This window comes from Eptesicus fuscus, chromosome 14, assembly GCF_027574615.1.
Source record: "Eptesicus fuscus isolate TK198812 chromosome 14, DD_ASM_mEF_20220401, whole genome shotgun sequence".
Classification (NCBI taxonomy): Eukaryota; Metazoa; Chordata; class Mammalia; order Chiroptera; family Vespertilionidae; genus Eptesicus; species Eptesicus fuscus.
In genome coordinates this window covers 57,170,513-57,414,305 of record NC_072486.1, presented here as the reverse complement: position 1 = coordinate 57,414,305, position 243,793 = coordinate 57,170,513, and the positions used below count along the sequence as shown (strand labels likewise).

Below are 243,793 nucleotides of genomic sequence, written 5' to 3'. Positions count from 1 at the left end.
TCAACTCAGTCAGCATGCTTATTTTCAGATTCTTCCTAAAAATCTCAACTCTTCCATGACATGAGAAGGTGCAAAATACACATCACTGAAGAATAACCGTAGGCCAAATTGAAGCAGAGAAATGACACACAGGACAGCTTCATGTTGATCTGCGATCTTTCTTACAACTGTCGATCTGTAATTTATTAATTTTTGCATTTGTTTGCACGTGGGAACATTTCCTATTGTCCTTTGTTGCTGAGTTTACATCATGTCCTGAACAGTGCCGTAGTTTATTTCAATTAATGCTTTCTTGTTCCTGGTACATAGTTTCACTTTGAGTATTCTTCTGATGGGATGAATGCTCTGCTTTTTATCACACTCAGACAGAATTCGCTTCCCTCATAATTCCCCACTCTACTTCACTCCCAGCCCCAAGACCGGAGCCAAGCATTCATGCTGACTCCCAGGGTACAATCAAGACTCTTTTTGATTGGATAAACTGACTTTGCCAGCGATACTTTTTACAGTACTCTTCTCCAACCCACTTCTCTGTTTTATTTCATGCACCATTGTGGCACGAGCCGAGGCTAGAGTTTCCACCTGCATCTAAGGGAAAACGTCTCAAGGTGGTTCAGCCAACTGATTCCTTAGCTGGAACGCTGGTGTTTTTCATAAAAGGAAGTAAGGGGTACCCTCTCTTCTTTAGGTGGGTATTGGTAAGGAGGACCTCCTCTTCTTATTCTAGAGTTTTCAGGCACTGGCAAGAGAGGTGGTACTTGATGAAACTGTCGCCAAGGAGCCCACAATGGAGTCTGGCAATGGGTTAGGAGGCAGTAGCTCCACCTTTCCCTGGCCGTATTCATTCAACGTTTATTGGCCACCTGTTGGGTACCTCTGCTCTTCTACGTGGCGTTTTCAAACCAGAGGGGCAGACAGAATTGTGGAAACTTATGAAACATTATGGGAGAGCATAGCATTTAATCCAGCCTGATGTGGGGAAATTAGGGTGGGGAAAGGTGATGCTTGTGAAGAGTTACCAGATGAAGGGGCTCAAGATATTCTAGAATGAGGCCGAAATCGGTTTGGCTCAGTGGATAGAGCGTCGGCCTACGGACTCCAGGGTCCCGGGTTCGATTCCGGTCAAGGCATGTACCTTGGTTGCGGGCACATCCCCAGCAGGGGGTGTGCAAGAGGCAGCTGATCGATGTTCCTCTCTCATCGATGTTTCTGGCTCTCTATCCCTCTCTCTTCCTCTCTGTAAAAAATCAATAAAATATATTAAAAAAAGAAAAAAGATATTCTAGAATGAGAATACAGTGCCAACAAAGATTCAGAGGGAAGGACAATGTGATGGCAGTAGCCAAAGGGCTACACTAGTGATGGGACCGGGGAGCTGCGGGGCTGAATGGGTACCTAAGTACCATAGTCCCCACTTACCTGCGGTTTTGCTTTCTACAGTTTCAGGTACCCAGGGCCCGACAACCTCAGTCTGAAAGTATTAAATGGAAAATGTCTGAAATAAATTATTTACAAGTTTTAAACTGCTGCTCTGCCTGGCCAGTGTGCCTCAGTGGTTGAGCATCGACCTATGAAACAGGAGGTCACGGTTCGATTCCCGGTCAGGGCACATGCCCCGGTTGCAGGCTTGGTCCCTGGTGTGGGGTGTGCAGGAGGCAGCCGATCAGTGATTCTCTCTCATCATTGATGTTTCTCTCTCTCTCTCTCTCTCTCTCTCTCTCTCTCTCTCTCTCTCCTTCCTCTCTGAAATTACAAAAAATATATTTTAAAAAAATAGCTGTTCTGAGTAGCATGATGAAATCTCCTTCCATCCCACCCAGGTCTTGAATCGTAATCTTTGTTAGCATATCCACCCCGATTAGTCACTTAGTAATCAACTTGATTATCAAGATCAGTTATCAGAGAGAAAGGAAACAGTCACATAACTTTTATTACAGTATATTGTTATAATTGTTCTGTTGTGTTATTAGTTACAAATTAGTTAACCCTTACCGTGCCTAATTTGTAACTTACACTTCATCATAGGTATGCAGCATAGGAAAAAACAGTATGTATAGGGTTTGATACTATCTGCAGTTTCAGGCATCCACTGGGGGTCTTGGAACATATTCCCCGTGGATGGCAGTGGACCACTGTATCTCCATTTAGCACTTACTTTGCCTTAGAAATAGTTTAGTTTTAGTTAGCGAATACACATATATAGCGCTATGTATCTTGTTTCCTTACATGGTTTCTCGACAAGCAAAAGTGGAAACAGCACGGCGTCTTAGATCCTAGTCTCAGAACTTCCCAATGTCACTTCCACTGCTTTTTTTTTTTTTTTTTTTTTTGTCCAAGCAAGTCATAAGGCTCAGATTCAATGTGGCAGATGATTACAATGTGGCTTGCATTCAGGGACATGGGATTCATTGGGGACTTGATGAAAACAATGGCCTAAGGAGCAAAGGAGAGAAAAAGGGATCGAGAAAAATTTATGAGGTAGAATGGGTAGGACCTTTCTACCCATTAGTCACTTTGAGGCAAAGTCACCCTTCTTTGTTGTTTTTATGGGCAATGGCATTTGGCAATTGAAGGAATAATATAAGAAGACTCCCAGGTGCCTGACTTTGGCAACCAAGTAGATAGAGTGGCAGGTTTTTAAGAGAAAAGTGCTCCTTTGAGTTATGGATTAACTGGCTGATTTTGAGATGCCAGGGTGACAATCAATAGAGATGTGTTAGAGATACAAATCTGAAGCCTAGGAGAGAGGCCTGGACCAGAATTACAAATACAGAATCCATCAGCTAATAGGTGGTAGTAAGAAGCCAGAGATTTCCCAGAAGCATGTAGAATGAAAAGAATAGAGGCTGGGATGACAGAAAAGGAAGAGCTCTGTTTTAATGGTGAGAAGAGGAAGAGAAGTCCCTGTAGGAAACTTAGAAAGAACTAGAAAGATAGAAGGAAAACGAGGAACAGTGGTATCCCACAAGTCAAGGGACAGAATGCTTGTGTGATGATGGGTGAGGGTGAGTTGCAGGAAGTTAAAGAGTTCCTTCGTAGAAAGTGGAAGTGACCTACTCAGTGGAAAGTGTGTGGGCTTAAAGAGTTTGTGGAGAGGAAGGCTTGTAATATTAGTGCTGAGAAAGTAAATCTTTGAATGCTGCTTCCTGCCAAGTTTCTGCTCAATTTTTCTCACTTTCACACTAAACTTTGCTTTTGCATTCTCTCTTCCTCTTCAATCCTTAAATTGTAGTCTGACAATTTTCTTTATATAACATTAACTTTAAAAAAATCACCAATCACTTTTGTGTTTCACCTAATATACATTGTGTAACTTACTGTTATTTGTTCAGGAGAATGAATATGCCTGATACTCTTAACAACAATTCTGTAATTTAAATTATTTAATTCTGATTTCCCACAGTGAAATTCTCCCAGCCTCAGTGGAATGTTGGAGGAGTTGATAAAGTGAGGTTGTGAGGCACAGGGACATCTGAGATAAGGAGCTATAATTATATCATCTGCCTAAAAGGATTGTTTCAGGGATTAAGTGAGATAATGAAATAATAATATATATCCTATATAATAAAAGGCTAATATGCAAATAGACTGAACGGCGGAACAACCGAACCACTGGTCGCTATGACATGCACTGACCATCAGAGGGCGTGCATGGAACATGGTGGGCATCAGCTGTGGCAGGATGGTGGAGCAGGTGAGCTGGGGCACCAGACCAAGGCGGGGCGCTGGTCGCTATCATTGGGGCGAGCCTCTGGTGGTTACTGAAAATTCTTTGCTCCAGCACTCCGTGGTCCACCTTTCACTCACACCTGCTGCTGGAGCCGCCACAGGCACCCGCTATCAGCGCCCGCGGCGTCCCTGATTGCTCGGCGCTGTTAGCGGGTGCGAGCAGTGGCTGCCAGCCCAGATCGCCCCAATGGGTGCGAGTGGTGGCTTCTGGCTTCTCCACCTCCCCCTGCTCCTGAGGGGCCATCGGGGCAGCAGTAGCAGCTCGCACCCTCTGTTGGCGCTGGCTCTAATCACTCTGCACTGTCAGCAGGTGCGAGCTGGGCCAGCATTGTCAGTGCATGGGAGCAGCAGGAGCGGGGCTGCTGGCAGACAGGCTCTGGGTGGGGGTGCGGAGGATGGGCCGGGACCCCCCTCTGTGCCCACCACAGCCTCAGGGCCCACAGTTCCTTTCAAGGTGCATGAATTTGTGCACTGGGCCCCTAGTAATATATAAAACAATACATAAATATATGTAATAATACTATTTGTTATTATTACTATTATTATAGGATAATTTGAAATTCTCGGTAAATATCTGTCATGTGATATCAAATGGTAATGACTGTATTTTAGTTTGAAAATTAGCAAACTAAAATTTAGCAAGTGAAAAAAGAACATCCAGTTATTTGAGAGTGCTTAGGCAGGAAAATATTTGGTGTTTATGAAATGTCTGGAAATTGCTTCAAAATAATCTCCCGTGATGATGGGGGTGGGGTACAGGAATTGGCCATGGTATTGAAGCTGGGTGTTCATTATTCTAATTTTTGTATACACTTGTAAATTTCATAATAAAATGTTATAACTTGTTTCACTCTATGCAACTATGTTGACCCAATACACTTGATATATTGAAATGTAATGAAAACTTAGTTCGTAACTGCTTAAATGACTTTTTGGGGTTTAGGCATCTTACACAGTCACTCCATTCCCTAAAGTAAGGCAATAATGCAAGGAATATTTAATTTGAAATAAAGATGATGATTTGAATTTACAGCTCTTACATATATCATAAATGGGAGTAATTTTAATAACTAGTCTCAGAATATCTCTTTCCGTTCCACCTAAACTTTAGTCATCGTTAAAAAGAAACTACAAGTCCCAGGATGCACTGCACGACCAACGTGGAATTAAGGACCTCGCGTCTTGGAATTGGTTTCCCTCGCCTTATTTGAATGGGAATAACCCGGCGAAAATTGACTTCTGTGACCCAGAGCAGATTTTTTGAGTCTTTGTACTCCTGGGTCGGCTGAGTGTGCAGTTCGGGGGCGACCAGCGTGGTTCCTTTCCGTTCAGGTGTCGCCCTGGGCAGCCTCCCCCATTTCTGGGGCTTCCGTGCGCACGGGGCGCCGTTAGCGCGCCTCCAAGATGGCGACGCTGTTGGCGGTAAATTCGGGTAAGTGCGGTGGGGCAGACGGGAAACTGGGGCTGGGCGGTGGTCGGTATTCCGGGGACACACCGGGCCGTGAGGTGCCTTGGGGTCCAGGCCCCCACTTGTGCGTGGTGCCGGCGTCTCCCCAGGCCCCGGGCCCAGAGTCCCGCCCCTCCCCAGTTTGAATGGCGCGCCGGGCCCTGCGGCTCTAGCCTGGGAGCTGGGGTGTGAGGGTGGAGGCGAGGAACGTGGTCCACCGCAGCCCAGCGGGCCGTCTTTCGCAGCCCAGGGCTGAGCCTGGTCCTTCCCTCTCCCCACCCCATTATGGGTCTGCGGCCTCAGTTTTGCTGGGATCCGGAAGTCTCGGGCAATGAGGCCAGAGGACCTGAGATATCGTGGAGCCACGAGCGCCGGCCGAAAACTCGCACCCTGCAGTAGCACTGGGACCCCTCATGGAGGTTAGGGGGTCCTGCAGGGAGCGGGGACCCCCGATTATGAAGCCTGCAACCCGAAAGGTGGCTGAGAAGGTGCGCCCCGAGCTCAGCAGATGCCTCCCAGGGCTGCGGGGTGGCGGGTCCTGGGTGCTCCCGTACCTTCGGAGCCATCCATAGATCTTGGGGGCGCGGTAGAATCTAGAAGGCGGTGAAGGAACCCTGAAGGATTTGGGATGGGTTCTCTTTCGGCGGTTCTCACCCGGGGGCGGTCCACCCCTCGCCCTCCGGGGCGGTCGAGAGAGTGGGTGGCTTTTGATTGACACAGTTCCTGGGATGCACTGTTGGCGCCTCGTGGGCGGGGCAAGGAAGCCTGAAAATGAATTTACAGCTTAGGATGTCAGGGCCTGGAGTGAAACGTGCTTAGCTTCCTGGGCACAACTGAGAGTATACCTGTGTGGTAAATGCCTGCAGAGAATGTCTCTCAGGAGGACTATTTTCTTGGGCGTCTTATGCAGTCATTATTTACTTTCTGTTTGTTTTTGGTTCTGGTTTGGTACTCTTTCCACTGGACTGACATTGTTGAAAAGTTGTCTATATCTGAGTTTTTCAAATCAAACCATTTCAGAAACACCGTGATACATGATCTAAAATAATGAAGTGCCGGTTTCTGAGTGGTTAGGGCTGGATTCCTGTCAAAGGCACGGACCTCGGTTGCAGGCTCCATACCCTGCCCCGGTTGGGGGCTGGGGGAGGCAACCGATCTGTGTGTCTCTCTCACATGGATGTTTCTCTCTCTGTCTCTCCCCCTCCCTTCCACTCTCTCTGAAAATCAATGGGGGAAAAATAATCCTCAGGTGAGGATTAACAAAAAAGAATGAAGGATTATGTTTATTGAGCACCTCTTGTTTCTCAGATGCTGGACTGAGTTGTGCTTTCATCTCATTTAGTTCCCTTTATACACCTGTGGGTAGCTGCTATTACACACCCCATTTTACAGAGTTGGAGGCCTAGAGTGGTTATACAGCTAATGATTCTAAGCCTGTCTTTGATACTTAAATGATTATATGCTACTACTTAAATACAACCTAATTGATTTTATTACATCAAATTTCCTTATATCTGAATGTTAGTAATGAAGTTACTTCCTTAGTATTGCTGTCCTGTCATCCCACCCTGATGTAAACTTATAAGCAAGGCTTGTAGGTTATATACATTTCTTTGGTACATACTCATGCTGTTAGAGGTAAATCATTGAAGGAAAAAGGATAGTAAATTCTGTCAACTGCCAAAGGGTATATACATTGTTTAATCAGGTCTTGTGGCAGGAGTTTTTAATTGGCAAAATAGAAAGGAAACATTTTGAAAAGCCAGGAGTCAGGAGAATATATATATTTTTAAAATTAAATCTTAGGGAAGCAACGTAAGTGTCCATAGGTGGATAAATGGATAAACACTGTGGTATATACAATACAGTAGAATATTATTAACCTTGAAAAGGAAGGTCTGTCACATGCTACAATATGGAAGAACCTTCAGGACATTGAAGTGAAGTAAGCTAGTCACAAAAAGAAATCCTGTGATCCCACTTAGATGAGGTATCTAAAGTAGTCAAAACTCCTGGAAACAAAGAATATTGGTTGCCAGTGGCTGGGGGAAGGTGGAAACGAGGAGCTGTTGAATGGGTACAAAGTTTCAGTTTTGCAAGATGAAAAAGTTATGGAGATCTGATGTGCAACAGTGAATGCATTTCACACTACTGAACTGTATACCTAAAAGTGTTTAAGGTAGTAAATTCTGTTAGATGTATGTGTTTTTTTAAAACCACAATTCAAAAAAATCAAGGAGTTGTAGAGGGAGAAAAACAGAAGTTATAAGGCCTACAGCTGTATGATTTACTGTATTGTAACTTGTATCAATACTGGCTGTTGTTAGTGCAACCTTTGACACTGGTTGGCAGTCCTTCCTCTTTAACTTCCAACCCACCCCTCAGTCTTCTAGTCACAGAACAAACAGAAGCCAATAGGCATGAACTTTCTCTCTTTTTTCATCCTCAAACCTACAAACTTATATATATTTGCACTCTTTGAATCAGTGTACTTGTGTCTTTCTAAGGTAAATCCCATCCTTTATGCCTTTTTCCCTATTACCCCATCTCTCTCTTGCTTATTCACCCCTCTTCTTGCTCCTTTCCTTTCCACTAGCCTCCCCTCTTTATCTTGACCTCATACTTCACTGCAGTTACTGTCCTCTTGCCCCTCTTCACAGTCAGACCTTTGAACAGGCTCCTCAGTCTTCACTGACTCCATTTCCATGCCTCCTCTTCCTCCACCCCAATCTAGTCTCTTCCTGTCTTCCTAAACAGCTCAGTAAAAATCCAGCAGACGTTTTTAGTCTTTATCTTGCTTGATCTTTTAGGATAAAGACCAAAATCCTTAACACTGGCTGGTAAGCCCTGAAGGGTGTGGCAGTTGCCTCCCTTGCCAAGCCCTTAATTTCTGTACTCCAGCTCCTGGGCTTCTCACTTCTTTGGAAGTGGAGTGTTCCCTATTGCTTTGGGAACCCATATACTGTCCTGTCTTCCTGGGATGCACGTCCTCACCTCTGACCTCTAAGTTAACTCCCGCTTTTATCCTTCAAATTTTAGCCCCACAATCACTTCCTTAATGAATCCTTCCTTTCCCTAACCTCCCTGACTAGGTCATATTCCTCTGATCTTTGCCCTGGGTACCTTCCTTCATTGTACTCACCAAATTGGATATTACACTTATGTATGATGTTTGATGAATGTGTTTACTCACTACACTGTAAGCTCACCCGTACTTAGTACATGATGAATGAGTGAATAAATGTGACTTGCGGGAGGTATTAAACTTGAAGAACAAATGTATACTATTTCTCAAATGAACAAGTCACTTAGGTTAAAATTACATATTTAGTAACTTGGAAAAATGTATAGCTTCCTTTTACTTGTAACCTAAATATCTAACAAGAAGACATTTACTAAAATTAGTCAAATCAAAATCAAACTGAAGATACATTTTTCTTACAGTTACTTCTATGATGTGTTGATGTTAATGATGGACTAAGGAGGCCAGTGTCCGTGGGTTTTTTGGTGTAGATTTTTGACCTGTTACTGGATATCTTCCCATTAAAGGGGGGAAATTGAATATTTCTCTAGAACTCACTGAGCATTAGTTCTTCACAGGTTCTATTATATTTTAAGTATTATTTTTTACAGACAGAGAATTTATTTTCTTTTGTCAACTCTTGGTCAGATTTCTTAAATACCTGGTGAGGCAAGTTTCAGATTTGCTTAGGAGTCATTTTTGATACCTTTTCTTTATACCCTGCAGCAAACAGTTACCAGTTCTAACCACTAACAGGCCTCGTCTATTACTCCCCTAGTTTAGGTCTCCTCACCTACTTGTGGCTTACCTACTTGTCATCCTTGGTTGGTGACACTTCCTATTCTAGTTAGTCCATCAATCACACCATTGACCTACAGTGTCAATTTCATTTTGTCTGTACTAGTACTTGCAACTTTCCCATTTACTAATAGGAAAAAAGCTGTCTTGTTCTAGAATTGAAGTCTCAAAATTACTGTGTTCTTTGCAGTTAGAGGCAGCCAAGAAAATGATTTCTAGGGAAGTCAGCTCCTCACCATCCAACTAGCATCTCACAGGAGGTCACCAAGATCCAGGGTTAGGCCCTCATTTTGGCAGCTCCAGAACTATTTGTCAGAGTATCCAGAGTTGAATAATCACAGTAATTGCATTTTCTCTATTCAAACACAGTAAAAGACATGCCATACCAGTATGCCAAATTATTGATCTTTAATGGGAAGAATATCTGCATGGGTACTCATGCTGGTTTGCCAGCTCATTCTTTACCCTAAAAAGTTATATAACAAACTGTATTTTTTATCAGAGAATTGGCAAGTATGAGAGCAAAGCAGGGAGTTGGATGATTGCTCTCTATGTGTGGTCTAGACATTCTGATTCCCATTCCCCCTCATCCCCATGCCAAAGACCTGATAAACCACTTCCTACTCTGCCCTTCAGATTAGGGTAGGTGTTCCCTTTTATATTTTCTCAGCACTCTGTACTTCATCACATCTTTTATATACTGGTAATTGTTTTTTGAAGGCTATAGTTTAACGCCTGTCCCACTTGACAATCTGGTAGTTCCATGAGGGATCCTATCTTGCTCAGTCTATAGTCCCAGGCCCTCTGTAAATAATTGTTGAGTGAATGAATGACCCAGCTTGACTGATTTAGTCTGTCCTCTTCCTGCATATTCCCCCCTTTTAAAAAATTCCCTAACATGCCAAAACCGGTTTGGCTCAGTGGATAGAGCATCGGCCTATGGACTGAAAGGTCCCAGGTTCGATTTCGGTCAAGGGCATGTACTTTGGTGCGGGCACATCCCCAGTAGGGGGTGTGCAGGAGGAAGCTGATCGATGTTTCTCTCTGATCGATGTTTCTAACTCTCTATCCCTCTCTCTTCCTCTCTGTAAAAAGTCAATAAAATATATTTTTTTAAAAATTCCCTAACACATTGACATTGTTCACCTGACAACATTGTTCATAGAATTGTAATATATTTAATTAGGTTACAGTTAATTTTCATGTCATTCATATTGTTCTGGTAACTTTATTTGGTTTTGTGTTTTCTCAGATAGCAGTTGAACATGTTTATAGACCATCATTTACAGTTTAGGCTAGTTATACAGTTAGTATAGCTATTTCTAAGTCTCATCTGTTGAGTGAGTGATTGGGTCTGACTAGTTTCCGTTTCAGAGTCTTTATAAACTACTTTTTTTTCCAGCTGCTAATTTTTACAAAATCTGATTTCAACTCCCCTCCCACTCCTGCTTTTCATTTGAATGGAAAGTCACGTTTATTGCATGCCTGTGGTATGCCAGGCACTGTATCATGTGTTTTATCTAGTGTATCTCATTTATATGAAGTGGATGATGTTCCTATTTATATAATAGTATATAAAAGCCTAAGTGACTGACCATTTGACCATCTGACTGTAGCTATGATGCACACTGACCACCAGGGGGCAGACGCTCAACGCAGGAGCTGCCGAGTTGCGGTGACTTGGCAGCTGTGGTTCTCGGGTGACGCACCTGGAACCAGAGAGGAGGGAGCCCGATTCTGGGGTTTGTTACCTGAGAACCGCCCTCTCACAATCCAGGACCCCTGGGGGGATGTTGGAGAGCTGGTTTCAGCCCAATCCCCGCAGGCCAGGCCGAGAGACCCCACTGGTGCATGAATCCGTGCACCGGGCCTCTAGCCCATTGGCTCCCCACTTTGGGTTTGGCTCCCGACTGGGCCTCTAACCCATCGCAGAGGTCATGGGTCTGACCCTTACAGAAACTTTTTGATTCAACTAGCTAAATGATGAGACGTGCAGGACCTACTGGCTGCGGCCCCGACATCTGGCGCCTGTTCTGGCCCATCCACTTAATATTGATTTCCAGTGGAGGCAGCGAATTTGCCCACTACCACTCTTGGTTGGGAAACCGGCTGCAGCTTCCCTCCTTCTGGGTGGACAGTAGCGCCCCAGGGCAACCTCTGGGGAGGGAAGGAGTCAAAGGAGCAGCTCAGACGGGAAGAAGGTGATTCCCGCTGTCACAGGCCTCCACCTGGGCGGAAGTGCCTGGTTGGAAGCCTGACACAAAGCAGGGTCCTGCCCCAGGCCAACTAGATTCCAGGCTAAGTAAATCCTATTTGCTAAATAAATGCATTTTGCAGCTAAATGCCCACAAGTTGTCAGTTACCACCAAACTTAAGGTAAAGTGAGATGAAAGAAGCAAGACAGATACAGAGAGAAAGTGACATAATATTGGGAGAAGAGAGAAGGGAGCTCGATTCCGGGGTTTGTCACCTGAGAACTGTCCTCTTGCAATCCGGGACCCTTCAGGGGATGTCGGAGAGCCAGTTTGGGCCCTATCCCCGCAGGCCAGGCAAAGGGACCCCCTCTGGTGCACAAATCCGTGCACTGGGCCTCTAGTCCTACCTAATAAAAGAGTAATATGCAAATTAACCACCAATCCGCTACAACCACAAGCCACGCCATAGTTTATAGTTCAGAGTTCAGAGCCAATCAGAACGAGTATGCAAATAAACCCAACCAAGATGGCTTCAGCCACAGAGAGCAGGAGGGAGGCTTGGGTTTCCCAGGCAATGGAGAAAGCCAAGCTTTCCGCCTGCCCTTGTTGGCCTAAGCCTCCACTCAAGGTTACAAAGTTTCAATTATAGAAGGTAAACAAATCCAAACAGAAATGGCAGCAGCCACGGAGCTGGAAAGAGCGGGAGGCTAGGGTTGCCCCTGGCAATGGAGGAAGCAAAGCTTTCCACACACCCTGGCCAGCCCAGGCCTCCACTCCAGGCTACAAAGTTTCAATTATAGAAGATACATATCCCAACAGAAATGGCTGCCAGCCACGGAGCGAGTAGGAGGTTTGGCTCCGCTCTAGGCTACAAAGTTTCAATTGTAGAAGGTAAATAAATTCCAGATACCAGTGCCCCCGCCTGGGTCGTCAGGGGCCGTGGCCGGCCTGCAAACCACCACAGGCCCCTCGCTCAGGCCGCCCCACGCTCCGAGGGAACCCCCCGCCCCCGATCCGGGACACTCTTCAGGGCAAACCAGCTGGCCCCCACCCGTGCACCAGGCCTCTATCCTATCTAATAAAAGTAATATGCAGGTTGACCATCACTCCAACACACAATATGGCTGCCCCCATGTGGTCAAAGATCCTGCCCCTATGTGGACACAAGATGGCCAGCAGGGGAGGGCAGTTGGGAGGCACCAGGCCTGCAAGGGAGGGCAGTTGAGAGGGACCAGGCCTGCAAGGGAGGGCAGTTGGAGGCGATCAGCCCTGCAGGGGAGGGCAGTTAGGGGTGACCAGGCCAGCAGAGGAGGAAAGTTGGGGCCAAACAGGCTGGCAGGGGAGCAGTTAGACATCAATCAGGCTGGCATGCAGAGTGGTTAGGGGGTGATCAGGCTGGCAGGCAGAAGCGGTTAGGGGCAATCAGGAAGGCAGGCAGGCAAGCAGTTGGGAGCCAGCAGTCCTGGATTGTGAGAGGGATGTCCGACTGCCCGGTGGGATCGGTCCTAAACGGGCAGTCGGACATCCCTCGAGGGGTCCCAGATTGGAGAGGGTGCAGGCTGGGCTGAGAGACAACCCCCGCCCCCGAGGACGAATTTTGTGCACCGGGCTTCTAGTTTTATATATAAGGAAACTGAAGTGTAAAGAGGTTGTTTCCATGCTCCATGTCACACAGCTACTAAAGTGGCAAAACCAGGTCTGGCAGATATTCCAATTTAAAGTCAGGATTTACTCTACAAAATGATAAATTTTTGCTTGAGAATTTTAATATGTATGCTTTTATGTTAGTGTTTGGTTTGTGTGTATAGCTCAGCATATTTAAAAGTAGCTGTGAGCATGATTAAAATGTATAGATAACACCTTACATTATTTTCCAAATATATGTTTTATTTAATGCTGGTTTTATCTATTTTTTTCTTTAAGCTGCTAGTCTATGGGGTCCTTATAAAGACATTTGGCAAACGGTGGGAAATGTCCTTTGGAGAAGACAACCTGAAGCTGTCCACCTTCTTGACATGATTTTGAAGAAACATAAACCTGACTTCATCTCATTGTTCAGAAACCCAGTAGGAAATTTTCTTTTTTTCTTCTTGGATTTGCTTTTTATTATTTTTTTTAAGATCGAAGGAGCATGTAAACTCTTAATGCATATTAATGAATATGTTACTTGTTCTGGTCCATTGATTCAAGTTTTCTCTAAAAATGTAATATTTTATAGAAGCAGTTGTCTTCTTTTTGTTTTCCATAGAAGTTAATATTGATGTATCTCTAGCTAGCAGATATCTTAATACTATTTGAGTACAACTTAGAAAGTTCAGTATATTCTAGAAAAATCAGCCTCCTTGGAATTTCTGACTTAAAGTTAATACATCTAAGTTCAGTAAGATTGATTATTTTTTTTATTTCCAGGTACACTTCAAAATTTTAACTCTTCATAATGTTCCATGAGTTGTATTAGCTGAACTAATCAGTGCTTGCATATCATTAGTTACTGCATTTTGAAATCCTTTCATCCAGGAATAGAGTACTTAAGTGGAGGGGATTGGTGTTTGGAAACTCCTTTTCTTGCTGTTTAGCAATTTTCGTCTATAGATTAACAAGATCATATAAGAACTGCTTATGAATTTGTCTTATCAGGAATGGCCTTTTGCTTTCTAGCTTTTTTTTTAGCTATTCTTATTAGAAAGAGTCCTAGTCTTGGCTCTGTCACTAGAGGTTTATGCCCAAAGGGTAAGTCATCTTGACTTCTCTGGGCATCAGTTTTCCCATCTGTTAATAGAGAAGTCAGATTAAATGGCCTTTTTTGTAAAGTGTAAATTTCTAAGATTGTATGATCCATCAAGTAATTCGTTATGTCATTCATTAAGTATTTGAATTAAGTTGTAAGACTTTTTTGGGGATAAGACTACGTTTTTAATACTATGTTAATAAACCATTATTAGCCCACTAACTAATTCAACAGTTTATATGTCCATTTATTATTTCCCACTTGATGAACTTATTTTTTTTATTTATTAAGTATATAATTAGAAAAGTTCCTTAGACACTTGAAAAATAGCCTGCTGTTTTGTGTGCTTTCTTAAAATTTTATAGTTCAGAGTTCAGCAGGAGCCATTATTGAGAAGGTAGTAATAGTATAAAAAGGTGAAAGTGATATGAAATTTTACCTCATAAAAGTCTAATTGTAGATTATCTGTTAAGAAGTACATTTGTTATGTTACCGGGCTGCCTTATGAATAAATTTCTTTAGGTAACAGTTTAAGACCTTTGTCTTCAATGTACTCTTCTTATTACATGACCTTATCTATTTTTACCGTTGTAGCCAAAAAATGTTCAACAACATGAGAAGGTTCAGAAAGCCAGCACAGAGGGAGTCGCCATCCAGGGTCAACAGGGAACCCGACTTCTTCCTGAGCAGCTCATTAAAGAGGCCTTTATCCTCAGTGACCTTTTTGACATTGGAGAACTGGCAGCTGTTGAGCTTCTCCTAGCTGGTAGGTTGACGTTTAACTGAACCTATGGTAAGGTGGTAAGAATATTATAAAATTATTCACTCGAACTTTAAAGTAGAATATAATTCAGTTTCCAGAATAGCTTTTAAGGATGCTGTTTACATGAAAAACTATATTCAAAATAATTTCCTTTTGCTTCTCTTTGGCTAATGGAAAGCTTTAGTTTAGTCACTGGAAGTGTTAAAAGTAATTTAACTTTTAAGATAAGCTTTTACATGGTAGTTCACTGGCAAAGAATCATTGGCTACATCTCAGAAATTTTATAGCACAAAGCATTTATTATCATATAATAAGAAGATAAGGTCACTGCTTTTTTGGAGTTTCTTTTTGAGGGGGTGATTCTGCTAATAGGACAATATAAGATAATTTCAATAACACTGAGTTCTCGGAAGAAAATAAAACAAAGCAGTAGGAGGTAGAAAGATGGGGCAACTCTAAATAGGGTACTTAGAGAAGGCCTCTTTGAGATTGGGACATTTGACCTGACCTGCATGATGACAAATGCCAGAGTTGTGGGGGAAGGTGTTCTAGTGCTTGAGGTGAGAACAAAGGCTTTCGAAAGGACAAAAAGACCTCTGTGGTGGGAACATTAAGTGACAGGGAGAGTGAAGGAAGACCAGAATAGAGCAGAAATGTAATCTTCCAAGCCATGAAAATTAATTTGGATTTTATTGTAATTGCAATGGGAAGTTGTAGGCAGGAACTTTAAGCAGAAGATTGATATAATCTGGAATAGCCTTGAAATTATTTCTCTGGCTGCTATAGAGAGAAAAGATGGAAATCTCCATAAAATAAGCAGTTCATTCAAATTATAACAGAGGAGCCATGTGAAGAAGCCATGTAGGCATTTTAATTGAAAGAAAGTCTAATATGTCTAAAGATATCATATGGCTACCAAAATCCCTTTTTGACCTTTAGAACTAAGGCTGCATTAAAAGAAATATGATACTGAGAATAGGTAAGGTAGTTTCCCCATTCTGTGATGGAGATGTTAACTGGACATGCTTGAGTATTACTCAGAACTTTTATTTAACAAACATTCATTTATACATGCCATATGCCAGGCAGTATGTTAAGATTCTAGGGATATAAAGATGAATAAAACCTCAACTAGTGTAAAAGAGCCTATAGTCTAGTAATTGAGAAAGACATGGATACAAATATGGATACAAATATTTATGACACCATTAAGTGCATTAATGCAGGTTTGTGCATGATTTAGTGATGGTCTGGAGGGCAGAGGATTAAATTGACCTTGGGTTTAACAGAGAAGTATTCACAAATATCATGAGACTGAAGGTAGGTGATGAAACGAGAAGACATATATCAAATGGAATAAATGTGCACTTAGGAGGACCAAGGGCATCCAGACAGAAGCAGTTGCCTGTACAGGGGTATGAAGCAGTGAGATGAATTTGGGGAACAGAAGGGAATGGAGTGGAGGAGTGATTGGACTAAGGGGGGAAAAAAGCCATAGGAAATGAAACAAATTATAGGCCAGGGTGCTTTAAAAAATGCGAAGTAGAATTTACTCAAAGATGAGCAGTTAAAAGGGTGAGTAAAGAAGATGAAACACAAGAAAAGGCTGTTTAAGTTTCAGAAAAGGCTCTAGGGGAAGAAACTTCCAAATACTTGAAAGATTTCAGGTGAAAGAGAATAAAACAGTGGATAGACGTTTGAAGTAGAGGGCCCTTAAGGCCCCTTAAGCCCTGAGAGTCTGTGATTTCTTTGAACAGTGGTGTAGTGATTTTTGTCTCATCCTGAACACAGGTGCTTATTTACTAAATTATTTCTTAACTTTCTTTTCTAGGAGAGCACCAGCAGCCACATTTTCCTGGCCTCACCAGAGGATTAGTAGCTGTTCTTCTATATTGGGATGGAAAGCGATGCATTGCGAACTCTCTGAGAACCTTGATACAGTCTAGACGAGGAAAGACATGGACTCTCGAACTCAGGTCTGTTTGCTTCTAAGGATTTCAGGGATTAATCAGAAATTACTTGAAGGATTATAATTATAGAAACAATAAAAATTTCTCCTTCATATATGTAATTTAAGTAATGTGTGTAACATAAGTTATAAATACCTTATTCTGCCACGAGTGACACAACAGGTTAAATGTACTTGATGTTTTTTACAAATAAAAAATAATTCAGTTATTTATGGTTAGAAGCTTATTGAAACCCAGTGATCTAAAAAGGATGAAGAGATCTAGGATATAATTCATCCTGGTTGTTTCCAGTAATGCAGCAATTATTGTCAAAAAAGTGTTTGCTGTATCCATCTGATGAGGAAGTATAACCATTACTATTCATTATAACTTTGTTTATTGATTTCTTTTCATTACAGTCCAGAACTGGTTTCCATGACAACACGCTTTACAGATGAACTAATGGAGCAAGGGTTGACTTACAAAGTCCTTACTCTGCTGTCACAGATTGATGTGAACAATGAGTTTGAGAAACTACAGCGTGCGAGAGGTTTGGGCAGTGAAAAGCATCGAAAAGAGGCAAGTTTTCAACAAGATCAGATCATGGGTTGTCAAATCTCAGAGACAGAAAAGTCATGACAATTAGAACATTCTTTTAGTGCAGGCATAGGAAAATTAGTAATATGTATTTAAGTGAGTAGGCAGCTGTGTCTGCAAAAATAGACTTGTGGTTGTTTTAGGTTCCTTCTAGTCCCTTTTGTGCCATTCTAGTTCTCTTTTTGGAATGAACTTTTCAAGAAATTGGTTATCCCACACTAGAGCTTGGAACTTAAGAATGAGGAATTAACAATATGGTTTGTTCAGAATTCCAGACATGAGATTGTAGGGGTCAGATACATTTATTTAGTTATCCTTTATAAAAAAAGATAGTTGAGATTTTGGAATAAGACCAGGCTTCATTGTGATTAATTTATATACTTTTATTTGATACATGTTTACTATATACATATTTAATCATACATTCTTATTTCTAGGTTTCTGACCTCATCAAGGAGTGCAGGCAGTCTCTGGCAGAAAGCATTTTCTCCTGGGCTTGCCAGTCACCATTAGGCAAAGATGACACTCTGCTCCTTATTGGCCATTTGGAAAGAGTGACAGTTGAGGCTAATGGCTCGTTGGATGCGGTGAATCTGGCTCTTCTCATGGCACTTCTGTACTGCTTTGATATCAGCTTCATAGAACAAAGCACAGAGGAGCGCGATGGTATTGGGTTTTATACCTATTAATACACTATTTTATACTTATTAATAAAATTGTGGAGATAACAAGAAGGGTGATAATTTAGCTACTAAAGTTAAAAATTGTACTTTTTATTCCTTTGTGTGCAATTCAGCCATACTTGTTTAGATATAAAATTATATTTAAAACAATTATAATCCTACTAGATGTTTCTGTTGTCCTTTTGGATTTTGGAATGGGAATGTGGTAAAGGTTATGTAACAGATGCTCACGAGTTACACATACCTAATTTACTTAATTGCTTGTTTCTTTACTATTTATTCACATTTCAAACCTTTTATGAAAACATTCTAAGGGAGGATAACTCATTTTTAGTAATATATCATTTTGACTTACATTTTCTCTGAAGTAGACAAAATTTACTTGCTAATCACATAACCAATTACTGCTTAGAACTGAGGACCTCAAAAATGATTCCCAAAAAGGAAGATTATTGCCATTTAATGTCATAGATATTTATAATTATTCCAACAATTATCCCTGTTCACTTTTGGTTGTATCATCCACCTCTCCTCTCATTAGGTCTATGAGGTGAATGGACATTTCCCACTCATCTTTGGTGGCTGTCCTTAGCCACTAGGAAAGGCTTATTTAAAACACAGTTGCCCCTTTTCTCCAATCAAGTTGTCACACAGACTGTGTGTCATAGAATAAGCAGCACCTGTGCTCCTATAGGAATGCTGCCAACTAGTGCATTGGTCAGATTTCCTGTAGTGAGTGCAATGAAGCACAGAATTAAGTAGGGGAAGGCTGTATTAATGGAAGTTTGTAAGTTGGGAGTTTCCAAAGCTTAATGAAATGCCTGGGAAGTTTCAGAGGCTAATAATCAAAGGTTTTGGCATTAGGTTGTAATTGTATCAATTTCAGGTGTTTAGGTTGATTAACTCATTTATAATTTCTGTTCTGTATATCTTTGATTAATAAATGGGAGAAGTGAAATATTAGCGCATGTACAATAGTAGACAGAAACTTTGAAAGTATAGGAAATTAAAGAATGTGTTTTTAATGGTTGGGAATCACTGAACTAATTATTTACAAGATGACATCAAAAGAACTTATAAGAGGTCTGGCTGATTTGGCTCAGTTGGTTGGAGTGTCATCCGATACACTAAAAGGTGGTGGGTTTGATTCCCAGCCAGGGCACATACCCAGGTTGTGGGTTCAAACCCTGGTCAGGGTGCGTGCGAAAGGCAACCAATCAATGTTTCTCTCTCACGTTGATGTTTCTCTCTCACCCCCCTTCCTCTTGATAAAATGAAAATAAATTTAAAAAAATGAATATAAGAAAATAATGAATAAAATAAATGAATTCTTGGGTAGTCGGTGGTGTTTCCCATTATTTATTTATTATTAATTTTATTCAGAATTCTGTGCTTTGAGGTACCATAGTACAACTGAACTTAAATTGAAAATTCTTTAATTATCTTTTGGCTATTTCATTTATGTTACAGTCAGAGTAGGTATTTGTTTGCAATTTGCATTCTTTGTTTTGGTCAGTTTTTATTTAGTATTTTAAATTCAGGCTTATTTATCTAGTAAGATTCTGTTTTGATTTATATTTTAGAATTTATGTACAGAAAACATGAGTAGCACTTTATTTTTCTAATTTATTTATAGTACACTTATAAACCACTGGAAATAATAGAATTAAAATTTAGGATTATTGTTGATTTCTTCTTTTGTTTTTAGTTTGTGTACAGTTTTTGGTTTGTCAAACCTTAGTGTTAATCATAATTTGAGAATTCTGTGATTTTTAGACATTTCTGTATATCAAAGTGAAAATTTTTCTACTTTTTCACATAGTGGTCTATTTTTGTGTTTTCAGATATGATTCATCAACTTCCACTCTTGACTGAGAGACAGTACATTGCATCAGTTCACTCTCGCCTTCAAGACTCACAGCCTTGGAAATTGCCTGGGCTGCAAGCCACTGTTCGACTTGCCTGGGCACTGGCATTGAGGGGAATATCTCAGTTACCTGACGTGACAGGTAAATTGGTTGTAGGTAATTTTGTTATGAGAAAGAACCTATCAGTTTTAATGGTATTTTGGAAAGGGTGTTATTTTTGTCATATATAAGCTGGAGCATAGGAAGATTATCTAGAGTTGTATTAAATGAAACTTCAGTAAGGTGGTAAAATACCTTTTTCCCCCTTTATCTCCCAAAAGAAATGATATGAAATACTATTTCCCTTATATATACTGGTAGTATATTAGTAAAGAGATCTTTGGATCAGTCAAGAATGGATGTGGGTTCTGGCTGGTATGGCTCAGTTGGTTGTGCTTCCTCCCGTGTGCCAAAGGTTGCGGGTTTATTTCTGATTCCTAGTCAAGGTACATGATCAGGTTTCGGGTTCTGTCCTGAATGGGAGGCAACTGATCACTGTTTTTCTCTGTCTTCCTAAAATCAATAAAAACATTAAAAAAAAAAGAATGGATGTGGGATTCTGACTTAACAGTTTGTTACTCACTGTAGCATATCCTGTTGTGCTGTTTACATTCATGTAATTACCATACTCAAGTAGTGGTGTATTCTAACTGGATGAGAACTATGCTTTTGTTGTAATTTGAAGTTCAAGAGTTGTCACTTGTTTTTATAGTAAATCTGGAAAGATTTTTATTAAAATTTGTAATTCACGTCAATGTTTTCTAGTCTTGGAGTGTCAACAGATTCCAGTATCTTTTTTAAAAAAATTTAATAAGTCTTTATTGTTCAGATTATTACAATTGTTTCTCCTTTTTCCCCCCATAGCTCCCCTCCACCTGGTTCCCACCCCACCCCCTGCCCTTAACTCCCCCCGACTGTCCTCATCCATAGGTGTACGATTTTTGTCCAGTCTCTTCCCATACCCCCCACACCCCTTACCTCCTGAGAATTATCAATCCACTCCCATTCTATGCCCCTGATTCTATTATATTCACCAGTTTATTCTGTTCCTCAGATTTTTAATTCACTTGATTTTTAGATTCACTTGTTGATAGATAAGTATTTGTTGGTCATAATTTTTATCTTTACTTTTTTCTTCTTCTTCCTCTTCTTAAAGAATACCTTTCAGCATTTCATATAATACTGGTTTGGTGGTGATGAACTCCTTTAGCTTTTTCTTATCTGTGAAGCTCTTTATCTGCCCTTCAATTCTGAATGATAGCTTTGCTGGGTAGAGTAATCTTGGTTGTAGGTTCTTGCTATTCATCACTTTGAATATTTCTTGCCATTCCCGACTGGCCTGCATAGTTTCTGTTGAGAAATCAGCTGACAGTCGTATGGCTGCTCCCTTGTAGGTAACTAACTGTTTTTCTCTTGCTGCTTGTAAGATTCTCTCTTTGTCTTTTGCCCTTGGCATTTTAATTATGATGTGTCTTGGTGTGGTCCTCTTTGGATTCCTTTTGTTTGGGGTTCTGTGTGCTTCCTGGACTTGTAAGTCTATTTCTTTCACCAGGTGGGGGAAGTTTTCGGTGATTATTTCTTCAAATAGGTTTTCAGTATCTCGCTCTCTCTCTTCTTCTGGCACCCCCATAATTCGAATGTTGGTATGCTTGAAGTTGTCCCGGAGGCTTCTTACACTATCTTCATATTTTTGGATTCTTTTTTCTTTTTTCTTTTCTGGTTGGGTGTTTTTTGCTTCTTTGTATTTCAAATCTTTGACTTGATTCTTGCATTCCTCTAGTCTGCTGTTGGATCTCTGTATAATATTTTTATTTCAGTCAGTGTATTTTTAATTTCTAGTTGGTCCTTTTTCATATCCTCGAGGGTCTCGTTGAATTTATCGGCCTTTTCCATGAAATTCTTAAAAAACCTTATCACCGTGGTTTTGAACTCTATATCCAGTCGTTTGTTTTCCTCCATTTTTTTCATTTGTGATCTGTTTCTTTGTCTCCGCATTTTTGCTGCTTCCCTGAGTTGGTAGGGTGGCTTTGTGAGCTAGGTGTCCTATATGGGCCAGTAGGTTGGCCTCCCAGTTACCTGAGGTGGACACTCTTGGTGCACCCCTTTGTGGACTGTGTGTACAGCCTTGTTGTAGTTAAGTCTTGATTGTTGTTGGTGTCACTGGGAAGAATTGACCTCCAGGCCAATTGGCTGTGAGGACCCGCTGTGTCTATAATGGAAGAACTGCTGCGCTGGAGACACGCTTATGGGGCAGTACTTGCTTCAGTGGGGCTTTGGTGCTCACTGAGTCGGCCTCTTGAATGTGTCCCTTATGAGAGTAGTTGAAATCTGGTGTCGTCTCACACTGACCACTACATACACTAGCTTCTGGATCTCCAATGGGGTGCAGGTCAGCTACTGTCTGAGGCCACCCTACAGGAGCTACAGCGAGAACTACAGTTTTCTCCTCTTTGCTTGGGGTTTGGAGGTTTTGGAGCTGTCTGACTAGAGCTGCAATTTGTTAGGTTAAGCTGCAATAGGGCAGGCCATTTATATGCAAAAGCTGCTGCATGGAGCTTGGGTGGGTTTGTAGATTGTGTGGGTGGGGTCTCAGGGAGTCACTAGGCTAGGGCGTGGCAAACAGCGATGGCTGCCAGTCAGCCGTCTCCGCGTTTCCAAGTCCCCGCGCCTCGGTGCAGTAAATAATGATTGCTGGGCGCACCTCTGCAAGAAAGCTGCCCTCACTTTCCGACCCATTGGCAGACAGTCCAGCTTCTCCCCGTCCCCAGCGTCTCCCCAGAAACTGGAGTTCAGAGTAATCGGGAGCTTGTCTCCCTTCGGGTTGAAAGAAGCAGCGCACCCAGACACCCGCCACCAGCCCAATTCGCACGCCTCTGTACCTCAGCTTTTCAGTGCTTGTGCACGTCTCAATGCTCTTTTCTTTTTCCTTCTAGTTGTAGAACTTCCACTCAGCCAGCTTTCCCGTGGTTCTGGGTGATAGACGTTTTGTCTTTTAGTTGTAGTTTTGAAATTCTTGTGCGAGGCAGCAGTTTAGGTGTTTACCTATGTCGCCATCTTGGTTTCTCTGAGATTCCAGTGTCTTATCATTTGTATGATTTCAGAACTTTTTTTTATATTTAGTATTTTTATTGAGATTATGTTGAAAGGTATTCATACATCCAAGGCACTATTAGTAATATAGTGATTCCAGACCATTTTGTTTCACAGTTGACATGCTATTCCCAAGGGGGCTGCACAAAGCATTTTTTGTATTAAGAATCTTTGGCCAAGTGGTATTTTTTCTTTTTAAAATATATTGTTATTGATTTCAGAGAGGAAGAGAGAGGGAGAGAGAGATAGAAACATCAATGATGAGAGAATCATCGATCAGCTGCCTCATGCACGCCCCTTTCTGGGGATTGAGCCTGCAGTAACCCAGGCATGTTCCCTTGACCGGAATCGAACCTGGACCCTTCAGTCTTCAGGCCGATGCTCTATTCACTGAGTCAAACCAGTTAGGGACAAATATTTTTTATATTAAAGCTGATAGGTGGCTAATTTGTCATTTGTATGTATGTACAAATTCTGTTTCTGGAGTATATCCCTTTATTGATTTACAAGTCTTATTTCAATACTTTTCGGGCATAAAATTACCCTTTAATCTTTTAAGTGGCTATGTGATGGTTAATCAGATTTTTTTGCTATAATTTACTGTACTATTCCCTGATCTGGAGAGACACCATACAATATGCTATAGTTGGCTATAGAATAGTAAATAATAATAGGATGGGAATCCAGACCCCGTTTCAAGTCCTAGATCTTTGGCTACTTAACCTCTTTAGCTTTACATGCGCATACCCTTTCATAAACTTTGATAATTAGGGATATTATATTAACATTTTTAAACTATTCAAATATTTTGTAAATTTGAATTTTAAAAATTGCTAGAAAAGACTAATTGTTTATCTTATACTAGAGGCCCAGTGCACGAAATTGTGCACGGGGGTGTGTGTCCCTCAGCCCAGCCTGCACCCTCTCCAAACTGGGACCCCTCGAGGGATGTCCGACTGCCTGTTTAGGCCTGATCTTAAATGGGCAGTCGGGCAACTCTCTCACAATCCAGGACTGCTGGTTCCCAACTGCTCGCCTGCCTACCTTCCTGATTGCCCCTAACTGCTTCTGCCTGCCAGCCTGATCACCCCCTAACCACTCCCCTGCCAGCCTGATTGATGCCTTACTGCTCCCCTGCCAGCCTGATTGCCCCTGCCATTCCCTGCAGGCCTGGTCACCCCTAACTGCCCTCCCCTGCAGGCCTGGTTCCCTCCAACTGCCCTTCCCTTCAGGCCCGGTCGCCCCAACTTCCCTCCTCTGCCAAAATGGTCACACCTAACTACCCTCCCCTGAAGGCTTGATCACCCCCAACTGCCCTCCCTTGCAGGCCTGGTCCCTCCCAACTGCCCTCCCCTGCTGGCCTGGTCCCTCCCAACTGCCCTCCCCTGCTGGCCTGATCGCCCACAACTGCCCTCCCCTGATGGTCATCTTGTGGCGGCCATCTTGTGTCCACATGGGGCATCCATCTTTGACCACATGGGGGCAGCCATCTTGTGTGTTGGAGTGACAGTCAATTTGCATATTACTCTTTTATTAGATTGGATAGAGGCCTGGTGCATGGGTGGGGGCCAGGTGGTTTGCCCTGAAGGGTGTCCCGGATCAGGTTGGGGGTTCCCTTGGGGTGTGGGGTGGCCTGGGCGAGGGGCCTGTGGTGGTTTGCAGGCCAGTCACGCCTCCTGATGACCCAAGCGGAGGCCCTGCTATCTGGAATTTATTTACCTTCTATAATTGAAACTTTGTAGCCTTGAGCAGAGGCCAGGGCTGGCCAGGAAGTTTGGCTTCCTCCATTGCCAGGGAAACCCAAGCCTCCTGCTCGCTCCGTGGCCGTAGCCATTTTTGTTGGGATTTATTTATCTTCTATAATTGAAACTTTGTAGCCTTGAGCGGAGGCCTGGGCCAGCCAGAGTGTGCAGGAAGCTTGGCTTCCTCCATTGCCGGGGAAACCCAAGCCTCCTGCCTGCTCCGTGGCCGCAGCAATCTTGGTTGGGTTAATTTGCATACTCACCCCTGATTGGCTGGTGGGCATGGCTTGTGGGTGTAGCTGAGGTACTGTCAATTTGCATATTCCTCTTCTATTAGATAGGATTGCAGAAATGGTTATTTCTTGAAATAATACAGACAAGTTTTAACAAAAATCTCGATTTTGAAAAATTAGTTTCTACTCTCTTCATAGACTTCTGAAAAATCTTATTAAACATTTATTATATTATTTTATAAAGGTATGTTTCGAATTTTACCAAACTATACAAAATTTGTATATACTGATTTTAACGTTAAAACTTAGTTTACATTAAGCTATTAATGCCACTTATTACCTAGTCTCCCATAAATAGTTCTTGAATTGATCATCATGCAGTTTTAATTCCAACATTTATGAGTTCAAGTGAAGGTTTGAAATTATTGTTATTATTATTAATATCTACTTAATAATTTCAGTAATCATTATTAATCCTAAGAATTAGGAAACTATTTTGTTCCCAAGGAGTTTGCATGGAATATGTAGATATGTAGGCTTTATTTCAAAATGCAAAACAAAAACCCTCGGTTTGAGATTGTCCTGCTTTATATCTATTCCTGACCCTTTTCAAGGAAGTGGAAATACTTTCAGTAGCACACTATGTATTTGGTCTCTAAGACAGCCAAGCAGAATAAGCTATGTAGCTGTTCTTTTCTAAAGCCAGATTACAGCAAAGTTAACTAGCAGGTTTATGTATAAAATTTAAAAGAAGTAATCAGCAATGTATTTTTTGATGGAAGTACACAACTTCACCTATGACATACTATTACCAAAAAAATTGAATGTCAGTCAGATCAAGTCTCTCTAGATAAAACTGCTAATTTTTAGTATAATCAGAGGACAGAAAATGTTAACTGCACCTTTGGGATGGGATGCATGCCATACCACATGCCACATGGAAAACTCTACAGGATCAAAGTTCCACTTTTTCAGCAAAGAGAGGACAAGGGAAAAATTTAAGCGATGTAGGAGGAGCCTACAGATGTATCAGTTGATTGCATTGTATAGTTTTTATTTGGATCCAGTTTCAAGCAAACAAACTGCACAAATTATAAAAGCAAAAAGGAAAACAATCTTTCATAACATTTATGAGACAATTGTAAATTTGACTACTGTCAGGATATTTGATATTGAGGAATTATTTTTTAAGATATGATAATGGTATGTGTATGTGGTTTATTTTCTTTTTGAAATATATATGAGTGAAATGTTAAATTGTCTGAAATTTGCTTGTATCTAATTTTGGTAGAGAGATCTAGATGAAATGAGATTGACCATAATGGATAATATTGAAGCTAGGTGCTGGGTATGTGGAGTTTTGTCTTTTTTTTTTTTTTTTAGATAATCTGTTTGAAATTTCTAAATAGAAAGCTAACAGAAAGTCTTTAGGTTAAGATTTGTTTTTCAATTTTTGCTACTTGATTACCAATTAGTAGGACTACTTAAGTAGTCATTCAGGTTTTGGTCTGACTTGTGGGCTGTGAAGACTTTTTCTGAATGATCTAGATAATTTTATTGAGATTAAAACCTTAGCATCATTTTTAGATGTTGATGCTTTAATAATAGCTCCCTGACTACATCAGTGTTACATCGTATATTTCTGATGTAATTTTTTATCACTCATAATGTTACTACGAAAGCATGTGGTTTTCTATGTATTTTTCCAGTACTTCTTGGGGTTTGTGAATTAGAGTTACAGAGTCTTTATTTTGTGCATAGCGCATGCTAGGAGGTTGAGCAATTTTGAAACATCAACAGAATATTATGAGATATTATAATTTAGTTTAAATAACTTTTATTTTGTGTGCTGTTTGTGTAAATACATTTTTAGCTGTGGCTGAATTCACAGAAGCAGATGAAGCAATGGCAGAGCTCGCAATTGCTGACAATGTTTTCCTGTTCCTCACTGAATCCGTAGTGGTGTCAGAAAACTTCTATCAGGACGAATTTTATATTCGTAGAATCCACAATCTCATCACAGATTTCCTTGCACTTATGCCAATGAAGGTAGGTGGAGTTAATTTAGGATGAGTAAAAACTAGTAGAAGAATTTTATAAAATAATTTAAAACTTAGTAATGAACTAATCTTATTTTTGAGAAACTAATAAAATCTTTTAATATAGATTAAAATTTGTAGTAGTTGTGTTACAGCTTGTGAATTAGTTTATGATTCATGGCAGTGAAATAATAAAACCTGTTAATTGAGAATAAGCTAAAAAATATTTCACATTGAGAATGGTTTATAATGAGAAAGAAATAGTTAAATGAAAATGCTTGTATGGATAGAAAATTATTAACACCTTGCTACCCTAGGGATTGATGCTAAGTTGCCTTATGTATATTTTTATACATGATTTGGAAGGCATAGAGGAAAATCTCATTTCATAGATAATTATTTAGACTCTTTAAAAAATATTTTTTTATTAGTTTTAGAGAGGAAGGGAGAGAGAGGGAGGGAGAGATTGAAATATCAATGATGAGAGAATCATTGATTGGCTGCCTCCTGCACGCCACCTACTGGGGATTGAGCCCCAAACCCTGGCATGTGCCCTTAACTAGAATTGAACCCCGGGACCCTTCAGTCCGTAGGTCAGCGCTCCATCCGCTGAGCCAAACCAGCTAGGGCTAGATTCTTAATTATAGTATATAAATGGGTTTCTGCATGGATACAGGTAACTTAATGGATTAAAGAAATCAATACAAAGGCTACTTTTGAATAAAGGGCTTGATCCAGAAAAGATCCTTAGAGCAATCTCAGACAGGTCCTTCATAGCATATGCTCTGTGTGCCCTTTTGTTCCAAGAAAGCCATCAAAGTGGTGGCAGGAAATAAAAGAGGGAGTAAAGCTCTATAAAATAACTTTTTGTGTTTGTCTATTTTAAAAAAGCCCTCTTAAGGAATCTACACTTGTAATGACATGTGTGTTCTGATACCATACCTTTTGAAAAACAAGGCAAATTGAAAAAGTATCCATAAGGCAATAATCAAGGAAAGCAGTGCTTAATTATTTAATGAATCATGTTTATTGAGTTTCTTATGTTGCCAGGTACTATGCTATGAGTTGTGAACAAGTCAAATATGTAGGACATGCATTTGCCTGCCAGCAAAGAATTTATAACCTAGTTGGAGAGATAAGATATATATACACATAAAAACACAAATAGTAATAGTAAGTAAATGAGAAGTATAGGCACTAAATTACTATGGATTTATTTAAGCTAAGTATAGCTCATTTCGGACTAGAATAATCAAGGAATACTTAAAAGGTAGCTTGACCCTTCATCAATCTTGAAGGACTTGATAAAATCACAGAATTTGGAATAGAAAGAATCCTGTTAATCCTTTCATTTTACATTTGCAGAAATGAAACCTTAGAAAGGTTAAGGCTTAAAGTTTTCCCTAATTAGTAGTACAGCTGGGACTTTGGTTATGGAATAATAATGGTATCTGGAAATGAAGGATGAGAGTAATATGATTAAACAGAATCATAAATGGCTTGTGAAGAATAAATAATGAATTTATTCATAATTCTGGGATACTATAATTTTTAAAAATAGACATAGGACTATTTAGGTTGTCTATTTCTTCTTAAATGAGCTTTGGTGGTTTGTGTCTGTCAGTGAATTTGTCCATTCAAATTGATTGGTATGAAGTTTTCCCTAATATTCTTATATTACATTTTTCATGTGTATAGGATCTATAGTGATATTTTCTCTTTCAACCTTAATATTGCTAATTTGTGTCTTCTCCTTCTGTTTCTTATTTAACCTAGCTAGAGGTTTATCCATTTTATTGATTTGGCTTCATTGATTTTTTAATACTTTATTTCACTGCTTTTAATTTTGCTCTTTATTATATTATTCATTTTGCTTTGGGTTTAATATAACCTCATTTTTCTTAAGGTAGAGGCTAAGATTATTGATTTGAAACCTTTCTTTTTTTCTAATATAAGCATTTAATATTATATATTTATCAAGTTACTGCTTTAGCTGTGTCACAAACTTTGATACGTTGTATTTTCTTTTTTGTTCTATTTAATATATTTTCTATTTTTCCTTGAGATGTCTTTGATCAGTGGGTTGATAGTGTTGTTCAAGTCTTTCATATTCATGCTGATTTTCTGTGTACTTGTTCTATTGGAATCTCCAATTATAATTTTGGATTTATCTAGCTATATATTTTTTTTTAAGGAAGAAAGAGTTTCTTATTTCAGTTGGCATTTAGTACACACAAATGTTGTAAGGCAATAGTTCTGAACCAGGGCTGTGTCCTTCAGAGTGTGTTTGGGAAATGCGTGGGACCAGTTTTGTTTGTTACATTAACTATTGCAGTGTTTTTGGTAGTTAGTAGATAGTCCAGGGATCTAAACCATCCTTCATTGTTCAGGATGAGTGAAGAAATGTCCCGTCCAAAATGTCAGTAATGTCTTCATTGAGAAAGCTTTTAGAACAGGAAATCCCAAAGTCTTGTAGTTAGACTCAACTTTTCTATAGTGGAAAATACATTGAAATTTTAAGATACTACAAATTATGGATTTATTTACAATAAAATGTCTTACATATTTTCTTCATGTCATTAAAGTGGGATTGATATTTAAACCGTTTTTTTTTATGTAATCACTTTCAAATGCCTGATTTCTTGCTTTCAGTATTGTTCACCTGTATAATAAATTTACATCTTAAACCATATGTAATACATTTATTAGGTGAAGCAGTTGAGGAATCGGGCAGATGAAGATGCTCGAATGATTCATATGAGTATGCAGATGGGTAATGAACCCCCCATTTCACTTAGAAGGGATCTGGAACATTTAATGCTCTTGGTAAGCCATTTTATTGGGTGGATTGTCATCTCCCTTCTTCCATTATTTTTTCTTTAACTTTGGAAAATTTAATTCTAATTTCTTAAGTGAATTCATTAAAAATGTAAATTTTTATTTAAAAGTAATTTTTGAGTTATAGGCATTTTCCCATAGTCATCTTTACTCTTTGCAGATTGGTGAGCTATATAGAAAGAACCCTTTTAATTTGGAGCTTGCTTTGGAATATTGGTGTCCCTCAGAGCCTCTGCAGACTACCACCATCCTAGGTTCTTACCTTGGAGTGGCTCATCAGCGACCCCCTCAACGCCAGGTGAGCTCTTCCTTTTTCTACTCTGGGATGATAATTGGGAGTCTTGAAAACATGAAAAATGTTTTTTCCTGATGTTATTGCTGTTAACACAAATGGCTACCAATGTAATCTTTAGAAATTTACACCTTTTCCTTTCAAAGGAAATTTGAAACTCTTAAATTTAAGTTCTCATTATTTTGGAGTTTTATGTAGTCAGGTTTTTAGAACATACTAGGTATGTGTCAAATCATTAGAGATGGGAAACGTACCTAGTCTCTTTATGAGTAACTTACTTGAATTTTATTAGTATTAGTCTGTCCTCCATAGGCATGACACTAATCAATACACCTCATTCTTAACAAGTTGGGGAAGATAGAAGAGGTACAAGTACTAAAGGAAGAAGCTTAGAAGTTATAATTGATGACAAAGGGGATATGAGTAAGTAGATAGTGTAGGAAAAGCTAATTTTTTATCCTACATTAACTAAAGTATGATATGCTGTAGCAAATAAGACAGATTGCTACATCTGTCTTTGGGATTTCCTGTTCTAAAAGCTTTCATGTGTTTAATTTCCATTTATGCTAGAGTCTAACATCAGATACCACTTCTTTTTACTGATTTCTTACATTTATTGTTTCATTTTTCTCCCCTTTAGAAATGTTTTAGAGAAGGATTTATTAAAATTCTTAGAGATTAAAAAAAAACTTTATTATGAAAATTCTCAAACATGGAAGAGAGATTAATTATAGATAACACCCAGCATCTTAATTTAATAGCTACTAACATTTTGCCATGTTTGGTTTACTTATTAGTGTTATTTTTACTACTTTTATTGCGCTGGATTATTTTAAAGTAAATTATAGGCATGACATTTCACTTCTCATTGGTTAATAGCTCTTAAAAATAAGCCTGTTTTTCTACATAATTACAAAACCATTGTTACACCTAACAGATTTAACAATAATTTCCAGAGATCTCTACATTTTCAGTTCTGAGTTCCAACTAATGATTCTGAATAATATTTTTAGCTATTGAAAGTAGATTTAAAGAATAAGTAAGAAAAAGCTAGTAAGTAAACTTGCAGGAGTGTAGGTATTGGCTGGAACACAAAACAAAATGTGCTTATGCTACCATAAAAAATTCTATCAGGTTACATTTCTTTATACTAAATTTGATTGGAATTTAGTAACTGATTTCTAGGTATATCTTTGAATTTGCTGGTTAATTTTAGATGGGTAAGTTTCTTCAGTTGCTTTGCATATTTTAAATGTGAATAGTCTGATGTTCTGAGACATTGAGATATTTAAATTGTTAATGACAAGCTTAAAAAAACAAATTTTCACAAGTAGAATACCAGATTATTTTGGCTTTGGGGGGTTAAATCAGAGCACTTAATTAGTTTTAGTTAATATGTAGTCTTTATTAGCTAGTCCCTGTTGCCTTAAATTTAAGATATGCTTTATGTAAACTAATGGTTTCTACCTATTTCAGGTTGTCTTGTCAAAGTTTGTTAGGCAAATGGGTGACCTGTTGCCTCCAACTATTTATATTCCTTATCTGAAAATGCTCCAGGGATTGGCCAATGGGCCCCAGTGTGCCCACTACTGTTTTAGCCTGCTCAAAGTCAATGGTAGTAGTCATGGTAAGAACAATCTAGATGTTTAAATTTGTTGTAACATTCTTGAGTTCAGTATTCCCCTTTCTATTAAAGAATATTGTTTATTTGTGATAGGTTCTACCAGGTGTATGTTATTTTTATAATAACGGAAAGTAACACACAGTGGCTTTATGCATAGTGATGCCTTGATTATGTTCTCACAGGTTGGGGAATTTTACCATTTGCTTTATAAAATACAGTTCAGTTTAAGAAATAAAAATTAATATATAACCATTTTAAAGAACACATCTGGTGCTCAAAGCAAACTATATCTCCCTGCCACTTAATTTTGATGTCTTGAATGAGTGCATGCCTTCTAAATTTCCGTGCTTAATGGTTTTTCTTTCGACCCTCTCCCAATTTCCTCATTTAATTTTCAGACTTGAGTCTGGTTAAGCCAAAAACATGGCAAAAGGGGAGAGAAAGAAATATTTATTAAACATCTGCTTTATTAGGTAGATATTACTTTCATTTTATATGTGAAATTGAGGTTTAGAGAAGTAATTTACCCAAAGTCACAAGTGCTAGTACTTGGGGAGCCATGTTTGGAAGTGTGATCTGCCTGGCTCGCTTGTCTTATATGCTATTGCTTTTGCTCCCAGTGCTTGGTATGTAATGAGCAGTGTCATTACAAATCTAGACTGTTATCTCTCTCTCTGAGAATTTAAACTCAACATTTGGGAATTTTTGGTGGAAGAAGTAGCCCTGTATAGTTACATGACAACACAGAGGAGCTGTCCTGGATATGAAGTAGATAACTAACATCCAGAGTAATTAATCTTTGCATTTACATGGGCACCACCCATTCCTAGACCTGAGGACAGATTAATCCAGAGTTCTAGCTCACAGGTGGATTTTACCCATTTAAAAAAATATTTTTTTTTATTGATTTCAGAGAGGAAGGAAGAGGGAAAGAGAGATAGAAACATCAATGATGAGAATCATTGGCTGCTTCTTGCACGCCCCCTACTGGTTACTGAGCCCGCAACCTGGGCATGTGCCCTGAACGGGAATTGAACCTGTGACCTGGTTCATAGGTTGACGCTCAAGCAATGAGCCACGCCAGTGGGGCCTAACCCATTTTCAACACACTACTTATCTAGGACAAAGGCCACGTTTGTTAAATTTGTTTTCTTCCTCCATTTCCAAGCAAATGCTTAGACATTTTTGAAAGAAAATTCTGTGTTGTCTTCCTTTACAGTTGAAAATATTCAGGGAACAGGGGGCAGTCCTGTTTCCTGGGAACATTTCTTTCACTCCTTAATGCTTTACCATGAACACCTCCGGAAGGATCTTCCTAGTGCAGACAGTGTCCACTACCGCCACCTTCCTTTACGTGGCATCACCCAGAAGGAGCAGGATGGACTGATTGCTTTTTTACAGCTCACGTCTACCATCATTACTTGGGTAAGTAAACCCATCCACAGCATGAGAGTATAATTTTATTCCTTTTAGTACTGTGGCATTTTAAGGAGCCCCCATATTTTTGTGTATTAAGCTTGTATGTCACTAAATTTATTAGTGATAAATTTAGCACATATATAGAATTAGGTTTTGTTTTATTTAGTTTTGTTTCTTATTTCATTTTATAACCCAGTCTTTTTTTTTTTAAAATATATTTTATTGATTTTTTCAGAGAGGAAAGGAGAGGGATAGAGAGTCAGAAACATCGACCAGCTGCCTCCTGCACAGCCCCCACTGGGGATGTGCTCACAACCAATGTACATGCCCTTGACCAGAATCGAACCTGGGACCCTTCAGTCCGCAGACCGACGCTCTATCCACTGAGCCAAACCGGTTTCGGCTATAACCCAGTCTTGACTTGCCTTCTTTATATCCATAGTTATAAGAGTTCTCTTCAGCTGGTCTTCAGGTGGTTCTCAAGGATGGTTGTTCTGTAATTTAGTTGTAATTTTGATATGGTTGTTGGAGGAGGTGAGCACCGCGTTGACCTACTCTGCCATCTTTATGGGAAGCCTCCTATAGAATTTTGTTCTTAAGTTCTTTAGAAGGTATAGTTATGGTAGCCCTGCTTATTGCCATAAGCTTGTAAGAAAATAACAGCCTAAACCTGAAAGAAAAGATTCATAAGGACAAATAAAAATCAGTTGTTGGGTGCTCATCCTTCTAGAGAATTTCCCTGCATAGGTGTGGATGTGTGTATACATAAAGAATGTTTTTAAAATTATGGAGTGTTGTCCCATAATTAATTTATTGTTGACACTATTACAGATGTCCCCATCCCCCTCTTTGCCCCATAAAGAATATTTTTAGCCCAGCCGGTGTTGCTCAGTGGTTGAGTGTCAACCAATGAACCAGTAGGTCACAGTTCGATTCCCAGTCACTGGTCATGGCGCATGCCTGGGTTGCAGGTTTGATCCCCAGTAGGGGGCATGCAGGAGGCAGCCATCAGTGATTCTCTGTCATCATTGATGTTTCTATCCCTCTCTCCTTCTCCCATCTTCTCTGAAATAAAAATATATTTTAAAAATGTTAAAAAAAGAATATTTTAATTAAAAAGAAAAGTTATTTACTGAATTACTTTTCTTACACCAAGCCATCTTACCCACCACTACCAAATTAGTCTTTGTAAAAATACATTGTTTTCATTATATAATATCTCTGCTCAGAAGTCTCTTCTAGTTGTTTCTGTGATTCACTAGAGTAAAGAGAAGTTGCTCAGTTCGACATTCTGACTGAAGAATAGGAATAGTTTTTCTTTTTTCCCCCCCAATAATGCATAACATTATCAAACATCAAACATAACGTTATCCCTGGCCAGGGGCTCTGTTGATTGGAGTATTGTCCCATACACCAAAAAGGTTGGGAGTTCGGTTCCTGGTCAGGGCATATACCTAGGTTTTGGGTTCCATCCCCGGCCCAGGTTGGGGTGTGTGTGGGAGGCAACCTATTGATGTTCTTTTCTCATATCAGTGTTTTCTCCCCCACCCCCTTTCTCTGTCTCTCTCTCCCTTCCCTCGACTTTCGTCTTTCTGAAATCAATAAAAACATATCCCTGGGTGAGGATTTAAAAAAAAAGTATTTCTCATTGAGTTAAAATGGAGTGATATTTGATACCATATATGTTAGTAAATGTCAAGATTGTATCCACTTTTATGTTGTATTACAAGTGGAATATATTACATTGTTTCAGAAAGGATTTTGAGCGCCTCAGTAAAATTTACGTGACCCGGCAGACCATTTATCTCTGCATGTATTATCTTCCATGCTTAGGGCTGTCAAAGTAATTCTACAGAGGCTGTTTCTCTTCCATTCTTTACACTGACTGAGCTAGTGACTTGATCCATTGGTAGACTTCAAGCTTAAACCACTGGCTTACCTTTATTTTAGGACGTCTTAAGCCCATGATGCAGATGCTAGACATTTGCATGATTGCTGGTCATTTTTCTTAGCTTTTGAAAATGTGAAGTCTCTTGTTCTTTTTTGTGTCCAATGCTCAGAGCGAAAATGCGCGTCTGGCACTCTGTGAACATCCTCAGTGGACCCCCGTGGTGGTGATTCTGGGACTCCTGCAATGCAGTATTCCCCCTGTTCTGAAAGCTGAACTACTGAGGACACTGGCTGCTTTTGGCAAATCGCCTGAGATTGCTTCTTTCCTCTGGCAGTCGTTGGAATGCACTCAGGTAGTGTTATGAGCTCTGTATTTATTTACATTAGTATAGTTTGGGAAGTGAGGCTTGATAATATTATAGAAGCAAGAGCATCCAATTTGAAACTTATACCATGAACTTCTCAAGTAGAAAGTTACCATTTCTGTCCTGAGCATTAGAAACTAATAGGCTTGGTTTTCCTCTTGGATCTCTGACAACTTTACTAGGTTACTGGAGACTGGTTCTTCTCTTAAGACTTAGTTTTTCAGTGTAAGAGATTAATGAATGGACAGAATTCCTCAACCCTGTCTTTGAGACCAGGATGATATAAGCCTTCAGAAGTCATCTAAACTCATTAAATGTGGGGAGTGCCTATTTTTCTTTTCTTTAGATGTAAGCCATATTGGAATTTTTCTGTCAAGGTATAGTTATTCTATATATGGTAAAAGAAAAGGATGGACTATACAGAGGTATTTCTAGGAAAATGGTTGGATGGACTTTGTGTTTGTCTTAAAAGTAATACAACATAAGGGGGCCTGTGAATCTAACACATTATTCGTAGAAGCAACTGTTTGGAAGCAAAAAAATATTCTAATTAAGTTCTAACATGTGTCCTCAATATGTTAATGAGACAGTTCTGTTCTTAGAGAAAGACTTTTTTAAAAGGCCTCCACCTAATAGTGTATTCTCAACTTGCAAGAGAGTTAAGTAGCTTGACATGAAATATAATTACTTATACTATACACTATGTTTGCCTCTAGCAAGGTCAGGACAGAACATCTTAACTCAAAACTCTGCCCACATGAAAAACCTATTCTGAACAAGTGTACTTAGTTTTCTAGAACACTGGTGAGATTTCATCCCATAAATCCTTTTAAAATTCATTCCTAGAATGTCTGAGAGGAAATTTGCAGAAAACACATCTTGTGTGCACTTAGAAATTACCAGTTTTCTGAAGCCCAGATAATTGGAAGTTCTGTCCGACCACGACACAATTGCTAATGGAAATCCATGGAGACTTCTCAGTTGTCAGTTCTGATTGACATTGTCAGATATGTGGATGTGGTGGGTGGGGATATGACTATTAATCGCAACGCCACTACTTTTCATTGGTGAATGAGGAATGCTCCTAACTTCTCATTTTTATTATTTTAAGATACTGCAGACCGTAAGGGTTCCAAGCCAGAGGCAAGCTGTTGGTATAGAGGTAAAGTTTTCCTTTTAGTTTGATTGCTATGTTTATACATTCACATGATAGAAAGACTAAGAATTATTCTTACACTATTACATTTCTATAATTTTCCAATTTAATGTATTTTCATTTGAAGGGTTTGCTGGTCAGTGTTGAAACTTTTAATAAAAAGAACTAAAGTACTTTAGGTTTCAGCATTGGAAAAGGATGTTACATGGCAGCCATCCAGACTGAAAGTTTGATTTGAACTCAATTTAATTAGGTTACTTGAGTCAACCTGAAGTGGGTCTTTGTTTCTTTTCTTCTCTCTCTATGCTCCCTCTCTCTTTCTTAAAGAAACACTTAAGATTTTTACTTTTACTTCAAAGTTGGAAACAATATGTGTGAATTTAAAATCCTTCCATCTGATTGATCTAGATTCATATAATACTTTGTATCGCTTCCTGGGCTTTTGGCTAAGATTAAATATATAATACTTTTGTGTTTCTTTAAATGAATAATGGTAATAATCTGTTTTGTGTCTTTTGGTGTGATATTTCAACGATATTAATGAGTTAATGTCTGCAAAGTGCTTGGCACCTTATAGCTGATATTTTTATGTTACCAATTTTTCTTTATTTTTCTTTGGAAGGTTGAACTAAATGAAATAGAATCCCGGTGTGAAGAATACCCGTTGACGCGGGCCTTTTGCCAGCTTATTAGTACTCTGGTGGAGAGCTCATTTCCTTCTAATTTGGGTGCCGGACTGCGGCCCCCTGGCTTTGATCCTTATTTGCAGTTCCTTAGAGATTCTGTGTTTCTCCGATTCCGCACAAGAGCTTACCGGAGAGCAGCTGAAAAGGTTATGTTCAGAGAACTTTTTTTCCTTATTCATTTATTGCTGCTTTTTCTATTAAAGGTATAAGATACTACAAATTCATTTTAGCTTTTGCAAGTTAGTAAGCTTCACAGTCTTAATACTGAAATGTCTATGGTGTGACTAGTGTATATGCATTAAAAATAATTTTGGGCATTAAAACCAAAGCACTGACTTTTAGTGATCAGTAATGTAATTGATATGAATTCACAGTCATTAATATCCTTAATTGAACAAACTTTGACCAAAATGAAACCAAAAATGTTACACCTTTGTCAGTTGAAAACACTTTTTTATAGGAATGATTGAGGTTAGGGATTGAAATAAGTTTAAACTTGCACCGATTTATTTTGACTAGTAGCACTTTTGGCTTAGTGGAAAAGTGTACTATGATCCATTTAAGTGTCTGCCATGAATAGAAGCTGAGGGAGCATTGATATTTATGCACTTTAGCTCTGGTTGCAGCACAATCACAACTGAGTTTATCGTTTTTATCATCTTATGTAACTCCAATTTTAGTGTGAGGCAGGTACTACTAATATTCCCATTTTACAGATGGAGGCTTAGCAAGGTTAAGGAACTTGCCTAAGGTCCAGGACCAGGACTTGAACCTAGGACTCTGCTTCCAGATCCAGGCATAACCCGCTAAGCTATGTAAGAGACCTTTCCAGGTTCTGACATAATTCACTTTAGTTTATCGCTTCTTGGCCTTTTGGCTAAGCTCAAGCATAGTAATTCACCTTAGTTTATAATACTGTTAATTGCCTCACAGAATACCCTTAGATGTATCTTGTAGGTACATTTCTACCTTATTTTTATAGTTTGCTGTTTTTGAACCTATTGGTTTTTTTTTTTTTTTTTGTATTAATTATTATAAGATTTAATTTGGGATAGTTTGGAAAAATATAAGACATTATATCATTTGTAATCCTGTTGCCAAAGGAAAGATAACTACTTCGTCTTTATCCTATGCAGATGTACTTAAGTTGAGATAATTAGTTACATTAGTTTTATTGTTTTTGGCCACTAAACCATAATAAGAGGACTTTTTCATGTGTTAATAATAATTGAAAACAGTCTTTTTAATGACTGCATAATTATTGCTTGTATCTAGCATAGTTTTGTCATTGCCTTATCACTAAATATAGTTTCTAATTAAGTCCCAGGTAACTGAAGTTTTTTTTTGTTGTCAATTGCTTTATAATTTTTTGCTTCTCATGTAGCAAAAATAAACATCAAGAGGGGTATATATTTTATTTAGGCTCTAGAATTACCTTGGTAACATATATTCCCTTAATGGGTAAAACAATAATAGTAATCATGATTCATTAATAAAAGTTATTTTGATGGATAATGGATGCTGATAATTATAATCTCTATAACAAAATGTTCTGATATTTCTTGGGCATTTGTTTTGAATATCTTACTTTTCTTAAAAAGGTCATTATGACCTAAGTGTTCAGAGCTTCAGTCATCCACGCTCTTACCGGGTGTTACTACTCTTCGCCCATGCATGTCTACATTTCAAGTGCTGCTGCTTTCCCTAGCCGTCATTAATTTCAGTTCCTCCCCAACATATTTATCCAAGAAATTTTCCTTCAGTTTTGTGAATCGATTTCACTTGAATGTCTTCTTCAGGTTTAACTTCAGCACTATATTTTAGAACACTGGCTTTTCACAAAAACAGCACTATGGATTGAGATAGCTTGATAAATGTGTAGAGTGTAAGAGGCAATGTGTATATTATCAGTCCTGAAATCCATTATTATGTGGTGATAAACCTTTTTTATTTAAGTAAATGATCTTAAAATTTTTGGGAATATAGAAAAGTGAATAACTTTAAAATAGTAGTTAAAAGAAATCATGATATAGTCCCAATTCCCAAACTCAGCCTTGATAAAAGTATGTGCAGTGAAAATAATGATTTAAAAATAATAATTTATAAAACAAATCTGTGTATAATTACCAAATTCAGCATTTAAAAAATTCTATGCAGTTAATTTTTAAAATAAAGTTTTTTAAAAAATATATTTTATTGATTTTTAACAGAGAGGAAGGGAGAAGGGATAGAGAGCTAGAAACATCGATGAGAGAGAAACATCGACCAGCTGCCTCCTGCACACCCCCCCCCCCGGGGATGTGCCCGCAACCAATGTTCATGCCCTTGACCGGAATCGAACCTGGGACCCTTCAGTCCGCAGACCGACGCTCTATCCACTGAGCCAAACCGGTTTCGGCTAAAATAAAGTTTTAATTTTACTGTCTGTACCATTGTATTTTTCCTGTTACATAGTTTTAAAAATTATTTTTAACAAAGAAGTGATGATGGGTTCTTATGGGGCAAGCCTAGCAGTGATTATGTCTTGTTAACATCTTTGGCGAGAGCCACAGGATAGAACACTGGTCTGGGATTAGAAGTTCAGGGCTTGACCTCCCACATGTTTGCTGCCAAGCTTTCTTGTGGAAACCATTCACTCACTTCACCCGGGAAATAAGGGTGATTAGAGGAGATGATTTCTCAGATCTTTTCCCGATGAGATTCTTAGAGAATATGTGTCCAAATTGGATGTTAATTATAAATGGACTGTGACTAGATATTAAGTGCTTTAGATCTTCTAATGAAGCCCAAATATCTGGTGTAGAAACATTTTTTTAAGAGTAATGCTTCTACAAATGTTTTACCTTGAAAAATTAGCCAGTTCATTATCATTTAGCAAAATAAAGCAAAATGAATTGGGATTCCTATATTGCTTTGTATAAATTAATAAAGTAGCCATGGACTTTACTCATTTCAAACATTTGTATCTTTCTATAGTGGGAAGTTGCTGAAGTTGTTTTGGAGGTGTTTTACAAATTGCTCAGAGATTATGAGCCGCAACTTGAAGATTTTGTAGACCAATTTGTGGAAATACAAGGTAATTAATTCCATCACTTTCAAACAAGATGTCAGCTATTTATAAAACTATTTATAATTTATACATTTTATGTCATACACTAGCGTTCCCGTTGCAGGAAAAAATCCTGCAATAGGGTTTCCTGCTGCACTCTACTCCGCCCCGCCTGCTCTCCTCCCTTGTCCCCCGGCCCGCATTCTCTGCCAGCCCACCCCCTCTCCTTCCTTCGCCCCCGGCCCTGCCTCCGCTCCTCCCTTCTCCTCCCCCCGGCTTGCTTGCTTCTCCGCAGCTTTGCTCCCTTCTGCAGCTCTTGGCTTCTTTCTACGCTGTCTTGATATGCAAATTAGCCGCCATCTTTGTTGGGGTAATTTGCATACTCACCCTGATTGGTTGGTGGGCGTGACTTGGCTGGTGGGCATGGCTTGGGCGTAGCGAAGGTGCGGTCAATTTGCATATTTGTCTATTATTAGGTAGGATATTGTTTCCATTAAAGTAAAATTTTACGGAATGGAAGACGAAGAGCATTGCCTTACAGATTCTTTAGTGAGTTAATGTAATAGGTGACTAGTTGCTATGTGCAGATCAGCATTTTGGGGATTTACTACTACATACTGTTTGTATCATTGTCTCTAAATTGAAACTTGGCCTTGATCTGTTTAAATGCCATTTAATTTATGTCGCATACATTTCTCACATTCAGGAGTGTGAGAAAAATACTAATTTACCATCTCTTGGACTGTGTTCTATTTAGGAGAAGAAATCATAGCCTATAAGCCCCCAGGATTTAGCCTGATGTATCATCTTCTAAATGAGTCACCCATGTTGGAGCTTGCGCTTAGTTTACTGGAAGAAGGCGTTAAGCAGCTGGACACCTATGCCCCTTTCCCTGGTATGTGCCTGCGTGTCTTATGTCTCAAAAACCGTTTTGGTATTTTTATCTTTTGTAAACTGAGGGTTTGAAATAATCAAATGATCTCTGAAGTTCCTTTTCACAGTAAGATTATCTACAGTAGTGTTTTCAGGGAGTCATACAATGAAAATATATTAAAAGTGAAAGCATAGTAAAGGACAAGAGACTCACTATAACTGTCTCACTGCAGATTCTTTATAGGTAATTATAGTGACCTTCACTTTAACATGTTTAACATACTTAACATTTAAATCTAAAGTACTTTTTGTTTATTTTTCCTATAATATTTGTAAAAGCACTTGCTAATAGTGCCTGGTACATAATGTTAAATAAATAATTGTTAATTATTTATTGATTGCTTACTCTGCATTTTGTGCTTTTAAAAGCACATTTTATGTGTTAATGGATTTAATCTGTACTCAAGCTCTGTGTGGTAGATACTATTATTTCCATATAATAAATAAGGAAACTGATGCACAAAGAGGTTTCACATCCTCCCCAGCAAGTGCCAGGACTGTGATTTGAACTTCAGAGCCCGTGTATTTTAAATTTGAATGATGGGATTATAAGTGATCCTTGATTATGTTTTTAGCTTCTTTATTTCCCAGATTTTCCACAATGAGTATGTATCCCTAAGTTAGTTTTTCGGCCTTGGCATCATTGACATTTTGGGCTGAATAATTCTTTGTTGTAGGGGCTGTCCTGTGGATTGTAGGCCTCTACCCTCTAGATGCCTGAGAACCATTGCTCTAAATCATCGATTTTCAACTTTTTTCATCTTATCGCACACATAAACTAATGACTAAAATTCATCGTCACACCAAATAATATATTTTTTGCCTATCTGACAAAAAAAGTTGTAATTTTTTTTTAAATTTCATTTTTTAAAAATATATTTTTGTTGATTTCAGAGAGGAAGGGAGAGGGTTAGAGAGATAGAAACATCAATGATGAGAGAGAATCATTGATTGGCTGCCTCCTGCACGCCCCCTACTGGGGGGATGGAGCCCGCAACCCCAGCATGTGCCCTTGGCCGGAATCGAACCTGGGACTCTTTAGTCCACAGGCCAACGCTCTATCCACTGAGCCAAACCAGCTAGGGCAAAAAAAATTGTAATTTTGATTCCTTCACACTGGATGGCTATTGTTGCATTGGCTGTTGTCATTTTTTTATTTTATTTGACAATCTAAGGGAAAAGAGGTCGATGCCCCTGACTAAATAGTCAGATATTGCATGGTTTAAGATTTTTTTGTGGCACACTAGTTGAAAATCACTGCTCTAAATAGTTAGGGAAAATGTACAGGAAAAGTGACCTAGCCTTAGCCAGTTTGGCTCAGTGGATAGAGTGTCATCCCAAAGACTAAAGGATCCTGGATTCCATTCAGGTCAAGGGCACATACCTCGGTTGCAGGCTCGATCCCGGCCCTGGTCGGGGCACATGTGGAAGGCAACCAATCGATGTGTCTTTCTCACATCAATGTTTCTCTCTTTCTGTCTCTCCCTCTCCCTTCTACTTTCTCCAAAAATCAATGGAAAATATCCTCAAGTGAGGATCAGCAACAAATACAAAACAAAACAAAATGACCTAGAAGCCATTGCATAAAAGGAATCTGAGTCACAAAAATTACCGTAATTTGCATGGCTTAGCAGTTTTGTGAAGTTGCTGCTGAAAGTTTGAGAACTTGAAAACTTTTTGGATCTAGAACTTGTCTTTTGTGTGTGTGTGTGTGTGTGTGTGTGTGTGTGTGTGTGTGTGTGTGTATGTGTGTATGTTTGTGTTTTAATCCTCACCCAAGGATATATTTTTATTGACTTTAGAGAGAGGAAAGGAAAGAGAGAGAAACATCTGTGTGAGAGAGAAACATCGCTCAATTGCCTCTCCTATATGCCCCGATCGGAAATTGAATCCACAACCTGGGTATGTGCCCTGACCGTGAATTAAACCAGTGACCCTTTGGTGTACAGACGGTGCTCCAACTGAGACACCGGCCAGGCCTTATCTGTTTTCCTAAGACTTGACTATGAGTTTCTACTATTCATGTGGAACTTTCTAACGTCCATTTTTGGTTTATAGGGAAGAAACACTTAGAGAAATCGGTACAGCATTGCCTTGCACTTCTCAATCTTACTTTGCAAAAGGAAAATCTCTTTATGGATCTTCTAAGAGAAAGTCAACTGGCTCTGATAGTCTCTCCTTTAGAACAGCTTTTGCAAGGAATCAATCCCAGAACTAAGAAGGCTGATAATGTGGTGAATATTGCCAGGTAAGCTATAGTTGTAGGTAGAAAAATGATGAAATGAATCAGATGGGATTCTAGCTTTGATTTCCAAATCTGGCCAGATCCCTAATGTACCTTTTTTTTTTTTTTTTTGCCTATTTTGTTCTTGCCTTCTCTGTCTCCTGTGATTTTAATTACTTTACAATTTCTTTTTCTTCTTTCTAATTATTCTATGTTCTATTCTAGTATAAAATGATATAATCTTAATGTTGTATGTCTCCTGTAAGGGAAGTGGATGTTTGGAGGATAGGACTGGGGAGCAAACTTTTCACTGTCTATATTCTAGCTTCTGGTTGTTTGCTGGCATTACTTGGTGTTCCTGGACTTGTAGAAGCATCACCTGATCTCAGCCTTCAGCTCTCCATTGCGTCTTTCCTATGTGTGTCAATGTTCAAATGTCTCCTTTCTGTGAGGACACCAGTCATTAGGGCCCTTCCTGATGACTTCATCTTAACTTGATTGACTACCTCTCCAAGGTCACTGTGGGTTTAGATATCAACATAGGACTTTTGGAGGAACACGATTCAACCCATAAGAAGCTGAACTTGGTTAGAAGGGGAAACCATTGTCTAATTTACCCAAAAGTGCTACATGGGGGGGAGAAGCCCTGCTTCTAAATGTTCTTTATTGAGACAAGTGAGAAGCCAAATCTCATTACATTATTCCTCAAATGTTTTCTTGCTTTAAAGATACCTGTATCATGGCAATACTAATCCGGAATTGGCTTTTGAAAGTGCCAAGATCCTCTGCTGTATCTCTTGCAACACCAATATTCAGATAAAATTGGTTGGAGATTTCACACAAGACCAGGTAACTGATTTTGTTGTTGTTAATTTTTGGTGCATCTGAGTTCATATGGAAGTCATAGTGTCTATGGAGGAATTGTATTGTTTGTGGGAAAATTCTCCAAGAGTAAGTGTACTTATGTATGCTGAGTGAAAACCTACTTGTATAAAGAGCTGTGCTTTATATTTGAAGAAATTAACAAATACTACAGTGATATTACGTAGACTATAGAATTGATTATACTATCTATACATAGTATGTGATTGTAATGTCTAATGAGACTGTTGCTACTCTGAGCTCCTTAAAGTAATTAGGTTGTAAGTGCAACTTCTGTTTGTTTTTTGCATCTATTGTTTCACCCTCTGTCAGTCAGCTCTGTTCTGAGTGAGCCTCTGCACTGCTGAGTGTGTCTCACCGTTGGGAGTTGTCTACTTCTATGGATTTCTGATGATCCGCATTTGTGTCACTTTATCTGATACTACTTTTGTTTTTTTTAAATATATTTTTATTGATTTCAGAGAGGAAGGGAGAGGGAGAGAGAGATAGAAACATCCATGATGAGAGAGAATCATGGATCGGCTGCCTCCTGCAAGTCCCCCACCGGGGATCGAGCCCACAACCTGGGCATGTGCCCTTGACCGGAATTGAACCTGGGACCCTTCAGTTCGCAGGCCGACGCTCCGTCCACTGAGCCAAACCAGCCAGGGCTGATATTACTTTTAATATCCTGCTAAATTTCTTATGCAGATTGAGTAGTATCTAATCTCTCAGACCAGAAATATAAAACTAGTGATAAGTAGTAGATTTCTAAAGATGAGAATTTTAGATGTAAGATGAGAATTTTATTTTATATTTTAGTTAAATTCCATAGAATTTAGTATGTAATGAAGAGGTCATAAAACAACAATTTAATGATATATTTTTTAAAAACTAATTTGATTCTTTGAGAAAGAAAATTAGGGATGACAGGGGAGAGTCGCTGGGTGGGAAGAGATCAACCAATGAACTTGTATGCATATATGCATAACCCATGGACACAGACAATAGAGTGGTGAAGTTCTGGGGTGGGGTGAGGGTGGGCTAGAAGAGGTCAATGGGGGATAAGGGGAGCCTATGTAATACTTTCAACAATAAAGTTAAAAATTTTGTTTCTTTAATTATTTTTATAGAGAGCTAACTCATGGCAATTTAAGAAACTGAGTTTTCTATTAATTAAAAATGTAACTAAAACCTAAATACTTGGTGAAGATTTGCCTTGTTTTCTTTATATACAAATGTTTATAAATATATATCATGCTTATTATAGTTTCTCTAATATTTAGAAACTTTATTATTTCTTTTTTCTTCATATGACTTCAGAGTATAAGTCAGAAGCTGATGGCTGGATTTGTGGAGTGTTTGGATAGTGAGGATACAGACGAATTTGTGCGTCAAGAAGAGGGTAAGTCCTAGATTAACATGTATATTTTTTATTTTATGTAAACACTTCCTATAAAGAAAACTTAGTTATCTGTCTAGTGATGATATAAGAGAACTTAGAGAATTTGCTAGCATAAATGTATAAGGCTTTCGGGAAACCTCTTAACAAATCTGAACTCAGTGTGATGGCTAACCAGGTAAACTGCAACCAAAGAAAACATGGAGGCTTGGAATAAAAGTTTTAAATTTGACTAATGTCCACTTTTTATTGTTTTGTAATTTTGTTTTATGATTTTTACATTAAGGATCAGAATTTGAAAAGAAATTAGCTGGAATCCGTCATGAAACAAGAATCCATATCTTAAATCTTCTCATCACCTCGCTGGAGCGCAATCCACCCAGTCTTGCCCTCTACCTATTGGGCTTTGAATTGAAGAAACCTGTCAGTACCACAAACCTACAAGACCCAGGTAGAGCTATAAGATACATAGGCATTTATTGCTTTTCATATTGATGTACCCAAGTCATTTTTATTTTTATGTTTTTGTTAATCCTCACCCGGGTAAATTTTCCCATTGATTTTTAGAGAGAGTGGAAGGGAGGGGGAGAAACAGAGAAAGAGGGAAACATTGATATGAAAGAGACACATCGATTGATTGCCTCTCACATACAAAGCAAATGGGGCTGAGGATTGAGCCTGCAACTGAGGTATGACCATTACTGAACCTTAACCTTTCAGTCCATGGGCCAGCAGTCTAACTGCTGAGCCAGACTAGCTAGGGCAGCTATTCATTTATTGAATGCCGGGCTCATGGGATAATTCACTGAAAGAAATAATAATGTAGAGAGATGGGTCAATCTTTAGGACTTAAAGTCTGGACAAACTAATAACGCTTAGAAAATTTGTATTTGTAAATTTTTGTATCAGTGTTTGTAAGGCTGTTTATAGTAGAGGAGATGTTTATGGAATCTAACTTTTGTAGAGGTATTTTCAGGTCTTTAATGCAGACATTTTAAGCCAAGTTGAATTTTCTCTTGGTTTCATGTAGGAGTGTTAGGCTGCCCTCGGACGTGCCTTCATGCCATCTTAAACATCTTGGAGAAAGGAACTGAAGGGAGGACAGGCCCGGTGGCAGTGAGAGAATCTCCTCAACTTGCTGAGCTGTGCTACCAGGTATGCAGCAGGCTGCACTTGGTAGCACTTAATAGAAGAAACTGAACTAGATGCTTGAATATATCACAGAAATGAAAGTATAACAGTAAGACTGAGTTGAAATGAATTCGTTTGGTAGTTTGACCAGCTTTTCATTTATGGATAAAATTGCTAACACACAAATTCCAAGATCCTATAGATCTAAAAATCACTTGAAAAATGGGGGAAATTGGGTTTTTGAGATGGATTTTGACCAGGTGGTGTAGAAACTTGCCAATGATGCCGCGTTTCCATTTGCTTCTTTCTGGTTCCCGTCTCTGCCCCTAATAGCTAAGCCACTGTGGGCATGCCATGAAACTTCTCTGTAAGATTTTTGATCTTTGGAATGGGCTTAAATGAGAATGTAAGTGAAAGCACTTTTTAAGAACCATGTGACTTATGCAGCCCTATAGTTTTATATAAGGTGGTAGAAAGTCAAACTAGTGTTAAGTTTAAACTATAGTGAAAACTTCTGTTTTACTCGTGTTTTAGACTTGTGTTTATTTTTTGATTTATTTCACAAGCATTTTTAGAGCTAGTCTTTATAAGATGCAACTAGTTTCTCAATTTAAGTGGCATCCCAATTCACATTTTCATGCTAAGAAAAGCATCATTAACTTCTAATGACATAGATATTTTTTTTATTTTTATTTTTCATTTTGAAATTCTTTACTATTTTCTTCTATCCTCTGGCTGTCCTAACGGCCTTTCACTGTAAGTACTACAGCTAGGTCTTCCTTTGACTCAAAATTAATTCTTCCTTAGTAGGGGCATAAACTTTATGTGCATTTTGTTTAGCACAGTGTTGTAGAATTTGGCATACGCATGTAGAGGCAATGGGTAAGCTTAGTCATCTAAGTAAGCTGAGGGAGTTAGGCAGGCGAAGTAAGAGACTGAATCCAGATCAGACATAAAGGTGGGGAGGGGGGGGGGGGGAGGCTGATAGGCTGGAGAGCACTTGCCCTGCTCTCAGCCCCCTGGTCTTTTTCATGTTGGAATGCAGGCCCTGGTTTTGCCGGATCCTCAGATTTTAAAACACTGTACTGGCCAAACAAAACATGTCTAGACCCTCAGCCCACCAGTTTATTACATATGCTCTGTGACTTTGCACTCAAAACGTGGTCCAGCTTCAACAGCATCACTACCTGGGAGCTTGTTCATGCAGAAGCTCAGGCCCCGCTCCAGACCTGCTGAGTCAGAATTTGCATGTTAGGTAGAAGAATTGGTCCATTTTTAATGAAAGGTGCTTCCTTTACCTGTAGGTTTATGCTTAAAAGTCAAACATCTAAAGAGAGCTTGTTTGTTTAAATAAATCTGTAGCAAAGTGAAATATTTGGGCCTTATCGATACCTTCATCATCCAACAACACAAGGCTTTCTGGGTGAAAAAGTTGAGACTGAGCCTTGTGCCTATGCTCTCTTTTTTTATTTTTTTACTTTGTAATACTTTTATTAAGAGCAAACCCATATTAGTATTTTTAAACTGTAAGCAACGGGGAACTGAAGTATCAAAGGCAATCCATTAGGGATCATATATACTAGACAACTCCCCTTAAATTTTCTTATTGCTTTTATACAATCAATATGTAATATTTAAGCAAAACTGAATTTCTTATTAAGCAAACATTTTTGCATACGCTCCCTTCTTTCTGTGCTTTTATCTTTTGTTGGACTTGCAGCAATTCTGCCCGCATAGCTTTATCTTCCGGTGCTATATCCTGAGTTTTCTTAAGAGCAGCCAATGCTTGATTGTATTCTTTTAATCCTTGCGTCTATAGTACAGAGCTTTGTTATTTGATTGGTCTATTTCAAGAGCCTCCAAACAACTGTCAATTGCTCCCTGTCAATTTGATATCTTCAGTTTACAAGCACCAGTGTTTGGCATGCAGCTTAAAGCTACAGGTTGCAGCTTCGATCTCTCTGCTTTCTCAGTAACAGTCTTTGAACCTTCCACATATCTTAAAACTTTTGTTTATTTTTTAATGGCTATCTCCCAGTTCTGGAGTGAAACAAATATTTCTAATTTTTTCCCCTTTCTTTATTGAATTTATTGGGGTGACATTGGTTAATATAATTACATAGATTTCAGGTGTACAGTTTTATAATACATCACCTGTATATTGTCCCAATGTTTTTTTTAAGTCTTTTGTTATTAATGATACTTTATCTGTATCTTTTAAATCTATACCTGCATCCTCGGGGAAATCTGGATGACTGTCACCAGAGCCATCTTTTGGGAATATTCCCCAGTCATCCCCTTCCTTCATTTCTCTGCATTCTGCAATAATGCACAATTTGGCAGGTTTTTCACTTTTCATTTCTACATTTTCCAGAATTCTTACCACACCCATTCCTTTAATTACTTGGCTAAATACCATACTTCCCATCCAATGAGGTTGGAACTGTTGTGATAAAGAGCTGAGAACCATTTGTACTGAAGCCTGCATTTGCCATGCTTATAATACAAATGGGTTATACTTATAATAAAATTTTTATCTACAGATTTTTCACCCTATATTTTTTCTCCACCTGTCCCATTTTGATTTGAGAGGTTTCCACTCTAAATCATAAATTTCTTAATAATTCAATGAAATGGGCATCCCTTGAAACGGAGAGTTTTCCTAGTGGTGAGTCCAGTGGCTTTTTCTTCTGTACACAATGCAGGAAAATTTTCTGCAGTTTTGGGTACAATATCTGCAAACAATTCTAAGATAATTTGACCAACTCACTTGCCTCCCGAAGAATACTTAGTGGTTACTGGGGTTGGAGGCTCAGCTTGGGGGGCGGGTACGACATTTGGACTTGCTGGTACATTTGGAAGCGGGTTCAGAGCACCTTGGGGAGGCGGGCAGCTGAAACCCAGGAGCAGCTGTTGGCGAAGACCAGGCGGCTGCTCTGTTCTTTTTAAGGATGGAGAGTTTTCCTACCTGGCCTTGCTGTGAGGACTCACTTTTTGTGTCCTCCCTGTAACAGCATTACCTCTCCCACATCTTTAGGGATCTGTTCCTATATCTTCTTAACTGGCCATTTAATACAAATAACTGGTTTTTGTTTTGTTGTGAGAAGTTCAAATTAGCTTATCAAATTTTCATTTGCTTATAGAGCATTAAAACAATGTCAAGGCTGTTTGAAAAACAAGAATACATGTTAAACAGAACTATTTTTTAACTTGTGTTCCTTATCTTTTTCCTTGTGTATACATACTGTTTATTTGGTTATTCTCTCGGTGTATAAACTTACTATGCAGCTACAATGTAAATTACATTTTGGTTGTTTACAGTTTTCTCCCCCTCTGTTTTGTATTATTAAGAATATATTTCTAGATATGGATTTACAGTCAACTATCAATTTGTTTTATGTGTTTACAGTGAACACTGATTTGGCTAATATTGAACCATTGCTCCTAGGGAAAACTGGGTCAGAATCTTGCAAGCCCCTGGTCTCAACATTTTTGTCAACTGATGAATAACTTTGTTTCTTTTTACATATACAATTTCATATGCACTTACTGTTAACTCATTAACATTGAACTCATGGCCAGCAGGCACTACAACTTGTGCCTGAAGGAAGCTTATGCAACACCTGTAACTTCTCTGTAAGGCACAGCACAGCCTTTTTCCCCTAGAAACACCACACAGCACTCCAGCACTGTGCTTAGGGGCCATTTTAACCAGGAAAAGCACTAACTAAAAGCACAAAACAGACTAGGGGAAGGACACTTGTTTAAGGCTGTTATGGATTCTATAATACAATTTGCATTGCTCTGTTCAGTCTCAGCTGAGAGCATGCAAACTAGGCGACTCAAGTTTTTTGCTGCTTGGTGCCTTTCCATGAATGATCAAAAGCATGAGAGTATTGGTTTTGGAGTTACAAATAAATTTTTGCATGTAGATGAATTTGCAAGTGCAGACTGTGTAAATAATGAGGATAGACTCTGTTGGGTCAAAGGACATGAATAGTTTTACGACTTCAGATTTTAATTCTGAAGTAATCATAACAATTAGAGTTCTTAAATGGTGCCTGGTACACGGAAAGAATTTAATAATTAGTTATAAAATGAATTACTCGTGAATGAAAGTTTTCACTACCATTTTGCTAAATACTGGGATTTACTTTTTGCATTTAAAAATGTTGCTGATTTTCAGTAGAGGCCTATCTTATTATTGCCTTAATGTTCTCAAATTACTGAACATTTTTCTTTGATTACTGGCTATTTTTATTTTTTTCTCATGCAAAATGTTTTTGCCATTTTTATCTATTTGGATCTCTTGATGATATTAATATATTTAATGGAGATCTTTATATATATTATAGCTATTCACTTTTTATTATATTTGATATAAAAGCATTTATTCCTTATTCAATTATTTTCTGTTAAATATTTATTTAGAGTTTATATTTGTTATTTAGTTGAATCTGTAGCTCTTTGCAATTCTTCCATTGCTTCAATCCTGGTAAATTTATTATCTTCCTGGGAAGTTGGGATAAAATAACTATGGTTTTCAGAACTTACTTCCAAGTAATTTGCTACTATTAATAGTTAAAATACTAAAAATTGTTAATTACCTATATGTATATGTATTAATAAATATATTTAGGGTGATTTCAAGATTAGTCCTATAGCAATGTCTTCATCACTCAATTGTATCTTAATGTATTGTTTTTAGTTAAGGTGCTAAAGATTGCTTATAACTCTGAGCTTCTAAGTTTTATGCTTGTGTTTATCCATTTTGTTTGAGTTGTTGATGGATCTTAGTTTCCACTTAGTAGATCTAAGCTTACATTTTATCTTAAGATGTATAACAAAAACAAAACACTGACTTGGGGATGCTCTTATTTTCATTTTTAAGGTGATATATCAGTTATGTGCATGCTCTGATACATCTGGTCCTACTATGAGATATTTGAGAACGAGCCAGGATTTCTTATTTTCTCAGTTGCAACATTTACCTTTTTCTAACAAAGGTAGGACATTATTTTTCCTTAAATTTGCAAAGTCCATGTTGAATGGTTTTACTTATATAACACTTTGGGGTTGTAGTTACAATTGTGGGATTCTGTGTTTTTTTTGCTATTTGCTTGTTACTTTGGGTTGCTTTTGTAATTTGTGCTAAGATAAGATCAATGTTTTAGCTGTCAGCACAAAATTATTTTAAAAAATAGTCCGTCAACCCAGCTGGAGTGGTTTAGTGGTTAAGCATCGACCTATGAACCCGGAGGTCATAGTTCGATTCCTTGTCAGGGCACATTCCCGGGTTTCAGGCTCAGTTACCAGTAGGGGGCATTGCAGGAGGCCACCGATCTATGATGTTCCTCTCTCATCAGTGTTTCTATTTCTCTGTGCCTCTCCCTTTCTCTCTCTCTAAAATAATCAATAAAAGCATTTTTAAAAATTTAATACTGGAAAAAAATAGTCTGTCAGCTCATTTTCCTAATAAATAAAAATTTAAAATTGTATTGAAAGCTAAAAAAAATTTATATAAGAACATTCTGGAAATTTAGATTTTTAAAAAAATATATATTTTTATTGATTTCAGAGAGGAAGGGAGAGGGAGAGAGAGATAGAAACATCAGTGATGAGAGAGAATCACTGATTGGCTGCCTCCTGCATGCCCCCCAATGGGGATTGAGCCCACAACCTGGGCATATGCCCTGACCAGAATCAAACCAGTGATCTGGTTCCTGGGTTGACGCTCAACCGCTGAGCCACACCCAGCTGGGCTAAATTATTTTTATTTATTTATTTATTATTATTTTTTAAAATAAATCTTTATTGTTCAGATTATTACAATTGTTCCTCTTTTTTCCCCCCATAGTTCCCCTCCACCCATTTCCCACCCCACCCTCTGCCCTTCCCCCCTTCCCACAGACCTCATCCATAGGTGTACGATTTTTGTCCAGTCTCTTCCCACACCCTCCACACCCCTTTCCCCCTGAGAATTTTCAGTCCACTCCCTTTCTATGCTCCTGATTCTATTATATTCACCAGTTTATTCTTTTCATCAGAGTTTTTATTCACTTGATTTTTAGATTCACTTGTTGATAGATATGTATTTGTTGTTCATAATTTTTATCTTTACCTTTTTCTTCCTCTTCCTCTTCTTAAAGAATACCTTTCAGCATTTCATGTAATACTGGTTTGGTGGTGATGAACTCCTTTAGCTTTTTCTTATCTGTGAAGCTCTTTATCTGCCCTTCAATTCTGAATGATAGCTTTGCTGGGTAGAGTAATCTTGGTTGTAGGTTCTTGCTATTCATCACTTTGCATATTTCTTGCCACTCCCGTCTGCCCTGCATAGTTCCTGTTGAGAAATCAGCTAACAATCGTATGGGTGCTCCCTTGTAGGTAACTAACTGTTTTTCTCTTGCTGCTTTTAATATTATCTCTTTGTCTTTTGCTCTTAGCATTTTAATTATGATGTGTCTTGGTGTGGTCCTCTTTGGATTCCTCTTGCTTGGGGTTCTGTGCACTTCCTGAACTTTTAAGTCTATTTCTTTCACCAGGTGGGGGAAGTTTTCAGTCATTATTTCTTCAAATAGGTTTTCAGTATCTTGCTCTCTCTCTCCTTCTGGCATCCCCATAATTCAGATGTTGGTACACTTGAAGTTGTCCCAGAGGCTCCTTACACTATCTTCATATTTTTGGATTCTTTTTTCTTTTTGCTTTTCTGGTTGGGTGTTTTTTGCTTCTTTGTATTTTAAATCCTTGACTTGATTCTTGCGATCCTCTAGTCTGCTGTTGGATCTCTGTATATTATTTTTTCAGTCAGTGTATGTTTAATTTCTAGTTGGTCCTTTTTCATATCCTCGAGGGTCTCGCTAAATTTATCGGCCTTTTCTAGAAAATTCTTGAAAAACCTTATAACCGTGGTTTTGAACTCTATATCCAGTCGTTTGCTTTCCTCCATTTCTTTCGTTTGTGACCTGTTTCTTTGTCTCCGCATTTTGGCTGCTTCCCTGAGTGATAGAGTGGCTTTGTGTGCTAGGTGTCCTATAGGGCCCAGTGGCTCAGCCTCCCCAGTTACCTGAGTGGACACTCTTGTTGCACCCTTTTGTGGGCTGTGTGCACAGTCTTGTTTTAGTTAAGCCTTGATCGTTGTTGGTATCACTGGGAGGAATTGGCCTCCAGGCCAATTGGCTGTGAGGATCAGCTGTGTCTACGCTGGGAGAACTTCTGTGCTGGAGACACCCTTATGAGACAAGATTTGTAAAAGCTTCTGTGCTCAGCTTGGATGGGGCGGAGTCTCAGGGTGGAGCAAGCAGCAATGGCTTCCCTTCAGCCCTGCCCTAAGAGGCCCCTAGGTCTCTGTGTCCCTTGGTAGTCACTGCAAGCATCTCTGAGAGGAAGCTGCCCTCGAGTTCGCCCGCTGTCAGACAGTCCAGTTTCTCTCCAAATGAGTCTGGGTCCCCAGAGTCTTGCCCGGAACTGGAGTTCAGAGCCGTCAGGAGCTTTGTCTCCCTCCCGGTTGAGAAAGCCAGCCGTGTACTCACTTGCCAGCCCTCTCTGCGCTCGTGCCTCTGTACCTCTGCCTTCTGCAGCTCCTCTGAGTCTCAGTGTGCTTTTCTGTTTCCTTCTAATTGTAGAAGTTCCACTCAGCCAGCCTTCCTGTGGTTCTGGATGATGTTCGTTTTGTCTTTTAGTTGTAGTTTTGAAATTGTTGTGCGAGGCAGCAGTTTAAGTGTTTACCTATGCCGCCATCTTGGTTTCTCCTCTAGATTATTTTTAGTAAAAATTGTTTTATAAAAATCTCTGTTTTACCTTTGTTTTATGTGTATATGTTGAAACTAATTAGATCTTGAAATGAAAAATAGAAAACAAATTATGATAGAAACTATTTATAACTTAGTTTATTGATCTGACCAACACAATTACCCAGACTAACCCATGCTGTATAGAATTCTATATTACATAATTTTCTTTTTGATTGATTTTTAACAATTTTTTTTCAATTTATATTATAGCCACACAGCGATGATATCTTTAGTTTTAAAGTTTATGAGATATCATGTTTGTGTTTTAGGAAATCCACAGTCACTGATTTTATAATAAATTTTCATTATTAGTAATTATGAGCTTCTAATTTCCTTTTTTAAAATATATTTTTATTGATTTCAGAGAGGAAGGGAAAGGGAGAGAGAGACAGAAACATCAATGATGTGAGAGAATCATCGATCAGCTGCCTCCTGCATGCCCCCTACTGGGGATCGAGCCCGCAATGTAGGCATGTGCCCTTGACCGGAATTGAACCTGGGACCCTCTGTCCACAGCCCTATGCTCTGTCCACTGAGCCAAACTGGCTAGGGCTAAGAAGCTTTTTAGAAACTTTCTTTTATGCTTAATTAGAAAGAAAAGTTAATCTTAAAAGTTAATCAGCCTATTATGATAACTGCTTTTAAAAAATTGATCTAGTGTTGCCCATTATTTTATTATTATTATTAATAGTAGGAGTAGTAGTAGCAGCAGCAGCAGCAATAGTGTTTGGTGTGTTTTATATGTTTATATTGTCACAATTTAGGATTTCAAAACCAGGCATATGAAAATAATATGGAATCAAAAACTTATGTAAGTGATTCTCAACCCTACTTATATGGGTTTTTTTGTAAAAGTTTTACTATGCACAGAATAGGGAGGATGCTCAGTCCTTCTTGGCATCTGCTTTTTGGATGTGTGCCCCCACACTTTTCTTCATGAACTTGAGGACCCACTTGTTCTTGGAGACCTTGAGCTGCTCTATGGCACTCTGCTCGTAAGGAGTGAAACCCACACCTCTCGGATCATAACCCACACCTCTAGACCATGTCCCGCACAAACTTGGTGGCCTGGTGAGGTGTACTCAGTGGTGGCTGTGCCTCGGCTGGCTCACGTTCTTGGTCCCCTGGTGGCCCTGGTTGAGGCCACGCCATGGGACAGTGCAGAGCCGTGGCTGCTGCAGTGGGAAGCACAAGTCTAATTTTTTGTTAAACCAGATGTTCTGGGTTATCTTAAGAGATCTCATAAGTTATACAATTTAATTTTAAGTTTTAAAATGTATTTTTGTGAAATAAAAATCAAACTATGATAGTTTTTTAAATATATTTCATTTTAAAAATATTTGTATATGTTTGAGAATTTTTCTAAAGTATTATGTTCTGTATTAATATCAAAATGTGACAGACTCAGAATTCTGTAGATTTGTATGAAGTTATCCTGATAATCGAAACTTGATTCTCTTATTCTTCGTTTGCTTTTGCTCATCTTTTATAAACATGTACCACCTTATTTTTTTCTCCCGTGGCATCTGTTTTTTCTTTTTTAATTATACAGTGATAAATTATTCCGTTGCCAACTTTCATAAATTATTAACTATGTTACATGGGAATATATCTGAGAAGTTATGGAATTTAGGTCTGTTCTGATCTTGTATTATTATTCTGGGAAACTATACTTATGTATTTAATTTCCAGAATATGAAATATATATGTTGAACCAGATGTCATGGCTGATGAAGACTGCCTGCATAGAACTAAGGGTAACGTCTCTGAATCGTCAGCGGTCACATACCCAGAGGCTCCTACACCTCTTGCTGGATGACATGCCAGTGAAACCATACTCAGGTGAACATGTGAATGTTGGCATTGTTTTATTGTACTGCTGACTGGTCTGGGTGAATGCAGGCACAAATCTGAATCTTGTGCTTAGTATGTGATTGTAGGCCAAGCAAGTTCTTTCCACCTTGCTTAAAACACGGAATTTTTTTTCTTAAAACACAAAATTCATCTCGTAATTGTCATTTTATTATTGTTTGAAGCTTCCAAATTTTGCTCTAATCATATACACAAATATTCAGTGGAGTTTGTCCACAGAGCAAGCATGACCCAAGATATTTTTTAAATATATATTTTTACTAGATGCCTGGTGCACGGATTCGTGCACCGGTGGGGTCCCTCGGCTGGCCTGCGGCCTGTCACAATCTGGGATCCCTTAGGGCAGTGATGGGCAACCTTTTGAGCTTGGTGTGTCAAACTTCGCCAAAAAACTGAGCATAACTCGGGTAGTGTGTCACTTTGAGGAAAAAACATTATTTCGCAAATGTTTCATCCTCAGGAACAGCAAATGTTTCATCCTCGGCATGCGGCCGCCTCAGCAGCCGCGTGTCATCAGAAATGGCTATGTGTGTCAGTGCTGACACGCGTGTCATAGGTTCGCCATCACTGCCTTAGGGGATGTCGGATAGCCAGTTTCAGCCCAATCCCCGCAGGCCCGATCCAGACAGGAAGGAGCCCAGTTTTGCAGGCCTGATTCAGTCAGGAGGGAGCCCGATCCTGTGCGTTGAGCGTCTGTTCCCTGGTGGTCAGTGTGTGTCATAGCGACTGGTTGACCGATCGTTTGGTTGTCTGGTTGCTTAGGCTTTTATGTATATAGATTGATTTCAAAGAAGAAAGGAAAGGGAGAGAGAGATGAGAGAGAATCACTAACCAGCTGCTTCCCGCATGCTCCCCGCTGGGGTTCGATCCCCCAACCTGGGCATGTGACCTCCTGGTTCATAGGTTAGTGCTCAACCACTGAGCCACGCTGGCTGGGAGACCCAGCATATCTTGATAAGTATTATATTTGCAAATTAAGCATAAGCTTTTCTGATCATCTCTTGGGCATGATTGGGTCCTGCCTCTTGTGGAATTCAGATTGTCCTCTTTACAATTGTGAAGTGGATCCCAGAGGGACAGAAAGAATTTGTCCTCATCATCTTTGCATTTTAATTATCTGTTTGCAAAGGGCTCTTTGACCTAGAAACAATGACCTAGAAATAAAATACTTTATGCTTGTTATTTTCAAATAAATTTTACAAGTATGTTGTTCTTTTTCTGGCCTGTTGTTATCGATGCTCCAACAGATGGTGAAGGAGGAGTAGAAGATGAAAATAGGTCTGTCTCTGGGTTCCTTCACTTTGACACGACTACAAAAGGTACGGCCTTTGGAATTCATGATAATTTATAGATATTAAATTGCTTAAAAGTTCTAGAAATGATTATTATGCCCATGTCTTCAAATTCTTAACTGGTATAGAAAAGCTGTATAAAGGATTGTCATCCAAAATATGTTATAAATAGGATGACAGGATGGGAAAAAATATTTTTGCAAATGGATGTATTAAAAATAAAATTAGGTTTATTTAATTTTCTGGACTGATGCCCTTTTTGAACTTAGCACTCACTAGCTTTGATTTGAGTATGGTAGTTTCCTCTTCTCCTCTGTCCCAAGTAAACTTGAACTACTTTTTATTATCTCCAGTACGTCGAAAAATTTTAAGTATTCTTGACTCGATTGACTTCAGTCAGGAGATTCCTGAGCCTTTGCAGTTGGATTTCTTTGATCGGGTCCAGATTGAACAAGTCATAGCAAACTGTGAACACAAGAATTTACGGGGACAGACAGTCTGCAATGTCAAGGTAAGGATGACTTTCAAGTGTGTACAGACTATGAATTATCAGACAAAAATACAATTATTGTTTTCTGATAGATACTGGTTTATTGGACTGTGGGTTTTAGTTTTCAAATAGCTGAGAAGTCAGACTGAATAGACCACACTACCTTTACCTGTTTAACCTTTTGCACTCAGATGTCGAGTGTGACTCGACACGGTTAGCATCGGTAGCAGCTCTTTTTATACTCTTTGAATGTATCAATAATTTGAAATATAAAAAAAATCCAAATAAATAAGTTTGTATGAAAAGAAACTTCAGTTTTTTATTCTACTGCCGCACTTTGTAAAATCTGGGGTATTTAAAAAATTAAATCCCGAGTAGAATAAAGGCATCGAGAAAAAAGCAAGCGAGTGCAAAGGGTTAAAAAGTTCCTCATCACCTTTCTCTTAATAGTCGTGCCGTCAAGTTATAGCTATGGAGTGTGTGGTTTTTTTAATATATAATTTTAAAACTATTTAAAACATTATCGGATTTACAGCATATTTATTTATATTGTTCATCTGTCACAAAATTGCATTTTGTGGATATAGGTCTAAAGTGGAGGAATATATCTATAATGTAGCTAAAGGATTAAACAAATAAATGAATTTATCAGTTAAATTCTTATTTATAACTAGAGATCTGGTGCACAAATCTGGTGCACAAATTTGTGCACCAGTGGGGTCCCTCGGCCTGGCCTGTGGGATAGGGCCAAAACGGGGCCGAAACCAGCTCTCTGACATCTCCCGAGGGGTCCTGGATTGTGAGAGGGCACAGGCTAGGCCAAGGGATCCCACTGGTGCATGATCAGGGCAGGGGAGGGATGCAGGAGGTTGGCCAGCAGGGGAGGGAACGCGGGAAAGCTCCAGGGCATGTCCAGTTCATCTCGCTCAGTTCTGATTGGTTGGACCCCAGCAGCAAGCTAACTTACCAGTCAGAGTGTCTGCCCCCTGATGGTCAGTGCATATCATAGGGAGCGGTTGAGCGGCCTTAGCATATCATTAGCATATTATGCTTTGGTTGAACTGACGAATGGACACTTAGCATATTAGGCTTTTATTATATAGGATAGTTAGGCAGCATGCATTTTTATTATTTTATAAACTTTATCATCTTTATCTTTCTCATCCCTGCCCTCTTCTATGGAGTGGCTTTAACTATTTAACTTTCTGCCAGGTAAATGGTAATGACCTTACTAGTAGGAGGATAACCATGGCAGGCTCTTCGGTACCCCTCTCAAATGTGAGGGATATCTGATGTTTCCGACTGGAGACCGGACAGTGCCACAGTTGGATTATATACAGGTGTCTGTGAGTTTCCCCTCTAGGGAAGCATATAGGAATTGCTAGGGGTTACTGTTCTACCAGTGTCTGACACAGTCTTATTTTTCTCTTTTTTCCTCCTTACATAGCTTCTTCATAGAGTTCTCGTAGCTGAAGTAAATGCCCTTCAGGGTATGGCAGCCATAGGACAGAGACCTCTGCTAATGGAGGTAAGCCTATTGAGTCTGTTCGTTTTAAACTTTTAACTTCTTAAATTGCCAGTTAGAAGACAACCTAATAAATGGACTTGTAGTTCATTAATTAGTAAATTACTTAAAATTTTAACTTTAATGGAATCTTTCATTTTTTTTACTTTATAAGTTTTATGAACTGAACTGAAGCTAATGTCTGGATGCCAGAGTAAGTAACATTTTTTCTGGTAGGCCAGTTAAGGATTTGCAGCTCGTTCATGTTGTATATTAGACTGCACTTGCTCCCTATCAGTGAGGGAGGAGTCATTTGTGGTCACAAGTGGTGATTTGTGGGTAAGAGGTCAGATGGAAAAAACCACATACATGGAAACAGCTGGCTAGGCAAAAACAAGAAATAAGAAATAAAAGACATGACAAGGAAACATCCCATTGAACTTGGGTTTTAGGTAACTCTAGTGCTCCAGATTTAGTTTAAGTAGATAATTGAAAGGAGAAAGAAGATGGGTTATAAAAAAGCTGATTTCCACCCCTACCACCTTTGCTCCCTGCCTTACACACAGCCACATGCACACACACAGCCATATATATTATTTTTCATAGCACTGGCCACCAATATAACATGGAAAGTTGTCTGCTGACTGACATACATGTAGAAAGTTTCCAAAATATTCTGTAAATGTTTTCAGATTACCCGACTGTGAGAAAATAGGAACATGTTGGTAAAAGATTGTATTTGCCATGTGTTAACCTTGTAATTCAATTTCTCCGGCTTTAGGAAATCAGCACCATACTTCAGTACGTGGTAGGAAGAAACAAGTTGTTGCAATGTCTTCATGCAAAACGGCATGTGTTGGAGTCATGGAGGCAGCTGGTCGAAATTATACTGACCGCTTGTCCCCAGGACCTCATTCAGACAGAGGACCGACAACTGATCATTCGTGATATTTTACAAGATGTGCATGATAAGGTGAAATACTTCCTAAATTACTTTAGACTGCTGAACAAATGTTTATATACATACTAGAGGTCCGATGCACAAAATTCGGGCAAGAGTAGGCCTTCCTTCCCTGGGCTGCCGTCACTGGCTTCCCCTCTGGCACCCAGGACCCGGGCTTCCCTCGCAGCCCTGGCTTCGTCCAGAAGGTCGTCCAGAAGGATGTCCAGTCTAATTAGCATATTACGATTTTATTATTATAGATAGCTTGCCAAACTCCTTTTTTTAAGTTTTAGATTAGGATTAGATAGAATTGCACAATACTAATGTTAAGACTTTCCTTGAAAAAGGTATTAATTCTGTATAGTCGTTGCTCTGAACCAGAGTGTGTATCAGAATTATCTAGGGAGTTTTTAAAAAATCCACATGGACAAATTTTACACCAGACCTACTGAATAGGACACTAGTGGTGAGGCCATTTATATAATTTGCCATTAAAAACCTCCTAGGGAATTCTGAAGGGAATCCTTTCTGGTTAAAAACATGTGTTTCTCTCTGTTTATTAGCTTTTATTTTCTTGGAACAGTGTAATGCTATTCTTATATTCTTATGGTAGTTAAAAAGGTAAGCATATCTATACTAATAAAAGCCTAGGTTGTCCTTGCACCCTTACACAACGCCCTCACGTCATCACAAGATGGCCATCACAAGATGGCCGGCAGGGGAGGGCAGTTGTGGGTGATCAGGCTGGCAGGGGAAGGCAGTTGGGGGCAAACAGGCCATCAGGTGAGGGTAGTTGGGGGCCATCGGGCTGGCAGGGGAGTGGTTGGGTGATCAGACTGGAAGGCAGAAGTGGTTAGGGGCAATCAGGCAGGCAGGTGAGTAGTTAGGAGCCAGCAGTCCCGGATTTTGAGAGGGATGTCTGACTGCCGGTTTAGGTCCGATCCCTAAACCGGCAGTCAGATATCCCCCGAGGGGTCCCAGATTGGAGAGGGTGCAGGCTGGGCTGAGAGATATCCCTCCAGTGCATGAATTTCATGCACCAGGCCTCTAGTATAAAATATATTAATGACTGTAGCTGAAAGCAGGGTCCTCACTCTGATTTGTCTTTCTACTTTAAGATACTGGATGATGAGGCAGCACAGGAGTTAATGCCAGTGGTAGCAGGTGCTGTGTTCACCCTGACCGCCCACCTAAGCCAAGCCGTGCGCACAGAGCAGAAGCAGCCATTAGCCTCGGGACTCGGAGAGGCCCATTATGCTTTTATGCTTGATAGCTCTTTCGCCTCCTCTCCAGCACAGAACCCAGTGGTGGATTTCACTTCTATTGGAGATTCTTCACTTCACATCATTTTGAAGAAACTGTTAGACTTCATTTTGAAGACAGGTTTTTTCCATTGAAATTTTCTATAAATTATAGCTTTTGTATTTGTTTTAACTTGAGTTTGAAAAAAGGCTTTTACTTTACTATGTCTCCCTAGGTGGTGGGTTCCAGCGAGTGAGGACACACCTGTATGGCTCTCTGCTTTATTACCTACAGATTGCGCAGAGACCCGATGAACCGGACACCTTAGAAGCAGGTAGAACTAGATAGGTCTCTAATATGTTCTGTTTTAGGATTTGTTAAATTTTTAAAAATCACTTTTCCATCTCTTGTCTAAGCAAAGCTGTAATAAACAAGTCTGTATGGGATCATTTAAAGGCGTACTCTAAAATAGAGAAGAATGGTTAGTTTTCTGAAATTATGAAGGTAGTCTGTGAAAACAAACCCTCGAACACGACCCTAGCTTATGTTTTAACTCGCTGTCCTGCCCCCGGTTCACTGAACAATGTGCTGTGGTGTATGCACCCTCATTCCTCTTTGGTAATGCAGCCCAGTACACATATAGGTGAGCCTTGTAAAATGGCTCTGTTTTTCCAAAGCATGGAAGTAACATTATTTTACTTTGCTTTATTCATAGGTGTTGAATTATTTTTAATTTTACTATAAAAAAATGTTGCCTTAAGTAGTCTTTTATATGCTTATGTATTTTTCAAGAAGAATAATTCATGGAGGAATTTCATGACAAGAGTGTGCACATTTTTCTTTTAATAGATTCTCTTGAATAGCCCTTTACCGTTTACATGCTCATCTATAGCATATATGTCTTTTTGTATTAATGTGAGGTTTTTCTTGGACAAATTGCAAGAAGTAGAATTTCTTGTTTAGAAGATATGCATATTTAAAATATTGATAAATGTTGCTTTCTAAAATGTAGTGTTTTTGATTAATAGTTATAAGCTTACTAGAGGCCTGGTGCACGAAATTCGTGCACGGAGGGGGGTTGTCCCTCAGCCCAGCCTGTACCCTTTCTAATCTGGGACCCCTCTCACCATCCAGGACTGCTGGCTCCCAACTGCTTGCCTGCCTGCCTTCCTGATTGTCCCTAACCGCTTCTGCCTGCCAGCCTGATCACCCCCTAACCACTCTGCTGCCAGCCTGTTTGCCCCCAACTTCCCTCCTCTGCCGGCCTGGTTACCCCTAACTGCCCCCTCCTGCAGGGTTGATCACCTCCAACTTCCCTCCCTTGCAGGCCGGGTTCCTCCCAACTGCCCTCTCCTGCTGGCCATCTTGTGGTGGCCATCTTGTGTCCACATGGGGGCAGGATCTTTGACCACATGGGGGCAGCTATATTGTGTGTTGCAGTGATGGTCAATCTGCATATTACCCTTTTATTAGATAGGATAGAGGTCTGGTACAGGGGTGGGGGCCAGCTGGTTTGCCCTGAAGGGTGTCCCTGATCAGGGTGGGGTTCCCTTGGGGCATGGGGCGGCCTGAGCGAGGGGCCTGTGGTGGTTTGCAGGCGGGCCACGCCCCCTGGCAACCCAAGTGGAGGCCCTGGTATCTGGAATTTATTTTCCTTCTACAATTGAAACTTTGTAGCCTGGAGTAGAGCCAAGCCTGGGGCTCCCTCTGAGGCCCCACAGCCATTTGTGTTGGGGTTATAATTGAAACTTTGTTGCCTTAAGCGGGTGGGCCCGGCCAGGGTGTGCAGAAAGCTTTGCTTCCCCTGTTGCCAGCGGCAACCCTGGCCTGCTCTCTCAAGCTCCATTCTGCCGCCATTTGTTTGAATTTGTTTACCTTCTATAATTGAAACTTTGTAGCTTGAGTGGAGGCTTAGGCCTGGCCAGGGCAGGCGGAAAGCTTGGCTTCCTCTGTTACCTAGGAAACCATGCTCTCTGTGGCTGTAGCCATCTTGGTTTGGGTTAATTTGCATAGTTGCTCTGATTGGATGGTGGGCGTGGCTTGTGGGTGTGTCGGAGGTATGGTCAATTTGCATATTTGTCTCTTATTAGATAGGATTCTTTGGTCTCTAGATATGAAAAATGTTTTTGACAGTTCAACAGACCAGTCAGTATATAGTACTTACTCTATGCCAGAGTTATTCTGCTATTTAGGAACTTATTACAAGCACTTTTGGATAATGGACTCCTTGTGCCCTTCTAAGAATCCTTAGGAGTGTTTGTCATTTTGTACATACATTCTTTTTAAAAATATATATATTTTTATTGATTTTTTTAGAGAGAGAGAAAGAGAAAGAGAAGAGAGAAAGAGAAAGATTTATGTGAGAAACATCAGTCTGATCTGTTGCCTCCTGAAGGGATCCAACCCTGACTAGGAATCTAACCCACAACCTGGGTATGTGCCCTGACCGGAAATACAACCAGTGACCTTTCGGTGAATGGGACAACGTTCAACCAACTGAGGCACACCGGCCAGGGATCTGTACATAGATTCTTAAAAACCACTCTGTGGCTCTTTGCTGCATCTACTGCGAGGATGAAGACCATTCTCAGCAATCAGACTGTGGACATCCCAGAAAATGTGGACATCACTCAGAGGCACCCTGCGGAGGGACTTCAACCACATCAATGTAGAGCTCAGTCTCCTCGGAAAGAAAAAGAAGAGGCTCCGGGTTGACAAATGGTGGGGAAATAGAAAGGAACTGGCCACAGTTCGCACTATCTGCAGTCATGTACAGAACATGATCAAGGGTGTTACACTGGGCTTCCATTACAAGATGAGGTCTGTGTATGCTCACTTCCCCATCAACGTCGTTATTCAGGAGAATGGTTCTCTTGTTGAAATTAGAAATTTCTTGGGCGAAAAATACATCCGCAGAGTTCGGATGAGGTCAGGCGTTGCTTGTTCAGTATCTCAAGCCCAGAAAGATGAGTTGATTCTTGAAGGAAATGACATTAAACTTGTGTCAAATTCAGCTGCTTTGATTCAGCAAGCCACAACAGTTAAAAACAAGGATATCAGAAAATTTTTGGATGGTATCTATGTTTCTGAAAAAGGAACAGTTCAGCAGGCTGATAATAAGATCTAAGTTGTCCAGCTATAGAAACACCGAGATGCCGAATGATTTGTCACACTTGTTTGTGAAATTATAAAGATGTACAATAAAAGCCTTGTATTGATAAAAAAAAAAAACAACCAACACACACAAAAAAAAACCACTCTGTGGCCCTAGCTGGTTGGGCTCAGTGGATAGAGCGTGGGCCTGCAGACTGAAGGATCCTGGGTTCGATTCTGGTCAAGGGCACATGCCTAGGTTGTAGGCTCGATCCCTAATAGGGGGCATGCAGGAGGCAGCCAATGGATGATTCTCATCATTGATGTTTCTATCTCCCTCTCTCCCTCTCTCTTCCTCTTTGAAATCAATAAAAATAAATAAGTAAGTAAATAAATAAATAAATAAATCCCCACTCTGTGTATAAGACCCAGATTATCTCATATTATTCTTTATTGGCAATATATTTTTATGTAATCTCTTTCTTAGAAGGTAATAATAGCTAAATGGTGTATTTATAGAACTGTCCTACCCACTTAAATAATGCACAAAAATATTTTTAAGGTCATTAATAATAAAAGAACAGTTCAGAGAAGCTTTTTAAACAGAGGAACTTTTTTTTAAAAGTGAGAGATAGGAATGGGGATCCCACTCCCCCATGCCCCAACATAACTCCTGCATTTTCCTCTTTTAACATTGTATTTAGTTGAATTGGCAAAATCACCACTTAACCACTAGGTGGAGCTCTACATCATGATTTTGATAAATTACCAAGTTGTAGTATAGCAGTGTGACCTGAAAATTTTTTGTTTGTAATTTTCAAATGATCAATGTTTAGAATAATTTCATCACTTAAATAGTTTTTTCTTAGCCATATTTACTGGTTATTTTGACTTATTTTAAGTAGCAAAGTACCTTTTCCCTCTAGGTAATAGTGTTTTTAAGTTTTAAATTAGAAATATTAAATTTAATAAGTTTTTATTGAGCACATACTTTTATGCCAGACACTGTACCTACTTTCTGTTTTGTTTTAAAACAACTGAATTTTAATGTTTATATACTTATTTTCCATACCACTTTTACTGTGTTTTTAATGTAACCATATATTGGGCAGCCATTTACCTTGTTTTGTGTAAAAGGAATCTGACTTACCAAGACGAAATAACTTGCTTGTCTGGCAGATATGAGAAAGAGAATTCAGTTTTAAGTTTTCTCCATTTGTTTAGTTCTTGAATGTTGTTTCTCTTGACCTTAACACCTCACATCATCATATTTTTGTCTTTGTAATTTTTCCTTATTGTAGTTTGACAGATAATACCTACCAGCATGTTGTGCATGAAGTGTAATGATTCAGTGATCAAATTGGAGTGTTTTAACTTTTTCTATTCTAACTCTTTTAGCCAAAATAAACATGTGGGAAAGGTTGACAGCCCCTGAAGACGTGTTTAGTAAATTACAGAGAGAAAACCTAGCCATCATTGAGAGCTACGGTGCTGCCCTCATGGAAGTGGTCTGTCGTGATGCCTGTGATGGTCATGAGATTGGAAGGGTATAGTAGCTCCTGTTTAGTATTATAATTGAACAAATACTTTTACTTATTAATGTATAAACTGATTCAACTTTTTAAATGTATGTTATATATTGAGAATTATTTTCTACAGTGTATTTTAGTGAATTTTCTTATTTGCTATAATTTGAAATTTCTATTTTGTTTAGTCATATGTTTTGTTTAATTCTGTTTAGAATCTCAATTAGTTCAGAATTTTCCCTCAGAATAATTTTTTTTTTTGCTGATTTTGAGGTTGGCCAGACACTAGTAGAAACAACAGAGATGGTGTAGACAACTTTCTGCTGGTGGAAAATTATCTACCATATGAATCATGTTGAAAACCATGGGAGATAGGATTTTAAGAAATGCATACAATATAAACTGTAGTAAATTCTCAGTTATATTTTAAAAAATGCTTGTGTTCTTATGCATAGGAAAAAGACTAGGAGGAGATAGACCAAAATGGATTAATTGTATTTATCAAACTATGTATTTTCTGTATACTTTTCTATAATGAGTGTGTAGAATTTTACCGTTAGGGGAAAAAATCTATTTTAAAAAATCCTTGCTCTAATAAGTAATGTTTAGATCAGTGATGGGCAACCTTTTGAGCTTGGTGTGTCAAACTTCACCAAAAAACTGAGCATAACTCGGGTAGTGTGTCACTTTGAGGAAAAAAACGTTATTTCGCAAATGTTTCATCCTCAGGAGCAGCAAATGTTTATCCTCGGCATGCGGCCGCGTGTCATCAGAAATGGCTACGCGTGTCAGTGCTGACACGCATGTCATAGGTTCACCATCACTGGTTTAGATTATGCTGAAATGTATTAAACACCATTATTTTAATGTATTAGGTTTTGTTTCAGGAAAAAACTTTACCCTGAAAATTTTCCTTTTATTAATCAACCGAGATTTTCGATATATAGCTTTCAATTTCTCAAAAAAACAAAATAAGAAAGTTTTATTGCAAACAATGATTCTCCTAGTAAGAAAAGTTCTGAGTATTTCCAGAAGGCCATTTCTGTCTTCAAGTTTGGTAGCCTCCTCCATGTCTTACACTTGGATTTACCTTCAGATGCTGGCGCTGGCTCTGCTCGATCGGATCGTCTCCGTGGACAAGCAGCAGCAGTGGCTTCTGTACCTGTCCAACAGTGGCTATTTGAAGGTGCTTGTGGACAGCTTGGTGGAAGATGACCATACTTTGCAGAGCTTACTCACACCACAACCTCCACTTTTAAAAGCTCTTTATACTTATGAATCCAAAATGGTAAGGCTTTATATTCATTTGAAGTTAGATCGCCATTGGTTTCCTCTTGGGGTGATAGATGTAGTAAAGAATGTTAATGTAGACTAGTATATTTGGAATATTTCTATCATGTAATCCAGACTCATTCTCAGAAATTTTAAATTTGGGGACACGTGCTAGAAATGTATCTTCTAAGCATACCAAGGTTGAGTTGAAATGTTCCTGAGCGGGTTAGTTGGATAATGGGACTGCTGCCTGCTCACGTTGCTGGTGGTGGCGAAAGATGTGACACTCAGTGCTCTGTGAGGCGGGCAGGCAGCCAAGTTGTCCTTCCACAACAAGGTTCTGGCACAGCAATTGCCTCCTGAACATTCATTCCAATGTAGATGTGCTAGTTCTACTTTAGACGCAGGATTCTCTGTGCGGTTTAGAATTCATCATTTCTTTTACTCCAAATCAGTTTTCTCTGTTTCTGAATGCTTAAAAATATTACAGTGTCACAGTAATAGAAGCACTAAAGTCTAGATTGTTTATTAATTTCTTTCACTCCTCTACTCATTCATGTATTTATTAAATATACATATTATATGCCAGGCGTGGCACTAGGTACAGCTGTGTGCAGAATAAACAATCTTCTCTCCCTAAGGCACATGATGATAACAGAAAGTACTGTTTAGTTGGATACTTAATTCATGTAAAACACGGCATGCGGCACTTTAGCTATGCTATGCCATTCAATCCTCAGAAAATCCTATGACAAAGATGATGTAATGTGTCCTTCCATAGCCCAGAATTCCTCTTCAGTGATGATTCAAGATCAGAAATGTGCCATAAGAGTCTTCTTTTTATCTGAAGTACTTGATATTATTTCTGCAGTGACGATTTTCCTTTGGTGACTTCTTAGGCATTTCTCACAAGAGTGGCTAAGATACAGCAGGGTGCTTTAGAGCTGCTGAGGTCAGGAGTGATTGTGAGGCTGGCACAATGCCAAGTCTATGACATGCGCCCAGAAATGGACTCGCAGGGGTAAGTGTCCATATAGATTGTTAAGTTCTCCGTGAAGGATTATTAAGGAAAAAAAGAGATTCCAACATAATTTTGCCACTGGTTTATAATTCCATCTGAGCAGTACTCTTTTATCTTAATGATTTTTTTGGGGGGGGGGTTGGGTGGGGTATACATACCTGCCATCTACACTAATAAAAGAGAAAGATGCAAATTGACCATACCTTTGTGATGCCCACCAGCCAATCAGGAGTGACTATGCAAATTAATCCAACAAAGATGGCGCCCAGTGGCGACAACGCAGGCATTCTGCACTGCCCCAGCTGTTCCGCACCACCCCAGCCACTCTGGGCCTCTGGGCAGCGTGGGAAGGCGGAAAGGTGGCTCCGTCCGGAGCTAAGGCAGTGCCGGCAGCCAGGGGAAGGAAGGCCCATCCTTGCATGAATCTTCGTGCATCAGGCCTCTAGTATACTAATAAATGGAAATTGCTAATAAGGGTTAGAGCAGTAATATAATGGGGAAGTGGGAGAGTATTTTGTTAGTAAATTTTTTCTTCCCAACTTTGTTTTGTGTAGTTGAAATAACATGTTTTCAGTGATAGTGGTCCTTGAAAGTATCATCATGAAATTACAGTTCATTGTGGATTTCCTATTCCTGAGACTGGAATAGCAGTTTATATTTTTCTCATTTTAACATTTTACCAACTGCTTGCTAATTTGAAAGCAAAAGGTCATGTTATTTTAAGTTTCAGATTTCTTAGCAAGTTTCCCAGTTCAGTTTGAATATGGATTTTTTCCTTTTTTTGTCTACATGGCTACAACATTGTTAGGCAAATAGCCTGCCCTCCTAGTGGCAAATAACACTTAGTTCAGTTTTAATAATTTTCCTCAAAAGATCCATTGGCAAGTTGAATATTTGAATTTTTCAGGACTAACGATAGAACTATTTTACCTCCAAAAAAATTGGTTAATGTTGCTTTTTAAAATTTTAAACATGAGAGTTACTATTTTCACCTTACACAAAAAGGATTGAGTTAATTACATTTCTCAGATCATGGCACTTGTCTGTGCAAAGCCTTTCTCGTTTTATTTTCTTTATTTTCATATTCTCTGTCTATTCTCTTCAGCAGGCAACCATTTTCTTTAGTCTAAAACTTTAAAAGTAAACATTTATAATAGGTAATAATTTTATAATTACAATGATCTGAGACTTAATCTTTAAAAGTCAAACGACTTTTACAACCTCATTTTAACTTAAAAATTTTTTAAAAATATAATAGACTACAAATGCAGATTCATTTTTGGCTTTGGGAACAGAAGAGGTAAATTTGGGGAAAGACTTGTTTTTATTGTTTCTTACTCATAGTCTCTATGGCCCAAGGGAACATTTCGAGTAGAATAAATATATTTAGGAAATTTCAAGCATTGCCTTTTCAAACTATGCAGATTTTCTTACTAAGGATTTTAAAATAACTTCTGTGGTGGTTTGCCATGGAGATAGATGGTCAGGGACGTGTGCGTGTACCTTAACCCTTACCCTGTTGCTCTCTCCTTGTTCGGTGGGAATGAATGAAGCATGTTTGGCATGAGGGACCCTCCCGTGTTCATCCCGACTCCAGTGGACCGGTACCGTCAGATTCTCCTTCCAGCTCTCCGCTTGTGCCAGGTCATCCTCACGTCTAGCATGGCCCAGCACTTGCAGGCAGCAGGGCAGGTAACGGGAACTTAATGTAGAAATTGTCTCATGCCAAATCCTCATGTTACAAATGCAGAAACCCTAGGATAGAAAGCATGAGTGAATTGACTTGTAATCATCCTGTTTGTGGCCCACCTGGGTATCGAAAACAGGGCCCTGTACTTTACTCTGAACTTCATTGGCCTGTTTTTAACTTTGTTTGAATGAAACACCACAGCTAATTAATAGAATAGTGAGATGGAAAGCAAGAGATCTAAATTTGTTCTTCAGTAAAGGAAACTGTTATTGTGATAGGAATAAGCTGGTTTCTAAAATGTAATTTAACCAGGTATTTATTGAGTTGAGGCTGTACACCATGTTAGGCCTTGCAGTAAATACAAAAGATAGATGATACACCACATTTAGTTGTGATATTTAGACAATGAAGTGGGTAGAGTGTCGGCTTTTGAACTAAAGGGTCCCGGGTTCGATTCCTGTCAAGGGCACATCTCATCATTGATGTTTCTAGCTCTCTCTCCCTGAAATCAATAAAAAAATATATTTTAAAAAAGTGAATTTTCAAACTCAATAATTTTTTGAGCACACCAGAAATTAGTTTTATTTTCATTGCTTTTCAGTGAAATATATATATATATGTGTATATATATATATCACACACACACACACACACACATACACATATATATATATAGTTTCTTTAAACTAATAATAATACAATATATAATTTAGCCTTTCACTGATTAATTAGGCTTGTCATTATGAATCTACAGTCTTATTGTATTTCTCTATTACTGTGATACCCTCAGGAACTATGTCCTAATAACTTATGGTAATTTGTCTGCTTTTCCTGCCATCAGTTCAGGCTTATCTCATCAAGATAGAATGCCGCTGTTTCTAAGATGCCACCTTATTTTGTACTGAATTAGTCTAAGTCAGGGGTCCTCAAACTTTTTAAACAGGGGGCCAGTTCACTGTCCCTCAGACCATTGGAGGACCGGACTATAGTTTAAAAAAAACTATGAACAAATTCCTATGCACACTGCACATATCTTATTTTGAAGTAAAAAAACAAAACGGCAAAAACACCCGCATGTGGCCCGTGGGCCGTAGTTTGAGGACGCCTGGTCTAAGTGATATTCTACCCTTTCATGCTGGCCTTTGAGTCAATTCTTTAATACTTAAACACTTTCTTTGTCTTCTACAGTATTATGATTAAGACTTTTTAGTAGAAGTTGGCCATAGTGGTATAAGACGTCGGTTCTCTGATACCAGTCTTACTCCTAAGACTTACTCCTAAGGAGCATCTTTAAAAAATACAGATTACTGAGCTCCCAGTCCAGTGATTATGGGCTAAGATCAGGAATCTGAATTGAAAAATTGAAAGGGGACACTGTTCCTGAGTGACTTCACGTGTTCGGCTTGTTTGGGCATCATCTCTGTGACAGCATTTATGATCAAGTTGAGGACACCTTGTATGTGAAAATAGAGTTCTCCATGATGGTGCACTGTAAATCCCAGGTGGAAAGGCAGAGTTTGGAGGTAAGGGTTTTGAGCTCAGTCATTTTACCCTGTCCAAAGGAGAAGAGAACTAAACAAAAGCTTTTATGTGATTCTCTCCATGTCACATTAGCAGACTTTCATAGAGCCACTTCAGTAGTTCATTTTCATACCCACTGATTTTAAACTCATGTTCTGGTTCCATCTGGACAAAAATAAAAGAAATAAAATAGGGTTCAAACAATAGTTTTCATACACTACTTCTAAGTTATAATCTTCTACAGTAACCTCTAAATATATTAATTTTTTAAATTTATTGATTGATTTTTAGAGAGAGAGACATTGATTTGTCGTTTCACTTATTTATTCACTCATTGGTTGACTCCTTGTATGTGCCCTGACAGGGGGGGATTGAACCCACAACGTTGGCATATTGGGAAGATGCTCTAACCAACTGAGCTACCCAGCCAGGGCTAAATATATTAATTTTTAAACTTGGAAGTAATCCCTTAGCTTTCTTAAGAATTTTAGGTAAGTGTTTGCTTCTTCAAGAAATAAACTGTGTAAGTGCAAAAGATAGTTGCTTGTTTAATATTCTTCATTACATTGAATTACTTGTTTCAGTTACAAAAACGATGAGTTATACATCTATAATTTTCTATCCTTTCACTTCTTTTTTTATTTTATTTTTAAAAATATATTTTTATTGATTTTAGAGAGTAAAGGAGAGGGAGAGAAAGAAACATCAATGAGAGAGAATCATTGATTGGCTGCCTCCTGCACGCCCCCTACTGGGGATCTGAGCCCGCAATCTGGTCATGTGCCCTTGACTGGAATCGAACTTGGGACCCATCAGTCCACAGGCCACCGCTCTGTCCACTGAAGCAAACCAGCTAGGGCTGTTCTTTCACTTCTGTGTCTTTGTTTCTCCTCCTTTTTCTCGGCTTAGGTGTTGCAGTTTCTCATTTCGCATTCTGATACCATACAAGCAATCCTGCGTTGCCAGGACGTTAGTGCCGGGTCTTTGCAGGAACTGGCTCTGCTCACAGGAATTATAAGTAAAGCAGCACTTCCAGGTGAGTTGAGTGTGTTGAACGGACTTTTAGTAATTCTTTTCAAACTTACACGTGCACTTAATAGAATGAGGTTTTTATTACTTGGAAGTACAGGCAGCCCTCGGGTTACGTCAGACGACGTACGTCGTTTCATGGTTAACATCACCATCTCATTTATTTATTAAAAAAAAGTTCTGTCATTTTGACGTATGTACATATGTGCTTTATGTTTTTTATTTATTTACCACAAATTAAGGTCAGGAATTGTTATCTTTCTTTTATTTTTTTTTTTTTTACTGTTTCACTTCATTACTGCTGTGCTCCATGTGAGTGATGTAGGTGCTTATGTAGGTGGGTTCCGACTTACGGCGAAAATTGCGTTATGTCACGCCATAGGAACGGATCTCTGACATAACCCGAGGACCTACTGTACTAGGTTTATATTTGTAAAAATGATATGTACTCTTATAAAAATATTCAGAGTCCAAGAAAATAATCAACACTTAAAATCCCACTACCCAGAAATTACCACAAGTTAACATTTGGTAAGTAGCTTTCAAACATTGTTCTATGTTTGAACAATGCACATAAGAGACAGAAATAGAGATGTACAGAGGTAATTTATAAGAATGGGATTACCTTTTACATGCAGTTTTTAGAAAATAACTAATCTATAATAATAAAAGCATAATATGCTAATTAGACTGGACAGCCAAACGACCTTCCGGACATCCTTCTGGACACCCTTCCAAACGAAGCTGAGCTGTGAGGGCTGAGGCAGCTGCTGCGGCTGCACGAGCTAAGACCCTTGCACGAATTTTGTGCATCGAGCCTCTAGTTTTACATAAATTTAACAGATAAAAAACTAATTGAAGAGAAACTGAATACATTGCTGAACTCCAGACAAATGTTTCTTTACCACAAGAGTCCAAGAGATACTAGTTCTTAAAAATGATTATGAAAAATTAAGATATTTTGGTTATTTTAAAAATTTTAATCTTTTTTTTATATAGGAGAGGTTTAGATTTATTGCAGAACAAGTACAGACTCCCATATGGGGAGGGGGCAAGAGTTCCCTTAATCTCTTAATTGCATGTAAATTTTAGACCGTCTGTTAACTCCTGATGTGAAAGATAAAATGATGAGTGTTTTTTAAATTCTCACAACCATTTTATGAAGTATAATTATCATTGTCCACATTTTACAATGAGGAAACTGAGGCACAGAGGGGTTAACTTTTCCAAAGTGATAGAAAATACTGGTAATAAAGAGTTTCCTAGACAGTATGGCTTCTGAGTCTGTGCTCTTACCTACCCCCTTTTTTGTGTTGGAGAAGTCTGAGACCAGCCCCGATTCCACGCCACCACCCTCAATATTTTTTCCTCTCTGGGGCTATCTCTGTGCCTGAGCGGGGAGTGTTTAGCAGGGCAGAGTATGGCACCTATAGAGGCACTTGGAGCCTGAGCTCATTCTGTTTTATTTTATTGTTGTTGTTAATCATCACCCGAGGATATACTTCCATTGATTTTTCGAGAGTGGAAAGGAGAGAGCTAGAAAGAGAGAAACATCGATATGAGAGATGCATCGATTGGTTGCCTCCGGTACACACCCCAACCAGGGATGGGGAACCTGTAACCAAGTTACATGCCCTTGACCGGAATCGAACCTGGGACCCTTCAGTTCGTGGGCCAACACTCTATCCCCTGAGCAAAACCAGCTAGGGCCTGAGCTCATTGTGAAGAGCTGTCCTTCTTCACTCTACCCAGCTGTGATGTGTCCAGTGGGCTTATTCTCACTTTCCCAACTCATTCCACTGAACCAAGTCAGGCCACCCTTGCCTCTCCTGAGGTGCTGTAGTGTTGTAAAGTGGGTCTCCTCCTAATGGTTTTCCTCTCGATTTCTGCAGGTCTTACCTAATTACTCCAATATGCTTCTGTGCAGACTGCAGGGTCTCCATGAGAAATTGCAAGAGTCTGCTGGTTTATCTTCTTTCCTCCATACTGCTTGTGAGGAGGAGATAAAGGACATAAGCAGAATCATGCTGCTTACTCCACCAGATTTTCTCTCTTTTTTTCTTTCTTAGCTACCACTATTCTTCACTATTTATGGCATAAGTTGGCTCCTTTCCTTTTTTGGTGAATTTTGTTCAATTTTTAGGTTGATGACAGGAGGGGCATTTCTATGATGCTACTTTAATTTACCTTCTTTACCCAGAAGTCCTAGGTTAGGTATAGAGACTTACCTTTTAGCAAATCTTCTGGTAAAATGGTTCTATTGATGAAGTTTCCTTTCATTTTTTATAAACAATATATTTTATTGATTTTTTACAGAGAGGAAGGGAGAGAGAGTTAGAAACATCGATGAGAGAGAAACATCGATCAGCTGCCTCCTGCACACCCCTCACTAGGGGTATGCCCGCAACCAAGGTACATGCCCTTGACCTGGAATCGAACCTAGGACCCTTCAGTCTGCAGGCCAACACTTTATCCACTGAGCCAAACCGGCTAGGGCTCCTTTCATTACTTTTTTTTTTTTTTTTTTAACAATTTAATCTTTTTATTAGAAAATATATGAACCAGTGTAGAGGGAGAGTAATTTGTATTCATTGGGAACTTTGACCAGCAATTTTATGTTTTTTAATTATTAACAGCTAGTGTAAAATGATTCATTACTTAATAAGCATTTTGTCTGGTTTACAAAATATTTCATAATATAAGGTCCAATAGTTGGAACAAAAAGAATCACTAATCTAATTCCAACCCCCAAGTTTATTTTTCTTTTCATTTTTTTTATTGATTAAGGTATTACATGTTTCCATATCTCCCCATTGCATTACTTTTTTAAATACCTAAAAATTGTCTGTTTAGCTAATAGCATCATTTGACTATGTCAGTATTAAGATTCTGTTCAGCACTAACCAGTTTGGCTCAGTGGATAGTGTTGGCCTGTGGACTGAAGGGTCCCAGGTTTGATTCCAGTCAAGGGCATGTACCTTGGTTGCGGGCACATCCCCCACGGGGGGTGTGTAGGAGGCAGCTGATCGATGTTTCTCTCTCATCGATGTTTCTAACTCTCTATCTCTCTCCATTCCTCTCTGTAAAAAATCAATAAAATATATTTTTAAAAAAGCTATTCAGAAAAGCATTTATTTTAACATGCTCTTGATAAATTTAAACAAAATAAAAGGACAGAGTAAAGCAATTTCTGCTGTCTAAAAGGAACCAGATGTCAATTTAATTTATTTTTCTAGAAATTATTCTCCAGGTATGTGTAAAAATTTTCCCTCCTTACACAAGTGAAATTATACCATACATATTGTTCTGTAACATTTTTTCCATCGTGTCTTTATCTTTTTTCATCAGCACAAATAGCTCCTACCTCATTCTTTTAAATTAACTGCGTAGTTTTCCAGTTGTGACATACTTAACCAGACCTCTGTTGTTTAACCAGACCCCTATGATATGTTGACTGTTTCCAGTCTTAAAAATTCAACTATGCCAAAACTGGTTTGGCTCAGTGGATAGAGCGTCGGCCTGTGGACTGACAGGTCCCAGGTTCGATCCGGTCAAGGGCATGTACCTTGGTTGCGGGCACATCCCCAGTAGCGGGTGTGCAGGAGGCAGCTGATCAATGTTTCTCTCTCATCGATGTTTCTAACTCTCTATCCCTCTCCCTTCCTCTCTGTAAAAAATCAATATATATAAATATATATATATATAAACTCAACTGTGTGGTATTTAATAACCGTGTGTTTGTGTGTGTGTGCGCGTGTGTGTGTGTGTGCGCGCGCGTGCATTTTTGCTAATTTGAGCTGGTAGGCTTGATACATTTCTGGCATTGCTTGGTCAGAAATATATATATATTTAAAAAAATCAATAAAATATATTAAAAAAAAAAAAGATAATGCCAGATACCCTTCCAATTTTTAAAACAATTTTCATTCCTATCAACCCTACTCTGTACAGTTTGGTCCTTGATTACATACTGTTTTGTATTATTCTATAATATTAATTAGTCTTAAATGTTCCCATTAAATTATAAGTCCATTTATAACTTTGTATACACCATATTGCCTAGCCCAGTACTGGATATGTCACACCTCCTCAAATACTTATTGGCAGGTTAATTTTTCTATGACCCACAGATATTCTGAAAAGGATTTTGAAGTTGAAAGTGATATTTATGGTACACAGAGTAGTCAGGTGGCATTTAACAAAAGGGTTCTATAGAAACTGAGAATTGGTGGTCTTTTTAAATAGAAGCAGCAGTTGATGTGCAGGGGTAAAAAACAAAACAAAACCAAAAAAAGGGAAATAATGGGGAATAGCAACATATGTTACAAAGTACAGAATGTTCGAGGACAAAGGAAAAAGCCGCAGTTCCATGATAGTGTTGGGTACAAAATCCAGTTTTCAGGGCGGTTAATTGGGAAAGAAAGGCATAAGAATTACAAGCAGCAAATACAGAGAAAATATTTCAAGAATTTGACATGAACCAGGTTTTTGCCTTATTTTGGAATATAAGAGAGACCTGACACATTTCAAATACTGTAGTGAGGAAAAACCCTTTGTGGCAGGGAAGTTTTAGTATGCTGGAAAAGAAAGTGAATCTGGGAGCAGACTCCCAGAGGAGGAGGTGGGCAGGGCCGGCATCTAGTGGAGTAATGAAGCTCAAGTGAGGCATTACAAGCCAGCATGTGCCAGTATATCCTGTAGGTTTGTGTTGAGGTCATGGGCCAAAAAATCTACAAAGAGGACTGTCATAAGGAGCAAAGGCTATGATTCTGGATTATAGGCTATGGAGCATATGCTTGGAAATAAATGAATTAAAGAGGTTGTGAAAATGCATAGAAAGTTAGGGTGGCTAAGACAAGTTCAGGTAGGTTCTCCTCAGCATGTCCATGGTCATGGAAGAAAGAAAGAAACTAATGGGAGAATGACCTTTGGGTTTTCTTGGAGGGCAAGATAGACATAAAGAGAGTCCATGGTATTGTAAGAAATTGATCAGCTTGATTTAGGAATTTTGAAATGGGTCCAAACTGAGAAGTTGAATGGAAACCTTTGCATATGTGCAAAACTAGTTTGACTAAAGGAAAAGAAAAATCAAATGATACGATACCTAGAAAACGTAAAAGAAATGCATTTTATTCTTAGTGTTTTATATTCTAAACTCTTTCATGAAAAAATAATTTACTGCTGACTTTAGAAATTTTTAACTTTTACAGGTATAGATAAAAAGTAAGTTTTTCTCAAAAACTTTAAAAAGTGCCTTTTAAAATCACTAATTGATCTAGATTTAGATTGCATATCTAAATTTCTCCAAAATCCTCTTGGTAGAGTCTGTATCTATTTATGCAAATAAAGATTATAAAATACTAGAACTGCTCCTTTTAGCTTTTTAATGTTTTTATTTTATTGATTATAAAACTATTTAAAGGCCTTCCAAATTTTCTAGGTATATTAAGTGAACTGGATGTTGATATAAATGAAGGATCCCTAATGGAGCTACAGGGACATATTGGAAGATTCCAGGTAACTGATTCTTATTTCTTTAAAGAGGAGTTGTAAGACTTTTAGCAAAATACAACAGTCCCTTCACTCATCCTCCCCAATCTGCTGTCTGGATTTGGGCAAACCCTTTCAACTATTTTAATTGATTCTTGTTATCTCTAAATAACATGCTTATATTGCTACTACTTGATTATCCAATTTTAGGAATCATCATTGACTTTCCATTAGTAAAGAATCTAGATCTCTTTACTCCTTTTCTTTCATCATAATATATGTGCATTTCTTATTACCCCTCCCCCCCCAATTCAGCATAACTATACCATAATTTTGATTAGATCAATGTTTGGCGTTATATTATTATTACTGTGTAATATCCATGGACAATATATTACTTTTCTGTGTAACATTATTTTCCCTAGAATAAGTACTTTTCTTTTTTTATTTGCTTGACTTTTATGTACCTATTTCTAATTTATTCACAAACTCTTCTCCAATTGTGTAATTTCCTATCAGTATATTCAGACATATTAGATAGCTTATCAATTGGATATCACAATCTTTCTGCGAGCCTCCTGGCCTGCTTTCATCTTCTTCACTTTTTATTGGCTATAGAATAATTATATTTATGTACTAGAATTTATATTCCATTGTTTTTGATACAGTAACTTTCTTAACCAATCCTCTTTTCATAAACTGTTTTTCAAGTTTCCTGAAGTAAATGCTGCCTTCAGCATTTTTGTATACAAAATTTTAAACCATAGATTAAATAACATAACCAGTATCACTAGGTCCAAGGATATACACATAGTGCATTTTGAGTTATTGTCAAAAAGGGTTGCACTCTCACCAACAAAACCCAAATACTCCTTTTTTCCCCTCAGCCTTTTCATATTTTTCATTGGTAGGGAGAAAAAAATATCTTTGACGAATTATTCATAAGTTGACCTCTTGGACATGTTTTAGTGCATCTGTTTTATCTGTAAGAATAGCAAACAGCCAGTTATAAATGTTAAAAATAGACATAACTGTTTTGATAAAATGAGTTTATATAATAGTCTCCTTAATATGTTTTGCCTTATCCAAACTTATTATTTAAATATCAGTTTAAATAAGGTATTATGGAAGGTAGAAATTGCTACTATCACTCTAGAAATGTGGCCCCTTTATGAAGTCTCCAGAAATTATCATGGGAGTAACAGCCTTTAAATTTGAGCTTTTGTGGACAGTTATCATGGCCATGCTTGTTTTTGTTTTGTTTTATAGATATTTTTATTGATTTCACAGAGAAAGGGAGAGAGAGATAGAAACATCAATGATGGGAGAGAATCATTGATCGGCTGCCTCCTGCACACCCCCCCACTGGGGATCAAGCCCACAACCCAGGCATGTGCCCTTGACTGGAATTGAACCTGGGACCTTTCAGCCCGAAGGCCGACACTCTACTCACCTAGCCAAACCAGTTAGGGCATGGCTGTGCTTGTTACAGATTGTTTTCTCTTTGCCATTTCACTTTGCTTCTCATTGTTTATTGTGTTTTTTTAATGAGTATGTACCAAGGAATTATTTGGTGTGATACAGAGAATTCTTTGGCAAACACTTATATTCTAGTTGGGATTCACTCACTGCTAAAAACAAATTGGTATTCTTGTAATGAGTTGACTGCCAAGCACAGACATTTGCGAAAAGGTGAATTTAATAGTGCTAACTTTAGTTGCCTCCATTAGAATAAGAAATCAGACGTGTTAAAGAGTGATTCCACTCTCCTGAGTTTTTCTTTTTTATAGCCCTCAAGAAAGAGAGGCTGCTAATTTTAAACATTTAACTAGATTTTAACAAAATATCTTTCCTTTTTTAGCGCCAGTGCTTGGGATTACTAAGTCGCTTTGGTGGCTCTGACAGACTCCGTCAGTTTAAATTTCAAGATGATAATGTGGAAGGAGACAGAGTGAACAAGAAAGATGAGATCGAACTCGCTATGCAACAGGTAAGGGGAGTGAGAACTGTGTACCTACTCTTTAAGATTTTTATGTTTTAGAAATATTTGATAAAAGTAACATTTGAGTAATTTTATATATTGATTTATAACTTTTTTGTCATTTTACAATTTGATCATAACTTTGTTCTTCATATCTGGATTTCAATGATATTAAGACATTTGGGAGCTAATAATTTTTTTACTGCTCTTTGTTGTAGATTTGTGCCAATGTCATGGAATATTGCCAGTCACTCATGATGCAGAGTTCCCCTACCTTTCAGCATGCTGTGTGCCTCTTCACCCCGAGCCTGTCAGAAACCATAAATAGAGATGGATCCCGGCAAGGTGAGCCTTGTTCTTTTTCTGTGTCTATGAGGAATTAAGTTGTTATGATTATGACAGGCTCTAGTTGGCTCTAGTAAGATGTGATTGTTTTTCTTTGTGTAACAATGGGAAAATTTTAAACCAACTTCTTGAGGAGTGGTGAGGAGGTACTATTGTCAGACTTGTGGATAGACTGGGGAGCTCGAGAGAATAGAGACATTCTAGATTTTCTGAGGATAAATCTAGAAGAGTCTTGTGGCCAAAGTATAGTTTTCAATAGTACTTGAGACCCCAATGGAAGGACCTAGGTTTGGAGAATAAGCTAGCTGGGTGAAAATATGAAAATGTAACAGCCCCATTCTCTCCAAACATATAGTAGACTGTTTTGATAGCATGTAATTGGTCCCTGAGACTGTTCATTTAAAATTTTTTTTTCTTTTTGTCATTTCCTTAAATATTTTCAGTTGCTCTATCTTCAAGTTCATTTATTCTTTCCTGAGTCAGCTCCATTTGGCTGTTAAGTATATCCAGTGAATTTTTTATTTCAGAAATGGTATTTTTCAGTTCTAGAATTTCCATTTGGCTTTGTTATATCATTTATATTTTTTCTACTGAGATATCCTGTGGTTTTTATTGACTGTGAGCATATTTTGTTTTCTCTTGGTTAGGATAGTAAGAATAGATACTCTGAAACCCTCATTCACTAATTTCCAACATCTGGTTCATCTGAGATTAGACTTGGTTGGTGTTCTTGTCTTTTGAGAGGTCTTCCACTTTCTTAGTTGTTCCCATGGGGTAATTTTAAATGTATATTACCTCCCTACCAGTGTGCCTGCTTCTGTTCACTCTAGTACTGTCAGGTAGTTGTTTTTGTATTGTGTCTAGGTTTTTTACCTGTTGTCTGGTATGATTTTAGTTTATCATACTTGGAAGCAGAAGTTCTTAATATCTGACAAGTTACCTTTACTTAAAAGATACTTTTCATTCAGTGATTCATTTGGAGAGTAGTCTTACTTAAGTAAGAGTATGTCTTAATGAAATTGAAGAAGTAGCTATAAATGGGTATTAAACCATTTAGGTTGGAGACATAAAACAATGGCTTTGACATAATTAAGCAAATTAATTCTACATAGTTCTAGCTTTGTCCTATATTCAAAAAGTTTGCTCCCAGGAAGATCACTAGAATAAAAAGGAGTCCCACTTTAGGGAGATACTCGCTGGGTGGTTCAGCAGAGGTGAAAGATCATCTTCACCTTGGAATGATTGGCAGTCCTACCCTAAACCCCTCATTCAGAACAGTGATTTGCATATCACCCAGCAGTGACATTTAACCTCATCCTTCCCCTCTCTATCTGGCAATTTGTGATTGTAGGTCTTGATGAAAACCTGACTGCATCAAGAGGGCAATCCTTCTCTTCCCCCCTTAAATCTTAAGTTTTTAAAAAACACAAGGTTATCAAACCAAATCATAATTTTGTCATTTATTCTTCAAAAAACAATCATATGATAATAATGTATCAGTAGTAATTATTAAAACTTCATTTTAATCTTTCACTAATAATTATCATTCTTTAATCTTTAACTTAAAGATGAACTTTATGAAGCCTTATAATTGATCTTTATTTTCCCTCAGGTTTTTAAAAGAGTTAACAAGCATATTTTCCTCTGCCAGTTCTAGACATGGGAGTGGGCAGGTATGTTGTAGGCTTGAGAACACTGAGTTATAGGGAGGCACTTGAACCTACTCGGTAAGAGCACAGACAAGTGACGAACTGCCTAGATTTGTGTCCCAGTTCTATAAGTGACTATTGGTATGACTTCAGAAAATTCACTTACCCTCTTCATGCCTCAGTTTCTTTATTTGTAAAATAGCAATAATAAGCTCTGCTCCAATGAATGACTGTAAGGATTAAATGTGTTACTACTAATATATGTAAAGTGTTTGAGAACAGTGCCTGGCCCTTAGCAATACCTAAATGTTGGCTATTATTATTTTCATTATTGTTGTTGTTGTTATCACTTAGTATATTTACTATTACTTGTGATCCAGGGACCCTTTCCTATAGCTCCTCTATTGCCAGACCTCATGATCTTGCCTGTGGAATCTGTTTCTGTAGTCAGATTTCTTAGGAGCCATCTTCATCTTCACCTGATGTCTATGTCTGATAGCCTGTGAACACTGGTCTTTTCTAGACTTGAGCATGTCAGTGTGAGAGCTCCTAAAATGCTATAGAGTAATCTTAGCATTAGACTATCCTCTTTAGATATCTTTCTACCAGGGGAGATATCACACAAATGTTAACTGGGGACCAGGTTACATAAGTTCACCAGGAGGAGGCTCTGTGTAGATGTGATGACTTGTATCATCTTCACTGGAGACTGGAATGGAAACCTGAAATCAGATGTGTCTGGGATATCCTGGTTGGTGTTAGCACCCACTGCTAAGGGGCTGTTTTCTCTCTTCCCCTCCACATGAAGACCCATGAGATCTGACTCTGGAGCAAAGTTAAGGGAGGCAGTAGTGAAGGAAGCAAATGCCAATCTCTCCTTCACTATTCATGGCAGTTAGGGCCATTCAACAAAGATGTCTCCAAATTGAACCTGAAGTTGCTAAGGTGTTTCTGAAGAAATCCCTCAGTCATAGAGAACAGTACTCTGTTTGCCCACACAGGCTGTCTGTAGAGTAGCAGTGGTATTTTCTCTAGCTGTTCCCTCTGCAGGCAACTTTTATGACATCTTGCCATTCCTTGTACCTTTATCAGAAGGTGGTCAAGTCAAAGACAGGTCATTTTATTTTGCTACCCAAATGGAATTACTGTGGTAACAGACTCATTAAAGTTCAAATCCATTGCTATCCTATATAATAAAACCCTAATAAGCAAATTGACCGAACAATGGAACAACTGGTTGCTATGACGTGCACTGACCACCAGGGAGCAGACACTCAACACAGGAGCTGGCCCCTGGTGGTCAGTGTGCTCCCACTGGGGGAGCACCGCTCAGCCAGAAGCTGGGCTCATGGCTGGCGAGCACAGCAGCCGTGGCAGGAGTCTATCCCGCCTCTGAGGCAGCACTAAGGACCCCTCAGGGGACATCCGAGGCCCACTCCCCGCCGGCAGGCAGACATCTCCTGAGGGGTCCTGGACTGTGAGAGGGTGCAGGCCGAGCTGAGGGACCCTTTGCAACCTCCAGTGCACGAATGTCGTGCACCGGGCCTCTAGTTTTTGAAAGTTTTAGTTGGTGTTTTCCTTCTTTCTTTGGAAGAATGACTTTGAGCTGGGAATTCAGCAACCAGAAAGATGCAGACTGGAAATGAACCCATGTAACTAGAGCAGTAGGGTGAGGCAGGAGTTACTCACCTGGGGTCAGGAAACTCCAAACTTGTGTATATTGTCTGGGGGTTGGGGGTTGGGTTGGGGAAATGGGTATAAAGGTTTATAACTAACATAGAGTTCTGAAAGACATCTTTAGTCAGTAAAGGGTAAGCTCTATCTGTGTCCATTAGTCTCATTTCCTTATTCTCTTAAGGTCTTCAGCCTTATGTTCACCCCTGATTATGGACTCAGAGTAGCTCCTAACCACTCCTTTGAACTGTCAATGGTATTTAAAAGTAGTCTTGGGTTGGTTTTAATAATAGTTTACATGCCCTTAAATTCCTGGGCATCCCTTGTTTTAAAACAGGTCATTTGAAATTCATATAAAATACTTACATGGAACATTGTTTTTTATCCTCAACTCTGTTAGATACCCAAGCTCCAGTAGTTCCATATTGGCGCCTGCCTGGTTTGGGCATTATTGTCTACCTACTGAAACAGAGCGCTAATGATTTCTTCAGCTACTATGACAGTCATCGGCGGAGTGTCAACAAGCTACAAAATGTAGAGCAACTTCCACCAGATGAGATAAAAGAGGTATGAATCTTATAATGGGCTGTGAAGCCACTGACTTCACTAATAAGGACCAGGGTACTGATGTCAGACTTGTGAGTAAAGATGACGTATGCAGTGAGACAAGAGGAATTGAAATTCTTCCTCTGTGTGACTTGAAGAAGAGTCCCTCCTCACCTTAGCCACCTGTTCAAGAAAACCACCTGCCACCAGCAGAATGGCAGCTGGCCTTTGTATGAGATAATTTATACTCTAAAGTCTGCTGAGAAACGGAGGCTTCTACTACAGGTGCTTACTCAGTAGATGTGATTTCCTTAGGTAAGATGTCTCTACCTTCAGTGTCTTCAGTACCTGCTTAGTAAAATTTTCAGGCAAGGAGATGGAGTAACAAGTGACTGCCTGCTCTCAATTACCCAGAATCATTCCCTGGCGTTTATCGCAGCTAAAGATGCTGAGTTGCCAGGCTTGCTCCCTAAGTAGCCTGCCATCTTTCCCATTTGGCACAGGCATCTCTTGGCATTGCTGCAGCTTCCTCTGTCCTATGGCAGCCTGGACCATTTTATCACTCCTGGTTTGCACCAGCTTTCCTAAAAAACTCCATGTCACTCTTCAGGGTAGTCAATGCCTACTCCCTCCTGCCACTCTTCTGATAATCACAGGGAACGTTTATTGAGTGTTTATAATGTGCCAGGCCCTGAGCTACAAGTTCTATGAATATATGAGGCAGATGTTGTTGTTCTTCTCATTTCTCTGATGAGGAAACTGAGGCACTGGAAGTTTGAATACCCAAAGCCATAGCTAGCAAGTCCACTGAGTCAGGAGTTATTGACTGGGTTCAGGTAGTCCCTGAGGTTGTGTGGCTTACATCATGCAGCCCTTCCCCCTCATGCCAGCTCCTGGGCGATGCTAGTACTCACAGAGGAACTGGAGCATTCACTGTCCCCACTTCACCACACCCTCTGCCAGAGGCAGTGTCTGAATTTTAACTGAACCATGTGCTTAGAGGTCTCAAACAGAGTGGTGACTGCAGAGGTTCCAGTTGGTGATCATGTTTCTTATGCTCTAGAAGTCTGCTTTACATTTTCTTCAGAAGATATGTGACAGCTGTTACAGAAATGCTGCAGGGCATTGTTACACCTGCTGCTGGAAAAGCCTGCTGTTCTCTTCTGTCTTAATTTGACAGGAAATTCAGGGTTGATTAGAAATGTCTGTTTCAGGGACAGGACTTTTTCAAAAAGCAACAGATGAATATTCATTTGTAATTGACTGCTTCCTTTTTTTGTTAATAGCTTCCTGACTAGAAAGGGCCTCTTGCCTGCCAGGATGTTTAGATTTATTTGAATGTTTTTCACAGTGCTTATCACAAGTAACCCTCATACAGTACATTTTCATTAATTTTTGTGACAGTTTGTGTCATTCTAAATACTGCATTTGTTTCTTTTTCTTAGTTGTGTCAGTCTGTGATGCCTGCTGGTGTTGATAAAATCTCCACTGCCCAGAAATATGTTCTAGCAAGACGGCGTTTAGTGAAGCTGATCAACAATCGAGCTAAACTGCTTTCCCTTTGTTCTTGTATCCTTAAAATCACAGTGGGACTTGACCTTTAAGAGAACCTGCAAATGTAGGAACTGTTTATATATTCTCATGTTATTTGGGCATGAAAGCAATATGGAAAGGGTCATAATTACTGTTTGTTTTTTACCCAGTAAATGCCTGTTATATTTCAAAATAGAATTATTTTTCCTTTAGAGTAGCTAGTAACCCTGATAATGTACAGAACCTTTCTGTCTGGACAGGAGACAAGGACACTGGAGACTGCTGGCCCAGTGCCCCACGGTCCCCACCTCCTTCTCAGCACATCTTGCTGCTTCTGGGGAGACATCTTCCATGGAGTCTCACCCCTGGCTCTTTACTAGGCTGTGGGTACATCACTAGGTGGTGCAGTCTCTCCTTTTTTCTCCTCCTCAGAAACTGGTTTGGAAAAAGCACTTGCTGGGATTGTTTTCCTTTACCTGAGCTCTCCTTTGTAGTTATCATAGAGACCTGCCTATTTATTCTTTGGCGCCACCTGGAGTACTACTTGTTACATTGCACACCCACGGATTCTCAAGATTCTTTGTTTGCCTCTAGGACATTGTTAAAAAGCAGAAGGCTACAAGGTAAACATTATTCTGCAAATTAATGAATCATAAATGCCTTTGGATTTCAGTGCCTTGAAAAACGAGTCACATTTTAAAAAATATATATTTTATTGATTTTTTACAGAGAGGAAGGGAGAGGAATAGAGAGTCAGAAACATCGATGAGAGAGAAACATCGATCAGCTGCCTCCTGCACACCCCCTACTGGGGATGTGCCTGCAACCAAGGCACATGCCCTTGACCGGAATCGAACCTGGGACCCCTCAGTCCGCAGGCCAACGCTCTATCCACTGAGCCAAACTGGTTTCGGCACGAGTCACATTTTAATTTATTTTTTGTGTCTAGGTTACTAAGAGTTGATTGGATAATCGAGAGCTACTTAGGTTTTAGGCATAGGTTTACTTTGTATTTTACTTCTAGCCGTGGGAGATTGTACAGAGCATAAAAGCATCTTAGCGGCTGTTCCTCAACTTCTTTCAATTAAGAGGTGAGCCAGCTCCAGCGTCCCCTGCTCACAAGTAACTGTCCAAAAGAATGGAAGTGGGTCAGCCGAGGCCAGGGTTCTTATTGCTGGAGTGAGCCTCTGTCATTGATGAGAATGTATTGGGTCCCTTGGGGGAAAACAGAAGACAAGCTTTCGAGCTCTGGCCTAGACCAGTGAAATGCTTCCCGGGGGCTTCCATGTACTAAAAATTGAAATAAGGTTCTCAGTGTTGACCCATGTTTTCCATGGCACCGTGGTTCATTGTTTCCAGGTTCTTCCACAGTGTTGTAGACATAAATGGCAGAGATGGTTTGAGTATGTCTTTTGTCTCTAGATTCCTTTGCTTCAGAAGCCAATATGGATTTTAGAAGTGGACGGACAGTAGTGAGCCAACATGACATAGACCAGGTAAGGTTCAATTCTGTGCTCTTTTTTAATTTCTGAAAGGAAAAAGGAGAAGTCTAGTATGTTGGTAAGATTGTAATTTTCAGGATGTATACAAAGGCCAGGTTTGAATTCTGGCGTGGCCACCTAACAGCTGTTGACTTAGAACAACTTATTTAACTTCTGAGCCTCCATTTTCTCATAGAAAAATGGGAAAGATAGTGTAACTTCAGAAAACTTTTTCAGAATTAACTGAAGTTTCATATGTGAGATTCCTAGGATAGTGCCTGGAACGTAGTAAGAGTTTAGTAATTAGTAGGCATTAAGATCTGGAAATTCCCAATTTTTTTAGTAACTTTGTAGAATTTATAGGCACAAATTGACAACACTTAATTTTTTAGAAAATTTAATGGAGAGATTGTGAGTAACCATTAAAAATATAACTCCAGTAGACTATGATATTACACAGTCATGTGTCGTTTAACGGCAGGGATACATTTTCAGAAATGTGTCGATAAGCAGTTTTGTGGTTGTGCGAACATCATAGCATGCACTCCCACAAACCTAGATGGTATAGCCTACTGTATACCGAGGCTATATGGCAGAGCCTGTTACTACTGGGCTACAAACCTGTACAGACAGCATGTTACTGCACAGAATACTGAAGGCAATTTTAACCCATATCAAATATAGTAAAGCAACAGTAAAAATATGCTATAAAAGATAAAAAATGGTACAGCTGTATAGAGCACTTACCATGAATGGAGCCTGCAGGATGGGAAGTTGGTCTGGGTGAGTTAGTGAGGGAGAGGTGAGAGAATGTGAAGGCCTTGGGCATTACTGTACATTCCTGCAGACTGTAAACACTGCACACTTAGACTACACTAAACTAAGTTTCTTCTTTCTTCAGTAAGTTAACCATACCTTATTGTGACATTTTTACTTTTAAATTTTTAAAAAACTTTTTTTTCCTTGGTAGTAACACTCAGCTCAAAACACAAACCCATTGTATAGCTGTATAAAAATATTTTTTAATGTCCTTATTCTATAAGCTTTAAGCGTTTTTCTGTTTATTTACTTTTAAACTTTTTTGTTAAAGACACAAGCACACACATTAGCCTGGGCCCACACAGGGTCAGGATCACCACTATCACTGTCTCCCACCTCCGCGTCTAGTCCCACTGGGGGGTATTCCAGGGCAGGAACATGCATGGAGCTGTCGTCTCCTGTGATAACAGTGTCTCCTGCAATCCCTCCTGAGGGACCTGCTTGAGGATGTGTCATTCTCATCAGAAATTCATCCCTGGTGGGTTTTGGTTTGTTTCTTTTTTTCATCATAGATTTGATTGTAAGCAGATAATGTACTATGAACATTCCTTTTTCTATTAATGATGGCAATGAAGATTATAGGTGGTAGAAATTTTTCAGCTTCATTACAATCTTACAGGACCACTGTCAGACGTGCAGTCCGACGTTGCCTGAAAGGCATTATGTGGCACAAGACTGTATAGGGCAGGCGTCCTCAAACTACGGCCCGCGGGCCACATGCGGGTGTTTTTGCCGTTTTGTTTTTTTACTTCAAAATAAGATATGTGCAGTGTGCATAGGAATTTGTTCATAGTTTTTTTTAAAACTATAGTCCGGCCCTCCAACGGTCTGAGGGACAGTGAACTGGCCCCCTGTTTAAAAAGTTTGAGGACCCCTGGTATAGGGTATTATGTACTTAGTAACCCCTTGATCAGTAGTGTTGAAATGGAATGAAGAGCATTTCTAAAACAATTAAAATGAAAACCTCATATGAAACAAATATAAAGACTTAGGAACAAAGCAGTTATCAGGATGTGTAATATTAAGGAAAATGAATTACAACTAGATCTGCTCCTAGGCAGCTAAAATTCGTGTCCTTGGCCGTGATTTGATAAAACCTGTGCTCTTCTCTAAACCCTTTTGGTCACTCCCTTCTTAAGCTGAAGGCTGGGCCTTATCCAGGAAAAGGGGCAGAGGCACAGCATTTTTCAGACCCACGCTTAGCCAGACGTTATAGATACCACGCTGTCACCTAGCCCTGACTGCATTGCCTCTGAGTGACTTTATAACAAATTTATTTCCTAGTGTGGTTTGTGTAGGGAAGCTAATGTTAGTGAGGCCATGTGCAGAATTAGCTAAAGAATAGATCTTCCAGAAGATGTCTAATTATATGTTGACTTCATGACTGTTTCATTTAGACTGGTCTGTTACAAAGTTAGAAGACATTCAGGATTAATAAATAATTCACTCTGTGCTTTAATTTTAATGTAAAACAGAAGGCAGGTAGATTCACCTGATTTTGTATTTGATTTTAGCTTTTCAGAGTAATACCAAAAAGATCCGTCTGGAACTACACAGGCATTCTAAAATACATCTGAGCTCTAAAGTGTATGCCAGATTCCCTTCCCCCACTTACAAAGTAAAAACATGAACATTTTTGTCTTATTAAATTGTGTAATGAAGGAAAAATAAAAGTTCTTTCCAATTATCCTTTGTTTTTTTCTCCCAAGGCATCCACTCAGTAACTTCTTGTTTGGCCCTTCAGGAAATGTTTTTGCGCATATGTCTACATGTCAACAGCAGCATCAACAGTTGTTATTAAAGGAGATTTTAAATTTTACACATTTTTATAAGAAAAGAAAGAGGGGGAGGAAATAGTATGAATAAATTCTAGGGTCTAAAAATTTGGTACATGAGAAAGGACAACATAAAAGATCCAAAGGTATTTTAAATTGGAAGAGTAAAAGAAATATTGGAGAATGCAGCTTTAATAATGAAATGTCCTCTGTGTTACCTCTAGCTTCAGGCTGACGCCATCAATGCTTTTGGAGAATCACTACAAAAGAAACTTCTGGACATTGAAGGATTATATTCAAAAGTTCGATCTCGCTATAGTTTCATACAAGCTCTTGTCAGACGTGTCCGAGGCCTATTGAGGATATCACGGAACTGAGAGCCTGTTCTTATTACACTCTTCTAGGGAAGAGATGAACTGGGGAAAACTCTCCTTTTTATAGATTAATTTGTCTCTAAATTATGACCAAAAATATTTTGCTATTTCTTTATATATGCACATTTTTTTCTGTAAACCTCTTTGCCTGGTTTCATCCTTACTAGTAAAAAATAAACACTTTTAAAAAAAAACAACGAACAACAAATGTATGGTTAATCTTTTGCAGTTTTATTTAAGAAATGATCAACATTATTGGGAAAGTATAAACTTTGCACAGTGGTGGTTTTTCCCTAGGGATAGAATTCTGAATGCTAAATTAAAGATATAGTCTGAAAATTCTCATATTTTTCTCTCTTTGTACCTATATTACACTTCCATGATATTTAGGATTGCTCCATGGGACAGAGTGGATAATAAACTATAGCCACGCTCCTTAGTAGAATAGTGTATTTAGGAATGTCTCAAAAAGTCAAGCCATGTCTTTCCTAAAATTAACTTTTCTTTTCTGCATTTAAATGACAATATAATTTTAATTTATTCCTTAGAAATGATTGAGAAATTTCTCTAATTAATCATCTACCTATATTGCTCATAATATATGATAGTTATAATTATAGTAAAATAATTTGATTAATCACCTCTATTTCTTGCTCTATTGTATTTATATTCAAGTGACTACATCATCTGAAAGTCCATTTTTCCCTTTCTGGTCTCCAATTATTTCAGCTTTGTATATTGGAGAGACTGCTGAGAGGGGAATGAGTCTTGACTCTCTTGTACTAGCAGAAAATGAATTCTTAATTCTGAAGTGTTGCTTTTACTTTTAATCTCATAATGACATTTCTATAGTTTTAAACATAAATATATATTTATTGATTTTAGCGAGGAAGGGAGAGGGAGAGATAGAAACATCAATGATGAGAGAGAATCATTAACCGGCTGATTCCTGCATACCCGCCACTGGGTACAAGCCCGAAACCCCATCATGTGCCCTGACAAAAAACGAACCATGACCTTCTGGTTCGTAGGTCGATGCTCAACCACTAAGCCACACTGGCTGGGCTCCGTGGCTTTTAAGCATCTTTTAAAAAAGGCTTTGTCATTGTTATATTTTGAAATTAATTTACTGTCCACCACTTATAGCACTAATTTTTAGCTGTTTAGTCTAAGAGGGGAGTGAATGAATAAAAGTGGATCCAAAATGTAGTAATAATGACTGTTGCTCCACTGGTCAGGAATATGGCCATCTTGATCATCTGGAACACAGGCAGGAACCTACATAATCAGAAGAGAACCTGGGGCACAGAATCAAAGCATTTTATAAACCTCGGATGGACAGAGATATTAGCTAAATCTGGAATTAAGATTTTTAATTTACTGACTTCATAACTTGTTTTCCCATTTCTCCCATTTCTTCCAAAATTGCAGCTGACTGTGGATAAGAAGTTGGGGCTATGAAGACGTGTGTGTGTGTGTGTGTGTGTGTGTGTGTGTGTGTGTGTCCCCATGCACTCGTGTGTGTGGCGGGGAGGAATACAGGGGCGGGGGGGGGGGGGGGGAGAGGACAGGAAAATTGTCGCGTGTGCTGCTCAGAAAGGCTGACCAGAAACACCGTTTGTATAATCAGTCCAGCGGGGACATGTGACTGACCGCATTCTGTTCCCGTGTGGAGAGAGACTCCTGGGGCAGCGTGTGCTCTTAGGGGATAAGTTCATCTATTCCTTCAAATAAGCAAAAGATCTTAAATGTATTGTTTTTATTGAGTTGATCAGTTTCGTGGGGTTAGAAAATTAAAAAGAGGTGGTACCTTCCTTGTCATTCTTAGAGTTTTTATAAAAAGGTGATACATAACTATATGGCTGAACTTTATCTAAGCTCTACATGCTGTTTGTACACAACCTAGCCTTTTCTAAATATTTGTCTATTGGTTTCCCAACTTATTTTGAAAAATTTTTAATCTTCGCCAATGTTGAGAGTAAACGACAGGGCACCCATACACCTTTCACCTGGCTTCACCAATTAATGTTTTAAAAAGTATATATATTTTATTGATGGGGGGGGGGGAGAGAGAGAGAGAGAAAGAAACATCAATGATGAGAGAGAATCATTGATCAGCTGCCTCCTGATGCCCCTACTAAGGATTGAGCTTGCAATCTGGGTATATGCCCTGATTGGGAATCAAATCCTGAGTTACTGATTCATAGGTCTGAGCCACGCCAGCAGTCTCACCACTTAACATATTGCACATTGCTTTCGCTTTTTTTATGTGTACTAGAGGCCTGGTGCATGAATTCATGCATGGGTGGGTTCCCTCAGCCTGGCCAGCGATCAGGGCCAGATGGGGGCAGGCCGTCCGGGGGGAGAGACTGTGGGAGGTTGGCCCATCCTCCATGCCCCCACCTGGCCCCTCCTACCACAGCCCCTCAGGAGCAGGGGGAGGTGGAGAAGCCCTCATAGGTGATCAGGGCTGGCAGCTGCAGCTCACACCCACTGACGGCATCTAGTGATCGGGGCTGGCACTGGGTGCTGGCAGCGGGCGCAAGCAGTGGTTCTAGTGGCGGCAGTGGGTGCAAGTGGGGTCTGCGCTGGCAGCAGGTGCGAGCGTCCGGCAGGACTGAGGCGCGTGGAAGCAAAGAATTTTCAGTAACCACCAGAGGCTCATCCCGATGACAGCAACCGGTGCCCTGCCTTGGTCTGGCGTCCCCGCTCACTTGCTCCACCATCCCGCCACAGCCAACGCCTACCATGTTCTGCGCTCTGCTGCCTGCTGCCAACGCCTGCCATGTCCCACGCATGCCCCCTGGTGGTCAGTGCACGTCATAGAGACTGGTTGTTTGGTTGTTCTGCCGTTTGGTCTATTTGCATATTAGCCTTTTATTATATAGGATTTCTCCCTTTCTTCCTAGAAATTTTAATATTTCTTTTGTTTTGCTTTGTTTTGTTTAAATTGTTACTGATCTGTAACTTATTTATGTGTAAAGTGAAGTGTGAGATCAGAACTCAAATTATTAATTTTTCCAGGTGGAAAAAAATACCAATGAACCTAGTTAGAGCAACATCATTTGCTAAATGATGCATCTTTTCTCTGTTTGATGTTCCCAATCACTGGTATGGTACTAAAAAAAGTCAGATTGGTTAAGAATTAGAATTTTTAAAAAAATATATTTTATTGATTTTTTACAGAGAGGAAAGGAGAGGGATAGAGAGCCAGAAACATCGATCAGCTGCCTCCTGCAACCCCCCACAGGGGACGTGCCCACAACCAAGGTACATGCCCTTGACCAGAATCGAACCTGGGACCTTTCAGTCCACAGGCCGACGCTCTATCCACTGAGCCAAACTGGTTTCGGCAAGAATTACAATTTTTAAAAGGCAAATATCATAGAAGAAAATGGATAAGAGAATTGGGGCTAATGCACCTTGATTGAAGTTCCAGTCTCTTGGGGTTTAGATCAGACAGAAAAGGAGGGGAGCTGGAAGGGAGCTCATAGTTTATGAGCAGGCGTCCTCAAACTACGGCCCGCGGGCCACATGCGGCCCGCCGAGGACATTTATCCGGCCCGCCGGGTGTTTTTGCCGCCGCTGCCTGCCCTGCTTAGCAGCCGACTCGTCCCGGCCCGCAGTGCGCATGTGTGGAATGTGCGCCACACTCTCCCACTCCCTCCAACGGTCTGAGGGACAGTGAACTGGCCCCCTGTTTAAAAAGTTTGAGGACCCCTGGTTTATGAGAATATGAAACAAATGAGGGACTGGATACCTGGCTGAGGTCAAAGAGTTGATAGCATAGGTACAATTTGGGAATTAACACTTCACAGGTGGAACAGGTCCAAGAGATGAAAAGTGTGCGTCATGAACATGGTAGTGGATTGCCGATGTGGTGTAAAGATGAAGGTCACCACTAGGAGTAAAGATTCTGGAAAATACAAATATGGCCTTTGAAGTGACCCATGATTATAATAGCAGGTTGGTCTACCTGGTGTCAGATGCTCCCAGGTCAATTATAATTAGAAAGGGCTGTGTCTCTGAACTGAAGTGGCTGAAAGGAAGGCTGTGAGATGTCAGAATCCTTGGGGTTCTGGTAATAGCCCCAGCGATTCCGGGATTGGGGTCTTGGATTCTGAATGTTCAAAACTGTCCAGCCCCACTTGGGACTTGGGACTTGCTTCTGGCTGGCTTTCTCGCCTGTCGGCCAATTCAGACGGCAATTCCCAGGAGCTCCACCAGGGGGCGCCCGGGCACCGCGAGCGGCTTCCGGGTGAGGCAAGGCGAGGAGGGCGGGGCGGGGGGGTGACCCGGAAGCCGACGGCGGGTTCCGCCCCTCGCACCGGGGAGGCTGGAGAGGAACGGCCCACGGAGCTACCACCGCCCTTCGCGCCGTCTTCGCTGACATCATGCTCCAGTTCCTGGTGAGTGGAGCTGCGAGAAGCGGGCCGGGGGCTCGGCTCAGGGCCTGGGGGGCTCGGACCCCTGGCCGGCCTGGGCCCGGCGGCCTGGGCGTGGGCCCCGCGGTGCCTCCCGTCGCCGCGGGGTGGGCTGCGGGGCAGCGTCTGCCTCGCTCCAGCTCTCGGCCAGTGTCTTCCTGCGCCTTTCAAGCCCGAAGACGCATTTTGAGAGCTACGTGCTGTGTGCCGCGCCCTGCGCGCCGAGGGTCATCTGCTGCCGCTTTTGGGTCCTCAGGGCTTTTCGGGACCGCCCCCCCTTCTGCTCTCCCGCCCCGACAAGGACACGAACCCCAGCCCGACTTGAGGCCTGCTGTGGGCGTTTCTCAGGGTGTCGGGGGGCCGGCAATAAACCGAATTCCTCGCGAGGCGCGGACGCACGGCCCGCGCTGGGCGCAGGCAGCCCGCGGGTGTGCAGCGCCTGACTCAGCGTGGCAGCCCCGGTCTAAGGCGATTCCTCCAAACGCTCCTGTTAGGGGAGCACGAGTGTTCCCGAGTCAACGCAGGCTTCTTTATCTCAGTTAAAAACGGGTTTCCTGGCACAGCTCGGGGTGTTCAGGTTGCCTGGGGAAGGTTTTGCCAGTCAAATTTCCAAGCGAGAGTCTTTCTTCCAAATCTTGGTGCTTTTAAAACGTAATGCTCTCAACCTCTAGTGAGAGGCAGGCGTTGTCATGGATTCCAGGTGGTCCATGGAAATCTGGTTCTCTGGGGGTGAGATGCTTCCTCTCATGTTATATTCTTTATCAAAGAGTTGATTTTTTTAATTCTCTAGGCCAGAAGGAGGGCGTATCCTTGACATAAGTTGTCCAACTAAGACAGGGCTGCTCCTCTGGCTCTGGAAGTGCGTCTGTGGAAAGACGTGGATAGAATTACTTTTCACCTTGATTCTGCTTCCGCCCAGTGAGTCCCCAAGCCTGAACTTGGGCAAGTCTTTCTGCTTTTAGCCGTTTCATTTATAAAACAGTGGGGCTGAGGTCAGCGATCCCTGAGATCTCCTCTGGCTTTTAACCTGTGAGCAGCCATCATGCCCCAGCGTTGGTGAGGTCAGACCCCCGGGCTTGAACCCTGGCTGCATCCTTTTTAAGCTGTGGGGACGTGGGCGGCTTATTTAAGTTGTCCATGCTGCAGTTTCCACATCTGAAAATGGAAACCTGTCTCGTGGCTTTTTTGTGAGGATTGAACCTGAGTTCATACATTAAAGTACTTAAAGCAGTGACACTTAAGAAGGACTCGGACAGGTCCCATTTCTCTTTGACAAGGCACCTAGTTCTGATTTCATTCCTTCTCAGAAATGGAGATTAGAAGGGTAGGTGAAGGGAAAAGTTTTGGCAGTGACGGGACAGTCACAAGCTAATGTGGGCACTGCCGTCACACATTTTGGAACTCTCCAAGATGGTTCCTGCATTCGTCATTTTCTGGGACACTGTTGGAACACGGGATTGTGTTGCTTATAAACCGTTTATTCCTCCTGGGGTGAAAATCCTGGCCCATCATCCCAATCTGAGACCTTGCTCCGCAGGACTCTCCTCCTCCCTGTTACTCTGTAGCTTCCTTGGTTGCAGTATAATTTAGCTGCAGTTGTAAGGAAACCGGAAGCTTTGAAGAGAAGCCTGACATGATGGGCGCTGCTGGGGGCTTTGTGTACACTGCCTCTTGTACTGTTGCTTTTCTTACCTCTTGAAGTGGTAACACTTGGTACCTTAGCCATCCCCACTTTAATCCCTTCTTGTTTGCCCTTGGGATCCTGCGTCTCAGTACTTTCCGACGTCCTTTCACATGATAACACACATGGGTTTATTTGTAGGGACGAATCTGCACAGAGCGAAGGTGCCCGGCTCTGGTGCTGGACCGTCCAGGGCCTGAGGGGATCAGTGCTTGGGATACCAGTGGGGGAAGGCCCTTGTCTGAGCTCGTCTGTTTGTCCTGGCTGCTGTTCCCTTCTGGTTACTGGGTGTTTCTCAAGGCTCAATCCCTGACTCTGCTCTTCTCTCAGACCCACCCTTAGGGGGTGTGTTCCTTGTCACCTGCACCTCTGTACTGACAGCTTGCAAAGCTACCTTGAGTCCTTTACTCTTGAGTTCCAGTTCCCTGTCGTCAGCTGCCTAGCGAACATCTCTTGTCATAGCTTCTATCAGACTCAGCACGTCTGGACCCATCACCTGTTCCCCACCCTGCAAACCACACCCAACTTTCTTCTTTGTTCCCTGGTCCCGGCTTTCTAAAATTTGAAATATTGACATAATCTTTTATTTATTTCCCTCCTTCATTCTCCATATCATTTCGCTTAGGGGTGGGGAATGTCTGGCCCGCAGGCTGTATAAGGCCCTCGAAATCATTTGGTCTGGCCCTGCCAAAGCATTAAGAGTGAGTTAGTTAAATGTTTGACCAAATATGGCAGGCTAATTTTTAACTTGATAATTTTGTATGGCCCATGAATGATGTTATAAATATCCAGTGGCTCTTGGCAGAGAAAAGGTTCCCCACCCCAGACTCTGGCTGCTATGCCTGTCACATATTTACCTGCTATATAATCTTGGGCAAGTTACTTAAGTGACCCATGCCTCAGTTTCCCCAATATAAACTGGACAATAATTGTATCTGCTTTGTAAAGTTGTGAAGAGCATGAGTTAATTCATGAAAGAGTTAGAATGCTACCTTGCACTTAGTAAGCACACAGTAGATGTAGCTATTATTTTAAGCCATTGACTCGTCATTACTCACCTTAAGAAAAAAAGTTCTGTCTTCATGTTCCCACTGCCAAGTCCGTAGCGCAGGTCTTTTTTACTCTACCTCTGGATCGCTACACTAGCCTAGCTGGTGTAGAAACGTAGGCTTTGAGTTGGGAGAGTTAGTTTAGGTTCTCCAGTCCAGCTACCATGCTGATGCTTCGTCTTCACTACAAAGACGGCATTCAGCTGACAGTTGGTCACCTCCAGTTACAGCAGGGTCACTGCTTCCACAGGTAATTGCCTTCATTTTTGGTCAACATCTCCTTACTTAGTTTTACTCCTGGACGTTAAAGAGCAATTCTAATCTACATGACAACCCTTTGCATATTTGAAGAGCATTACCTTGGTATTTCTCACTCTCTATCCCTCACTCACACCATCAGTCTTTTCCTTAGGCTAAACATCTCTGTTTCTTTCACCCATTCGTTATGATGTCAGGTTCATACTGATCAAGTTATGCTTCTCTGAATATTCTAGTTTTGAAATCTTTCTAAAACATGCCACAGAAAATGCTCTCATCAGCCACAGAAAAAAGCAAGGCTGTCGCCTCTGATGCTGTGTGTTTCCCTTGATGCCCTTGGTTCTGTCCTCTCTTGCAGCTGCCAGAGATCATCCAAAATTTATGGCTTTATTCACATGCTCAGAAACTGTCAGTAATACCTGTGTCCTTCCATATCAGATCGCAAGCACTTTTACTAGATTTTTAAGATTCGCTTATCTGGCCCCATTTTCCTTTCCCACTGCCTGTCAATGTACATCCTCTGTTTTAGATTGGCTAGGCTAAACAACCTATGGGCCATTGGGCCTTCATACCTTCCCATGTGTTTTGTTTTCTTTGTGTTTTTTTTTTTTTTACCTTTATCCTCTTTTTTGCCTTCCCAAATACTCTTAATGGCCCAACCCCTTTTTCACAAGCCTTCTTGATGACTTTAAGTTTTTGAAATCTATACACTGTTCTGATCCATCTCTCAATTTGCTTAGATCATACATGTCTTTTATCACTTAAAAAAAAATCTTCTAATGAATAATCTTGCCCCTGGTTTGTTATATTTATTTCTAGGTACTTTTGAGTGTTTTTTTTTTTTTTATTGTGAGTGGCATTCATTTTAAAATTACATTTTCACATTGTTGCTTATGTATGGAAATGCTGTGATTTTGTTCTATTGATTTTTGTGTCTAGCAGTCTTGACTTTTAGCTCCAGTAGTTTGTCTGTAGATTCACTTGGAAGTGAATCAGGGAAGGCAATACTGTGAAGGCAGTCGTATTTCCAGTGAAGGCAAAGATGACAGTTTTGTGTTCTTTTCTTATTTTTATTTCCCTCCCCTTCTCAAGCTAGGACTTCCAGTAGAAGTAATGAGAGTGGATATCCTACTTGTTTCTCCTTGTAGTGGAACTGTTTGTCCAGTTTTGATGTGATGTTTGTGTTTCTGATATTTTCTAACAGATTCTTCTTCTAATTCTAGTTTAAGTTTTTCTTGTGATTGGCTGCTGACTTTTACCATGCTCTTTCCTCACCTGGTGATCATATGGTTTTTCTTCTTGAATACGTTAATATGACTTACAAAGCACTTAACCATGTGGCACATTCAGACCATCATGTGGTGACATGCTGTTTTGTTCACTGCACCTTCATGTAGTTTAGTCTTGTCTTCCTAGAATAGATCATACATTCCATGGGAAGAAGCCACATACATAGCTTGCACTTTGATTTCCCAAGCACATGGCACTTAGTACTTTGTGATTGATTTCATTTATTTAATTAAATATTCCTTTCACCTGATGACCACTCTCAGATATTCGTAAGATATTTGAATATTTAAGTCAGCTTCTTTGTGAACAGGCAAACCAGTTCTACCTGATGCACCTCTTTCTAGAGTGTTATTGTCCAACTTTTAATGTATGTCACTATTTAATGTACTAGCTCAGTAACTAATTAACAGCTTTTTTCCCCCCTCTCCATTCTCTAAGGAAAATTATTGAATATAAACCCTAGCTTACATATTAAAAATGTGCTTCTCTGGTGGTAGTATAAGGAATACAGGTTATATCCTTAGCAACTTTTTATTTAATGTACAAAAATGTAGGTTTTATTATTACTTGAAGCAGTTGTTAAACACATCTGATACTATTCCCCATACTAAAATCTTCAGTGGTTAAAGACTAAGGCACAAAAAAGGGTGAAATTTCCCCTGCCTCCTTGGAATGAAGAGGTCTTCTGATAGCAGTGGCTGAAACTAAATTGAGAAAATGATCAGTTTATCTTTGTTGTTAGATAATGTGTATTTTTGGTTTTCTTGTCATTGTGTAGCTTTTCTCACCTGCTACTATAAAACTTTTAAGGTATCCTTTTAAATGCTAGTTGTAGCTACATTTGCTAAAGAAAAAGACTATTTTTAGATTTCTTAAGCTGTTGTTAGTAAATATAAGATGGTTCATAATTCTGTCATAACTTGGTTTGGGTGTGTACTTTTTGAAAATATAATTTGATGAGTCATATTTCAGATCTGTCAGGTAGTATTCATTCTGGGTTATTGCCAGGAGCTGTCCCAAGATAAAAATTGTAACTTCATTTGCTGATTTAGACACTTAACAACTTAAAAAAAAAAAATATATATATATATATATATAAATTATATATATATATATGTGTGTGTGTGTGTGTGTGTGTGCGTATATATATATATATATATATATATATATATATATATATAATTGATTTCAGAGAGGAAGGGAGAGGGAGAGAGAAATAGAAACATCAATGATGAGAGAGAATCATCAATTGGCTGCCTCCTGCATGTCCCACACTGGGGATCGAGCCTGTAACCCGGGCATATACCCTGACCGGGAATCGAACCATGATCTCCTGGTTCATAGATGGCCGCTCAACCACTGAGCCACGCTGGCTCGGCAACTTTCTTTTTCTAATGTGTTTTTATTGAAAAAAAAAATTTTTTTTGAGAGAGAGGAAGGGAGAGGGATAGAGAGGTGGAAACATCGATGAGAGAGAAACATTGATCGGCTGCCTGCTGCACACCTCCTACTGGGTATCTAGCCTGCAACCTGGGCATATGCCCTGACTGGAATCTATCCAGTGACCTGTTTGTTCATGGGGTTGATGCTCAACCACTGAGCCACACAGGCCAGGCTAGTTTATTTCTTTATGGAATTCTTTTCGGCCCTATGTTTTTGTTTGGTATCAGAGTTAACATTCTCAGTTAATTCTCCCCCTTAAGCAAAGTTAATATTCTTTCTGGATTTGGAAAACCTCTGTCTACCTGGTTGCAACCCATAGTTGTGAAAAAAATCTTTTTGCTTCTGAGTGCCCCCTTGATGTGTCTGATTAATCAAAAAATAGTCTATGATTAGAGACTATAGCCTTTTTTATGCTTAATTAACTAGCAAACTAATTTAAATTATGCTTTTGGTGTTTAAAGTTAGGTAAGTTAAAGTTTAATAAGAATCCTGCTGTATTCTGTTCCCATATGCATATCCAACTTGAATTCAAGGTTAGACCACTGCGTGTATCACTGAGGACCTTAAGTGTCACACTTTGTTTTTCTCAGTTCACCTCTGCTGTGTGTTGAATAGGAACAGCACTGATTAAAGGAAACGATGGGGAAAAAATCAGATGCCAGTTCAGATTTATGAAATTAGAAATTAGGTGTCCAGTTGGAGATGATTAATTATTGGCAGGGAGGCGGGGAATTAAAGATCATCATTAAAACTTGAAGCTTAATGAGTGTTGGCTCTTTTGGTGTGAAGGGAATGCTTTAAATTTTCATGAAGCACTTTTGTTCAGGAGAGTAGTCACCCAACAGGATAAACATTTATAGTTCTCTCAGACGTGTGCCTTCCTGTCTTTTCACTGAGTAAGAGCTGGTGAGGGGACCTGTGTTCCCTGCAGGTCTTAAGTGGCCTGACCATTTGACGCCACCCGCGGCAGAGTGTCAAGCCCTATGCTCTCTTGGTGGTATGTCCCATTCTTTTCTGTCATCATGTATTTCAGTTTTTGAGTGTGTATTTGTATTTAATTTAGGTTGCCCTGTGTTCTTTGTTGTGAATGATTCTGACAAGTCACTTTACTATCCTGGGCCTCATGTTTGTTTGTTTTTTATTTGTTTTTAAAAAGTTTAAAAAAATATTTTTATTGATTTCAGAGAGGAAAGGAGAGAGATAGAAACATCAATGATGAGAGAGAATTATTGATTGGCTGCCTCCTGCATGCCCCACACTGGGGATTGAGCCCACCACACAGGCATATGCCTTGACCAGGAATTGAACCATGATCTCTTGGTTCATAGGTATATGCTCAACCACTGAGTCACGCCAGCTCAGCTGGGCCTCATGTTTTTGAAATATGAAGAGATTGAACTGTGAAAGTTCCTTCATTTTCTAAAATCTTATGATTTAACTGAACACTTTTTAAAAATTGAATACTTTTTATTTGATGTCATGAGTGTTAGGGTGAATGACTCTTAATCTCTCCTGCTTGGATATATTTTCTGAAATATATCTATAATAATAAAGGTATAATATGCTAATTAGACCAGACAGCCAGATGTCCTTCCAGACAAGGGCAGGTAGTTGCGGCAGCCAGCAGTGGCAGCAGAGGCGGGGTGATGGGGGCGGTACCTCCCCCTGATCGGCCCAGTCGCCTCCTGCAGAGGGAGGCTAGACTGCGGCTTAGGCCCACTTCCAGTCAGTAGGACATCTCCTGAGGGCTCCTGGACTGTGAGAGGGGGCAGGCCGGGCTGAGGGGACCCCCCACCCCCAGTGCACGAATTTTCGTGCACCTGGCCGCTAGTATTGTTATAAGCCTTTTCCCATAGCTTGAGGCAGATAGCCAGAGCCTGCAGAAGCAAGATAAGAACAACTCCCCTCTGCCTGACTGACCTGTGTACTCTCCTCCCTTGCCTCCCTTGACCAGCTCCTGCCCTCCCGTCTGCTTGACCGACTCTTGCACTCACATCCTGACCCTATATTGCATATTTTTACCCCATATAAGACAACCTAACCACCCCCTCGGGGCTGACACTGACACACTGGTCTCAGCCCGCTATGAGAGAATGCAATAAAATTTCTTAAACTCTTGGCCTGGCTCCTTTTGGCTGGGACCTATCAGTGCGAAATAACAATACTCATAACAAAAAAAGAAAAACAATTGCAGCTTTTAACAACAAGAAGCAGAACTTTGCCTGGCTGGTGTGGCTCAGTGGTTGAGTATCCACTTATGAACCAGGAGGTCGTGGTTCGATTCCTGCTCAGGGCACATTCCCAGGTTGCGGGCTTGATCACACCAGTAGGGAGCGTGTAGGAGGCAGCCGGTCAATGATTCTCTCTCATATTTGATGTTTCTATTTCTCCCTCTCCCTTCTTCTCTCTGAAATCAATAAAAACATGTTTTTTTTTAAAGCAGAACTTTAATTTGGGTTTCTAGCACTTACAATCAAGTGTTTATGGAGGTGCTAGGGGATAAGGAGAATTTAGGGTAGATTTGTTAGTGCTCCCATTCTTTTGGTGTATTCTCTCTCTAACCTTTTGGGAGGCTATTTCTATGTTTATTTTATAGAAGCAAGATGTGAATTTCACACTTTGTACTGTCCAGCCCTAGACTGGACCCTGGGGTTTCTAACTATCCTAAGCTCCTTAGGAGAATATTGCCTCTATAATTTGGCTTGGTATCAGCTGGTACTGAGCTCAATATCCAGTGTAACTCTTCCTGTTCTGTTCTTTCAGGTTGGATTTACTTTTGGCAACCTGGTTGGAATGTATCTGGCTCAAAATTATGACGTAAGTGACCATTCACTTTCTCCGTGATTCCATGTAGCTGACTTGTAGTGACTTGTCTTTGTTGAAGTAAGGTGAGCCTCCCAGCATAGATGGGGTCCATAGATCTGAGGGAAAAGTCTTGAATTTTGGAGAAAGATTTTCCAGTCACAGAAGCCTATCTGTCCTCTATCTCACCACAAGAGGGCAAAATCCCATCACTTTAGATGGTCTCATGGTGATGCTGAGCTGTGTTTGTTAGCTCAGACTAATAGTAGGTTAGATTCTTAACAGTTCTACAGCATCTGATGTGATCAGTGAAAATTTAAAAAGTAATAGGATAACCTTTTCAGTCCCCATACCCAGGAGTAGAGATGACAGAATTTTGGAGGTGGGTCTATATCATGTAGCACATTCAAGGAGGACAGTTTTGTGACATGGAGCGTTGTATTAGCCTCACTTTATAGATGGGGAAGTGGAAAAACAGGTGGCAAAACTGCCTATGAATGGGGATTCTGGAAAGGTAATGATTGTTTTAAAGAGACAAGGAATGAAACATGATACTAACTTTTGTTTTCTAGTGAAGCTTTTAGTGTGACAAAGGGAATTCCCTCTGTCAACCTTCATTTGAGTCATATGGTACTGTATCCAACTGTATCACATTTATTGTTTGTATGTACAACTTTTACTTGGCACTGGATTGAGGGGCTAAGTGGGTCTATAAAAGTCAAAATCAGGGTCTGGCTTCCAGGGAGGGATCATACTTTAACTGACAACTTCTGAAATCCTTCTGTTGCAGTCAGGAGGTTAAAGACACCACTATTTAACAGGTCACTTTCAGAGGAAAATAAAAATTTGTACAACAACCATTTGTCTTTGAGGAAGAGAAGCCAAAGCATATTGATTAGTTAGATGCAAAATTGTAATAATGTCTTTTCTCTTTAAAGATGCCAAACCTGGCTAAAAAACTTGAAGAAATTAAAAAGGACATGGATGCCAAGAAGAAACCCCCTAGTTCATGAGGCCAACTCCAGCACTGGCTCCAGGAAATCCTGACTCTGCTCTTCTCCAGGGCCTCCTTTACATCTGAACCAAAGCTTCTGTCTTCTGTCCAGTCTCAGCCTTTGCTTCGAGCACAAATGGGGCCACGAGTTAAGAACTGTGCTTACTTTCCCAACATCCTCACCTCTTCCCTTCCTCCTAGCAGCTCGGGAGGTCCTAAGACTGGAACTATGGTGCTAGATTAGTAAACATGACCTTTAATTAGTAGTCTCTCCCTTATTCTTTGGGATTTTTTACTGCCTTTTTCAAAAGAAAAATTAATGAGTTTTGTATAGCTGATCAGATATAAATAATGCTGACTTCACAAGTTAGCAATTATAATGGGTGTTTAAACATTTGGTACTAAATTATGTTATTTCAAGGTCACTAAAATTAAAATCTAGAAGCCAGTTTCTGATGAATTATCCATTTATTTTATACTATTCTCAATATAACTGACATATATAACTCCATAGTTGCTAATTTAACCAGTAAATCAATTTGCTACTCATCAGTTGAGAAACTATGTTCTGAGAACTCCATCAGGAATTGGGGAATTAAAAATAATGGCCTTTGTTCTCAGTAGACTTCATAGTTCAGTATGCATGTTTTTTCTTAATGATGCATTTGATCTGGCTCTTTTTCCTCAAAAGAATCATACTTATTTTAAGGGATTATAGGTGCATTTGACATTACATGATGGATAAATGACAAGTTGTCTATAAAGGAAATTTTATGCCTTTTCACATTAAAAGAAATGTATCAACCTTATAACTTTATAGTGATTCTCACAAGAAAACTTTTTTTGCTGCAATCAGAAATTATCATTGTAATTTGTCAAATGTATAATTAGTTCATTTGAAAAAATTAAACAAAAATGTTTGATTACATCACTTTTCCCGTGACTCAAGATACAAAAGTGATTTAGAATGAAGGGCCTCTCCCACCTCTAGCTCCTAGATCCTCTTCCTGGAGCCAGGCACTGCCAGCAGTTCACTGTATGCTATTGAACAAGATTCTGTGCCTAACCATGTGTGCATGGGCTTTTTACACAAATGATAAACTATACATAGACTTTGCTCTGGCCTTTCCCTCCCCATTGAATATCAGTATGTAAGGAATAAGGAATCTGTTTCCTTTTTTGGCTGCATAAGATTCTATTGGATGAATATACCATAATTTATTTAATCTATCATTGATGAATAGTTGTTTCCTGTCTTTTGCTGTTACAGTGATAACTTTGAACCTGATGTTATCATACGTATCTATGCAGGGTATAGCCATAAGCTAACGTCCTAAAACTGTAATTTGCACTAAATATAGGTCAAGTCCCACTTCATTGTGTGTTTTGCTTGTTGGGCAGCTTCACTGATAATGCCACGTCTGAGGACATTTTAGCAGAATCAGTAAACTGCAAGATTACTTAGAGACACCTTTTTTCAGACAGCGATGGCACTGATACTACATGTGATTATAAAATGAAGCGATTCTGCTTCTCTTTGAGACTATGCGTCTCTCATACATGGAGATAAGTTTTATCCATCAGTTCATCCTGGTGTATGAGACAGATTAGGATCATATTATGGTTTGGCTTCTCTCCCTAGCAGTGTGATCATGGGCAAACAGCTTATTTGTCGGAAACTGTTGTATTCTCTGTAAGATCTGGACATAATACCTACCTCATAGGGCTTCCAAGAGAAACAATTGCAATAATGTATGTGATGCACCGTGCTTTGCAAATTTGCCCAATAAATAGCAGACCTTAGTCCAAACATACTGCTTTTGCTCCGAATACTTTTGTTTCTTTGCAGTCACTTTTGGAACCAGTTTATGAACCATGCAAAATTTGTCATTATTCTATGGTCGCGCTCTTGGTTGTTGATGAAAATCTACAGTATCCACCTTGATCATACCACCTGGCTTCCAAGATTTTATCTTAAATGACTGAATTGTTGGCAGAATGAATTAAAGCCTTAAGAATAAAGGTTTACTACTCCTGAGGGTATTCATAGTGCTACAAGCTTAGGGGTCCCTTGTTATCAGTCATGGTAGCATTGTTATTTGTGTGTGTATCCCAGAGTGGTTTCTTTGGGGAGGGAGGTCACTTATATGTTAGGAGAAGGTCTCTCTGTACTATACCTTGTTACAAAACTCATCTGGAATTAGGGCTAACCCCCTAATTGGATCATTTCTACTGGTGAGAGCCATCCAGCTGCTGCACAGTGAACACAGGCCAACTTAGCAGACACTGATCACATACCCTCTCCTTGTTTTAATTTCTTGCCACAGTGGAAAGGGGCTCAGAGTTCTCAGGCAAGATCATCTTCCCTGAGACATAGGAGGAGTCCAAACCAGCACAGACTTTAGGGTGCATTTGTGGATGGGGTGGCAGTGGTTGTGATCATGGCACAGGAAGGGATGGGAAGAATCAGTACACCACATGCCCTTTTTTTCCTTTAAAAATGTTCGAAAACTTCTGTTGATGTGATTTAAGAAAATTTATTGCCACCCTGGGCCATAAAAGGAAGGTTACTCACATGTGAAAAATAATACTTCAGGATTGATGTTGGGAACCTAATAAATAGATTGAACTTGAAAAGTTTATCCTTAAACGGTAACCCTCCCAAATAAGCAAAGGGAGAGAAAAACCAAAACCACTTTATTTAAAATCATCAAAAGAGGCTATAGTTTATGTTATTTTATGGATTTAAGTTACTTGATGTCTTAATAGACTTTTCTTCTGATTTGGTATTTTACGCAATTAAGCAGGTACCTGCTTCTGATTTAAAGAAAGAATTTTGTTTCTTTTTTCTAACTCATTTTTGTGACTATGAAGTGTTTTTTTTTTCGGTTGTCTGTATCTACGGGTTCATAGAGCATATGTACACATGCATGGTGTTTTCATTTCCACTAAGCAGCTCACTCCATAGACACTGCCAGGGTTTGTTTTTCTGCTGAGGTCTCCCACATTTTAATGCAGTTTCTGTTAATCCTCCCGAAGGAACACTGTATACTGTACTGGAGCAATTGAAGCTTTTCTTAAACTTCCCGTCTTGGACTTTGCACATAGCATTTCCATTCCTTACGCAGATGAATGAGTTCTTTTTTCCCTACTAACTATTAGGGCGTTGTGGAAAGGAACAGGGCGGTGAAGGGAAAATATTTTGAGACGTTGCCTGGTCTTAATAGGGGAGTTAGTGACAGTTAGATGTTTAAATGCTCAGTGTATACCTCTCCTAAATCTGGGTGCAACATATTTAGTCATATATTGAAGACCTCATGGATGGCATGTTTTGCAAGGCACATGGAAACAAAAGAACAAACAGGTTCTGTGGAAAGTGCATTGGGGTGGGGCACTGCCAACCCCGAGTCCTGGGCCTGCTTGATTCATTGCCTCTGGTGAGGCCTGAGGAAAGGTGCCATGTGGGTGTCATTCTGACATGTACAGTTGCACGGTAGTGAGACAAGAGAGGTGCCATGTAAATAGTGCAGACACTTGTGCTCAGCATTCGTTTGGTGAGGGCAGCCCCAGAGTGAGCTGCCTGTGAACGTGGGTGGTCTTCATCCCCTTTGTGTATTAGTGGTTTGGACATCTTGCCGTACATGGATTCTAGTGTTTAAATACACTTTTTCAAACATGGGCCCCAAATATGAAGCCAACTACTTTGGTATGCAGCTGAAGAAACAGGGATCTAGTCTGATATTGGAGGGAAAACTAGCTGTATTTTATTTATCAAAAGATGGCACATGAGCCCTGGCTGGGATAGCCCAGTTGGTTGGCGTGTTGTCCTGTGCACCAAAAGGTGGCGGGTTCGATCCCCATTTGACGCATGTGTAGGAGGCAACAGATCAATGATTTCTTTCTCAAATCAGTTAAAAAAAAATGGGCACATGAGTGTTTGTGCCATGTAGATGTAATGTAAAAGATTGTATTCATGGGCAACTTAAAAGGAATTTCAAAGGCAACTTTGACTAAACAGATTTGATATGTAATTGACTTGAGAATAAGATGCAACCATACTCAGTGCTTTTGTTTCTCGGTTTTGCCATGTCTCAAGCTGGTAGAAGATGATCATTTACAACTTTCCATTGATATATTGTTGTGATAGGAGATAATCAAATGAAATACATTTGCAAGAGACACAAGACTAAGGAGATCTACTAGTTAATGTCCAATGTGGAGTGGTTTTAGATGACAAGGAATTGTTAGTCAGATTCAACATTTCCTGTCACTGTGATGAGCTATCTTGTTTGGCCTGAACCTTTGGTTTGGGGAGAGAACAGTGCTGTTCTGGAGAATAGTCAGTAGACCACACTGAAATAAACGCTCTGTCTAAACTGGCTAGTTGAGTGCCTGAGCTCCTCGGAGCAATTGGCAGCAACTGCAGTGGGGAGTTTCACAGCTTTCCCTGTAGGAGTGAGTCAGGTTCTTGAATAGTTGAACAGTGGCCAGTAAATCTAAGTCAACTTTTCTTTCTCTTTGTAGTTATTTATACTCCCAGAGTCTTCTCGATTGTCTGCACTTTGTCTTACTGTCTCAGTTCTGTAATGGGTCAGCCATTTGGTGATACTCCTGACAGTAGGAGTAACACCGACTCTTCCGAACATTTAAAACAAAATAACTGTAGAGATGCTGGCTCTATCCAACCAGCTGTAGTTACCTTATACTGGTGTTTTATTTGGGCTCATTAGGTCAGTCACTTTTTTAAGTAGCCAAATAATTTGGTGTAACCTCATTGACAGGGCAGAGCAGTAATACTCCTGGTAAACCTGGTCAATCATATGCTGTGGTCAGAATGTGACTGTTGAATGGGATGAAAGGAATTTGACAATTCACAGATACTTGATAAACCAAGGTAGTGCCTTCATTGATAAACTATTGTTGCGGAAAAATGGCACATGCTGATAATAGGAACTTAAAATCAATCAAAACAGTATCTGTGGGGGAGCCTTTCCCATAAGATGCATTTAGCAAGTAACTGGTGGTGGAAATTAGAAATACATAATGCCAGGAAACGGAGAGTTTGGGAGCTATATCCTATCAGACAGCAAGGACATCTGTCCTGGAGAAAATGGCTTGGTTTTCAGGAGGAAGAAGGAGGCTTTGACTTCAAAGTGATTTTTCTCAAGGGAAACATTTATTAAGCAGTGTCAGTTTTCTAGGTAGTATAAGTAGCTGGGATTTTCAGAGACATATGACATCTCTCCCCTCAAAGGGCTCATCTAGTTGTAGAAAGTGACTAATGGGTTTGGGCCTTTCTGGACCTGTCTTCTCAGGAACGAACTACTCATTACATCCAGAAGAAAGTAATAGTGCTGTAGACATAATTATAGTTTTGTAATTACACTTAATAAGATAGGTATGAGAATTTTCCTCCTTCCCAACACTTAACCAGCACAGTGGTACTGATGGCTCGTGATGAGTGAAGAGAGATGCTAATCGCAGTGTGTCTTCTTTCTCTGCTTCCTTTTCCGTTGACAGAGAGAACAGCACCAGCCTTTATGGAAAGGGGAACACTGTTACTTTATAGGAATTTGGTGCCAAAGTAAAGAGGAGCCGTTGAAGAGAGATGCTTAAAATGGAATCAGAGCAGTGATAAGAGTTCTGACTGCCACAAAGAGGGCTTACTAAGAATTGCCTTTTTGTGGAGAACTTAGGACAGAAACTCTTAAGAGAAAGAAGCTGATGTAAGGTCTCAAGTTCTAGGCGAGATTTTCCTACGAAAGAGATGCCACTGGTTTTGCTGTGCATAGGCAGGAGATTTGGATTTCTCCTTCAACTCCTAAAAAGGGATTAAGAACAACATCAAACTTGTGAGGCTCGTCAGTGTGTGGGGCTTAGCCTCTGAGGGGCAGCTGGGGCGGGCTTTCGCCTCTTCCTGTCTTCCACAAAGATGGATTGCAGAGACTAGACACAAACACGTGAGGAAGTGGTAGGTTTTCTCAGGCTCTGGTTGTGCGAGGCGTCCTGAACCGCACTTGAGGTGGAAGATGGCGGACTCTTCTGGGGGGTGCTGTGCTCCTGGCATTTTGCGTGGCCTGTTTGTTGGTCAGATTCTGCTAAGTGCTGCAGCGCCTCTGGCTGGGCTGTGAGCCCACTGTGTTAGGTCCGATCAGTGATGTTACTGGCCGTAGCCCAGGCTGGAAAAGTGTCCAGGTCGAAGAGGCTAATTCCCCATGTGTTGATAGCCACCGTCACTATCACCAGGCCAATGACATTGACCCCCAGGCCAGCTTTCACCTATAGACACAAACCAGCACACCCTGGTCACTCTGAGTAGGCAGTGGCACAGAACCCTGAGTGCTCCCCATCTGTGCCCCCGCCTAAGCCTTGCCCTGCCACGATCGATCACAGCCCACTCGCTTGACCCTGATTTGTTCCCGGCACCTCCTGGGTGCTCTGGTGTTGCCTTTTAAGTGCCTGTAGGTGGCACAGGACTGTAAAAGGACAGGAAAGCGGGGCGGGGGGCGGGGGGAGGGGGCTTGGTAAGAATAGGCGTGGGGGGCCACTGGGAGAATCTGAGGCCGGTTAGAAGCTGCTCCACTTGTAGCACTCTCACTGTCAAAGAGGAGGCCTGAAAGTGTGTACTCAACACCAGAGATTTGAACATTAAGAGTTACAGTACAAAGAGGTCCTGCCGCCACGTGGTAGGGAAATGTGTTAAACAGAAGTACCCAGGTCTCTGCAAGGCAGGAACTTCTCAGAGCCTTCCAAGTGCCAACCGGTATGGGGGACTTGTAGGAGGGGCTGTGTTCCATGGAGCCTTTGCCACTGTCCCCCTTTTTTATTTTTCTCAAGGGACAGCTCATGGAAGTTGTATACCTTGGGTTTACCCTGGGGAACGGGTCAGCTGCCTCTGCTCAGTGCTTCCATGGGAAGGTGACACAGACGTGCTAGCTTTGCTTCTTTCCTCTGAGGGAATGTCACTCCCATGACTCTGACCCCTTCCATTTCTGCCACGGCCTTGCCACTCCCAGGTGAGGGGGATGGGAGGCATGATGGATGGCACAGCCAGGGCCAGATGGAAAAGTGTACAGTAAGGCTAGCTGGCACTCAGCCAGGGTGTAACCAAGCACACAGGGTGTAGCCACAACAAGCCCACTGAGTTGGGAAAGTTGCAAGGGAAAAATGAATGCTAGGAAATTGTTCCAAGCAGATGAGTGGATGTGCCCCCTCTCTGCTTTCTGGGGCAAGCCCTGGACGAATTAGTCATTCCGGCCCCCTAGGCCTTTTGGGGTGGAGAACTGCCCATGCTTCCTAGCAGGTGAGTGGGGGGCGGGTTCTAAAGGAGCTAAATTAAGATCCTTTAGAGCAGGCATCCTCAAACTACAGCCTGCAGGCCACATGCGGGTGTTTTTGCCGTTTTGTTTTTTTACTTCAAAATAAGATATGTGCAGTGTGCATAGGAATTGTTCATAGTTTTTTTTTAAACTATAGTCCGGCCCTCCAACGGTCTGAGGGACAGTGAGCTGGCCCCCTGTTTAAAAAGTTTGAGGACCCCTGCTTTAGAGCTGAAGGGGGCCACATAGAGCATCTAGTCTGAACCTCCTCACTTAGCAAGTAAGGAAATTGAAGTTTCACATCAATGCCCCAGCTGGGAATAGAACCCAAGGCTGGCTCACTTGTCTTCTGGTATTTTTGAAAAGTACTGCCTCTGATCATTTGATTCCAGGGTAGCAGGCTGTGGTGTCCGGTGAGGGCACACAGCAGACGGTGCAGGGGTACAGAGTTGGGGCAGAGCTCAGGATGAGAGTGAGGGTTGTGCAATAAGATGGGGAGAGGGGTGGCCATGGCCTCCCTTCCCTGAAGTATCACAGATGAGCTAGGTGAGCAGTTTGAACATATATCCGTCACCAGCTTGAAGCTCACTCTTTCTTTCCTCCATGTGATACTTAAAAGGCTGCCGAGAATGAGTTTGGACTCTAATTTTTGAGACTCTCAACAAGGGTGACTGGACCCTATTTCAGACAATCAGGCCCCAGTTATCTATATTAGTTTTTGTCATCCTGTCCCAGCCCCCATCAGCCCTGAATACTGAGCAGCACAGCAGTGAGTCCAGATTGAGGAGTGGAAGGTGGATATGCCCAACACTAAAATCAGCAGCAGGATGTCCCCTCACAGCTGTCTTTTGTAAGCCCAGCTGAAAACTAAGAAAGGAGCTGTGGATGCTTCATTTGGTGATGTTGCTTCAGAAGTTTCCTGCTTGCGGGAGTGTTCAACAAAAGGAACCGGTTCTCAAAATACCTTTTACCTTCAGTTCATACAGTTACCCAGACTTCACTCCTAGGAATAAACCAGCTGTTTGAATGACTATCCCACTGGTCCAATGAAGAAACTGAAGCAAAGACTGCAAGCTCACGCCTTCTAGAACTGGGACATGTCCTGTGTCTGTCCCAGCTCTCTCTGTCCACATCCCCACTTTCTCCCAGATAAGGGCTAGGGAGAGCACATTAGAGCTCTTCTTGGTGCTTATGGGTCAACCCCAAACCTTTTTACCAGTACCATACTTTCTGTCACACTAGATTAAGTGTTAACAGTCCAAGGACAACTGCTGCAAAATAATAAACTTTAGGAGAAGGCTGTGGAGCAGTCATTCCCGTCCTGGCAGCTGGGCCTGGCAGGAAGAGGCACCCGTGACTCACCATGTCTTTGATCTGGCAGTGCCCGTAGCTGAAGACAATGGCGTTGGGGGGATTGCCCACAGGCAGCATCACTGCGAAGGAGATGCACATGGTGACTGGGATCAGGGTGTAGAGTGGATTAATGTGCAGCGTTTCAGACTAGAGGAAGAGAGAATTCACAGAAGCGTTAGCAGTGACATTTGACTTGCATTTCCTGTGCTGTAAACGATGGCTTGGTACTGGCCAACCTTGGCTGGACACCTTGTACTAGGGTTGGTTAAATCACTGCTCTCAATGGCATGCAGTGCTGACCAAGCCAAGCGTGCTCATGGTGCACACTCACCATGGAAACATGGGCTCTGAATTACTCCCAGGAGGGATGTTTTATATCTTGGTGCTGGCCCAAGAAAGTGGTTTTTAAATTTTATTCTTTAGCTGAGAAATTATTTCTTCAAGCACACATCTCATGAATAAGCTGCTTTGATTGAAGTAGAGAGTCCTCACCCTTAGGGTACAGAACCAAGGGGCCTTTTTTCTGGTTAAGCTTGCTCGGTATGGATTTTAACCTGTAGGCTAGCCTTCAGTGTTGCCAAGTTTTAACTAAACATGTGTCCATGCTCACTCTAATGGGATGCTGGAAGACAGGGTTGAAGGGAGGCATCTGAACAGTGAGCAAAGAGTTTGGGGTTAGGAAGAGCAGGAGGACTTTGTTTTGTTGGGGGCAGGGAGGAGCTTTCATTTCAGATTGTGTCTGCTGCATTACCGTTGGGGTTGCTTAGCCAGGCTAAGACCTGGCAGCTGCTCCTCCCTGTTCTATTAATAACAAAGTGTTCTGAGGTCGTGGAATGAGGCTGGCCTGGCTCCTGATTCTCAGAACCTTTCGGACACTGAAATTGGGTGGAGGTGATGGTAGAGCTGTGGTCTGGGTCCTTGCGACTGAGTACTTCTGGGAGCATTTTGTCTCCATTTTCTGTAGTTACTCCTCTGCACCTGCAGTTAGGTCTTATCTCAGGAGAGAAAGGTTGATGATCATTGTGGGAAATTGGAATCCTAGGGTCGTAAGGCTCTTTTGTTCATCCTCATTTCCATTCAGGGCTGCCCCTAAACAAGTCCTAGTCTTTTGGAAAAGGGTTTCTAGAACCTTCGCTACATATCTATTTACTTAACAGTTGTTGTTTGAAACAATTTTCAAACCGTGGTCTGAACACCAGTGACGAAGGCTGTGAAAAGGCCCAGAGGCAAGAGGATAGCGTGGAAGCTGCTCCCTGGTCCAGGCCTGCCACTTCAGACATGTGGGAGCCCTGCTCACTCACCAGGCTGCACAGGATGGGCAGGAAGATGGTGATGGTGGCTGGGTTGCTCACAAACTCTGTGACAATGGACACCAGGATGCAAGCCAGCAGGGTGACAGCCCACGGTGGGAGGCTGCTCAGGGACAACATCTGGTGCCCAATCCATGTGGAGAGGCCAGAGCTCTGCAGGCCAAGGGATGCAGTTAGAAGGAGGAAAAGCACATTTCCAGTGGAACTCCTGGACTCCAGAAGGTCAGGGATGGTGGGGGCTGGAGGAACCACAGGAGTCACCTAACTTCCTATTTTCAGGCAGACTGGACCTGGCGGCATTCCTGCTTTTTACGATTAGAACACTTTTGTAGCTCAGAAAATCCTTTTTTTATGATTGTACAACATTTGGTCTTAGGGTTTCCTGGTAGTTGCTGTCACAGGAATGGAGAGCCACCCACCCTAATTGCCATAATCCTTAGGACTTTGCCAGATGGCTTGGCAGGGGTTGAATATCTTTGGGGCAATCAGCTCCTCAACTTCAAGCTTATTACTCTCTCCTGCCTCTGACACTCTCACTCAAGTGTAATCCTTCTACTTTTGAAAGATTTCTCTTATCACCTGAGGAAGGGAAAAAACTAGGCATATCTTTAGATAGTTACCTTCCCTGTATTTTGAGAGGGAGTGAGTGGGCAGAGCTGAGCATTAGATGTTTTACATGAGTTATGAAGGAGAGGGGATTACACGTCTCTCCATTTAATGGGGAAGGCACCTCCTCACTGGCCTGAAAGCATAGGCATTCAGCGCAACATGTGGGTTCAAATCCCATCAAGGCTGACATCAGGATCTACGATCTGCCAGTGCTTTTTGATGGCACAGACATGAAAGCATATTGCCACTCTTGAACCTTTTCCATTAGCAACATTTATACATATCCACTCCAGGAAATGCATTTTCCCATTTGGAATAATTCTTTGGGATGGAAGCTGTTCGTTTGGCAATGGTGAGGCCTCTCCCCCTTCTCTCCCAAAATGAAGAGCACTGTCTAGTTTTTGTACTAAAAACCGCAGGTTGCCATGTGCAATCTCCCGCCCTCCCTCCCTCTTCTCCCTTCTGTGGTTGCTATGCTCTGATTTTTCCTATTTACCCTGGAGACTGCAAATGCAATAAAGCAATGAGGAGTAGGGCAGAAAGCAAGGTGAGACATTCTATGATTCCCCAAGCTGTGAGTCCTATTCACATTTTACAGTTAAAGACAGCCTTGCTATATTGTCAGCAGGCTGCTTTTCCTCCTCCTCTCCAGGTTCAGCGAAAGCTCATTTGATCTCCACAGCACCCTGGCCACCTCATGGTGAGCTCATAGACACCTGATGACTAGAGCCTTCAGAATTCTCTCTGTTGTAGCCATTTTTTAATTTTTTTTTTTTTTTTTTTTTTTTTTACCTTGGAGCACTTTCCTTTATTTTTTCCCTCAACCGACTGAGTATTGCAAATCCAACATGTGGGGACTAATCATTTCATGTTGGTACAGAGCCTTGAGGCCACAGGAGCTCTGTAATTGTTATCTCTTGTAACACATTAAGCCCTGATCGCTGGGCAAAGATAGGAGGGAGAGCAGTTAGCTGAGTGGAAATCATACCTTTTTATAAAGAAATAGTTTTACTTTTCACGTTATCCAAATAGCACTTGTAAGTAAAGGGAAATAATGGCAGTTATTTTCCCCCAGAACTTTACACTATAATTTGAGATAAATTGACAATTTAGACTGCAAAGTTAGAAAAACACACAACAAAGGAAGTCTTATTTAAATTCTTGGTATGAAAATATTTTATACTGTATTTTCCTCACTAATAGCAAGACTGAAATTATTTCATACTCAGTAGGAATCACATATATTGTGCCTGAATGATATTATTAAACTAGTAGAGTCAGGGTTTTACAGAAATATCTACTATCTGTCATACACACATAGTTTTGGTTAAAAAGAAAAAGATTTTGCCAGGCTAGGCTCAGCAGCCAAAACTAAAAACTGAAATTCTGTAAAGGTAAGTATGACATCTGAACTTGGAATTAGAAATATTGACAGCATATATACAGCATTGATTGGAGGACTTAAGGCTTAATAGGAGCTAATAATTAAAAGAATGAAGAGTTTTAGTTTACTGCAATCCTATCTAATAAAAGGGTAATATGCAAATTAACTGTCACTCTGTCACAAATATGGCAGAGCCCATAGCCACAAAATGGCGGCACCCAATCCTTTCAGCCCCGCTGGAGTCCCCCAGTTCCGAGGCTGGGAGGTGGCCGCTGAGAGCGGGCAGCGTGAGCAGCCTGGCGGAATGCTTGCCTTGTTGCCACAGCGACAAGGCAAGCATTTCACCCCGGCCGTGGAGGGCCTCTGGGCAGTGGGCACAGAGCAGCCGGGTTGTGGGGGGCGGGGGGAGAAACGCTTGCGTCGTTGCCCCAGAAACGAGGCAAATGTTCCATGCCCAGCTGCGGATGGGTCTCTGGGACGTGGAGAGCCTTTGGGCAGTGGGCGCGGAGTGGCCAGGCCCTGGCTACTAGTTCCAATATAAATGTTGACATGAGAGCCAATGAAGCCTTGTAAAAGCTTCCATACAAATACAGGATGGTGGTTGGATCAGACGTGAGAGATAGGGCTTGGGTAATATAATTGAGTTATTCTCACCACCTCTGGAACATGTTTGAATAAGGCCAAGTGCAAACTAATGAGTCCCAAAAAGAGAACCAGCATGGTAAGGGGTCAGTACTTCTGTGGGAATAGTTAAAGGGACTAAGGAGTTTTAGTTGGAAAACAAATGATCTAGGGGGATTAGCAGATGATATTAAATTAATAATTATTACCTAGGAGAGGTTTCCAGAGAGCAGAGGCAGAACCATCAGCAGAAGACATACAGAAAACCTGAGCTGAAAGTGGAGAATAACTATTCTTTGTTCCCTGCTCAAGGACTTGCCCTGCCACCGGAGGTGTTCAAGCCAGGGGTGTCATGGAAGGAAACCTCACATTGGGTGGGAGATGGGGCTCAGTGTCCTCCAAGGTTCCTTCCGATTGTAGGACTGTGACATATTGACGATGCAGAAAGCAGTGGCCCACAGTGAATGGGCCGTCATGAGTGAGCCAAGTTTATGATGGGTTAACGTGTACAGAGAGGCTGGAAGGAGAAAAGATGTGACCCTTAGCCTGATTCATTCTTAGGGTTGTTTTCTATTTTAGGAAGGGCCAACACTTTAGGAAATTCATTTCTTTCTCACCAGCCCCCTTTAAAAGATCTCATCCCAAGTCCTCTTGATCAGGAAGTTGGGGTATTTACATCAGCTTTAGCATCAATTCTCCCAAGGGGCTCAGTATATGCATATGGACTGACTGAGGGACAATCTGAGGGGTGTCACTGGGGGCATCTCTGGGCCCTTACAGACCTCTCCTGTCATCCCTGTCATCTGCAGAAGGGGATGGCTACAGAATCCAGTACACCTTTTGCTTGTGACAGCGCGGGCCCATCAATGAGGTGTGAATGCCGCGTGCCATGACTCCATGGCCCAGTTGATCCGTAACACTGGTTCCAGGGGCGCTAGCTTAGAAGCTCAGCGAGGACAGGATATTAGTTCCTGACTGTACTGCGTCCCTTCCCAGTGACTTGGGTGAACATTCACCTCTCCCTCAGCTCCTTAGAATCTTCCCGCCCAGAACCATATTGATTCAGTTGGCAAAGTAGCTGGAAAAATATCCGTCTCAAGAAGAACAGAATTGAAGAGCTACCTTGCTGCCAGAAGCCAGAGCATAGCCTCCTCCCACCAGGATGACAATCTCCCAGGGCATGGTCTTCTGGAAGTCCTTCCACGTGATGATGGGCTCCATCCTCAGCGAGGGCTCCCGGTCCTCCCCTGGATCACAGGGAGACAGGGAGGTAGAGCCTGATGAACCGTGGTGGGTGTGATTTGTGGAGAAAGGGGCTGCACTGAGGAATCGGATGGTTTGGGAGGCTGCTCTGCTATATCTGGGCAGAATCGGAGGGCTTGGGTCAGGCTCCTGAAAATTCTGACTTGGATATTATTTGATTAGAGTCAGCCCAACGTCTCCCCTGGAAATCTCACCATCCTTCTTTTTCCCAAAGCAAGGCTTCTTCGCTGGAATCAGGAAGAGGAGGAAGCCGAGGAAGATGGAGACCGTGGCATCAGTGCGGTAGCCTTTCCTGGCAAAGAGACAAGCAAGCTGAGGGGAGGGTCAGGAGCCCCCCGGGCAGCACCAGGTCTCAGCACAGCCTCTCTGAACCCAAAGCCTCTTTGTAGGACAGTCTACAGGGACAGTACCCTTCCTTCTTTAATGGCGATGGTTAGTGTCTGGAGGCGCAGGGCCTGGCGAGGGTAGATGACTTAGTGAGAATTTATGTGCCCACTGTTGGGGCGAGCCCCAAGAATGATAAGCAGTTGCTTGGATAAAGGAGAATAGATGAGGATGGGTCCTCTTTCCTGCAAGGGTCACCTTTCCCTGTGTGTCTTTCCTCGAGTAAGATCCTGTGTTGGGGGAGTTTGAGGCCTGTGGCCCTGGCCCTCAGGGGAAGATGCAGGGCTGGGACAGGAGCCTATGTCCGCCTTTCCCTCCACAGGCCTCGGCCACTCCCTGGCCATTGTCTCTAAAGTATTTTACTGTATGGACATTTTCCCCTTTAACTCTCATAAAAACCTATGAGACTGCTGAGGTTCTAAGAGCTTGCGTAACAAGGCCAAGTTCGCACAGCAGGATAAGTGACTCAGATCACATCCCTTCTTCCTTCTCACTGCCCGCTGCAGCTGCCCTGGAAGGGACTTTCACTGGGACTAAGCGCCTTCCTGGCTTCACGTCTGTGTCTGTCCCTGAGAGTTGGGGGAGAGGGGCAGTGGAAACTGCCTGAAGAGCTTATGTGAGGGGTCATTCTTAAGGAGGGGACCGTATCACGTACTTTTCAAAGAAAGAATCCCAGCCAGGAACAAAGCCAGGCTCCCGGGTGAACCACAGCACGGTCATCAGGATGAAGAAAAATCCAGTCACCATTTCAGGGTAGCTGTGAAATGAAACAGTGACGTGGGTGACGTTCCTGCGAGCCCTGCCACCTGCTCTGCGATGCTCCTGTGTTCAGAGCTCCACACAGGAAGCACGAAGCACGGTTACTGCTCAACCACTGCACACTGGGGCGGAGCGGGAAGGGGCCGAGATGAGCCCAGGAAATGTTAACCGTGTTTACCAGCGATATTTAGGTGGGGAGGCAAAGATAACACATCACACATTTCTAAGGTAACTAAGCCTGCAGACTCTGTTGGTCAGAGCAGGAATTGCCACGACTTTTTTGAGCCAAAATGACCATATATCTCAGGAACTTTAAATTCGGTCATTCCTTTTAGCTAAGAAAATAACCAGAAATGCACATTGAAGGATTACCTATTTGAAAACATTAAAAAAACAACCAGTGATATTCCACGACCTTGAATACATTGAAACATAACCGTTAAAATGAGGTGCATCTAATAAAGAAGTTTCCACAGCAGAATGAGTGACCGGGCGACATAATGACCATCTAATGCTAAATATAAAACTTCAGTACTGAATTTTACCAAAAATACATAGAATTTTGCACAAAGAAAGCAAGGAAGTAACAGTCTATCACGTTAACAGTGGTTAACAGTTAACATTGGGATGCTGGGAATACAAGTCAGTGTTAACTTTCTCTTTATATTTCCCTGTATTTTCTAAGTGTTCTACAATGAAACATGTATTCCTTTATTATTTTTTTAATGGAATATTTAAAAAAAATTTTTATCATTGATTTTTTAGAGAGAGGAAAGGAGAGGGAGAGAAAATAGAAACATCGAGCATAGAGAAACATGGATCAGCTGTCTCCTACATGCCCCCTACTGGGGATTGAGTCCGCAACTCAGGCATGTGCCCTAAACAGGAATCAAACCGACAATTCTTGGTGCATGAGATGATGCTCAATCCATTGAGCCACACTGGCCAGGGGACATGTATTCCTTTTAGAAATGAAGTTTTTTAAAATACAGCTTTGCCCTGGCTGGTGGCTCAGTGGTTAGAGTGTTGGCCCACAGACCAAAGGGTCACGGGTTCGATTTCCAGTCAAGGGCACATACCTGGGTTGCAGGTTTGATCCCAAGCCCCGGGGTGAGGATTAACAACAACAACCAAAATACAGCTTAAACCTGAATCCTTTTACCCAAAGTTGTAAATGCCAATTGCCATAAAAGGTCACTGTAGGAAAGGTGATAGAAATGGCTCTAAACAGCTAAAATGTAAAATAAAGGAAAGAAATGGCTGAGGGTTGGTGAGTGAATTTTCGGACTCTGTCTTGGAGTCTGTATTTGATGCTGCCCGATGCTCTGTAAGTACAGGACAAAGTCCCAGCTCCCCAGGAGTCCCACTGAACCTGTGGTCTGGGCAATGCAGGGAGTCCTGACTTGAGAGAATTCAGCCAAGAGGGTGGCTGTGCTGTCTTGCCTTGTTCTTTGTCCTCTGGGTGCCCCACCTATGACACTCCACCCCCTCACCATGGCTATACATCAGACTCAGGATGTAGTGAAGGGGAAGGGCGGCCACCTGGAATCTGAGCCAGCTAGACTCTGGCAGTAGGTAGCATCTCTAAATGCCTGGATTTATGGTTGAGGGAACCTCCCCCACTTCAAAGGAATGTCGGGAGCAAGGCTGCTTCCGTGCTGGCCTCCCCAGCCATGCTTTCTCTCCTGGAGGAGAGAAGGTGAATGGCCGATTCTTACCTAATGGCTCCCAGCTTTTCATATTCCTCTCGGATCCTCTTCTCTGACAGCTCTTCCCTTTTGGTCTTACTCTTCTTGCTCAGAGAGCAGGTCTCTTTAAAACTGAGAAGGGAGAATGAGCAAAAGAATAAAGGAACACACTTCTGCCCACCGGAGATCAAGTATTCAGCAAATACTAAACAACTGGCTTGCTCTGCTCACTCTTCTCTCCACTCACATGCTCTGCCCCTCCAACCCACTTGTCATACGACTTTCATTTGCCAAGTTACACAGCCTCCCTAGCCTTCTTCCTTAGCCTTTAGGGCATGCATCTAGTATTTAATCAACTTGAAGTTATGTCTTACAGGCTTATGCCGGTTGCTTCTACATACTGGTCTTTTACATAATTAAGAATGTGATGGGGCATTTGTGTGTAGATGTTTATATACCTGTGTTACACACAGATATGTGTGTGTGTGTTTATCTGTCAGACAAGACTTGTCTGGGTGAAAGTGAGTGTTGGTTTTTTATTTGCAATGCTGGAGGTATAGGAGTATACAGTTATCATTGATTTGACAGCAGTCTCTGAGTAATAAAATGAATAAGTCAGCTCAGAGAGCATTCCCTGACCAATGGGAGCATTGGATTCTATATGCTAATAGCAGAACTCCATATATCTTCCCTTTATGTGCGTGAAGCGGGTCACATTTGGAGTAGACTTCTGGTTGTGAAGAAAAGGCTCGCTGACTGGATTAATGTTAGCAATAACATTGCAAGCGGAATGCCCAACTTGATATTTTGAGGGAAACGAGCATATTCCATACAACTACTAAATATAAATCACTTGTGTCTACAAAATTAAGCCTAAGGCAACTTCTACTTGTTATCCTTTTTCTTTAGAAGTTAGTTGAAATTACTCTATATGCTTTGAGAGCCAAGAAATGACATGAAACACTCTTCAATCCAGACTTTCTTTAAAATGACAGTTCCCCTAACCAGTTAGTCGTAATTAAGAACATTTTGTTGTAGAGCTCATAGTGAAGTGCAGGGCTCAGGTATGTTGGAGCATCTAGGACAGATGCTCCACACAGGAAGCACGTGTTTTCCTAGGGCAGTGGTCGGCATACTCATTAGTCAACAGAGCCAAATATCAACAGTACAACGATTGAAATTTCTTTTGAGAGCCAATTTTTTTAAACTTAAACTTCTTCTAATGCCACTTCTTCAAAATAGACTCGCCCAGGCTGTGGTATTTTGTGGAAGAGCCACACTCAAGGGGCCAAAGAGCCGCATGTGGCTCGCGAGTCAGAGTTTGCCGACCACAGTTCTTAGGGCATTTTCTGTGGTTCCTCAGCAGCTCCCTCTTGATCGTGCCCTCCAGGGCTGTGCTGCGACCTTGGGTGAACAGGAGGGCCTCTGCCTCGCTGGTAGGGGCCCTGGGACTCACTTGCAGCCCAGGAAGAGCCAGTGCATCCAGAACCAGCTGACCACCAGCATGATGAGGGAGATGGGGAAGCTGAAGAGGAACCAGGTGCCAAAGTTGACCACCTCTGCGGCTGGATACTGGCTGGAGGGGAAAGAACCAGGTCAGCGATTAGAAACCATGGATTTCCTTGTGGCATTTTGGGGGGTAATGAGCTAAGTGCTCCTTAAGAAGATAGACAGCAGAACTACTGTAGAGATAATAACAATATGGTAAAACATGACCTCACTTATTGGGCACTTGCAAATGTTTAGAGGCCAGCCAGGAATTATGAAGTAAGCTGAAATTATGAAGTAAGCAGCTAAAATGATATCACTGAAGTGTATATACTTTGCACTCGGGAGAATCACTCAGGAGTTGTTTGCTCTTAATTTACATAAAGATTCCGATAAATTTCCTCATCTGATTTCCAAGACAGCAGAGAATGGAGAGGGCAGTCTGGTATGCTTTTGGAGTTTTGATTGGGGGATACAGAGCATCAGTTCTGGAGAACTTTGGACTCTGGAGCCTCATGGAGGTTCCAGGTGTTAACTGTGCCCAATGGAGAACCAAGACTTGGACTCTCCAAATCCTTCATCAATCCTTTATCGGCTTCTGTCTTAGGATGCTAGGGAGGTGGCTTAGGACTCCTCATTCATCATGTGGCAGGGCTGTGGCCCCCAGCCCAGATGGTGTTTCCTGGGAAGCCAGATGGACCACATGTGAGCCATGACTTTAGCCTAGCGATGCCTGTGTTCCTTTACCCTTGTGCCTTCTTGCTAGGGCTGGGCAGAGAGCTCCTCTAAGGAGGGAGCAGACTGTGCCCCTGTTTTCATGCTGGGCACTGCATGGAAAAAGAGAAGGCCCAAGAGCAGGCTCCCCACAGAGAATGCAATAGAAGCACAGGATGTAAGCATGCTTAATCTCCTCTGTCATCACAGGGACATCTACTCTTTCGCACTGTGGCTTGGTCATGGACCTACCTTACTAATATTTTTGTGACTCTTGATGAAGTTATGACAGCTTGTGCCCTCCCTAAAAGGCCAGAGTGGGTCACTGATAGTGGGCATTGGGAAGAGGGCTTTTGGATCTAGAAGGATACCCGAGGACATAAATCATCCAGTGACTCTCTGCCCTGAGCTAATGGCACAAGTCTGTTGCATCATCTCTTCTCTGTATACAGAAGTCGAGGCCCTGCCCCTGGGCCCAGAAAAAGGAATGGACTTTTTTTTTTTTTAATTATCATTAAAGGATATGTTTGATTTTAGAGAGAGAGGAAGGGGTGGGGGGAGAGAGAGAGAGAAACATAGATTGGTTGCCTCCCATATATGCCCTGACTGGGGATTGAACCTGCATCTTAGGTGTGTTCCCTGACCAGCAATTGAACCCGCAACCTTTTTGGTCTACAGGACGACACTCCAACCAACAGAACCACCCGGCTAGGGCAGGAAAGGACTTTTATAGCAGATTAAATAGACTTTTGTGGAGAAATAAAAGAGCCTATACTATTTATAGCATTTTAAAACTGAGAATACACATACTGAGTGTAACAACTAATTTGTAGGTTTTTTTTTTTTTAATTTATTTTATTGATTTTTACAGGGAGGAAGGGAGAGGAATAGAGAGCTAGAAACGTCGATGAGAGAGAAACATCGATCAGCTGCCTCCTGCACACCCCCCAATGGGGATGTGCCCGCAACCAAGGTACATGCCCTTGACCGGAATCGAACCCGGGACCTTCCAGTCCGCAGGCCGACGCTCTATCCACTGAGCCAAACCGGTTTCGGCTAATTTGTAGGTTTTTGAAACAGCCAAAATGAACTCTGGTGGTGGTCTGTTCACCAATGCAAAGAGAACGCAGTGGCACTTTCAGACCAGTGGGACCCAGGGAATCTACATTCCTTTCACGGAATCCCTATTGCCCAGGTAAGACACAGTTATGACTAAATGTACCATTTGCCACCCAAAAAGCAGACTAAGGGAATATGAATTGGCCCAACCACAAAGTGAGCCAGAAATTAAAGAGCAAAAACTCAGAGCCTTTACAGAGTAATATGGTGTGAAGGGTTCATGAAGCTCAGATCCAGGGGTTTAGGTCTTAACTTTTGCACTCGGATGTCGAGTGTGACTCAACACGGTTAGCATCGGTAGCAGCTCAATGAAAAAAGCAAGCGAGTGCAAAGGGTTAAACTTTCATTGGTCCTTTCTTCTCCCTATTCCCTCCATCCCTTCCTTATTCCTTCCTCATTTTCTTCCTGTTTCTGCTAAAATGAAAGATGTATTTTGCCCTAGCTGGTTTGGCTCAGTGGATAGAGTGTTGGCCTGTGGACTGAAGGGTCCCAGGTTCGATTCTGGTCAAGGGCACATGCCTGGGTTGCGGGCTCAGTCCAACGTGCAGGAGGCAGCAAATCAATGATTCCCTCTCATCAATGATGTTTCTATCTCTTCCTCCCCCTTCCTCTCTGAATCTATAAAAATATATTTAAATAAAAAAGATGTGTTTCTTCTCTTGTCTGCTCTGGATCCCATCCCTTCTAGTTTTGCCAGTGACATCACTCTGTTTAGCCCCGTCTCTCCCAACCCTTTAGTTTTCCTCTCATCTGGATCCTCTTGTCGGCACTTAGAAGTATCCCATCTTAAAAACCCCTTCTTGGCCCTACTTTACTCTATTTATTTATTTATTTATTTATTTATTTATTTATTTTTTAAAACATATTTTATTGATTTTTTTACAGAGAGGAAGGGAGAGGGATAGAGAGTTAGAAACATCGATGAGAGAGGAACATCGATTAGCTGCCTCCTGCACACTCCCCACTGGGTATGTGCCCGCAACCAAGGTACATGCCCCTGACCGGAATCAAACCCGGGACCCTTGAATCCGAAGGCCGACGCTCTAGCCACTGAGCCAAACCGATCATGGCCACTCTTCCTTTATTATGCCATTGCTCTCCTCTCTTCACAGCTGACTCCCCATCTCCTCACCTCCTCTTACTCTTCAACTCACTGAAACTGGGCTTCTTTTCCAGTCTCTTGACCAAATTGCTCCTGCGTTGGTTGCCAGTAACCTCCATGCCCCCAAATCAGATGGGTACAGTTCTGTCCTTATTTTGCTTGATCATTCCTTCCTCCTTGAAACACCTTCCTTCGGGTAGAATGACACCAGATTTTTCTCTTTCCTGTGTGATACTGTTTTATTCTCCCTTTTGTAGTGTCCTTTGAATGCTTGAGCTTAATATTTGTGCCCCCGCTCCACTTACTCTCTGTGTTCTTCCTGAGAAATCCCCTTCACCCATGACTTCAGTTTCCACGTGTGCACCACCAGGACTGACTACTATCTAATTTGTGGGGCTCGGTGCAAAATGCAAATGTGGGGCCCCTCATTCAAACTATTAAGGATTTCCAGATGGTGCCAACAGAGCATGAAGCCCAGCATGGGGTCTTCTGAGAAGGGCGGCCCTGGGACGGCACAGGTTGCACACCATGGAGACACTTGCACAGGCCACAGCAAGTCTGTGCCAAAATCGAACCAAATCTATGCCGTTAGCCTTAAAATTTCTCCCGAGATTCAGAGCTGTGTCTCCTAGCCGACATCTCCATTTCTATATCCACATTTCCTCACCTCTCCCCTCATTTAGGTCGAGGGCAACTCTGTTCCCTCAGCTGCTGAAGCCACGAGCCTGACAATTAGACCTGGCATTTCCCTCTCGGGATCTTTCTAATCCTACCAAGGCCTGTCAGGTCTACCTCTGAACCTCCCCACCGCACTGCCAACCAGGCCACCCTCAGCTCTCTCCTGGGCATCTGCAGCCGCGTTCCGCATTGTCTTCCTGCTGCCTTTCTCATTTCCAATCCACTCTCCTTTTTAAAACAAAAAATCCAAAATGAGCTTTCCAACTATAAATCTCACACCTCACTCCAAGCCTACAATTCTTCAAGGTTCTCATGACCCTTCAAATGAAGTCCAAGCTCCTTAGAGGGCCTCGCGGGATCCTTTGTGGTCCGCCTGTCCACCTTCCTGGCCTCCTTTGCCCTCTTTCATTTTCTTTTACGTGCTCTGCTCTCTTGCTCTGAGCCCTCCTACACACTGTTTGCTTTGGCTGGAAAATCTCCATCTAGTTCACTCCAACTCATGCTTCAGGTCTCTGCTTTTTGTCATCACCTCTTAGGGGAGGCACTGGGACTGGGTGACCTCCCCCAGAGGGGCTCTCCCAGCAGAACCCTGCCCTTCTCCAGTCACAGTCAGCTGTAATGACTTGGTCATCTCTTTCCCTCTGCTACAGAAACTGTTCTAGTCCCATTTTCTGCTGTATCCTTAGCACCTCGTCACATTCCTGACACATGGGCGGTTGGTAGAAATTCGTTGACTAAGTGAACTACTTACTTGTTGAAGTGTTCCAAGAAAATGAGGCTGGTGGAGGTGCCAATGATGGTGGTCAGGCCCCCGATGGTCGCGGCGTAAGATATGCTCAGAGACAGGCACTTGCAGATCATTTGGTCGTGGTGGGACTTGTACTTTCTGTTCAGTTCCTGGTTCCTGGGGCTGGACGTCGGGACTAGTGGCTTTTCCTACCAAAGGAAAATCAGTGACTCTCCAACCCAGCTCGGGCTGTCTGGCACATGAAGCATGAAAAACAGGGCACCGTGGTGCAGTGGATAGGGTTTGAACTTGGGAGTCAGAGCGACAAATCCCAATGTCAGTTCTACCATTTCCAACCCAGCGGCCCTTCCAAATTGCACTTTCTTCTATAAAATGGGGATAATCCTATTTTCTCTGCTAGATCGTTGTGAAGAATAGATGAAGTAATATATACAAAGCACTTAGAACACTCCCTGGCACTTAATGGATGATAAGCTATTATTATTTTTGTTGTTGTTAATGTTATTATTAATATGTCCTATCTGTTACTTAAACTCCAATTCAACTGGTTGCTCTCCACTTAGTGTCTGAATAGCAAATAGAAGAAGGTTGATCTGTGTAGAGTTAGAATGACAACCCTGGTTGGGAGATGACTGAAAAATAAGCCTTGAGCCCTGACCGGTTTGGCTCAGTGGCTAGAGCGTCGGCCTGCGGACTGAAGGGTCCCAGGTTGTATTCTGGTCAAGGGCATGTACCGTGGTTGCGGGCACATCCCCAGTAGGGAGTGTGCAGGAGGCAGCTGATCGATGTTTCTCTCACATCGATGTTTCTAGCTCTCTATTCCTCTCCCTTCCTCTCTGTAAAATTCAATAAAATATATTAAAAAAAAATAAGCCTTGGATTACAGAAGGAATCCAGCTTTCTTTGGGCAGAGGGTCAAAGTGTGTGACTCTCTCCTCCTTTCCTTCCTCACTCATTTCTCTTTTGTGCCTACTGGTGTTTGCTCCCCACTGTCCCCCTCCTCCTTGCATATAAGCCTCAGTCTTGCATGGTCCTCTCAGGCCCTGCTTGGTCCAGATGAGGGCTGTTCAGGGTCACAGGTTGCTGACCTCTGGCCTCAATTGTGAACTATAGAAGCAAGTGACCCCATCACCCTCTAAGCCTGGCCGTCCCTCATGAGTCTTTATGAGATTAGGAACAGCCTGGTGCAAATGTCAGGCCAGCTCAAAGGACAAGGCCACGTTGCCACATTTCTCAAAGCCCTTAACTACTTCCCTATCTTCCTAAGAGGGCCCAGGTACTTCTGGATTTTTCCAGACCTTCCTGAAAGATTCATTGATTGTCAGAGCTGGAAGAGACCTCAGAGATTCTCCAGTCCAGTGGTTTGCCACGATCCTTCCTTCTAATGAAATTTTAGATGGACCTCCAATATATAAAATGTAAATGTGGCATTTAATTGGCATACATCTATTGTATACACATGTGGTCAGGGAGACTTGGACTTGGGTACATGATTTCATCTCTCTGCTTCATTTGAAACGGGGAGGTTCAAAATTCCTACCTTATTGAGCCAAGACAGCAGAGAAAATACTTAGCATAAGAAGTGTTTAATAAATGGTTATTAAAACGGCGGCAGTTATTGATGATGATGGATGGATGATAATTGCGATCATGTTGATAAACACACACATTTGAATCAAAGGTTAGAAGTGGCAGTTGTGATTTTATAAAGCTTCAACATCTATTTTACTTCTGTATTTTGTTTAGTGGTATAGTATCAGAAAAATCCTATTCTCACAGAAAAACAGTTGCCTTAAAATCTCCAGATGTTCAAATATTTGCAAAGTCCCTGAAGCACCTTTGAGGAATAGTTTGGACACCTTCTGATCTGGATCAGGCCTCAGCTTTTATACTTAGAGAAGCGGGGGCTCAGACAGTACAGTGCCTTGCCCAGACAGCAGAGAGTTAGAGGTTTTATCTCCATGGCACACACAGGCCGGACAGGGATGTGGAGAAAGATGGTCTGGGGGTAGCTCACTAGCTTGACGCCCTCGCAACTTCAAGACCAGTGCCCCTTGGGGAGCTCAAGGCATTTCATAAGGCAAACAGGGTCAGGAGATGCAATTTAATTACCTGGGATGGGTGCTGCTTGTCTTGGTGGTTTGGTGTTTTCACGGGGGTGGTGATTGTGGGCGCACCATTCAGGTTCTGTCGGGACAGAGACCATGACACTGTCAGGAGGAGCATGAGGTGGGCCTCAAGAAGGGCCATTTAGCATCCCAGGGGCACCCCCGCTTTGGTACTATAGAGACCGGAGCCCAGAGGCCAAGGAGAGCACACAGTGAAAGCCACCCAGCTGTGCCTGCCTCCCTCCCAGGTTCTGTCCAGCCTGGTGTCAAGCACCCCATTGGAAGAGGCTTTTGAAATTTGGTAGACTATGGCTCTGTTCTTATAGGAGGGCTTGGCTTTCTGGAACTTCATAAGCTAATGAAGAATCCTTCATGTTTCTTTAACTCAAAATGAAAAACATTGTACCATGACAAAGCCCACAGTTTGCACAGATCAAGGTCCATCTGTTGGAACTGATGTGAGAAGAGATGTAAAACCGGCTTTGGGGGAGGGAAGGAGGCCGAGCAGCAGCGTGCGGGTAGCTTTGCTTTCCTCTATAAATGTCCCATTTTTGTAATAAGATTTTTATAAATGGAATCCCCCCTGAAAGAAATCCAAAAGATGAATCTTTGGCTCTTGAAAACCTGGGTGGCTGACTATTGGGTTTCCATGAAACAAGGCTAACCTGTGCTTTATGTGGCCACGCCCAGCACTCAGGGCTGGGGCTCGGAGCCAAGCTCGGGGAGCACCTCTCTGTTCTCACATTCTGGGAGGCCGTGGGGCTCTAGGACAAGCTGCCAGGCATCTCTGACCCTGAGTTATCTCGGGGGACTTTCAAGTATTGCAAAGCACAGAAAAAACCCAAGGCCATACCTTGTTCTGCATCAGAGAAGTGAAGTCTGTAGTCGAGGTGCTGGAACAAAGCACAGGCAGTGGGGAGATCAGCATGGACCAGCCTTCATGCGATGGGAACTCTTCCCACACACAGATCTCCCTTCATCCAGTTTACTCCCACTCATGCTCAGGTCTCCGACTCTTACCGTCACCTCTTCGGGGAGGTCTAATCTCACCTTAGTCTTCCTCACCTTCCAGAGGTGCTGTCCCCATTCTTAGACGTGAGACTGACATTCCTAATAGCTAACATGGTGCCTGTTGGTGCTGAGGACTCAAGTACGGACTTTGTTAGTCCTCGTATTGCTACCTGCATTTACAGCGTAGGAAACGAGGCAGAGAGAGGTCTCTAACTTCCTGAGGGCAGCAGGTGCTAAGAGGCGTGCAGGGTAGGAGCCTGTCTCTGCCTGACTGGAGGTCACTATCAAGAAAGAGAAACCTGTCAGTGCTTATCTGAGGTGTGGGGAACAGGGAGGGCCCGCACCGCACATGGTGAAAGGCCCGTGAGAGCAAGGAGATGGGGGAGTTTCTGATGGCACCTGCTCCCCAGCGGTGGTTGGTCAACTGCACATGCCGAGTCTCACACACCTGTTGGTCCCCAACCTTTGCCTTGAGTTGAGAGGAAGGTGAGAATCAAACTGTCAGCATTCCTGACATACACGAGCACTAAATGGATGTTTCTGGTTTGTCTCAGTTCTGAGAACAGCGGGTGCTGTGACCTCCCCCACTGTGAAGACAATGAGAGGTGCTGGGTCATCACTCATCCCCAGACTATTTGGGGGGAGGATAAGGAGCTGATAGAGTTGGGTTCAGAGGGAAGTGTTCTTTGGAGAGAGGCGTGAGCCTGCCAGGAGTGTGGTGAGGTTTCCTCTCCTTCCTTCCCAGATTGGGTGAGGGCAGGCAAGGGACCCTCAGACTAGAGTTCTGAGAGAAGCATCCTCACACCAGAGTTGTAGGGACAACTTGAGCTTCTGCTTTGGAGTTTGGGGACATATTTTTGTCTAGAAAAGAACAAAGGTAAGAGGTCAGTGGGCGCTGCCTGAGAGCCAGAGTGAGAGAAGGACCCCAGCCTGTGCTTTCAGTGCTCACCAGTCTTGTCAGGGGTGGGCACACACGGAAGGTAGCTGGGCTGGAACCATCCCGAATAGGCAGAGGCCACCCCAGAACAAAGGGCTGTGGGGAGTGAGCCACCAGAACTCAGAACCAAGGGAGCATGAGGGGTTGTCTGGGAGCACCTCACCGCTGTCAGGCCCAGGGCTATGCAGAGGTAGCCCCAGGGAACACTCCTACGACACCTCCAGCCCAGACCTGCTTGCCCCTTTTCTTTCCTGCTCCCTGGAGAAGCCTGAGAGCAGAGTGAATTGGGGGAGGAGAGAGAGTTAACTCCCTTCCCCACTTGCTTTTACCCCTGGTTCTGCAGATCTGGCTGAAGGGGTGGGTGTGAGCTTGAGGAGATGGGGAGAGGCGCTGGATGATGGGGAGAAGTTTTCAGATGAGTCTGGACTAGACTGCTGAACATTTGAAAACCAGGTCATTCTCGTATCTGATGGGAACCAGAGGAGCTCTGGGCTTTGCCTGAGCTATCCAAGGCTCGGGGTGGGGAGAACCCAATGTGCGATGTTGGGGAGTCTACCCCATTCCATACGCTGGTTTCACTCAATGTGAGTTCTCCATTTTTTATGAAAAGAGCAAATCGCAAGTCTGAGCTCTAGTATCAATCCAGCTTTTAAAGTGTGATAGTCATCACGGAATACCTTGAGGGCCACAGTTTGACATCAAATCGCCAGAAGAAATCGGTTGTTGATAGATCAAACTCACATGAGTGTTTGAGACTATTTCTGCTTTTTCTAGTTCCTTCTTTTCTTCATCCCATGGCTCTCACCACTGTCCTCTAGTCCCCTACCTTCCACCTAGTTTTTCTCTGCCGTATCTAACAAGACCCAATCCAGGGAGACCATATCTATACATTGTTGTGATTCTCTAAGAATGTCCGGTGACACCTACTGTGTGAATATTTTCCCATTGATAGATTAAACATATTATTCTCCTAAGAGGGACGTCAATGTAGAGAAATTCAACTTGGTAGACATATAGACCATCAACATACCCCCTCGGATTTAGTGTTGTCTTTTTATCTCTCCCCGATCACTGCAATACCCTGTGTTAAGGAAGTTGCCTTCAAGCTCTTGGCAAGGTGCTCCCAGGTGTGGAGAGGAAATCAGGGCAAGGGGAGGTGGTGGCCTGGCAAGATGTGAGTGTGGCCTATACGTCTGAAAGAGCTGTGTACGGGCTCGGGTCCCCGCTTTCCTGACCTCAGAATGGACCTGGAGAGGCTTTGCCTGGGAGGCGGGCAGTCATACTCACTCTTCATTGACAAAGATGAGTTCCAGAGAAGGCTGGCTGTTGTTTACACCAAGACCTACAGTAGCAAAGGGAAGCAGGGAATGAGATGAGGAGGCTGGACCTGCCTCCACGGGAAGGGCTCAGGGGCTCAGGGCTGAGTGGGGAAATAGGGCATAACGGCTTCTGCTGGAGCCTGGTGCATTAAGCCCTCCAGCCCCCTGAAGGTGTGGTGGGGCTTGTGGCTTGTCCTGACCCTTGAGTGTTGGGAGAAAGGAACAGTGGTGGCTGCTGTCAGTGGGGGAAGAATAAAGATTTGGCAGTTGGGGGAGGGTGTCAGGGAAGCTTCAAGCTGCGAGGACTGGTATGGGATGGAGGAAGGGAGGGAGGGGGAAGCAGCAGATGAGGGCACTGGGCTGGTATCACAGGAGGAGGGCAGACGGGCAAAGGGCAGAGGGACTCCAGCAAACTGTACTGGTGGGCTCGGCCTCCTCGGTGTTGGAGTTGCTGGCCATGAGCTGGTCCTCCTCGGCATTGACCAGCTCCTGCAGGACGGCCTCCACGATGGGCATCACCATGGCGGTGGTGGACGTGTTGGAGAGCCACATGGAGAGCAGCGTGGTGCAGCTCATGAAGCAGAGCAGCAGCCTGGGAGGCAGGGAGGGCAGGCGGAGCGTCAGCAGCACGGCAACCCCCAACTACCCGTCCCCCAGGGCTCCTGGGGGCCTCCGACAGACCCGATGGTGATGGCCTAGAGAACCATGGCCGGAATTTATCCAAAAAATTGGGTTTTTATGTCTTCCATTGGCTTTGTACTCCCAGGGCTTGGCACAGAGTAAACAGTAAATAAACGCTTGTTGAATGATGAATGAATCACACTTCATGGGCTGGCAGCTTTAGCCGGAATAAAGCCCTTACTTAAGCAAAGAATAGCTGTGGTCGTGGGGTCAGAGGGCATGGCCTTACCGATTGCTCCCTCTCTCTGTGGATATTAGCTTGGGGATGATGTATGTTCTTTGTGTGGAAAGGAATTCTATTTTTGCCCTTGCAGCCAGCAGTTCTATGAGCACCATGACATGCCTTGCTTTGCAGCCAAGTCACCACAGTTAGTGACCACAACATAAAGCTTACAGTCCCGCCATCCTGTCCCACTGTCAACCTGCTGGAGTCACAGACGAGTCCATATCACTGGAAGCACCTTCCAGCTCGTGTCTGACAGGGTCAGCACTTGGAGGAAAACACAGATTGCTCTCCAGTTATTTCTCGTTGGCTTTGAAAACATGCAGTTGTGCTTGTGCAGACACGGTTCTCATTCCCATAAGACAAGCCCACATAAAGATGACCGTGTTTGTTACTCTAGATCAGTGGTCGGCAAACTCATTAGTCCACAGAGCCAAATATCAACAGTACAACGATTGAAATTTCTTTTGAGAGCCGAAAACCGACTTCTGCGCATGGGCCACGAAATTTCAATCGCACTGTACGTGCGCGCCCGCACGTGGTATTTTGTGGAAGAGCCACACTCAAGGGGGCCAAAGAGCCGCATGTGGCTCGCGAGCCGCAGTTTGCTGACCACTGCTCTAGATGGAACCATTGACTGTACACCTGGGACCGCACCTGTATCACGGGACTCGTGTCTGAGTGGGCCAAGGTCCTGATGGTGTTTTGTTCGCCTGCCCTGGATATGCCAGCGCAGAGCTCCACAGGGGGTGGGAACTTGCTGGGATTGAGGTAAATAGAGACAAGTGGGAACTCGATGGGATACAAATTCATGAAGACAGTACACCAAGGTCTTAAAGGGCCTCAGAGTCCCTGGATGACGGAGGAGGTGAGTTATGCTGAATGAAGCTGCAGTTAAGTGGGAGACAGGAACATCCTTTTAGGCAAAATCTAATGACTAATATTGAAAACGAATCCCAAATTATTTGTTTAGACCCTAAAGGGGTCGTTTGACTCCCAAAGGAGTCAGGGCAGTTTACATAAAACGTAGCAAGAAAGCCGTGCAGCGGAGAGGGCTGAGGTTATCCTGACAGTCACCCCGACTTCCCTGCACGTTTCCCAGGGATGCGAACCTCTCCCCGCCTCTCGAAGCACGGAGAAAAGACCAGGCTGCGAGGGCAGGCCTTGCGTGGCAGTCGTGGTCAAATGCAACAGGACAACATGTGTGGCCTGGTCAGTGAAACCGTCACATCTCCTTAATGACAAAGGAGAAGCCACCACTTCCTGTCCAGCCTGTTTCCTGATGAACCCGGAAAAGGTTGGGAACCAGTTTAGGTTAGTCCGTCCTGTTTCACCCAATGAGCCCTTCCCATTTTGTAACCCACCGCCCTCGCAGAATGGGCTGCTCAGATACATTGTTTAGACTGTGACAGAAAGTGACCCCAGAGTCACACACTCAAATCCCCATTCCATGGTTACAGGCCCTGCCGTTGGAGGGGGAGGTGGGAGCCCCTGGCCTTGCTGATCGCCCCTCCCCACCAGTAGAAGTGGACATGCCCCGGTGGCCCACTACAGCTGGACACCCCCAGTGCCACTTACATGCCCGGCTTGGCTCCGGCCATCATGACCATGCGCAGAGCAATGCGCTTGTGCAGGTTCCACTTCTCCACGGCCGCCGCCACGCAGATGACGCCCACCAGCAGCAGCGTGGTGTTCTTGAAGTACTCGGCCGCCACCTGCAGGGGCCAGCAGGTCACTCCCGCCCCGCCCAGGGCCCACTCCCCCTCCCTGCACCCCCCATGGCCTCCCCTCCCCCACCCCTCCCCAGCATGGCCATGCCAGACAAGTCTTATCCTCAACCAGGCAAACAAGAATCAGGGAGTTGAGGGTTATTACAGTAGCTAACTGTTATATATATTTAAAAACTTTTTGTTTTTAATTTATACATACATACATGTACACATACTACCTTGGGCAGGCTCTATGTTAAGAACTTCACAAAGATTATTTAATTAAACCTGCCAATAACCCCATAAGGTCAATATTCTTCACCTTTTTAAAGATATAAAAACATTATAAATATGATTTCAAAGAATAACCATACTTATAATTTTATCTTAATCTTTAAAAATTATTTAAATAACCCTGGGTTTGTTCCTAAGTGCCATTTTTTCTTTAGCTTTTTTTTTTTTTTTGTTAGAAAATCAATACATGTCCATTATGGAAAACTTCAAAATATAGAAATCTAGCCCTGGCTGGTTTGGTTCAGTGGTTAGAGTGTGGGCCTGTGGACCGAAGGGTCCCAGGTTCAGTTCCTTGGTTGCAAGTTCTCCAGTCCCGGTAGGGGTGTGTGTGGGAGGCAACTAATTGATGTGTCTTTCGCATGTCTACGTTTCTCTCTCTCTCTCCCCCTCTCCCATTCTCTAGAAATCAATGGAAAAACTACCCTCAGGTGAGAATTGAAAAGCAAACAAACAAATAAAAATATAGAAATTTAAAGATAAAATTACCCTGAAGCCTACTACTGTTAATACTTTGGTATGTTCTTCAATTTTGTAATGTCTATATTGATACATAATTGGATTTATACAATATGTACAGTTTTATATCCTGCTCTTTTTTCTATTACATCATACCCTGCTCATTTTCTTATGAGATTTAAATTTATTGGAAAAAACTTATGTTAACGGCAGCATAATGTACCATAACATTTATTTGGCCATTTTCTTTATGTTGAATATTTAATTTAGTTTTTTGTTGTTGTTTTTCCCTACTACAAATGCTTAAATTGTTAACCTTATATAAATGTGATTATTTCCTTAGGATAGAGTTCTTAAGGTGCTGTTATAACTAACCTTAAACCTTTAAATTTTATGCAATTTAAATAACTCTAAAATAATCCAAAATTCCAAAGAGTTCCAAAAATGATAATAGTAAAAAGAATACCCACATACTATCTTTCTCTCTACATAGTTTCTTTTGTTCTGAACAATTTGAGGGTAAGTTACATACATTTTGGCCCTTTAACTCCAAATACTTCCGTGTATATTTCCTAAGAATAGGGGTTTTTGTCTTACACAACCACAGTACCAGTTACCAACTCCTTCCCACTTTTTAGTGATGAGGAAACTGAGACTGAGGCCTGCTGAAAAGATGTTTCACATGTTTGGGGCCCACGGACCAACTATTATTCATTGATTCCCTCCCTCACTTGGCACATTCTCTTCTCATCTCTGCTTGTACACACTGCTCAGACTTCAACTCCCAGGTCAGGCCCAGGCCCTACGAAAACCTTCCTCAGCACTCAGGACTCTAGCTTCTGACTCCAGGCTGTTCCCTCCGGGCACCATTAATTCCACGTGTCGCAGAACACTGAGGGCAATGCTCGGATTGTTGCTTCGTGCTGTACTGTTTATTTATTTATTTTCTTTATTGATGAAGGTATTACATATGTGTCCTTATCCCCCCATTGCTCCCCACCCCTACCCCCACTCATGCCCTCAACCCCCTGGTGTCTGTGTCCATTGGTTAGGCTTATATGCATGCATACAAGTCCTTTGATTGATCTCTCCCCTTTACCCCCACCCTCCCCAACCTTCCCTCTGAGGTTTGACAGTCTGATCAATGCTTCTTTGTCTCTGTTCATCAATTTATGTTGCTCATTATATTCCACAAATGAGTGAGATCATGTGATATTTCTCTTTCTTTGACTGGCTTATTTCGCTTAGCATAATGCTCTCCAGTGGATTAAAAAACTGTGGTACATCTACACAATGGAACACTACGCTGCGGTAAAAAAGGAATTCTTACCATTTGCAACAGCATGGATGGAACTTTATTTATTTTTTTTTATGTGAACCTCTCTTGTCTCCTGATCAAATTTTAGTCTTTCCAATTTTAGTCTTTCTGTATCTCTCAACGCCTGGTAGAATAACATGAGAATTGCTCCCAGCAATGCAACCAAGACAGAGCCTCAGAGGAAAGATATGCAGGAAAGTTTAACTTCTAACTTAGGAACCCTCTTACAGTGAGGACACAAGAAAATTTTTTAACTGTAGGAAGAGGAAACATTGAGTAGAAAAGGAAACGTGACATTATATAGTGTTTGAAGTAAACAATATTTACATAATCACACTGTTAACCATTGATTAGGGAAATAACAAAAATTGTGATATACTCATGTCAGGAGAATGAAGGGAGGGGGATCCAGGGATGTAGGAGACTTACTCATATCATAGGGCTAACATGCCCTAGCTGGTTTGGCTCAGTGGATAGAGCGTCGGCCTGTGGACTGAAGGGTCCCAGGTTCGATTCTGGTCAAGGGCACATGCCTGGGTTGCAGGCTCAATCCCCAGTAGGGGGCATGCAGGAGGCAGCCGATCAATGATACTCTCTCATCATTGATGTTTCTATCTCTCTCTCACTCTCCCTTTCTCTCTGAAATCAATAAAAATATATTTTTAAAAATATCATAGGGCTAACTGAAGAATTAAAATCAGAATACATAGAGGAATGTGGAGCTTCATACCAGGAGAAGCAGTTAGCAAATTTAAAAGTTACTAACCCAAGGGGACACCTATAATACTTTCAATAATAAAGATACATTAAAAAATAAAAATAAAAGTTATTGACCCAGGGTAGGGGAATTGGAGCTTGGGGAGGGTGCAGTAGGGAGGGGTGGAGGAAGGAAACTGCTGGTTTTTCATTGTGAGTGTTTCAGTATTGTTTGAGCTTTAAACTCAGCACGGGACACTTTGATAACATAAAAGTCAAAATAAAGGCAGTCGGCTCCCATTCCCCCTTCTCCCTCTTGTCCCCGTGATTTCCTTGGGTCTGGTTGATGGGTTTTGTGTGGGAGACTGGGCATCTGCCCTCCCTGTGACCATTTCCTGGAGGAAGAGCCCTCTGCTTCTGGTTAAACTAGTTCTTGTCCTCAACCCCAGGCTTCACTAATGCTGTCACTGTGCTCCCAGAGGGCAGAGAAGGCTGGCTGCAAAGGACGGGGAAGCCACTGGGCTGGGCCCAGGGATGGAGATGCTGCCCCCTAGTGGGAGGTGGAAGCAGGCAGGATGCCTGCGGGCAACTGCTGAGCTGGGGGCCCAGGACCTTTCTCACTGCACCCTTCCCTTCCCTTCCCTTCCCTTCCCTTCCCTTCCCTTCCCTTCCCTTCCCTTCCCTTCCCTTCCCAGGACACCTAGGAAGTAACTTTGTGGTGGAACCAGTGTTTAATTTCCTCTGTGTACCAAGGAGGGAAGTCCTGGCACTGGCCCTAAATACCTGGGCCCAGATCAGCTTAAGCAAGATGCTGGCTCTTTGCTGCTTTCTGATTTTGCTTGGTGGGCTCAGGTCTACCCAGTGCCCTCCCTGCTTCCTAGTAAGTGATGCGAAGCGCTTGGGCGATGAGCCTGGGTGTAGTTTGTGATTAGGGAGTAATGCAGTCAAGTCGTAAAGAGTGGGGCCTCTGCAGTCAGCCAGGACTGGGCTGTGAGGCCCTGGGTAAGATATCAACCTCTCTGGGCTTTATTTTCCTTTTTTTTTCTTCTTTTTTCATCTAGAAATAAACGAGGATTATGTGAGCTCCTACCTTTTGTAAAGCTGTTGTGAAGATTAAATGGCACATGGCCACCGGCATTGACAACCGGGATTCCTGGCGGTGCTTCCTGTTACTAAGTGGGCCACACAAAGGCTGACCGGGTCTGAGGCCATTGCACGTTGAGTGGGCCCAGGCACAGGACTGCCTTTTGCTTTTATAAATTAAAATCCCGTCCAATGGTGGTGTTTGTTAGCTGTCTGGCCCACTGAATTTCTTTTACGATAAACACTGGAGTTCTAGGATTCTTAATGATTATGTTAATCATTTCCTAAAATGTGTTGTGTGCTCACATTTGCACTAAGCATTCTTCCCCCACCACCTGCCCCCCGCTACCTAATTTCCAAGGTTAACATTCTGTGACTTGGGAAACTCTATGATGAAGCTTGTTAGAATTAGTTGCACAGAGAAGAAAGCTTTTAAAATGAGTGCTCCTCCCACGAGTAGAATGCATGGTTTTGTGACATTCTCAGTGGTGGTTTATTGCCCTTTTCTGCTCTGTGGTTTTTCTCAGTGTCCAAGTCACTGGATTTGGAGAGCGGAGGTGTTTCTGGACTGGGTTTTAGAAGGGATTGGCTCAAGGAAGCTGCTTGGAAAAGACCGAGCAGAGCATAACAGTTCAGAGCTTGGGTTCTGGACTCCAGGCTGCTTGGTTTTAGGGGTTGCTTGATTGTCTGGACGAGTTACATGCTCTTGGATAAACGGCCGAACCCTTGTAGCTCGTCACTCCAAACTTCTCAGTGTGATTAATAATACGTGGCTCATTTACTCCGTCATGACATAGGCCTTCAGTAAGATCACGCAGGCGGGCTCTTAGGCCAGTGCCTGGCATGTAGGAAGTGCTCGTAAATGTTCATTATGATCATTAAAGAAGTAAGAAAAAGCTCCAAGATGAGATTGAGGGTTAGGAAGCAGGGGTGCCAACATGATCAACTGAAGGAACGAGAGAAATAAGTGAAATTAAGAGCAAGGTGGACCTAAAAGACGAAAATTCCTCCAGATTTTCTTAAGTGAAGGGCAAGTGCATCGCCAGAGCTTTCTGGCCCAGCCGGGATCCAGAGGCACAAGGACAGAAATGCTGCTCAATGCAGTCCGTTAACTAACCAGTTCATCGTTAGTGAACTTCAGGTGACATCTGTTAGCGACAAGCTTTTAAAAACATCACTTAAGACACAATTATGTACTGCTCTCTAGATAGGTTTTCAAAAAAAATTTTAAAGTTTTTTAAAAAGGGGAGGGGGGAGTATAGAGTTTCCTCAAAAAATTAAATATGGAACTCCCATTTGACCTAGTGATCCCGCTTCTAGGAATCTATCCTAAGAAACCCCAAACACCAATCAGAATGAATGTATGCACCCCTACACTCATAGCAGTGCAATTTGCAATAGCTAAGATCCAGAAACAGCCCAAGTGCCCATCAGTAGATGAGTGGATAAAAAAGCTGTGGTACATTTACACCATGGAATACTATGCAGCTGTAAAAAAGAAGGAACTCTTATCATTTGCAACAGCATGGAGGGACCTGGAGAATATTATATTAAGTGAAATAAGCCAGTCAGAGAATGACAAGTATCACATGATCTCACTCATATGTGGAATCTAATGAACAAAATAAACTGATGAACAAAATAGATCCAAAGACCTAGAAGCATGGAACAGACTAATAAATCTCAGAGGGAAGGTGGGGGAGGGGGAGTGGGGAGAGATTAACCGGGGAACTTATAAGCATATATGCATAACCCATGGACACAGAAGGCCTGGGAGGAGAGGTACGGGGCTGCGGGGGGGAGGGGGTCAATGAGGGAAAAAAGGGGCACATCTGTAATACTTTCGACAATAAAGATAAATTTAAAAAATAAAAAGGGGAGGGGAGCTACAGATCTATTGGTAGAAGTTTGAGGAGAGTGGAATCTGGCTGTTAACCTCAGACTCACACTCAGAATAGTGTGCAATCCTCATGCCTCCCCAGGAGGTAGGCCTTTCTGTCATTGGCAGCTTTCAGACGAGTACATGGCAGTTTAGAGAGGTTACTCAACTTGCTCAAGCCTTGTCAGTGCCCAAACTGATTGCCACTCCATTCTGCCTCACTTCCAATGTGGATCCAGGCCGTTTCCGCGTGGCCATTCTCCTTGCTCATGGCCAAGGCAGACAGGGACCAGCAGGGTGTGTGGACCTGACATGGGCATTCGGTGGCTTTGGGTGGGTCCCCTGGGAATCTCAGCCAGTCAGCACCCTGCTGCTGGCCTCAGCCCCCGGCTCTCTTGTCAGGTCAGCTGTCAGTGGGCTTCTGCAAATGGCAGGCATGTCACAACCCCTCAGGAGGCCAGCAGTGGCCTCTGGCAATGGACCTATTTTGAGTTCTTTTTGGTTCATGTGAACAATTTTGCAGCCAAATCTTGTAAACCCCAGGAGGGGATGACTGGACGGTTCCCCATGAGAGAGGGAGCCCCCACCACGCCATTGCAGCTGGTTCCTGAGCTGAGCAGCCAAGTCCTTTGTATCTGGCTCTCAGCCCTTCCCAGGGGCAGGATGCTGCATCTACTGGATACCTGTATGTGAACGCCACCTAAGCCACCTGATCTGAGGGCAGAGGCTTTCAAATCACACTCACTGCCTGTGGGAAGGGCCCTAGCAGCCTGGGCTCTGGGTCCCCGTCCCTGATTTGAGTAGGACTTCCTCTTCCATCCCTCTATGTATTGGGTCTCCTGAGATTGGATGAAAGAAAATATTTTGTTGCTTAAAAAAACATTTTTTGCAAACCGTACCCTAGAGAAGCTCAAGCAGAGAGCCCAGATGGGTGCTGACCTGGCCCCGAAGTTGGCCCAGCTCCTGCATAGCTGGGCATGCTGACATAAAGAGCCCCCATTTCCTCCAGGGCTGTCTGAGCTGCCCCAGTGGAGGAAACTGGGCTGGGCTCTGCGCCCAGAGGCAAAGCGCTGGCTCCTTCTTTCCCACAGAAACATCAGCTTGGCCTCAAAGGCTATGAGATCTAGATGTTCCTGGTTCCAGTCCCTGCTAAGGCCTGGGTGTGGAGCTCCTCTCTGAGCTGTGTCCGGATGGCTGTGGGTGGCAGGCAGCCTTGAGTTAGGCAGGTGGCCGGGCCCCCCGTGCTCGGCCTACATCTGCCCAGGCCTGAATGCAGGAGGGTCAGCCTCCGTGGTGAGCACAGGCCAGAAGGCAGAGTGGAGATTGGTGTATCAAATGCCCCAGGTTTAAACAAACAGAGAAAGCTGGAGTCTAGGCATTGGTCAGGAATCCAGCGGGTCAGACGTTCAGGAACAAACAGGGAAGCAGATTGATGACACCAGACCCAGGCATCCCTTGGCTGTTACGGCTGTTTTGTTATCGCAGCCGGAACTGCTTCTCTTGAGCTGGCAGGAGCTGGAATCTGAACAAGACTTGCAGGGGGCCTGCAATGAAGGGCCACTGAGGCGGTGGAGGGTGTGTGTGTCTGTGCGCGCTCGGGAGGGGTCGAGAGAGAGCAGAGTAATCACTCCTGACCCTGGGTGTCCTGGCAACTATCCCAAGCCCCAGCATTCAAACAAGGCTGTTTATTGCCCCAGAGACCCCTTTGCCCCCACCTCTATGCCTTTCTCCTATAAACAGTAAATCTTAGCTAGCTTGATTGACACAGGTAGAGGCCTTAGAGAACTTTAGAAGCAGATACAATGACAGTAGTGGCACATGCTGGAGGCAAAACCAAAACCTAAAAGCAAATCTAAAATATAGGTCTGAGCTCTGTATACCAGTAGAGAGAAGTATTGGCCAGATGCCCACAAGATCACAGAATCCTAAAGTCAAAGGGTCCTTAGAGGCCAACCCTCTCCCAAGTCTACCTCTCGCATCCCTCACATGGTCATGTGGCTGCACTTCCAGGGACAGGGACACCAGGACTACACATGCAGCCCCTTTCAGGCTGCCCTCCCACACAGCGGGGTCTCCCTTACGGTGCTTTGGTTCTTAGGTTCTGGTTTCACCTGTGAGCTGGTGTATTGAGCTGTAGAAGCCAGAATTCATGCTCCTCTTGAGTTTTCTCTATTCCTCATGTGACTCACGTCTAGATTTTTGGTATCTTGGCTAGCTACCTCTGAATGAGCTCCTATCCAGAACCTGATGCTTTGGACACACGTGTTTGTCAATTTAGCAGATTTCAGTACATTTTGGCCAATGGTTAAGAGCACAAGTTCTGTGATCATTCAATCCTGGGTTCAAGCTTTACTATTTATTAGCTGTGTAGCCTCCAGTAAGTTACTTAACCTCTCTGAACTTCAGTTTCCTGCTCTGTAAAGTGAAGATAAAAATATTAGCCACTTTATAAAGGATTAAATGATAGAATGCATGTAAAAGACCTCCCATAGTGCCTGGCATAAGGTAAATGCTCGAAATTCTGGCAGCCACATTGTACTGGTAGACGACGCATGCTGAGTTTGTACTCAACACAGAGCCAAGGGTCTTTTTCACACGCACTGTTAACATTTATCCTTATTAAATTTCATTTTGGCAGTTTTAGTTCATTGTCTTAGTCTGTCAACATTGATTCTGTCCCCATACAGTAGCTAGCCCATCCATCTCTGAGTCATCTGCAAATCCAATAACATGCCTTTTATATTTTCTCTTGGGCTCTCCCTCCAGTCCGCTGCCAACACATTACTCAAGAGTCTCTAGGCTCTGCTGGTCCACCAGCATTCAAGTTACTCGACTGTGCTATTGTCCAGCCCATATTGGCTCCTCTGATTGGGAAATTTTTTCCCAAGGAAATTGTGTAGGCTCCAAAGAAAAAGTTAATTTATGTTCAACAACTTTTGTTTAAAAGACCAGGGAAATTATAAAGCTGTTTAGAAAGACTTCAATCAAAAAATGGTCAACATAAACTTTGGGCACTTGACTGGGTAAATTTCATTTATCTACAACATTCCTTCCTGGGGAAGTATGTGAACCCTCTGCAGAGTTGGAAAGTGAGGCGTTACTGCATAGGGTCTTCCGTGTTTTTCCACATGGTTTATACTTCCTCTCTGCTAGAACAGAAACCTCTTAAGGTCTGGAGTCACTTCTATAATTTCATATCTTTTTTTCCAGCACCTGAGTTCCATAGACAGAAGGCAGTCTAAGCTGTGCACATAACAAACTTTTAATTCCTGCCAACCAACAAGTCACCATAAAAATGGGCCACTTCCAGTCACACATTGAGCTGACGGTGGGAAGCTCAGAAGTTCATCTGTGAGACTGAAGAGAGCAGAAATTATGCGTTTCATTTTTGTCACCCTCAGGGTGCCCTCAATATCCTGTATCGCTCATGGTAGATACAAAACTCAGAAAATACTTTTCCGAATGCTGAGTGAGTAACCTGAGGGCCAAAGCCACAGACAGTCCCAGAGTCCCACTGATCCTATTACCCACATGCCTGCCTTCATATGGAGAGCACACTATGGAAACACCATCAGGAAACATTGCAATCAAGAAACATTAACTGAGGGCCCACATGCAGTAGACATCATACATCCGAGAGGGCGGGAATCTTGGTGGAGAGAGGAGAAGTCTGCAGAAAGTTGGTGTATCTCATGCACCATTTAAAGGCTAAAGACATCAGATAGGCTCCAAGGGAAGAGAACACTTTTAGCCAAAGTCTTTGGAGCGGCTTCACCAAAGAGGGTACTTGGGTAGGATTTTAAAGGGTAAAGGAATCGGAGAGAACTTTTCAGGGAGGAAGAGTGGTCTGAGTCATGGCAGGGGGCTGGGCAAGCACACAGTGGATTTGGGGAGTGACAAGTAGATGCTTTTTCTGGAACAGGGAGCTCCCGCTGATGCCCAGGCTAGCTTTTCCCAGTGAGTGTGGCACAGGCTGGTGCAGGGGTGTGCCGGAGGCTATGGCTCAGAGTTAACTGACTCACAAAGAGCTCTAACCCATGTCCTCACTCTTATTGTCATTTGCCTTCTAATCTGAGTTTGATGTCCAATTAAACAGACTATATTTGGCCTACACTGCTCTCTGTAGCCCAGTTGCTAAATAGCGCCACAGCCACTTGGTCATACAGATAGCATAGGCTTTTGCACCTCAAATACTAAAACTTGCCCCCTGGCTCTGCCAGTGTTGTCTGTCTCCAGCCCCAGCATAACAACACCTAACCCTTCACTGCCAGTCTTCCTTTCCTTCTCGCAAAGTCAGGTTCCCTCCCAAACTACTGAAATGGGCAGTTTGATGAAGGTCACTGGTGGAGGGAGAGGAACTCAGGGTCCAGAACAGCATGTGCAAAGGCTTAGTGCTATGGGGTTGTTCTGGGGGATGAAAAACCTTTTCCTTAAGTGCTTTGTGCATCTTGAACTCTCCTTCACTGGCCTGGCATTGACCCAAGCTGGGGGCTTGGGTGCAAGGGGACTAACCTCGCTGGATCGAAGGACTCCAAAGAACGGGTAGAGGAAGGCGGGCACCAGGGCTGCAGCTCCGAGAGGCACGGCCTCAGACACCCAGTACACAGCAGTCACGATCAGCACGTACGCACATGAAGCCTCCTGGAAGGGGAAGAAAGTGGGTGGTCAGTCACAGGGACAGCCACTGGCACTGAGAATCCAGAGGAGACCCAGGGCAGAGGCAGCAGGCACCCAGACTCAGACGTGGGTACTGGGACACAGCCCTGGCAGGGGAGAGTGGTGGAAACGTGTGGGACCCGAACACAGGTGTGTGAAGTAATGGCTGCTCCTCAGGTGAACAGACGCCTGCCAGGCAGTTTGCATTGGCCTCCAACAGGGTGGCTATCGGGCTGTTAGGTCATTGTAGCTCTGCTGGTTCCTGAAGCTGTGCGGGGTTGGGACCAAAACCAACCGCAGTGTTCAGGGCTGAGGTCATGTATGTAAAGGTGGAGCTCCCAGGAGGATATTTTGATGTCAAGTTGATCGGACACCAGAGGTTCTTGGGGTAGCTGAAAGTAGGGATCAATCTGTGTGATGGGTTCACATGAGCGCTCTGACATTGTCCCGTTTGGGGCCAGCTAATTCCTGCCATGGGGGCTGTCCTGTGCATGGTACAATGTTTAGCAGGATCCTTGGCCTCCACCCACCAGATGTGAAAGTCTCTAGACATTGCCAAGTGTCCCTTGTGGGGAGAGGGGGAAATCAGTGTCCTAAGTGTCTGGTTCTCATTGCTCTGGGACTCCATTCCACCTGCTGGACGCAGGAGGAAGCATTCTTTTGATAAAGGAAATAGAGTGCTAGGACCTGGCAGGGAAGGCCTGGAAATGTACCAGTTTCCCCAGCCCACTCACTTTGCTGGTTGCAAAGAATAAATTAATGCAACATTCTTATTAAAAAAAATTAGCCCTCCTTCATTTTGGCCTCCAGTAATGCTGGCTTCCTGAAATGGTTAATGATCACTGGCTTACTATTGGGAGAGGTCACTATCCAAGGGTCTTCACAATGGACTCGGGGGGCCGCTGTGTAAAAGATCCAAGCTGACTGTGGGTTCCTCAAATTATACATAGTTCTAAACCATCTGAGCTCAGGGCTGACCTGCCCTGAAGTTGGCTGGTGATCAAGGAACCTGACAAATCTTGTTCTGTTTATTTCTCCTTTGGGTTCAGAACAAGTGTCTTCACGCTCTCGCACAAAAGTTACAAAAGGTCGCCGTGATCAGTGAAGGTCAGCAGGAGTGATTAACCCAGCTTGGCTGGATGGGCCCTTGCTCCCTCCTGACATGCAAGGATTACGGGGTTGGGGCTCCGGGAATGGGAACTAATCCCAACAATTGTTGACTGTAGCTCCCACTGAGAATTCCTCCGGGGCCAAAAGATCACAGAGAAGTTAAAATTTTTTGGAAGTGCTGATAAGACAACAGAATCACTAGTGGAAAAATAAAAAGGCTCCATTTGGGAAAGAATGCAATTTAGAGAAATACCTCCTTTGTTGTAGATATAAAACTACCCAGAGGAGTTCAAAGCCCTTTAGCCCTCTGAAGGCCACTTACTCCCAACCTCTTCCTGGGAAGGAGACAGCATGGCCGCTCTTAACTCCAGTTGAAGATAAAGGGGACAGACCATCCCTCACTGAGAAATGTTTATTCCTTCCTGAGAACTGTCAGTCTTTCTTGTCCTAGTCATTTCAGGGCCACAAGTTCAGCGAGGGGAGAAGGGGAGACAGACAGACTGAAAATGAGAGACAGAAACTTTCCTTGTACCAGGCACCATTTTGCTTTGAATTAGGAGAATTTGAGTAAGCCAAGGTAAACTTTTTGATTGTAACTGTTGTTAAGAATTAGAATAGGTTTCCGGAGCCACCTTCACCCAGCAGTGTTAAGAACAGGAAAGCCTGGCTGGTGTGGCTCAGTGGTTGAGCATCAACCTATGAACCAGGATGTCGTGGTTCCATTCCAGGTCAGGGCACATGCCCAGGTTGCAGGCTTGATTCCCAGTAGGGGGCATGCAGGAGGCAGCCGATTGATGATTTTCATCGATATTTCTACCCCTCTCCTTTCCTCTCTCTAAAATCAATCAATAAAAAGAACTGGATAAAGTACCATCTCTGTCACCTGGACTTTCCTTAGAGCAGATGAAAAACCAAGAGACCACCTTCAGAGGGCCTATCCATATATTCCTCACTCAGTTCACCCGTGGAATTTACATAGACTTCCTTTTGCCCCTTCTCAACCTCCTCAGAATTCAATAGTAAGCTTATATTCAGTCACCCCAAAATACCCTGTGAAGTTTGATTACAGAGGCCCTGTGTCCCCACATCTGGCCAGTAAATGGTAGGTAGCTCAATGTTGGTTGAACTGAATTGGGCCCCTCTGTTGGCTAACAGCTCTCTGTTATCTACCAGAGAAAATGTTCTGAGAATTCCAGGCCCCTTATCACTGCCACTGGCCAGCAGGTGTGCAGGGCATGTCAAGTATTCAGGCTGTGTCTTTAAGGGAAAGTGTTGTCATTTGTGGGTTGTTTTTTTTTTTGCTCCTGTTTACAAATAATGGGGAGAGTTCAAAGTGGCATTCCCCCATATCAGACGTTTCCTCTGATGGGCTGGCTTCTTTCCTGGGACCTGCCTCATGGTTGTTTTTGCTCCTTTTTCATGCAGTGATATCTACTACCCCAGGGACATCCCATCCAAACCTCACTGGAAGGGGCTTATGGTCTATGTATTTGCTGTCATAGTGATTGGGAGGCCTTTTTGAAATCTACCTCGGGAGTTGGGTGTAACTTTTATCCGCCTCCTCCCCCACCCCCCACACTGAAGCAGGGCTTAGTTATGGAACCCCTGTCTTGTACCCTCCTCTTCTGTAACATGGTAAACTGAGTCTGGGCTCTGGTCTTAGACAGCTGGACAGGAAAAAGGGAGAAGGTCATTCTAACCCTTCCTAAAAGGTAGCTTGTCACTTTGAAGAACCATCAGAACCACAGGCGAGGAGCTGCTATCCAGGCCACTTCTCTTGGCTCCAGCCCCGAGCAAACAAGTCCATTTAGGAATCTTAAGGACTAAATATCAGAATCTACAAATTGGGTGCAAGGTAGGAAGGATGGTGACCTCAAGGTGCTTTTCCATCATCGTAGAGGAAGAAGAGCAGGGCCCTTGTTGACCCTGTGACACACAGAGAGGTCATCTTTGCAGGCCGCACTGGGGTGGTGGCCAGCAGGCTGCATCCAGCTCTCAGGGCATCAGCCACCAGGCTCCATCTAGCTGTCCCGGGGGCTGTGGGGCCAACACATCTGCCCGCCTCTAACCAGGTGAACTGGCTGGGAAGCTCAGGGGTAGCGCATTCCTATTTCCTTAAGGCACTGGTCCTTAACTGGGGGCGATGTTGCCCCCCAGGGGATATTTGGTAGTATCTGGAAGCACTATTGGATGTCATAGTGGGGGGCGGGCAGTATGTGTGATTGGCACCTAATTGGATGCTGCTAATTACCCTACAATGCACAGGACAGCTACCCACCCCCCTCTCGCAAATGTCACTAGTGTGGCTATTGAGAACCCTGTCCCAACCAAAGGAGAAACTCAGTCTGAAAAAAGGGCCAAGTCAAGAAAGGGCACGTCTATTAATTAGTCTAAGTCCAGCTTTAAAAACATCTCTGCAAAAATTATTTCTAGACCCACACAGAGCAGAGCTCATCTGTCCTTCCCTTTCTCCCCACACTGCCCCATTTCCCCTCAAGTGTATAGCTTATTTTGCCTACTTCAATAATTTATTATTTTTCTTTTTGTGGATACTTCTTACTAGTCATTGGTAACTAAGAAGCTCAAAGACGGGGTCTCGGGATGAAATGTGGGGGGCACTGCATCCTACAGTGAGTTCCCCAAGGATGGCGCTGACTTCAGGGGACACAGGGGGCCCTGATGCTGCTGTGGAGAAGAGGGCAATGAGTCTCTGGGTAACATCCCCTTAAACCCGTTTGATGTTGAGTAAACAAACAAATGTGAAAAGAAAGGGAAAATGGGCCTGGAGAGCTGTCAGCAGTCATCACCGTCAGCGTCTCCGTGGCACTGTGGGGCCCTTATTCTACTAAAGATTTAAGCCAGTTTGTTATTAAGAAGAAACATCTTAATCCCCGCTATTGAACTTCATAGCTTAATCTTGGTTACCAAGTGACTCAGGAAGCTGCGTGGAGGGCGCTTCCCTCCCACAAACACGATTAACCTCTCTCAGCTCATTTTCCCTAACGTCTCAGGGGTATTGGTATATGGGGGTGGGGGGTGGGGTGAAGCCACTGAGGGGAGAGGGAGGAAGAGGAAGAGGGGAAGAGGAAGAGAGAGAGGAGGGGTAGAGAAGGAGGAAGAGGGAGGAGGAGGAGGAAGAGGAAGAGGGGAAGAGGAAGAGGGAGAGGAGGGGGCAGGAGGAGAGGGCAAGGAAGGGAAGGGAGTCAAGCGATGGCCTGAGAGGCAAGCCAAGGGCAGAGCCAACGCTGAGGTTCCTCTCCTCCCACAAACCGTCAAAGACCAGGCCATGGTGGAGGGCTGGGGCCTGTTTCTTTTTTATCAGGTCATTCGATATTTCTCCTTCAGGAACACAGAGAAGAAAACACAGAGGTCACAAACAATGAAAAGGGGGTGGCAGGGGACCAGGGCAAGATGCTGAGCTCAGCTTTCAATTCAAAGTTCAAAGGGAACTTGGGAGATGACATGACAAATCCTGGTTATCAGAGCCCGAGACCCGCCACCAAAAGCCGCCCCCCCGCCCCCCCCCCCCCGTCACTTCCCCCACAGCTGGCTGCTCCGCTGTCCCTCCCCACCCCCTCCTCAGTGTCACCCAGGGGAGGCCTTCCTGCATCCCAGCTGCTCTCTCTCCCCTACGGATGGTCACATGCGAGTCCTGACAGCCACAGGGCGAGGTGTCCTTATCAGCACGCGGCCCGCCCTGTGTCAGGAAGGCCACTGATTTGTGGCACATCAGCCGGCTCAGCTGCCCTCCTCTGGGGCGCGGGGAAGGGGGACTGGGAATGAGATAGGGGGCCGGGCATGGCAGTGTTTAGGAAGAAAGTCTTTCAGCCTCCTCCAGGAAAACACTTCCGTTTCTTCAAACCAACAACAGAACACCTCGAGGAGCGGCCCAAGCGCCCCCTCCCCTCCCCCCCTCCCCGGCTGGACCCCCGCCTGACCCCGTGGGCCGCGGTACTCACGCTGCTGGGGTGGAGCATGGGCAGGGGCAGCAGCAGCAGCGGCACCAGGATGGACAGCAGCAGTTTCCTCGCCCCGAGCAGGCCCTTCAGCAGACCCATCCTGGACCTGCGCGCTCGCTCCCTCGGGGAAATGCCTTGGCGCGTCCGGAAGACTTCTCACACCTCCCTGGGCTTCCCAGAGTCCTGCGGCGTCGTGGGGCAGAACAGGAGGGCAGTTTCAGCCCCTGCTGGCACGGAAGGCTGGGCGCCTTGCTCCTGTTTTAGGTGGGATTGGCGAGCATGGTTTCATGCCCAGCCAAAAGGAACCGGGAAGGGATGGTAACCCGAGGCATAGTGGGTTCCCTCTTTGCGGGGTCAGTAATAGAGTAACTTCATTCTAGGGCCAGCAAAGGACCCCTTAATCAATCAAAATCCCACCTCTTCGGTAGCTGATGGGCTTTGCAGAAGTCATTGAAAGGCTTTAAAAATTTAAAGATACCAAGAGTACGTCGTGCCCTCCATCACTGTCTTCCTCTGTGGCCTCTTTTGGGCAGTGCCAGCTTCACTTCCTACCTGTGCTCCTTCACTGGACCCCTTCTTCCCTCAAAAAAAACCTGGTACCCCCTCCTTTCCTTAAACCAAGGCCCCCCAAGTTTGTCAGCAGAGGATGCAGACTTCAGATAGGGCTGGGCTTCTTTCCTGGCACCTGGCACCTTAACTGCGTTCAAATTTCTTTCCTTCAGTTTGATTTCCCACTTATGATTTGCCTTGAGCCCGGGGCCTCTGGAGCAGGGGGAAAAAAAAAAAAAGTCCCCAGACATTCCTAGTTGTCACGGGACAAAATCTTGCTGGAGGCCCACCTTAACGTCCATTCACCTATGGGAAGCCGGACAGAGGCAGTAGCCCCGCCCATTCCCACAGCCAATCAGCGCGGCTTGATTGGACCCAGCAGGGGCCTGCTGATTCTGCAGAACTTAGGCAACTTGCAAAGCTTATTTTTGTTTCTCAGACATCCTAGGGGCTGGAGTGATGACCATCATTGGAAACCTAACCCCGCTTCCCCAAGCTCTGCTGTGTCGTAGGCAGGGGACTCTAGGACACGGACCTTGCTCCGGGAGGGCCACTGCTGCCTAGTCCTTCGGAGGAGGATGTGTCTGGTGGCAGGGAGAAAAGAAACGATTAATTCCGGAGACATTTGCCCCAGAGTGCACAGGATGAACCCTTCCAGACTTCCCTGGTGGCACAGAGCTTTTGATAAAGTGTCCGAGTCTGCAGAGGGTGTCACTGTAAGAAAGCCCAGACCTTTCTAGGGAGAACTGGAAGGGTAGCTGCCTATCTGGAAGTCTAGGTGCCAGTCTCACCTCAGAGGCCCTTGGTGCCCAGACGTCAGTGGTCTTGCTGGCCTGAGCACGTGCTCAAATGCCCTTCTCGGAGGCTTTTTACCGGAGAAGAAGCAGGAGGCTTCCTTTGGCCGGGCTGCACCGAGAGGGGAGGGCAGGGGAGAAGCTGTCAAGTTCAGGGACAGGGCCTCTGCAGCAGGTGGACCTGGGCTTTCGCTGCTTACAGATCGGGAGAAGCTGTTAGCCTTTCTCAGAAAGGACATGTGGATTTGGGGCAAGGAAGGAAAGAAAGAAAGAAAACCCAAACGTTCTGTAACTGGTGGTTCTCGGCAGCATTGCCTTGATCTGAGAGACACCGAGCAGAGTCCAGGGCTGTGCAACCCACCTTCTCGTGAATTCATGGAATGTAAGGAATGGCGTCCCAAGATCTATAGCTCGACCAGTTGGAAATGGTCCCCAGGCTAAAGTTAAAGTGACTGGAAAACTGACTCCAGAAAACCAGTTCTTCTTGACTTCCAAGGCAGGTGCGACTGCGGACGGCCTAAGTCCCCTGAGAAATTATCTTTCTGTTACAGGATGGGCTATGATGGCTTATCTCTTTAAATGCCTGTTAAAGACTACGGTATTTACTTCATTTGAACTTTCCTTTTTTTGTGATGATTTTGAAACTCAGAATGGACAGTGCCACACGTGTGATGTTTGGTGGCAAATATTAAAGAGACTGGGTAATAATAAATAGCTGTGGAAATCAACATTGCTGTTAAACCCATGAACCACTTCAAATTTCTGGGTGAGATAATCTGAGATAAGAAAGATTCCACTGAGCCTAATAACTCCATCATTACTTATTTATTACACCATTAGTGAATATTTGTTAAATAAAATTAGGTAAGGCGAGTGACACAGTAAGACCAGTAGTTCTTCAGAAGTCTAGCCACTTTTCAGTTGCAGAAAGCATTTTCTAGAATACAACACTTAAATGTAAGACAAATACCACTTCTATGAGGTATTGAAAGTAGTCAAACTCTTAGAAACGAAACGTGGAATGGTAGTAGCCAGGGGCTGGGGGGGACAGGAAAAGGGGAGTTATTGTTCCATAGATACCATTTTTTCAAGATGAAAAAGTTCTAGAGATCTGTCACAGAACAATGTGCATATAGTTAATTTTTAACATCTCCGTACAGTTAAAAATGGTTCGGATGGTAAATTTGTGTTGTGGTTTTTTGTTGTTTTTTACTATAATTAAAAAAAAGTAAGACATCCAAATAGGTTAGGAAAGTAAGGGGTGCCATGTAAAGTCATTTAACAAGCATTTGATCTCAGACCAGTTCACCTGTGGGAATACCTTCTGACTGACCGCTTTCGTGATTCTCTTCCAACTAGAGTCAAGGGGAGGTGAGAGAGCAATGACAGACCACAGACATTTTCCAAAGTCTCTTGAGTGACACCAGAGATAGCCATGAGGATGCCGACTACGGAGGAAACTTCCAGAATTTCTAGATCCTCAAACTTCCACTACAAACACCACACCCCAAACTGTTCCGTTTATGAGTAAATGTGACACACTGTGACTCGGTTGTGACTGTGGTGTGTACAGCGTGGCATTAATGAGGCAACATGGAAGGTTCTGTTTCTGTCCAGTCTTCCACTTCCTTGTGCACTGGGCAGAGAGGTGGGTTTTGGGGTGGCGGTCATGAGAGTAACATTTGATTGTGTATGTAAATGAAGTCATGGTTACAAAATTTTCTGTGGGTAAACAATTCGTATTCAGACTAAAGTAGTGTTGAAGTATCTGGTTACTGAAAATGAAATGTTCACTTGTCTTTCAAAAAGGTCATGGCTTTCCTTGTTTCTATTTTTTTTTTGGTCATGTATTGCCACACAAATATGGACTCGGCTTAACGAATACAGAAGTGCCTTCACTGTTTTGTTCCAGCGTGAATGAACCACCACTGATTGCTCTCCCTGATCTGGAAATCACCCTCCCACTCACGGACCCCTGACTTGGAGCAGCCATGCATAGCATGACAGGGTAACCAGGGGACCACCGGTGGGTCTTTCCAGCTGGTGACTGAAAGCTCTCAGACCCCCTTCTGATGGGATGGCGTCCCAGCATGGGATGCAAGACTGCGGGTCAGGGTAGCTATTGTACAGTGCCTAGGGGCTGAGGCCTCTGCTAACCGCTTTCGAATCTCACATCAAGGAGAAGTCCAGTGAAGGTATATTGTGATGCTAATCTGCCCTGTGGGCAGTCCCACCCCTGTCTCTACTTTGATCTTTGTTTTCATCAGGCAGTGATACCCAAAGGAGGCCGAAAGCCAGGGTGCTCAGGGTACGATGCGGGCAGCCGAGATAGCGTGCAAATGTCAACCCCGGGGCACCTGGCGCTGCTTCAAGAAATGGGGGCAAAGAGAATCAGAATCAAGCCCAAAGAGAGAGCTGCAGAGACACAAACTAAAATTAAAAAAGAGACCAGCAGAGCGACCTTGTCAAAGAGAACCAGTAATATTAGGAAGAGGAAAAATGAGCAAAAAAGCATTTCTCATCAGTGTGCGTTTGAGGGAGGTAAAGGAGCAGTGCCGTCAGAGAATAAGAAGGAGGGGCGTGAGCTATTATCTTCTGCATCTGAGACCATCAGGATGCAAAGCTGCGTTTTTCTCTGGTCCCTTCATCCTGCATTCTAGTATTTCTCCAAAAAGATCACGCAGCTCGGGCTGCTAGCAAAGCGCACATGTTCAAAGTTTTTAAAGAAGTCCAGACCAGCTTTTGTGATCATCAAATGACAATTGTTAAATACCCATTTCAAAATCAAATTTAGCCCAATGAGTCCTCACTCATTCAAGGATCTGACTACTTGGACATCAGCCTCCAGGACCAGGCTGTAAACCTAGGGGAGGCCAGAGCGGTCTTGGAGTGAGTGGGGACTCTTTACTGGAACCCAGGGGCTGCGCTCAGCAGAAGCCTTCATCTGGTAACTCTTATTTAACGCAGAGTTATAACAAGCCTGGCCATCCCGATATTTAGGTGACAGAAGCTAAGAAAGAACAAAATGCAAGAAGCAAGTGATGTTGGTCACAGAGAAAAGCGCACACTTCTCGCCTGTCAGCGAGGAAGGCAGCGGATGAACTCACCCCGAGACCGAGCTAGCCACGCCTGGGACCCGCCGGGCTGGGACAACCGTCCAGCAGACCTCGCGGGCGGTGCGCTGTCTCACAGTTAGACAAATGCCAGTGGAAATGTCAGGAGTCGGAGAACCTTGGAGATTATGTTATCCAACTCCTTCCTTCGGATGGTTCACAGCGACTAAATAAAAGCTTAAGGCAGTGGTCAGCAAACTGCGGTTCACGAGCCACATGTGGCTCTTTGGCCCCATGTGGCTCTTTGGCCCCTGGTGTATGGCTCTTCCACAAAATAGCACGGCCTGGGCGAGTCTATTTTGAAGAAGTGGCGTTAGAAGAAGTTTAAGTTTAAAAAATTTGGCTCTCAAAAGAAATTTCAATCGTTGTACTGTTGATATTTGGCTCTGTGGACTAATGAGTTTGCCGACCACTGGCTTAAGGCATTCCATCTGCGTAGTTTCAAAAGATATCAAGTCAATATCGCTACCATGAAAAACTGGCCTTGAAAGGGTAAAATGCTGTCATCCGAAAATCAGTTGTGTTTGGAGCAGCGAGTCTCTGACGATGCTAAGTGATCTGCGTTAGGACAGAAAGGCGAGGCCGCGGGGTTCCCTCTTTGCTAGCATGACTCTGCCTTAGCTTGGCTTCTCTGTTCGGAAGACAAGCCATGCCTGTTTGCAGTAGACTAGCCCTCAGATAAGAAGAGTCAAGGCATACAGGTCAGACAATTACCAGTTTTCTAACTCATTCTTCTCGGCGACTTTTAGAAAAAGTGAAGAGTCTGTCCTTGGCTAACAAAGTACTTATTTGGCTGTCGCTCTAGCTTTGTTCTTTCTTAATACAGACCCTTCAGAAAAATGTGCATTTAACCCAGCACCCTGATCTCTTAGGACCGAAGAACTCTGTCCCCCATCTTCCCACCATGCTCAAACCTCTATGATGTCTCCTCCAGCTCTGTCCTCCCTCGTGGGGGTTTGCGGCAGTCACGCAGTGTGGAAGCGGATCTTAGACTCTGCATGTCACCAGGCAAACCGTTCGGCCTCTGGAGGCATCTTGAATGACCACTCCAGCCCTTGCTTCCGGCCCAGGTCACCTCCTGACATGAATCAGACGCGCCTGTCAGGAAGCTACCACGGGTAAAGAGCGTGGGGCTGAATTATTTTATCTCTGCTACTCTGAGCTGGTGGCATGTGTTTTGTTGCTGGTCTCTATAAGTGGAGTAGAGAATGAAGAATTTCTGGATTACTGTGTGTGCTGGGCCCTGCTCCGAGGTCCTGGTGTGGGCCAGCCTCTCAGGCAGACACTCTGGAGCCTGAGGACCGCATCAGGTCATGCCTCAGGGCCTGGAAAAGGCTGAGGAGGGACTGGGCCCAGATGTCCTTCTGATGCCCTTGGGACAGGGCTGTGCGGTAGGCTGCATAGGCCAGGGTCAGCGCTGTCCTTTCAAAGTCCTCTTTCTTAAGGATGCCGGGGAGGCTGGAGAGGCTGGCGCTGAGCCGTCGGATGTCCGGGATGCGCTTGGGGATCACATCGTTGCAGACGGTGCGGAAGGCAGAGGCCTTCCTTAGAGAGGCGAGCTCCTCGTCCTTGATGGAGATCTGCAGGTCAGGGCTGATCTCCAGTTCAGCTAGCAGGAACTGGTGAGAGACATGAGGTATGGAAACACATGAAGCATTCGGGCATTGTTGAGGACACCATTGTTTTCATTCTCACCCGCCTTCATGTGGGGAGGCCGCTGTGGAAAGAGCTCTGGAATCCAAGAGACCTGGGTTCCAGTTCTGACATTTCCCACCCACTTGGGTGACTTACTGAACTTCTCTGAGCCTCATTTTCCTCCTCTGTGAAATGGTTAGTAGCAAAAATACTTTACAGGGCTATTGTGGGAAGTAAATAAGACAAATATGGACACCCTGGTACAAACATTGTTCCTGGTACAAAGCTACTATTTAATGACTGTTTATTATTTCCGTTGTCCCAGATTAACCCATTCTTCCCTTTCTCCCTCCTACCCACCGAAGATCTTCTAAATCATTTAAATCAGAAGCTGAGAATTGAAGGACGCAGAGAACGGTGCTAGGAATTAAGTGGGATACAGAGATTTGTCCTCACTTCTCACCTGTTCTTTACGAGTGGGGGCAAAAACTCCTCTTTCTTAAGGAGGCCTTTTTACATGCATCCCTTGCTCAGTGCTGGGCTCGCATCAGGACCTAGTAAACACCTCTTGGACTCAGGGTTCTAACTTGTGTCTGCTTCCAGCTTCCCCCGCTCCATCCATCTCCACGCTACTGTCTTTCTCAAAGGGACCTGTGCTGACTCCCATGTTCAAGACTCGGTGAAGCTATGCATTCCCCAGTGAGTTCCCCGTGGTAGGACCTTGCTGCAGCAGGCTGTTTCTTTCTTAGCCGGAGAGTTCTGGAACATGGAGGATGCCAGAGGATGCCAAGGCGGGGTGTGTGTGTGTGTGGGGGGGGGGGGGGGGCGGGGGTTGGAGATCACTGTATCCCTCATTTAACATTTGAGGAGATCCAGGCCCAGAGACGCGGTGGCTGACGCAAGTTCACATGGCTGATGAGTGGCAGGACCAGAACTAAAGCTCAGACCTTGAGCCTGGAATTTTACTGCTGAATCGGATCAAGGGGCCTTGGGAAAGTTACCCGTGGTTTGGAGAAGCGGGTCAGAGTGGTGGAGATGAGGGGCAGAGGGAGAGAGCCTTTGGGGTGCCCAGATGGTCAGAAACTGGGCTGTCACAGTAGGCAGTTACCTGAGACAGGGCTCCACCAGACAAGCGGCGTGGCATTGCCTGAACCCTGTGATGAGTCCTGCCTCCTGGCATTTGCTCGAGACTATTGACTCTGCTGCTAGGGTGCTGGGAGCGGCACCCTGCGGCCCAACCTAAACCTCTAATTTCGTCTCCAGTGACCTCCTCATGCCATCACTCCGTTTGGCATGGGGAAAGGGAGAGGAGATACGAGGAATACCTTACTCTGGGATGGCCACGATTTGATGGCCCCACAAGGGAGTCCAGGCCAGTCCCCAAGGCAGCGAGAGCCACTCATTTTCAGGGGCTCAGGTCATTCCTCCAACAAACAGAAAAGTGTCAACGCCTTTGGGGTGATGTGGCCACTTGCGCCTCTGCCTACCTCGTAGAGCAGTTCTACTTCCTCCAGGGAGCTCTGCAGGACGGGGTTCAAGGGCATTGAGGACGATCTCTTTGGCCGATGGGCAGCAGGGAACAGCACGGCTGCAGGAAACAAAAGAAGAGGCTCCAGCAGCTGTGCACTTGGCCTTCCCCCCCGTAACCTTGAGGTCAGCCAGCCGGACTTGCACGTGACGGACTGGAAGCCGTGGAGGTCAGTGAGCGGGAGAGATGACAGGCAGCTCTGATGTGTCCCGGGAGCTCCCGGGTGTGTCAGATGTTCCTGTTTCAGACTAGTGATTTCAAACATGGCTGCTCATCAGAACCAGCCCAGAAATCTTGGGAAAATATAGGCTGTCCCCAAAAATGTATACACACACACTCTGAATAATTACAAAGGCAGTGTTTATTAAAATACATTTCATTTTCAAAGTGGAGCCATCAGCTGTTAAAGTATGTATACATTTTTTTGGACACCCTGTATGTAGTGTACAGGGGTGGGCAAAAGTAGGTTTATGGTTGTTTGTGTGGAGAAAGACATGCAGGTCATGATTATTGCAATAGCTTTTTTAACTCTGTGTTTCAAGTACTCACACCTGTAAACCAACTCTTGCCCACCCCTATATGGTGAGGGAACTTCTGTTAAAATCAAACAGAAATGAGCAAACAACAAATGAGCCCCCTAATAATACTGTTCTCTGAGAGTGATGCACATTTTAGTGCCTGGTCAGTATGAGGTGCTGGTTTAGATTTATTGCGAACCCTTCTCATCAGAGGATCAGGCTTCTGGCTGTTCCCCAGCCGTCTGAAGTACAGCTGCCAAGAATCTGCACACAGGTGACAAAGGAAGGGAAGAGAGCTGCCCAAGACCCTGACAGGTGGCTTTGGGGGAGTGTGGAGCCAGGCTCAGCGCTCCCCCCCAAGGACTAGCTGACTTAGGAATGCATTTGGGACAAAGTCAATGACTCGCTAATGCTGTTTCTTTATGGTTGCATTTAGAAACAGTAGCTGGAGGAAGATGGATGGGCTGCTACGGGTAGAGAGGGTAGGGAGAACTAGGACCTTATGAGGCCAAGTGAAGAAGGAGACAGAACGTTACCGAGTGTAGGCATAATCATTATACATCGCAGTTCTCTGGGTCGTATCAGGCCGGGAGCAGACAGCCGTGCCTACCCCTGCAGCCCCGTGATTGCCAAGCCTGCTGCCGGCTGATAGAAGAAGGCACAGCTTCGTGCGCCTAAGGTAACTGGGACCAGGGTGATACGTCAAATATTAAATCATCAGTCAGATCCCCCTTAACCTTAGGTGACTCTTCTTTCTGCTGCCTGTGCTGCCTTCCAAAATAACTATTCAAGCCCTGACTGGGCTGGAACCACCAACACAGCAATGAAAAACAAAACATAAATAATTGCATGGAGAGATTTTGGTTAAATCTTGTATTATGGGAGATGCTCCCCAGTGCATAAATGAGGAAGTAAGATCCTCTGTGTGGCTTGGTCCCTTGAGTCCAAGAGCAGTAAATGGACACACTGTACCACCTGAGGAGTTTATATCTAGGGAGCACTTAAAATAAATCATGTCATTTAAAAAAAGGAAGAAAAGGGTACAGCTTCTCCAAGACACTGGATTGGGACCTCCCAGAAACCTGAGGCTCTGAGGTAAGTATCCCCCCCTGAAGTTGGGCAAAGCACAATTTGCATCACCACGCCTGCCAGCTCTGCTTCTTGATACTGGTGTCCTGGGGCCACCAAGAACGGGCCCACTGACGCCCAGGGTACTGTGTTAAAGAAGGCAGGGGGCTGCATAAGCACCTTAGAAAAAAAAAAGTGATCCGACGTAATAAAAATGAAACACCTTTGATATAAAGACATTTCCTGAAAAGCTCACTGGTGGGAATCTCCCCTCCCTGGGAAGAGCTGGTTGGTGGAGCATTGCGGTAATATTGCTTTCTCTGCGTTCATTTATTATCTGTACCGCAAGTCCCTCTCGGGTTAGGATAAAGATGGTAGGGCTCTGCCCCCAGCAGATCCTGGCAGGCTTCCAGGCCGAGCGCGGGCGCCGCTGTCGGCTGAGGAAATCCGGGCACTGGCAGTGACCTCTGCTCCCTCAGGCCACTGTGGGAAGGAGCCCGTGACCAGAGCAGTATTTCCTAGCCTCGCGTTTTAGCAGAGTTTGTTCTCGTTGCCAGAAAACTGGCCATTTCCTCACGGAATCAGAGATGTAGGGCTTCGCCTCTGTTCGCTCACGGCCTCTGCCTGTGGTTTTAGGTGGAGCTCAGGAGAGTGAGGCGGCTCCTAGGCATCGGCTCCAAAATCTTGACCGCACGTTAGCACCACGCAAGGGCTTTAAAATCTCCCGGTGCGGCCCTCGCTGGTTTGGCTCAGGGGATAGAGCGTCGGCCTGTGGTCTGAAAGGTTCCGGGTTCGATTCCAATCAAGGGCATGTACCTCGGTTGCAGGATCCTTCCCGGCCCAGCCAATTGATGTGTTTCTCTCACATCGCTATTTCTATCTTTCCCTCTCTCTTCCTCTCTCTAAAAATCAGTGGAAAAATATCCTGGGGTGAGGGTTAAAAAGAACAAAATACTGGTGCCGTGTCCCTGCTCCATAGGTTCTGATTTAATCGAATGAGGGTGCAGCTGGGACAGTGACATTTTGGGAAGCTTCCTAGGCCAGTGGTCGGCAAACTCATTAGTCAACAGAGCCAAATATCAACAGTACAACGATTGAAATTTCTTTTGAGAGCCAAATTTTTTAAACGTAAACTTCTTCTAACGCCACTTCTTCAAAATAGACTCGCCCAGGCCGTGGTATTTTGTGGAAGAGCCACACTCAAGGGGCCAAAGAGCCGCATGGGGCTCGTGAGCCGCAGTTTGCCGACCACGGTCCTAGGGGCTTCTAACAGCAGCCAAGGTGAGAACCAGCGGGTGCTTGCCCGAGGCTGCGTGGAAGGGGGCGCCACTCTCAGGTGAGCCCAGTGGCTCTCAACCTGGACTGTACATTAGACTCACCTGGGAGTTTTTAAAAACCCAAATGCCACGGCCACCTCTCGGGCCCTTTCACGGGCGTCTCTGGGGTGGCTGTAGGCATCGGGGCTTTTTACGGCTCCCAGGTGATTATAACGGGCAGGCAGGGTTGATAACCATTGGGCAATCCGGATCCACAGCCAAGAACACGGCGCCCAAATGCAAGGCTCACTCCCATCGGAGGCCTTGCAGGCTCATCTGAAGAGACCAAGGCGAAGTAGAGACATGAGAGGGTGTGTGCTCCGACTCTGCTTTCTCGTTGGCGGGAGACGACCCCAGGACCAGAGCTGGTCCAAGACCAAGATGTGACCGGTTTCTGGGTGCTCCTCCCACGAGAGCGTGATGAACCCTCTTCTCGGGGTAGGATCTGAGAGCAACTTCACTTCTTTAATTCTCCTTCCAGCATTTCTCTTATTGTGACCTTAAAGGTGTTGTTGCCTTAAAAACATTCCCACCCGGCAGGTGAAGGGGATGTGGGGGGGCGGGGGAGGGGGGTGGGGGATGCGTGTCCCAGCACGGAGCCTTTCTGCTGCCCGTCAGCCAGACTCGGGGGCTGCCTCTGGGAAGGTCATTCACCGGCTAGACCTGCCTTTCTCCACTCATTCATTTCCCTGGGGGCAGTGACCTCCAACATGCTCACCCAGGGGCCCTCGTCCTCAAAGAGGTGGGAAGGAAATACCTCCTGATTCAAAGCGGAGGTTCATCATGGAAGCGTTGTCTCCAATAGCTCTTGTTCTCATCGTTTCAAAATAATGACAGAGTGTGGGGACGATTGTGAGAGATAGTTCCGCCTCTAGACCAGCCAGGGGAGGGACAATTGCTTTAGAAACTATGTGGGGAGCACAGGAATCTGAAAAGGGGGCCCCGCCCTCCTCCCATCCCCCGCCAGTGCCCCTGCCTCCTGCAGGCACCCCTGGCACTGCTGCAGCCGCTTTGACTGCGTGTGGCAGGCAGGGGCTTCTGCGCCCCGCGGGCGGCACAGGTGCAGCGAGCTCTGGGCGGGCATCCCAGCGCTGCCCGGGCCTCCCTCCTCAGCAATGGGTCAGGGTGACTTCATCTCCACGGGGCACGCTGCAGGCTGTCTGCTCCATGTCCCAACATCCAGGTGCAACGTTAACCTACAGTCCCTCCAGGTGTTTTTGCCCATAAAGGTGAAGTCTGCACCCTGCCGGAATGTAAGCGGCCGAAACAAAGGCTGGCCAGTTCCCAGAGGTGTGCGTGCAAAGCTTTAACTACACTCACCCCCGCTTGGAGAGAAAAACAGCCCTGTCCCCAGGAAGCCCCCCCGCGCCCCCCCCCCCCACACCGCGGTTCCTCCTGTTCTTGTGGTTTCTGCATCCATCCTACACATCACACATCTGCCCGCACCCGCCAGCTCCCGGGGGAGGAAGTGGGCCTTCTGCTTCCTCTGCTGGACCTCGGTGACTGCATGACTCGGTAGCTGGGCTCTGAGTGCAGGCTCAATGCCTCTATTTTGGAATGATTCATAAAAAACCCAGCTATTAAAAAAAAAAAAGGCAACAACCAAACACAACATCCCTGGAGACTCTTCCATGCATGCTTTGCTGGGTTTGCTTCCTTTCCCTTCCGTCTCATCTCCCAAATTTATGGAGGTCATTTTAGGTTCAGCTCCTCCTCACTGTCAGCTTTGGGCAGCCCAGTCTTTGCAGGGCTGAGAGGAGGAGCCCCGAGTGCTTCCCCCAGCTCCATCAGCAGGGACTCCTCCTCTGAGGGAGGAGAGAGAGGGGGCAGGCTGGGGAGACCGGGGCCTGGCAGGAGGACCCCGCGCCCACCCACGTACCACCTGAGCATTGAGCTGCGGGCAAGAAGGCTGCTGGCACAGTTTTGTCAAAACCACTGACTTTGTGTACTTTTATGGTGTAAAACTGGGCCAGTTTGTTTCTTACTTCTCCACTCAGCGCTCCACGCCCAGCCCAGTCTCCAGCGATTTCTTCAGGATGTGACTGTGCCAGGAGGGCCACGCGGTGTGACCAGGGGACGCGGGGACTCCCAGTCTCCCCGCATGACGTTTCACGCATGGCTGGCCTTGGGGCGGGGGCTGTGAGCTGTCCCTGTCTCCTGCACTCCCTGCACAGCTGAGTCTCAGGGAGAAATTGAGTGGTTACGATACTGTTAGACAGACCAGCACAGAACATATGATTCATTCACTGAAGGTCATGCCACATGCACTGAGTTAGTGCAGAAATTGGACCCAGACAGGCAGGAACCATGTGTCACAGCATGTTCTGTCCATGTCTTCTGTGGAAAGGCACATTTGGACCTCAGACCGAAGTTGTTAAAATGTGAAGCTCGGACGTAACAACAGCTCATGATCCCACTGGGTAGCCATCAGCGTGCTTTGTGCTTTCCATGTGCACCTTGTGAGGTAAGTATCCTATCCCGTGCAGAGATGAAGAAACTTGGAGGTTAAGAAACTTGTCCGGCCAAAACCGGTTTGGCTCAGTGGATAGAGCGTCAGCCTGCGGACTCAAGGGTCCCAGGTTCGATTCCGGTCAAGGGCATGTACCTTGGTTGCGGGCACATCCCCAGTAGGGGGTGTGCAAGAGGCAGCTGATCGATGTTTCTCTCTCATCGATGTTTCTAACTCTCTATCCCTCTCTCTTCCTCTCTGTAAATAATCAATAAAATATATTAAAAAAAAAAAAAAAAGAAACTTGTCCGAGGCCATCAGATTTGCTTGCTCTGTGGCTGAAATGAAAACCCAGATCTCACAGGCTCCAAAACCCACTCGCCAATAGGTGAACAACGCTATCTTTTTGTGGGCACATCTGCCCAAGACTGGGTGTTCCTCAGTTCTGAATCGCTACAGGAAGGATAATGTTCATGGTGAATGAATGAATGGATATGGGATGTAACATATTCTTTTTTTTCTTTTTAAATATATTTTTATTGATTTTTTACAGAGAGGAAGGGAGAGGGAATAGAGAGCTAGAAACATCGATGAGAGAGAAACATCGACTAGCTGCCTCCTGCACACCCCCCACCAGGGATGTGCCCGCAACCAACGTAGATGCCCTTGACCGGAATCGAACCTGGGACCTTTCAGTCTGCAGACCGACGCTCTATCCACTGAGCCAAACCGGCTTTGGCGGGATGTAACATATTCTTCAACGAAGCACACATTAAAAAAACCTCTAACTTTGATTTATAATGTGCTCTGCAAGGTCAAACGCCTACAGCCCTGTGATCACATTCTGACACATATCCTCCCCTCCTCTGCCCCCTCTTTGCTCCTTTGCAATCACTTGGCATAAAGCACAACCCGCCCCCTCACCTTTCCCACCTGCACCGTGCGCCGGAACCTGGCTGGAGGAAACACACCATGGTCTCACTTGAGATTCCTCGTTATTCTCGTACGGGCCCTGACATGCTTCCCGACCATTTCTCGCTCCATTTCACTGTGACATAGACAACAATTTCACCCCATTTGCTTCCTCCTTAAACCAGTCACCTGCCTCTTGCCCAGATACAGATTTCTCTTCTGTGACTGTGGGCACACTCCTGTCTAGAGCCAACTTTCCTACAAGTGTGAAGTCTCCAAGAAAACTGGTGCTCACCTCTCCACCCTCCTCTCCTACATGGTTCCTTTTCCCTCTCCCCTGGATCTTTCACATCAACATGAAAACGTGTTACTTCTTCGACTAAAAATCCTGCCTCGCTGCCTGCTCTCCCTCCCCACCCTCCTCTCAGATTGCAGAGTTCTGGCCTCATCTGGGGGCGTCTCCTCTTCTAGCCTCACTTCCCTACTGACTTTCAGCTCATTCTTTCCAGGCCAGACTTTTATATATGCACCTGCCTACAGGAATCTCCTTTTGGACATATTACAGTTATCTCTCCTGATTCCCAGGCCAATCCTAGCCCCCAACACACACACACACACACACACACACACACACACACACACACACAGAGATCTACTTTTCTGCCATCCTCCCATCTCTCTTAGTTGCTCGGGCCCAAAACCTGGGAGCCATCCTTGGCTTTTTCTTTCACATTTCGAATCTAACTCATCAGCGAGTCTTGGCTCTACCTTCAAAATAGATCTGGAATCTGGCTACTTCTTGCCACATCCTTACTAGCTCCCTGGTCCAAGCCTTGAGCACCTCTCCTCCTGGTGCCTCTGCTTCCGTCCTTGGCTCCCGCCCTCATTCTGTTCTTAACACAGCAACTAAAGTGATGCTGTGCAATCACAGGTCAGATGTCACTCCTCTGCCCAGAACCCTCGATGGCTTCCCAGAGTTCTTCAAACGCCACCCGGTGCTACATGATGTGACTTCTCACTGCGTCTGAACTCATCTGCTACTCTCCCGCTCATGGCCCCAGCCACAGGCCTTCTCACTGCTCCTTGAGCCCCGGGCATGCTTCTGCCCAGGCCTTTGCACTTCTGTTCCTTCTGCCTGGAACACCCACGGTTCCTTCAGGTCTTCAGCCACCGCCTCAGGGAGCCCTCCCTGACTACCTTATTTAAAATTATAGTCCTGGATACCCTCTAACCTGTCCCTACTTTATTGCCATCTGACAAACCAGATGTTTTATTTCTATGTGTGTCTGTTTCCCATCACTGGAATGTCAGCTCTACCAAGGCATGGGGTGTTTGTCCCTTTTGGTCACTGTATTCCCAACTGCCCAGCTTCCTGCCCACGACTGTTTGTTGAATGAATAAACGATTCCATAGAAACACATGAACGATCTTCGCCCCTAAACTCCATTCTTTTCCAACCGCGTGCTTCACTAAGTCTTTCTCTTCCTAACAGGGTGATTTTAGAACTTAGGCGCAGTTCCAGGCCCTGGCTACTTATCGGAGAGCAGATGTGGTCTCCTGAATTCGGGGCCCTGCCTGCATCTCCCAGGAGCCCCTGCTCTGGTGGGGAGGAGCTGCTTTCCATGGTCTCAGGCAGGGCGGGCGCCGTCCCCATGCCTTAGCCCTCCAAGCCCTCTTGCTCAGACGCCTGAGCCGAAGCTTCCCTAAAGGAAGGAGCCTGTTTTGACTTGGGGCCCGGCCTTCCCTTCGGTTTTTTATAACCTGGGATACAAACCGCCTCTTCCTCCCACCCCAAGAGGTTCAGAGTACCGGAGCCCTATCAAGGCTCCCGCGGGGCCCCCGGAGCGGCACCCAGCGCCTGTGCCGGGCTTGCTGGAAGGGAGTCCAGCCGCAGCCCGCTGCACGCCAAACACAGCCGTATTGTGAATGCATCAGTGGAAGCCGCGCCATGGAAAAGGCAGTGGGTGTGGAAAGGAAAGGCTCTGGTTTTTAAAAGATCGTTTGCCAGATCCTACTGATGTCATTTACTTGTAGCTCCTGGGCCAGCCCTTTGGAAACACAGCGATCTTCTGAGCGAGCCGGGCTCTCGGCCCCGGGCGCCGGGGTCCAGAGGGAGCGCCTCTGGAAGGGCTCCTGTGAGCCGGCTCCTCGGCTCCTCGTGGCCAGACGGTCCCGCCGCCCAGGGGGCCTCGGGGCTGCTGGGAGGAGGGGAGGGGTGAGTGACAGCCAGACTCTGAGGCCAGAGCGGGGGGAGGGGGGGAAGGGGGGGGGCGTCAGAATCCAGCCGGGTCCTTGCAGCGGAGGGATCTGGGCACATTGCCGTCTCGCCTCGCTCAGTTTCCTTGCCGGTCGGTGGTCGGAAGAGCACCCGCTCCTGGGGTGACTGCGGAGTAAGCGAGGCTACTCTAAGGCTCCCCCTCGTCCGTCAGCACCTACGAGACACTGACCTCAGGCCCGGGGCTTCATCCTGATGCAGTCACACCGCACGACAATGGACACCTGGAGAGGACAAATCCCGCCACGCACCCGAGGCCTGCCCTTCCCTATTACACCGCTTTAAAAAGAAACAGTTTGCCTGAAGCTGTGGCTCCGTGGTTGAGCGTCGACGGATGAACAGGGAGGTCACGGGGGAATTCGTGCCTGGATTTTGGGCTTGATCCCCAGTGCGGGGCATGCAGGAGGCAGCCAATCAATGATTCTCTCATCTTTGGTGTTTCTCTCTCTCTCTCCCTCTCCCTTCCTCTCTGAAATCAATAAGAAAAATATTTTTAAAAGAGAAATAATTTATATGTGTTTAATAAAAACAGATATTTACATGGTAATTAATGCATAGATTACTTTTTTTTTCAAAGACTGGCTAGTGGTCTCCAGCCGTGTACACCCCGCCCCAGCGTGGCTCCGGCAGGAGCTGGGGCTGCTGGGACCTGGGCCAGGTGTGTCCAGTTCCCGCTGGCCACGCTCACCACAGGTGAGTCACTTGGTCTTAATCACGTTGGCGGGGCTGGAACAGCGACCCGGTGCGTGGAAAGCTGCCTCCCAGGGCCGAATCCTAGAGAGCGCTTCTTAGGGGAATGACCGGTAAGAAAAGGGATGTCCTGACAACAGGGTGTGCTCCCTTTGGGTTTATCTCTACATTTCCACACGTGGGCGGGGTGGGGGGGGAGGGGGGAGTGGGAGAGGGCACAGGCCGGGTGGGGGAGGGGGAGGGTTGGGGCGGGGTTGTTGGAGGAGGAGGAGGATCTTATAGGGGGTGGTCACCCTGAGACTGTTTCCAAAGGGAATTAGGCCTGGATTTGGGGTGGGATGGGGTAAGGATGAAGGTGAAAGGAACAGTAAGTACATCTGGAAAAATGGTTTACACTTGGGTGTGACTCCCATTCCGTCTTTTTAAAACTGAGGGCAATTGTGTATTCCTTTTATAAGTAGGAAAAAAATGTTAAAAGTGAAGAAAGATGCACTGTGTGGCAGACTTTTGATGAGGGCCGGAGGGCTCCATGTGGTTTGTTGACTGCGCACTGACGTGTACCACTAATCTAGTGCTGAGTGTCGGCTGCCTCACCCTCTCGCCTCTAGGTGGCTGCGCCTCTTCCTGGTGGTTTTGTTATTGGGGCCGCCCTTCCCGGTGAGGACTGGGTGGGGCCAGATCAGCAGTTGCTCCCAGGATGTTGCTATAAAACTGTCTGTTGAGAATCTCAAGCTTTTTTTTTTTTTTAAATGGAATTATTTCATTTTTAAGTGGCTAACATCTATATAGTGCTTCATCGTTTACAAAGCATTTTATTTACATTTTTAATCTGAGTCTCACAACAGCACAGTGAAGGTAAATTTTGGTACTGTTTCTATGGTATCTGTTAGTGAGCAAAAGCTCAGAGAGGTTAAGAGACTTGCCAGAGATCACACAGCCCCATTAGAGGAGGAGCCCAAATCTGTGAGATCCTGGTGGGTAGCTCATGATGTGGTTATCGTGTTTACAAGCCTGTTACAAATCAAATCATCTCTTCGGGCTTTCTAACAGCCTAGAGTGGACTTTATCATCTTTTTTATAGGCTAATTAAGAAAGGCCCCAGTGTCACATAGGGAGAGTGGCAGGACCCAACTCCAATGTCTCTTTGCTCTCTGTTTCCAAGTGTTGCCCCAAAGTTTGTGCATGTGATGAGCAGGGCGGGGTGTGTGTGTGTGTGTGTGTGTGTGTGTGTGTGTGGTGGTCTTACCGGAAATAAAGGAAAATGTTACATTAATTATTGGCCCCAAGGCAACACTCATTTCACAGCTCAGTTCAGAGGACTGGCAAGTCCCTAATGTCAGGCGTAAAAATGAGGGGATAAAGCCCCAAATAAGTGCAGTGCCCACCCCCTCCATTCCAGGTCCATCTGCTCTGTGTCCTCTATCCCCACACGGCCGGGCCTTCCTCCCTGACACTCTGCTGGGGACCCGGGAGGCTCATCTTTACCCCCGATGCCAGTCTTGAGCCTCGTTTGGATCTCTCCAAACACCTATGAGCCTGACTCTTCCCAGTTCTCTCCGGGAGAGAGACCTTAGTTGACTTTAGGGGCTGGGCGGGCAGATTTCAGTTTAGATCGGCATGCGTGGTCAATGCTCTTGGTCCCTCACTTCCTAACAGTGATAAACTCCCACTGGCTGGGGGTGCTGTCACCGTCGGCCACCTGGAGCTGGTCCTGGGCGTAGAGAAGAGATGGCATGCGGCTCTGAGGGACTATGTCTGAGAAGGGCTGGGGCTGGGGGGGCAGCAGGCAGGTAGACGCAAGGATGCTGAGGACTTTCCCTTCCTCTCCTGCCGCTGGGCCTGCTCTGCCTGCTGCAGAGATTGTCTACTTCCAGCCGGGCCCCCCAGGTAGCATCTGTCACCCCTACTCCCCGGTGTTAGCATATCACACCCGGACACCTGCTCTCCGCACGCCGGCCCAGGGCAGCAGCCTGGGGGAGGGGAGCTCGAGGGAGTCTGTGCACATTCCATGAAGCAAAGATGACTTGGCCCTGGCGTGCTGAGAGGGATGCCCTCTGCGTTCCCACCTTGTCCAAGTCCCCTCAGCGCTTTGATTTCCTTCAGTGTCATGTCCCCCATCACCTCCCAACACCTCTCACTTGTCAAGAAGCACAAAGCCATCCCCAGAGATGAGATTAAAGGAGGAAATGGGGTTTCTAATCCCTCCCCCCCCCCAATTCCTAGTTGTATTTAAAAAAGAACGATGAGCATCAGACCGATAATAAAAAGCAACTCACCCCTGTTCCACCTGTGGGACACAGTGGCCTGAGCATCGTAACACAGCAGCAGCAGCAGCAGCGTCTTCCAGCACATCTTCTCCTCCACGCAGGTGGGGAGTCGCCTCAAACCCAGTGGGACCCCAGGAGCTACAGGTGTGCCCGTCCCGGTCCTCCTGGGAGCCGGCACCGTTCTTCCCACCTTGCCCTTTCCCAAAGAGCCGATGCCCTCTCCCGCCTCGGAAGGTGGAGGCAGAGGCTGCCTCCTGGGGGCGCGGGCGGGGGACCTGTCTATCCGACTCTCTCTGGGATTGGGGGACTGGGCGGCCACAGAGAGACTCTGTTTTTGAGCACATCTGGAGTGACTCACGGGGCATGTGATCTCCTTGGCAGTGGGCTGGATAAATATAAATCTGTACTTGAGTTCCATGTGTTGGATGCACCCACTGGAATTTTTCTTTAACAAACAGACTCGTGGAACTTGTTAGAGAGCCCGGCGAAGAGCTGGCTGCTGTCCCTGTCCACACACATACCGGAGCCAGGGCGAGGGCTGCAGTGGGAGCCGGGAGGCTTCTCCCAGACGCTGGGCTGAGCTGGGCTGCCGAGCCCAGAGTTGCCTTGAGGACAGCAAAGTCATTGTAGTGTCTGAGCGGAGTGTCGTGTCCTTTCCTGGAGCTAGACCTGGAGATGTTGGCACCTTCAGCCAGAGCTAGAGCCTTCCCCCAGGGTCTGCAGGGATGGGAGTTGGCAGGTTGTGGGGAGCAGAATGGAGAGGTGCCGGTCATGCATAGGTGTTGTACGTGCAGGTAATGGTCCAGGGGCCCACGAGTGACCCCTTTCTCCCTTCGCGTTCATGACATCCTGCTTTCTGGGCTGTGTCTAGACCTAGGACCAAACCACTTGGATTCTCCCACGCAAAATGGTAGTGTTTTTCCATGATTTTTTTTGTTTGTATTTCATTAATCAACAAATTAATTATTTTGTATTGAGATATAATTGACATATAACATGGTGCAAGTTTAAGGTGTGCAATGTGTTTTTTGATACGCGTATATATTTGCAGTGTGCTCGTCAGTGTAGTGTTAGCGAACACCTGTCACATCACAGGATTGTCATTTCTTTTTTGTGGCAGCATCATTTAAGATCGATGTTCATGATCAAAGCACCGCCGTAGACACCTTGGTTTTGTCCTCTCCCTCACCCTGTCTGAAATCACAGATGTGGGATGCTACAGGGTGAAGATGGGGAACCTTGGGGGTTTCCAGCCTGTGGAGGTGCTGCCCCGCGTGACTAGGCCACTTCTCTTTTATCCGGTACAAGAAGTTGCTTGAAAAAAAAAAAGTGACTAGCCCGGCCAGCGTAGCTCAGTGGTTAAGCGTCGACCTATGAACCAGGAGGTCACAGTTTGAATCCCAGTCAGGGCACATGCCCGGGTTGCGGGCTTGATCCCCGTTGGGGGTGTGCAGGAGGCAGCCGATCAATGATTCTCTCTGTCTCACTGATGTTTCTGTCTCTCTCTCCCTCTCCCTTCCTCTTTGAAATCAATAAAAAAATATTTTAAAAAGTGACTATAAAATTTGAAAACCATTGATCTCAGTAATATTAATAACTAGAGACCCGGTGCACAGATTTGTGCACCAGTGGGGTCCCTTGGCCTGCCCTGAGCCCTCTCGCAATCTGGGATCCCTTGGGGGATGTCGGAGAGCTGGTTTTGGCCAGATCCCTGCAGGCCAGGCCGCGGGACCCTACTGATGCACAAATCTGTGCACTGGGCCTCTAGTATGCATATAAGATCTTCGGTTAATCTCTTCCCACCCTCCCCCCTCGCCCCTTCCCTCTGAGATTCATCAGTCTGTTCAATGTTTCCATGCCTGTGTGTTGAGCGTCTACCCCCTGGTGATCAGTGCACGTCATAGCTACTGGTTGAACAGTCGAACGGTTGGACACTTAGCATATTAGCCTTTTATATACATAGATAGCTAATGGGTGTTAATTTTTCCAGGCTCTGTGCTCAGTGCTCTCCTTTGTTAATGATTTAATACACCAAGCTCTGAGATCAACACAGGACAGTACTCTCCAGTTGAAGTATTACATGAGCAAATGTAATTTAAAATCTTCTAGTAGCCATGTTAAAAAGAGTAAAAAGCAACAAGTAAATTAATTGTAATAATATATTTTATTCAAACCAACATATCCAAAATATTATCATTTCTCCCAGTGATCAGTATAAGTATGAAAGATATATTTTCTATTCTTTTTTTTTTTATGCTAAGTCTTTGAAATCCAGTGTGCATTTCACCTAGAGCACAGCTCAGTTCAGGCCAGCCACTTTCCGAGTACTTACATGTGGCCAGTGGCTACCGCGTGCGTGTGGCAGCACAGGGCTGAAAGGTGACAGGGCAGGCTCTAAAGCCAGACTGCTTGCCTGTCTTGTATCCTGGCCCTACCTCTTACCAGCTGTGGGATCTTGGCTGAATTCTTTAATCTCTTGTTACCTCGATTTCCCTTAACTAGAGAATGGGGATAATCATAGTTTCTTTTTCAGAGGGTTGTCGTGAGGAATCAATGAATTCATATGTATAAAGTGCTGAGAACTACTAGTATACCTGGCACATATATGTGTGCTACATACACAGGAAGAGAAAGGCTCAGAGGGGCTAAATAATCTGCCCAAGGTCACCCAGCTAGTAAGTGATGGAGCTGGGCTTCTAACCCAGGTCTATGTGAGTCCGTAGCCTGCATGCAGACGTGCCTCGAAGCTTTACATATGGGAACTGCTTAGTGGAGTGCTGGCAAACCAGTTCTGGAGGGGCAGGGGGTGCCCTGATTTGTAGCATTTGCCAGTGTTTCTGGTGAAAATACTCCCGCCATGGCTGATTTCACGCTACTGATGGTTTAACAAATGGCTTGCAAACTTTGTGAATAATTTAACAATCGGCTCTCTGGAAGCCACTCCCCTTACTCACAAGGTCAGTCCCACTGGCTCTGATGACTCCTCTGCCTCTGCTGTGTTCTCTTTTTGTAGTTCCTTTTATAAAAATGATCTTTAAACATTTTTATTCTTATTTTTTATTATTTTTTCCAGTTTCATTGAGATATAATTGACATATAACATAATGATTTGATACATGGTATATATTGTGCAATGATTACCACAATAAGTTTAGCTAACATTCCTCACCTCACATAGTTACACATTTTTTTCTTGTAATGAGAACTTTTAAGTTCTACTCTCTTAGCAACTTTCAAATATACAATACAGTATTATTACCTACTAGAAGCCCGTTGCACAAAGTTTCGTGCAATAGACCTTCCTTCACCTGGCTGCCGGCACCAGTTTTCCGCCAGAGGAAAACTGGTGCTGGTGGAAAACTGGTGCTGGCAGCCACGCAATTGGCCACCCCAAGTTCCACCACCAGCGCCTTCTGCCGGCCCCATGGGTCCTCCCGCAGCTCCGGCCGTTGGGGCCGGCGAGAGGAAGGGGGGGCGGAGACTCATAAGTCCCCTCTCACCAGCCCAATCAGCCACCCCGAGTCCCGCCCCCAGCCTCCCACCAGCCCAATCGTGGGCGTAGCGGAGTGATGGTTATTTGCATACTTCCCTTTTATTAGGTAGGATAGTCACTGTGCTGTGCATTACACCCACAGAAGTTATTAATCTTATAACTCCAAGTTTGTATCCTTGACCACCTTTACCCATTTTCTCCATCTCCTGCCCCTGCAACTACCAACCTGTTCCCTGTTTTTCTGAGTTTGTTGTTTTATGGGTTCTACATGTAAGTAAGGTCATACAGTGTTCGTCTTTCTCTTCTCACTTATTTCACTTAGCATAATGTCCTCCAGGTTCATTCAGGTTATTAATGCAAAATTTCCTTCTTTTTTATGACTGAATAATATTCCAGTGTATGTATATATGTGTGTATATATTTGTCACATTTTCTTTATCCATTCATCCATTGCTAGACACTTAGGTTGCTTCCATATATTGGCTATTATAAACAATGCTGCAATAAACATGAGGGTGTAGGTGTCACTTCAGGACAGTGATTTTGATTCCTTTGAATATATACCCAGAAGTGGAATTGCTGAATCATATGATAGTTCTATTTTTAATTTTTTGAAGGACCTCCATACTGTTTTCCATAGTGGGTGCACCAATCTGCATCCCCACCAGCAGTGCCCAAGGGTTCCCTTTTTCCTCATTCTCGCCAACACTTATCTCTTGTCATTTTGATGATAGTCATTCCAACAGATGTGAGGCGATACCTCATTGTGGCTTTGATTTGCATTTCCCTGATGATGACTGATGTTGGACATCTTTTCATGTACCTGTTGGCCATTTGTACATCTTCCTTGGAAAAATGTCTATTCAGCTTCTCTGCCCATTCTTTAAACCAGATTGTATTTTTGCTGTTGGGTCATATGAGTTCTTCATATGTTTTGGATATTAATTCCTTTCAGATATGATTTGCAAACATTTTTCTCCCATTCTGTAGGTGGCCTTTTCATTTTATTGCCTTTGCTGTGCAGTGTACTTCTTGTTTAAACCTGCAAGGATTGCCCAGGGGACCTAGCATGTGCCTGGGTGCCCTGTAGGTGCCCACGGAACATGTGTTGATTGGTGCTGGAGCTGAGAAAGCTCCCAGTTCCCCGCACTTTGCCAGAACCCCAGTGAGTGAAGAAGGAGCTGAGAGAGGAAGATGGACCCGACTTGCCCATCCCTGGGGAAACCCGGACCAGAAATCACAGTCTTGGCCCCAGACTTGGACTCTTTCATCTGCAGGCTCAAGTCATCAAACCGTCACCCACTACATACTAAGCTGGGATGCAGAGTAGCTTCCTATTTGGGCTGGGAACAAATGTGTTTGTAACTAATTTCATTTCATAAGATGATAAGCCAGGCTGTCTCTCCCACCACTGCAGCTTGGCAGCCAGAGGCAAATGTCCGCCGTTCTCGAGGAGTCTTGGGAAACTCTGGTCTGCTGCACTGATTTTTTTTTTTCTTTCTCTCTCCATGTTTTTCTTGTTCTTGCTGAAATTCTACGCACTCAAATGGAAAGCGCTGTCTTTTGTCACAGACCAAAGTAAAAATCATGACGGTGGAGCTTTCCAGTCCTATTGATTATTTAAAAAATACTTTAGGGGGGGGAGTGCTACTTAAGGCAACAGTTTTCAAGCTCATTTTTACCTCTGAACTCCCACCGTGCCTACGTGCATATCTCTCATCAGCAAAAATCATTTTCCAGCTTAGTTACGTCTACCACTTACTGAGTTCTGACCTTACTTTATTTCATTCCATTTTCATGGCAGTTTTGTTCTGGAGGTTCTATAGCAGAGTCCATGTTGTATCTGGCCAACTGAAGCTTAGAAAGGATAACTAACTACTAAATGATAAACACGTCCATATACTGCCTGCAGGGGCTGTGATGATAACAGTGCACCAGTAAAGCCTCTTCTACACACTGGAAGCCTGATGCAGTGGATGGGGTGCTGGGCTGGCCCCACGTAATAGTCAGAGGTGTGTGTAGGGGGAAGATTCTTTTATAAAATGATCTTTAAATATTTTTATTCTTATTTTTTATTATTTTTTCCAGTTTCATTGAGATATAATTGACATATAACATAATTATTTGATACATGGTATATATTGTGCAATGATTACCACAGTAAGTTTAGCTAACATTCCTCACCTCACATAGTTAGACATTTTTTTCTTGTAATGAGAACTTTTAAGTTTAAAGATCATTTTTATTAAAGAATCTTTTACAAAATTTTGCATTAATAGCAATAGGTGTGAGGGGAACATTCTGTTCATTCTGAGGGCTCCAGCACTGAAGTGGAATAGTCAACACCCATTTGTTTGGCCTCTGCTCATCCATTCATCTAGTTTGTGAACATCTTGTCTGTGCCAGGCAATATAAGCCAAATAAGACATAGTTCCTGCCATCTAGAATCATCATTCTAATGGGGAAAAAGACATTAAATGCATGATGTTAGATTTAATGATGGGAGATCTTATGTAGGAAATGAGAGGGGAGGGATATGGAGGAAGCCTTCTTGGAGGGGTTGACATATGTATTAACTTTTTAGGGATGAGTTAGATTTAATTAGATTGTGGGAGAGGGATGGGGCAACCTGAAAAATGGCACAGAGGGGAGAGACAACTTGATGTATATGAGGAAGTAAAAGTGGTTCGGCCCTGTGGGAAGGTCAAGGGTGAGCCAGGCAGCAGTGGAAGGCAGGCCGGTGGGAGGCAGGGCCAGTCGTGGAGAGCCTTGTGTACCACACTTGGACCAAAGCCTACTGGGAGGAGGGAGTCATGGAGGGCTGCCATCAGGGGACTGAAGTGGTCGGCCTTCTGGTGGCTGGGTCATTGAGGGTGGATTTGACAGGGTAGAGATTGCTCGAGGAGGGAGCAGATGCCAAGTTCCAGGAAAGATGGTTAGGAACTGAATCAGGGCAGGAGCTAGGGGTGAAGGACAGGAGGGCATGGACTTGAGGAAAATTGAAGAGGTAAAGTCAGAAACACACAAGAGGAGCTGAGAGTGGGAGAGAGGGAGCAGACAAGAAGTTCCAGGGTGTCCCCACCTGAGACTGAGCACAGAAGGAGGAGGCTCTGGTTTCATGGACGTTGTGACTTCAGGGCTAGAGGTATTGAGTCTGAGGTGTGTGCCCATGTTGCTGTTCCCTGAGTTCTATGGCACCTGCTCCCTGCTATACCCTCTGTGACCTGCTGCTTCTCTTTACCTGATGGCCTGGGATGGCTTCTTGCTCTCTAATTCGATTGCTTTGCATCTGGGTTCTCTGCTGTGATTTGCAGCTGTGGGGATGGGAGACAGTAAATTATTATTTTTTTTAGAGAAGTATCACTCATGGATGGATTGGGATATGAATGACAATAGATCCCCCATTGGAGGACACTGTGACTTAACTCTTTTGGGTCTTCTCCCTTAGCCCAGAGGGGGTCTTCAGATCCCTTCTTTATCTGGCTGACTTCATTCATTCTTCACATTTTGTCAGATGTCCCTTTTCCTGGTCTCCCCGATCAGAGAGACTCCCCCAATTAAGCATGCGCACAGCACTGCGAACTTATGCTTTGTATCTCATCCCAGCTGCAATTTAACTTTGTGATATTGTCATTAAGCCTATTAAACTTTAGACTGTAAGCCCCATGAAGGCAGAGATTATGCTAGTTTTGCTCACCATTGTATCCCTAGTACCTTCTGGCACTTGGTAAGTGCTCCACCAGCAAGGTCGTCAGGCAGTAGGGCTCTGGATCAAGGTCCCAGCAGGAACTGGTGGCACTTCTAAAAAGAAATTGGAAAGATTCTAATGAAGGGACTATCTACCAAGGAGTGAAAGGGTTAAGGGACCAATCCAGGGACTAGCATTGGGCTAGCCATGGTGGGAGGTTACTACTTGTTATAGATTACAATTTGTCCCTCCGAGAAGGTATTTTGAAGTCCTAACCTCCAGTTCCCATGAATGTGATTTTTTTTTGGGGGGGGGGGGGGAAATAGGGTCTTTGCAGATGCAATCAAGTTGAAATGAGGTCATTAGGGTGGGCCCCCATCTGATATGACTGGTGTCCTTATAAGAAGAGAAGAGGAGACACAGACGGAGAAGGCAGCCATGGGATGCTGGAGATGAGATTGGAGAGATGCATCTATAGGCCAAGGACACCAAATTTGTTGGCACTACCAGAAGCTAGGAGAGGCAAGGAAGGATTCTCCCCTATGTGTTTCAGAGGGATCATGGTAATGCCAACACCTCATTTCACTCTCTGGCCTCCAGATCAGTGAGGCAATAGAATTTTGTTCTAAGCTATCCGATGTGTAGAACTTTGTCCCAGCAGCCGGAGAAGACTGATATGCCACACCTGGGCCTGAAGGGACAGGTGGGGGGAGTGACCTGTCTGCAGTGGTTTGTAGCAGAGGGGCCACCAGCCAGGAGCTATGGCCCAGGTGTGAAAGTGCAACTATGGCCCAGCAGTAAGCAAACCCGGGAATAAATGCCTTGATCTCTCCCCTCTCCCAGTTTCTAATTTCCATTTGCTGCCTCCCATTAGCCCAAATCTTGTGATAGCCACAGGGCAAGGGAGTTTGGTGATATGGCCTATAGAAGTCAGCCTCTTAAAAAAACAGAGAGGGGGTGGGGGCGGGGGAAGAAGTCAGCCTCTTAGGTACAGAGTAGAATGGCCAAGGGGGAGAAATCTGGAGGGCAAGCAGAGTGGATCCCATCCGGTAGGTCAGTAAATACTGAATGAATGGATGGATGAATGGGAGCATGACGGAGACAGAACTCCAAGTTAATTCTCGTTGCTAGTTTGGAACCAGACAATTTTCTGGCACTGCTCTGTTTCCATCCTGAGAAGAGAAGAGAGGAGTCATGGGTTTTTGATATTTAATAGGACTTTTGTGTCTAGCTTCAAGCCCTGCCTTCTGGCTCAGCACCCAGGTGCTGAGTCCTGTGAAGCCTCCCTCTTTATACAGCCAGCACCTTTGGGCCGGATTCTATTTTAAGGCTGTAAGTGAGGTAATTGTCCGACAACAGAAACATAGCTGTAATTATAAAGTGCCTGCCTCCAACGCAGAAAAGTCATCGGCCCTCAAGGGTTGCCAACATAAATGACTCAGTAACTCATACACATGTGTGCCAGGCCAGGCCAGGACATCCTCCTGTAACGTGGAGGTCCACTGTGCAGGGGGTGGGGGTGGGGGCTGGTGGGGAGGAACATTCGGATAATTCAGCTCCTGTGGCGATCGATGTGCGGCCTCAACATCCAGCCATTGCCAGCTCTGCTAGCCAGAGCAGTAATTCAGGGGACTAAGGGTTAGGCCACCAACTGATGGGCCAAGTGAACAGAATGGACCAGATCACTCCCCTAGTTGTAACACAGTCTGGAGCAGGCTGCCCTGGCAAAGTCTGGGAAGCCGGTTTGCATGTCACTAAAACATCTGCAGTGCAATCAGCTCCGCTGCTTGGCTTTGTAGAGGCGAAGTGGCTGCTTCCTCCCATTCCAAAGCAGGTCCCTGGTCTAGGGGAGGCCAGAGAAAAAGAGCCTGCGGTTTTGCTTGACTGGTCTAGCCTGACGTTTTTGTATTTCTCAGATTAAAAATAACCAATCGAGGCTAGGTTTTAAATTTTAGTTTATATTTGGTTGTAGAAACAGGACATAGCACATGCAGAGACTTAGATGGGATAAATTTTAGTTATTCCCATCTATCCCTCAGACATTTGAACTTTAGTGATGATGCTACTCATTTGTCTCAGAATTACCTCTGCTGAATTCGGACAACGAACATTCACAGGAGTCTTCCCTGTGCAAGCCACTGTGGCGAAACGTTAAGTGGTGGCGCCTCCCTCTGAGGTGTTACTCTTTTTCCTTTCTTTAGCAGACAGAACGCCAATCTGTTTCTGCAGAAACAGAACTAAATGGGCACCTCAGCACAGATGTGGAGACTCCTCACTTACTAAGCAGATATAAGGCAGGCGGGAGACCTGGAGAAAAGACGCAAAATGATTTCTTTGAGAGTCTTCTTTTGGTATGAAAAACTCTAGGGAGGAAATGTCTGATTTACACAAGGAGTCCCAGGGTGTTCTGGGAGGGAAGGGCTGGATATTCATTTTATTAGTCAAGATTTGCAAAGTTATGCTGCTTTAACAAAGAACCCCAAAGTTTCAATGGCTTACAGCAACATTAGCCGCAGCAACAACCAAGGTTTGTTTGTCACTGAGGCAGTGTAGCCATCATGAGTCGACCATGGCTTTACTCCATGTGGTCTTCATTCTGGGACCCTGGCTAGTGGAGCAGCTTCTATAGGAGACCCTGTTTGGTCATCATAGCAGAGGGAAAAAGTCATATATATCATACTTTGGTTCTTACAATTTCTGCTCCAAAGTGATATACACCCCACATTTCAATTTCTCCCACATTTAAATGGCTAAAACAAGTCCTAAGGCAATCCCTGAGTTTAGCAGGGCAGGGTTGTATAATTCTCCCCTAGGATGGAAAGGTAGAGTTTTTGGTGAACATTAGTACAGTTTACACACGTACTTACACTTCCCTCCCGAGGTTCAGAATTAGAGAGATCTGCTGGGATTGGCAGGAGGCTGGCTCTAACCAGTCGCAGGGGTGGGCAGCTGAACCCTCAAAATGAAGTTATCAGGAAGTTTGAGATAGATAGATAGATAGATAGATAGATAGATAGATAGATAGATAGATAGATGAGTTATCTGATGGATCCACCTGACTGATACAGAAGAGAAGGGGGCAATGGTTCTGGTCCAGGAGGTGCTTGCTGGAGCCCATTTTGATCCAGTTCTTCTGGGGTTGGCTCACCTGGGAAGTAGCTAAAGGAATCCTGGGGGAGAGAAGCTCAGACCTTGGGTGTAGCTTTCTTGACTGAGCATAACCTTGAAGGATCACTGTTGTGGCTTCCAGGCGACAGGTTGCTTATCTTGACTGCACAAGAGAGGGAAACTGCCCTCCAGCTACCAGCCTGCCACAGCTGCTGGCAGCCAGAGAGGACTAAACAAGACCTGGGCCCTCCCCAAAACTTCTAATTTTCTTTGCATTTTCCTCCTATTCCCTACCTACATACATATCATATATCTCTGGATATATAAAGGCAAAGGAGTTGGGGCCTTGGAAATAGGAAAGAATTTTCAGCTACTATCAATTCCAGGACTCAGTTGGAGTATGCTGTTTGTACTAGGAACTGTAAAGGGGGTCATCTCGGTCACATAAAAATGTGTAAGTCACAGTTCCTGAAAGAATTATGACCTAGAAGGCCAAGACATATACTTTAGAAAAATTCACAATAAAGGCAATATTTAGTAAGTGCAATAGGTATTAAATACGAGAGACAAAGAACCCTTCAGTTTGTCAGTCCTGAATGTTGAGGATGCTTTTTAGAGCGGTGAGGCTAACCCTGGCTGATATCCGGTGTGTGTGTGTGTGTGTGTGTGTGTGTGTGTGTGTGTGTGTGTGTGTGTGGTGCCGGGAGGTGGGAGTCGGCATCAGAGGGGTGAAGGTGGAGGTGGTGGTGGGGTGATTCCGGAAGGCATTTCTCAGGATGGAAAGTTCTCCGGTGTGGCATCTTCACTGCTCTTTGGCTCGATTCCACAGAAGGAGAAGACACTGCTGAGACTTCATGGAGGAAGGGGTTGGTGTCTCTGCCAGTTAAATCCCATTATCTCCCCTGAACTCTTGCCTAGAAGGGATTGATGAATAGACATGAGCATTCAGGGTGAAGCTGTAACTTACAGTAAGTGGCCGTTCTGCTCAGAGCCAGTGGGTGGCTGGGCTGGGAACCCAGGAGACATGGCCAGGGCGGAGTTGGAGGTGCCTGCTCCCAGCAGGCGTCAGGAGCAGAGGCTCGTTATGCAGAGAATTTCCTGCCTCTGCAATCCCAATGCCAATAACCACAGCTTAGCAAATTCACCTCCTGACCACTTTTGGTGAATTTTCAAAAAATACCTCAGAAGCTCTTTCAGGCTTGTCCTTAAAATCCAAACTCAGTCCAGGGCTGGTTTCACTTCTGAATCAGATTTTGGTAAATAACTGACAACTAGTTTCTTTTCAACAGATTTCAAAATGGAAGAACTTTTTCTTTTCCCCCTAATTTAGAAATGCTGGGGGAAAGAATTTGTTCTTAAAAGAATGAGAGGCGGGTGGAGAGTTGGGGAGAGGTTAGAAAAATACCTTGGTGTTTGGATGGTGCGGTCGGAGCCAGTGCTGGCCAGGGGCTGGGATGGGGCTGACGGCTGGGATGGGGCTGACGGGTGGGATGGGGCTGTCGGGGGCTGATTATACAGGGTGTTGTCATTTACAAAAAAGAGTGAGACCAGCCTAGGGAAAGGAACAAGAAGGAGTCAATTAACAGGCACCAGCCCTGCCTGTTGTGAGGATGAGAGAGGTGAGCTCAGAGACCTCCACCCGCTCACTAGGGTCCCAGGGAACAGTTCACCCCCTATCTGGGTGGGAGGTGGGAGGTGGGAAGTGGGAGGTGTGTGTTTTGATTTGAAGGAGCTGGAAAAACGGGGTGCATTAGGCCAGCTGGTGTAGATAAAGTATTCCTGGGGTACACGGGGTAATTTGAGGGACAAACAATGCCTAGGGGGGGGGGGATATAGGCATTTGAATGGCTTGAGTAAAGTCTATTTAGTTGCAACATCTACATCTGGTCTTCCTCTTCCCTTTTCTTGTGAACTTATAATAAAGAGTGGCAATCAGTGGACAGAACTATTTATGACAGAGAGGAGGATAGGAGGGGTGTGGAGGGAAGGAGAGGTCAAGGGCTGACTAGGAGGGATGAAGACTGAGAGGGAATGGGATGAAGCTTGTGTTGTCTCCCCCTTCCCAGGTGTATCCCATATCCCCACACCAGGGTCCTGTGTGAGGGTGGAGGACTTCATTGGTTGGTACCCATGCTGGATGTGAGGTAACACAATAGTAACAATTCAGTCCATTAGCGGTTGAAGTCTTAATTTCTTTATTAAAGAAATGTTAAGACAAAGTTTTTTTTAAAATGTGTATCATTCAAATGACTGTCCCCAGTCTTTTCTTTGCATGCCCAGGAGGAGTAGAAAAGACCCGTTCTCTGGTTAAATGAATGCCTGACTTTATGATGGAGCTTGTGCATTGCAACTAGACTCACAAGGCACATGGCTCCATTAGAGCGAGGTTAGACTAAATAAAAGAAGGAGTAAGAATGAGTGGTAGGAATTCACTTAAGGATTTGTAAACTCCATCTGATGGGAGTGTGCCAGAGACCTGGTTGATAGTTCCACTGTGAGCCTTACTCTTTCCCACATATTTCAAGGGAGAAACTGCTTTTGCTTTCTGTGGAGGCCAGAAGAATTGGCTGAAGTAGATACATTTATTGATGTCCCATTCCTGCTGACCTCTTTCAAGTTGCTTCCAGTGTGTAGAACAGAAAAGCATCTTTCCTTCAAGCACAGATGTCATCTGCCCAGCCAGTGTGGCTCAGTGATTGAACATTGACCCATGAACCAGGAGGTTACGGCTTGACTCCAGGTCAGGGCACATGCCCGGGTTGCGGGCTTGATCCCCAATGTGGGGCCTGCAGGAGGCAGCCAATCAATGATTCTCTCTCATTGATATTTCTATCCCTTTCTCCCTCTCCCTTCCTCTCTCTGAAATAAATAAAAACATATAAAAGAAAAGAACAGACATCTGCTAAAGAGAATTAGCAGATGTTTCTTGTATGTGAGCAAGATCTCTAGTCTTCGTCGGTGAACTCACAGATGCAGGAGTCACATCCCTTTTTATAGGACTCTCTGCTCTACAGTTTAGAGAAAACATTGTCATAACTCCATGTGCAAGTAGGTGCTTGATAGCAGCTCTTAGAGAGAAGAGTTGATTTAGAGGATCTTGTGGCTGAAAGGACATTTGAGATCATCTGGCACCTCTTTCTCATCACGCTGTGACCTTCTGAAGGTGACTTTCATTAAAGTTTATTTGACTGTTAAAGGACAAAATTCAACTGAGTAAATGTGAAGATCTAATTGGCATTTTTAAGTGGTTTATGAATTGGACAGCAGCCCATCTAGCAATTAGAAGGCCGCTCGGAGGGGCTGTACAAAATGGAAGGTTTTATGGGCAGAGAGTGGGACTAGGAAGTGAAAAGAGTGGAAGGCACCTTCTCGTAGGGGAAGGCAGGGGCTGTCAGGCAGATTGCCTCACAAGTGTTGATCAGGAAATTCTGGGCTAGTTGGTTTAAAATTCCATTCCTTGGAGAGGCTAAAACTGCAGTTAGGTTAGCTACTAAGTTTGGTTAGTTGAGGTGACTTAGAAAAAGTGACTCCATTTTGGCCTTTTTGTATGTTTGTTTGTTTACTTATTTATTTATTAATTAACAGAATACAAATTAAAATAGGCACATGAAACTAACAAAAAGGTCAAATAAACAGAATAGCCCCAAACTGAAAACAATGTAAATATCTACCAATAGGAAGGATAAGCAAAAGTGTGCTTTGTTCATACAATGGAATATTATCTATAGATGTAAAAGGCTAAGCGACTGTCCGACCAGTACCTATGACATGCAATGACCACAGGGGGCAGACACTCCGACTAGTAGCTATGATGCGCACTGACCACCAGGGGGCAGATACTCAATGCAGGAGCTGCTGAGCTGCGGTGACTTAGCAGCTGTGGTTCTTGGGTAACGCACCCACAACTCAGAACCAGAGAGGAGGGAGCCCGAATCCAGGGTTCATCACCGGAGAACCACCCTTTGGCAATCCGGGACCCCTTGGGGGATGTTGGAGAGCTGGTTTTAGCCCAATCGCCACAGGCCAGGCTGAGGGATCCCACCTACCAGAGAGACCCCATTCACTCCGCAGATGCCCTTTGAGCCACAGCACTGCCCCAGGTGTGGCCGGCCTGGGAGGGACCACGGGAGGTTGGCTCCAGGGCGTGGCCAGCCCATCTCACCCAGTCCCGCCCTACTGGCCACCTTCTAATTAATTTCCTTTCAATATGCACGAATCTGTGCACCCAGGCACTAGTCCAACAATAAAAAAGAACAATTTACTGGTACAACACATGGATGAGCCTAAAAAACATTATATTGAGCAAAATAATATGATGTTATATAAAGTTGGAGAATAGGCAAAACTACAGTATGGTGGTAGAAGTAAAAAGAGTGGTTAATTCTTTTAAAATTTTTATTTAGTTATTGTCAGTATTACAAATGTCTCTTATTCCCCCCTCCCTCAATTTGCCCCCCGTTACTTAGCTTCCACCCCACCCAAGGCCTTCAAAAAGTGGTTAATTCTTGGGGAGGTGGCTATTAACTGGAACAGAGCATGAGAGAACTTTTTAGAAGGATGGAAATGTTTTATCTTTTGTGGTGCATTGTGTGTGTGTGTGTGTGTGTGTGTGTGTGACTGAGCTGTATACTTAAGGTTTGTACATTTTACTGAAAGTAAATTAGACCAGAAAAAGAAAACCCAAACCAAAACCCAACAACAAGCACACAGAATGGGAAATATGTGGTTAATGCAGCAAATTTGACAGTAAGCAACACAAATAGAAGTCCCCTTGTCTAGCAGTTTAAGTAACTTGGCCATGGGCATGTTACTCAGTGTCTCTGAATTTCAGTTTTTCTTCTGTTAAAAATAAAGAGAGGGCCCATTTGTTCATTGCACACAGACTCTGCCACGTCAGATGGCACCGGCCTCACAGTGGAAAGGACACGGAGACTCCAATTACAGACCTTGATGCTATTCTGCCGGCACAGTGAGCCCAGTTACACAGAAATAACTGTGGCTGCCAATGCCAGCCCTGCCCGACTCCCTTTCCCTGCCTCTCTGGTTCCAGCCAGCACCAGGGAGCATTGAAAGGACCTTATGTTCAGGCCCAGACGGCGCTTCCTCTCCTCCTGCAGGGCCTTGCTTCTCCTGAGCTCCAAAGCTGCTCTTGTCCTCAACCCATTGACCCTAAAGGCTCCTTCTGTTTGGTGAATGAGTTTGAAGCCAGAGAGAAAGAGAGAGAGAGAAGGAGAGGGAGAGAGAGAGAAATTTTTGAGGGTACTTGACTCACCAGTCTCAGTGCCTAAGATATGTGGTCAAGAGTCCAAGTCTAACTTCCGCTCAGGGAGACAAATGTCAGAGGACCTCCTTGAGACAGTTCCAAGGACATTTAAAGAGTTACTAACCCCTTCCCGCCCAGCCCGCCACCCCAGGCCACAGAGCTGGTCCTGAGCAGGGTCTCTCCCACCCCTTTATTGCCTCAGAACCCCCAAAGGGAGAAAAGTGGGGTGTCCGGTTTGGACCTTGTCACTGGAGCAGCATCTGGGTAATTTCCCTGTCTTGTTTCATTTACTCGATTTTTCCTTCTGACACGGGGAGGCGGACACAGTAATTGGCTCTTGTTTGCTGATGGGAAAACGTAGGCTCTGAGGCAGAGGCGACCTAACTGGAGGCCACCCTTGCCCTCCCTGATTTATACTCAGGATCGATGCAGGGGAGACCAGCTTATCTGGAGTAAACAGTCCCTGCCCAAGGCTTTCTGCTCTCAGGAGCAGGGTTCAGTGAAAGCACAAATATTGGCCATAGTTTCTTAAACAGAAAGGTGTTTGGAGGTCAGAGACTCCAGTTTTATTTTATAGATGAAAAAAAACTTAAACCTAGAGGGTGAAGTAACTGACAAAAGCCAATCAATGACATCAAGAACACCAACCGGTAGCTGCATGGACTCAAGTTCCTCAGCCGATCAGATAGAACTGACCACATCATATCCGTCCCCCAGGCCAGGGTTCTCCAGCCTTGGCACTGTTCACATTGTGGATAAGTTGCTGTGGGGCACTGTCCTCTGCACTGCAGGATGTTCAGTGGTACCCCTGGCCTCTACCCACTAGATGCTAGTAGCACCCCTCGCCCCAGTTGTGACAACCAAAAATGACCCCAGACATTGCCAAATGTCCCCTGGGGGACAACATCGCCACATATGCGCCTGTTATTAGTATCTGTCTCATGCATCAGTCTGTAAATTCTTTGAAGTCACAGATAGACATTTATTCACCTTTAGATTTCCCGTGTCTTGCTTAGTACCTGGCATATGAGTGGCTGAATGAATGAGCGAATGAATGAACAAACTTCCGGGGAGACCCTGAAATATAAACTTCCATCGCTGGATATCGAGTGTTATACTAAACATCAGCCTGGTATGGGCTGGAGGAGAGGCAGGAATTACCTGCATGACCTTCTGTCTGAGGGAAGTGGGAGCCTCCTTCATCCAGTTGATGTCAGAATGTCCAAACCTGTAGAGAATTTTTATAAAAATTTATTTGAGTCAAATAAGGATATGTCTGGAAGCACGATCTCAACAGACTAGAACAATGCTTTGGAGAATAAGTTTGCGGTTTCTTTTATGCATTGGGAATTAAGGAGGGAAGGTAAGGAAGATTACATGAAGGTGGGAGAAAGCAAGGTGAAGATTGGGTTGTAGGAGAGTTAAGATTATGGGCTCTCTTGAGGATGGTCACTCTTTATTTTTTAAAAATATGTTTGTTTGTTTTTCAGAGAGGAAGGGAGAGGAGAGAGAGATAGAAACATCAATGATGAGAATCACTGATCGGCTGTCTCCTGCATGTCCCCCACTGGAAATTGAGCCTACAACCTGGACATGTGCCCTGACCTGGAACCAAACCATGACCTCCTGGTTCATAGGTCAATGCTCAACCACTGAGCCACACCAGTCAGGATTTTTTAATTTTTTATATTAAAAAATATATTTTTATTATTGTTTTCAGAGAGGAAGGGAGAGGGATAGAGAGAAACATCAATTGGTGATATAGAATTATTGATCAGCTGCTTCCTGCATGCCCCCCACTGGGGATTGAACGTGCAGCCCAGGCATGTGCCCTCACCAGGAATTGAACCATGACCTCCTGGTTCATAGATCGATGTTCAACCATTGAGCCACGCCAGCTGGGCGATGGTCACTCTTTAGAAGAAAGGTCTGAAAGGGGGCATTTCAAAAGTTTGCTAACCTGGATGTCCAGAAACAATGATCAGGGCTTGCTTAAGGCAAAGTTAGACCATTTACTAAAAAAGTTATATGCCTGGAGCATGACTACACCATGATCTGCCCAGTTAGAAGTCTATTATCAGGGCATCCTGTGATGTTACTTTGCACAGAACCCCCTTTTCGTCCACAATCTGCCATCCACTCTCATGGTCCATAGAGGTACCTTCTCCTTGAGTTCCTTTCTCAGGCTTGTCATTCTTACAAAACAAAAGAAATAGATTCTACACTGAAGAGACTTTTCTCACTGGGGATAAAGACAGAATTCTAGAACATTAAGCCTCGAGAGTCTCAGAGTGAAAAGGAAAAAGCCCCCAAATACTGTCATTAGCAGCCATGTGAGGCATGGGAGGACACTGGCTATAGAGTTACGGCATGTTGGCATTGGGAAAGACACAAGTAAAATACAGATGGAAAAATCTCGACCACAAAACCCTATCTCATTGTTTTTTCTTAATCCCAGAAATTTTCACCAGTGTTGTCTTTGGGCAAATGACAAAGCTCCTTCGTGTCTGTTTTCCAAACAATAAAATGCTTGAGAGGGTAGAGTTCTCTTTTGTAAAAAAAGAAAAAGAAGACCATATACACAAAGTCACAAAATATAAGTCCAGTGGATCTTGAAAATATAAGCTATTGGTTCAATAGGTCTTACTGGGGAATTAATTTTAAAAATAAAGATGGTCTGACTTTTCCAAGGACTTTACTGGTCAATTAATTCAAACAGACAAATTGATTTGGATGTAAAATGGTGACAGAGAATACAGTTGAAACAGAAGCAAGGACAAAAAAGGAAATAAAGACAAGGCAGTGAGAAAAAGGATTGGGTGGAACTGGGTTAATATTAAAAGTGAACTTTAGCCCTGTCAGGGCACATACCCAAGGTGCAGATTTGACCCCTGGTCCGGGTGTGTACTGGAGGCCACCAATCGATGTTTCTCTTCCTCTCTCTTCCTCACTCCCTCTTTCCCTCTCCCCCTCTTTCCCCCTCTCCTTTCCTCTCTCTCTCAAGTCAATAAAAACTATCCCCAGGTGAGGATAGTTTATTAAAAAAAGTAAACTGCATTTTACCGAGCTGTGGAGGTGCATCGAGGACTCAGCCATAGAGCCCTCATGCCTGGCCCTCAGTGTGTTAGAGCCCATGGGACTGCCTTGCAGCCTGAGTTTGGACAGGTGACGATTTACGGGGGTAATGACTTGCTTATGATTGGCTGGTTGCTCTTGGGGAAGTAGGAGAAAAACAAGACCAGTGGGAGAGCAGAAGGCTTCAGGTCTGAACTCCAGTGAGGACCTCCAAACAGGACCCATCGTCAGGATGGGAGGGAGGGGTTAGGCAGGTGAAGTGTTGGGTGTTTCAGGAAGAGCTGGGGAACAGCTTCCTCCTGGGACCTCCATAGAGCAGGAGCGGAGGCAGGAGCTGGGCCCCTGGGTGTCCTGGGACTTGGCAGGTCTGGGCAGCACCACAGGGAGGGAGACCCTGGCCTTTCCCATGAGCCCGGGGTGCGCAGACTCACAGAATATAGAGCAGAAAAGGCTTTAGGGACCTAGCCTAACCTCCCAGCATTCAGGGGCCCGGGAGATGGATGTGTGCAAGCGGAGGCTGCCCTTTCACATTTCACTGTCTCCTCGGGAGAAGGCATCTGCTTTCTCTGAGGGCACAGAACATGTTTGCTGGTTTTTAGGTGTTCGGCATGGCCTCAGGCAAGGCGTCTGAAGCAGCCGGATGGCAGCATCTCCCAGTGAGGTCAGCCCATGTGGTATCATTCTACAGGCGCCTGCTGCAGGCCCCATATACCCTCATCTGCAGCCGTGGAACCCACTGCACCTCTGGCCATTAGTCCAGGCCCCTGTGGTGGCCAGAGCTGGCTGTGGGGGAAGGTCCAGGAGTTGGGGAGGTGGGGGGGGGGGTATGACGTAATGGGATTGCCAGGTTTAGCACTTAAAAATACAGGATGCTCTGTTCAATTTAAATTTTAAATGAAGAATGAATGATTTTTAAAAGTATGTCTCATGTATTGCACGGAATATACTAAAAATGTATTCACGGTTCATCTGAAATTCAAATCGAACTCAGCTTCCTGTGTTTTATCTGGCGGCCCTTTCTTGAGATTCTCAGCAGCAAAGCAGCCCGGATCTTTGATGAGGGCAGCAATGTTGAGGGCATTGCACCATCCCTATTTCAAACGGAAGACACGACGGCTGCCCACGTCCCCTCCTCTCCTACCTTCCCCATCCGCCTGGGGTTGCTAGAAGAGGCAGGGAATCGGATGCCTCCGAGGCGTCCAGGCAGTCGAGGAAGGAGAGAGGACTTTCGGAGGTCATTGCTACCACAGATTTCTCTCTGCAGTTCCCTTTTGTCTGGCTTCGGCAAGAGGGACGGCACCCCCTTTAAGGATCCCAGGACAGAGGACACGTGGCTAGATAAAGCTAACACGCACTGCAGCTTGTGTCCCGGGGAGATCATGGCTCTGAACCTGCGGAACTAAATGGCCTGCTTTGCTCCTGAATAATAATCAGCTGGCAGCTTCAGTCTCTCTTCCCGGCAGCTGGACAAGGGGCGTTCTGATTTCAGAGGAGAAGCAGGGACCTGGGCTGGCCATACTGCCAGAGGGAGGAGAACTCGCCCGCAGGCCACCGCCCGCTTGGAGGTGCGGCCCTTACTGCAAAGCGCTCCCCACCGCCTGCCAGCAAGTCTCCCCTCGCGCAAATGACCTTCTCTTTAAAAAACACACATCCTAGCCGAAACCGGTTTGGCTCAGTGGATGGAGCATCGGTCTGCAAACTTAAGGGTCCCAGGTTCGATTCTGGTCAAGGGGCATGTACATTGGTTGCGGGTACATCCCCGGTGGGGGGTGTGCAGGAGGCAGCTGGTCGATGTTTCTCTCTCATCGATGTTTCTGGCTCTCTGTCCCTCTCCCTTCCTCTCTGTGAAAAATCAATAAAATATATTTAAATAAAAATAAAAATAAAAATAAATAAAAAACACACATCCCCGAGGAGCACAGCATCTTACGCCATTATCCCTTTCGAAGGAGTTGTCTTTTGACCTTCCTAACTCCACGTTTGGCTGAGAGCAGGGACTTGGGGTTACTGGGTCCCAGGACAGGAAATTCCTGTGGGGACTGAGTGACAGAGAGGCTGACCTGCAGGGAGTGGATATGAAGAAAGCCCGGAAATGAAGGGTCCGGGAAGTTCAGGGGAATGGGGAGAAGTGGGGAGAGGGAGGCATGAGAGGAGAGGTGGGTGGGGCGAAGCCGCCTGCCTCACTCACCCCCACCTCCTGGGGCTCCCATGAGCGGAAGTGTCCCCAACTTGCCAGGCAAGTTTGGGTTGGGCACTGCTGGAGGGAGGGCATCTGAACTCCTATCCTCTCTTCTGCTTGAGTAGGAGCCCACCAGCTCTGCTCCGTTCTCTTGCCCCCTCCTCCCAGAGCCTGGGAGCCAATGAGAACACAGCGAGGGGCGGCTCTGCGGGGCTGGGGCTCGGAATGCAAACCCACATGCAGTGGCTCAAACTCAAGGGGTTTCTTTTTCTCGTGCGACAGCAAGTCCAGAGTCGGCGGTGCAGACTGACCTGGCCTCGAGCATGTCACCGGGATGTAGATAACATGTCCCACAGTTGAGGAGGGCAGGGCGCTTGGCCTCACTGCTAATCCACTGCAGCGCCCCAGAAGCAAACCAAGAGGGCTCACTCAATAGCCCTGCGTGGCGGGCCTGCCCTTTGCCGCCTGAAGACGGCCCGCCATTCGGATGTTGTTTCCAGTGCCCTCCATCGTGATGCGCGGTTAGGTGTTTCATTCCCCCCACAGATATTTGGCCCCATCGAGGTGTCACCTGTGGCTTCCCCTCCGTTTGAGAGGGCACCCTGAACACGGAGGGGTCCAGCTGGGTGCACGGGTCTCAGTACATTCTCTGGGCACAGGATGGCCCTTTCCCGGAGCCCTCCACTCCAAACCCACCTTCCCGAGAGCAGTGGACAACCCTCCTCCTCGCCCTACACAGAGCGTCCTACACCCGGTGCTCAGTTTCACTTTCCTCCTGAGACCGAGGCCCGAGAGCAGATGCAGCGAGTGGCCTGGAGGTCGGAAAGCTTGGACCGCCTGGAGCGATACGTGCAGTCTCCCACGGAGAAGGAAGGCGTCGGGCCCTCAGAAGGCCTGCAGGCCCCAGAGGTCTCCTCCTCTCAGTCTTGGCCAGCTGACTGAATATTTTTCATTCCGATAACCCAAGAATTTGGAATGTAATAAAGCCGGTTGCAAAACTCTCTCTTTGAATGGATAGCTTGATCGTGGCGTAAATACAGGTTGGGAGCTCCAGGGCCTGGAATCGTACCCCGACCCGAGCCAGCTGTCCTGGAAGCGTGTTCTCTAGGTTTCAAAGGAGAAAGGATGTGCAGCGTGTCCTCTCCAGGTGACAGCAGTGGCCCGATTCAGTGACAAGAAGGGCTTTGGAACTGGCAGGCCAGGAGGCCAGCCCTGGTTTCCTGCCTCGTCTAGTGGGGTGGCGCTGTACCAGTCCCTCTGCTCCCAGACCTCTTCCTCCTCTAAAGCAGGGATGGGAGTCCGGGGTCGCCTGCCTCACGGGGAGGTCATGGGTATGGATGCCCATTTCACACGCTGAGCTGTAACTACATGTGTGTGCCGATTGGGATCACAGCTGTGGATGGAGAGAGCTGATTTCATCATCAAGGGGCAGCCCATCGCCAACCCTGCCCCTCTTGTCCCTGGCAAAGACAGTGATGTCTGAAGCCGTGCCTTGAACACGGTAGCTGCGAATCAAAGTGAAAGCGACATGAATTAGTCCAGATGAGCCCACGGTGAAGTCCTGTCGGGCCTGCTTCAGCTCACCCCAGGACCCGGGTGCTGTCTCCAGCCAGCCTGTTCGAAGCGATGGTGCCTTCTGAGACGTGACACACCACTAAATGCACCCTGAGCGGGGGCTGGACACCCATCAGGCCAAGTCTCAAATGAGCCTGCTTCCCGGGGGGTACCCATGTGTGTTCTAGCTCTGACCTCGCCTAGGAACTCTTCTTTGCTACTAAAAAGTGTCTTCATTTTCTGGTTAAAAATATATTAGTATAAAAAGCCATTGGCTATCTCAAAAATGATCAAAGAAAGACAACCACCCAGACGATTCAGGGAAGAAGCTTGGTGGATTTAGGCATCCTGTGCGTTTTGGCTATTGTGTGCCAGATGCTGCACCAAGTATTTATACATATTACTGCCTTTAATTCTCACAGCAACACACTGGGGTAATTCTATTATTGCACCCATTTTATAGATGAGAAAACTGAGGTACAGAGAGGTCAGGAAATGTGTCCTACATCTAGGAAGTAGCAGGGCTGGGACTTAAACCAGGAACTGTCTGATTCCAAAGTCCATGCTCTTAACCACCGTGCAATTGTTTACCTCTTCGCCTCATTTTTCTTCCCAACTTGTGATTTCCAGTTAATCTAAGAGAAAACATATTCCTTTTGCCCTTGAACCACCCATGTCTCCCTTCTTCTATTGGGCAGCCCGGCATTCAGGTGCACAGTGAGGCTCATGGTGAATGAAGGGGATGTGGTGCGGAGTTCTGGCCCAGGCAGGCTTGGACGCTATAAGCAGGCCATCGCCCTCTCTGGCCAGGATGGTGCCCCCGCACTAAGGTGCTGCAGGGACCGCTGGCAGATCTTGGTGGGGGCAGAGCTGAGAGGATCAGGGGAGGGTGTTCTGCCACCTGAGGCTGGCAGCGTCCTGCCTCGCCGTGCCAGCACTGTCCCCCAGCCCCGACCCCACGGGCAATCCAGGGGCAGAGCAGAGACGAAGTCTCTCTTCTCACTTTCTCCTTCTTTGAAATGGGCATAATGATGGGGTCCCAAACGACAACAGGATGAGAACACGTATTTTGCCAATTGTTTTAAAAGCCTCAGAACCAACCCCCAGCCTCCTCACTCCACACACCCTGCAGAGCCGCTCCTGGCTGCGTCTTCTCCTCTGAAATGATGGGTAGGGTGCCCTCCCTCTCTGCGTTCTGCTATTCGGTGCATCGAGTGCATGGGTGCTATTGGTGCATTTATTGCCAGTTTACTGGCCAGTTTCCCCTCGAGCGGACATTCCTCCGGCAGGTGCTGCATTTCCTGGTGCATAGCAGATACACGTGCTTGTTTATCCGAACCATTAAACTGAGTGGAAAAAAAAAGATCAATATTCACTGGAAAGGATTTTTTTTTTGGTGTTTGTTTTTAATTTCCGACTCTTCCACCTCTTAGGCAGAGCGAGTCCTTGGACATTTTGGGCATCTTTGGAAGTTCCTTTGCCTCATTCAGATCTCAGGGTCATGACTTAGTGTTCCAGGGAATTCCAGGGGAAAATCACTTGCTTCCGCAAACCCTAATGTCCACGGTTCTGATAAAGGGTCCCCGCGGTGACAAGGAGATTGTTTACTTGAAACTAATGAGCAAAGCTAATTACTGCAGTAGAGTTGGGCAGGGACAGAGTGTACAGAGCTGGCTGCTGGCAAATGTCCCCAAACCTCCAACTTGGCAACTGAGCAGCGAGCCCACTGGACATGCCAGCGCCGTTTGGTCTCTGAGCCGCCTGTTCAATCGCAAACAGACTCGAGATCATGGTTGAGGGCCCAGTTGTCTGATAGGAGCCAAGAACAGATTTCTGTGGCTTGTTCTTTTGCTCCCTGGTTCCAATTTTTGTCAAATATATACTAAAACAATTAAAGTCTGACTGTTTTGAGGGTGTGGGTTTTGCGACCCACCCATCACTTCCACAACTTCATTCCCCACAACTCCTACACGGTTCCTCTTTTCTAGGACAGTGAACCTACTTTTTTTTTTGGTTTGTTTGTTAATCCTCACCCCGAGGATATTTTTTCCATTCATTTTTAAAGAGAGCGGAAGGGAGGGAGGGAGAGGGGGAGGAAGGGAGAGAGAGAGAGAGAGAGAGAGAGAGAGAGAGAGAGAAACAATGAGAGAGACACATTGATTGGTTGCCAAGGCCAGGGATCAAACTGCAACCCAGGTACATGCCCTTGACCAGGAATCGAACTCATGACCCTTCAGTGCATGGGCCGACGCTCTAACCACTGTACACACTGGCCAGGGCAGTACCATATTTTCCGGCGTATAAGACGACTTTTTAACCCAGGAAAATCTTCTATATGCCCAGTCGTCTTATACGCCGGAAAATACGGTAAATCTACTTCTTGCCCATTGCTCAGACATAGCTAGTTTCCATGGCTAAGGCTGGTCTGTTCCAGTCTCCGCCTGGAGTCAGGGCCATGTCCCTCCTAGTGCAACTCAAGCTCACCTGCCAGGCACTCATCACTGCTGACCCCACCTGAGGATGCCACACCTTTATTTGGCATTCTGAGCTGTGCTTGTACCAGACACCAATTCCCATTATAATGAACCATGCGGGGCATCCACATTCTATCCTTTGGGTCAAATTTTGTTAAAATCGAACTGAGAGGAGGTAGTAGTGACATAGGCTGAGAATTAAATAACATACAGCGCTTAGTGCAGTGCCTGACACAATTTATATACATATTGTAGACATTTAATTTCCATATGCCATTTTAGAGCATATGTTGTGAAACCCAGTCCTATTGTCCACATTGTATGAGAAACACACACACACCCAAATGCATGCACAAAGCCATGTCCTCTGGTCTCAAAGGGTTGCATTTCAGTGGGGGAATGACAAGACAGCAGCACAAACCACAGAGGCTGTAGCAAGAAGTCCTGGGGCCACAAAGAGTGGGCACCCACTTTTTTGTTTTTTTTGTGTGTGTTTCCACTGAATCAGCAAACACATGCTGTGCTTTGAAACCTTAGGAACAAGTAAGGAATTGTCATGGGTCTAAGTTCTTGAATTAAAAAAAAAATTATGATAGAGGGATTCTTATCCCATATAGTGGGTCAAAAAAAAAAAAAAAAAGACAGAAAGAAAATGTTGAGGAATCAATATAAAAATAGGACATGTATACCTTAAGCATTTCATTTTAATTTAAAACACAGACTGTAATTCATTCCTTAATATTTTAATGTTGAGTCTAGGCTTTTCTTTGACCATGCGTATACTAATTGAAGTTCTCCATTTTCTTTCTCGTTTGAACCACGTTCACTATGGGCCAATAATGACTGCAAATCCTCTGATGCTCCTCCCATTGGGAGGTGGAGTCCAATTTCCTCTACTTCAATCTGGGCCTGCCTTAGGGAGTTTCTTGACCAATAGAAGGCAGCGGAAGTGAAGTTCTGGGATTTCCATGGTTTGAAACTCCTGCTGGGCTCTTTGGAACACCCTCTGGGAGCTGCTGTGTAAGGACTCACTACCTCAAGTTCCCAAGGCTGGAAAGGCCACGTGTAGTTGTCCCCGAAGGCCGTTCCAGCTGAGCTCAGCCCGCCAGTCATCCCCACGAAGGAGCCAGACCTATGAGTGAAGCCGGCTTGGTTCCGCCTTCGTTGATACCACGTGTAACTGAAAAATTGAATGGCCGAGCCCTGTTTGAATTCCTAACCCCCAAAATTGTGAGCTACAATAACAAGGTGGTCGTTTTAAGCCGCCAAGTTTTAGGATAGTTTGTGATGTAACAGATACCGGGAACTTTGTTGTAAAGAAGGGTGAACACAAGTTCATAGAGCTGGGAGGGACCTGGAGATCAGGTACTTCACTCCTTGATTTGCACATAAAACTTCTCAGTATTGCCGGAGGCCTCCAGAAACTGACTGCAAAGTGCAGTGACCTGAGCCTCTTTATTAGTTCACCTTTCCTGCCCTTGAATGTGAGGGTCTCCTGTGCCTACCTTTCCCGCTAACCTTGCTGGAAAGTGCCAGCAAGCAGAATTAGATGTGTGGGTGGTCGGCCACATCATCTCGCCCCTGTCATGTTGTTCTGAGAATCTGTTCTTCAGTGGTTGGCGACTGTCTGCCTCCCCAGGGCCCTGGAGAGTCTCTGAGGTCAGGGACTGTATCTCCTGTTTGTCTGACTTCCCGCCCCTTCTTTTCCTTCCACATGGTCTACAATGGAGAGGCTCCCCAGCCCAGCTTAGGGAGCTTGGAGCTTGCCACGTGGATGCTCAGGCTCCTGCAGGTGATCCCAGGACCAGGTCCCACCCCACGGGCCTGGGACCAGAGTGGTTGCTCAGGGCCCCATACATAGAGGAGCCCCATGCTTGCTCCAATGCTCTGCTTTGCCATCTTGAAATTCGTAATACTCCTGTAACAAGGGGCTCTATGTTTTCATTTTACACTGGGCCTGTTACAGAAGACCAAAGAAATACCAAGCACGCTTCCTAGAGAAAGGGAGGGACCCCGTTTATTAACACTAGTGGACTCGGGGAATAATTTCCAAATCAGAGTGAAGAAACACGCAGAGAGCCTGTCTATATATATCCCGCTGGGGTCTTTGTCTTGCAGATCTGCCCCCTGTCCCCTTCATGGCCCTGCAGGAAGGCCCCCAGGGGTCAGGCCACATCTGATGGTCCATCCTGGCACCAGCATACCACCACCCCCGCCCCCAGGGCAGTGCATTGTTCACAGTTCCATGGCCTCTGCATTTAGAAAACAAGTTCTGCAAGACCAGTTTCCTCCTCAGGCCTTGGAAATGAGGTAGCTGGTCCCCGGTGGTTGAGACCAGGAATCATGGCTGTTTCATCAGTACAGCCTGTACTACCTTACTGAGAACCGAGGAGGTGGGTCAGTGAGGAAGGAAACTCCATATGGAAAAACGAATGCCGTATTTCTGTTCCCCTTGTTAAAAGAGAAACAGAAGCGTATTAAAATTGTTGAGTTTACGTGCACAAAAATCAATTTGAATGGGGCAGCACAAACTGGAAGTGGTTAGGGGCACTCCGCCCACAGGCCCCAGGGGAAAACTTATACAGCAAAGGCGCAGAGGCAAAGGAAGGAAACGATGTGATTGGCTGTAGCTTAAAGCCAGTTGGCTGTTTGTGATTGGTTGTCCTTAGCGTTTTGATTTTGCAACCTTAGAGCATTTACAGGCTTAGGTTGGGGTTTGCTTAGGGTGGCAGCCCCTGTCAGCAGGAGTCACAGGGTGTGAGGGATGCTTGGCTGGGAGGGGCTGGAGGCAGGCTGCTCCCTGCAGCTCCGGCTTTAGACAACAAAGCCCAGAATGTGTGGCTCTCAGTCCTCCTTCAGGTCCCTTATAGAGGCCTAGGAAGCTGTGCGTCCCCCTCTCTCTAGCCAGGGCCCCCCCTCATAACACTGCTTCCCACTTGGAAATAATTTTCAAACTCCCCTCTGTCTGCTCTCAGCCTGCCCTTTCACCCACCTGCTCAGATCCAAACACAGCTGTCCCTTTGTCCACCAGCTGTGTCTCAAAAAATCCAGCAGGCTGGGCGGAGGTGACCTGGCCGAGGACTCCCTGCCTCTTTCCTTTTCTTTCTTTTTCTAGAACAGTGGTTCTCAAAGTGTGGTCTCTGAGCTGGCAGCATCGGGATTCCCTGGTAGAAATGCTAATTTTTGGATTTCACCTCAGACCCACTGAATCAGATATTCTGGCGGCGAGGTTGGTCACTTGCATTTTAGCAAGCCCTCCAAGGGGACGCTCACCATCACTAACATGTGAGAACCACTCTCCCTGAGACACGTGGCCGAAGTCAGGCCCGGACTAGCACCCAGAACTTCAGCATCGACACCTATGTGATGGATGGGGTATAATTTTTGCAAAGAAAAGCAACAGTGATTTTTTATGGACAACACCCCTCCTCCCCCCCACACACATACACACACACACAAATCCACATGAAGGGGAAAAAGGCTCTGCTCATTCCTCCTCTGTGTAGCAGCTGTTACCCACGCTTGAAGTTGTTTGAACAAGAGAACCAGTGTTAGAGTAAACTTGCTTGCAGGGTGTCTGGAAGGCAGGTGCCACCTGCCACTTTTAATGCACGCTGAGAACAAACACAGCTTACGGAGCCCCCATCAGCCTTCCCATCAGCCTTCCGCTGCTAGAGACAGAGGTGGAATGTGTTTTGCTGGGATGAGACCCCCTGAAGTGCTGCCTTACCTTGGGGCCTTAATTAGAAGCAGCAGTGGCCCTAGGCCTGCTGAGTTTCTATTTGATGTGATTGCAAAAAGAGCTGAGATGGAAACTCGACCTTTTGTTTTTGCACACATTCTGAGAAGCTTTCTCATGAAAGCCCAACTCTAGTCTCTTATTTGCTGTCACCTGCATCAGGGTCATTTTAGAATGATTTATGCAGGCAAACCGTTGGCAATAGCTGGTTTTCCCATGTTCTCCATAGATGATCAGATTCAATTCATCTCATCTTTGCCCCTCCTGTCTTTCTCACAGGGGCCTATCCTTCCCCAGCCACCTTCCCATTCATTCATCACTGCCCTTCCTCCCCCTCCTTCCTGTGGGTCTCTCTCCTTTTAACTTGGTTCTTTCTAGAGATGTCCTAATGTCTAGTATTGGTGTGCAAGCTTGAACAGTCAATCCTATATAATAAAGAGGTAATATGCAAATTGACCACCATGCCCTCACACAAGATGGCCACCACAAGATGGCCGGCAGGGGAGGGCAGTTGTGGGCGATCAGGCCAGCAGGGGAGGGCAGTTAGGGGCAACCAGACTAGCAGGGGAGAGCAGTTGGGGGTGACCGGGCCTGCAGGGGAGGGAAGGCAGTTGGGGGAGACCAGGCCTGCAGGGGAGGGCAGTTAGGGGTGACCAGGCCAGTAAGGGAGGGCAGTTGGGGGCAACTGGGCCAGCAGGGGAGCAGTTAGGCATTGATCAGGCTGGCACGGTAGTGGTTAGGGGGTGATCAGGCTGGCAGGCAGAAGCAGTTAGGGGCAATCAGGCAGGCAGGTAGGTGAGCGGTTGGGAGCCAGCAGTCCCAGATTGTGAGAGGGACATCCCACGAGGGGTCCCATATTGGAAAGGGTGCAGGCTGGGCTGAGGGACACCCCTCCACCCCCAGAGCACGAATTTCATGCACCAGGCCTCTAATATTCAATATAAAAGCGAAAATACCCATTTGAACACTCAGTATTTTAATTCCACAATTGTACCCCTCAAATTTACCTGATAAATTAAACTAAAGGGCTGCATAGTTTTTCTTTATATCAATACAGACAACTGAGGGCATCCACAGGCTGTGAGACATTAGCTATGAGCTAACTGGATGCATGATACGAACCTGGAGGAGGAGAGAGGTGACGCTCTTCCTGGATCTGCCACACGTGATTGGAAATAAGTTCATGGGCTTAGCCCAGTGCAGCTCTTGACTCAAAGTCCTAACTAACTGTTTTCTGTGTGGCACTTGACTGCATAGCTGAGTACCCTTACCCTGGGTTAACAGGAAACACATGAGAACTGATCTTCTGACATATCTAAGGGGCTTGTACTTAGAGTCTTGGAGCTATACTGATTGATTGATTGATTGATTGAACAAAGCCTCTCATTACTCTCTGTCTTGATTCTCTGGGTTTTCAAATCATGGATTACTTTTTTTCTTTAAATTTATTTAATTCCCTTTAAGCACAAAAGAGACTTTATTGGAAGAATACTGGAGTACCTCCAGTATTAAAACCCAATTGGGGTCACAGGGACTGCTTCTTTCGCCATGTTTGATCCATGCTTCTTTTTCTCTGTAGACCATCTTTTACTTCTTTAGTATGAACATGGACAAACACAGGTGCCACAAAATAGCAGACTTTGCTCCCTAGTGCAAGTGGGAGTCTTGAGGATGCCCAATTTCTAATAGCTGGTAGAGAAGCTGAGTAGGCTAGCTTGGAGCAATTGTGACCTCGGCTGTGGCCATGTCCTTGTGACACCAACATTGCTGCTGTGTTTCATTTCATTAGTTGGGGATTTGTTTTGTTAAGAAAAATTATCTCAAATCTGGAAATAAGACAAAAAGAGAAGAGCATGCCCTTTCAATGCCATGCCCATGCCATACCAGAGCTGTTGTTTAACCACTGAAGGTTCTTACATAATCTTTATTATTCATGTCACTTAAATTTTATTTCATCAACTTTTTCCTCCCTCCATGTTATATTCTGGGTAATTTCTCCAAATTGATCTTCCAGTTTACTAATTCTTTCTTAGCAGTGGTTTATATTCTTTTCTATCCAATAAACAAATGAAAATGTGCTCAATATCATTATAACCAGGAAAATGCAAATAGAGATTATTACACTTCATCAGGATGGCTAAAATGGAAAAGAAAGACAATTCTAGGTATTGATAAGACTATGGAGCAGTAGTTATACTGCTAGGGGGAATGTAATTTGATATAACTCTTTTAGAAAACAATTGTTATTATTTACTAATGTTGAACATTTTCATACCCTTTAAGCTAATGAATTATACACTAACTAGAGGCCTGGTGCATGAAATTCATGCAGGGATGGGTGTGTGTGTCCCTCAGCCCAGCCTGCACCCTCTTCAATGTGGGACCCCTCAAGGGATGTCTGATTGCCCGTTTAGGCACGATCCCAGTGGACATCCCTCTCACAATCCAGGACTGCTGGCTCCCAACTGCTTGCCTGCCTGCCTGCCTGATTGCCCCTAACCGCTTCTGCCTGCCAGCCTGATCACCCCCTAACCACTCCCCTGCCAGCCTGATCGATGCCTAACTGCTACCCTGCTGGCCCGATTGCCCCTAACTGCCCTGCCCATGCCAGCCTGGTCGTCCCTAACTGCCCTCCCCTGCTGGCCTGGTCCCCCCAAACTGCCCTCCCCTGAAGGCCTGGTCGCCCCCAACTGTCCTCTCCTGCAGGCTTGATCACCCCTAACTGCCCTCCTCTGCAGGCCTGGTCTCTCCCTCCCCCCCCAACTGCCCTTCCCTGCAGGCCTGGTTCCCCCCAACTTCCCTCCTTTGCTGGCCTGGTCACCCCTAACTGCCCTCCCCTGCAGGCTTGATTGCCCCCAACTGCCCTAGCTGGTTTGGCTCAGTGGATAGAGCGTTGGTCTGTGGACTGAAGGATCCCGGGTTTGATTCCGGTCAAGGGCACATGCCTGGGTTGCGGGCTCAATCCCCAGAGTAGGGTGTGCAGGAGGCAGCTGATCAGATTCTCTCTCATCATTGATGTTTTCTATTGCTCTCTCCTTCTCCCTTCCTCTCTGAAATCGATAAAAATATATTTAAAAGAAAAAGAAATGGACAAATTAATGGAAAATAGAATTTAGCAAAACTGAAAAGTAAAAGAAAAATGGAATAGTTTTATAATCATTGAAACATTGAATCAAGTAAATTAAATTAGTAATAAAAATATTTCCATTAGGAATATACCAGTCCTAGGTAGTTTTATAAATAGACTTCACGAAACATTAAAATACCTGTAATCTTGATAAAATGGCTTGATAAAATCCAATATCAACTTATGATAAAGACTCTTAGCAAACCAAGAACAGAAGGGAACTTTCTGAAATTTATAAAGGACATATATGTATCAAAAGTAACTTACAGCAAATGCTACTCTTAATGATGAAATAGAAAAGCAGGTCCTGCCGAAACCGGTTTGGCCCAGTGGATAGAGCGTCGGTCTGCAGACTGAAAGGTCCCAGGCTCAATTCCGGTCAATGGCATGTACCTTGGTTGCAGGCACATCCCTGGTAGTGGGTGTGCAAGAGGCAGCTGGTCGATGTTTCTAGCTCTCTATCCCTCTTCCTTCCTCTCTGTAAAAAATCAATAAAATATATTAAAAGAAAAGAAAAGAAAAGCAGGTCCTTTAGCAAATAAGAACAAGACGAAGATTCTGCTTTTTTTCCAGTTCCTAGCCAGTACAAGGAGGCAGAAAAAAAGAGAATTAGAAGGTATAAGGTCTAGGGAAGAAGAAACAAAACTGTCATTATTCATAGATGATTGATTGCACAGAATTTCAGACAAGTTGTTGGAATTCGTAAGAGAGCTTAGTAAGGTTGCCAGTTATAAACCCAAGTCAATTGCATTTTTATATACCAATAACATTTGGAAAATTTAATTAAATAAAGCTATCATTTACAATAGCAATAAAATATAAGGAAATTATGTCTGTTTTTCCAAATTGAAGCTGGATTGAAAGCATTTCCAGTAAAAATACCAACATGTTTTTTTATGGAAGTTGGCAAGCTGATTCTAATAGTTATGTGGAGGGTAAAAGTCCAGGAGTAGCTGAGAGCCTAGAAGAAAAAGGACAGAGGGAGGGATTTGCCCTCGTAGCTGTCACACCTCGTTATAAAGCAATAATAATTAAGACTCTGAGGTGTTAGCATAGGGATAGACAAAAAGATCACTGGGAAAAAACGGAGGGCCCAGATGTAGCCCTGAGCACATTTGGAAACTTGATAAAATGACAGAAACGGCAATTACAGAAAAGTGAGGGAGTGCTCGAGTATTCAGTAATTATCCAGATGGCAACTGAATGAAATTGGAGTCCTATGTCATTCCATGTGCAAAAACCAAGTCTGGATTGACAAAGGGAAAGGTAAAACTTTAAGCCTTAAAAAAGCCCACAACTGACCATCTTTAAGACCTCAGGATAGGGAAGGATTTCTTAAATATTACACAAAAGTGCACGTCATCAAAGACTGATAATGCTGCTACCTTAATTAAGAACTGTTACAAGACTCTAGACCAATGATTTTCAACCAGTGTGCCACAAGAATTTTTAAAACATGCAATACCTGACTATTTTTAAAAAAAAATATGTTTTTATTGATCTCGGAGAGGAAGGGAGAAGGAGATAGAAACATCAACGTGAGAGAAACATTGATCAGTTGCCTCCTACACGCCCCCTACTGGGGGTCAAGTCTGCAACCCAGGCATGTGCCCTGACTGGGAATCAAACTGTAACCTCCTGGCTCATGGAGGACACTCGACCAACTGAGTCACACCAAAGAACCCTTCAAGGAGGAGTATGAGGGGTTCTTTGTCTTTTTACCGGGTGGGCAAAATGCATGCTCTTTCTGTTGTTGTTAATCCTCACCCGAGGAAATATATATATATATTTCCCCATTGATTTTTGGAGAGAGTAGGAGGGAGGGGGAGAGACAGAGAAAGAGAGAGAGACACACATTGATTGGTTCCCTCCTGAAGGTGCCTGGACCTGTTACCAGGGATCAAGCCTGCAACTGAGGTATGTGCCCTTGACTAGAATCAAACCTGCGACTCTCCAGTCCTTGGGCTGATGCTCTAACCACTGAGAAAGCCAGCTAGGGCAATATACCTGACTATTGAGTCAGGGGCCCTGACCTCTTTTCCCGTAGATATCAAATAAAAAAAAAAGGACAACAGCCAACACAACCATAGCCATCTGGCTATTGTTATACCTATCTTTTTTTAGATCAGCCAAAAATATATTTTTTTGATGTGCCACAGGATTTTAGTAATTAATTTGTGTGTGCCAGGAGATGAAAAAGGTTAAAAATCACTGCTCTAGTAAAAGAGTAAGAATAAAAGTTTCGAACAAAGAGAAGACATTTGTAACGCATATCAACAACAAAAGATTATTATCCGGAATGTATAAATAACTCCTAAAAATCATTAGGAAACCCTTAAAGCACAGAATATACAATGGGAGAAGACGCATAAGCACATAAGAAAAATGCTCAACTTCATCATTAATCATGGAATGCTAATTAAAACAAGAAGGAGATCCTCTTTATGTCACCAGACTGGCAAAAATTAATAATTCAGCCAATACCATGAATGTGTAGCAAAGCACAGTTGGTGCCAGATTAATTAGTACTTTGGGAAAAAACTGGCATTATTTAGAAAAGCAAAAGATGCAGAATACCCCAATGACTCAGAAATTGCACTCTGTAACCTCAGAGAAACTCTTCCATCTGAGCATCAGGAGAGATGCACAAGAATTTTCATTAAAAAAATAATTTTTATAGCAGAACTGTTGCTAATAACAAAAAAACTGGAAACAACACAAATGCCCACCCAGGAGGAAATGAATGTGTTAATTGTATACATACAGTGAAAACTAAATGAATGACAGCCCAGGCATTAATTTGGAAAAAAAAAAAAAAGAATTTTAGCAACAACATTGAGAAAGAAGCCATTCACAAACGGACACATACCCAGCGACTCCATGGACATACGTTTGCAATCGTGAGAAAAACAAACGAGGTTTCATTCAGGGATATGTCCACAGGCTGAGTTATATTTGAGGTTGCCTCATAACAGACACAGGTGAGGCTACTGGCTGCCTACCATTTTTGGCTCGAGGACCTTTACCTGCTTCTCCAAGAGTCGAGGGGACTCGGAGTCAGGACCGCAGGCGTCCCCAGGCCTGCCCGTGTTCCTTGCTATCCTTGGTGGTTGCCAGTCATAACCCATGCAGACGAGCCTGGCTGGCCGGGCTCTCCCATCCTGGCAGAGGGGGCCAGTTAACAGTGTCTGTGTTTATTCTCAGCCCACTGCTGGGCTCGGGGGCTGAGCCAGGCCCTATGTTAGGGAAAGGAAATGTATGGCTTCCTAAATTCCAAACAAGATGCCTTGATGTGAATTTACCCTTGTTCAAACCAATCACCCTGACTCCAGGGTTCTTTGTCTTGCATCTCCATCAGAGCAATATGATACTGTTTTTACTTAAAAACTAGGATGTGATCTGAGAGGTGGACCAGGCAATCTTTGGCTACAACCAGAGTAAGTGTTGTACTGGTTCTGCCTGTCTGTAGCCACTGAAAGACACGGTTTCTGGCGATGTCAGATGTCCTGTCTGGGCAGGGGTCCTGTGACAGGTGGTTTGCAGCCGCTCCTGCTTCCTGTCAAAACATCTGTCCTCCCCCACCATCCCTCCCTGACAAGGCAGCTGTCAGGTGACCAGGGAAAGCAAGGGAGGGCAGGTAAGGAGGGAGGCAAGGGGGAGTCTGAGGGGAGGGGACCTGGGCAGGCCTGGAAATGAAGCTCTCCAGTCCCCGAGCCAGGACTCCTTTTGAAATACACCAAGATCTTTCCAGCAGGTGCCCAGACAGACCCACCATTCATCCGGACGGCGTTTTTTCCTTGCAGAAAATCACCGTGCGTCAGCCAGCAGCTCTTGGACTGGGGGCTGAGGAACACGGTCCAATGGGCAGGTCCTTCTTCGCCCACGGACGCCCATGGCTGTCAGGAGGTGACATCAAGGCCTAAAAATAGCCTCCACTTACCTCCACCCGTCCTAGGCCCTGTGCTTTCCAGGGACTTCCTCCTCGTGGTGACTTGGTCTGAGACGGGGAGGGTATTTCTGGAAGTATAGTATTTCTGTCCTGAGCTGCTTTTTCCTTCTGAGTAAGGCAACTTGAAAGCACTTCTCTTTTTTGAAACATTCACGAAGAAAAGGTGATTTCTATGAAGTTTGAACACCTGATTCAAAACTGAACTCATAAGAGGCCAAGTTCCTATCAGTGGTGTGAAGTCACACACACACACACACACACACACACACACACACACACACACACGAAAGCCAAAAGCTCACAACAGGACCACGTGCAAACTAGTGGGCAGAGCTGCCTGAGGGCAGCTGGTTCAGAGCTTGAGCATCTGGTGTTTGTTAAACTCAATGACACTTGGAGTTCAAAGAGACTGAGCCTCAAGTTACAGTAAACCTTTAAACCTTTTCTGATTTTATAAGCAATGGACTTAAAATCATATAACATATAACATAAAAGTGATCGCCGAAATAAACTATGAAAATGTCATTTTGTTCAATGTCGTTATGTTATAACACATCTCCTTTCCTTCTTTATCCACTGGTCTATCCGTGGACAGGGAGGCTGTTTCCATGCCTCGGCTGTTGTAAACGGTGCTGCAAAGGAGCACCGGGGTGCCGATAGCTCTTTGGGACATGGGTTGTATTTTCTTTGGATATATACGCGGAAGTGGAATTGCGGGGTCACATGGCAGTCCCATTTTTTCATTTTTGAGCCGCCTCCATATTATTTGCCTAGAGCCTGTACCAATTTACACTCCATCCTGATTTCTAAAGGGATTAGAGTCTCAATCCATTCGCTCCTTGGAGACATCTGTGTGGCAGATGTCAATGTGCCCAAACTATTAAGTGAATTTGCTTTGCATGTGTGTTACTGAAGAGCCATTCCATTAACTCCCCTAGCCTAGATAAGAGAAAGTAGTTAGAGGTATAACATTGAAAAGGAAGAAGTAAAACATTACTGTTTATGGATTCTATGATATACAAGACAATCCAAGACAATTGACAGAAAAAAATACCTCAAACAATATGAATGTTTAGCAAGGTAACAGGCTACAGAATTAACAAACAATAACCAGGCAGAACATATAATTGGAAAAAAAGACTTCCACTTACAATAGGAAACAGAGAGAGAGAAAGAAAAAAAAGACAATCTTAACCCCAAAAGTTCAAAGCCTATAGGAAAAAAAATTTAAAACAGTTCTGAAGGAAACAAAATAAGATTTGAACCAATAGAAAGATATACTATGTGGTGACATGTCAATATTCTCTAGATGAGTTCAAATGTCTAACATTATATCAATATGAATACAAACAGGTCTTTTTTTCTTGTTCTGGAGCTAGACAAAATGATTCTAAAGTCCGCCGTGAAAACTAAAGTAGGAAAATTCTGAAAAGTAAGGCAAATGAGTGATATTCACAAATATTACTAAGCCTTTAAATTGTGTGGTACTAGTGTATAAGTAAGGAGACAAACTATAAACATAGCAATAGAAAGTCCAAAAATTATCTCAGAAATTTATAAATAAATTTGATATGTGATAAATTTGGGAAATCAGTGGAAAAAAACATGCATGTGTAAATAAAAAGTGTTATTACATCTGGGTAGGTCATCTGGAAACGTGTGTAAGCCATGCCTTATGTCATGCACCAGGATATTTTTCAAACACATCTACAAACTTAAATATAATGACCAAATGCAGCCTATCAGAAAACAAAGAAGAATTCATGTATAACCTCAGAATGGGTAAAACTTTTCTAAAATAATTCAAAATCCAGATGCCATGAAAAGAGATCGCCTTTTTTTCACTTTGCAAAACATTGCCTTCCTTCTGCATCCCAGGCTGGTGAACAGAGGCACCGGAAGTTCCACGGTGCCCCTCTTTCCCGGGAATCTCTCCGCACGTGTTCTCAGTGGCATGAAGGAGACAGGCGATGGGGGGGACCCCGGCATGTGCAGCAGTGAGGTCTTCCGATTCTTCAAAACTCTATTTCCCAAGCGGGTGAGCGCCATGTTGCTTAACCACCAAAACTGGCCGGAAGCTTTTCTGGTGGCAGCCCTCTCCAACAGCAGAGCACGATCCCTGGTTTCCAGCCCGAATCTGGGGTCCAGTGTGTGAGTGGGAAAAGGGCCAGGAGACTTGGGTCAGGAGCCTTCAGTTCTGGCCCCGCCTCAGCATTGGAAGAGCTCATGGAGCCGCCGTTGCTCCCTCCTCTTCCTGCAGAAATCTGGATTCGCTGGGGCTGGGTGGGCCCAGTGAGTGACTCAGATGTGCAGCCAGGGTTAGAAGCCACCGATCCCTCCGGAGCTGATGGCCTTTGGCAAAAGGCTTCACTTCCTTGGACTGCAGTTCCCTCATCTCTAGAGTAAGACTGGGGTTGGAGGTCTCCACACCTGGCTGCCAGTCAGCACCTCCCAGGGGGAAATACAGAGTCTCGAGTCCCTGCTCGCTCGGACTCCCTGAGTCTGAATCTCTGGGGCCAGGAGCCTGTGCTCTTTCAATCCTAACACTCACGGCATAAATTCTACACATTTAACCTTTTGCACTCGGATGTCGAGTGTGACTCGACACAGTTAGCATCGGTAGCAGCTCGAGAAAAAAGCAAGCGAGTGCAAAGGGTTAATGCACAGTTAAGTAGCGTTAAGTATAGTCACGTTGTGCAACCCATCTCCAGAGCTTTTGCACTTGCAAAACTGAAACTCCGTATCCATTAAACAGCGACTCCCTGTCCTCTCCTTTCCCCAGCCCCGGCAGCCAGCGTTTACTTTCTGTCTTGATGAATTTGGCTGCTCTGGGTACCTCCTAACAACTGCATTCATCAAGTATCTGTCCTATTTTACTTGGCATAAGTCCTGAAACTTCATCCATGTTGTAACACATTGCAGGATTTCCTTCCTTTTAAGGCTGAATAATTTTACCTTGTATGTATACACCACATTTTGCTCGTCTATTCATCTGCCCAAAGACACTTGGATTGCTTCCATATTTTAGCTATTGTGAGTAACGTTGCCGTGAACGTAGGTAAACACGTATTTCTGTGAGATTCTGAGCTCAGTTCTTTTAGATGTATGCCCAGAAATGGAATGGTTGGGTCATACGATAGATCTACTTTTAATTCTTTGAGGAACCACCATGCTGCCTCCCATAGTGGCGGCCCCATTTGACATTCCCACCAACAGTGCACGGGGTTCCAATTGCTCCACGTCCTCACCCATCTTGACACGTGCGAGAAACCTGTGTTTTGAAGGAGCGCCCCAGGGGATTGGGTACAGCCACGGGGTAGAGAGCATTGGACTCAGTGGTGACTCAAGTCCCTGCTAGCTGCCCGATGAACTCAAACGGCTGAACACTTATGGAATATCGGCAATTGTCACGATTTGCCTACATGCGATGCTACTTTGAGATTATTCTCTAGCTGTTTTATATGTGAGCATTCCCCCCCCCCACCCCCACCCCCCATATTGATTTCAAACTGCTGGCATCAGTGCCTGGCACATGACAGATGGCTCGAAAACGGAACGAACCGATTAATGAACAAATTAAGTCCTGACCGCAGAGAACATGCCTTCTGTTTACTACGGACCTCGGACTGGCCCAGCAGAAGTGCTGGCAACAAGGCCGGCACTAACAAGTGTTTGAGCGTGGAATAGACATGTGCCTATCATTGTTGCCAGTACAGAAGCTGGCACATTGAGAAGGCTCAGTGCAGTGTGCACCCCTTGTAATGATGGTTGGCTTTTTGTCTTGCATTTTAAAAAATATTTTTATTGATTTCAGAGAGGAAGAGAGAGTGAGAGAGAGATAGAAACATCAATGATGAGAATCATTGATCGGCTGTCTCCTACACGCCCCCTACTGGGGATCAGGCCTGCAATCCGGGGCATGTACCCTTGACCGGAATCGAACCCAGGACCCTTCAGTCTGCTGACCAACACTCTATCCACTGAGCCAAACCAGCGAGGGCTGGGCTTTTTTCTTGCATGAGTGTTTTTAGTCAAGGCAACATCAGAATGCATGGGGTCCAGAGGCATGTACCTCCACGAGTCTGTGCATTTCTCGTGCGCGGGAGCTCCCGGGCTGGCCAGCTGCGGGTGGGGGATCCTGGAGCAGAGGCCACTGTGCTAGGAGCCTGCCCTGCTGGGCTGCTGCCACCGCCGTTGCTTGCTCCTGTCTCGGGGGACCGGGAGCCAATCCCGGCAGCATGGCCCAGCTGGTCCTTTGTTCTCTGGCAAGTGGAACAGGCTCTGGCATCACAGCTCTGCCATGCCCTGGAGCCCACAGCCTTGGGGATGAATCTGGGGCTGTGTCCTCGGGGCCCCCGGGGCCTGAAGCCCTTCCGTCTGGCCCGCAGTCCCGGAGAAAGCAGTCCCGGAGCCTCCTCACCGCCAGGCCCTCACCTTGGGGCCCCCCATAGGGGCAGGGCTTCAGCTCTACCACAGCCACGTGCTCAGCCAGGCCCTGACTCTTAGATGCTGCCATGGTGACAAAGCAGATCTTCCCTTGGAGCAGACAGCCTCAGAGTTTACAAATCCTATTTACACACCAGGTCATAGGTAATCATGCACAGAGGGTTGTTGAAGGAGCGCCCCAGGGGATTGGGTACAGCCACGGGGTAGAGAGCATTGGACTCAGTGGTGACTCAAGTCCCTGTTAGCTGCCCGATGAACTCAAACGGCTGAACACTTATGGAATATCGGCAATTGTCATGATTTGCCTACATGCAATGCTACTTGTATTGCATGTAGGTAAATGTAGGTGGAGTAAGAAAGCATATTTCTTTAACGACCTTGGCCCGGAGCCTCTGTGTCCTCTGCTCCCCAGCTCCCTGGTCGCCGGCTCTGCTCTGTTTTCGCTTCCCTCTTCCACACACATTTATCAGAACAGCAGGCTCTCTGGCCTGGCTGACACTGGGTTTTGTCTTGGAAGTTGGCGACGATTGAGCTGGCCAGCTGACTTAAAAGCCGGGATGCACGGAGGAGAAGGTCGATAGAGAAGAATGTATGTATCCATACAATCAGCACACTCCATCCACACCAGCACCTGGCGTCCTGGTAGTGCTTACTCAGAGCTGGCTGTGGGGAGCCTTTCCCATCGCACAGAGGAGACACGGAGGCCCCTGTGTGGGGGTGACTCGCCCCGGCCACACAGCTGGTGGGAGCAGAGTGTGTCTCCTCCATCTGCTGCTCTCTCAGTGGTCCCCGTAGGTCTCCTTTATTCTCTGGTCCCGACTCCATGCCCCCAGCATTTAAAAGAAAAACCGAGGCTAAATTCACATAAACAATAATGTGTGCATTTGAATGTGTGCAATTCGGTGGCATTTAGGACATTTACAGTGTTGGGCAACCATCACCTCTACCTGTTTCTAGAAGGAAACGAAAAGGAAAAGGAAGCCTTGGACCTATTAGGCAATCACTCCCCATCCCTGCTCTTCCTACCCCCTTTCCCGGGCCCTCATCGTTCTGTCTCTACAGGTTTGCCTGTTCTGGACATTTTATATAAATAGAATCATGCCATACGTGGCCTCTTGTGTCTGGTCTCTTTCACTCAGCACGGCGTTTCCAAAGGCCATCCACGCTGTAGCACGTGTGTGTACTCCATCCCTTTGTTACGGCTGAACATATCCCACTGCATGGAGAGACCACGCTCTGTGTACCCATCTGTTGGCGGGCGTTTACTGGGGGCCTTTCATCTTTTGGCTGTTGTGAGTAGTGCTGCTATGAACGTTTGTGTGTAAGTATTTGTTTGAATAACTGTTTTCAGTGCTTTTAGGTATACACCTAGGAGTGGAATTGCTGGGTCAAATGGTAACGTTATGCTTAACTTTTGGAGGAACCTTCTGGTACTTCTGAGCGGAGTAGTCCTCTCCTTGCTCTCGGATTGGCACACACCGGTGGTGCGGGAGGTGCTGAGCCGCGCCTTCTCTCTCAGCCAGAGCCAGTCCTCGGGCAGCCCTGCCGTCAGGGCGGCGGGAGAAGGGGCTGGCCCGGGAAGAGAGCCCAGAGGCTGTGCTAGGCGGCTCGGGCTGTCACAACAAAGCACCCCAGACTCGGCCGCTGAAACAACAGAAGTTTGTTTCCTCACAACTCTGGAGGCTGGGACTCTGAGATCGAGGCGTCGGCGGGATTATGTTCCTCGGAGGCCTCTGCTTGGCTTGTAGATGGCCGTCTTCTCCTTCCGTCTCCAGATGGTCTTCCTTCTGTGCCTGTCTGTGTCCTCGTCTCTTAGAAGGACGCAGTCACATTGGATTGGGGCTTATTCATTTGCCTCATTTTACCTTAATGTTTCCCTAACGGCCCTATTTCCAAATACAGTCTTATTCTGAGGTACTGGGTTGGGTCCTCACAAATCAGCCCATAACAGATGCTGCGAGGCCTGCCACAGGATTTTGAGTTTGAAAGCTAGTTGCAGCCCTGCCAGTGCATAGGTCTGTAGATGAGGACAAGGGGGCATAACCTTTCTGGCCTTTAGTTTTGTCAGCTGTAAAAGGAAGAGAGAGTAATACCAGTCTTGAAAGTCGGTAAGCATGAGGCAAAGTATATAAATGTTTCCAGAACTGTGTTTGGCAGAGAGTGGATGCTAACAGTGTGGAGTTTTGTTCCCTCACATCTCTTGCACTTTCTATATCTTGTTTTCCTCGGCAAACACATTTGAATCACAGAGCCTTCCCAGGTGGCAAATGAAGGCATCCCTGAGACGATGGTCCTCACAAGTCTCTTTGATTACCCCGAGGCACAGTTGTCAGCCAGAATCAAAGCAGTTTTGTATATCGAGAGGAATAGTAAGTTATCAGAGTATCTTTGGTATGAAATATAGGCAGTCCACAAAAACGGTCCTTTGAAGTTTTGTTTTGAGAGCTGAACGCGTCCAGATTTGAGGAAAAGTTAATGGGAAGTCAGTCTCCTTTTTCACTCGGGCCGCCCTGGCCAGGCACTCCCCACCTTTCTCTCCCCTGAATGCCTGCTGCAGCGTGCTAACCAACAACGCTCCCAGCTTCTAGGACCTCTGTCTTCCCAACGCAACTACCCACAGTTTAATCCTTCAGAAGTGCAGTTTTCTTTCTTTCTTTCTTTCTTTCTTTCTTTCTTTCTTTCTTCCTTTCCTTCCTTCCTTCCTTCCTTCCTTCTTTCCTTCCTTCCTTTCTTCTTTCCTTCTTTTTAAGTGTTTTTATTGATTTTAGAGAGAGAGGAAGGGAGAGGATAGAGATAGAAACATCAATGACTCCTGCAAGCTCCCTACTGGGGACCCAGCCCGCAACCTGAGTATGTGCTCTGACAAGGAATTGAACCAGGGACCTCTTGGTTCATGGGGTGGTGCTCAACCACTGAGCTACACTGGCTGGGCCAGAAGGCAGTTCTTATCACATCATTCTCCCACACAAAAACTGCATTAGCTTTCCCATCACCAAGTCTAAACTCCTGTCATTTTATATAAGGCCCCAGCCTACATTCCCAGCCTGGTTTTCTGTTTCCTCTTCTGCTTCTTGTGCTCCCCCAAACTGGGGCTCATTCCCCTTTCCTTGATAGTGCTCTGTGTTTTCCCACCTCTGCACTTTTGCTCTCTGCTCCTCTGCATCAATTAGGAATGCATTTAGCTGCAAGTAACATAAATGCTAACCAACAGTGACTTAAACAAAGAAAGCATCCAGTCATGCACACAACAAGTCTGGAGGTGGGCAGTTCAGGGCTGCTGTGGCAGCTCAGCCACGCCATCAAAGAACCAGTCCCAGTGAGTCCTTCTTTTGGTTGCAAAGTGTCTGTTATAGCTCCAAGTATTTTGTCTATGTTCAAGGTAAGAAGAAAGGCAAGGGTGTCCCCAATGATGGATTCACCTTTTATCAAATAATAAAACCATTTTCAGAAGCCTCCATAATATTTCTCTAAAGTTTTATGTCCAACATTGTATCACATGGCCACCCCTACTCTAGCTGCAAGGGAGGCTGGGAAAGCAAGCATTTAGTTGCAAGTGAGCAAGAGAGAAGGAAGGTGGGATGGCTATTGGTGTGCCCACCATCACTGTCAGCCACACCCTCCCTTACCCCTCCGCCAGAAGGCACCATTCTCTCACCCACATGCAAGGAGCCCTTTCCCCTTCCGGCTCCTAAGGGCTCTTTGTATCTTGATCTCAGCACACATATATTCTCTTATATGGTAATGTGCAGTTCTTTTTGTGTTTATCTTCTCCACTAGACTAGGAACCTCTCAAGAAATGTTTTGTTAATAAGTCATGAGTAGTGACTTCAGTTTAAAAACCTGTCTTTTGCATTGGTTGATTAAAACATTTTATATTTCCTTTGAGAATATTTTAGAATATAGATGGTTATTATAGCAAACATAAATTCTTACCATTTGCAAGCATGTGATAATGCTAGTAAGATGCTTAGCACACTGTGAAAACTGAATGCACACCAGCTATTGCCATACCCTTCAAGCCTCATAACATTCCAGTGAGTAGGTGCCATTATTATGCTTGCTTCACAGATAGGGCAGCTGAGGTTTCAGACAAGTTAGCCCTCTTTCTGAATGCTGGTCTGTCTGAATCTGAGGTCCATGATTTTAACAATGAACTATACTATTTCCAGTGTAGGTTTCCTACATTTCTTCCCCGACCTCTGCAAGACTGGCCATTTAATGGAGGTTAGGTTCTTGGGTGCTGACTTGTACAGATTCTTCATACTCTAAGCATCCACCTGGTCAGGGGATTTTGTGCATCGGCCTGGATGCAACCAAAGGAAACCATCTGTCCTTGGCAGGCTGACACTGACCCAAAGAGACATTGCCTTGGAAGAGCTGTGGACTGTAATTCTCAGTGACCGGGTAAATCTCCCGAGAAAGCCATTCCTGAACAGACTCAGGAAATCGAGGCCCTATTACATGGTCCTGGCCCAACCTGTGTCTTCAAACCAGCACTTAGCCTGAATCTGATCAATACAAGGCTCAGTCACAGAGATGGCCTTGGGCCTCCCTCCTTCCTCTGATCTTTGGATGATTATTACTCAATTCCTTACCCTTTGGCTTTGTTTATGACAATAGCATTTGACTTCTCCAGCCTGGCTCAATAATCTCCTTGGAACACAGTTTCCCTTGCCCTTTCGTCTTCCTGTCCTTGGCTGCCTCAGGTAAAATCTGAGTTTGACTCAACCCAGCAGCTGTGATCTCATCGTGGCCTCGTGGTGAGCCTCGTTTGGCTCTTTGTGATGGAAGAGCTCAGAGCAAGCAGAACATTAGTCCAATAAAAATGTTCACTAGCTTTTAAACTACACACTGACCTGGGTGAAGCACTGTTCCCTTCTACCACTAGCCAGCCCTATCCATTCTTGGACTTGATTATTAAAACTTTACTGTCTTTACACAATGCCAAGTACTGAATGAAAAGTCAACCATGTGTATCTTCTCAATGTTTTGTGATCCAAGTGTTTGGCTCTAAAGGAACATTGGCATCTGTGTACATTAAACATACGGACACCCAAACATCTGGATGAAGAATGAAAAACTCAGCAAATGCAGAGACCATTGGCATTTGTAGAGAGAAGAGTTGAATGGCTGACTGGTCGTCACGCTGTTTCAGGATGGTGTAGACAGATCCTCAGCATTTCTTATATCAGCACAGGCTCTGATTAAAGACAGGTCCAAGTCAAATGAAATGAAAACGAGGAGCGGAGTCTAACACTGACCTCTCTGGCTCACCTTTCTGCCTGCTTCTTCCAGCTTCTGGGCTCAGGGGCATGTGCTGACTTGTATCACCTACGTAACCTGCTTCCCCAGCTCTGGCCAGTCCTAGGAGGCAAAACAACTCCCTTATCCCAACATACCACAGCTACTTAGACGTGGACATTTAACCTTCTTAAGAACAAAATCCCATTACTCACCTTGTCCATTATTATACTGGAAAGAATATAGCCTAATAGCCTGATAGAAGTAGGCTAGCTAAAAATAGCTCATCTATATGGCATCTATTCTTAAAAACTGAGACCCCTATTAAGCTGATAATTTCCAGGAGTAAGTACATGTGGCCCAAGGTCAATGGACAAGGAAGTTGTGCACATAGTTGTGCTGCTTTGTAATTTTCAGAGTCCTCGTTGTCTTTGGGAGGTCATGGAAAGAGAGGGGAGTTTGGCAGTAGACTAACTTGGACTCAAGTCTTGGCTCTGATGCTTTCTAGCTATGCGACGTTTCCCTGTGACCCGGTTTTGGTTTGGTTTTGCTTTTATTTGCTTCTATACTAGTTACCTTTGGGCTGTTGTGGGTTTTAAATGAGATAAGGTGTGTAGTTAGTTCTTTTCTGTGTCAACATTGTTCCCCACATGTCTATCCTTCATCCCTTCCCTACGAAACCTTTCTTCTTCTTCACACCAGTTGAAGGTGGAGGACACAACACAGTGGAACATCCATGTTTATATAACATTGCATGAAAATCTCACATGTTTTCATTCTATTGAGGCATTCCATGTGTCTTGCTTCCTTCTGCCCTCCTTTTCCTTTTTATTCTACGGTCAGATGAACTAGATCACCCAGAAAGCACATTCCTTATCCAAAACATCAACACACTCGATTTCCTTTGAACAGCAGAATCAAAGGAAAGCAAACAAGCAAACCAGAGAAACCGATCTGCGTGTGGGCTGGGAAGATCTTGGTTGCCTCTGGGATGCTTGGATGTGAGCCCTTCACTCCAGTTTCTGCCGGCCAGAGGCTGTCCGGATAAGCACCGACTTCCCTCTCCTATAGCACAGTGCCCCCTGCCTTCAAAAACCTGTTACTTTTCAGTGAAGAAATTGCTTCGGCATATGTCTGAGATTTCTTTGCCTGTGGATTCTTCTAGTATTTTTATGGTTTCCCGTCTTATGTTTAAGTCCTTTATCCATTTTGAGTTTATTTTTGTGTATGGTCTAGTTTCATTTTTTTGCATGTATCTGTCCAATTTTCCCAACACCATTTATTGAAGAGACTGTCTTGACTCCATTGTATGTTCATGTCTCCTTTGTCAAATATTAATTGAGCATAGTGCTTTGGGTCGATATCTGGGTTCTCTATTGTGAACTAAGCCAGTCAATGAAAGAAAAATACCACATGATCTCACTCATTTGTGGATAATAAAGAACATTATAAACTGATGAACAAAAAGATAGATACAGAGGCAGTAAAACAGACTGTCAAATTACAGCGGGAAGGTTAGGGAGAGGTGGGGGAGATAAGCGATCAACCGAAGGACTTGTATGCATGCATATAAGCATAACCAATGGACGCAAGACACTGGGGGGTGAGGGCATGTATGGGAGTGGGGTGGGGGAGGCAATGGGAAGATATGTACACATGTAATACCTTAATAAAAAAATGGAGAAAAAATAAAATAAAAGGTAGAAGTAGTATCTGAGCAAAAAACAACAACAAAAAAATTAAATTAAACAAACAAACAAACAAACAAACAAAAAAACCTGTTACTTTTCTATCAGGCCCAAAGCTCATGAGCGCTGTCTATCTCAGCTCACGGGCACTCCCTCCCTTTCTCTGCAAACATTTGGTGTGTGCCAATCACGTGATAACCTTGCAGTCAGTCAACTGGTTGGAGTTGCATTTCTGGATTGATGGCTCCAATGATAGGTAAACCACAACAATTTTCCTAGCCTCAGGCAGAGGGCTTACAATATTTACATTGAAATTGCCAAAATAGTCAAATCATTCCAATAGCATAGAGTACATTTTCAGTTCCTGAATCTTCAAAATTTAAATAAGGATTTTTTTTTTCTGATCATTTGTAAGCAGCAACATTAATAATCCTCTAGCCCTCAGCCATATGTTGAGGTAGTCTGACTGAAGGCAAACATGCTCAGCCAGGCTTTTTTTTTTTAAAAGGGTGGGGGTCATGGTTCTCTCTCTCTCTCCCCCTACCCCATTTCTCCTGAGCGCTTCCATACTTTCAGAACCAGGGAGAAATCTGCCTTTCTCTCTCTCTTGCACTTGACCCTCCACACAGGTGAGGTGACATCTAATTGGGGAGAAGGGTCTCCGAGCAAAGTAACAGGTTTTTTTGTTTGTTTAATTTAATTTAATTTTTTTGTTGCACCACTTTGGCCAAGGAAGCTCAAGTGCTAAGCCAAACACTTGCTCTATGAAGTGTTCTCAGAATCTATCTATGCTGGAATGTGTTTTCTCTTTCCATCGTCTTATGTGAGCCCGGTATTGCTGGGGCTTGACAGTGTCACACTAGATCAACTTGAGCTTCCAGTTTTTTCAGATTCCCTGGGTGAAGAGGGACTGGTATTGTCAACCACTGGAGCCTCCAGGCCCCCAAGTCTTTAGATGTGTCTCTGGCCCACACCTCAGCTGCCCAGATGTGACCACAGCTGCTCATTCAGTTGCCCAAAGCCTCATTCACACCAGGTGAATATAAATGCTAGACTTGGGTGCCGGCAGGGAGGGAGCCTCGCACCTCTCCACACTTCTCATCACCCTGCTGACTTCTTCCCACCCCTGTACCTGCTGTACCTCCTCTCCAGCAGAGCACCCCTCACTTCCTCTCCTGCCCACCACGTCCATGCCCTCAGGGGCTCACCATTTACCCCGAATTCACCAAGTTACTCTTCCAGACAAGGAGCTTCCTCTTTTTTTTTTAAATTTCTTTATTGATTAAGGTGTTACATATGTGTCCTTATTACCCCACTCCCCCCCCCCCCCGACTCATGCCCTCACCCCCCTGGTGTCTGTGTCCATTGGTTAGGCTTATATGCATGCATACAAGTCCTTTGGTTGATCTCTCCCCCTTACTCCCACCCTCCCCTACCTTCCCTCTGAGGTTTGATGGTCTGATCAATGTTTCTCTGTCTCTGGATCTGTTTTTGTTCATCAGTTTATGTTGTTCATTATATTCCACAAATGAGTGAGAGAGATCATGTGATATTTATCTTTCTCTGACTGGCTTATTTAAGGAGCTTCCTCTTGAAGAGAAATTTTGGTGGCAGCTAGTTAAGATGATAACTTTATCCCAACAGCACATCTACTGTTCATATGGCATGTATCCTACCCACTCTGGCGGGGTTTACAGTTATGAGAGGTAGCTGGGGGTCCATGCTGTCCCTGCTCACAGGAAAATGCCCCCTGATATCTGCCAGGCACCCCTTGGTCAGGGACTCAGTTGTCCCTTTGTGCCCTCACAGAAGGGGCCCCTTACCCCAGGGGACGTACACATACCCAGGACGTTGTTCATGGGAGAAGTGGGCAGGATTTTCCCCGGGGGTGGGGGCGGGGCAGCGCATCCTCCTTCCTGGACCCCTGATGGAAGGGCCTCCTTTCTTCCCGCTGGAGTCCAGACCGTCCTCCACTCCAGTCTTCAGCGGCCACGACCCCTGCTCTTCCCTTCCTCCCGCCTCTGAGGAGAAACTCCGTCTTTCACTTCAGTGCCAGTGAGTGTCTTCCCCGCACACACCCAGGGTCCCAGTCACAGAATCCGTGATGCACGTGATGTGCAAAATGAGGGTTGCCACCTGATGAAATGCCTTCTGTGAGCTCGGCTTTCTCTCATGCAGGATGGTTCGGGTGTATGGAGAGAGCGATATGCTCTGAGCCCCAAAGATCCCAATTTAAATCTCCCTAGTCTGTCACTATTTCACCGAGTAGCCGGGGCTACTACTCTCAACATCTTAGGACCCCTGTTTCCTCATTTATGAAAGGAAAAGGATAGAATGTCCCTTACAGAGTTGTTGCGAGAAAGAAGGATGATCTTATATTAATTGTCTGGCACATAGTAGGTGCTCAGTAAATGCCACTCTCTCATGAGGGCTGTGCTGGTTGGAGGAGTGTTTGCCAATCTCACTATTGGTCCTTTTCAAGTGAAGACACTCAGGGCCTTACAAAGATTCGGAGGGTATATATATTGGAGCCTAAAAAGTTAGTCATCCCTTTGGGACCTTAATTGAAGAAAATAAATTTATCAAGATATGTGGTCCTGTTGGGCATCCCAGAAAGTTACAGGCTTAACAACGACCACAACTTACTGAGCACATGCCGTATGTTGGGCGCTGATTAAGCACCCCCAATGAACTATTATTGTTCTGGCAAATATCAGCTCTTCCCAGAGCCTGTCCCGGGAATTCTGTGTCTTTGCACAGGGTGAGAAGGTGACTTTTCTTTGCTTCCCAATTCCTTTCCTGGCATCACCCGATTCTTCTGCAGCTTTTTGGGTCCCCGAATTCAGTCTGTTTCCGTCAGTCCTTCTGTCCGTCTTAATAGGTTATTTACCTATGAGCATGCGCAGGAGACATTCTTCACAGATGAGCCCAAGACATGGGTCCCTGAGCTGGTGTGTGCGGGAGCCGATGGTGGGCATCCCTCCGCAGCTGGCAGCAGTGATGCCACACAGGCCTTTGAGACCAGCCAGGAGGGAAGTATTTGCAGCAGGAAAACCAGCAGATGCTCAAAGCAGGACCACCCCTCCCTGGGAGCTGGTGGCTGCGTACCCACAGCGACGTTAGGGCCGGCCCACACACTTGCAGAGAAAAGCTCAACAGGCGTTTCAGACTTGAATGGAGGAGCTTGTAGGAAACATTTAATTCACAGACATGCTTTCCATGGAGAATCTCAGGTAGGCAGATTCTCTACTTCACAAAGACAAGGAACTGGTCTTCAAAACGATGCTGGAAGGTGCCCTCCAGGGACCAGATACATCTTACCTCCTGTACCTGGCAACAGCTTAACATGCTCAGGGACACCTTACAGTGTGATGCTCAGTGTAGTCCAGAAATGAAACAGGGGAGCACAGATTTAGCAGAAACCCGGTAAACTCAGAAAAGAAAAAAAAAAAGGGAAAAAAAAAAAAGGGTTGGCATGGCCTGAACTTCAGTGTTTCTACACACGATGGCGCTCTCTTCCCAGGAGAAGGAGACAATTAGACAAATGCTAATCGCTGAGCCAGCAGCCAGCCAGTTGGACTCATCTGCATGCTATAATCTATTGCATTAGGGCAATTGGATGTAGCTGAGCAACATTAAGGTCAAAGTCCCTGGCTCGTTACCTTGCAAATGTGTCTCTGTGATCATATGAGTCAGCATTAATTATTCCACTCCTGGGGGAAGGGGAGTAGAGAAACCAGCCCTATGGCAAACCCTCTTGCTGGTGAGTTTTATGTTCATAGATGAAGGACAGGAAATTATAACTGATTCCCTACTTTTGATTAGTCGCCAAAGGGTTCCTCGGTCTCCAATCAGAGGACAAAGAAGGTGTCAGACATCTCTTTGTGGGCCCTGCTTCTGAATTCATGGTTTCCTCCTGCTCCCCTCACCTCTGCTGGCCCATTCTCCTCTCTCTGCACATCACTGATTTGCATCCACAATGACATCCCACTGCAAGTACAGGGACTAGAGGGAACAAATGTTGCTCAGATAAGTTACAGACACGGTCCCTTATCACTCTCCCAGCTTGACACAGATGCAGGCACTGACCAGTCCACTGTAGGTCCTCCCTGTCATCTCCTCCTACTTTCGGAGTCTCATCACCGTGGCTAACTTGCAGGCCTTGGAATCCCTGTTTTCTGTAGCCAGTCCACCATCCCTATACACCCCAGCCTGAGGCCAACCTTTTTCTTTTGGGCCGTTTTGGTCACAGATACCAGCTCTCACTCTCTGGCCTGGGCTGGAACAGCATTCTTGAGGTCACTTGTCCCTAGGGCCTGGCTAGTGTCCCCTCCAGCTGTCACCTCCAGTATTGTTTGCTGAGTTTTCTTCTGATTATGGCCCCTCATCTCTTCTCCCATGTCTCTGAGCCAGCCCTGCTCCATCCGGCAGTCCTCCCTGGGGGCCATTCCCATCTCTTGGCTCCTACTTTCCTCATATGCCAGTGGCCCCCAGCTCCCAGGCATTTCTTGTGCTGTTTCCCAAGCCCGTTGCTTCAATCATCTCCCCTCAGGTCTTTCCTCCATCTCACCGTGAAACCGAGCCTTCCTCTGCTCCCAGCATGGCCCTTTCATTGGAAACCAACTTTGGGAATTTCTCTTCGTTAAGTTTCGAGGAGGCAGCAGACACCCTGTGCGTGTTGGATTATGCCACATCTCAGAGTCAAGATTTAAAAATACACAATGGTCTCATATTCTAATCCCTGTAGTCTTTGCCAATGACATGGGGAGGTGAAGATCTCACCTCTCCTCTCCCCAGCTGGTCATGATCAAGTCCTTCTGCTCCCAAGTTAAGCCTCACGGAGTTAGTTTGAAGGGAACAACCATGTATGGTTGCCAGTAACCATAGATTCCTCTTCTTGCTTACATTTCAGGAATGCCAGTAGCTGGAGAGGCATATGAAGTCAAGTGAGAGTTTATTTAAGGGGAACACATCATATTTGAATGTTGAAGGCAAAGGTCCAATTGGTCAGGAAAGCGAAAGTATTTGTGATGACCTGCAGTGAAGACCAAAATCACCATCCCTTGCCCAAGCTTGCACTGCTCACAGATGTGGAGAAGGCAAGCCGGGAGGTCAGTTTGAAGCTCATCAGTCTTTCTAACACTCAAGACTCACTTCTCCTGGTGACCAATTCTACCATTCTCTTCCTAACACCGCCATGGAGATTTTCTTCCTCCATCTAAGGTCTTGATCTGTTCTTGGAATTCCAATCTCTTCCAGCTTTTCCTCTTTCAGGTTCTGTGACAGAGTGATGTCCTTAATGGCCCCATGAATGCCTTGTACCTTGTAGCTTTGCAGTTCCCACTCACTCTGACTCTGGGACATGTGACTTGCTGTGGCCAATGGGACCAGAGCAAAATGGATGAAAGCATAGACTTGCGAAATACTTGTTTGCTTCCTTCTTTAACTCCGCTTATGTGAACAAACCTGGACTAGCCTCCTTGCAGATAAGAGACCACAGGGAGCAGAACTGAGTCATCCAATGTGAGGCCATTTTAAACCAGCTGGCTCCCAGCTGTCCTGCCAAACACAGGTGAGCCTGCTGAGATCACCAGGAAAGCCCAGCCAACCTGAGCAAAAAGAAAATGCTTGCTGTTGCACTCCACTAGGGTTTACTGGTTGTTTATTATGCAACAGGATTGTGACAATAGACAACTGATACTGCCATAGAATGTGAGTGTCATCAGCAGTGTCTACCACCCATGTGATTCTGGGAGCGATTTGGCTTGCCTCTTCCCTCATCTCTCTCCGCCACTTTAGGCTAATGGGAGTAAGTGGGAGAAGTGCTGAGAGATTCTGGTGACATATTTTAATAATAAAAAACAACAACACTGGAAACTTTCGCTCTTTGAGCCAGAAGTGTGTGGGAGTGACAGCATCTGAATAGAAAAAGGGACTTTTGTCATCCTCACTAGGCTTCTGTTATTGACACCTCCTGGTAACTAGACTTTATTTTCCCTGTTTAGTTGAACAACTCCTGCTTATGGGGCACACTGGTTGACTTTGGGTTTATCACAGTGTGACAGCATTTGCCTCTATAGAACTGAAGTCTAACAATCAGGGCTTCATCACCAGGATTATTGCAATAACTCTTAATTCATGTCCAGACCAATCCATCCTGCCCGCCACTGCCCGTCTGATCTGTCACTTCTAATTCTCTCTTCTCTACGGAAGGAAATAGAGTACTTTCACCATGGCCTTCTGGACTAAGCCTAAAGTCGGTCTAGTATTTGAGTAGCCCTATAATCTGCCCCATCGGAGTAATTTACTCCCATCTCCCACTGTTTCTCCTGCTCCAGTGTGTTCACACACCAGGCTCCTTATGCCTATTCTCACTCCTATATCTCTCCCCACCTGCCCCACCCCCATCTCCACAACACCTATGCTGAGCCTACTGCCCCTTCGAGTTTTGACTCAGCCCTCACCTTGTCCATGCAGCCTCCTTGGCAACTCTAGAAAATGTTGACGTTTGCCTGTTTTGAGACCCGGTGATACTTGTAATGGGGAACGAGTCTCACAGCCTTCCCTTTCCTCAATGGCCAGTCTTCAGAGGGCAAAGCCACTGGTGGAGAATGTAGATGAGTCCTCACTGAGGATGGTCAACTCAAAGCCTGTCTTATTTCTGAGGGAACAGCTGCTAAAGAATGTGTGATTTTTTCCCTCATACTGTAAGCCTGAAGAGGACTAAAGAAAAAGCAAACACTACTCTTTTCTATAATACTAGTAGCCCGTTTGCACGAAGATTCGTGCAATAGACCTTCATTCACCTGGCTGCCTGCACCAGTTTTCTGCCGGCACCGGGGACGCAGGCCTTGGCTGTGGCTACCGCCTTCTACCTTCTTTCAGGGTCCTGGTGCCGGCAGAAAACTGGTGCAGGTGAAAACTGCACCATAGCGTCCCTGTGCTCCGATCGCAGGAGCGAGCCGACCCCCCAGGTCGGCTCGCTCCTGCGATCGGAGCACGCACCCGGCTGGTGCCCAAGGCCCGGGAAGCCCCGGGCGGCTTCCCAGGCCTTGGGCTCCGCCCGCACCCCAGCGTCCCTGCGACCCGATCGCAGGAGCAAGCCGACCCCCCAGGTCGGCTCGCTCCTGTGATCGGAGCACGCACCCGGCTGGCGCCCAAGGCCCGGAAAGCCCCTGACGGCTTTCCAGGCCTTGGGGTCCGCCGCACCCCAGCTTCCCTGCGACCCCATCGCAGGAGCAAGCCGACCCCCCAGGTCGGCTCGCTCCTGCGATCGGAGCAGGCACCCCGCTGGTGCCCAAGGCCCGGAAAGCCCCGGGCGGCTTTCCGGGCCTTGGGCCCCGCCCGCACCCCAGCGTCCCTGCGACCCGATCGCAGGAGCGGGTTCGGCTGGCTCCTGTGATCGGAGCAGGTGCTTCCCTGCAACAGTTTCCTGGTGGGCGTGGTTGATGGGCGTGGCTTGGGCGTAGCGAAGGTGCGGTCAATTTGCATATTTGTCTATTATAAGGTAATATGATTCTCTAACCTCATGGAGGAAGATGGCACCTTGGAGATTATGGAAGAGTTAGGAAATATTTCCTTTCTAGTAAAAGATACTGTCTTTGAAAATTAATGCTTGGTGTGTGTGTGTGTATGTGTGTATGTGTGTGTATGTGTATGTGTGTGTATGTGTGTGTGTATGTGTGTGTATGTGTGTGTGTGTGTGTGTGTGTGTGTGTAAATGGTCTGTTTCAACAGGTCCAGCAATGAAAGGAACAGCCATGCTTCTAGCCCACTTACATGAAGAATCCCAAAGGCAATCTGAACTAAAAATCCTTCTGAATCCACTAGGGCAGTGGTCAGCAAACCGCGGCTCATGAGCCACATGCGGCTCTTTGGCCCCTGGAGTGTGGCTCTTCCACAAAATACCACGTGCGGGCGCGCACGTACAGTGCGATTGAAACTTTGTGGCCCATGCGCAGAAGTCCGTTTTCGGCCTGGGCGAGTCTATTTTGAAGAAGTGGCATTAGAACACTCAAGGGGCCAAAGAGCCGCATGTGGCTCGCGAGCCACGGTTTGCCGACCACTGCACTAGGAAATCAGAAATTCCAAAGCTGTTCCCGTGGGACTGTTCTGTGGGGTTTGGGGTACTAGTTGGCCATTCGTGATAATCTAGGAGAATTCTCAGGACCCTGCTCCAGACTGAGCGATTTAGACTTGGGAAATTACTAAGGGGGAAAGGAAATGGTGGTAGGCACGTGATCACTTTCAGTGCACAGGGGTTTGGTTTTCCCAAAAAGTAACTGGACATTCCAACCTGGGAGGTTTGATGAATGGGGATGCTTTGAGGAGAGAGGTGGGAATCCCAGGTCGGGGAGATGGGTTAGGAACTAAGGGTGCACCCATGTGTGGAGGTATTAGTGTTTTAGATGTGTTGCCTTTGGAATCTGGGAAATCTATTCATTTGGTGCTCGGCTTTATCCCTTCTCCTCCAGCATTGAATTCATCCTTTTACTTGACCCAGTTCTTGTGAGTGTACCCTGACATGGAGAAACAGGGGAGATGAAGGCCAGAAGGCAGGGTTATGAGCATTCTCAGGACTTTGTGACTCTGTTACAATACATTTTTAACTTGATGATTTTAATTTGGTGAAAATCTAAAAATGTTCCTCAAAGATTGTCTAAATGAGCATCTTTTAGCCAAGACTGTCAGAATACTTTTGTGCTTGCATTGACACTTTGTATGCTATACAATTTGCACTGAGCTAGAGTCAAATTAAATCACAGTGGCTGTATGAATGAAGGTATGCAATTTCAGATAAGGAAGTGAGGTGGACGAATGAAGCCATCTCATGGCTTTTAGTGTGCAGACTTGCTGAGGGCCACAGATCCTGCACCCGCATCCTTGCTGTTTCATATATACACTAGAGGCCTGGTGCATGAAATTCGTGCACAATGGGGGGGGGGGCTCAGCCCAGCCTGCATCCTTTCCAATCCAGGACCCCTTGGACATCCCTCTCACAATCCTGGATCGCAGTCTCCTAATCGCTCACCTGCCTGCCTGCCTGGTTGTCCCTAACTTCCCCCACCTGCCGGCCTGATCACCCTTCACTGCCTCTGTGTGCCAGCCTGTTCACCCCTAACTGCCCTCCCTCCTGCTGGCCTGATCGCCCCTAACTGCCCCCCCCCCTGCCAGCCTGGTCGCCCCCAACTGCCCCCTCCCTGCAGGCCTGGTCACCCCCCTGCTGGCCTGGTCACCCCTTACTGCCCCCCCTACCGGCCTGGTTTCCCCCAACTGCCCCCCACCCCACTGGCCAGGTCGCCTCTTACTGCCCCCCCTGCCGGCCTGGTCACCCCCAACTGCACCCCCCCGGCCTGGTCGCCCCTAACTGCCCCCCACCCCACCGGCCTGGTCGCCCCTCACAGCCCCCCATGCCAGCCTGGTCGCCCCACGCAGCCTCCTGTTCAGTGGTTTGGTTGTCCCTCACTAACTCCCCTGCCGGCCTGGTCGCCCCACGCAGCCTGCTGTACAGTCATTTGGTTGTCCCTCACTAACCCCCCCTGCTGGCCTGGTTGCCCCACGCAGCCTGCTGTTTAGTCGTTTGGTCATCCCTCACTAACCACCCTGCTGGCCTGGTCATAGGCAGCCATCTTGTGAGGGCATGAGGATTAATTTGCATATTACCTCTTTATTATATAGGATTAGTCAGGGTTCTGGAGAGAAACAGAACCAATGGGATATATAGAGACATATAGGAAGAGATTTATTATGAGGGATTGGCTCACATAGTTATGGAGCTCTGAGAGGTCCCATGGTCTGCCCTCTGCAAGCTGGAAGCCCAGGGAAACCGGTGGTGTAGTTCCTGTCCAAACCCAAAGGCAGTAGGACCAGGAGCACCAACGTCCAAGGGCAGGAGAAGAGGGACATTCCAGCTCTGCTTCCTTTACCTTTTATTTTTCTATTTAGGCCCTTAATGGATGAGATGATGCTCATCTTAATTGGTGAGGGCAATTTTTTACTCAGTCTACTGATTCAAATGCTAATCTTTTCTGGAGACACGCTCATAGACACACCCAGATATGATGTTCTACCAGGTGTCTGGGCACCCCTCAGCCCAGTCAAGTTGACACAGAAAATTAACCATCACAAAATATAAGCAGATATATTGTGTGGCTCAGCTGAGTTGACTACTTTGTAACTTGCAGTTCATTAAAATAAGTATAGTGATAAATTTATAATAAAGATTTTTTTCTGATTTTCTGGAGCACTTGAGATCTTGCTCCCTGGCATATGTTGTCAGTTTGGCTCAAATTTTAAGTCAAAATGGAAGGTACCTGAAATGTTTTTTTTCTTTTAGGGGATATTAATTACTCTAGTTTGAGAAAAACTTGAAAAATTAAAAAACAAAACAATAAACAAAAAAAAAAACCTGTTTCTTCCCTAAAACAGGCAATAATGGGATTAAATTTAATGCAGACTCGAGCGTCACAATGTTAATCTTAACTTCAGTGGAATTAGGCAGTTTTACAGTGTTATCAGATGATATACATCATTAAAATAGTCATTTGAGAATAGCATTTGGCAAGTTTGGGTCAAGTGCGAGGTCTGATTATTCTGAAGGAGCAGACAAAGCTTTGAAACCATGAGCATGATTTTGAACAGCACTCTTGTGTAAACAGGCCCTCTCTGAATTAGTATTCTGAAAGCCAAACCACAAAGCCAAGCCTTTAAATAAAGAACCGGCCCTCAGGCTATCACTTTCTATTATTGAAGTCAACACCACTAATTTGGTTTCAGCAAAATAGGATGAACTAAATTGGTTTTGTTAATGCAAATATTATTGTTTTTTCAGGAATTTTTCTTGGTATGTAATTTATAAATTGGTTTTGGTATTTGTTTATACATTTTAAAATTTTATACTAAGTTTTATGTTTATACATATGCAAGTTATAAAAAAGGTTATAAAAATTTTAAGTCAAAATGGAAGACCCTTGAAAATTTTTTTCTTGTAGGGGATATTCATTTTCTCTAGTTTGAGAAAAACTGAATTGGGAGAAAGATCCTTGGGTTATGTACATGTTATTGCATTATAAATCTGTCTCCTATTCTTCTCCAATTAGCTTGATGCATGATAAACTTGGTCCTCCAACTATTTATTATGTTTCTTTGGTATACTCCACAGCACCTGGCACAACACTGGGCAGGTTATAGCCGGTCAGCAAATACTGCCCAAGTGGGAGTGGTCTGGGCTCTGTGAGTGGAGGGACATTGATGGAAATGGATTAGAAAGAAATGGAGTGAAATGCATTCTTGTCTTGCAAAATTCCTTGGTGAGGCTGAAAGTTCTGATAACATAAGGGCCTTTGCATCTCTCATGGTGCTAATGCAGAGGAAGCGTTCAGTTAATGCTTATATAGTAAAAAGGTTTTATCCTTGGCAAAAGGAAGAAAAAAAGTAAATAATCTCCTTAGAGCAGGGAATCCACTGCTGCTGCACACACACACACACACACACACACACACACACACACTAGTACACATGCACACACACACATATATACATGCACAGGCACACACATACAGATACACACACATGCATGCACACACACACACACATGCGCGCGCGCACACACACACACACATACTCTTACTTTCTTTGTAGGGCAGTGTGAGGGTCCAAAGTAGAGCACTATGATGGTGTTGGCCATGTGAAGCCTTGTCCCCAGAAGGCCTTCCCTGCATCTGGAAATCTGACCTGACCAGCTCAAAGGGGGTAACGTAATCCTGGTCACATTTTCTCTGAGCTCTCAGGTATCAGCACCTTCCTGATACATCCCCGGGGCTGAATTTCCCCATGAGCTCGCCCAGTGGGCCAAGCGTTTCAGAGCAAGAGCACAGCTCCTGCCGGTGTGGGCTTAGCTACCCGAACCGTGGGCAGCTGGCAGCTCCACCTGCTAGATGTCCAGGCACCACTGGTAGTTGAGGGCCGTGCAGGCCCTGGTGGCATGCCTGGTGGGGGCTAAGAAGTGGGCTCAGTGCTATTTTCAAGGGAGAATCTGGCTTCCCCCAACCACCGGAATCCAGGGTTTGGAGTTCACTCCAGGGTGATAGGGCAAACACGGCTGAGGGTGGGGCCCAGGAATCTGAATTGAAACCAGATCTGCAGGGGATGCTAATGCACACTACAGTCGGAGAACTGCTGAGTTTATTAAGGCCCGCAATGCAGTTGGCCCTTCCTGCCTGGCTCAAGTTCACAAGTCCTCCCCTTTCCTGGGAAGTGCCATTTCAGATTCAACTGGCCTGGGAACTGAGTCCTGGCCCACTGACTTCTCTCCCGCCCCCCTCCCCCTGCCCCCCTGGTCCCCTGCCCCTGCTGTCTTTCAGGCCATCAAGATTTGAGCTGCTCTGACATTTATATCTTACGTTCCCGCTTTACAATATCCTAATCTAGTGGTCGGCAAACTCATTAGGCAACAGAGCCAAATATCAACAGTACAACGATCGAAATTTCTTTTGAGAGCCAAATTTTTTAAACTTAAACTTCTTCTAACGCCACTTCTTCAAAATAGACTCGCCCAGGCCGTGGTATTTTGTGGAAGAGCCACACTCAAGGGGCCAAAGAGCCGCATTTGGCTCGCGAGCCGCGGTTTGCCAACCACTGTCCTAATCACAACCAAGGCCCTTTCCTCCTGGCCAACTCCTGTCTCTGCAACGGGCGGCTGTGCTTCCCTTTCCTTTGGGGCAATCATGTGCCCGTCATGGAGAGAAAAGAACTAACGTGGCTGCGATAGCCTATCTCATGCCCGTGTTATGAGCTGTGAGGCTGGTCTAGATCAAGGGAACCATTACCGGTGTTAGCAGGTCAAGGGCAAAGTGCCAGTGATGATTCCCTTCTCTGGTAGTGACTCAGGCAGAGAGGGAGATTAGGAAAAGGTACACAGGAATTCTCTGTCCTCTCTTCTTCCTGCCTCTGTCTTCCTTCTACTGTCCCCCTCACCCCCCATCACATCACAGCATTCAGGACCCAATTGGTTCTAGAAAGTGTGCAGGACAGAAGTTGGGTTGGCGAAGGGCACTGATAGCTTTACCTTCCCTTCTCAGGCTGGTCTTGCTTAATAGCCGAGCCCCCTTTCCAGGACCTTAGAGCTGGAGAACTTTGACATTATCATGTTCTTAATTTAGTGAGATTGCCATCCCATCTATAATTATAAAAGCATAATATGCTAATTAGACTGGACATCCTTCTGGACAACCTTCCGGATGAAGCCAGGGCTGCGAGGGAAGCCTGGGTCCCAGGTGCTGGAGGGAAGCCAGTGCTGGAGCCAGAGTGGGGGTGGGAGTGGGGGGAGAAGGCCTACTCTTGCATGAATTTTGTGCACCAGGCCTCTAGTTAATAATTATTATCCTGAAGGGCAAATGCAGCCATTCCAGAGAAAGCTAACCTGGTGAGGAAGGGGACAGGAAGACAGTGGGCCAGGCTCTCTTGTGGGCCAGGACCGCTGTCATTTCTTACCCTTAGACACAAGGGGTTTGCACGTTTCTCTTTCTGATCGGGCCTACTAGGCGGCTGGATTTCAATGTGCTTTCAACAACTGGAGTACCTACTGCATGCTCCCCCCTACCAGTGGCTTCCGAAGCTGGCTTCCCCTTAGAATCACCCACAGAGCTTTGGAAGGTAGTTTTCTACCCCTGGGGACTCTGATCCAGTCATTCTGGGATGGGGCCCGGGCATCTGCATTTTTTTGTTGTGATGCATTTGGGAACCACAATCCTACACCATGGTAAGTGCTGTGGGGATACAAAAGTATCGTGCTACCACTCTTGCCTTTGAGGAGCTCATAGTCTAGCTGGGGGTGGGCCTAGGACTGTGGTCGGCAAACTGTGGCTCGCGAGCCACATGCGGCTCTTTGGCCCTTTGAGTGTGGCTCTTCCACAAAATACCACAGCCTGGGCGAGTCTATTTTGAAGAAGTGGCATTAGAAGAAGTTTAAGTTTGAAAAATTTGGCTCTCAAAAGAAATTTCAATAGTTGTACTGTTGATAATTGGCTCTGTTGACTAATGAGTTTGCCGACCACTGGCCTAGGAGACACTGAAGCATCATGTTCCTTCAAGTAGTAAGAATAATATAGAGCCCGCGTTAGAAAACACGGAAGGAGGAGGAGAGAGGCGAGTCCTTCCACAGGGAGTGTTTGTAGGGTTAGATGTGAAATCCACGTATTTCTCAGAGTCTTACTAGGTCAAGCATTTTAGTTGAGGAGTGGAGAGAGTTGAGGATCCTGCTGGGCTCAGAGGTTCATTGAGCTGCAAAGAGCTTTATCTAACCCAAGCCCCTTCAGTTGTAGTCGAAGACACTGAATTCCAGAGAGACTGTGACCTGCCAGAAGTCACACCGTAGGCTCCTGGCAGAGCGGGTGGGGATCTTGTGCTCATGCTGGAGTCGTAGCATCTGGTGACTGGCGAGAGGCAAGCTCAGCACACCACCAACGACTTCATCTCTGGGAGGGAGCCGAGTAGAGAGCTTTCTCACAGAACCCATCTCTGAAAACGTCACCCACCCTGCTCAGCGGATCCACAGGACCCTGGAACTTTGGGGCTTCATTTCTTATATTGCTGAACATTCCCACCTCCAGCGCTCATAGCTTCGGAGATGAGAAAAACCACAGGAAGAGCCATTGCATGTGGGCAGTTAGAGCCAGATTTACCACCTGAAATGATGGCAAAGTGCATCTCACACTGCGGTTCTAGAGCCATCCCAGGGCATCAGGGGAACTGCTGGGGGAGGAGAGGCAAGCTGGAAGGAAAAGCGTTCTCAGGGATGAGGAAGGGAGTGTGAGTGCAGCTCATGGAAAGGAAGAAGCAACATTGTTTTTGGAAGCCTGAACAATTGCCTCCCCTCTGTCTTTGGTGACAGGGGAGAGGGTGCTAAGAGATGGGATTTCTCTTGAATCTCTTCCTGTGCAGGCTGCGGGTTCTCTTCATTACCTCCTCCACCTACCTGCTGCTGTCTTGAGTGATGCGACCCAAAACAATTACACCAAGGTGATATGGTCTTGGGAGGGCGCTGCTGCTTCTACTTCCATTGAATTACAGACTTTACATTTCTCCCCTTTATAACGTTCTGCAATGCAATAAACATCTCAAGTCTAGGGGCTGAAAGGAACTGGTGTAGCTTTAAACATTAAGGAAACACATACATCAAAGACAAAGAAAGCCAATGGGCATTCTTGCACCTCTTGGTATTTGAATGCATGCGGAGGAGCAGTGCTCAGACAGGCTGTCTGTGAATTTCGCCTCCTCTCCCTGCTGCGCTTCCGGCTGTGATTTGCTTAGCTCTCTACCTTCAAACCCAACACTTTCCAGCTGGAGGCTCTAGAAGGCGGCTTGTAAGGTCAGGCCACCTTATTTGCAGTCAGGAAATGCTAAGGAGCCCAGCAGCCCCAACATCTAGCCAACCTTGCCCCAGGCCCCTTTGACTTCATGGGTGGAGTAACCCCACGCCTTGTGCCGGGAACTATGCATGTACCGTGCCCGGAGCTGGTTTTCTGTCTAGTGGCCTCTGTCTAGAATTTCTACCTGGTTCACTTACCTGCTAGTCTTGTCTCAGGGGATCTGAGGTAAGCTTGTCAGTCCTTCTCAGGGTCGGGATCCTGTCCCTCTGTCTAGATCTCTTGGTTATTATACCCTGTTGACAATCTAGGTTGTTCTATTACAGGTCAGGGATTTAGTCTCTTCGGTGGGCTGAATAATGTCCCCCAAAGACGGCCATGCCCGAATCCCTGAGACCTCTGAATAATTGGTTATAGGGCAAAGGGGACTTGGCAGATGTAATTAAAATGATAGACTTTAAAATAGGGAGATTATCATGCATAATTGGGCCCAGATGAGCCCAATCTAATCATACGCACTCTCAAAAGCAGAAAATGTTCTCTGGCTGCAGTTGGAGAATGGCAGCAGAAGGGGTGGGCAGAGATTCTGAGCCGGAGGAGGAGTTGATGCCCAGCTGCTGTTCTGGGACCGAGGTGTCCAGGCACAGACCCGAGAAAGGCCTTAGGAGGCAGGTGCAGTCCCGCTCGCAGCCAGCAAGAAGCAGGGAGCCCAGCCCTACACCTGCAAGGAGTGGTGCTTAGATATCGAACAGCCTGAATGAGTTTGGAATCCGATATTTCCTCAGAGCCTCCAGAAGGAATACAGTCCTGCTGACATCTTACTTTTAGCGAAGTTGGAACTGTGTTGGGCTTCTGACCTTTAGAAACTGTGAGATAATAAATTTGTGTTATTTTAAGCCACGCAATTTGCAGGAATTTGTTATGGCAGCAATAGAAAACTAATAAATCACCTCATTGTGCTATTTAAAATAACACAAATACACTTACAATGGAAGCAAAGAACATGCAATAATCCTGTTGAAATTGCCACCACCAACAAAAACTAAGGTGCTTACTCATCAAACTCCCGATTTTCTGGGTTCTTCACCCCGCTCCCAAATTTCTCAATATTTCTTCTAGTGCCTCCTGTTCTAACCCAGTGACTTCCTATTGTTGCTAAAGTTGGGCAAGGATCGCCATGAAGTGAGCATGATAACAACTACTATTTCATGACTGCTCATTATGCTCCATCATTTCACTTTCTGCACACAACAACCATGTGAGGACGTCATTATTGCCATCATTTTACAGGTGTGGACACTGATATTAAAGCTCAGAGAGGCTAAGGGACTCGCCCAAGGTCGTATGTTTGTTAACTGACTGGGAACCAGGATTCAAACTGAAGGCTGTGAGTTCAAGGCCCATGTTCAAGGCTGGGACTGGACCTGGTGACTCGCTTCTAATGAACAGAACGAGGCGTGAGTGGTAATGTGGGATGCTGATAGGTCATAAAAGGCAGTGGGAATTCTCACGTTCTCTCTTTCCTTGGGTTACTCGCTCAGTCGGGGGGAAGCAGGCGGCCAGGTTGTGAGGAGCTCTCTGGAAAACTCGATGTGGCAAAGCACTGAGGCCTCCGTCCCACAGCCAGTGAGAAACTGAGGCCAGCTGAGAGTCACCAGCAGAGCTGGGAGGGGACCCCAACTCCAGGTCACTGGCCCAGTCCCTGCTGGACAGCAGCTTCCCCTGAGACCCTGAGCCAGAGCCTCTCAGCTGAGCTGCTCCCAGACTCCCGACCTGTGGAGCGACTTGTTATGCAGCAACAGATAACTAACGCACCATGATTCTTGCTATCTCCCTGTTACCGATCCTCAGAAGGAAACTCTTTCATGGAATCACAGATATTAGGACTGAAAGGACCTCTGGAGATCGAGTAAGTCAAGCCCCTCATGGCCACAGTGAGATGGACACGTCCACCTCACGAGGATTTTGTGAGGATTAAGTGAAGGGATGGGAACAATGTGTCCAGGGCACTGAACTAAGTGCTCAATGAAGGCTGACCTCCTCCCTGTGGAGGAGGATACGAGGGCCTCAGAGCTGAGTCCTAAAAGCAATTCCCTGAAGCGTGGAGCCCAGGGTCCCCCTGCTCCTTCCCTCACCCCCACTTCTCTGCCTCTTACTCATCCACCAAATGGAGAAAATGCTCCTGTGAGAGTGTGGGTGACATTCGGGGGTACGGGGAGAGCAGCTGACCAGGGGCTGTGCTGGGCTGAGGTCACATTTGGTCCAAAAAAGCCAATTAGCTGCCCTGGTCTGGCACAGCTCCATGCCCTTCCTTTTACCCCAGAGTCTGGCACAGTCTCCTTGCTCAGAGTGACACTCCATAATTGTTTGTTTTTCCTGCCTTAAGCCACTCTGTCGCTCTGTCTCAAATATGCTTCGTCTCTCAGGTCCCATGTGCTAAGCATGCCTGGTCTTCAGAATGAAGCTCAGATATACCTGCTCCACACACAAGCATCAGCGTAGGATTTCTTAGAGCCACGGAATATTTCACCTTGGACTTGCTGGGTGCCAGCCGAGCTCTCCCCGTCCCAAGATAGGCAGGAGCTCCGAGTCTTGAGCAGACCCATCTTGGGCCTTATCTCCACCTTCCAGACTTGGCTCTTCCCTGTTCACCTGGGTCTTATCTTCACTTTACAGACCCGATTCTTCCCTGTCCCTCATAAGTAGTAGAGGGTGCTGGGGCGGGGCAGAGATGCGGGGGGGGAGGACTTTGCCTGGAGGTTTTACTCTGAGCCCTGGGCTATTGGTGGCTCAGACCCTCTGCAGGGGGCTTGCATCTATATGGGTTTCAGTGTCATCAGATAATTCAAAACCGTCCTTGAAAAAAAATCTCTGGTGTTACCATAAAACTCTATGAGTGCAAAATCCTGGGCCAAGTTATGTGGCATGAACGTTAATGCAGAAAGTAATGTTCAGCAGATAGTGTACAGGAACGAGTGCATAGGCCTATATAATTTCGCAGTATTTTACTAGTAAACATGGTCTCACCCAAAGAGAAGGATCTCTACACACAGGAATCATGCCCTTAGGGTGGCCAGCTGTCCCAGTTGTCCAGAACTGTCCTAGTTTTAGTGCTGTAAGTTCTGCATCTCAGGAAACCCCAAAGCCCTTGGCAAACAGGAGCAGTTGGTTACCCTATGTCAGCATTGAGAGCTTCTCGCATTGTCAGAGGCCCATGGGGACTTCCTGGGTGGGCTGGGGAGCAAGGTAGTCTGCAATTCTTTATCTCTTTCTCTGTCTGTCCTCCTACCCCTAGTGCTTGTAATGGAGTTTGCATTAGTCATATAAAGTACCTTCAAGATATTGCCTAGATTCTACCGGAAAAGCAACCAAACACCCCCCCTTCTCCCCCACAAAACCAACAACCCCAAACACAGTCTTTTCGAATATTGAGTCCTTGATGTTACCTGCAAAGCAGAAAATCAGTGCATATGTCTGGGTTTGTGATCTGTGTGTGTGTGTGTGTGTGTGTGTGTGTGTGTGTGTGTGTGTGTAGGAGCAAGAAGCAGCCTCTGACAGGTCTCAGACATTCCCTTGTTTGTGAGGTTCACTTTACAATTACTGCCAAATGGAGCTGACTTGGGGTGTCTTCCAGCATCCTTCAGTCAGTGCCAGGGAGCACATCTCCCTGTCAGATCTTAGAGGGGACAGAGGACAGTGACTGACAGCTGCTCCCAGCGTTTGGTTGGCATTTATGATCTTGTCTCAGTTTTAATATCAGCGATGTCACCTTTGGCTCTCTGTCAGCCTTCTCCGGACAGAAGGCCACTTGGAGAGGTTTCTTCCCCCTCACCCCCTGTCTGTTGGCAACAGGGATTTGACAGGAGAGCAATGCCTGGCTGTGACAAAGAGCTTTTGTGGTGTCAGGCTGAACTACTGCCAAATCTGAAGAGGGGGATTGGAGCGAAAGGGTTCATGCATTGTTCCTGCTCTGATATCCCAAGGGCTGGTGAAGGGGGTTTAAGCAAAGCAAGGCATTGGCCAGAGACAGGGCCAACCCAGCTGGGCAGCCCTGGGAGTGCCCTCCACACAGCGAATGTGTCTGCTGAAGAAACTGTGAGAGCACCCAGCTGGGTTCCAGCCCTTCTCTCCCCTCTTCTCTGAGAAGTAGGCTCTGGGATGGCCCCCGTGGTCTGCAGTCTCACCCCAGCATTATGAATGGCCTGGCAATCTAATTACTGATTTTGGGGGCTGGTTTGCACGTACTTAGGTCCTTTCTCATTGTCTTGAGGAATGTAGGAGTAAGATATAAAAGCCTCCTTCTGTAAATGACCTATAGGAGGCCAAGAGACAAAGGGTAGAGTGGGCCCTGACCCAGGAAGGAGGTGGGGCAGGAGGTTCCAGCAGAGGGAGGGTGCCTCTGCATGTAGGGAAGAGGGAAATAGTTGGGATTACTCTAGCTCTGTGCTCTGTGCTGTCTTTTGGGCCCACTCCAGTTACAGCTGTGGCTAGATGCCTTCTGCAAAGCACTGCTCTTAAATTCCCATGATGCATGTGTCACTTAATATCATCAACCTCTTCCCCCCCGCACCCCCCCCCCCCCCAACCAAAACCTACCCAAAGCACTCCATTGGCCCAGTAATCCCTGGGAAAATCTCATTTTGGCACCTAAGGTGCATTTTAATTGTATTTAAATTTGTTTACTTACTTATTGAATGCTTGTCTGCTCTCTTACATGGAAGACCAGTGAGAAAACTAGAGCAGTTTTGCTTGGCATCAAATCTCCAGGACCTGGCATAATGCCTGACTTAAAGTATGTGTTTTAAATACCATTGACCCTTGAAAAAAAACATGGGTTTGAACTGCGTGGGTCCACTTATATGTGGATATTGTTCAATAAGTACTGCAAATGTATTTTCTCTTTCTTATGATTTTTTTAATTTAAATATGGTTAGCGCCCTAGCCGGTTTGGCTCAGTGGGTAGAGCCTTTGGACTGAAGGGTTCCCGGTTCGATTCTGGCCAAGGGCACATGCCCAGGTTGCAAGCTCGATCCCCAGTGTGGGGCATGCAGGAGGCAGCCCATCGATGATTTCTCCCATCATTGATGTTTGTATCTCTCTTTCCCTCTCCCTTCCTCTCTGAAAAAAAAAAAAAAACAAAAAAAAATATATATATATATATATATATATATATATATTTAGTATACAATCTTATATTGGTTATATTAGTTGCAAATATGCAATATAGTGATTGACATTTTTTTTGTAAAATATATTTTATTGATTTTTTACAGAGAGGAAGGGAGAGAGATAGAGAGTTAGAAACATCGATCAGCTGCCTCCTGCACACCCCTCACTGGGAATTACCCACAACCAAGGTACGTGCCCTTGACCGGAATCAAACCTGGGACCCTTCAGTCCGTAGGCCGACGCTCTATCCACTGAGCCAAACCGATCAGGGATAGTGATTGACATTTTTATACCTTACAATGTGACCATCCCACTAATTCTAGTAATCCTCTGTTACTGTGCAAACTTATCACAATATTATTGACTGCAAACTTATCACAATATTATTCACCTTTTTCACCCATCTCTCCCTTCCCTCTGATAACCATCTCTTTGGTCTCTGTTTCTATGAGTCTATTTTTGTTTTGTTTTGTTTTGTTTTAGATTCCACATATAAGTGAAACCACATGGTATTTGTCCTTCTCTGTCTGACTTATTTCACTTAGCATAGTATCTTCTTGGTCCATCCATGTTGTCACAAATGGCAAGATTTCATTCTATTTTATTGCTGTGTAGTATTCCATTATATATATGTACCACATCTTTACCCACTGATCTATTGATACATACCATGTTGATGTTTTCCTGTCTTGGCTATTGTAAATAATGTTGCAATGAACATGGGGTGCCTATATTTTTTCAAATTTGTGTTTTCATTTTCTTTGGATAAATACCCAGAAGTGGAATTGCTGGGTTGTAAGCTAAATCTATTTTTAGTTTTTTGAGGAATCTCCATAGTGGCTGCACCAATTTGCAGTCCCATCAATAGTGCACAAGGGTTCCCTTATCTCCACATTCTTGCCCTCACATATTATTGGTTGACTTTTTGATAATAGTCATTCTGACTGGTGTGAGGTGGTATCTCATTGTGGTTTTGATTTGCATTTCCCTGATGATTAGTGAAGTTGAGCATCTTTTCATATACCTGTTGGCCATTTGTATGTCTTCTTTGGAGAAATGTATGTTTGTGTCTTCTGTCCATTTTTTGATCGGATTATTTTCTTAAATAATTGAGTTGTATGAGTTCCTTATATATTTTGGATATCAATCCCTTATTGGATATATCATATTCAAATATATTCTCCCATTCAGTAGGTTGTCTTTTGTTTTGTTGATGGTTTCCTTTGCTGTGTAGAAGCTTTATAGTTTAATGAGGCCCATTTGTTTATTTTCCTTATGATTTTCTTTTCTCTTGCTTATTTTATTTTTTATTATTGGATTGGTTGCCTCCTGCACGCACCTCAACTGGGGCTAGGGATCAAACCTGCAACCTAGGTATGTGACCTTGACCGGAATCCAACCCGAGACTCTTTCAGTTCACAGGCCGATACTCTAACCCCGGAGAAAAACTGGCCAGGACTCTAGCTTATATTATTTTAAGACTACAGTATATACTACATTTAACATGCAAAAATGTGTCAATAGACTTGTTTATGTGATTGGTAAGGCTTCCGGTCAACAGCAGGCTATTAGTAGTAGTTAAGCTTTTAGGGAGTCCAAAGTTATACAATGGATCTTCAACTGTGCAGGAGGTTGGTGCCCCTAACCCGTGCATTGTTCAAGGGTCTACTGTGTTTACTGAATAAAGACATGTTCTTCTTGGTGAGGTCCTACTATCTTTTCATTGGAGGCTCGCACAGCATGCTAAATGCTTGTGCCCATGTGTGAGTGAATGTTAAACCAAACAGGAGAGAGAGAAAGACTTCCTGTTTTTTTTCAGTCCCACTTGGTCTCTGTTAATTAGCTTAGAAACTGAAGGGGAAGAGTCTGGAAGTTGTTTGCCTTTTAGGCCCCCCCCCCTCCCCCCCCCCCCCCCTCCCCGGCCACACACACCCTTTTTTCAGGCCCTTTAAATGAGCCACCAAAGGAGCCTGCTCCATTCTTCAGAGAGGAAAACAGTGGGTCTGAGTTGTGGAGGGAGTGAGGCCAGCAAAGGTCACACCTGTGTGGCTCCCACTTCCAGTTACCTTTCCAGTTAAGCCCTCCCCCACCAAACAGGAACAGAACCCATCTCACCGACCTCCTTGGACCTCAGCCACAGATAGAACTCCGTTACCAACCGCTGCTCACAGGCCCCGGTGGGCACTTCACTCTCCCCTGGCCCTGGAAGGGCTCTGCCCCTCTCGGTGGCTGTCACAGGGTCACCATTTGTACGTAAGCTGTGCCCAAGAATGTGATCTCACGCTGCCTGCGGCTGTCACTGAAGGCTTATCTAATGGTGGAGTAAATTTAAATTTAGGGCCCTTAAGCCAAAACTTCCCTCTCATCCCTTAAAAAACAAACAAACAGGCAATTCACTCATGGAGCACGGCTCTCCTCCTGCATTGTGGCGATTTCTGGGAATTTGCTGCCTGGACTGACAAAGTGATTCACCAAATTGGTGCTTTTACAGGGTGACTTTGTCTTTGTGCTACATCAGTGTCAAACTACATATTGGTAACGAGGCACTGATGTGGTTTCTGAGCCATCAGAGCCATCAGAGCTCAGAAACGGGCGATTAGACAACATGATGATTTGGGATGTTTTCTCCCAGGGGGAGGCCGTGTCCCTGCAGGGCTGGATGAGGTACACGTGGAGGGTCTGTGATTCATGTGTATATCTGAAGACTTGCTCAGGATGATCTGCGTTCTGGAGAGAAGCAAGAAGTAGGATCCGGAGCCAATGTTTGTGAGTTCCTAGGAAGGGCCAGACATAGTTTCAGGCTCTTTATGAAGATGGGTTTCGTTCGGACTGTGATTGTCCCTGATCCTCTCGGGAGCCCTGCCCCATCTGCCTGGCGTGGGAGCAGGAGGCAGAGTCTGGCCAGAAAATTGAGTTTTAAGATGTTTGGAGCGTCTGTGATTGGGACACAACGCGTTCACCTCCGAGATGACAGGAGAAGTCAGAATTCACGTGCCAACTTCGTCATGATTCGCACCAGGCCCGGGGCACAAGCTTATGGTTGTGGACTTTGCAGCTGGGTGGCAGCTCCAGCGACAGTGAAGACACCGGAGTTTCTCTGCTCCAGAGCAGAGGTCCGCCAGCTGGCTGGCACCAGAGCCACAGGTTGCCGTCCCACCCTCCCAGGCTCTGATTCAGTGGGGCTGGGGGTGGGGCTGAGCACTTGCATTTCTAACAAGACCCTGATAGTGAGGAAGGGCACATAATAAGAATAGAACCCAGCTGGCATGGCTTAGTGGTTGAGCATCAATCTATGAACCAGGAGGTCACAGTTGGATTCCTGGTCAGGGCACATGCCTGGGTTGCAGGCTCCATCCCCCTTGTGGGGTGTGCAGGAGGCAGCCAATCAATGATTCTCTATCATCATTGATGTTTCTACCTCTCTTCCTTTCCTTTCCTCTCTGAAATTATTTTAAAAATTACTGGGGAAAAAAAAAGAATAGAGCCACAGTTGTTTAATAATTATTCACCTTACCAACTATACATAAGAGATTTTCTTACAGAACCTGGGAAACTGGAGGATGAAACAAGGCTGTCCAAAAGATAAGATGCCTCAATGTGTCCATTACTCAGAAAAGAAATACACTTTGAGAACAGACCAAGGACAGGACATGCTTTGATTTGGTTGCTGTGCCTGGACCCTGACCTTCTCCAACAGTTTGACCATTCTCTGGTTCCAGGAAGGGGCTGAGCCGTTTGTAACATCATAGAAGATTAGCCACCTTGTTATCAGACTTTGAGCTCCTGAAGGCCGGACTGCAGACCCTCCCCTCCCCTTTCCCTGTTACACTTGCAGCTCGAAGCTGCATGTAGCTACCTTCTCCCTCACCAACTGGCGAGGGGGGTCAGAGAGCAGAATTTCCAGAGTGACCGACTGCTCTCCCATCCTGCCGGCATTATTGGAATAAACACTCATATATGATTCAACCCTGTCTCTGCTTAATTTGGCTCAAGTAGTGACAGGCGGCCTTGGACCCATTGTGTCCGGTTTCAATCCCAGGTGATGCTGGGGCCCAGGGACCTCGTTCCAGAATCTCTGCTCTGAGCATCCCGGGAGAAGGAGACCAGCTCAGTACTTGCGGAGGGCCAGGTTTTCCTGGGGAGGGCTGCTCCTTGTCAGAGCTGGACCGGGGGTCCTTCAGCGCCGCCCCTCCCCCCACTGTCCTTCTCTACTAGACAGGCTGCCCTGTGTCCAGACAAGAGCAGATAATCTTCTCCTTCTGATGTTTTATAACTCAGTCCTCTCAGAAGTTTGCAAAGCTTTTTTATTTCTCTTATTATTATTATTATTATTATTATTATTATTTTAATAAAAGGAGGATCCTGGTGTTCTTGGAGACAGATGCCTTTATGGATTTGCTGTGTGCGGGGAGAGGGCTTTTAGCTGCCTCTGAAGGGAGCATCTTAGGGAGCTTTATCTCTTATGTGTCTGGCAGGGAGCCGGTGAACAAACAGTCACTCTGTTCTCGAAGGTCAGGCCAAGACCCCAGCATCCAGCAGCTCTGGGCCCCTGATCACTATTCTGATGCCAAATGGTTTACATCAGCCACTGCCCCCATCCTTCTCTTGGCTCCCCCTGGAGAACTGAAGGGTCGTGGAGATCCTAGAGGCTGGTGACTAAGGGTAGGTGGGCAGGTGGGTCCTGTGGTCCTGATTTGCCATGTGATAGCTTTCTGCTCTAGGTACTCACTGTCTCAGGAGCCCCTTCCCAGCTCTGCACTCTGGATCCTCTCAGATCCCACCCCAATGGATTTCACTTCCAAACTGTTCCTCTTGTCTCAGGCCTTCAGGTTCTGTTCTGCAGTCTTTTCATTCATTCATTCGACAGTAATTACTGAGTGTTTACCTCAATGCAACAACCGGCCGATCAAGGCTATGTGGTGAGTGAGGCCAGGGCCTAGATGTCAGATGCATGGAAGCACACAGATGGCGGTGACTACAGTGGGTCTCTGGCCCTCAGTGGGCCCACGTGTTCCTAAGGCCTCGGTGGCAGTGGCCGGGGGGTCGGCCTTGGTGCCCAAGCATGGTGTTGCTGGCTCCCCACCATACGGCAGAGGAACAGGCAGGCATCGCCTTTGGCAAGAAGGCAATGCTGCTTCATGCAGAAGCCTCGATGGTGAGCTCGCTCACATTTGAGTGGGAGACTTGTTCCTCTGAAAACAAAATTACCTTCACCATTTTCCCAGGGAATGGCAAACACCAGGCCTGTGAGTACGTCTCGGGCATGTGGATGGATGTGCAGGGTGCCAGAGCCTCGCAGCCTTGAGAGCTAGTGCACGCTTCCCACTGACCCCCCGGGCTCTGCCTGGCATTGGCCAGATTGGCCAGATGCCCAACTGGAGTAAGTCAGCAAGTGCTGTCTTAGTCTTCTTTCCAAAGGCGCAGCATAGACATTTTAGACTCTCCTGGGGGTGGTAAGGGCATGATCAAACTGAGGCCTCCGATGTTTGATACACAGCTGACTCATCCTCCTTCCCCCCCCCCCCCCTGCCGCACCCATCAAGAGACCTTCCTCATAGGGACATGTTGTGCTTGTGAATGCCCTGGGGCAGAGGAGAGGGAGAGAAACCCAGGCAGGCCTGCACTCACTGATCCATTCGTTTACTCACTCACCTCCAAAACACCTGTTGAGCCCCTGGCACTCTCTTAGGCACCGGGATATTGACATGAACAGTAGACTGAAAGAAAGCACTGGCTGACATCCTTGGAAAGCTCGCCATCAAGGTGAACCTGTAAGAACCTTGTTGACAGCCCCTCTGTTAACTTTGAGAGCCATCACTGTCTTTCTGTGGGGCCCTCCCCATAAGATGCTTGGAATCAGGAATGTTCAAGGTGCCTCGATTAGAATTTTTCCACTCAGTTGACCAGAATTGGGTGCTCAGAAACCTGGGTTGTGGGTTTAATCCCCAGCGACAACAGGTAACCGATCAAAGAGAGGAAGTCATTCACAGGCAGACATACTGCAAATTATGTCCTTGATTCTGGGAAATGAGGCTCCGGGTAGCCCAAACCACTCCCAGCAAACAAACAACTCAGGTGGAAGTTACAGATATGATTCGAAGGTCTAGAATGAGTCCTATCCAGGGAAGCTGGCGGATCCAAGAGGCCTTATAAAATGATATTGGTATTAATGATCTCCCCAAAGTAGAGGATATGCCCCTACCCTTATGGATTCAAAGCTTGATTCAATCAGCACCACGAGGACAGGTCTAATGCTTGAGAAAGATTTGCTGTAACCAAATGTTTAGGCTTGTGGATCGAATGAGAATTCCACCTTCTTCATTTATACAGAAAAACACAACTGTAATTGTCTATACCTGTCTGTTCCTATAGAACAATCTTCAAGCCAATTGTCAACAATAGATTCATTGGTGAGCTTGGAATTAAAGCAAAGGGAACTAGTTAGATAGTTTTGC

The 243,793-nt window shown here is 44.4% G+C and overlaps 4 protein-coding genes and 1 pseudogene across 4 annotated transcripts; 3 read left to right on the top strand and 2 right to left on the bottom strand.

Moving 5' to 3' along the window:
- The first annotated feature begins 5,107 nt into the window (after window positions 1-5,107).
- On the top strand, window positions 5,108-90,943 carry NUP205 (nucleoporin 205). Its single transcript, XM_008150502.3, has 43 exons — window positions 5,108-5,161; window positions 13,115-13,257; window positions 14,514-14,685; window positions 16,514-16,658; window positions 17,051-17,210; window positions 17,666-17,894; window positions 19,756-19,920; window positions 26,757-26,932; window positions 29,632-29,748; window positions 29,921-30,058; window positions 31,529-31,679; window positions 32,896-33,101; window positions 35,156-35,338; window positions 36,462-36,512; window positions 37,129-37,338; window positions 40,169-40,268; window positions 40,999-41,136; window positions 43,233-43,422; window positions 44,127-44,247; window positions 45,583-45,664; window positions 45,948-46,112; window positions 46,692-46,816; window positions 51,684-51,798; window positions 56,278-56,427; window positions 57,705-57,776; window positions 58,103-58,260; window positions 59,687-59,767; window positions 60,525-60,716; window positions 61,805-62,069; window positions 62,164-62,262; window positions 66,420-66,568; window positions 67,644-67,835; window positions 68,719-68,840; window positions 70,394-70,532; window positions 72,961-73,087; window positions 78,521-78,597; window positions 80,432-80,560; window positions 80,770-80,896; window positions 84,620-84,786; window positions 86,211-86,334; window positions 86,793-86,921; window positions 87,721-87,794; window positions 90,598-90,943. Exons 1-43 carry the CDS (start codon window positions 5,134-5,136, stop codon window positions 90,748-90,750), a joined length of 6,036 nt encoding a protein of 2,011 aa, XP_008148724.2. The 5' UTR covers window positions 5,108-5,133; the 3' UTR covers window positions 90,751-90,943.
- On the top strand, window positions 64,482-65,071 carry LOC114234779 (60S ribosomal protein L9-like; annotated as a pseudogene).
- A 4,106-nt stretch (window positions 90,944-95,049) lies between the features above and the next one.
- STMP1 (short transmembrane mitochondrial protein 1) lies at window positions 95,050-106,502 on the top strand. The gene is made up of 3 exons (XM_008150501.3): window positions 95,050-95,156; window positions 103,656-103,709; window positions 104,633-106,502. Exons 1-3 carry the CDS (start codon window positions 95,142-95,144, stop codon window positions 104,705-104,707), a joined length of 144 nt encoding a protein of 47 aa, XP_008148723.1. The 5' UTR covers window positions 95,050-95,141; the 3' UTR covers window positions 104,708-106,502.
- A 3,349-nt stretch (window positions 106,503-109,851) lies between these two features.
- On the bottom strand, window positions 109,852-150,835 carry SLC13A4 (solute carrier family 13 member 4). Its single transcript, XM_008150500.3, has 16 exons — window positions 150,667-150,835; window positions 145,454-145,582; window positions 135,085-135,221; window positions 133,022-133,194; window positions 132,571-132,625; window positions 130,189-130,228; window positions 129,340-129,414; window positions 127,231-127,415; window positions 122,835-122,954; window positions 121,409-121,510; window positions 119,587-119,688; window positions 118,742-118,839; window positions 118,407-118,531; window positions 114,662-114,823; window positions 113,370-113,507; window positions 109,852-110,967 (listed from the first exon to the last, which is right to left on the bottom strand). The coding sequence occupies exons 1-16, from the start codon at window positions 150,763-150,765 to the stop codon at window positions 110,830-110,832; spliced, it is 1,878 nt and encodes a 625-aa protein (XP_008148722.2). The 5' UTR covers window positions 150,766-150,835; the 3' UTR covers window positions 109,852-110,829.
- Window positions 150,836-155,366: 4,531 nt separating this feature from the next.
- FAM180A (family with sequence similarity 180 member A) lies at window positions 155,367-170,070 on the bottom strand. The gene is made up of 3 exons (XM_008150499.3): window positions 169,790-170,070; window positions 158,245-158,345; window positions 155,367-156,741 (listed from the first exon to the last, which is right to left on the bottom strand). The coding sequence occupies exons 1-3, from the start codon at window positions 169,863-169,865 to the stop codon at window positions 156,397-156,399; spliced, it is 522 nt and encodes a 173-aa protein (XP_008148721.3). The 5' UTR covers window positions 169,866-170,070; the 3' UTR covers window positions 155,367-156,396.
- Between the last annotated feature and the right edge of the window lie 73,723 nt (window positions 170,071-243,793).

Coding starts and splice junctions, on each gene's coding strand:
- NUP205 (XM_008150502.3), top strand. CDS start 5,134: ATGGCGACGCTGTTGGCGGTAAATTCGG. Junction 14,686..16,513: donor TGTTGAGCTTCTCCTAGCTG/GTAGGTTGACGT, acceptor TTTCTTTTCTAG/GAGAGCACCAGCAGCCACAT. Junction 73,088..78,520: donor AAGTAAAGCAGCACTTCCAG/GTGAGTTGAGTG, acceptor CAAATTTTCTAG/GTATATTAAGTGAACTGGAT.
- STMP1 (XM_008150501.3), top strand. Junction 103,710..104,632: donor ATCTGGCTCAAAATTATGAC/GTAAGTGACCAT, acceptor TTCTCTTTAAAG/ATGCCAAACCTGGCTAAAAA.
- SLC13A4 (XM_008150500.3), bottom strand. CDS start 150,765: ATGGGTCTGCTGAAGGGCCTGCTCGGGGCGAGGAAACTGCTGCTGTCC. Junction 145,583..150,666: donor CCATGCTCCACCCCAGCAGC/GTGAGTACCGCG, acceptor TTCCCCTTCCAG/GAGGCTTCATGTGCGTACGT. Junction 133,195..135,084: donor GCCGGAGCCAAGCCGGGCAT/GTAAGTGGCACT, acceptor CCTGCCTCCCAG/GCTGCTGCTCTGCTTCATGA.
- FAM180A (XM_008150499.3), bottom strand. CDS start 169,865: ATGTGCTGGAAGACGCTGCTGCTGCTGCTGCTGTGTTACGATGCTCAG. Junction 158,346..169,789: donor GTCCCACAGGTGGAACAGGG/GTGAGTTGCTTT, acceptor TGTTTCCTGCAG/CCGTGCTGTTCCCTGCTGCC. Junction 156,742..158,244: donor AAGTAGAACTGCTCTACGAG/GTAGGCAGAGGC, acceptor GTCTCTCACCAG/TTCCTGCTAGCTGAACTGGA.